This window comes from Thunnus maccoyii, chromosome 3 (genome assembly GCF_910596095.1).
Source record: "Thunnus maccoyii chromosome 3, fThuMac1.1, whole genome shotgun sequence".
Taxonomy (NCBI): domain Eukaryota; kingdom Metazoa; phylum Chordata; class Actinopteri; order Scombriformes; family Scombridae; genus Thunnus; species Thunnus maccoyii.
Window position 1 is genome coordinate 25872752 of NC_056535.1, and position 243793 is coordinate 26116544.

The window sequence follows — 243793 nt, forward strand, 5'->3', positions numbered from 1 at the left end:
TACCACTGAGTTTTGCACCCATGTTTGGATGGTACAACCAAAAAACCTCGTCTAAGCCTAGCATTCTCTGCACGTTTACAGCCGTGATCCCCATGTCATATCTTGTCTACTTTAACTTTTTCCTCTGCACCCTGATACCGCTGTTGATTATGGCTGTATTTTACGGCTACATCTTCTGTACCATTCGAGGAAACCTTCGAGAGAAACCAGGCAACGGTGTCCAAACACAGTCTTACAACTACCTAAGGAAAGAGAAGCAGCTGGCAGGATCTCTGTCTCTGGTCTTGGTCCTGTTTGCCCTGTCCTGGCTCCCGCTCCACATAATGAACTGCATTGCGTACTTAGGTGGTCCGAACATTGTAGCAAGAGAAGCTTTCTATGTTGGCATTCTGCTTTCTCATGCTAACTCAGCCGTAAACCCAGTTGTGTATGCATTCAAAATACAGAAGATCAAGACAGCATACCTGAAGATCTGGCGACGGTGTACTGAATGTGGAGAAGATAATCAAAGCTCTCACACTAGCGGGACGACAGACAACAATCTCAGCAACAACAGTGTGGCCAAAATGACTGTCACAAACAATGGTTGATTGATAAAAAGACTGTTGAGGGTGCTTAAATGTTGTTTTCTTATGTGAAAAGAAAGTAAATTTCAGTATGTGAAGTGTATTGAGATCCAAAAGCTTAAGCATTAATTGAAGATTATGTCGGGTTGTATTGATACAGAAACCAAATCTAGCCGTGTGAATTGAAAGATCTGTTACATTCAGGGCGTCTGTGTTCTGTAAATGTGGATGTACATGATTGTGTGTCTGTATGTATTGCGAAAATTTGTCTTGTAGAGAGGAAACCGGCAACTTCCACTTGTTTTAAAAGCCTTCGCTTTAGACAGTTTCACATCGCTATCTTGTAGTTCGCAGTTTTTTCTGTCAAGTTTCAGTTCTTTATGTTCCCTCTATGTTAGGAGTTACCTTCCCTAAAGAATACAACCTTTACATTGGACGTATGTGCCCTTGATCGAAAAACTCACGGAACAGAACATCTCTACAGTAAATAAATTATATTAATATATTTGTTACAACTGCATCAGTGAGTCATGAGTCATGAGTTAATTAGGCTGTATGTTCGTTTTTAAATCTGTAGTTTGTGCTATTGTCATATTGAGTTGCAGCTGTTTATAATATTTAGTTCCCTTTATGTAAATGAAAAGGGTTAGAAATACCTCTGAAAACAGTTCACTGGTCACAGTCTGGTTAAGACAGCTTTCATGAAACATATTTACAATATATTGTACCAATTTTACTACTGGTTCGTAATCACTCATGTTTTTATTGTTTTTTCTTCAACAAGAAAACATACTTAGCAACAAAATATGCATGATAGATAATCATTTAACGTTATGTAAATAAGCACTATTGACAATGTACATTCTTTGAAATACATCACAGGACAGGCACTGGCACTTTTCTTTGACTTGTTAGCATTTGTTTTATTTTGCTGTCATGTGTTTTTGATGTTTATTTTTGCCTTAAGTTTTGATCTCAGAAATTCAGGTGTCTCATTATTTTTGTAGATATGTTCATAAGACTGGTTATCAGATGTGTACAGGTTTTTGGTTAGTTGTGTGATAGCTGAGCATTTTGTTTCGTTTCCTGAGTTCTATAATCTATGTGTGGCTTTCTCCAATATGTAGTGACTCTGAAGATAAATTAGAGTCACCATGTTTATTAAAACTGTGTATTTACTTCTTATCTGCCATAAATAAACAACGTGTGGATATTTATGAGCACTGGTGCACTTTTGAGCCACTCTCCATGCAGCTTTCCAGTTTCTCACTTTTTTATTTACATGTAAGACTTTGACTGTTCCAACAGTGATGGAGTCATCTGTCTGTACAGAAATTAAACATCAATCTAATATTAATCCTCTGATCTCACTCTGGGTATAATGTGCTGTAATTGCTAAAATGCGCTTTGTGAAAGAAAATGCTACAAGCCCACCATGAAGTTAGATGCTAAAACTTTCTGACTTTTACCAGACTGTAATGCATGATAACAAACTTTTTGCACACTGGGTTTATAGACTGATACATTTTATAATCTAAATTTATATAAAAAGCTATATATAAAAAGATACAACTTTCACACTTATATTCTAAACTAGAAATAAAATTTGGTTTATCCACCTAAATTTTCCTTAACATTTATCCAACAGATGCCACTATATCTAACTGCACTAACCCTAACCATATCCACTTCAAAAGCAATTGAAATATTTTACTTAAAGGGGACATACAGTATCATGCTTTTTGTGATTTTCTGTTATTTTTATACTGTTACAATGTTGGATGTCAATGTTAAACACAGTCAAATTTCAAAACTTGAGGTGAACGTATGTAAAAATACTCCCTACAAGTCAAAAGCCAGGGCTTCAGCCTGCTCTGAATGCTTCATTTGCAAAGTTACCTCCACTTCCTCCTCGTGATGACATCTGATTGTTCCATGCCCACAAATGTCCATCTGTTAGGCTTTGTTGCTAAGGTTGTTCCACGGGTTGTTTATGTGCATAATTCAGATCGGAATCGGGCTTGGGGATGTATTAGAGAAGTTTCATGTTGAGTAAAGAACAGGAAAAAAGAAGCGACATCCTATTATTATTATTGTTTTGGGTTTTTTTTAATGTAGCTTCTGGAGTTGGTGGAAGTCTGCCGAGGAGAAGCTTCCGGGAGCTAACCAATCAGAATAGTGTGGGCTCATCGGGAGGGCGGCCTTAAAGAGACAGGAGCTACAACAGCCTTTCAGACAGAGGCTGAACCGAGGTGTTGTATAAAGATTCAGTATAAGATAAATAAGGAGTTTTTTTAACTGCAAATCATGCAAAGATATTCCAGTAGAGCCCCAGAATATAAATACAGACTACGAAATGTGCATGATACATCCCATTTAATATAATGCTGATCAAAGACTTGTACAGGTTATGTTGTGTTGTCTCGTCTTAAATCACAAATTATTGTCACTTATAACTCATTTATGGTCATTTTTCACACTTCAAAACACCAGATACACACAATACAGGTTCAGGGGTCCAGAAAATGTTCCAGAGTGATGTTAGTCTTTGGCCACAAGATGGCATCAAAGTGGCTCCTTCACTCAGTCTGTGTGAGTGAGCTTAATTCCAAGCACTCATTGTACCTCTCAAGAAAGGTAATAGACTGTATAGTTATCACCTGAGTAGGATTCACTCCATCCCACAAACTATACAACCTACTACCTCACCTTGCTAGGCTCAACTTCAAGCACAAATACATATCCTAAAAAAAAAGTCTTCTTTAGAACGTTTTAAGTAAACAAGTTTCACTGCTACATCTGGTAAATATATAAAGTTTTTCTTGTGCTTGCAGTCTCTTCTTCAAAGGTGAAGGATGGGTTATCTCTTTAATATTTGTTCAGTCCATAAGTTATTTTATCCATGAAGCTTTGTCTTTTTGGCATCACAGCAGATCAACCTGTCTCCTTAGGAAAGACAGTAGATTGTATAGTTATCTCAGAGGGAGGACACAAACCCCACAACTATTCAATCTACTACCTCAGCCTTAAGGACAGATACTGTTGCAGGGAAGAGATGAAATTTGTCTGTCGATCTGTGAGACAAAAATTAAGAAGAAAACAAATTAGTTAAATACTGTTTGCAATAGTTTTCAACCTGCTTTGAAACCCGGATATGTGGGTTTTATCAGATCTGGTCATTTCAGATTGTATTTTGCAGCAGAACATCCAAGAATAATATACTAAATAGACGTTGACATAATTTCTTGTGATTGGTTAAACAGTTTGACATTGATTGTAATTTCTAATACAGTTTCACATATATTGTACACATAAGCACCCCTACACACAACCACGTTATTCAAATGATGCCCCCTGCCATGGAATGAGGTAGTCTGGTAACAGTTTTATCAAGAATTACTTTCTAGGAACAATTTCCTCTATAGACTTGCAAAATCGTAGCCTGTGTTGTGAAATCAAGGCTTGGTTCACCAGGCTCATGACCAGCACTACAGTTTATGTACAGTAAGTCATATACAGTATCAGACCCTTTATGTATAATGACCTGTGTTTGGGAAGAACAGGTGAACAGGTGACAGACAGTCTGTATGGCATACACTCAAAAATGTGCAAGAAATACTACTTTCTGAAAGACCTGAACATTAAAAATGAAATGCATTTACCACAGGTTTGCTAATGTATGAAAACTTGATAGGTTAAAATCACTTTTTTTCAGATTATGTGTTTTTATTATATTAGTGCGACAAAAAAAAAACACCAATTGGCATAAAATAAAGGCCAGCTGTGCCAAGATATAGTGCCTATTTTACTTCAAAACTTGACTTGGTTCTACTTCCATCGTTCAGTTTAAGCATGTCTTCCCCCAGTTCAGTCCCTAGAACCAGAAAGCAATGCAAAGCAAAGGAAGAGAAATGGAAAATGGCAGTACCTCGGCCATTTTAGGGAGTTGTTTGGCACCCGTACCAAACATCTGTGGTGCAACCTGTTAACTTCTGCCTCCTCCCTTAAATCCCTATCCATAAGATAAACTGGTTATTTTTCCCCAAATAAGGGCGTAGGGAATACTAAGATTGACTTGAGGAGTTGCTCGGTCATAAATTATTTCTGAGAGTTTGTTTTTTACTGATTCGCAGATGCATGCTATGACAGAATGCAAAGAAATTCTGCATAAGTATTTTTGTTTAAGATGTTTTAATGGAGAAGCTGAAGTTTTGACTTCAGAAAATTGCCCTTTTTGCTCAGTGTGAAAGCCACTTCAAGTCCATTGAAAAAGGAGTCTGTTTACTGTGCAGCTAGAGTCTGGGACACAAGCTGGGCAGAGCCGTCTGGGCCCCGACAGAGCCATACTTTGGCAGAGCTGACTGAGCAGACACTGTTATGGTAGACGATGGTCAACCCATGCAAAGGCTGGGACTCGTTGCATAAATTAGCATGTGAAGCATGATCGCTGAAAAGCGGCTGGGCAGTTCATTAACATTCTGAATTCCTCTTTGGCCTAATTAATGCCGACAGTGATTGAAATGTTTTGGCAGGCTGTGCGACTGTGGTGCCAGGGCATGCTCATTGGGGCAGAATGAAAAGGCACAAGGGCATCAGAGAGTGGGAGGCCTTAATTGAGATGTTGAATTAATTAGAAGGTAAATGGTATTAAACTCTTCTAAATGGCTGGCCAATACAGAGGGGGTGGAGTGAAAGCAGGAATGGATTAAACTTTTCATACAAGAAAAGTTGTATGGGCTACAAACATTTGTTGTGGTGATGGGTTATTACCGTGTGAATCCCTAGTGAATCATCAATAATGTACATAATTTATCACTGCTTATAATTAAACCTACTTAAAGCTTACACCACAATATGAACATAAGCAATACAACTCAAATGTTGCTTTTTCAGTAACTTACTGTAAAAACCAGATATTATCTAAAGTAAAAGCCTAAAAAAAGAAAAGCATCATCATTTTTTTTTTCCCGTGGTCTAGTCAGCGAGGAAAACAACACCATCACGTTGCTTCATCTAACATGATGTGACTCACATCTCTGTTTCTCAGAATAATCTTGTTTTAAAATGAAGTGTTAGCACAGTCTGAGCAGCCAATCTGATTTCTAATATCTGTTCTGCCTAAGTTGATTGAAGATTACTAAACCACCATCATGACTTTAGACAGAAGTTGTGATGTATGAGTGTAATACATCTACAATCTACCACAGGCCAGCGAGGCATGCAAACAGGTACACTTAAATTCTTTTAGTTTTTCTTACCTTGTGACATTTTTTTAAATGCTCCTCTATGGTTTCCAATATTCCTATTTGTGATAGTGCAACAACATTTTTACCACACCAATTGGCAGTTCCAGTAAGAGTCCATATGGGTGGGTGGTAAGGTACAGCCATGACTACAGAAAATGTTTTTTTTAATGTTTTTTTTAACACCCGGAAGTGATGGTTTGACTTTCACAGCGTATGCCCAAGCTATCGATGACAGGAAAATGGCTGCTCTGTTACAGAGTATAACGAAGGAAAACTGTTATAAATACATAACCTTTGTCAAATCTAAGCAAGTCACTCAGAACAATCCACATTCCAATCAACCTGTATCGCTAACACAGTCATTCAGTGTTGCTTCAGATGGAGATGCCCACAGCAGCCCTCCTCGTCTTATTATTCAACTTCAATCCATGCTATCGAATTGCTCAGAAGCCAAACAAACTGAGTATTTAGTAGACAAACGCACAAAAAAAATACCCTTTACAAGTTGGCGTTGGTCCATGATGATCGACGGAATATGGGGGACGACTGTGAGGGAAAAGACTGAGGTTGGTTCTCTTATGCGGCTCCCTCCAATATTTGGTGCCAAGAAATGGGCATTGTCTGCGTGCCAAGCCGAATCTCAATGAGACAAAAAGGGGGTGATGTCGTGGATGCAGTATGGCAGAGCCCACCACTGAGGGGGGAGGAGAGTATTGGCAGCCAAGCAATGAGAGGATGCCATGTCAGAAAGGGGGTATGATAGCACACAATAAGGTATGGTGGCATAGCTCGCTGCCAGATGCTCAGTGCACTGTCTGTGCTATGTGAGCTAGGTGCTCACACATCGAGAGAAAGGTCCATTGTTCCATAAGCAGACTTTGTCCATATGTTGGACATGTAGTTATGTTTTGTATGAATCTGAGGTTACAGTAAATCTCATAATCTGTGATGCATCCTGTGTAATAAACTCAAGCCAGCAGGAGTTTACATCCATCTGGCAGGCCATACATCTTCACTTGCTGTAACTGTCTTGACGGCTTTATTTAGAACATAAGTTCCAAATTCATTGTAATTTCAATGGAACATCAAATAACTGAGCTATCATTGTTTTTCCTTACAAAAATTACTTGCCAATTGAATCCAGAAGAGTTAATCTGTCCAGTCTGCCAATACTGTATGTTTAAACACTGATTGCCATTGAGTATATTAGCCAATCAGCATACCTGCAGAAACTTTAAATTAGAGAGGAATGATTAATATTCTGAAGCTCTAACTGGCCGTAGCAATGTTTTCCTCATAGCGAACATGTGTCGTAAGTCATGGATCCAAGTTTTTCAACTGTAGAATTCATTCAACAATTTCAATTTTCATTTTCATTTTTCAATTTTCACTTTTTTGAGAAACCAGGTATTGCTGGGAGCATACCATTATACCACAGTCAGCCCAACAAAACCATTTCTTCAGTTTCAAGTTCCTTCTTTTATTTTGTCATGTTCCTGTTCTTACTTTCTGTTCTCTTTTTGCAGCATTTTTTTCTAAAACTACAAAACTACTCCCTTTAAATGTCAAATCAGCACTTTAAAAACCTTAAACATACAAACAAGAGTTTGGGGTTATTTAAAATATTGAAAATTAAAACCCATTTGTAATTCAGGAAAGTATTGGAAAATATTATCTTTTCTCTATTTTTTCGGGTAATGCTCCCAACCTTTTTTGCTTGTGACCCCTTAATAAAAAGAAATATATACTCTTGAGTTGTGAGCAGTTCACTCAAAGAGGGATTTTCCCTTATCGGAATGTTTGATTTGAATCCGTGAAGGGCCTGAAGAGGTAAAATAACATTTTTCTAGAAAAAAATGTAATTTTGTGAAGCTGAATTCAGTTTTTCCTTATTTCCTACCCAAGTGATCACCTCGCAACCCCTTTGGGAACCACTGGTCTGGACGATTCAATATTGTGGCTTAAAGGTGCAGTGTGTAGAATTTAGTGGCATCTAGCAGAACAGACTTGGCAGAAATGGAATATAATATTCATAAGTATGTTTTCATCTGTGTATAATCACCTGAAAATAAGAATTGTTGTCTTTCTGTTACCTTAGAATGAGCCCTTTATTTCTACACAGAGAGCAGGTCCTCTTCCACGGAGGCCACCATATTGCAACACCATGTTTCTACAGTAGCCCAGAATGGACAAACCAAACATAGGCTCTAGAGAGGGCCTCTCATGTTTTTTGTGAGTTTGCAGCCACCATAGATTCTCCTACACACTTGCAATCTGCAACCTCACTGCTATAGATGCCACTAAATCCTACACACTGGTCCTTTAAGATGTGGGGAGGACTCAGCCACTACAGTATGTCAGGGTGTCATTAGTTGGACTGGCTTTGGTTTTAGGGCCTTACATCAACACTGTCTCTTAGAAATTACATGTATGTACTTCTAAATTGCAACAGCAAATAGATCAAAACTCAAGCAGAGGAGAATGCCAAAGTTTAATAAATGGCATTTGCTCAAACATAAAGTATATTTGGTGGACTTAGATTTTAGTCTCAACAAGTGTCAGAGGTCAGGTGGCGTACTGCTGTGCTGTCCAATTCGACTTGATGCTTGTTGAATAAATGGTTGTTTCCAGCTAAAATGGACCATCAACATAAAATTTACCTGCACAAAAAAGGTGGCAAGCATTTACCAGATCAGAAAAATGTATTACTTTTAACAAATGTCATGTAGGATGATGAGACAATTAGCAAAAACTGGTCTTCAAATTTAATATAAAAAATGTTTGCAGTTGCCTATGTCTGATGTGGTAACATGGATCTGGCTTCAAGAAACCATTGAAATTACTGACTTAAGTCTAGGTCCACTAAAAAATGATTCTTGGGTGCATATCTTTTCTACTGTATATTTAAGATCAGTAGTGATTATTTTACACAGTGTTATTTTAAACACTAAACACTTAATGGTATTAATGGCAGATTCAGGACTAAAATAACATTTTCCACCATTGCTGGTGTGTGAAAGCTGGGGCTGAAGACTTGTACTTGCATCTTTAAGTGCTCTACTATGGGTTTGTTTACTGCTTGTTGTTTTATGAGAGCGATAAAACTAGAAGACTGTTGTTTGAGATGTATATTTTGTTTTGGACTGTGGAAGTTTCTTGTGAATCCTACCCATATTCTGCTGTAATACCACTCAGTGAATTATGAGAGATAGATCTTTACACACACTGACATTCTCAAGAGACTTTGCTGAAAAAAAGCCTTATTTTTTATGGTTTGTTTTAGTCAAAGTTAGTTTCTTGATGTCAATCCAGTGAGTGCCTGAAAGTTTAGACACTCACGGGAGTGTTTGAAAGTTTGTTTAGTAAACTTTTGTCATATGTGGCTCCATTCTGTCACGGGAAACCTGTCAGTCTAATATTCCTCACAGGTTAAGACAAACGTTGAGACACTAGTGGAACATCTGGAGCATCCAGATGTTATTCCCGAGATGGATTCACCATGGCTCTTACAGAGAGAGTGCATTTTTTGGACATCTGTTAATTGGTTGCTCATTGTTAGAACGGTTTTGAGCGGTAGTCTGTATGAAATGGCCGTAGTCAATGCCGTAAGTGCTGTTTGCTGTTTATAGCCCGTGAATCAGTTGTGCTAACAAACAGGAAGAGCTGAATGTGTGTATGCAGTATGTCCTGATAAAAGCAACAACCATAAAAAAGAGACTTTGATCCTGGTAACCACACAGTCACTCTAACCACGGGGAGGAGAGAAACGCAAATAGCGGAGGATATGGCTTTCCAAACAACATATCATCAAGCAGCACAGCAAGTTCATCTGAGGAGAACTGGGGGGAGGAGGAAATTAGTTTCTCTCTCCCTGCCCATCCTCCCTAGGCCCTCCCCCTTTTTTTCTTCATTCACCCTTTCCGTACAGTACAGTATGCCATAATCTGTCTTTATCACACTCAAACACAAACCTAAAAGCTGACTCGACTGTATGCAAACAAAACCACACACAAGTGTGCACCAAGTAACATGTGCTGAAATGTTTACACAGTGGGTTCGCAATAAATCTGCTTCATAAATGAGTTTTATCTGTGTAGTAAAACAGAGGTTTGTAAATATAACTCATTTTGAAGCATTTGTGTTTTTTTTTACGTTAGAAAACCGAAATAAACCGAAAGAGCTTCACCTGAAAACCAGATCCTGCAATCTTACAATACAAGCCCCTTCATGTATAGAACAATGCTTTCATCAAAGGGATCTGGTTCATACTGGTTTGTGAGCAGGTCTATCAAACAGCAGCATTCAAGAACACTTCAGGAATGATTCATTTTGCCTATATGATATGGTAACCACATATTTTTCGAGATGCTTATTCCACCCGTTTGGAATACTTTTTCATTTTATGGTGAAATACATGACGAACAGTAGCCCCAGTTTGTTGATTTCTCGCACCTATACATATCAATCCTGCAACACAGAAACCAAAATGTTTAATAAAAGAGGCAAAATGACTTTATCACAGAGAGTTTCCCGCTTGAAACTGAGAGATAATTATCACTTTTGATGGGGTGAAATGTTGTTTGTTCAAGCCAATAGTGTTGTAGTGTCTTTAGGCTCCGACGTACTGTAAATTATACCTAAATGTTGCTTTTTACTACAGTCCTGTACTTTAAGAGGCAGTAACACAACCACTAAAATATCTTTTTACTTGGGGCATGTGTTTTCATCGAACATCGCAGTGTAAACAGACTGCTCATTACCATAACTATATACAAATGTTTTGGTCATTATTTCTTAATGCGTCTAAACCGAGAAATAACATTATATAAAACAAAATCCGAGTGTGTCTCGGTCGAACAGAAATGGTGGACATTGTGTTCGGTGCAAGCAAAGCAGTCACGTGTACAGTGTGGAAGGTGATAGTAAAAGACGTGTAAAAGTGCAACAGAAATGAATAAAGGGAGACTTAAGTACAAAGAGGAATATCAAGGCCCAAACAGAAGCAGAATCAAAAATCAGAAATACCTGGAGGTGAGTTTTTTGTACAGGTCAGGCTACTGTTCACCCGCAAAGAATTAGGCCATGGTGGCGGCGAAAAAAAAAAAAAAAAAAAAAAGGCGGGTTAGAAAAGAGACAAGAATGCATTTCCACATCCCTCTCTTTCGCCTGCAAGACGAGGGAAAGGCTGAGTAGTGTACCAGCAAGCAACCCCACTCGAACAGGGGCTGGGGCTTGAGAGCAGTTTCTGGGCCATGCCCTCCTCTCTCTCCCTGCCCACTTTTGCCCCGCTGCCAAGAGGGAGAGACAGCGAGGAGAAAGGGAGGCAGAAAAGAAATCATGAAGTCACAAAATGCTGCTTACACGCTCCCACTAAAGGTACGAAATTTGTGGCAGAATATGAATACAGCAGGCTTGAGTTTTGCCTTCATGGTAAAGTCACAGAGTTCGCAGAGTAAATTCACCACATAAAAGGGGAGCAGTCACACGAACTGTAGATTATGTGTCATCAAATAGACATCTCACTTGTCTGTAGGATTAAGGGCTGGGAGGGGAGAAAGACGGACAGAGAGAGACAGACAGAGAAATAAGCTCGGGTAAAGGAATCAGAAGTGAGTACTTACATGCTGTCTTGTAACAAAGCCAAAAGGTTTGACAGATTTATCTACAGTTGGCCAAACAAATCAGTGCCAGATATTCCTGAAGCATTTCAGAGCAAAATGAGTTAAAGCCTTCTCCCAGAGCCGTGCAGTAAAGTCTTTTGTCAGCACTTGGCATCATTCCCAGGTAGTACATACATGCCTCACAGTTCCCATTTTCGGTAGTCACTCCGGACGTCTTTAGTTGTTCTGCACCTGCCTGTGTTTTTATTTGGATTCGTTGCAGAGTCGACAGAAGAGGACAATAACCACTGAGATTTCTGATTTAATTTGATTGTAGCAGTGAATGGAAACTAGTGTTTATAGTCAACATAACAGCCCGAACGAGTGGTCTGGGATGTTAACCACAATACATCCTCAAGCAACAAAATCTTGTCATGGAGCTCTGAAAGGAAAATAAGGGCAGAGGGAAGGGTCAATCTCTGGGAACAAACAAATCCAGAGACATTGTTTTGTGTGGACCATCCCCAAGAAATGAAAGTCACTGAAATAATCCAATGTACGAGTCCTGAATGGGTGCTTTCATTTTATTTGTGTCCACACCACAAACACTCATCAGTGTCTTTCCTCAGGCAATATCCAAGACAGCTTCCTGTGTGACGTCACTGACTCTTCATTTTTTAAAAGCAATTACCTCCTTACATATAAATCCTTCCTCTCCTCATGCAGTCCTCCTTTCAGAATATTTTTGTGCATATTCTTGACGAATTTGTAGTTTAAATGAACAAAGAGATGCAAGCGTGAATCAATCAGCTGACATATCACGCAGGTCGAAGAAGAGGGGAGAAGAGTAGAGGAGCTGCAAAATCCCTTTACTCTGTGTCTTTCTCTTCCTGCTCGAGAACACTGAGCTTGTAAAAGTTCAGCTGCAAGGGCTTGGGCCAGCCTCCATTGGCACCGTTTCAAAAGCACACTGCTTGTTTCAGAAAAACGGTGGGGACAAGTCTGCGAAGGGAGCGCTGGCTCTTTGCACTCTCTCCCACCACCACCACCACCACCACCACCACCACCCTCTCTCTCTCTGTCGGGGACTCAGGGCAGTGACCACTCTCAGGACTTCCTCTCTCTGCTCTCAGGGCACAGCAAAGCGTACCAGCTCAGATGTAAAGGCATCTGTTAAGGGATCCACGGTAGTCTGGATCACTCTGAAGAGGCTGGTCTCTATCACAGACACCCAGAGAATAGGAAATGCAAGCTACAGCACTATTTCCTGGATACTTTGTCCTCCATTTCAGATGTGTGTCAAGCTCTCACGAGGCTCAGCGCTGCTTGTGTTACAGTTCACACAAGGTTCTGGCTGCTTGGCCTTTATTTCTGCTCTGAGTGGCTCAGAGGTTCTCATCAAACCTTCCACGTTGCTTCCTTCTTGACACTTTATAGCAACTGTTATATTTCTCTTTTGCCATATTTTTGCTGCAACTTTTACTGTAAATAGTTTTGAAGAATAATACACTAAGTGAAAGAGAGCGCATGAAAGTAGGTTTATGCTGAAGATGAGAAAAACTAGTAATATCCCTTGTATTATTTTCATCTGTTTAATTGTACAAACTCTCTATGCAGGTGTCATATTAATACTGATACTGCCGGGGGCATGCAGGGAGGGGACCCGAGTAAAGAAGTATTTGCCAACACTTGTATGTTTTTCTTATCCTACTGTGCCCAAAACTCAAACACTAACAGGACTGATTGTTTGACATTTTGCAACACACAAAACTGAAATGTCTTAAAAATGATTTAAACATTCTGAAATAAGAGTGAGTCTTTTTTAGTCTCCTCATAAAGTTGTAAACTTCTGTTGCCTGTCCTGCAGAAACACATTGACCCTTCACACAGCTATCTGTGCAATGGGAAGAGTGTTAAAGATCATATAACCTAATGTGAGCTGTAAAAATTGTGTTGAAACAACTGCCGCTCTTCTAAGGCTATAAAAACACAGTTGTCTTTGGAATTTACAGTAAGCAGCCTACAGTACATGTAGGCAGCTGCCAAAAAAACACTGGGTGTTATGCAAAAACATGTTCTTCCAGTTGTTTGATACAACCAACTCTGTCTTAACTAATATGGAAAACGGTCTATACATTAGAAAAAATACTCAGATTCTGCTCTTATCTCTCCCTGTCCTATGCAATTTGTCATCAGCTACACTTAGCGTGTGTGAGAGTGCACATGTGCAGTACATTCACCTGTAAGAGTGTGCATCTGCGTTCATGTTTGTATATATTTGAGGAATTAGTTTGTGTTAATGCTCTTTATGGCGCCAGTGTCTGAGGACGCTCTCTCTCCTCTGGGACCATCCATTTGAGATCCTGCTTTCAGCAGTGATGTCATCACCCGCTTGACTGTGCATTGTATTTACATGGCCTCCCCTCCCATCTTTTTTTCTCTTACGGGTCAATAAGGGCAAGTAATGCACTCTGCGGTGAATAGCCATAATATGATCCGCTATTACTGTATCTGCTGGGATTTTATTAACAAGGCAGAGATATCAGGGAGGCTTGTAAGTGAAGGGGCGTTCTCAACTTGTTGTCTTTATTAGATTTGGCACTTTGCTTCTTAAGCCTACATGGGGAACTTTTGTTTCAGTATCGTCTCTTATCTTCTTGCCAAGCCAACCCTGATGGTCCAATGAAGACCACATGAGTACAAATAAAGAGATAATTTAGTGTTGAGAGAAATAGAAAAGTGATACCTCAGCTTCTGAGATGGTTCACAAGTTCTCATGAGATGTTTAACTTCTCACCCAAACAGTGCAGTTGTTCGGTTTTGTTTTTACAGAATCATTTCTCAAAATAAAAATCTTAAAAGTCATCTTAAAAAAATGCTCATCAAATGGGACCCACAGGACAAAGCCTATATTAAATACTTTGATAAATTACTGAGAATTACTTTTCATGTAGTCCCACCCACAGATTAAAATTTCCACTTGCCTAACAGTTAAGTTATGACAGGAAACCTCTAAAACCAATGACCAAATTCTCATTAATCTTAGCTGTGTTTTCAGATCAACGATAGCATGCCATTCTGCAGCGTCAGTAAATGTCAACATATTAACATCCATTTGTCTTGATTTGTAAAGATCAACAAATCATTGGTTTTATGTCCTGCCAACTGTCATTAACATTTTCAAATTATTCTTTAAAAAGATATATACATACATGGATACATGATACACAAATACATGTTATCAAGTGTGATATAACCACCATATTTTTTGGCATGTACCACACTAAGGCCATGTGGTCAAATTTAAATAATTTATTTAAAATGTAATAACAATAACTTATTTCACCAGTCAATTGGGAACGAACTGTTAACCACAAAAACAAAAAGAAGAGCCACTAGATGGCAGAAAGGGGCTTTACAGTAACAGCTTCAGTTTCCTCACCTGCAAAAAGCCACCAGGATTAAACTAAATTAAAAAAAAAAATACCAGGAGAATCGTTGATCCTGCTTTTAATTTCGACCGATTTCAAATGCTTCTCATTTTAATTGATTTTCGATTTAGAATCAAAATCGCGACACCCCTAGAAGATATATTGCGTGTTGTGCTCTAGTAGAATATTCCAGAGATAACTTTTAATTTTTTCATAAGACTTTTAAATGGCTAAATTCTCAGCTTCTAAGGATTTATTTCACGTCAAACATTGCTTTTACATAAACTTTAAGTATGCAAGAAGTGTTTTTTTCTGCCACTTGGGGGCAGCAGAAACAAGTTGTAAACATTCCACTGACATATCACCTTTAAGTTGATATGTTGAACTTGTTAGCAAACAGTTGCTTATTTACACATCCAGCAGTTCCAGAGAAACATCATCAATCATTTGGAATTGTGTTTCTGTACATCTGGTGAATATAAGTCCAATATTCAATCTCCTTTTGCTCTGTTTTTGCTCTCTACCAACTCCAAAGAGAAATATCTGGTCTTTAGCTGCTGAATGCGCCACTTTGTTCACAGTTTGGTGCTGAGCAGGTAGTGTACAGTGGGTTTTAAGAGCTTTTTGGTGAAAACAGCTGCCTTCTGCATCCAAAAACAATGCAATTAGAGTGGTGAGATTGAACTGAAACAGTAAATTTGCGGGCTGGAGAGCTAGCATTGAACAATTGCTGAAACTTGCTGTAAAGCTCCAGAAATCTGAGGGGAGATGCAGAGTTGGGTAATAATTCTCTGTGGGTTCATTACGACGCCCCTCACATCTGATATGTTGTTATTATAAAAAATAGATCATAGCTGCTTTAACTTAGTAGTGACACGTTTTGGAAAACAGAAAACCGTGCCACTACAATACTCTAACATGCTAACATTGCTTTGCTAATGTGTTAACTTTTGAGCCTACAATTAGCATGTTTAAAAATGTCAAGAATTGTTTAAATTATTGAATGCTAACTTTAGCACAAGCTCAATACACAACTGAGCCTTGTTATAGCTGAGGCGGACAAAGTAAGCTACGGTACAGTTAATGCTAATTCCCCTGAATCTGACAGTGTAGAGCTGAGCCTGACATGCTAAGTCTAAAGCTGGGGTGTGTTTGAAAAGAGCTGTCGTCTGACCATGTGGAAAGGCAAATGTTTTAATAGTGACCAAGCTCAAGGGTGTGGTAAAAAGTGTGCCGTCATAGAGGGGGATAAGCCATGATAACTGTATAAATATGGAGATAACACACTTTCAGAGACTCTTTCCTGTAAAGCATTGATAGGGTTTCACTCACTTGTACACACAAAATCTGACAGAAACGTACTCAGGCCTGGCAAATTACTGTGTAAAGTGGAGGTGCTTGTCGGTTTCAGACATTGTTGGACGCCCAACGAGCACCTCAGAAACTTCAAGTAACTAAAATATGACTCGAGTATTACTGCAATAAGAATCGGAGAATGGCAAACTCCATTTTTCATCCATGCAGAGATTTTGTTTTCTGGTTTGTAATGAAATGAGCATTTCAGCCTCACAGGGCCACTCGCGTTGATTAACCATAATTTATTTAACCTTGTATAACCCTGCTCAGGTAGAGTTCCAAGTTTGGGTATGAAACAGGATGTGACCTTGTTGATTCAACAGTGTGAGCTTGTGAGTTTCATTCTATCTACAACCCAAGAGACTATTTTTTCCTTCTGAATAGCATGGACGAGACCTCCTGCCATTGTCTTCTTTTCTACTGCTCCACCTTCCTTGAACAATCCCTCCTTTGGGGATAGATTCATATAACCCACATTTTCCTGTTTCATCTTTATTGTTTGTCCTTCCTGAGATATGGTCCCTCTCCTAGTTGATAATTCACTAGGTTTTACAGTGCCACCAGGTTCATGTCCTCACCAACGTGCTGTTTCAGCACTAAACCCATGGGTGAACTAAAATATCATCATCATACCCCCTCCTCAAACACAGGTCACTGCCACTGGAAGCTCTACCTTTATGTATTTAACATAATTCTTCCTGGCTTAGTGTTTGCACAACTGCTCCGAATGGTCCCCATTTCACCATAACTTTGATTCATGTGTTTTCATTTCATTCGGGCTTGTTGTCACAGTTGTTGGTATAGTAAGAGCTGGTTTTACAGCCTCTCTGCTCTACTCTCTTGTGCTGCTTCTCATTGCTTTAACACTGTTTACCATCTCGTTCACAGTAATAAAACACAACTGACATGAACAGGGATTGGAAACACAGTATATGGTGAGAAACACACTGTAGTTTCTGTCTCTTTAAGATCTTGATGGCTCTCCACTGCTCCCCTGAGGTCGCTGGCCTTCCTTAGGCCGCCTGCCAACTGCCATGTTACTGTCAAGCGTTTGCAGAAATGCCAGCAAAGCCATTAGTCTAGACCCTTTTCAACAGTCAGCAGACTGGACAGCGTGAGCAGCACGGTGATGCGGAGAGACAAAGGGTCTGGCCTTATAAAAATACAAAACTTTCCTGTCCTGTCCTGTTATTGTTTACTTCAGCTGTGATTACTCTCCTCCCATCTCCTCTTCTGAACTCTCAGACTGCAACCAGATAGCACTCAGACGGGGTTTGAGGTTGTAGCAAACTTCCTTTTTGATGAGTTATTATGCTTTTTAACTTTTCCAATCTTAACTCTAAGCACAAATGAAATTACAGTACCTCCATGTGCCCCCTGGTGCCTCACAGCTGCTTCTTCCATTGTTGTTTTTTGTCTCTTGGGGTACAGCAGCATCTGGTGGTTGACTGAGGAAATCACACTTTGTTTTTAATAAATAGACACTTATTTTTCAACCTTTATTGCTTTAGGGAAGCAGGAGACGGTAGACTGTCAAGACCACACTGCCTCACAAACCAGCTCCTGTACTCTTGGGCAAATACAGCTGTTCCATTCACACAACATTAGATTACATTGTTGAAGACACGTTCCCTGTATTTGTTGAAGTAAGGAGAACAGTCCCTCTGGTCATAACCACCTTCTGTAATTTCTAGGCTCTTGCTGATTCCTCACTTTCATTCAGGTGCAGTTTTACACACCTAAACTAGAACTACACCTGCTTTGTTTCACCTGAATCTGTTTTACTTTACCCATGTAAAATTTATTTATATACAAGCAACATTTTTTTTGTCCTTGGGAACCTCCTTACATTTCTAAGAAAACCCTAGAAATGCTCACAGATGGTGAGTAGCTGATTAGAGTAATCCCAGTTGAAGGGTCAGGGTATCCTGGTTGTGTGGTATTCGATGGGGGGGGGCATGTTGCTTTGTTAACAATCCTCTTAGAGGTCAGGTCATGTGACCCCTGTGTGGGCTACAGGAAGTGTATGGAGCCTAGTGGGCATTCACAAGCTGGATCGAAACTAGTTATCACTCTGCTGCCTAGCTAAACCATTACCTGGTGAGAGATTGTGTGTGTATGTGTGCATAGATGATATTTTCTATATTTTCATACTGATATATCTTTACATACAGGCTTAAATTGAGTGATTTGCATTGGCTGTCCTTCTGTCAGTGCACTCAGTTTCACATGTTTGTTCATTAAGACAAAAATCTGGATGTAGCCTCTTTGCACCTCAAACATGCCTCTCCACAATCACATCGTGAAAGAGGCCTGGACACAGGACAGGTATGTGAACATTACCACACAACAATACAGAACTTGTATTGTATTTTTAAACATTTTTCATATGAGGGCTAAATATGTTAGATATCCTCCTCGTGCCTTTCATTAGTTCTACCTGAGGCGTTATGGTTTTCTCAATGGTTATTATTGCTTTACCACACCCACTTTCCACTGGTACTAGCCAAGTGGTGCTAAACCAATAAGTGTCAAGGGTAAGCTTTACTTGTTGCTGTCAGGCAGCCCTTCTTAGGCCGAATTCCCAGACCTTGTGTGACCTGTTAATGTAAGAATGACACTGTGCCACAGAGCTCGTTGGCTATAGATGAGGAGCTTTTGACACTGTCATGGCTATCTGCTGCCAGGCGTGGCTACTATTCTTAACTAGTTGGTATAAATAGATCCTAAAAGTCTTTTTGAAGATGTTATTTTAACCTTATTTTTCTTTAAATAGGCCAGTTTTCAGTTTAGAGCTGAAACAATCAACTGATTAATCAATTAGTTTATCAACCAAAATTAATCAGCAACTATTCTTAGAGTTTATTAATTGTTTAGGTCTTTTCTTCTCAAATATGAATATTTGTTGATTCACTCAGTCTTAAATGATATTAAACTAAATATGTTTAGGTTTGGTACCATCGGTTGAACAAAACAAGAAACGTGACTGCCCACTTGTGATTTGGAAGATTATAATGGACATTTTTTTACTTTTTTCTCACATTTTATGGACCAAACAATTGATTAAATGAGAAAATAATCTCCAGATTAATCAATAATGAAAATAATCATTAGCTGCATTATTTCAGATCACACATGTAAAAGAAAGTGATTAACATATATAACAAAATTTTTAAAAAAACAACAACAAAAAAAACATTGCTTTACTATTTTGTATATACCAAAATGACACCATCATAATTTAATTATAACAATGAATAAAAGCAAAGTAATATTACATTATATTAACATGTTTCTCTTTATCTTTGCCCAGAATTCAAGAGGATGAGGATGAGGATTCTGCTTCGTCCCCGCTGCTGCCGGTTCAGGTAAATGTAACTTTTAAGAAACAAAAATCCCATTTCCCTTATTTGTCACTGGAGACAGCAAAAAAAAAAAAAAAACTTACAGATGGTGCTGGTAGTCTGACCTATAAAGTACAAAAGGTGTAAAGTAAAAGGAGAGGACAAACATCTAGTATTCCAGACGTTAAAAACTCACATTGAGTTGGACTCTGAATAGTGGACACATGTGATAAACAAGCCTTCTCCCTCCTCCTGAGCCTTTGGTTTCTCCCGTTGACGTGTTTCTACAGAGCAGATGGCTTTACACATAAATCCTATTAACAACTTTCTGCTGATGGAGATGCAGTGAGTACAGGGCTTTCTCACTCTTTCATTATCTCCACTGAGAAGCCTGCTTTTTTATTTTCTAACCTCTAAAAACGAAGCCGTGGTAGAGCTGAAGTCAGAGGCCACGCCATGTCTGCAGAGAAGGTAACAGGGTGGGGTTGTGGTTTTGTGGATTTTTTTTTTTTTTAATTAACTTTCAAATTAGATTACTTCTCAGTGTGCATTCAGCTGCTTAGCGATGACATGTAATGATGTTTGGACAATGAAGACTAATGAGACCACAAAAATTATTTTAACAAGACTCAAATAACATGTTTGATGTTGCCATATAAGAATATTTATAGATGGGCCTGCTCATACAAAGTTTAGAGTTTGAGTGCAATTAATTCATGTGACAGTTTAACATCTTTTTGTGCCTCTAATTTCTGTTTGTGATGTAGAACTGGCTTCAATTATTTAAATGTAAATGAAACACATTTAGAAGGATGTTTATGTAGAAAATAATCTGTGAGTCACATGTGAGGTAACTGCTCTTTAATGCCAGCATGGGAAGTATTTAATTAGAGTAGAACAGATTATCCAACAGAGGCAGTTTTCAAACATGATTTAAAGACTGGAAATTTTTCCTGTTGGCAGCTGAATCATGGATCGCCTGTATGCTTGGTCATAACTTGTATCTTGATGGATGTCCAAGTTTATAGAGCTCATCTGCTGAGCAATGCATCTGCAAAAACACGCATGAGGGATTGAAGAGTCAGTAATCCTTCTTTATGCCATTAAAGGCCCATGTACCTTAAAAAATATATATATATTATTACCTCATATAATAATAATGTATCACCATCTGTTTGTTTTTAACTGTATTACAGGATCAGTTGCAAAAACTAGGCTAAATCTCTGTCCATTTTACACAACATTAAGGGTGATTATTGGATCATAGTTTCATGTCAATCTTTGTTTCAATTGTTGTTTTAAACATGATCCTCTTTCTATTCAGGAGTTGCAAACCTCTCAGTGAACTGCAATAATTATCCAATATATGTGTCAGCGCGTCCAGTATTTACAAAGAAATGCATAAAGGTCACTAAGTTTCAAATACATTTTTTAACAAACATATCCTTTTATTATAGTCATAAATAAGCATTTGAAAATACTGTGTGACAGTAGCAAGACAAAATAGGGTTCTTTTTGAATAATTATTAAAAGTTATAAGTTCAGTGGATAGAAATTAACAAAATTAACAAAGAGATTGTTGGTAAAGTAGCAAAACTACATAAAAAATGTTTTATTTTGGCTTTTGTCAACAGTTAAACTGCTATTTTAATGTCTATGAATATAATAGACAGATATGAGTATTTGGCTAAAATCTGATGATGATGTTTGTCTTTTATTCAACACTTCATCACAACATGACAAATATCAAATCTGCTGTCATTACTCTGAGTTGTAGATTGTTTTAGGACACAAATAGGCCTCCATCGATGCAGGATCTGCGTCTAATAGGATTACCTTTACTGTCTCCACTGGTCACAATCATACTGACCTCCTTCTTCGTGACATAGGAGAGTGACACGTTGTTCCTGTCACTTTGTGCAAAGGTTTAGTCCTCAGAGTCCTCCGACTTACGAAATGTTTGTGGACAACACAGCACAGAGCTCATTTTTTATTCATTATAACATGGATTTATTGGACTATTGTATTTGAATATTGTACAAGATTATCAAATAGACAAATACATGTCAGAGGACATGGATATTATGAGGGAGGACTGAAGGTCAGCTTGTGTCTAGACAGTGCTGATGAAAACTTTTATTAAAGGTGAAGAAAGAACAGCAAATTGGAGAGTTATGAGTAATATGAATATACATGAAATACAATATATATTACATTTCAGCAACAGCCTAGAAAATGTCAATGAATATATACTTAACTGACTTTCAAATACTTTCCCATAATCTACTGCACTTTCTGTCTCTCATTATTCTGTCTTCAGTGGTTAACTCAGCCTATGTGGCAGCTCAGCAGACTTGGCTTGTTGCTTAGTCATTTATTTAGGTTTAGTGAAGTGATTGACTTGCTATGTTGTGTCCTCTAATACATGTGATGTAAAGTGTGTTTGGGATTCACTGTGATCATTGTGCTTCTAAGATTCCTAGTACTCAGGAGGAGGCCTGAGCAAGTTACATAAAATCATTACAAAACTTTTTTTTTTTTCCTTGTTTTTTTTTGTTACAAAACTGTATTAACAAAAATAGAAACAGATTATTCAGTTCTATAAAATGCATGTTTATGAGCATAGTATCACTGTTATTACATCATGCCTTGTTGCTTCATTCACTTCCTGTAACTAAATCTGACGTTGTAGGTCCATTTACAAGTCATAAATACAAGATGTTATCAGCAGCTTAATATGCAGCTCTACCAGAAGCTACATGTATTTATTACTGCCTTTGTATTTACTATTACAGTTTTACTGCCATATTGCACTCATATGAGGATGTTCTTCATTAAATTTTATGTGAATGACTGAATATAATATCAATAACATATTTTATAATAGAGCCACAATATTAATAGCTGTAGAAGTAGTATAAATATAATTAGTAATCTTGTTTTTTGCCTTCTTACCCTCTGCTTCCTACACATCTGACTTTATCATGGTGAGTTTTTATTACTAATAAAGATGTTGCTATCTTCAGTCTTGCGATATATATTTTGTTTTTCTCAGTTTTCTTTTTTCTTTTTTTTTTCTTCCATGACTTTCATTTCTAATTTGTTTTATATCTCTAAAGAAAATCCCCAGAAGCCAAAAAAGAAGAAAGAGGAAGCCAACGGCACCACAGAAGGCAAGTCTGAGGCCAAGCCCAAAAAAACAAAGACCAAGAAGAATGAAGATGCGTCAGATGAGGAAAGTCCAGCCATTCAAAGTGAGTAACTTTGTAGATATTTTAAGCATTTCCATCAAAGAAAGCAGACAATAAACTGATGTTTTGAGTGTTTCTCTATCGGCATAATCTAACAATACTGCTGTTTCCTGCTCAAATATTACAGATGGAAAGAAGGTGAAGAAAAAGAAAACAGAAAAGAGTAAAGAAGAACCAGAAAAAGAAAAGGAGAAAGACAAAGAGAAAGAGCCGAAAAAGAAAGCCAAAAGTGCTCCAAAAAAGAAGAAAGGTAAGTCGTTGACGACTTTTACCGTCAAATGAAAAATCAGCCACAGTGGCATGTTACTTAAAATTGGGCAGTGCGAGGACCTTCAGTCAACCATGAAAATCCATAATTGGTTTGATGAGGATGTTTGCTATATCTGCAGGTTCAGGCACAGACGATGACGATGACGATGACGATGATGAGGACACCCCCAAAAAGAAAACAAAGAAAAAGACAACGAAGGACAGCTCTCCATCTTCAAGTTCTGCCAAAGAGAAGAAATCTAAATCTAAAGGTAAAGGCAACACGCAGGCAAACAGTTTTCCAAAGGCATTAACAGTGTTCTCAAAACAACAGTTTAAGACCAGACTAAGAGGATTAGATGATTTTATTGTGTAATGGTGAGTGAGTGGAAACACTGAGTTGGTAACACAGAACACAGCAATTACATGAGTAGCTTGCCTTTAAGCAATCAACTGTGGAAAATGTCTTTAAAATATAGTAACTCCCAAATCCTGACAATTTTCTTTTTAATTCTACTTAACATTTACCGTTAAAAATGGAAGTCATTCACCCAGAACTGTTTAGCCAGATTCCTCTGCGGCTTTGTGTGGCACTTCTACTGTGCAGGAGGTCTGGAGAAAATGATGCAAGATACTACTTTTCCAAACTGTCGAACAAATTCTCAATTAGAATAACACTAAATAGGAAAAACTGATTAGCTAACAGACTGGCTAACTCACTAACCGTTGTACAAAAACTATTGAATACTTTGAATGACACAATGAGCCTTGAGTCTTTTTGTGGCTTCAAAACTAAAATAAAGTAGAGGGCATAGTTCCTAATCACTGTCCACTTTAATGTCACTTGGGATCTGTTTTGTAATAAGTTGCAAGTTTTTCTACATACCTTTGTTGTTTCTCAGGTCTCTTGGGCATTTTTTGACACGTCACCTTTTAGCCACGTATCTTAAAGATGAGTAATGATGATTGCTCCTCTGACTTTTCCTCTAACGCCGCCATGAGGTTTTGGTTTTGAGTGAAATACGTCAGCAACTATTGCATGGATTTACAAGAAGTCTGGTACAGACATTCATGTTCCCCTCAGGATGAATTGTAATAAGTTTGGTGATCCCTTAACTTTTCATCTAGCTCCATATTCATGTCAAAATTTCAATTTGTCCAGTATGTTTTGTGCTAATTCGCTCATGTTAGCATGCTAACACACTAAAGACGATGAACATGGTAAACATTACTCCTGCTAAACATCAGCATGTCACTGTGAGCATGTTAGCATTTAGCTCAAAGCACCGATGTGCCTTATGTTGCGTTCACGTCTTAAACGATTGATGGGAATGATGAACAGGTCCAAAAAACTTCTACAGGTGCATGATCAAAAGACAGACTGAAGCTTTTTCATGTTGTGAATACATGATTTAATATTAATTCAGTGCATTTCAGGTGTTGAGGTTTTGTGTTTTTTTGACAATCCCTGACAAAGAGTTCAGTTTGATCGAAAAAGTTTCTCTGTTAAATAAAATTTGCTGGAAGCTCTCAGTTCAGTGTGCAGATAGATCTTTAGTCTGACTTTTGCCTAAAGATGGGAAAGATTCCTATGTTGTCATTAGACAACTCAACATGATTGTATGATCACAGAGTTGGTTAGAAAATACTATGCACTTACAATATAACACTACATCCATGAAATCACCATGAACGACAGATTTTGGATGATGTGAGGTGTCCCTATTTGCTACATTTTCAAGTACTTCCCCATTATGAAGTGCCAAGTCGGATACATTAGTAGAAAAGTTCAGAAAAGTCTGAGTTTCCCAGTTGTAATTACGACCTGGAATTTGGTCAACACTATACACTAGTCAGAATCTTGTAATTATGATACTCCATTATGACGTGAACACAACATAAGTACGTCCTCACAGAGCTGCAAGCATGGCTGCGGACTGTCAGTCTTGTTCCTGGAGGCATACATTTCTCCTCTCAGGGGTTTCACCAGTGATAACGCTGCAGTAGCTTTCAAAAACTGTTAGCACCAATGTTACTGATTATTTCTTTGGGACGACACACTTGTGCAGAGTTACAACTTTTGTTGTATGTAACTCATTATTCCATGTACATGAGCTAAAATCAAGTGAATCAGTGCAGGAATAGAACTTAAAATTTAGCTATTCATCACTACAGTATTGTTTTACTGTACGTCACAGCTCAGAGTGTTGCTGCTCTTTTCTTGGACCGTCTCCAGAACTCTTGCCACTGAGTTTAGCTTAACCTTCCTCCACCTCAGATCAGCCGTCAGTCATTTCAGGAATACCTGCACTAACTTGTGTCTGTGGCTCCCTGCTTCACCTGTAAAGTATGGGCATGCTAGGTACTCTGTTAGTTGTAAACATGGAAATGAATTACATTATATCAGTAGTAGTCACTACTTTAATAGTAATTATATCAGTGGCCTACTTCATACTCTCAATGTATTACTGAAGCTATCTTTTTATGTCGTATAATATCTGCATTTTCATATTGTGATTTCATTATTCTATTTTATTTCTATGAATTTCAGGGGGAGTCAATTATATAGTAAGATATTGTTCAAGGAAGATTGCAGTTTCTCCACATCTCTAAAAGTCTGCACATGCTACATCCTAAACATTTAGTAGCCAGACAGATATTTTTGTGTGTGACCAACAACAGAAGAACACGATTTAATTTCAAGGAATTCCATATGTGTTTAGATTTGGACACCATTGATTACTACTATCAGCAATGAAAAGAATATTTATCATACATGATAGGCTATACTTTATCTTAGGACATTTTCCTGACTATTTGCTAAATAACTTATATTACAAAGCTGTTTCAGAACCACCATCATCAAAAGTCAATTACAGTGTCCATGGAAGAGTTAACTCATGTGCACTTCAAACTTTATTATATTTTGTTATTTAAGAAATTGGTTTTCACAAGTCATGCATCAGAGATGAATATGATGAACCAAAACAACTTGTGTTAAAGTGGTTATAATTAATTTTTTAACAATGGATTTCACGTGAGAGGGGTCGCTCATAGTGACATCACAGAGAATCATCACTCGACTCTGCAGTTCCCTCTCACTTCCACAGAGCTTTATAGTCTTTTAGCTCATTGTTTTGGTTTTACAGTCCACAACTTTACTGTTTGGTTCACTTTCACTGCTCTCATAGCTTTTCAGCTGCAGCTAGAAGCAGTTTTCAGCAAAAAACCTCTAAAATACCCACTACACACGACCTATCCAACACCAAACAACAGACAAAGTTACCATGTGGAGCATTTAGCAGCTGAAGAGCCAGATATTTCCCTCAGGAGTTGGTGGAAACCAATTGCAACACCCAACCCAAATTACAGTTTGGGTTGGTTTTGCAATTGCTCAATCATTTCCTCCAAGTCCTCTGTTGAATATATCTCATAAAGCAGTGAGATTTACATTATTTGCCTTTAAAAATAGATTAAATTCCTCAGTGTGTTCTCCCTCACATTCTTCAGTTTGGTGTCACATTCGATGACTGATAACATTTTTTACATTTTACTTGTTTCTCATTTGCAGAAGACAAAGATTCTGATGGAAAAGAAAAAAAGTCCAAGTCAAAGGATAAAGATAAGGATAAGGAAAAGGATAAGAAGAAGGAACCAGCCTCAATGTTCCAAATAAACGGAGATAAGGACTCCAAAAGCAAGAAGAAAGGTGATTATTTTCTCAAACCGTTGCTTTTTTGTAAGCCTGAACCTGCAAATGATCATAAGTGACTTTATGGTTCAGCATGCATCTTGATGCTAAAATAATTACTAGAATAATATAATGTCGACTTTATTTTAGATTATACATTGTGTCATTATTTAAAAAGAGCATGTCTCAAGTGGCCTCTTACAAATTTATGAAATGAAACCTTGAAAACCTTTACACCTGTTTCTTGAGCAGCTGCCAAATCAGACAGTGATGATAGTGAAGTAGAGACAAAGTCAGCCAAGTCAAAGAAGAAATCCGCCGCCGGCTCATCATCCATGTTCCAAGCAACAGGAGACAAGGACAAAGACAAAGACAAAGACAAAGACAAAAAGACGAAGAAGAAAGGCAAGTTTACCACTGACTTCTTCCTCCTTTTGAGTCACTGGCAAGTATTTAACAAACCTGTTGTTTCTCTCAGGAAAGGCAGAAGAGAGTGATGATTCTGACTCAGAAAAAGAGGAAAAATCAAAGAAGAAAAAGGGCAAAGGGAAGAAGAAAAAGGTATATCAAATTCCAACAATCCACCCACAAATAAAAGAAAGACATTTTAAGCCACTTGAAGATTTTCTATCAGTGTAAGAGATTTTATGCATACAGCAAAAATTAATGATTTTAATCAGAAAATATGTGTTTATACTTTGTGATCAGGAGAGATCTCCATCACCTGAGATTGAGTTTGACAACTTGGAGAAGTTTGTGATGGATCCAGCTCCGCAGGGCACGACAATCAAATGCAGAGTGACTCGGGACCAGCGGGGGATGGACAAGAGCCTCTATCCTATTTATTACCTTCATCTTGACAACGAAAAAAAGGTCAGGGAGGACTGGAGTTTGATAGTTTATAACTGGGAATTAGCAGATGTTTTTATCCAGATGACTTGCAATTAGAGCATCAACATGGTAAGAAGTCAGCCACATTCAGAGCACCAAACCAAAAACTGACAAAGTGTTTAACAAGTAAAACAGTGTTTCTGTCGGCAGATTCATTAATTTAATCAGTTGAATTAGTGCTAAAGTTTTTTTTGTGGTAATTACTGTGTTTTTTCTAATTCTAAAGAATACTTTTTCTTTGTAGACATTCCTGTTGGCTGGGAGGAAAAGAAAGAAAAGCGCAACGTCAAATTATCTCGTCTCAATCGATGCCACAGATTTATCGAGAGGAGGAGAAAATTTTGTTGGAAAACTGAGGTACATCCCACTTCAAAATTCATTCATTCATTCATTCATTCATGTGTAATATCAGCCAAGAATTCATCTGCTGTGAGTTTTCAATTCAAAAACTTTTACATGTTGACTAGGTCAAATTTAATGGGGACTAAGTTCACCGTCTTCGACAATGCTCTAAATCCAGAGAGAGCTCTTCCAGACATGTCTAATGCACGGCAGGAACTAGCAGGCATCATTTATGTGAGTCATTAGAAAGCTTAATGATTCATGTGACCTTTAAATTTTATAAATACTGTGTTAAGGGACACTTGCTGAAAACAAACAAACAAAAAAAACTTGATCTTTCCCATCCCACATCAGGAAACAAACGTGTTGGGGATGAAAGGGCCCAGAAGGATGACGGTCATCATCCCGGGAATGGACAAGGACAATGATCGAGTACCCCTCCGACCAAGAAATGTAAGCGCAGTGTTTAAAACTTTAGTAGTACAAAATTCTTACTACTGAATCTCCTGTGCTGTTAAAGGGTCAGTTCACTCAAATGGCAAAAAAAAACAACATTTTGCCACTTAATCCTAGTGATAGTGATGAGAGCAGCTGGTGCGTCTGTTTACAGAGCAACCAAACAAATTCACATTTTTTTGATAAAGAAGTTAATAAAAAATAATCGTAACCGTGACCTGATTTCATGCTGCACATGGCGTGACTAGTTTTCCACACAACAGGAGACAGTACCTCACTAAGCAGTTGGAGGTATTCAATTACTTTCTTGCAATATTTAAAACTGATCCTCTGACAAATGGTATGACATTGAATAATGATAATAATAATAATAATAATAATAATAATACCGAAAATGACTATTGTCTTGTTTTGTAGATGCGTTTTTGATAAGTGTGGTCAGTGCTGACTGCAGTGACAAACATATTGCGTTTCATGTGGTTGCCTCATAATAAAAGCCACCATGTGTTTAGCCAGTTGTTCGCTTGTAATGTGAAGCAGTGGCAGTAGGATGTCCTGTTTGTATTAGCAGCAATGTGATACAGTTCTGATATGACGTTGAAAGACTGAGCAGTAAACAGTGAGGACTGCTGAGATAAAATTACATGAATGTATCGTTTTCATTAATCCCTCATTTTTCGGTGGGCATTCTGAATCCAGCGGTTGACTCCACCACTCCCAGTAAAGACTACTGTACAGACATGCTGCAGAAAGGCTACAGGCTATAAACAATATCAGAAATAGGGTTTGATTTTATGAAAATCTTAAGGATTCTAATTTAAAACTACGATGGCTGAGAAAGTGTATGTAATTGGGATCATCAAGCAGACACCTCCAACCATGGGTATTTTGACTTGTTGATTCATGAGCGTAAAACCATCAGATGGCTCATTAGCAGAAACAGGCATCCCAGAATCCCCTGCTACACACAGTGTCAACAAATTACATCCACACTGCCCACAGCTTGATTTATGGTATGTCGTCTGTTTCTAATGAGAGCAAAACATGGCCAATCATATTACTCTTTGTTGGTGTTTTCCTGACTTATGTTTTGCCAATTCTTGGCAGGAATGTGACGGCTTGTTGATAAGGCACCAGAATAGAAGGATGGAAAATCTGATCGAGCTTCACAACAAGACGCCTGTGTGGAACGAAGAAACAGCGTCTCATGTGCTCAACTTCAACGGCAGGGTCACCCAGGCCTCCATCAAGAACTTCCAGATAGTCCATAACAAAGACTGTGAGTCTGTCTACAGTATCTATCTATCTATCTATCTATCTATCTATCTATCTATCTATCTATCTATCTATCTGTCTATCTATCTGTCTATCTATCTGTCTGTCTGTCTGTCTGTCTGTCTGTCTGTCTATAAACTAAGTCTTGTCTTTTTCAGTGGACTACATCGTGATGCAGTTCGGACGAATAGCCGATGACATTTTCACGCTGGACTTCAAGTACCCGCTGTGTGCCGTACAGGCCTTTGCCATCGCACTTTCGAGCTTTGACGGCAAAATCGCCTGTGAATAACAGAAAGATCCCCAGTCGTCTATTCATACTGAAACCAGTGTGCAACACATCCACACCCACATCAGACCAACCCACGTCTTTGGACTCGCCTCCATCGCTTTCTGCGATAGGCACTGATAACGAATGATGACAATACCTGCTGCTGTGCTGTCACCTTTATGGGTGTGTGATTTCCCTCCGGGAGTTGAGACACAAAATTGGTCTCATGTTATCATCAGATCTTGCACGGCATGGCAACAGGAGAGTCTTGCTTTTTTGTCTTTGTAATCAGTGGAAACGTTCACACTTTCTGTGAATCACAGAAAGAAACACAAAACTTGGATGGACTCCAGTCACTGGAGGGTTTTTTTAATGAGATGATGGTACACCTCAAGGATGAAGGTGTTGAATATTACTAACATCATTAAAGGATGTTAAACTGTGTTATGTTTTGGCTTTGTTGTGCTGTATTTTATTGTAATGCTATAATGGGCTGTATTTGAAATATCAAGAGGTCACCAGTGTCTTGTGTCGGATGTGACTGTGACTGACGACACCAAAAATGAAGTCATGACAAGAATGTTTAGTTTCTTTAAGGCAAAATTTAATTTGAAGAGAGTTTGTTGACATATCAACAATCTGAACAAGTGGCACACTGTTACAAAAAACTGATAGCTTTAAAAATTAGATTACTTTTATTATTATTTCTATTTTAACAGCTGTCTTACACAATGGACTGTATTTTAGTGACTTTGGAACATGAGTTCCAGGTATGCGGCATTATTACTGTAAAGTGACATAGCATTTTAGAATAGGAGTGTCTGTAGTTCTTGGTATTTATATTTAACCTGAAATATTTCAACAAAGTATTCAATCTATTTAAGTTTTATTACTCTGCAGATTTCTCTGATGAGTGGGTCTCATTTGAGCTCCTGTAGAATTTTCTATTTGTGTGTTTTTTGGTTCCAGCATTTTGTAAAATTCATTTATTTTTCTGAACACTGCCTTTGTTTCATTTCTAGGCTTATTATAATGATGTTATTTAATAAAGCATGTGAATTCAATTCCCTTGAAGTAAGGATTTATTGTGTATCTATCAGTCTCTCCTCATTTCTCAGTTACAATATGCTACAATAGCATAATGATATAATAACATTTCTTGGATTTAGCAGATGACAGACTAATATACTAAGAGTAAGTCCACTTCTTATTTAAAGCTATATACTGTATGTTTTTGTAGTCAGTCATAAAAAATGTTTTGAGACTATATCTTCCGCTATGAGCAGGTAGCTGGCAAATAATCAGAAAGACTCCTTGCAGTTGCAAGATTTGCAAGACACCCACACTGTTTTCCAGTAGTTTCCCGACATGTCGAGAGGAGCTTCACTCAGGATGAAAAACCTGTTTGAGCCGATGGCCTTGAGAGTAAGTGAGAGGTGTGTATTCTGCCTGAACCTGCTCAGGCAGGCAAACTCGCAGATTAAATGAAGCCTGAAGCTGGCAGCTCTTCTGGACAGATGCTGTTAAGGTGAGGTCTTCCTCCATTGTCTTCTGCTGTTACGTGACTTCCAGCTAAAGAACTGCTAAGATTACTGTTGTCATTCTTAGCTACTAATAGTGTAGCTACAAGCAAAATCATTTTCACATCATCTGTACACACAGTAGCTCTGCTTTTGTGACCCAGAGGTGGATAAATACATACTACTCAACAAAATGTTGCAACTATGTTGTTGACCAACAGAAGGAGCTGTTGCTGGATAGAAATGTGTTCAGTGTTTAAGTTTACTTTTCAGTGATACTCATATTTCCACAGATGAAAGATTTCCATAAGTAAATTAGGTTTAAAAGAATGCAAAAGCAGTATTAGCCTCAATATTTGACCTATTGAACTATTAACTATGCACATACAGTGTATTGAAGTGTGGTAGCGATAGTATAAGAGCAAAAATATCTGATGGCTGATCTTTTTGAATGTATTGCACTTATGTGACCTTAGTTGGCAAATAACTATTTGCTGAGTGATTATCATATTACAATTTTAATTTGGTTTTTCAAAAACATACTATGCTAATGTATAATGATATCCGGCTTTATGTATATTTTACAGGGAGGTTACACAAATACCACAGCAAACCATAAACTAAATACAGTATAATGTGATACAGTAAAAATTTCACTGACATTATTACAAGTCCATGCAAATTCAGTATGGAGTTATACTGTATGTACACATTTATGAAATATAGTAAGTTCTAAAGATTACTTAAGGGTATCATTGCTATAATAACAAAACACTCCCTTACAAGTGAAATTCCTGCAATGACTTAAGTATAGCACTTATTATTAAAAGACATGTAAGTAGCAAATGTAAATATTCTGTCTGTTAGAGGGCTAAATTATTAATGCAGTAATTGGTTCTGTGTTTGACTTCTTAATCAACTTTGGGTTTGAGCTGCAGCAATGCCCCAACTTTTTTTTTTTCATTATCAGAAATGATCCATTTTGCAAGTAGAATCTTAATCTGCAAACCAAACTGCAACTTAACATTGAGTTTTGATCCTTGAAGTAGCTTGAAGATTGGAAAAGTCATATTATTCCACTCTGTCTGACAGTGTCACATATATTCTGGATCAGCTTGTTCCAACTCATTGAAGCTTTATGATGTTAACACTGAGTGAAATAGTCAAACCAAAGACAGCTTGTTTTTTGTGGCTGCATATTTCATCAAATGGAAATGTTCTAGATGTCTTGTGCGGCATTTTATTCAAATGTTCACCAAAATTCATACAGACATAATGTCTATTTGGCACACTTGGGAAACTTTGGGATCTCTTTTAGCATTTAAGAAAAAATTCTTGAACAATGTTTGGCTGCACAATGTAGTAAAGTGTAAAAGTCTCAAAGGTGGAAAAACTGTAGTAATGTAACATTTTTCTTAGGACAAGACATCTCCCTCATAAGATCTGCCTGGGAAAAGACTTAACTTTACAAACTGATGGGGGTTATTGGAACCTCAATCTACAGCAAATACACAAGTTCAGTTAACGCTCTAGACATTGCCTTATACCATTTAAAATTACTTATAGATGCATTATTCCAAATCTTCACTACATCACATTTTTCCCACAATATCTCAGATTTGTGAAGGCCACTTTTATTCATAGTTACCTAATGTGCTCTGATACTCAGTCTACGCATATCAGATATTATTCAAAAGTTAATATGTCAAAAATTCAAGATCATGTTAGGCCAATCCTTAGATGTAGATATTTCAAATATGACATTGTCTTATATCTGCCAAAAAATGTTTGCGATGATTGTGGAAGGGTAAAGAGGCTCCTAACATGAAGATGTGGCTTGCAGAACGGCTCAGTTCTGAATATCCGCACAAAACCTCTAAATAGATCAAGTTTTTTCATGACATGTAGGATTTTAGGGTTTGATGTTTGGTTTTAGTGTTAGGACAAATCTTGGGTGGAAGATTAGAGAGGGAGCATAGAGATAGATGTAAATGTTTATTTAATTTAATTTATTGTTTTTTCTACATCTCTGCATTTGTGCACCTTTACAGGTATACACCATATCATCTTTGTGTGGTTTGCTTCATATTGTGCATTACAGCATAACTGACTGCACTGTTTTTTTTTTTAACCTTTTCTAATTTCTGTACTTAATCATTTTTTGTGATGTCCTCTCTCAATGGCCTTTTTAAAAAGGAATGTGCAATTTCCTTAATACTTTTTTGCCACACGAACACTTCAATAGAAATAGTATAAAAAGAAAATAAGGAGTAAAATATCACTATTTCAAATCTGCTCTTAAGTATTAGATGCATTTTGTTATTGCCTAACTCTGATAAGGCCATGTTGAATGTCAGACAGTGTTGTGGAGTAACTAGTTACATGTAACAGCGTTAGGTAATTAAATTACAAAATTAATGTAATCCGATTGTAATTTGTTAGTTACTAAGAAAAAATATGTAATTAGATTACAGTAAAAAGGGGTTACATCTGAACTTATCCTTTTTGGCAAAAAGCTTATATGTAGAATATAACATTCATTCTGTTGCTTTGCATCTTTTCTTGTGATTTTCTTTTTGTTAAAATCAATATTTTAGAAGCTATCCAAAGATTTTTGTTCATTTTAAATCTGTATATGACCTCAGAATTTTCTGTAAATACAAAAGAGGTGCTGAAAAATTCAGTCATTCAGGAACCAGTGTCAAAAAACTGTGAACTGTACTCAGACCTGTTGATAGTTCTGTCACCATGCAGCGTGAAGTTGACCTGAATGTGGACGTGGTTATATTATTCCTTTACTGCAGTCAGAGTTTGTTGTTTGTGATCTACATACTTGTGATTTGTGTTGGTGGTTGTGCTTTAAAATAAAAACATCCCACTCTTAATTCAGGTTATATTGTTATATTTGTTATATTTTTTTGACAGTAATCAGTGTTGAGTACTGCTGTGAGGTTTCAGCTTTATTGCCCAGTTTAACACATTTATTAGAGAAGTAATCAAACGTAATAAGTTACGTTACTTTCATTGAGTAATTGAAATAGTTACATTACTCATTACGTTTTTAAAAGGGGAACTAGTAATCCGTGACCCATTACATGTGAAAAGTCCCAATATTGGTGTCAGACTGGTTTTTGGGGCAGGAAGCACTTCCAGTGTGTAGGGGTTTGGGGGGGGTGGGGGGATGGGGGGCGGAGCCTGCAGTGAAGTCACTGCCCCCCCACCCCCCCAGCTTGTTGATTGACGCTCACCAATGGCTCCTCCTTGCAAGTCTTTTTTTCCCTCCCCCTTCGTTTTCCAGTGTAGTGCGTTGATTTCATACCAAAGTCATACTTAACATTCCACTTATACTGTCAAACCTCTGAGAAATATTACGGAAAACAACAAGGCGCCAAATTACAACAAACTTACTAAATTGAGCAGCTGTTCTCATTGAAGAGAAGAAGGTGACTGCCAGAATAAAAAAAGGTAAGTTCTCCACAAATGTTCCCTCTTTCTGTTAAGAGCGCTTTTTTCTGGGGAGTTTTTTCATGCCGCTTGTCTCGGTGAAGTTTTCAGATCATTGTCATTTTTTACATTTTTCCGCGGAGCTCCCTGCGTTGGGAGGGAAGGAAACATTTGCAGATTGATAGTCTATAGTGTTTGACTTTCCCAGTGTGCAGGGATATCTTTGACAGGCTCTGAAACAATAATATTTCCACCGGGAGCCCGCTCATTGACACATACTATTACACAAAAAGAAAAACCTTCTCCTTTGACAGCAAAGAAGTGGGGCCAATATGTTTGTTTCCTGTCTCGCACAGTTCATACCTGGATCCAACACTTCCAGCCTTGTTCCTCAGAGGAATCCAACAGTTATACCTACAGGCGCAGACAGAGACAAACTAAAACCATTTGGAGGAATACACTACTTCAGTCTGCTGTGGACCTCTGCATCCCAAAGGTAAGAGCAGTTCTTGATTTGTCAGACAATGAAGACAAAGCGTTCTATTGGACAAAAAGTGCTTGTTTACACCAAGATACACATACACATTTGTGAAATAATAATCCTTCTTTCAACCAAGACTGATCAGCTGCACATACTTTCTTTTTTAGTTGTCTCTCTGCCAGTCATAATGACACTTTGAACAACTATTTTCATGACATATTTTGGTTCAAATATCTAAAGTGTGTTTACCAAGACATAAAAATAAATCTTAATTTTAACATTGCTTGCATAATAATTACAATTTTAAATAAGAAAACAAGGCAAAACTTATTTTTAAAAATAAATCTGGGACTACACGTCTGCATACCAAAAAATATTTCTGTTGCATCATTTTAATTTTTATAAATACCAAGACTCCTCTTTTAGCTGCTAACAAAAAACACTACAAGAAAACATTTTTAAAAAAATACCTACTATGGTCAATTGAGAAGAAATCTCACAAGAAACAAATGCCTGTCACTGCTAACAAACAAAATGTATGTAAACAGAAGTGGGCCTCTGTGAGTACTCGTCTCAAAATTACGGCACATAGGATGAGTAATGTGTTGATGAATAATCTTATTTTTTCTTTACACTTTATACAACTTTCACTTGACCTTTAATTACCTCATATTATCCTATCCTTATCTGAATCTATCTATCAGATCTTTCTAAGACAGAAACAAACTTTCACTTTCTTTCTTTTGCTTTTTACGTCTCTCTTTCTTGCCGACAAACATGGCATGTGATGCTGATACTCTGCAAAGTCCTACTAAGTACATAATTCATAGGTGAGGATTTGAGATGCATGGATATGTATGCGAGCTAATTGTATAATTATATGAGTGCCACCTCAGGCTACACCTGCTCTCAGTCTGTGTTGTTAGTTCAGCCTGGGTAAACAAGGATTTTTTAAATTTTTTTTTTTTTTTTACAGGGCCAAAAGTTTAAGCTGATTAGAAAATTTAAAAACGGCTTGTTAGCACCTTCTTCATCCTAAATTAGTGCAGTCATAAGAGCTGTGGCGCAGAGTTAAATCACTGCCAGTCAACAGGTTTGACTAAACAACAGAATGCAGTTTGTCTGGTTAGTCACAATGAGCAGAATAACCTGTCTGTCTGTCTTTTACTGTGTTTTTTACCATTCCAACATTCCTTAAAGTTATGAAATGTAATGTATCATTAATATATACTTTATTTTTAAATATTTTCACCAAGCTTGTGAGGCAAAAAAATCTCTGGAGCAGTGCTTGTCTTTTACTGCTCCGTCTTTAATCCATATGGCTGTAAATTTAAAATACGACAGGCGTTTGGTGACATATTTAAAGACGGGCAGTGTCTATTTGAGCTACAGTCTGATCTTTTACTGCAACACTGATATAGAGGATGATTAAGATCACTGTGTGTATGTTAGGTCATGGTTGAGAGGTTAAATCTACAGGTTGAGTACTTCTGAAGAGCTACTTTCTACCACTTTCTATTAACATGTGGAAGTGATGTTCTGAAATGAAACGACCAACCAGTACAACCAAACAATGTGTCCTTGGTAAATGAGACATGCCAAGATGCCTAATAATAGATTTCAATGCTGATGGGTAAATCTGGAAAGGATTAAGCATTCTGCTGTTCCGACAGATTCCCTTCATTGTTTTTAGGCAGCATGAATGCATCAGGCCTCCAAACGTACAATGTGGTATTTTTGCCTTGAACATACTTTATATGTCTCAGCCGTTGTGGGTTTAGCATGTACTTGTGTGAGAGTTTAAATGCGAAGGGAAAGTTTTACAACTTCACCCATGTCATGGAGGTCAATTAGATTACTTGGAGTAATATCCCCTTAAAGTGGCCGTTTTCTTTCTTTTTACTCCCCAGCTGTGTTCCTTCAGGCCGATTATCAGAGGGAAGAGTTAATGAGCATGTGTTCTCTTCATGAGGGCAAAAAAAAAAAAAAAAAAATCTGTAATCCTCTGATGTTTTTGATTTTTAAAGCATACGTTTAATCAGACATTGTTAAAACACTGTAGGCATTTCAAATAATGACTTTTCTGCTGCTGACTCCAGTGCTGAAGTGCATCCTTTTCTTTGTGCTGCAATGTGTTTACTTTGGATGCAGGTCTGTTGACCGTTTGTCAGCAGTGGCTTCACCCGTTTGTGTTAAACCCACAGAAGAGCGGCTAATGAGCTTTTGCCCATTTGTGCAGATGTTGGTCGCTTTCTTAGCACCATCCCCAGAAGTAGTCGTCCAAATGGTGGACACTTACCCCTCTGTCAACCCAGATTGGAACAAATACCACTTATGTCTGCGTGGTGAGCACACAGAGGGCCTCAGAGAAAAGCCTGCAGCTCTCAGCAGAAGGGCATTAATGACAATCTGGAATACAATATGCAGTCTGATGCTAACTTGCAGCGGTTTAGTTAAAGACTGTGTTGATGAAGAGCATATTGTGCTACAGTATGAGCTATTTTATTACAACCTAAGGGGAAAAAATGTACAATTTCAAACTTTGCATGCTCCTATCTACCGCCGACAAAATATATCTTAAAATATATACAAGTTCCTACATTCTCAAACTCCCCCTGTAACACAATTTATCATCATTGTATTCCTGTTAATGCACTGCACATGTTTACATATCCTCCAAACCATGAGGTTTTAACAGATAAGCTTTCTGGCCTCCTGTTCGGACCACTCAGGGGAGGAGCCGGGGAGTGGCCTAGAACAGTATAGTCTTTGTGTCAGTTGTCCCCAAGTTGCTTAACGTTTTAGTTGTTCTTTCTCCGGCAACCAACTGTTACGAGTGATGTTCCACATAAATGTTCTCTAAAGGGGAAGAGCTCAAGGGGGGAAGAAATGGCTGTGAGGGTATGTGGGCCAGTGTCTGCGGCTACTCCAGCCTCCATTATAGATAACAGGAGTGTCTCGCTCACACTGGGCCTGTCTGGTGTTTCATAGATGTGTGTGTGTGTGTGTGTGTGTGTGTGTGTGGCCTGTGTGTCGCACTGAAGCTCTAGTGACCCAAGGGCACTCATGTGAAACCCCTTTAATCCCTCTGCTCAGGGTGTTTTGGGTTGGGGGATGATCTCCTTCAACAGCACAGTTATTCATTTTTTGTTGCTCTTATTATAAAAGTACACAGGTGTCCAGTTCAGTTTGAGCATGATCAGGCCTTTATGTGCATACATTAAATGTGCACCAGTGTAACAAGCTTCATCTTTGGTTCATTTATTTATGTCAAACATAGTTTTTCCTTGTGAAAATCCCCTCTATATGGCCCTGATCAAAGCCATAACTGCTTTTAATGCCTTATTCCACGATTTATATGGTTAGATGAGTTATTGGCTGGTGCATTCTGCTGCAAAGTTATGCATGTCTTAAAGGTTTCACAGATTATGGCTTCAAACCGCTCCCCTCACCACAAAATGACCAATTCAGGCTAGAATGGCTTCTCCGCTACGTTCTCTGGAAAATTTCCGATTAAAATGCTGATTCAGGCTGTAAAAGAAAAAAAAAAAGCACTCTGGCGCACTCGCCCCACTTTGTCAGTCTTTCCTTCTTCAGCTGGATTAAGGCTTAATTCTCTGAAAGTGTGACAATTCAAGGTAGACCACATAGCCAGCAGCATCCAGCGTTAAAATAGAACAATGAATGAATGAATCAGGCCCTATCTTATGTTCATGCTCTTGGCCCGACGTGTGATACTCATTTATCCGCCTGAGTCTCTCTGTGAGTCATTCAGGAAACCAGTAACCTCTTCTTACCTCAGAGTGAGTTAGTCTGTTTCCATGTTGTGTGATTTGTTTACAAGAAAACAACAAATAAGAATCAGTTGTGGTGATTTTTACGGTATAATGTTTAAAAAAAATGTATGTCTGACTCCTCCGGCTCGGATCATTTTCACACTGAAAACACGGTTGTTCATTCTTGCGTGCGAGACGTTACTGTGGACATAATTGTTTTTCTTGGGCATGCAGCTGGTATCAAACTGCAAATGTTTGACTTGACAAGGGGTGCATGTGGTGGTGGTGTGTGTGTGTGTGTGTGTTTGTCTCAACTTTTCCCTCTGCCTCTCTTTCTGCCTCTTGCCGTGTGAGCTGTTGGCTGTCCTGCCCTCCTCTCACTCTCAGCTCTGATTGTTTCCTGAGCCCCGTGCCAGATAGGAAGTAGGAGGAAGTTATTGGAGGAGCTGGAGAGAATTTATTAGGGCCAAACACAGACACAGGAGAGGAGGGCAAGGGGAGGGTGGTGACTCTGATTTTTGGAGATGGGGCTCGTGCTTTCATGAGTCTGAGGAAGGCACCAGTGTCGGGAGCGAATGTAGAGCAGACAGGCCGACACTTAAGCCAGCTCATCGCCTTCGATTTATCCCCTAAATAGAAAAATAAATAACACGCTTAAACATGTGCATTTGCTGTGAATGCATCTGTGTGTCAGGAGGAATAAAGGCAGCATTTCCAGTTCTTGTCAGAGAGCAGCTTTCCTGGCCTGGAACCTAAAATGTTTTCTTTATCTGTAATCTGACCTTAGAGAGCAGCTGCTCCTCCTGCCGCCAAGTCCTGTTGTTTCCCCTGTCAAGTGTGTGTTTGTGTGGCTGTTGGTGTGTGTGGAGGGTGGAGGGGTGGTGGGGGCGGGGAGGGGAGGGGGGGGGGGGGTTCTCACTGCGACAGAGAACACTCACTCTGCATCTGTGAGCACCCTTCAAACTTAACAAGACTTGTGGGTTTAGTGTGGAAGGGTTTTTAGGCTGTGGATTTGTTGTGTATAAATGCAAGTTAGGTTGGAGGTGTGTGTAACTCGCGGCCAAGCAGGGGGGCTTTCTCGCTGCCAGCGGGGGTCCCTTCTTTGCCAATAAGTGTCCCAGCTCTAGCAGCAACTTAACAAAGACTGCATTTTTTAAAGACATGAACAAATCTTGTAGTGTATTAGTTAGCCAACAGATGGAGGTATATATGGAAGGACTTAAACAGAACTGGCTTGATGGCTCAACAGTGGAAGGGACAGATTTAAGGGAAATCTGTTAACAATCTGCTTCGGGACATGAGTCAGTAGAATTGAGTCATGGTGATGGGGGTGTACACGCTCACAGACAGGAGGGGGAGGCTGATTTTGTGTTTGTGTGTGATATGATCTAAAACATTTACTTTGGGAAGAATAAATAATATTCAAACCAAAACACTAACCAAAACATTTTTATTTTATTACTTCACACTTTTTATCTTAAGTCATGCGATGTTTTTGGGCTTTAAAAAAATGTTATTTTATCATACTGACACTTTTATCGTACTGACACAAAAATCATGTGTTAAATATGTTAAACTATTTAAGAATTAGCGCTCATCAGTTTGCACACTGCTTTGTTTTGAGTAGAGATGTAGAATGAAGACAAGATGATGGATGACCATTTATGAACTGTTTTTGAAAGCACCCAGAAAACATTTATTGTAAATACAGACATAAACAACAACATAGGATCATTTAGTCTGTGACTCCTAATATTTGTACTACGATACAAATAGTACCAGTAAACTGAATCAGAGATCTCTTTACTTTAATTTGCAATGTTTCGACCAACTACAGGTCGTCCTACGTTTTTTGTATCTAGCACCTATCCCACTGAGGTTTTGTGGAGGTGCATATAACTACTACAATTTCACTCCTAATGTTTGTAACAGTAAATGGTTCATGACCAAGCTCAAAGTGTCTTTCTGTCTCCTCAGTCCGATGGACCAGGTGCATAAAGATGTTGGCCTCTTTAACTGTTGTCATCTGACTTTTTCAGTCCTGATACCGATATCTGGGCTTTGAGTATCGGCTGATTCTGACTACCGATCAGTGTTTAATAAATAAGCTGTATGCTTCACTGTGTAGAAGAGACTGGGATCATTCTTTTCCTAACTCTGTACAACAAAATGTAACAAATAAATACATAGATGATATCTACGTATTTGTTTAGAATTATATAATATAATCATGAATTCATGAGTGAGTGATTCAAGTCATTTGTTCGCAGGGATACACTCACTCATCCTTCGTAAGAGGAATGGGCTGTGTTCAAGACAGCAAATACAGCTTACTCAGCTGATTTGGGTTGCTAACATTTACAACCATTCAGCAACATTGGTCTCGGACTGCAATGCAGATATATCACATTATCTAGATTGATATTATACGTGCAGTGCCGCGCGCACGCACACACACACACACACACACACACACACACAAAACATTACAGTTTTGAAAAGAGGATAGCTATAACAAGTTAAGGATCTGAGTACTTCTTCCAACACTGCAGGTTACAGAATCTGATGGGTCACCAAACTTGTGTAACAAGGCTCAGCGGTGCCAGATTGACGGTGACATGACAGAGAGAAGAAAGTAATCCTGGAGGGGAAAGTGCCTGAAATTTGCCGGAAGAACCGAGCTAATGCTAACTGAGCCAGCCATTGCCAAATAATCAAACAGAAACTTGACTTTTCACTTGCTTTGACATAACCACCGTGGTTATAAAGTAAATAGTCAGGCGATTTTGTTAAGTTATACGTTGCCTTGGATTTAATTAGGTGTTTTGCCATTACATTTTAGGCCACACGCGACTGGTTTTCTCTTTGCGAGATTAGCTACAATAGCCGGTCTTATTGAGGCTACACCAGCTCCTCGGGACAGCTGATATTTACTAAATATAGTGTTTAAAACAACTTCACATCGGCTGGTACTAGTGTTATAAGTTAGCGCACACTTTGTACTGTCTAAGCCTTGTGCTTCACTATGCTGAAACAACAGCAGCAACCCGACGTCAGTGGGAGAGAAGCATCTAATGGAACCACAGACCCTGCTGGTGTGTCTTCCTTTCTATAAAATAGATCGGCCAAGATTAGCCCAATTGTCACGATACCCAATCCAGCTATTTGAGTCAGTATTGGACCGATATCTGATATCTGTATGGGATCGGTGCATCCCTTCACCAGAGTTCAAAAACCCTGAGAACTGGCCTGAGAAAATGCAGTTGTCCATCTGTTGTGTTGCCCTCTGGTATTTACAGTATTTTTAATGAGTAACATCAAAAAGGTCATGTCTTTATGTGTCTAGCTCAGGCCACCTTGGCATCATTACAATAAAGTTTCTCTGACTGTTGTATGCTCCTGTTGAGATTCAGTTGCTTTAGGAAACTTCAGTTGAAGTGTGGGAACTTTTTAGCAGAACTTCAGGATCAAACAAGTAATGTGTGTGTGTGAAATTAACAGCAGATGCGTAAACGTTTTAACTGGATAAAGTCAGAAACTTGCAGGCATATACAGTATACTTGACAATGTTGTATGTCACTTACTATACACTTTTGTGACTGCATGGCTCTCATGGTGGGATGTTTAGTCTCTGTGAAAATGTATTTCTATGATCCATCGTATTTGGTGTTAAGCGTCAGACAAATGTTCTTTTCCCACCAGTGGTCAGGAGAAGAGATGTTGCCAACAGGCCATAAAAATTGGAGACATGACAGAATCATTTTGACTCAAGGTCTTGTCTCAGTGTGGACTTTGAATTCCACCGCGTAAGTAGAAATCCATCTGGTTGGTACATCTGAGACCATCAAGATGATCTCATGTTCAGTGGAAGATAAAATTGAGGGATAAAAACTGGCAATGTAAAAAAACAAAAACAGTTAGCTCTGCTTTCTCAGATTGAATAGGTGTTATTATGCCTACTCCTAAATGTCAGGCCATCCATTTGTTTTCAAGGAAACACACAAGCTCTGTTTGTTTTCCTGGCTGTAGGTGTTTGTAAGATATTTCTTACATTCTGTGGCACACTTAAACAAAATGTCTGTGAAGGAATCCCTTTCCTAATTTAGGCTGTGCCGACAGCTTTCCTCCGTGTGACCCAGCAGCCTGAGAGTGACTCAGTAGAATTACTGGAATTCATTGGGACATTTCACCGCACACAATCCTGTCTAGAAAGAAGAAAGGAAACGCAGTGCGGTGCCAATAAACTCTGGTTGGTTCATAGATGGAGCTGGAGCAGAGATAAGCCGATTGCTGAAAACAGACTGCAATGTGATCGCTCCGTTCAGGGCTGAGAAAATGGGAAGAGGGATTCTGGTGCATGAATGGTGCCGTTTGAATGAACGTGCGAGGCGCATAGCTTTGCAGCGTTATTTACATTCCTGCTGCACATTGGAATTCTGTAGCATGTTGGTCTCAGAGTCCCATGGCCTGACTCCCAGAAAGTGGGAGGGGAGGTGTGCCCATGATTTTTGTGTTAAATGTGAGCGCAGTGTGTCATTCAATCATGAGCTTCTCTGTAATAAACACTCCAATCTGGCAACCCCCTGAAGGAGTCACACACACACAGCTTTTTGCTTGGGACTGTTTGTATTTTGAATTATCTGTAACCGGTTTTATGTACAGTATTGTATTGTATGCGTTCATGTGTGCGAGGTCTATTTGCAGTTTATTTAGTTGTGTGAGTCATTACTGCTGTGCACTTTCTCACCCAGACTTGGCTCAAAGGGATATTATAGTGTGTTGGTAACAGCTGTTCTAATATAATCAATATGTTGATTACAACAGATTTTTATTTCAAATGACGCACTGGCAGTAAATCATGTTGGAAAACTGAATCCCAGAGGTCTTCATCTGGTTTGTGAAACTGTCTCTGTAACTTTATATATCACTCACTTTCATCATGAAGTCATGACTATTGTCCTGATTTAAATCCTTTGACTCCAGTAGAGGATGTGTTGAAAAACAGCTCCACTGACAATGCCCTTCCTCTAGTCAGTGCCCTAAGCGTCACGAAGCGGGAGCGTGTTCAGTGCTGATGTTGCATTCCAGCTGGAACAATCCCACTGTTTTCCAGACCCCAAAGTGGACGCCTAAATTGGACAACACCCCCCCCCCCCCCCACCACCACCACCACAACCCCCCAAATACCCCCCTCCCCTCCTCCCCCATACACACCCCCTTTCCCCCTCAGCTCTCCAACCAACCAACCAACCCAACCACCACCCACTCCTCCCATACACGCATCCCCTGGTCTCCTGTCCTTATTTGGGTAGAGACGTTCTGAGCGCTGGGTGGAGTGGGGGGAGGTAGAGGGGGAGAGGGAGGGCGTTGGGTTGACACAAGGGAGGCAGGAGGAGAAACAGTGAGCACTCGCAGCCCTTTCTTAATAAGGACATGTCTGGAATTCAGGCCCCTCTCTCAGTGAAGAGCCTCTCTTTCGCAGCACCTCACTTGAACACACTCTTGTGAGCTCTTGGAGCTCCATCGAGGTCGTCAGATCTGCATGTTACACTGAGCGGTGTTTTGCTGCTCTTCACAGCTCGCAGTGCGGAGGAGGGTTTGCGGTGTTTTCTCTGCTATAATTGGAGATAAACAATAGAGTGGCCGCCCCTTCCTCCCTCCCTCCTTCACTGTGCCACTAGTCTTTGATTATTGCCCTGGCTTTACTGAAGCTGTTGCCCCACAGCACCTGTGCATTCATTAATGAAATACTTTGGGCTGCCTGACCACACCACACACCAGACCACACAAACAGCATCTGCTTTACTCAAGGCTTAGACAGAAATGTGTATTTAAAGGTTACACAGTGTTGATGCCACTGGCTCTTTGTGCCTACAAATGTTTTAGTTTTTAATTCGTACCACCATACAGGCTGCTGACAACAAGACTAAAATAATGGCACAACATGCTACCATACATGTTGAGACAAATGCATAATGTGTTCTCTTTGTTTTATTTTCTTCAGCTCTTTAAATTTAAAGTTGAATTACATTTCCTTTAGGTCTGCAATTAACAATTATTCAGCCCATCCTCACAAGAAAAACAACAGTATAGGTCTAAATTTCAGGCTGGCAAAAACAATCTATAGTTATGTTTACACCATCTAGCAGCTGTAGTAATTATGACCCGGGGAAGTGACGCAGTTCAGATGACGTCAGTATAAACTGACTTGATAAGATGATTCTTGCCTTGTTAGGAGGAGGCGGGTTGGGTGGATGGCTACATAGTTAGATAGCAAAAAGTGGACTTTGCTGCAGGAGAGCACTGTTCGCTTCCCGTTTCCAGCTGCGAGTGTCATGTTTCCAACCGCGACATTTTCTTAAAACCCATAATGTCATGGTGTTTACTGTTGCCATGACGACAAAGGTTGCGTAACTTTAAGGAAGTATAAGCCACATTTTAACCCAAACCATGATCTTTCCCTAACCCTAACCAAGTGGTTTTTGTGCCTAAAACCTAACCAGACCTTCACCACAGCGTTGTCACACCATAAAACATCATTATTTTTTAACAGTGTTTTTTAATGGTTTTTGGAAAGGGGCATATACTGTATGTGGTTTGGTCCCCATTCACCCTATAGAGGTGGGAGAGAGAAACAGAGAGAGAGAAAACACTCATATATGTTGTTTTGGGAGTCATTGGAAATAGACCTATTCTGTTGTTTTGGTATGAGGACGAGTTGATTATTTTCTACTAACGATTAATCTGCCGATTGTTTTCTTGATTAGTCGTTTTGTGGATAAAGTATCAGAGAATAATGAAACATGCTTTTCACAAATTACAGTTTCCCAAAGCCAAAAGTGATGTATTTGAATTACTTTTTTGTGTCCAACTATCAGTCCAAAATACAAAGATATTCAAACAAACAAACAAAAGCATTCAGAAAATCCCTACATTTGAGGAAAATTTTAGCCATTTTTGCTTGAAAATGAACTCAAACCATTAATAGTACTATAAAATTATATTAATAGTAGTAATTAGTTGTATTAATAGTGACTTTTTTTGTTGATAGACTAATTGATTTGTCAACCATTTGTTGCAGCTCTATCTCCATTTATTGTTTTATTTACTTACATATATCTTACTCCACATTTCTTTCTGTTATTCTTGTTGGGATTTTTATTAAATTTTAAGCATTAATTAGCAGGTTGACAGGACAGAATATCATTAAACTAGCCCCAACCCTACTTGTATGTAGTTAGCAATGACTGGGAGCCCACAGCGTCATCTGTGAGGACTGAGATGGATCACTTGAGCTGCCGATGAGTGCTCAGTTTCAGTGTTGAGTTTTAACAGCATGACCCTGTTGCAAAGGGGTCCGCCATAACCAATAGCCTCTCAGCTAAAATTAGCAGCTTGACTTGTGGATATTTGTCAAACTCTCATTTGGGTTCAGTGACGTCCATAAATTTCATGTTGTATGTTGCGTGTGGTAGAAAATCATTCCAGGAACAGTATTACTGATCTCCTCGCCTTTGATCTCTTGTAATTCCTTCTAAATGATGAGATGAAGGGAAAGGAGGTATCACTAATCCTCTACCTCTGCTTCTTCACCAGTTTGTAGTTCTTGGGTGATTTGGTGTAACTGCAGTGATTATAAAGTGTGTATCTTTCTGAATACTGGGAGGGAGAGACTAAGAGAGATTATATTATATGAACATATAGCTTTGGTGTAATTATACCGCGAAGACTCACACAAGCGAGGAGTTCTGTGGCTTTGATGATAGATTCACACAGATATTTTCATTTTTTCACATACTTCAATATCACTGATCATCACTAGCAGTAAAGCCACTAGTGCAATTGCTTGGTTTGTTTTCATGTTACAAGAACCAACAAAACAAAACTGTTTCTAACTGCAAAAAACTCTCAGAAATGGTAGAAATTAAAAAATATGGATAGAAAAAACTACTTGAAACACACAGTCCATGATATGTTTTTAACATTCTAACATGTAAATGCTAAATATTCGCATAATTTAATCATTGAAATTCTCCCACATTGTGGCGTTCTCTGTATTTATCCATTATACTTTATTTTTGTCAGCATCTGCAGAATTGCTAAAGTAGAAACACAAGCATCCTGGGAGTATCATGGGTTACCTCATAGACTTCCATTTCAGAAACAATACAATGCTGAAAAGGCAGCTTGAAAAATACTTAAGATCTTTGCCTGCAGTCAGCCATGAGCCAACCACATTGGGACACAGTTCCCAGACCACAAGAATTCTTTGAGGCCAGTGCTGATTAGTGAGGTCTTTAAACTTCATTTTATGGAATATCTTGAATTCATTTGGCCATTTCAGAGAAATAAAATCTAGGAAATTATAGTAATAATTACGGTTAGCATTGTTTATCCATGCAAATTTAATGACTGCAATAAAGAAAATGTCAAAGGAAGCCAAAGTAGTGGCCTATGGATAGATTACATTTTGTATTCAATGTGCTTTACACGAACCTCACACATTTCTGGGGCTTTTATGCAGCTACTGTAATTATTCCACATATTTAAACTTCTAAAGAAAAAAAAGTAAAAGATTAAGTGAAACTGCTAGTTAACACTTTTAAAATTAGGTTGTAGGCATAACTGAATTGAATTGAATTGAGTCCAGGGCTCTTTAGTAACTTTTTTTCACCATCATCCCATAACCGTCCCGAAATACAATCTAAGCCGTCCCGAAATGAACCGGAGTGGACCGCCCCAAATTTAAAATCTTTATTTTTCTACATTATCAATAGTTAAAATCATTCAAAGTGACCTTAACATAAAACATCATACAAATGATTAGATGATCAATCATCAACCTTTTTATTTAAATTCATCTGAAAAGATTAGAGACTAAATCAGTCATATGACAGAAGACTAGCACAGCGAGGAAAACAGATGAAATAAAAACTGCTGTCAAGGAGAAAAATCTGTGATAAATCATTTTAATTTTCCTCTCTGTCTTAAGTGTACAAAGTTAAGTTTGAGCCCTGATTGAGTCCCTGCTCCACGTACTGATTCTGCAGGCATCCATTGGAAATTTGCTTGCTTAAATTTAATCATCAATTCAGAATAAGGAAACAATGGAGACCTGTTTGCCTACCAGTTAACACAGTTCCAAGTGTGACTGTGTGGTGGTAACACTGTTCCAGACGTTATGAAACTTGTTCATCCAGCACAAACGCCAAAAGGGATTTTCAGGCTTCCGCGTTCCTGCTCCACCTGGCTGATTGCCTCCACACATGAATGCCACAAAAATAATGGGTTGATAGATAAAACGATGGCTTGTAATTTAATGTTAGACGTAATCAATTATGTCAATTATGTCACATGACCTGCAGTTCCAACTGTGGCCACTGGACTATTGGATAATTTAGAGTAATTTTGGCAACAAAACTGAAATAAAGCTACAAATAACCTTATATTGACTGACGTTTCTAGTATTGCAAGACCTGCATCCAGCAGTTGTACACATTATGGTGAAGTGTCTTTATTAGAAAAAAAATATTGATTTACAGATGATTACAGCACACATGTTACTTGTTGGTGATTGTTTTCCCATTGGATAAACAATGTATATATTAAACATTTGGGCTAGTGATATTCTATATTCTGTTATTGTCAACAAATTCCACGAAAAGACCAACCCAAACATTTTCTGAGTTTGTCTCTCAATACTTTCAGACTTTCCTACTCTGTGTGTGTCACTCAAACCCAAACACATGCATTCCCACTAAATACATAAATCCTTAAAAACAGGTTATAAACATGTGGTTTCATTTTTAAAGAAAACTAAATAATTTTCTAAAACCGCTGGGCACTGTAGTTTTTAGCAAATGTTACTCAAACAGGAGGAAATGGTGCATATGTTGGGGACTTTTTTCAGCCACAAATTTTGTGAAATTTGGCCCTAATGAATATTTATAGTGTATATGAGATTGACTCAAAGTAACTACCGTGCCCACATTCACATAATGAATAAACATGTCACATGTCACTTGAAAAATGTGGCTGATAAATATATTTTGAAGTGATTTTTGGACAACAATGGAGGTCTATGGTGCAGAGGAATAAGATATCATGTCAGGCTTTTGATGAGCAGCCAGTACTTGTTAGTTGCATCAACTCATTGAAAATGGAATGTAAAAACTTTTTTTACTTAAGCCATCACATTGTCCTTGTTGTTCTTAGATTTTTTGTGAATGTTTCTTATTTAATGTGTGGTGATGTACTTTTGGATATCAAGATTTTGTTGTTTCACTTTTATGTTGTATTTCTTGTGTTTTCATCTTTTAACATCTTGACATTAAGCCTTGGATTTGTGTTTTATGTCTGCAATCCATAAATAAATAAATCACATCATATTGTGGATTTTGGTCTTTTTATGAGATTTGTTAAAAGACAGAAAAACATAAAATATCACCAAACTTATCATTTAAATTGCTGTCGGGGTAAAAAAGGCTGAACACTGTTTGGGTTTCATGGGTTGTTGAACTCTGATTAAGTTGTAAAATTTGAATTTAAAAAAAAAGTTAAAAACAACTAAACAACTTGTATGTTTTTTTTCCACAGATTTCCTACAGATCCTTTGATATTGGGGCTCGGGGTCGGGCCCAGGGGGAGCCGCCACCATTGCGTCCAACGATTGGAGTGCCAACGGTAGCCCAGAAGATGGGCTGGACGGGGACAACGAGGACAAGACCATCGACGGGGACGCCGAGGGCGTGTGGAGCCCAGACATTGAGCAGAGCTTCCAAGAAGCCCTCGCCATCTACCCTCCCTGTGGCAGGAGGAAAATCATCCTGTCAGACGAGGGAAAGATGTATGGTGAGTACACTGGATAACAGCCAGAGTAACAAAAGAACAACAATTATATGGAAATCAGTTCCATAATGAATGTACAAAAATGAGAAAACCATCCATTCCACAGAGATTTGTGGCTGAGAGAAAACAAACATCCACCAAAGTGTCCTAAAAAGAAATGAGAAAAATACTTTTCTTCCTCTTACGCTCATTTCACAGCTTTGACACAGAGGTGAATGTTTTCTTTCCACCCAGAACTCTCGTTAACAAGTCTGTACCTGTTGTGCTGTGACCCAGGGGCAGGTTCTTCCAGTCGCACCGGCACTCTTAGAGCTGGTTATTGCTGTCCTGAAAGCATCTCAGCTCCTCTCCCTTTGATTTACACCTGTCTTTTCCCTCAGAGTGTTTTTCTATACAGCCTGTTTTTATGCCTACTGTTTTATGAGCTCGTCTCTTCCTCACTACACGTTCAGTCACAAAACCTGCTCTTTGTTTTTATCGCAGAACGTCATGCGCTTGTTCTCCCCGCACCGGTATCGCTGGGAGAGTTTTGCCTGTAGGTGACTAGTTGGAGCCGGTTTCTGAGGAAGTGTTGCGTTTGATCCTGGATGGTTCTATTAAATTAGCAGTAATTAGCACAGCGTGAATCGAGACTTGGGAACAAAAACATCATATTGGCACGCTGTTCTGTCGAAGATTTTAAACATCCATATGGTTTCGGAATAGTTATGCTGTTTCCTGCAGTGTGTTCATTAAATTGCAGGTGTTGAGCTCTTAATGTCTTGAAAAGCTCCAGATGGATTTGTTGGCAAGTCCTCCGGTAGACTCACCGACATCCAGGTGTAGGAAATTGAATGCATTTGTCTTTCATTATTCTGATCCCTCACTTTCTCATTCCTATTGTTGAGACAGCGCATGCCCTCCTAATTAGATTGAACATTTGAGGTTGGAAATTTTGCTGAACAGTGATAAACTTTGATTGACAGGAAGTGCACTGCACTCTTTACTGTTGTACTTGGCCCTGTCCTCAACAAACCTCTCTCTGGTTTTGTAAAATTATGTTATTTTCACCATCGTAATTCATCTCCCTCAAGCCATTCTTTGTAAGACTTCCTTGCCCTTTAATTATTGTCCATCATGTCTCAAAAACGTGAAATTGATTCCGGCTTCAATGCAACCATAAAAACCATCAATCATTGCCACCAAAGTCTCAGACAGACTGTGTGTTTTAGAAGCATTAGTGTTTGTTTTTAAAGCACTGTTTTTGGGTGGCTTTTCTGTGCTTGACGTCAGATGGGATTCTTTTGGCATGATTCACCAAAGATGGAATCTCATCCTCTCGTTCGTCAGGCAGATTTGGATATTCATGGCCAAGCACATACCTGAGATAACTCAGACACTGTTGCAGCTTCTGTTGCTCCTTTGATCCTGTCTTAAGGAACAAAGTAGTGGATAAACACTGAATCACTTAAATAGTTAACAGAAAATTAATGAAAAACAATCTTTTGATCAATAGATGAATAATGGAAGTCATTTGTGTAGAAAAAATGTTAAACATTTGCTGGTTCCAGCTTCTCAAATATGAGGATTCGCTGCTTTTCTCAGACATTGCCTATGTCTCTAAAATATCATAGTGGCCGTTTTCATTATTTTCTGACTGAACAATCAATTAATTCTTTAGGACATGGGATTGACAGATTAATTTATAATTCATATGAAAATTATAATTAGTTGAACTATAACAGAAAAAAGAAGTTAATATGGACTTAGATGTTGGATATCTATTACCAGTTAACTTTTCTGATTAATACAATCCATTTTAATTGAATGTAATCCAAACAGGCTTGAAGGAAATATGCTTGATTATAACAGTATATAGTAGTAAATATATTCTGCAGATTTGCACAACCATTTTACAGTGTGCTATTAGTTTGAGTTTTGTGTACAGACTTTTACCTAAATAACTCTTCAGTCCTATTTAGCAGGGCAGTGTTGTGTCCCAGGCTCCATGCATTTGTCATGAGAACGTCAACAAAGAGGCCAGCCGTGCACAGGGCAGCAAACTGTCAGGACCCCTTTTAGAGGCTTGTTTTTTTCTAGGGCACTAAACACCCTCTCCATTTACAATAAGTCATCTGAGGCGCTGCTGGCAGAGCCAAGGCATGCCCCAGAAGAAGCCCTCTCACAAGGTGATTACGTCAGACACCTAAAAGCTGCCCTGACGTGAGGTTAGGGGAATGTTAACGATTGCACTGTATGTGATACTGTCTACCTTGCAGTCTCAGACTTGCAGTGGCCTCCAAAAGCAGGCAAGTCATCCCTGCCATTGGGAATTCCAGATTTTCTGCCAGGATTTTTATTTATTTTTTTCATTTGGTGGGAAACCTTTGCAAATTTCCATTGTCTTAGCAAGAAGACTGCTATATACTGTACATGTGTATTCTCAAAAGTGTCTAGACTTCCCAGTAGCATCGCCAGTCATTTACGTAGCTCAGGGGTGACAAAAAGTTCGAAGGAGCACAACACTCAGTTTAATAAGTCCCACATGTTATTAATCACTCCAGTTGTTTCTGAACATGAAAAACAAAGGATCTGGACTCTAGTTTGTGATGTAAGCTGACTGTAAAACTTGTACCTGTGTCGATTGTTATATTACGATACTTGTATCTTTTTAAATGTGTAAAATCTACCATGACGCTCAGGAAATTATCCTATGTAGCAGTATGACAAGGACATATTGGGAAAGTTGCTTATTCACTTTCTTGCTGAGAGTTAGATGAGAAGATTGATACCACTCTCCTACCTATCCATTCAATAGACAGCTGGAATCTGTAGCTGGTTAGCTTAGCTTAGCATAAAGACTGGAATCTAGCCTGGCTCTGTCCGTAGGGAAAAACAACTATTTGTGGTTTTCCAGGTTTTGGACAGATTGAAGTCATCGCGCCCGGCAAATAACCCCCCATAAAACCACAACTTGACGTTTTTACACTTTGGTTTATATACCAATTTTAAAAAAACAAGATGTAACACGTTTATCAGGCAGATTTTGAATATAGCCAGGCTAGCTGTTTCCCCTATTACTAGTCTTTGTGCTAAGCTAAGCTAACTGTGTAGTCTTATGTTTAACTGACAGATACTGTGTGAGAGTGGTATCAACTCTCTTATCTAACTCTCTGCAAGAAAGACAATAAGTGTACTTCCCCAAATGTCAAACTATACTTTCAATTTTCCACTCATATTCATTCTGAGAGAAATTAAAACATAATGTCCCAGATAAAATTCAGTGGTAGGCATATTATCAGCAAAAGAATAGTGATGGCTCAGAGACATTTGCTTTCAGTAGAATTAAATAGTTGGCACATTTTACTTTACAGGTTCAGAGGAGGTATGCTCAGAAGATGCGTGTGTGTGTGTTAAAAAAATGTTACCTGTCTTGTTTTGCTTTGGGGCTGTGCTGACATGTTGTTCACCTGCGTTTTCTGGCCTCGACAGGTGTGTTAAACCCCAAGCACACACCTCTCTCTCTCTCAGCCCTGCAGCTGTCACTCCTGCAATGCACTCTGGGTACAGAAAAAAAGGGAAGATTTAAGTGCTGGAGGGAGGCTTATGTCTGTTCTGACCTTTTGAAGGCCACATTAGGAATTAGCAGCAGGTCCACTGCATGCACAAAGTCGTGAGAAAGATGTGTGTAAAGGTATAAGAGGAGGTGCTGAGTGGCCCGTAATGATGACTGAGCAGGCCTGGTGCTTCCCTGTCAGCCCCCTCGCTGAGATGTTAGGAATGTTTTCAGTCATGGCTGAGCAGTATGTTAGCAATTTAGGATTACCTCAATGTTATGAGAAGGGAGGAGGGGAGAGAATATGGGTGGAGAAAGGGTTCAGGAGAGAGAAAGAGCGGTAGAGACAGAGAGGGAGGGGGAAGGTACAGGGAGTGAAGAGAGATTACCTTTTTGCTCACTATCTTAGCGTGGAAGTGGAAAATTCCAGCGGTCATGTAGTAAAAGAAAAAAGATAGGTGTGTCCTGTCAGGGAAGAGGTTAAGAATGGCAGCCTACAGCGATGTGAGTGGGTGTTGAGCAATCAGCAAGGGAATCATGAGGAGCTCCAAAAAAAGGGGGTAGAGAGATGGAAAAACAGTGAGTGTGGGGAAATAAGAAGTAGAAGACAAATGAGGCTGCGCATGCGATTGTACGAGTGCGCGTCTCTGTGTATGCACCTGTCATGTTCTCCTGTTGTGTGGACCAACCTTTTTACCATATCCCTGCCCCCTCACTATGTCAAGTCTGAGCAGACCTTGGCTGTCATGGCTGCAGCTACTACTGACAACTTCACGATTATGTCCTTGATATTTTTTTCTGTTGGGATTTGAGAGAGAAATGTGTCTAATCAACTAATAAAACCAGTCCCACTGGGTCACTGTCTAGGAATAAGCAGGAAGAAGCACTACTTATACATAAAATTTGCATGTGCAGCCTCTGCTTTACAATCCTGGGAAATGTAATATTCTATATCAGGTTGTGATTTTGTTTTATCCTAAGTGAATGACGTCCAGATTCAGGTTTTGCTTTTAAGCCATACACACCCGGTTGATCCAGAGCCTATTGACTGAGCCTGGGGATGAATAAAGGTCTCTTGAGTGATTATGTTAGCCCTCAAAATGCTTTCAATGCTATTGATTTAAAAATTTGATGCAAGGGTGTGAGTTGGAGGATGAAGGATTTGGGACTCATGACCTCAGTGCTTCTAAAATCATCTGCTGTGGCTCTGTGAGCTGCACAACTCCTTTTTTGCACTGAAGTAGAATCTACTGGTAGGCTAATGCTATATTGTTTAGGGGTGTAACAGTTAATACAAATCAAGGCACTATTCAGTATGTTGCAGTGGTATAATGATCCAATTTGTCTTTTTCCATACAGCAGAAGAAAGTTGTGCCTGAGAACGAGAATCATTATAACATCCAACTATATAAAAAAGTTTATATGAAACTTTGAAATCAAACACTGGAGTTATTTGCTTGACCCGCTTCAAAGTGGCGTCTCTGCAACAAACTGTACATCACATGAGAACAAACGCAGTGATTTAAAATATCACAAAACCAACCAGATGTTGTGGAGAAACTGGAGATATCGTCTTAGCTCACAACCACAGAACTGCACTGTTCAACAGATGAACAAAACATGTGGTAAACTTTTTGATTTACCACACAATACCAAGCCATCACTGTGCTCATCACTTTTACAATGCATGTTAGACAAAAAAGTATTTGGTCTGCTTTTTTAATATGATTTCCATGATCATTTAAATTGTAAATAATAGATTTAGCTTGATTTTACTGAGCCACAGCTCAGAGAGTCAGAGTCTGAAAGTCTGCTGTGAATTTCTGTACAGTGCTGAGGCCGTCTCACCATTGTCGTTCTGTGAGAGGTACTGCAGTTCTTATCTTGCCTCCAGAGCTCTGTTATGAGATATCTGTGAAATTCATAGCAGAACGCTGTGGTTGGGACGACATAATGTTTTTCCCTCTCTGCCCTTCAGCTGAAGAGATTGAGAGTGACAGTTGGGCGGGGGTCAAGCTGGCATTGTTCTTTCTCTGCCATCCTCTGCTGGGATGGTCGGCAGCAGGTGCTGCTGTCCGTTGAGTGCAGGGTCACACAGTGGTGTTGTTTTGGGAAAAGGGGCTGCTCTGCTGCCAGGTGGCAGTTGTTGGCAGAGACAGTTATGGCTTTGTGTTTCCTCCAAGAGTTACAGCATCAGCTGCCCCTTTTGCCCCCCTAACTGACAACCCCCTACCCCAACCTAATGGCCCTCACCCCGGCTCTAACCCCTGCTTCTCCCAGAGTTGGAAGTGCATAGGAGCATGTGTGTGTTCGCCCGAGCTCTGGCTGTGTTCGCAGGCCCAGGCCAATCAGATTGGCTAGCACAGATGTGTCAGGCTTAGAGGAATGTTAGGAATGCGGAGGCGCTGGAGCGGGCGTGTCCATCCTTGGCCTGGGGCAGAAGGGGAGGGGCTACCTCAGTATCGGCAGACAGTTCTGCTCTGCTTTGCTCTGCTGGCCGACCGCCGGGCTGACTGGTTGGAGAGTACAGTGAGTGCTGCGAGACTGCTGGAGATGGCCTGCAGTACTTTTATGGTAATTGCAATAACCAGTGCCTTCTGGAGGCCAAGTGCTAAAGAGTGTGTGAAAAAACAGGACTTGCGAGTTTCTCCTGTCATTATGTGTCTGGATACTCTGAAAGCTGTTTAACCGACAGACTTCCTAGACACATAGTCTGTAGTGTGTGTCTGTGTGTGTTTACACACATCCTTACCAGTTTTTGTTGGTGTAAATTTCTGTCAGCAAGTTTAGAAGAGTTTAGGTCATTATTCATAATGATACAGTGGTTTAACCTCTCCCTTTGGCCCAATTTTCAGCCACAGGAACCCAGTAAGCGTGACTTGGCAAGGAAACAGAGTGAAAAAGATGGACTGATTTTCCCCCAGGAAAACATAATAATGCTTTTTGCACTTCTCATACACCAAAGAGCATTTTTGCTTGAATTCAACTGCTCTTTGCTGAAAAAGGCAGTGCCCCTTAAAGCACATGCCTAGCACTGAATGTAAAGAGGACCATGAAAGCCCAGAATAGAAGCCTGTTCTCTGCACAACCTGTTTGTGCAGAATGTCGAGAGTAGATGTTATGTCATGAAAAACATGGTTCTGTTTTCTAAGCACTCTCTATAATTAGGCTACAGGACCATGTGAGAAGACAATAAGGAGGTGTGAAACAAGCTAATGAAAACATTGGGGTAAAACATAAACCTTTTAATCCCCAGATTATCACAAATAAGACATGAAACATTTAAATAAAGGTCTCTTATAGGAAACAGAGGTGTTATTTTGACCCGTGACCCATGACAAAAGTGTGTTTGCCCTGTGTCTGAGTAGCTCTGGGAAAGGTCACGCTGCTCTTTTTTTGAAATGAAATGTGTATTCAAAGTATAACTAGAGTGCCACCTTCTGTCCAATGTAGGGTATTATTTTATTACATGTATTCTTGTGTCTTTGTGTTTTTGTTAGTGACCTTGCTTTCTGTTTTTTTTGTTACAGGTCGCAATGAATTGATAGCAAGGTACATCAAGCTGAGGACAGGCAAAACCCGCACAAGAAAACAGGTAAACACAGAGTGTTTTTTTAAATAAAAACAAGTTTTAGCAGCAGAAAGTGGAATTAATTCATACTTGTTAATGTCATGCTTAATAACAAAAAAGTAGATTACAAGTCATTTAAAGAATAAGTCCAGTTTTATTATATATATTTCTTATTGTCAGCAAATCCCATTAAAAGACCAAAACTAACAATGCATCAGTCTGCCTCTTGATACTTTCTGACTTACCTACCCTGAGCCCCACTGCTGAAGATGTAAATCTTTAAAAACATGTCACAAATATATAGTTTTATCTTTTAAAGCAGCTGGCCACTGTAGTTTTTAACAAACTTTTCTCAAACAGGAGTAAATAGTGTATTTGTTTGGGACTATTTTCAGTCACAGATTGATACACATTTGGTGCGCTCGCAAGTATTTTATGGCAGCGGGACACAGTATGTGGGATTGACTCAAAATAAACTACAGGGCCATATGGGAATGAAGGAACAACGGCAAGGCTCATTGATGTGTTTTTATTGAACAACAATGAAGAAGAAGTACTTTATTGATCCTCGTGCCATCCTTGGCAGCTGCAGTGCAGCGTTCAGTAACCAACTCCAGTTCTTTTGCCAATGCCTTGGTCAGGGGCACTGACAGGAGTATTAACCCTAACCCTAACATACATGTCTTTGATGGTGGGGGGAAACCGGAGGCCAGGGTTCGAAACCAGGACCTTCTTGCTGTGAGGCAAAATTGCTCACCACTGAGCCACTGTGCTGCCATATGAGAGATTATATCCAGACCCAACATCCATGCTGAACTGGAGTCCCTCCAACCCATCTGGGACACACCCTGAGGCTGCAACACCAGTGCAGAGAGGGTCACCCTCTGTACCCCCAGCGCCTCCAACACCATCTGAACCTCCTGTGGCTGACACGGACTAGAGCATAACAGCCAGGCTCATGCAGGCAGCTGGACATTGCTTGAGCCCTCCAGCAGGACAGACTCACCACACCAGAAGCAAGACAGCTGGAGACCTTCCTCTGGCACTCATCTTTCCCATGCTCAAGTGAGCACCAGAGCATAATGAGACTGTAGCAGATTATCTGGTGCGGCTGACCAAAATCTACGAAGAAAACAATGAAATCACGCCACCAGATCGACAAGAGAGAGAAAGAGCCATGACTCCATGGGAAGCACACTTAAAGTCCTACTTCATACAATGACTGCTTCCAGAAATCCAGACTGAGGCAAAAAGACATTGTGTTGACTGTGATACAGATGACTGGCAGCAGCTGAAAGACATACTACCAGTGGACTGTGTGTGGTCCAGCTGGTCCCAATGGAGCTCTATGGCACAGAGAACTATGCTAAACTATATTGGCTACACACGTAATACTTCTTGCAAGGATCAGTTCATTGATGGTTTTGATTTTTTCATGGGATTTGTTCACAGCAAGAAACATATAGACTATTTCCATCCTCATTCTTTAAATTTGCTTCTATTGTTTGCATAAAGTATTCAGAAATATTACTGTTTATGTTCTTACTGTAAGTATGTGTGTGTGTGTACATGTCTGCACGTTGTGAGTGCATGCATCTCGGTGCATGTTGTTTTTATGCTCAAATACTGTTTCACACCCCTTTAGGTGTCTAGTCACATACAGGTGTTAGCACGGAAGAAAGTTCGTGAATACCAGGCGGGTATCAAGGTAGGTGCCGCCAACCTGCCTCCCGGCAACACTGAGTGGGCGTCTCTTTCCTCTTTTGGTTACGGCTTCTCTCTCTTCCCTTCTTCTTCTTCCCTTGTCTTTTCTCTCCCTGTCACCTTTTCTTCTTCCCTCCTCTTGGCTATTCTTCTGTGCAGGTTTCTAGCCACTTGCAGGTTCTCGCCCGGAGAAAATCTCGCGAGATCCAGTCAAAGCTAAAGGTATGCGCTTCACCGCGGGCTCGGCGGGGCTGGTTAAGGCTTGGCTTTGCACTAACCAGTTACTTTTTGCATATTATTAACAGTCATTGCTTTGATGTTAGGCCAGTTCCTGCTGGAAAATTGATGCAAGCTTGGCAAGCAAGATTAAGTATTTGAAAATTAATTACAACTTTCTCGAGGATTTCATTATCTGAAAAAAAACCAACACAGTCCTGCTTCTGTACCATGCATGCAGTGCACAAACAGACAAAGCTTTTTAACTTCTACATACCGTAGGTCTGTGCTACATTAACTAGAAACTAATGTCATCACTCAGTAGTAAATGTATAATAGCTAATTCTAAATCCTCTGCTTTAAAGAAATGCTACACAAGCTGAGTCCAATGAATGGTTGTTTAGCTGCATGATGCTCCAGCTTTGTCCTCTGTGCCAGCCATGCTTCTGCAGCAAACTGTCTTCCTCTCAGACTCCTCCTTTCCCTAAAAACTCTCTCTACTCTGATACCTTTAGTTCCTCTAATCTGTCTATTTGTAATATCTTTTGTAAAACTGAACATAAAATAAGATTAATCTTTCATTGTTGTCATCATGTGACTCCTTCTGACTTGTCTTGTAGTTCTTTCAATCCCTCTGGTCTTTCCTAATGCTTTTTACTGTTTTTGCATATTCACATATACATAACGCAAACACGTGTAAATACTGAAGACATTGTGGCATTCTTAAATTAACCCTTTTATGCAGACTAATTCACATCTGTCATGTTTTAAAGATTCTGTCATACAGAGATAAATTATCCATCTTTATGCATGGGGGAGTCTTTAGTTTTCAGTGTCACATGTCAGTAGTTCAGTCCACCCAGCAGTAGCTGCTGTGCTAACAACCTAAGAATCAATTTCTTTATGTCACATAAACTTTGACCTTGACAAGTAATTGTATAAAGTATGAAGAACTCATCACAAGTGATTCGAGTTTCTGAGCTTTCCATTAACACAAAGTTTATCGTGAATAGAAAGAAAAAGACTGTTTATAGTGAGCCATAACTTCCCTACACCCTGACAGCGGCCCTCCAAAGATATGAGATTTTGTTTGTCTAGCAGTTAGAAGTCCTCACAACTGAATCTGCCTCATTAGTCTGCCTGCTCTTCACATTAAGATGTCAAAAATTGTATCTAAAAAATATTTGCAGGTATTAAGGAGATATGTTGCTTTTTGGAGTCAGTTTGAGTTCACTGAATAAGTACCAAATATCGTTTAATGGGGTCAGCATATCTGAATTGCAAATTAAAGTCTTAGTCTTACATATTTTGTGGAATGTATGCTCTAAAAATGTACCAACAAGTCACAGAATAATGGTATACAATCAGGTTTTAGGCTTTTCAAGGCTTGAAATATATCGTATGGAGACTTTTATCCTCTCTGCTTGAAGGGGTTAATCATGTTTTCTTCCATTGTTTCTGTGATCCTTCTTTTAGAGCCAAACAAGCGTAGTTTTGGAAAGTTTTATAGATGCTTTTTGCACAAACAGCAATCCATATTTTGTCTATTTCACACAACCCATTCACAACCTGAGCCCATTCACAAAAATCTTAGATGTTACCATCATATATCAACTGTTCACTCAAAAGTTATTTTAGTCCAGTTATTTGGCTTTGTTATGCTTCACCGTTGTTGGATAATAGTATTTGGTTACTTAATTGCACTGTAAGGCATTTTTAAAGCTGTTGTTACTTTAACTTTTTTGTAGCTTTTAAATATCAAACATCATCTAACAGACTGTAACAGCAGTCGTAGAAATTCCCTACGCCCTATCCAAGTGTGTCAAGCATTTATGAAGTCAAGCCAAAGTATGTTGTTAGTGAAAAACACTCAACAAACTAGTTTCCAAGCCACTCTTTGAAGTGCAGATGGCTGATTCCTGCGAATTAAGTTAAATTGTGAAAGTAAAAAGTGTGACTGCGAAAATGACAACAGACTGAATGTAACAGCTGTACATTCGACTTAATACATTACAGAAAAAGGCTTGACTATTAAAATGACTTGTCTTTTTACTACTTGCATCATGTTTTCTTCAGTTGGATTACTATTGTGGGGGAAAGTCCACTTTCATAAAGCAATGTGTTTCCCATTTATGCAGCACAGATTTTTATTAAGAACACACTGAAACAATGTTCTTAAAAACAAACATACACAAACAAAAAAAAAAAAACATACCCTTTGCTTTATATTCTGCAGAGATTATAAAATATTAATGAAATATTATTATTGTTTCAACCTTTTACTGCTGTCTGTATATGAGCTGCATTATGTCAACAATACATACATTACCGAATGTTATGTAGAAGTTTTGGCAAAATATTAAGATCGTTTTGTGTTAGAAGCTATTTTGCAATCCCCCCCAGTCCCCACTGAAAACTGTCATTTATGGTGTGTTGTTACACCATGTCTGCAGTATAAAAAAGAGGCCAACTTTAATTTTAATATACTGTCAAGTTTTATGTGGAACAAAACACTTAATTAATCTTAACACATCATTTAGAATTGCACAGTACTAATGGTTTCTCTCTTTTTTGATTCAGGCGATGAATTTGGTAAGTGAATCTGACTTGTGCAATATGCTTCCCTCCTCCCCTTTGTTTGGCAGCACCAGTGCACTGTCCCCTGCTATGGCCCTCTGCTGGCATGGCGTCCCGCCCCATTGCTATCCCGTAATGAATCGATGCTTAGGAAACAGCCATGCTTTAAACACAATCCTGCTGCGCATCCTGCCTGATATAACGCAATCCCCTTAGCCTCTGCCAAAAGCCAAAGTCTCGCTTGCTTTGCATAAGGTGTCGCTCTTTGATTTGGGGTCTCGCTTCTGAGCCACTCCTTTAGCTGAAGTTCATTCTTTTGCAAACATACAAAAAACGCAGGAGTGACCTTTTAATAAAGTTTGAAATACTGAAATGAAAGCAGTTTGTAAACCATAAACTATGTGTCATGTACCTTTTTCAAATTCAAAATGCCTCTGTGTGACTTGGACATGAATTGGTTGGCTTCTTTTATGCTACCTGTTTCCCTTACTTAGTATCACTTTCACAAGCATTGTCAAACCTGAATTTTGTTGATGTACATTTGTAAATGCAGCATGAATGCAAAACTGCATTCAGACCAATGAACTCTTTATCCTCTTTTTCCTGTGGTGATCATGATAACACACTGACCTTCAATTTTTCAATTTCTTGTGACCCAAGCTTAAATACCAGTGGGGCAACGCTGCTTCATCTCTCTTCTTCTCTTTGCTTCATTCTGTTGAGCTGCTCTTTCAAAAAATACATTTTCTTTAAATCTGATATTATTTTAATCATGTATGCAGTGTAGTGTGGAAATCATAAACAGAAAATACTACAGTAACAATGTCACAGCTGTAGAAAACATTTAGGTTATGGCGCCACCTTGTGGCTGAATCCCCTCATTTCATTGTGTCAATCTGCAGGATCAAGCGTCTAAAGACAAAGCCCTGCAGAACATGGCAGCGCTATCGTCTGCACAGATCGTCTCCCCGAGTATGATAAAGAATCACCTTCCACCACTGCCTCCTGCCCCCTACCAACCAGCCAGAGTGAGACTTCCCTTCATTTTGTTGTTGTTCTTTTGAAGCATAAATGTTACGTGACATTGGATTTGATCTGAAGAAACCAGATTAACACCACACAGGCAACTGACAGTTTTTTCTTACTCCCTAGTTCTGGCCTGCTCCGATCGCAGGACAGCCTGGACCTTCTCAGGAGTAAGTAAACCCCTCTACTGAACCCACAAGATGCCCGTGGGGTGACGACAGGGTTTGTTTAGTTTCAGAAGAGAGAGATTGGTGCTAGAGACGAGTAAAGGCATGAATGAGTGACTGAGTCAGTGAGGGTGTTAGGCTGAATGTCCGGTGGGTATTTCAGGGCATGTTTAACAGATCACGTTTTTGCACACCAGGCTGGTTACAGATCTCAACCAGGGAAGGACTCCTGGGCTTGGCCGCACCAGCCATGCGTAAGTTCCCCCTAGCTGAGGTCCAGCTGTGAGCACAAAGCCGTACTAACTCTTCTTCTACACTGTATTGTATGTTTCCTGCACTGATGTAAACCACCACCAAATTAACTGCTTTGAAGTTCATCAAGAAAAAAAAAGGAATAGGGCTGATGAATCCAAAACAGCACCAAATATCTTTTATGAATTTTCTCGGATTTGTCAGTAAAAGCGTAATTAATTGATGTTATTTTGCATCATTATGAAGCAGGTGGACTTACGCTTAGCTGGTGCAGCAACACATGCTTATACTTTAGCACTAACAGATTTTCACGATAAAAACATGTATCAGAAACGCAAATATAGTAAAACACATGTGCCACAAACATCTGATCCTGACACTATGTAGTAGAGGTTAATGTCTCACTGAACCATTCATTGTCTTTCAGTATCAAACCTTTTGCACAGCCCCCATACCCAAACCTATCAGGTCCTATACCACAATCCATACCAAGTAAGTATGAAGTTGAGTGAAAATCAGTGACAATTTAAAAAAAAAACAAACAAACAAACAAGTGAATGACATGGAAATAGATCACTGTCACTATTAAATGTTTTTATAAATGTTTGTATGTGGGTGCTTATCCAGGTTATGAGCCCTTGGCGCCCCCTCCTCCGCCAACTGCTACTGCAGTGCCAGTGTGGCAGGACCGGACCATCGCCTCCTCTAAGCTGCGGATGCTGGAGTACTCAGCCTTCATGGAGGTTCAAAGAGACCCAGACACCGTGAGTTTACAATGAGGCTTCCAACATACGGCAACAAAATAAATGTCACACAGCTTATTAGTCAGAGGAAATTGTTTAAGAAGTGATTCTGGTGTAAAACTGTCTGGCATCTAATGCACATTAAAGGCTAAGAGCTACAGAATTCTTAGGTGGCTTTGATTGGATGTCTTAAAGCCTTTAACAGGAGGAAATTTAATCCTTTTTTCTTTCTCTCAAAAGTAAACAGATTGTCATATTATGTGTTTTGCAGCTACTCTTGAGGTTAACTCCTTTGTCTCCTCTGTCTCTCCAAACTGCAGTACAGCAAACATCTGTTTGTCCACATTGGACAGACCAACCCCTCGTACAGCGACCCGCTCCTCGAGGCTGTGGACATCAGGCAGATCTATGACAAGTTCCCTGAGAAGAAGGGCGGGCTCAAAGAGCTTTATGAGAAAGGCCCTCAGAACGCGTTCTTCCTAGTTAAATTCTGGGTGGGTTATTAATATCAAGTATTTATTTTTCTTTCACCGATTTATACTTAAAGGACAGGTTCACAATTTTTCAAGTCTGTCTTAAAATAATAGTCAGGTGCCCAAATGAACACTGAAACAGATTTTGGTTGCTGTAGTCATTTGTCCTGTTCATACTGGCCATTGGAGAATCCTCTCCAAATGCGCTTACAATGTAAGTGATGGGGAACATCTGACTCACATATTTTCATCTTATAAAATCCACAACCTCAAACTTTCAAAGTTACACAAGTAACTGCATTGTAGTGCAGCTTATGCAAACCACTTCCTCTTCCTCTGACAGCACAGTGGTTGTTTTAACAAAGTGGGTGTTTATTATCTTAAGATTATGCACAAGGCATTTCACAATGGTGGCTCGATGACAGTTAGGGGTTACTAGCATGACCCTTCCCCCACTATATAAACACTAGAGCGCACGTACTCATAGTTACTATTTTTACAGCGGGTAGTTTTACAAACTTTCATCGGAGACAACTGGGATTCACTTCAGATAATCCGCTGTTACTCGAGAATGGGGCCATTTTCGGTCAACGTTAGCACTCGAGGAGTTATTTTAAACCCAGCTGAATTTGACAGTGACTCCTAATGTTACTTTATTTTTAAAATATCATCCATGCTGCTTACCTTACACCTATAAACAAGTCCTATTTTAAATTGTGTATTTTTATACTGGAGTTGAGTATGAGCGTTGTTAACTCAGAGGCTCTTCAGTTGGACTGTGCAGCAGACATGCCCCCAGTGTTTCAGAGCAGAGAATACTGCTCATTTTTCCACAATTTTGAAACCTAATTTTATATACTTGGATATTTTTTTAATCATTCAAATCTGTCTGGGTGGTTAATTACACATTTTTCTGTGGTGTCACAAACTCAGAAGACATATTTATAATTGCTTTACAAGACTTTTTATTGACAGGAGCAAGAAACCATTCAATCATCATACAATTTCCTTGTGACTTTACAATGCATGCGTTATAAGGTGCTTTAGTTACATGTGAAGTATGTAGTGATGATCACTAATGTGATTAAATATGTGCCCTCTGCAGGCGGACCTGAACAGCAGCGGCATGCAGGATGGCCCTGGTTCTTTCTACGGTGTCAGCAGCCAGTACAGCAGCATTGAGAACATGACGATCACTGTTTCAACCAAAGTCTGCTCGTTTGGGAAGCAGGTTGTCGAGAAAGTAGAGGTAAGGATATGCATTAATAGTCTCCTCTCTTCTCAGACATACAGTATGTATGACAGATAGATACACGCTGCTGCATGATTTTGACTCTTCCTGTGTGTGTTGCAGACAGAGTATGCCCGCCTGGAGGGAGGAAAGTGTGTTTACAGGATTCACCGCTCTCCGATGTGCGAGTACATGATCAACTTTATCCACAAACTCAAACACTTGCCTGAAAAATACATGATGAACAGTGTTCTTGAAAACTTCACTATCCTACAGGTAACATACACTCCATTATATCGGATTTTTAACTAATTTACAGCATCGCAAATATATCTGAACAGAATTTTTGACCTAATATTTTTGCTTTGCTCTCAGGTGGTGACAAACCGTGACACCCAGGAGACCTTGCTATGTATAGCGTTTGTTTTTGAGGTTTCTACAAGTGAACACGGAGCTCAGTATCATGTCTACAGACTTGTTAAGGACTAACAGCTCTTCAGGGAGGTTTTGGAAAAGCCAGACAAAGCGTGACACAATCTCTCTTCAACCAGCTCAGCCATCCAGGAAAAACTAAAAAAAACATTCAAACAATGCTAGACCGAACTAACACGGACACATTTTATGTTTTAAAAAAAAAAAAGTCTCATACATAAGGAAAACAAGAGTGAATCTCAACGTGCGGACATACAAAGAAATTTTGAAGAATTACGGATTTTTCAAACAACTAGCTACTTTCCATGTGTTTAAACATGCTTTAGATGAAGTGGGTCACTTTTGCAAAGGTAATTGATGGAGCCTGAAATGTTTTATTGAGGGAATGAGAATGTGTTTAGGGTTGAAAAGACTCTAACAGAATCCAAGGGAACACACTCTGAGCAACAAGAGACGTGTATTAAAAGATTGAAAGAAGAAGAGAGAACAGGACCACGGAAGGGGAAAACCAGAGCCAAGTGGTGTTGTTGCAGAAGGTTTGTTAGGAAAGCAAGTGCCTTTTCTCCAAAGATTATATCATTGCCTGCCACTTTGGATTGCCTTTATTTTACTACCTCTTGTTTTTAAATGAACAGAAAATAGTCAGACAGGTTTAATTTGTCAGAAAAATTGGAAAGAAACCCCTCAGATCTACATCTTTTGAGGCAGTTTTTGTATTTGGGCACACAGAGGGATGGGACAGGATAACTAATTGTCATGTAGCCTCTTGTTTAAAAAAAAAAAAAGAAAATCGTCCCAATTTTTACAGTCCAAGTGTACAGGGAGAAGGTTTATTGTGTTACCATATTATTTAGGTTCTGCTTTTTTTATGTTTTATTACACAATTTTTAAAAATCAGGTCTTACAAGCATCTATCTATAACTGACTTTTGACACTAGGGATGCCTTGTACCATTGCTAGCCTGACATAAAGCCAGGGCTTTGCCATCTTTACAAGACCCCCTTGTTATTTCTCTCTGTTTGAAGACGTGTGCTCGGTTGCACTTAAAAGATCAAGAAGGGGGATGAAGCAACAGCAGTGCTTATTTTCTGCCTTGAGTTATGTAGCCTAATTGAAAAAATGAATTGTTTCTGTACTGTGAGTCAGTGGATGCTAAAGGAATATGTGTTACATAGGAGTATTTTCGGGGACTTTATGTTCATATTTGTGATCAAGTAACTCAGCACAGAGACCATGGTTAAAGTGGAGAGAAGTTAATCACTGTTTCTTTTGTTTAAAAAAGAGATTGTATGCTGTGAAGTCGGCTCATTTGCTTCACCCTTCTCCGTGTGATGTGTGGAGAAGCTGCATTCGTTGATAAAAGTTCAGTTTTTATATTTAAGACATTTTTTTTTTTTTTTTTTACTGACATTACACATGAAATAATTTTAAAATCAAACTAAAGAATTGTCTTGAATGAGAGCTATTGTCTCTGTGCTGTGGAGTATGACCATTGATTGTTATTTATAGGGTTGGAAAACAGATGGTGGGGGGGCAGGGTGGGGTACTGGAGTTGTATTGATCATTTTCCATTGTGATGGAGATGTTAAAAGTATTGCAGGACTCATACTAGAGACAGGATAACTGTCAGCCCATGGATCCTGCCAGACAAGCGATAAGTGTCTACTCTGTGTGGTTCACTGGACAATTTTGCTATAAAAGTTCAAAGTTTAAGATAAGTGGAATAATAATTGCACCTGGCTTTGAATGTCATATTTCACAAGCTAGATACAATAACACTCATCTAGCAGGTCTCTCAATTTATCTTTTATACAGACATTTTTGCTATTATCAAGATTAATGTTTTGTTTTGATTCTGTTGTCTTTTGACTTTCAGTGTTTGCCATATGCTTCACTGAAAATAATGTGTGATTGTGCTGATATTGATAATTAATAATGAGATATCTAATGTATCATATTCTGAATGGTGTGGGCAGTTTTTTGTTGTTGTTTTTTTTTTTTTTTTTTTTGGTTTAAGGTGGTTTACTATTGTCTTTGTTACCATTGTGCATTGCAATTTTATACTTCAAAGTAGAGGTTGGACTATGTAACCAAACAAATGTATCTAACAATAAAAGACGCATGGTGCCTTTGGGGCCATTTTCCCCAGAAAACTTATTAAACATGTTTGTAAATTTGTTTTGTCCATGATGGTTCTTTTCATGCCGATATTACAGTTGTCATATGATACCAAATATTGTGTTAGTGCTGTCCAGAAGTTACAAGCTACTCATCTCAGGGTTCCCATGTTGTTCTAGCTGTTACATCAAATTCTGCGACCAAATTAGGAATTGAATTTGTACTAGTGTAAACATTTTATCATGCTTTATCACATACTTTATTTTTAAAGCAGCTAATATACCCAAATTGTGCCTATAAAGTATTTACAGCGTATAGGGTCACATTTTTCAAATATGTAAAGGAAAAATAAAAGACCTCATAGATACAGAAAGCATCACAAATTTTGATAGCTGTGATAGCAGGAGGTGTTACGTCTGTGTAGAGCTCTGACACCTCACCTGTCAATAATCTGATCAACCCTGAAGTCTTTTTAATTAATCCATTAGCACCACAGAATTTGAAGATGTTTCAGATTTTGGTACAATGAACTCAAACTAAAGCAGACTCTGTGATACAGTATGATTCCAGCAGTGGGATCCTAATCCTAATCAGGTTACAGAATTTGGTGGAACTCCATGAGAACTCCTGCAGCCAGTGGTGGGTTATAACTATAAGTACATTCACTAAATTTTGAAGTACTTGTATTTTGCTTGAGTATTTTCATTTTCTCCGACCTTTAACTTCTGTTCTACTACACTTCAGCAGGAAATATACTTTTTACTCCACTGTATATACCTGACCAATACAGTAACTGGTTAGTTTTCAGATTTTATAATAACAAAATCATTACTAAAGATGAAACCAATGGTTCCCAAACTTTTTGGCTTGTACCCCTCACAAAAAAGCTGTGTTTAGTGTCAAATGTGTTTCCACAAAAGAGACATTTCCTCCCTAAACTTCTTAGATGGTTTGATTCAAATGACAGTTTGAGGCCCGAAGAGGTCAAATTATACTATATTTAAGAAGGAAAAAAGACTAGAGAAAAGACCAAAGAATGATTTCCTTCTCCATTATTATTTTGTGACCCACTGGAGGGGCCTGACCTTAGGTTGGGAGCCGCTGGATTACCTAACTGAATGTAAAGTAGCTAAAACAAGTCCACCTTGAACAGCTACAACAGTAAAATGCTACTTACACATAAGTAACAACAATTCAATAATGTCATATCAGTCCATTGAGCCATTTTTCCTGATGAGTACTCCAAATACTTGTTTCCCATAATAATACTCTACTTTTGCTTACAGCACCAGTCAAAAGTTTGGACACCTACTCATATTTTAGATTTCTCGAAGTAGTCACCTTATACTGTGATGACAGCTTTACACACTCTTGGCAATATCTTAACCGGCTTCATGAAGTTGTCACCTCGAATGCTTTTCCAACAGCCTTGAAAGAGCTCCCACATACACTGAGCACTTGTTGGCTGCTTTTCCTTCAATCTGAAATCCAACTCATCCCAAACCATCTCAATTGAGTTGAGGTTGGGTGAAGGTGTGTTTTGGGTTATTGTCCTGTTAAAAAAAAAAAGCAAATAATGGTCCAACAAAGTTCAAATCAGACGGGGTGAGGTGTCACTGCAGGATGTTGTGGTGGCCATGCTGGTTAAGTGTGCCTTGAATTCTGAATAAATCGCCAACAGTGTCACCAGCAAAGCACCCCCCACACCATCACACCTCCTCCTCCATTAAGAAGACAATAAATTCCACCATTCATGTTTTACAAGACACACCTGCTTATTGAAAACCATTCCAGGTGACTACCTCATGAACCTGGTTAAGACATTGCCAATATTGTACAAAGCTGTAATCAAAGCAAACAGTGGCTACTTTGAGGAATCTAAAATATGAAACATATTTTTATTTCATTTACCACTTTTTTTTGCTTACTACATGATTCCATATGTGTCATTTTCATAGGTTATTTCATAGTTTTGATGTCTTAAGTATTGTCCTACAATGTAGAAAATAGTAAAAATAAAGAAAAACCCTTGAATAAGTAGGTGTGTCCAAACTTTTGACTGATGCTGTAAGTAGGATTTTGTATAGAAAGGAGTCTTATTTGTAATTAAGTGTTTTGAAATTGTTGAAGTGGTATTTGAGTTATTGTGGTATGAAAGGATGCGAGTACTCCTCCTACCACAGCAAGCAGCAAGCAGGCTCAAATTGGCTGAAACAACTTCATCTCCCAGAATTAATTGCGGCTGAGCAGCCGGAAATTGCTGTCAAGTTAACGAAAATATTATCGGATGTTGAGTGAAACTCTTCCAAATTAAAGTTGTGCATTAAAAAGAAGTGATTGTTCAGTTGAAATCTACTTTTTTATCATAAACAGTCCCAGATACTACTTATTCCAACAACAAAAAATGTGTGCTACACATGTACTTAATGTGTTCCGTCTTTGAAATACGGACGCCATTGAAGTTCCTGTTTTATTTTGATAGAAGAAAACAACCTTAGGCCAATTTTTTCCTAGGATGGCGAAGTCACGACCCGCCCTACTCTGCCTCTGATTGGCTAGTACTCGTTGCCTTCGTTGGTTGGGTTGGTTAGGTTTAGGCTTGAGGAGTGCGATTGGTTAGAAATAGGGTAAAAATATAAGAGTAAGCCAATCAGACGAAGAGTAGGGCGGGTCATGACTTCGCCATCCTAGAAAAAAAATGTCGCCAACCGGACATCATAACAATGATTTTTACTGCAGCTGACTTTCCGCCGGCAGGAAAAGGACGTAGTAAGTCAGTGTTTGTTATTTTAGATGCTGACCAACCGACTATGTTTAAGCTTGATAATAACAAACTACAAAATTAGCTAGCTAGGTTAGTATGCTAACAGGAAGTGTTTTTGGATCCAAAGTTAACATTACGACACCGAAAAGACAATCTTTCCAGCGGTGAAATACCACTTTAAACGGGCCAGTTAACTTCAGCTGACGGCAACAGCTTCGCGAGGTGAGTTAAATTATGATAATATGATAAATAATCAATACGGATAGTTGGTCAACTGAAACGGAAAGCAGTGAAGTTAGTGCTGAAGCTAGGTGCTGTTTAGCGGCTGTTGACATTAACGCTAGCGTTAGCGTTATCACTACCTGGCGGTGATTTAATATTATGCAGCTGTCCGTGTTTCATCTGCGGATACTGTGACGGAAACCTCCACTCACAAAACATTTACGAAGGATAAAAGTGTAAACATTATCCATCTTGTCAACCAGCTGCTTTGCCTCTGCATTTCTTTGCCCAAACGCCATCAGACAACATGAATATGTGACTTTTCTGGAGTGAATTGGCTGTGAAACAGCTGCTGTGACTAAATTAAACCCTTTTATTAGAGCTCAGCCAAGTGTCAATGACATATTGATTTAGGGTTAATGTGCAATGTCTGTGTTATTAACGGTTACCTATCTGTATTTATTTTATTTAGGCTATTTAATATTTATTTGTATAGGGACAAGTATTTAGAATGGATTTATGTCACATACCACAGCATGTATAGCCTGAGCTAGTTTGCAATGCCTGTCCCTAGATGGGCTTTTAAAATACATAAAACTCAACAGTAAAATAAACATGAAACTGCACAACACTCATGACACACATACACACCTACATTTAAGCACAAGCACAAACACAAAACTCAACCATACATATGCACACATTACAAGACGAAACTCAACAACGAATTACATACAAAGCAGCACAAAACACAAACATACACACTGTAAAAGTTGCAGTCTGTATGACATCTAGTGTCTGTTTACTAATTGATGCAGCATCTCTATATTTTAGACATACACATACATGCACACCCATGTATTTACACGTATTTAGGTAAATGATAGTCTTACATATAATTGCATGTCTTTCACTAAATATTTACACACAATGAATTGTCAGTTTTTGCCTGTTCAAAACAACTGTTACCCCTGATTCTTTTCACTGCATTGCTTCCCCCTTTTCTCTCCAGACAGAGCAAAGCCAAGTCAGCAGTGTGTGGCCGGTGTATTGTCACACTCCCAGGAGAAAGGAGTGAATGCAACCGCCTCTTTACTTTGTCTCCTTTTTAAAAAAAAGAATCAACAGCATTTGGCTGCTGCATGACGTAGTTAGTCCTGCTAGGGTGAGCTCATTGATTAACAGTATTAAAACAAACTTATTTTCAGACTTGACTAAAGGTCTCAATGAAGTATTTTACAATACAAAAAACTAATATCTTTATTCAAACATGCTGAGTCAATTAAATTCCAGAGGAACATGTTTTTTGTTTTTCTTTCACTGTTAATTGGTTTAAAAACAATGAAAATTTGCTGAATCCTTAAAACAATTCAAGGCTAAGAAGTGACTCATTGCAATCTGCTCAGTTTGCGCTTTTGGTGCCTATTGTGCAATTTTCTTCTTTGTGTGACTCATGATTGTCAGATACTTTCTATATTTATTCATGTGCTTTCACTTTCGGCCTACAAGTTCCAGTTGTCCAATGTGTATGATGTGTAGGCTTATATGCTGGAGGATTTTGTGCACTACTGAGACACGCCACCTACAGTAATGCGTCCATTTGAGATTAGATGACAACAACTTCTAACAATCACTTTTATGTGTCATATTAGGAGCTGTCTCAGTCATCCCACCTGATCTGACACTCCATCATCTCATCTACTGATCCACTCATCTGCCAGCATGGCTAACACAGACTCTGTCAGTGTCCGGGTCTTCTCTCTGAACTGCTGGTTTGTAGTGATTCTTAATGTGTTGTGGTTTTTGTCATTGATACATGCATACAAAAACATTATGTTTATACTCACTCTGCTTTTTTTTGTTTTTTTTTTCAGGGGGATCCGATACCTTAGCAAACACTGTCCTCAGCGCTATGCCATGATTGGAGATATGTTGTGCAAGGAAGAGCATGATCTTGTCCTACTGCAAGAGGTAAGTGGAAGCCTTCTTACAAATATATGAAGTAAATCAGTAACTAATCTTATTTAGTTTTGGTGCATTCTGCATTGAAGACCACCCTTAATGGGGACATATTATGCTTTTGCTGGTTTCCTGTTATTTATAAACTGTTATGATGTCTCTATGCTAAACATTGTCAAAGTTCCAAAAATTGAGGTTATTGTATGTAGAAATGCTTCCTGCAAGTCAAAATCCAGGGCAAACATGTACAGGTGTATTTGAGAAGTTGTCATTTTGCCTAAAGAATGAGGAAAAAGTAGTGAAATAATATTACTATAGTTTGTTTCATGGTTTGTTGATGTAGCCTCCGGAGCTGATGGAAGTCTGCCTATGGGTAGCTTCAGAGAGCTGGCCAATCAGAACAGAGTTTGGATTGGCCAGTTTTTTGAACTGTAAATCATGCAAAGACATAAAAATATAGACCTGTAAATATACATAACCTGTCTCCTTTAAGTCATTAATCTACCTGTTGCTAAATAGTAACTCTATTAATTATGCAAAGATCCATGATATATATATTTTTTTCCTTCAGGTGTGGAGTGAAAAAGACTATCTCTCCTTGAAAAAGAAACTTTCCTGTAGTCATCCTCACTCGCATTACTTCAAAAGGTAATGATACTCTTATCCCAAAGTTGCTGTGCAATCTTTTCTCAACCTCTTACCTGTGGATGTCTTTCAATCTATGATTAAAATTCATGAGTACTTAAAGTTGTCATATCTTCAAAAGGCTACCAAAGTGCCCCAGTGTCAGAAAAATGTACTTGCATGGCATTGAACCATCTACAAAATTTAACTGAAGCCCAGGCACTACCTAAAGGATTAACATAGTGCTCGGCGGCTTAATTCTTTCTTGACCTCCATACCAAAGCACAAGACTGAGATTAATCAAAGGCCCTACCTTTCTAATCCCCTCTGCAGCTCACAAAAAATGTCAACTCTAGTAGATAAGTTCTCACATCTTTTGGAGATAACACATACTGTAACATAATGTAGATCTACGTGGAAACCAGGGATGTGGCAATAATCACGTACTGCTGAAGCTGGTGGTGTTTAGAGTGAAGCATATATTCTGCTCATGTCTTGCTTTTTCTCTCGTTATTCAGTGGAGTCATAGGCAGTGGACTGGCCATTTTCTCCAAACACAGAATCCATGATACATTTCTTTATCGCTACTCACTGAACGGTTATCCATACATGGTAAGTCTGGAAGGGCTGACGCACAGAGAGTAGTGTTTGTTACTCACAAGAATACTCAGGCAGAATGAGGAGGGATGTAAGGATTGTTTTGAACATGAAAGGATCACAATGCATCAGTTTCACAAGTTCAGCATCAAAAGATTAACATTATCACCCTCTCAGTAATCAATTGTGGATATGCATATGTGTTCATCTCCTTTTTATTTCATCACATTTTGTTTCTTCCTCATGTTCAGGCTCACCATGGAGACTGGTTTGGAGGCAAAGCCGTTGGGATGGCCGTCTTAAGCATCGGCAAGCTGACTGCAAACGTCTACGTCACTCATGTAGGTTTCCCCTAACAGCATTTTTAATCTCTACCTGTATGTTATATCTGGTTGTTGATGGAAGTGCTGTTGTCCCTGTGCGTTGATTATAGCTTCATGCAGAGTACTGCAGAGAGAAGGACGCTTATCTACCTCACAGAGTGGTTCAGGCCTGGGAGCTGCAGCAGTTCATTCGGTAGTAGATCTTTGTTAATTCTGTACACACAGAACGACACAATATTCATTTACTCTGGTGTATATTTGGCATATTATTCACCTGTTGCAGCTGGAGTTAGTGAACAACTCTGCAATGTCTACAATTTTTTTTTTTTCATTCAGCAAATACACAAACATTTCAGTAAAGTTTCATCCTGATGTTAAGTTGTATGTTGGTAAATAATGTGTGTTTTTCTCTGCTCGTTAGTCACACCTCTGCTGGAGCAGATGTGGTGATTCTTGGTGGTGACCTCAACATGCATCCTCAGGACCTCGGCAACAGACTACTGAGGGCTTACACCGGCCTCCGAGACTCTTATTCAGAGACTCCCAAGTTTGATGTACGTAGTGATTTTGTGTACTACAAGTGACTTTTTTGTTTAAAAATGATTTAGTAGTTTTGGCATTTAACATTTGAATAGCTTTATCGTGAAATATTGTACAAAATGACTTTAGTAGACAGCTTTGCGACAGCGTGGAGGAGGCAACGCTGCATCAGAATCAGAAACAAGTTTATTTCCAAGTAGGTTGGCACATACAAGGAATTTGCCTCGGTGTTGTTGAGCATTACAATCAAAAAATAGAAGGTAAGAGAAAATACAAGTACCACAAAAGTCAGGGAATCATAAATAATATAAATAACAATTTACAATAAACAATAAGTAAAAATATATTTAATGTATAAAGTAAAACCAGCTGTTAGAATTAAAAAAAAATATTGTACTGAACAAGATATTGACGGGGAATGTGTAAATGTTCACAGTATAAGCAGTAAATGTAATGTGCAAATATAGTAATACAACGCAGCATGTTGTATGTGACAGATTTTAACCAAGTCTCATTTTTAGCCATATTATGAAGATGAAAGTTAACATTTCCAAAAATGTCTTTTATGATCATTCACTGTACTGTAGAACTGCGTGTGTAATGTTGGTCAAAGTTGCACCAGAAGTTAGAGCTGCAAATCTAATGCATGTTTAATACATGTTGGACGGTAATTGTAATGTTGTTTTTTAAACTAGACATGGCATATAGATAATAAAGTTGTCTGATAACTCCTGTGGTCGCATCATGCACTCCTCTGTTAAGTCGTGTTTAGCAGCGTCGTTGTAACCTCATAATTACAATATTTGAGTTAGTAAGTAAAAGGTTGTCATTGCTAATAATGATGACGGTAAAGGCTGTGAAAATAACAGCCAAGTGGCAGAAATAAAAATGATTTTCTTTCATTCGTTGCAAACATCTTTTCTGTCGCAGGGTTGTGAGGACGGTATGACTCTAATAGCAGACAACCCTTTCATCAGTAAAAAAGAGCTCGTTCCCTTCGAGAAGGGAATCCGAATTGACTACATCCTGTTCAAGGTGGGTGAGAGCTTTGTCTCGTCACACCTGCTTTAACTTTATCTCTTCAAATTCACAACAAGATGTTTTATTCATCAGATTTTATAATACTGTATGTTTTAACTCCAAAAATGCTTCTTTTTTTTAATTTGCAGGGTTCTTCAGAAATGGATATTCATTGTGATTACATGTCCACCACCAAAGGCTCCGTCCCCGACCATCCTTTCCCATATTCCGACCACGAGGCTCTGACTGCTGAACTGAGACTCGACCCGCACAATCCGGCTGAGACTGGAAGTGACGGGCAGTCTAAGGATCAGGACTGTGCTGCAGGTATTTTTCTGTAGCACGTTACAACTTTAGACTTGTATAAAAACACTCAAATCTTCCCAGATTTTTGACTCGCTCTTCCTCTCTACTCTCTCACGTCTCCAGGAAAGGGCGCCGAGTTGGTCGACATTCTGACAGAGGCCCGTACGGAAGTCAAAGTGGGCTTGCACTGCGCTGAGAGGATGCGCTACACAGCAACACGCACCGGAGTGATGGGGTTGGCTCTGCTGATCCTGGAGCTGGCCATCGCAGCCGTGCCCTGGTTGGCCCTCGGAGCGGAACAGCCTTTCCCTCGTACCTCCTTCTACCTGCTGGCCGCGCTGTGCTTCGCCATCCTTCTCACCACATTTCTACTGTACATCTTCTACACCATGGAGCTGAAATCTCTTCAGGGTGCTGAGGACCAGATGAGGCTGGCTATAGGTAGTCTGCAAGAGAAGCTCAGAGGTTTTCCTCTGGCTCAGCCCCACAACGTCCAGCGGAGGCCCCCGGAGGGTCAGGAGCCAAGTGCCTTTGATCCAGAGGAATAACGCAGGAGTCAGTTGGGTTCAGTGAAATGACACCTTTTGAAGTTTTAAGGAGTCATTGCTTCCGTGAATGTGTTTGATGCTCTTGAGATTTAGATTCGTACTGCAGAACGAACCATAATTGAAGGATGTTTCTGGAAGTAGTGCAGGACACATGCTTTGACATTTTTATACTTTTTATATACTCGACTTTAACATTTTATGACCCCTAGATTTCACTCTATGCACCTCTACAGATAAGCTTCCTATTACACCGTAAGATACGTCCATGCTGCTGCTGTGTTTTAAGGTCCTAAATGTGAGCATTTGTGTTTTTTAAGCCTCAGGTCCGACTTGCATTCCATCCACCAGTAGTTTCAGCGGGATCAGTTATTTCTGTTTCTGATTTTTTTGCTTCCAATTTTTTGGAATTTGCTGCATCGGAGAGTCCACATCACAATCATAGTGGGTCTAGACTGTGTTTGCAGATTTACTTGCTTTACTTTAATATGTACAGTTATTAGCCTGGTGATCTCCACTGCACACAGCACACATACACACTCTGAAGGTTGTACTGTAGGTTTGTATTTAGGTCAGTAACATTTTTTTTTCTGCAGGACAGATCACTGAGAGCTTCCAGTAGCACTTAGAGACAATGTCCTCATGCACCAGTTTAGACTTTTCAGTGTAGTATATTATAGGAAAAGGGCAAATCTCTCTCTGCATGTCTCTTTTCTCATGTTCATTGTCTTGCACTGGAAAGTGTTTTTTTTATGTTAAAGAGACAATCCAAACTCATTTTTTCTGTAGCCCAAAGTAAAGCAGTGGGGATGCTCTGAAAATGTGTCATGTAAACTCTTAACTTTGATTTATTTGATGAGATGAATCACTTTTACAAAGAATAATGTATGACGGAAAATTAAAAACACCTAATTTATATTTAGTGTGCAGGGCACTTAGTTGACTAACCAGATAATCCACTTCCTTTTATAACTTAATGTTACGTATTCACAGTTCCACTGTAAAACTGACTCAGCTAGAGCCAAACAATGACTGATCATCTTTAAATGTATTCTCGATTCTCAGCACAATGTTCTTAATTTTATGAAGGTTCATATAATTTGAGATGACACCTGATGTTCATTCCAATTGAAAATTGTGATGGGCATGATTATGAAAACAGTAATAAAGAATTTATACTGGTGATTTTTTTTTGACTGAATTATATGTGAGACACCAGCACATGATGGATTTACAAATATTCATTTACAGATCCTCACATTCACCACTAGAGAGCAATCTAAGCACACCTGCCGAGTGAACTTCACTTGTAGTGAATCACCAAACTGGCTGTTCAGCAGAAGTTACTTCACGACGCCTGCCAAGTTTACCACAGACCAGCTGGCACATGTACACCCTGAGGGCAAGAGCACCTATGGGTGTGGTACATTTTCAGTTTTTCCCAGCACATTAGAATGAAACTTTAAATTCATACTAAGTGATAATTGCAGAAAACATCACGTGCAGTGCCATTCCTACACACAAACAAAACATTGTGGCTTTGTCACAAATGAAAACACTAATATGTTGACTACCGTATACCAAGCGTGAATTAGCTTGAGGCTAAGTCTAGAGCTGTCTTCTTCTAAAAGCGCTAATTGATTTTTTTAAAAAGAAGTAAGAAAGTGAACAGTTAAAGAGAAGAGGTCTCATAAAAAAGCCAATGCTGCAGTTAATGATAAAGAAAAGTAAACCAGATAAAATATGGTTCTGAAAGTACGGATATACCACACTTAGTTTTTCCATAAGTAAGTCAATATTTTCAACACAAATTATCTTCCTTTCACATGTTTGACGTTTATGTATTTATTCTATTATGTCCTCTTTTATTGTCCTGTTTTCAGCATTTTTCTAAAAGTAAATGAAGCACACTAGCTACTCTTGCAGTGGTGACAGCTACTGGTGCAACAGCCACTGTGAATGTGACAGTTCTGAAGGTTAAACTCACTTTAACTACATTTAAGTCTTACAATCCACGTTTCCAACTTTTATTTATCTTCCCTGATCTAGTCTACATTGTGTGTAGTTTCTGCACAAATTTATTTGATTGACTACAGTTAGTCTGTCATTATGATAGGCTGTAATGAGTGGTTGTAGTCTATATTTAACTTGGCATGACTTCAAAACACGACTAAATGGAGCCCTCTTCGATCTGTCAGTTCCCGTATGGTGATAAAGCAATACCACAATTTAAAATTGTTCTATTACAAGACATGTGGAGCATTCAAAAATTTGCTGAAGTAGAAAATAATATCAGCAAAATATGATTTTATCAAAAGTAGAAGCACTTATTATGCAGGCTGGCCTTCTTCATTGTATTATTATGTAATATACAGGGGTGGGAAGTATATTTATAGGGGAAGTAAGTATATTTATTCAAGTTCTTTAACTTTTGAGGTACTTGTAATTTCCTTTAGTATTTCCATTTGATGCTACTTTTTACTTCTACTCTATCAAACAGCAGGGGGAAATATTGTACTTTTTACTCTACTAAATTTATTTCACACATACAATTATTTTCACACATGATAACTTTATAAAATGTAATGAATTGTTACTTATTAAACCAGTAGTTCCCAAACTTTTTGGCTTGTGACCCCTTAAAAAAGTAGTCTAGTAGAGCCCCATTCATTATCACACATTTTAGACGTCTGTGAGTTGTTAGCAGTTTCACCTGAGGTTGACTTTACCTTCCAAGGTTTCATTTCAGTAACTCATATTGGCCCAGAGAGGTCAAAGTATCCAATATTATCCAACATCCAATAATTCATAGACAGGAAAAGACTTAAGTCCATAAAATGAATAAAATTTGTAAAGCAGAACTTTGTTTCTTCTTTGAAACCCTCTGATTTATTTTGTGACCCTTTGGAGGGGGCCCGACCCCTAAGTTGGGAACCACTGGACTAAACTACCAGACCACATAAGTCCACAACAAGTCCACCCCGACCAATGTAATAATGTCATATAAATTAAAATATTCACAGGGGCCATTTGTCTGCAGAATGTGTACTTTTACTTTTGATACTTTAATAGCTGATAATACTTCTGTACATCTAGTTAAGTTGAATTTTGAACATGGAAGGATCACTGAACAGACCTACTGGGCTCAGGCCCAGTGGCCCAAGCAGTCAGGGGGGCCCTAGACCAGAGCCTCTGTTTGAAGTGACTGTTAACATCTCTTGTTGAAAAGTCACAGAGCTCAGTTCAGTTAAAAGTAGTGATCACGGTTTGTGCTCCTGATCCTTCTCAGAGTCTTTAAATATTGAATATCTGACACCCAAATCCAATCAAACATTCATTTTTCCTTTTTGCTTATTTTTCCTTCATGTTACAGATCCACGGCATGCTAATGCTACAGTAACATTTCATTAAAATGCTTTACTTGCATCTCAGGCTTTCCTATAGTATTTTGTACAATCTCTGTGTGACAAGTGTCACTGTGGATCTGCTGTAGTAGGAAGCTTTGGAGAGCCTCTCATCATCTCTAATGTGAACTGAGTACTGAAGGTTTTCATATGCAGGTTTTTGAACCAACAGCAGCACCTGAGAGCTCTGATTCACCTGCTTTATGTCACAGAAAGAGACACAAAACGACTGACTGACACAGCTGGGATTTATCTGGTGGGGGGCCTTTAACATGTCTGTGCTCAGGGACCCATTGTCTCATAATCCGTCAATGATTTTGAATCTTGTAATGGTATATTTTTACATTGTTGTGTTTGTACTTTTAAGGATTTGTGTAGCTACTTCCTCTTGTCATTGATCATAAAAATTATCTCTGCTGGCACATGAATGAGTAAATAGCTTTTTTATGATGTGGCTGGTGAATGTGGCACCACTGTTGCGTAGTTTATAATGCATCGTTTTTAAACTCTGGTGAAATTGAACTAGTAGTTGTCAGATACATGTAGTAGAGTACAAAGTACAATAGTTAACCCTGAGATTAAGTAGCATAAAATGGAAATATTCAAGTAAAAATAGGTTACTCTAGAGTAGTAAATGTACTTAGTTCCCATCAGTGGGAGTAATGGTTTAACCAGCTGCACAGTTCCTCAATTTAATCGAAGGGTATAAGTCAAGGCAAGCAAAAGAAAGCAGGGAGTGAGAGTTAAACTCTGCGGTTCAGTCTTGAAGCTCTATTGTTCGTGTATGGGCGCGGTCAAACCGTGCAGGGCAGGGCAAGGTGTGCTTGTAATACCTCAGACAGCGCCGATGCTCCGCAGCTGACTGGCTTCTAGTACGAGCCTCCTCTGGATGTAGTCGAGCAACCCAGACAGTTTACAAAAAATGACGAGTCTGGATCCGCTGAAATCAGCCATTTCCATCGGGAATGTGGATGACACGTCGCTGGCCCTGCCGTCCGTGAAGCAGTTCAGATCAGGACAGCAGCGGGTCCTGGAGCAAGTGCAAAGTATCAAGAGAACCAAGTCCAGACAGTCAAGCAGCAAGAGTGGATCCACTTCTTTATCTCCAACAAGTAAGACTCCGCCAAGGCCAGTTCAAGTTCTGCACATTTATTAGGCTGATTCTTGTATGTTTTGTATTTTTTTTTAAAAACTTTTCCCACCAGGATTCACTAATTCTACAACAGGATTTCAGCTTGAAAATGGTTTTGAAACAACAATTATTAATTTTCTCAAATATTATTTCCCAGGAAGTTGCCTGGAAAATATATAATCTGATACTAATTGGCACTTGTTAACAGAAAAGTTGTGAGACAGTTTATTTGGAGCTTTAGTTTACTTACATTTTACAATTAAAACCTTACACATTGGAATCAATTTTTTTTTTTAAAGTACTGCAATACTGCAAGTTATTATAGAGAGTATCACAAACAGTACTGCAATACTGTAATACTGCATGTTATTGTAAAGAGTATCACAAAGCAAAAAGCTGATTTCACTGTTTGTGTGTTTATATGTTTAAATTTTACTAGTTTTATGCAAACAATATAATAAATAAATCTAGGTTTGAGCATTTTCTACCACAGAATTGTATTCCTATGTATTTATTTAACACCTTCATAGTGGAGAAAGAAAATGACAAAGTGTGATCAAACAGTTAAAAATCTAATTAATTCAAACATTTAAGGGACCCTCTTCTTCGTTTCTGGTCAGTTTTCAGAGAGTGGTTGTTGTGAGCTCAATATTTCTAAAATCCTGGCTACAGCTCTGATCTAAATCTTATACACTCCAAACTCTGTTGATGTGGAGTGACTGGACAGACTGGCAGTTTTACAAAAAAGCAATTATAAGAGAAAAAGAAAAAAATTAAGATGGCCATGAGACCCGCCTCTCTGTGAAATCAGAATGAAATGTTTGAAAATCAGAACAACAAGAGTAACTTTATTTTAAAATATTTTATTTCAAGGTCCATCATGTCCCATCTCTTAAAAAGATGATAGACATGTTTATTTATTGAGCATTAACGTTAGAATCTGCTCATTTTAAAAGGTTTGCAGTGTGATCTTTATAGTTTTATTTAGCAAACATCCACACAGACTTTCACTTAGCCCTGTTCCCACTTTGGGCCTCTGTTTCCTGCTACGAAAGTGGTGACAGTGATGAAGCATAAACCATAGATCAGGCTTGCCATTGGGGAACTGAATAGATTCTACTTCTTCTTTAGAGCCAATAAATGAGCAGCAGTGACCTCAGGTATTTATTGTTCAGATGATAAGAGCTGATAACTCTCAATATTTCTTTGTAGGCCCTTTGTCTGACAGTGTGTTCTCAGATGTTTTCAAGTACAGCACACCTAATGGAAATGCCCTGTCTGGAAAGAGCTTTTCTAAAACTGTGAGTAAATTTGGAGTTTATCTATCATTCTTTATCGCACCCGTTAACTGACAAAAGCAACTTTTGTGGTTGTATTAACCTCACAGTGTCATCCAAGAGAAACTGATGTGAGTCTGAGGGAAGTTTTAAGGACTGACTTATGAAAGAGTGATAGAGTTGTCTTTCACCACTATTTGATGCATCACCATTGCAGAAATAGCACAAGAAACACCCATGACAGTGTGCATTTTCTTTTTGCAGCTAAGTGTGGAGAGATTCTCAGTTTTTTAAATCTGCCCAGATGAAAATCAAAATAGGTTTTGCTCACTGTAATCATTCCTCCTGTTCACACTGACCATGTGAAGATTACAGCTAGATAAGATTAAGCTTACAATATAATATTTATCTGAAGATAATATGAGGCGTCAGCAGTTTCGGTTAGTCAAACAAAGTGGATATCTTCCATGGTTACAGTTTTTTTAGTAAACATTTTCCTCTTTGTGTCTCCGCGGAGAGTGCTTCCCCGTTGAGCTGCGGTGGAAGTATAGTAACAAAAAGAGGGAATATTGACTAATTTGGACGGCTGAAGCTTCATATTATCTTTGAATAAACCTTTAAATACATTTTTGCACAGAAAGAGGGCTGTGGATTTTGTCCCCCATCACTTACATTGAATCATGCATTGAAAGTGCATAATGATAACGGCCAACAGGAGGAATGATTATGGCAAGAAATTCATGTGTCAGTGTTTGTTTGGGCATCTGGCTGTTGTTTTAGGACAGACTTGAGAAACAGTGAAGCTATCCTTTAATACTAAGAAACAGAGACTCAAAAATCACGTTTCTCCCTTTTCTGTCTAAAAAAAACAGTTTCCAGAACCTTCCAAATTATTTCTGTCTTCTCACACAAACATTTCTCTCCCACATTCATATGACCACACTGCTTGATGGCTGCACATTTCTTTCACATTTTGTTCTAATTCATTGCCAGTTCCATGTCATGTCAGTCACTCTTCATGCTCACACTTCATTGCTGGTGAAATAAGCCTTCACCAGACAGGATTATTTTTCATTACAAACACATGCATTCTTTGGCTCTGCAGCTCAGCCAAGAGAAAAACAACAACTGGCAAACAATCAGCATCTCCAAGGGATCCACTGTGAAGAGAAACACAGCAGCATCTGCTCACTATGAGCGGAGTTTCGCCCCCGTCGTCTCCATGGCGGTCGGTAAAACCAACAGCAGCCGCAGTGAGCCTGATCAGGCCTGGCAGCGCTCCATGCCAAAACACTCTACTCCTCCGCAGAGATTGCCTTCCAAAAACAGCACCTACAGGGCAGATAGGAGTCAGTTTATAACAAACACCTTGGTCCAGTCTCAGCCTCTGTACACTGTGAACGGCACAGGTCAGACCAGACCCAACTTCCAGGTAGTGTGCGGCCAAATTAACACGTTGTCCAAAACACCTCCGAAGCCTCCGGTCTTTGAGTGTGCACCCAAGAGCAAAGGAGACTCTGGGTGAGTGAGAAAGTAAAGTTTTCTCTCCCTAACATGCTTCATTTTCTTAATTTCATAGAATTGTTAGAATGTTTCGAATGAACAAATGAAGCTCGCACACTCTCAGTGTTTATAAATTGTTTTTTTTTTTCCCCTTACAGGTCAAATGGGAACAGTGGAGTTGCTGACATCACTATGAAGGAGGCTGTGGAGTATCTTTCCAGTGAGGACGAGACTTATAAGCATTGTGGCGCCTCCTACATCCAGCACAACACTTTCATTGATGACAAGGCCAAAGAAGAGGTGGTTTATCTTGTTTTCTTATCATATCATCAGACTGCTTATGATTTCCATCTGAGCATAACCAGAGATTCAGTGTGGAGACTCAGGTGACAAAGGTTGAGGAGATAATAAAATTTATTTTCCTGCCAAAATGAAAATTCATTATTTTCTAGTTCTAGCTTCATAAATGTGAATGTTTTCTTTAGTTTCTTTAGTCCTCTATGACAGTAAACTGAACATCTTTGGGTTGTGGACTGTTGGTCGGGATATAATAAGACATTTTAGGTTGCATCATGGGCTTTGGACAAAACAAAAAATCACACACGTGTGAAAATGTCCAATGGAGGTTAAAAAAAGGAGGTTAAATTATACATTTTCCAAGTTTGGGTGCTGACAGTGCGCAGGAGCTGATCTTCTGTGGGGTTAACTACTGGTTTCTACCTGCCATTTCTGTGGAACATCCTTTAACTCACTGTAATTCATCATAGAAAATAGAAGCTTCTTATGAAACCAATAATCCGACATCACTGTTTAAAATAAATCCCTGTTATTTGGCCTGTGGTAAATTATTATGTGTTCCCCAGGTGTGCTAACTCCTGAAGCTCTCTTGTCTCGCAGGTGTTAAAGCTCAACGGGATCCCTCCCCTGGTCGGTCTGCTGCGTGACCCCAGTCCACACGTCAGCCAGACAGCCTCAGCTGCCCTCCGTAACCTGTCCTTTAAAAACGGTGACAACAAGAAGGAGATACAGCGCTGCGGTGGCATCACGGAGGCTGTAGCTCTGCTCAGAGATGCAAACTCTGTAGAGATACAGAAACAGCTAACAGGTACAAATTAGCATCAGCATACAGACACACACCTAACCATGCAAACAAGACAGACAGAACACTGCTTGTGTATAGTGTACCATAGTCCTGTTTAGATCCTACTGTCAATCACAAAACCGTTTTTGACTGTTGTTGTTGTTGCATTTGAAGCTTGTTGCCAAAAATATCTTGCTGCTGCTCTAATGATGAGTCTAAATGTTGCATTAGATGAAAATGTATTAAATGTTTAAACTATTATAACTTATCAACTGGACACTGGATAGAATAGTAACATTTATACAATCTTTAAACCTATAAGAACATTTTTTCTTTTTATAATTTTAAAACAAGCAGTGAATGAATATTTGATCGATGTCCTGCTGATGTCAAATAGCTGAGGTTTTCTTTTTCTTTCCAGGTCTCCTGTGGAATTTATCCTCTGCAGACAGCCTGAAGCCAGACCTGCTGAACAGTGCTCTGCCTGTCTTAATGGAGCGTGTGATCCTGCCTTACACAACAGGTCCTGACCAGATCATCAGTAACAGCCAAGACCCTGAGGTCCTCTTTCACGCCACTGGATGTCTGAGGTAAGAAAAGAATGTAACTGAGCACTTGATATAATTTCAGTTCTTTCACTTCTATGTGTCCTAACTATAGACCAAACTGTTAATTCATTTTTTCATATCTGTATAATACTTTAGTTCAGGTCATTTTCATGAAAATAAATCAGAGCCACAGGTGGCCTATATAGATATAAACAATTGCGAAATTTGAACTTTACCACTGCATTTGCAGGAATAGACGCCATATCATCTTTATTGTCACATGAGTGCAAGTGCTGACAGTGAAAGTTCATTTCTGGTTTTATTGTAGCTGGCACTATAGACTGTTCTCACATTGCAGCACTTTACTTAGATTTTTTTTTTAAATAGTCTATTTTTATTTTAGATATTTTATATTGTCTCTGGGTGAAGCAGCATAAATCACTATGCGGGATACATTTATGTCCCCACTGGAGATGAAAGTAACTCAGTAGAAGCAAATCGCACCCTGCTTTAACTGATGTAAATATCAGAAATGCACCAGGGAAAGATGCATCACTTTGAAAGCTTTAGGAACATATATATATATATATATATACTTCCTGTATAGATTTATGTTGTTTGAATATGATGATGTGTGCATAAGAGAAGATTTGTGATAAGCCAAGTTCTACTACTACTACTCTCAGTCACACTCTTAATCTCTTTATGTCTTTCCAATTTACAACTCCCAACTTTGAACTCCCCAGACATATAAAATCAACTGTGGATTTTATATGTCTCAGGTGAGGCAGGAGGGTGAGGGAGTGGACTTAACGTTAGTATACATGGAGTTTAAGAGATTTTTCAGTGATCGTTTTTAGTCTACAGGGCAATCAGGAAATAAATAACTAACTTGCAATGAACATTATCCAGGCTGGGACCGGAATAAATGGATAGTATAACAATGTGATGATACATATAGGCTAATTTATTTATTCAAAAAAGTGGATCTGTTTGATCCAGCCATCAACTTTGAGCAACAACATGAAAGTTAATTATGAAATCATGTGAGAAATATGTGTGAAATTATAAGTAGATTAAATATCATTACCATAGATGGGACACACACTCAATTGCCAATTAGAGAGGTGTTTATTCAACTTCCTGGTCATTTTGGAGGCTGTAGTTTGTGGTGCTCTTATATCTACTTCCTTTATACTGACTTGCCTTCTTTCCAATTTACAACTCCCAACTTTGAACTCCCCAGACATATAAAATCAACTGTGGATTTTATATGTCTCAGGTGAGGCAGGAGGGTGAGGGAGTGGACTTAACGTTAGTGTACATGGAGTTTAAGAGATTTTTCAGTGATCGTTTTTAGTCTACAGGGCAATCAGGAAATAAATAACTACCTTGCAATGAACATTATCCAGGCTGGGACCGGAATAAATGGATAGTATAACAATGTGATGATACATATAGGCTAATTTATTTATTCAAAAAAGTGGATCTGTTTGATCCAGCCATCAACTTTGAGCAACAACATGAAAGTTAATTATGAAATCATGTGAGAAATATGTGTGAAATTATAAGTAGATTAAATATCATTACCATAGATGGGACACACACTCAATTGCCAATTAGAGAGGTGTTTATTCAACTTCATGGTCATTTTGGAGGCTGTAGTTTGTGGTGCTCTTATATCTACTTCCTTTATACTGACTTGCCTTCTTTCTCATATTTAGTCTACCCTCATTGATATAAATAAGCCCTGAGCCTTGAGCCATCTTCTTCATGAGCTTGACTGCACCTATAAAGAGGTCTTTCCGTCAGAGTTTCTGCTTTTGAAAAGGTTTCCTCAGGAGCGTCAGCCTGCAGAGTCTGTGTTGTGTCTGACATTTCCATGTAGGTCTCTAATTTGCTTCAGTAAACAGGATCCTCAAGTAAATGATGAGTGTATAACATCGTCATAAATCAAACCTGACCTATGGGTGATATCAGCACACTATATAATGATCTTATCTACTGTAGCTGCAAACACTCAACCGCTATGTAAATCACCTGACTGATTTCCTGTATCATTCTGGGAAAACTGTAATTGTTTGACTTGACTGTTGTTTTTTGCACTCCCCTGACTGTACAAGATGACTATTGTTAACTTTTAAAGCAAGGTGAAATTAATCTCAAACAAGATTTTCCTGGGAATCAATTCTTGAAAACTTTGATGCAATTCCCTTCCATAATTGTTTCTAAATGAACAACAAATAGAGAGTTTCTGACTGGGCCCTTTATTGGCTCCTACTACTAAGAAAACAATAGTAATAGAAACTTTTTACAATGATAGTAGTGATTCACATTTTAATAATAATGCTTTTTGTGTGATTGCTAATAATATAGCTGTCTACTCTGTAATGTATTAAAACATTAATTATCTCGTATTTTAATCTCAACAGAAACCTCAGCAGTACAAAGCAAAGCAACAGACAGGCGATGAGAAAATGTCGAGGTTTGGTCGACTCTTTGGTCAGTTATATGAAAGGCTGTGTGGAAGCAGGCAAACCGGATGATAAGGTAAATTGTACAGTTTATTTATACTGTCTGCTAATCCCACTGAGTGTGTGTGTGTGTGCGTGTGTGTGTGTGCCATGTGCCATTCATGTGGAACGTGAATAGAAAAAAATAACATTTGTCAATGTAGCAAAGAGATACAGTTTGAAGTTAATCAATCTTTGCTCTTATGTAGCTGACGTTTGCTCAGAGTCGTTCTACAGCGACATACTGTGGATGTGCTGTTTTCTGCTGCACAGAAGACTATTTACTATATTTTGTAACCTTTTATACAGTTATTTATACATATATAATACATATACATATATTTATACATATATTTCATATATACTATGAAATATTTAAATTAGGTGATTAAAGGTGCAATGTGTAAGAATTGGCCACATGATCCAAACAAATAGGAGGCACCCCCACCCTTCCCCTCAAACGCAACACCCCACCACCATTATCACTCACTGAATACCACATAAAGCCTACTGTTTACAGTGAATCTGTGTGTAGTCGTAAAGATATCAAAATGGTAATTTACAGCTGGCTCTGATGTCTCTGTAGCAAAGAGCTGCACATATCAGAAAGCAGCTGCACCACAGAGATAGGTTACAACATAACTCTAATTAACCACTAAATAGTTATACTTGCCCCTAGGTTAGGTGTAAATTGTAAAATGTCACAGAACTCACTGATGTTAAAACAGCAGTTTTTCTGCCACACAGCATCATTTTTTCATCAATAACATGCCATTTTACGACACAACAGTAATCCATTTGAGACCTAATTTATTGATATGATATTTAAGTATAGATCCAGCTTACTATGATGTGCTCTGATGCCAAATGGCTCATGCCAGATAACACATAGCTGGTGCAACCCCCGTAGATGTTTGATCAAGTCATTATGTTATGTGTGTGTCGGGATGCGTGAAGCCATTTTGCGAAACTCTTGTCTCCCATGTTGTTCTACCTGTTCAGTCAGTTGAAAACTGCGTTTGCATCCTGCACAATCTGACGTTCCAACTGGAGGCCGAGGCTCCGGCTCTGTTCAGCAGGATCACAGCTTTGGCCAAGACTTTCAACAGGAGCCAGAGTGGGGGCGACTCTGGCCCCATCGGCTGCTTCAGTCCACAGAGCAAAACATCAGATTACAAGGTACAACACAAACAAGCACACATACTGATGTAGACTAAAGCCCAAGGGATACTTTAATTATGACAGCTCATCAGAAATACTAGGACAGTGGCTACAGATTGAAAGGTTTTATATTTCACATGCTCATATACGTTGTACTGGAAAATGCAGGCTTGCGTACTCCTGAGGCTGTGCTAAAAAGGCCAAAGTGCTAAAGAATAATAATAAGAATAAGAGTAAAACAAAAAATTAGAAAAAGAAATATAAAAAAAAATCAACATATGTAATATAAGCATTCAACTGCTAGTATATTGATACATTTTTTTTTTTAATCAAATTTTTCTGCAATTGGACAATGTACATATGTCAAGGTGAACTATACAATAAAGTATGGACATGCTTGAGTGCAAATATACAAATGTGCAAGGCAGTGCAGGACAATGTGCCAGACACAGCAGAGGATATACTATACAGAGGCCAATGGACAGAGACATGTTGAGGATGATCTGTTTGCTTTCTTGTCCAGCACCACTTTGACTTCCCAGTTGTTGAGGATCCACAGCCTACTGGGGCAGGCTGGCTGATCCACTCCAAAACTCTGCAGAGTTACCTGTCTTTGCTGGGCTCAAGCCAGCAAGAAGAAATACAGGAGGCCTGTTGTGGAGCACTGCAGAATCTCACTGCTCATCAAAGCATTGTAAGAAAAAATATGTCTGTCTTCTATTGAATCACAGTTTAAATTGTGTAGTCATACTCTGTTGAGGGAAAAAAAAACACATACAATACATTTTGTGTAGAGTTGCAGAGATAAGTTTGGGATTATTTTTACATTTTCTCCGTGTAAATTTGTAACTTGTAGGTAAATTTGAACTTTCCTCACTCAATGTGTTGTTTCATGAGTTTAGGAGTTGATCTGTTTTTCTACATTCAAAGGTCTCCAGTGTAATGAGTCAGACCATTGTGCAGAAACTGAACGGCCTGCAAGTTATCAGTCCCCTTTTAAAGTCAAACAAAGTCAACTTGCAGAGAAACGCAGTGGCTTTAGTGGGAAACCTGACCCAGAACCCGAACCTGCACAGTGCCATCGGTAAGAAGCAAATACAAGACCAAACTTGCAGTATGTTGACTGTTTAAAAAATGCGAAGATCATATAAAATGATTAAATCTATTAAAATCTACATTTTTTTTTTTTTTTTTACATTAGACGTAGATGTTATTTTATTCGGACAACACACAGATGAGAATTGTTAGTTCCGGACAGAAATCTATTATCTTAAACAATCATTTGCAGTTCTACAAGTGTTTGCTCATGTTAAACAGCCAGTGGGTTTTATTTGACTTCTTGAAGCTCGTAAAGCCATCCCAGAGCTGCTTGGCATGCTCAGTGCAGGCACCAATCAAGGGAACGAATCTGATGACACTCTGGCCATGGCCTGTCAGACTTCCAACTGTCTGCTCATGAGGGAACCTGAGATGGGCAGGCGCCTGTTAAACAACAACCTGATAAACTCACTGAATGATCTCAGCAAAAACAGGTAAGGACAGAAAGAGAATGTGTCTGCATATGCACTTACAAGAGCAGATAAAAACTGTTCAAGATGTGGGTAATACCTATGACTCATCAGGGAATATATTTTTCATTCATGGTTCACTTCAATAACCGTTTTCCCTCTAGATATTTCCCAAAAGCCAGCAAAGCCGCATCGCTGCTTCTCTACAACCTCTGGTCAGACAAAGACACACAGAGCTTCTTGAAAAAGGTTAGTAGAGGCTTAACCCTGGGTGCCAAGATTAGTCAAGGTTTGGGTGTGTCTTCTCTGTTACTTACTTTCCGCTTAGAAGTCCACACCCCTCTTAGGTATTTGTGAGAAACAGAGGGAGAAAGGTTGATGGATTAGGCAGTGCTGTCAGGAGATGCTCAGTGAATGTGAGTGAGAAGCTGAAGTGAAAGGCAGAGGAATCTAGTAGCTCAAGTTCAAAGGAAGACTCACAGGGCTTAGTTTGCACATGTACAATGGCACATTAATATGATGCACTAGAAAAACTTTTACACCACTTACACATTTCTACTCCGACACACAGTTTGTCAATGTGTCACTTACTGTATGTAAGTACTGACGTGAAACTCTGATTTATGTTTAACTCTTTGTCCTACAGCAAGGAATGAGCAAGTCCTCATTCGTGAATGACATCACCACGGCGGCGCACAAGTCGGTTCAAATCATCGATTAACACGACAGCTTCAACAGATCTCTGAAAGTAATTTACCGAAGTCAACTCAACTCCAAGTCCACTGCACATCCACGGGATGTATGCACAGCTGAGGCTTACTGATTTTTTAAAAATGTATGCATGTATGCAAATGTAATGCATCCATCAAAAAAAAATGTATGCTGTAAGGTTACTTTTTCTTTGTGGGAAAAAAGGTGAAGGTTAAGATGTAACATGCAACCATGTTTTCATTTGATTTTATAGTTTAATTTCTTTTAATGTATGTATGTAATCTGATAAAAATACACAGTTAGGGTTATGGTAAATGCACTGTACTTGTATAGCGCCTTTCTAGTCTTCCGACCACTCAAAGCGCTTTTTACACTACGAATCACATTCACCCATTCACACACATTCATATGTTGAATGGGTACAGGGGCTACCATGCAAGGTCCCAACCTGCCCATCAGAGGAAGCCTTTCACACACATTCATACACTGATGGCACAGCTATCAGGAGCAATTTGAGGTTAAGTATCTTGCCCAAGGACACATCGGCATGTGGACTGGAGGAGCCGGGAATCGAACCACCGATCTTCCGATTAGTGGACGACCTGCTCTACCTCCTGAGCCACAGCCACCCTGCTGTTATGCTGTTGTTTGGCACAGAAATTGTTGTTTTATATCATATCAGTACAATAAAATTGAAAATATGAATTTTGATTATGTAAAATGAATTTAGATAACAGAATATGTTCTGTTCTGACAACCTGTGTTAGAGTTTCTAAGATTACTATAAAAACAGTGATGTTGTTTGAAGCGGATGTGTGTGTTTACATTTTGTAAAGGCAATTCATATTGGTGGTGCATCTTTTTGCATGTGTGTGATCTTGATCTTTTTATTGTCCTGAAAAGTGTTAATAAAGTTGACAGAAATCTACTCTTTGAGCTGTAAAGGTGAGTTTGAATTCACAATAAATTGTTGTAGTGACAGCCAGTGAATCATGAAGAGTTCAGGATTTGTCTGAGATGGCTAACATCTTGTCACACCCCTCTAGGTTTTGGCTGCAGAGTTCGAAACGCTTCTGGGTAAATTAGTAACACGTATTGTATATTCTGTTTACTCCACCCTTATAATCTGTCTCTAAGGCGTAATAACAAGCTTTTAGAGACGCACACGGCAGCTGTTGTTGCATTATTATGTAATTGTTGACCGGATTTGAACTTTGGTCTTCCGCAGTTCAAACCACATAATCCATCCAACAGCCATGAGGGTATCTGGGGTCATGGGTGATATTGAAATCTACGAGGCTTCTGGCACGGCGGATCTTTTTTCATAATCATTTCATTTTACACTGATAGAATTATGTGCTCATATGTGGTAATACATAGAAGACTGGTAATGCTGTGGGTGTGTCTCCAGCCTGACTAGATGCTTAATATAAAAAGTCATTAAGTGAGATAACAGTAGTGGTTTACAGACAAAATGAACTGGCCTGAATCTGTTACCCAACATAAATTACACATCAGATCTCGTTAAAGAAGGTTCAGTGCATGGTACTTTTATAAGTACTATAAAGTTGGTGCTCATCTCAAAAGTACCCACAAGTGAAGGAAACAAAGACTTAAGACAAAGGACACTGTTTCTGGTTTGTGAAATAAAGATTGTTTTAATTAATTCCAGTCATAAAATTGTACACACAAAACCCAAATAATTAAGTCTCAACTTCACCATTATAAAAATGACAGATTCAGCGAAAGGACATAAGAGTCCTTCTAGATACCAAAGTCATTATAATGGGTTACACACTTCCTGACAAATCCTTGTTAAATACGCATTAGCTTAGAACACTTGATCAGTCTGCAAACAGAAACTCTACTGCTACACTTCTGCAGATGAACTCAGCATGCACTTCATTCAGATAACTTATTTAAGAGAATCTTTTGATGTTTTCCGATTTACTTATTTATTTATTTTGCTCTTCTTTGTTCAAGTATTTAGAAAGCTTTTATTATATTGTTTATTTTACTCTCAGTGATATCATGGATGTCAGATGTTTCCCTCCAGTTGATGTCAGATGTTATTTCCTCAGGCCGCGCTTGCTCCTGCGTCCCTTTGAACTGAAAATAAAGTGAAAGTAAGCAGAGATCAATGTCTGTACACAAGAAATTTAATTTATTCTGCTGATGCAAATAAGTCACTCAATTTGAAATTTAAATTATTTTAGGGAAATTCATGTTGCAGAAAGGACATCACAAAGACCACAAATTGAACTTCTCTTAACATTTGGATTCCATGTCATCAAACTTTTATTGTAAGCCGTTAATACTTATAGCTCAGAATTTTGCAATTCAAGGTTTTCTTGCACTTTTGCAGACCACCTGCAGACCCACATCTGCTTTATCAGCCACCCTGAAACTATTTAGTCAAAAAACAGATGCATGGAGTGCTGCTTGGGTGTAGAAAGGTGCTCTTCAGTTCCTTTAATACTTCATGGCCACTTAGTCACAATCAAAAACATGCCTACGCATTTCAGCCATTAAGGCTTTCGTCAGGGCAAGTACGTACTTGCTTGTACGTACTTGTGACCCCTTACTACAAAGCAATATCTAACCGTGACCCCTCATTCATTACTGGACAATGAGTTATGAGACATTAAATCAAAGTTTAGAGTTATGAAGAGATACACTTATAAAGTATTTAGTTGTGTAAAAACAAAGTTTAGAGAAAATTCTACAAAACAAACAAGCTTTTGCATGGTAGAATTTTAGACCTTAGATTCATCTAGTGACCCCTCCAGGACTGCCTTCACAAAATGCTGCTGCACTGAGACACTGGAGTTACTCAAAGCTTTTCATAGCTGTCTGCTGTTGGAGGGGATTTGCTACCAAATAGTTGACTGCTATCTTTATCTGCTGTTGCTACCGAGGTAATTGACCCCTGCTGCTTACTTATAAGTGCATAAACTGATAATTTTTATGTGAAACTGTGACAAATTATGTCTTAATTTTTTGTATGTCTGACAATTTAGTTCTGTCAGATATGACAATATTTGAAAATGAGTAATAGCTTTTGCTCTCAAAGTGACTGAATATAGTGTAAACCAATCAAAGTGATATTTGAAATGACAAACCACACTGAGAATATTTCTGTGAATATTTTTGACATATGTTTTGTTTAGAGCTTCAGCCCTCATCATAACACAGCCTACATGAGATCAGCGGGAAGGGTTCACATGACTTGGATTGCAGCAGCAGTGGGTCACTGTTTTATTGTGAGCTACATTAACACAGATATCATATTGCAGTTACGAGATCTCTCAGCTGTTGGACCTCCATATCAGTCCATCTCTCTTTCGACACTGAGTGCGTATATGTTGTTTAGAATCCCCAGCCTGCTCTTTGTTTGAACACCTCGCCTTTTTATTTTCCCCGTCTCGTTCAGCTGGGTGTACTTAGGAAACAGCCCTGCCGGGCAGCTGGCTCATGCAGCTGTTACTTACGCCGCTTCAAACAAATGGAGATCGAAGTAGAGAAAGAATCTGAGAGGAAGTTGAAACAGGATGAGGTGGAAACTTGATGAGGTCACTAGGTGAATGTTTACATCAGAGCAGACCAATCAGTCTAAGCAGGGAATTATCTAATATTGCTTACTTGTGTTGCTTTCTGCTTTCTACCTTTTTGTATCTACTTTATTTTATATTTCTACTCAACATGATGACAGTTTGTCTCTAAAAAAAATTGAAGTGGTGATATTATGTTATATTTAAGACTAAAATGCTCTAATTTATTATTTTTAGTTTATTATGTTTATTTGTCAAGGACAACATACATTAACAAGATCTCTCAAAAGGAGATACGTTGTACCAGATTTAGCTATTAGCTCATTTCCATCTGCATTCCGAGGTCAGTTAGACACAAAACACTAATACAACTAATGAAATTAATACAAATACAATAATTACTGAATACTAAATTCAATTCATGCATTTATTTATTACAGCAGTAATTACTTGCTTTTATGCAGTGCATGTGTGAAGCACTGAATAAAACCATAGTGTGTGCACTGCGATTTTGCTACTGTGATGAGCATCTATAACACAATAGACTTACACTTTCTGATGATCACTGACACGGTTTCTCAGCACGGTGACCTGTGAAAATATGTGTTTCATAGTTAACGGACAAAATCTTTCCTACAAAGCCAAAGCCAGTTTTATGAATTATTATGCCTTAGCAATATCCAGACAAAACAAAACAAAACAAATCCCAAAACAGCATGCAGCATGCATTAGCACATTGCAGTCACTGTGTTCTATTAAAGTCCCCTCTCCACTCAAAAATGTGCTTTTCTTCTTGTTACTTCAGTTGGAAGTTTGACCTTTACTGTGCAATATGTATGGATACGTGTTTGACACCAGAGGGCTGTTTCACATTCCTCTGCTCTCTGTACTCACTGAAAATCTAAGTTAAAAGGTGCAATAAATGACTTTCAGCCTCACTGGATGTCAATAAACAACTATTTGCTATGTAAAGCACAGAAGCAGTGAATGTAGTCACACTTCCTCTGTGTGTGTCGTAATCCCAGCTTCTCTGCTCTTGTTCTCATAGCCGGTCCAGCCACACGTGCATGTTAGTGCATGCGAGTCCCTCCGTGTCCTCCCCTGTCCATTTTCAACATGGCTGCTGAGTCACAAAGTTTCTGATATTACATCTAAACAGTACGCTAAAATATGTTTCTGGAAGCATTTGAGGCAAGAAATAGACAATGTCGTTGAGTAAATGACATGTTTTGGTCTGAGATGCAGGTGCTATAGTGAGATATGTAGTGGGGCTGAATGTTGTATATTGTTACTTTTTAAGAGGTGGGCCTAGGAGCATGATGTGTGACATTTTTTGACAGCTGATTCTGGTCCAGTATGCAACTTACACAAATGTAAAAGAAGAAGTGATCTCTGTTTGAGTTCCACTTATGATAACTAAGAATTTGGTAGTCAGATGTTATGGGTGTGCACATGTAAATAATGTTCTCTGTGTGTGATAAATCTTTCAGTCTGTCAGTAATTAGTCTATTTGCATTTTGTCAGTTCAAAAGACATATTGCTGATGTACATATGATTGTGATGATACAACAAGAATTAAAGTATGATATCTCACCTCATACTTTTGTTTCGTGAGTTTAAACTGAAGCTCAAATTTCTCTGCCTCTAGCTGGCGCAGCCAGTCAGACAGTTCCTTTGCTTTTTCCCTGTTTGAGAGATGAGAACAAGAATTTCATAGTGCTGATGGTGAATAATGAAAACTGATTATGTTAATCTGAAAATTAATAATGGAAAGATTTAAGAGTGAATTATAAATACTTGTGCAAAGTTTTTTAATGTGTTCTTATTTTACCTGAGTTTTTCCTCTTTCATGTGATCAATGTTTAACTCCTTGCGTCGATCATTTAGGATCTTTCTCTTCTTTTCTCTTTCAGTTTGTCTTTTTGGCCCAGTCTGTGTCTGCTGGTCAGGAATAGAGCACATGTGTTATATATTGTATGCCTCAATCTATTAGGACATGACATTTTTAATGTTTCACAAAATCATCACCTTGTATCCAGTGAAACTCAAGTTGGATAGAATCATCTTCTTCCTTGCATCATCGTCAGCTTTCTTTTTGGCCTCTTCCTCTTCTTTTCTGGCTTTCTCTTCCTGGTGAAAACAAATACAGTATTTCTGATCATTCATTTACAGTATTTCCATCAGTGACATTGTCTAAACTTGTTTTAATTGAATGTAAGTGTAATCATAGCTGTATTGGCCTTTGGTATAGCAACCAAATACAATCTCTAAATGATAATCATTTAGAGATTGTATCTGTGAGACCTTTAGGGTTCTTTAATAATAATCTGTTAATGTTATTTGACAAAACATTTTGCATTTACATACCGCTAGTTTGTTCTGCCGTTCTCTTTCTCTCTCTGCTCTGATCTTCATCTGCTCTGCTCTCTCCGACCTGCGTTTCTCCTGAAGTAAGAAAAGAAAGACTTGACGTGACTCGGTGATATCACTTTGTAAAACCATTGGTTCATGTTGGAAACTGTAAGTGTAATTTTGAAACAAAGGCGTGAGATATGAACGTACAATGCGATCTGTGAGGCTAAGAAGTTCCTCTTCCTCTTTCTTACGCTTCTCAAAGTGATCTTCAATCAGAGTCTGGAGCTCAGTCAGGTCCTTTTCCATTCGTTTTCGATGAATGTCCTGAAAGTAAAAGAAGAAGTCAAAAGTGAACTGAAAACGTTCTGCCCAAAGAACAGCTTGCAGGTGATTCTTTGATCAGTTTTGAGATGAACTCACATCAAAGTCAACTTTTTCTCCCTCTGGGATTTTGGGAATTGCCAAACCAGGCATGAAACCAGACCTGAGGAAAATGCAAAATGAAAATCTTTTTATTTGATTATGTCTCTCATGATGAATTGTTTCAATTTGAGTATTTTTAAACAGTGCTCTTACTTTAACTTGGGCTTTGAATCTTCTGTAAACCCATAAAAAGAGAAGATGTTATAGGACAACTTATTAAAAAAAGAAACACTTCATGCACAAAAAAAAAAAAAAAAACCCCATAGAGCAGCATTTTTTCCACTTTGACACACATGCAGCCTCTGTACTTTCTATAGTCTGTCCATACCTCTGTCATTTTCCTCTCCAGCATCTGCTGAAAGATGAGAGAGTCAGTGCAAGGTAAATATTGGGTGGTGAAAAGCTACAGAGCTCACATTGACATGTGGTGAGTGATGACACTCTTGCAAGGCCTGCAGGACAGGACTTAAGCCAAGGTTGACCAAAGGCCATGACCTGCCTAATGCCCTCACAAATAGCCCTGAAAATGTTCTCTTTGTGTGTTTTAAAACAGGATTACAGAGTGGTTCTCAGTAAATTGGTAAGTTTCTTGGTACATTTCTGAAAAGTAGATATGGTTGTAAATGTGTTTTAAGATTTAATTTAAGTGGTTATCATTGGGCATTGAATGCTTTTATTACCTTAATAGTCAGAATCTCTTCCAAATGTAAGATGTTTTGGATAAAAATGATGCTATATTCATGAAATGTGTGTTTTTACTTTGATTAAAAAATGTGGATAAAGCTTTCACTCTAAACCTCTGATATAGACAGGCAAATTAAAGATCCTTTTAGAAAAAAGACTTTCTGGTTCAACAAGTCCAACACAACAATAATGAAGTGACATTGTTGATTGACACACACTGCTCTCCTGTTTGTCTTTAATTTACTGGAAGGAATAGCTGTCAATAACAATGGAGTTGGAATGAACTCTGACACACAGCAGTTTTACTGAGGCAACATATCTGACCATCTCCTGTCAGTGCCGATGAACTTAGACAGGAAGGTATGCAGGCGCGTACATGTTACTCTGTGAGCCAGCAGCTGCTTTAGATTATCATCACAGATAACTCATATGTTGTCTGCACCTGAGTCCCTGCCCAGTAACAAAGAAGACAGTGAACCTAGTCCATTAGTCATTGTAATTATTGGTAACCAATTATTAACCTTTCAATTATTGAAGTGAGCCAGAGTTATAAACCACCCAACACAAGACACAGAGAAAGGCAGCAGTTCTTCTTCTATTTTGTATCTTGATCCCAGATCCTGCTACTTAGATAGTCTTGCATAAAAAATAAAAATAAAAATCTATATTTGATCATCCTTAACTTTTACACATAACCACATAATTCTTGGTTTACATGTAGGTGTTAAATTTACATTTATAAACAATGCTATACAACTTGAAATGGAAATTTTAACAATAGTTGCATTCTCAGCAGGTATACAGGTGCATTTATGGTTTTTGTGACAGTATCACAATCTATTCCCAGGTTTATATATAGAGTGTGTCTCCAGTCAAAACCATGTATCTCCAGGTAATTTGGAGTTTTTCAATTAAACTGAAGGATTAAGTGTGCATTAATGGGTTAGTGTTAAGCCATATAAACATTTTTAAAATCTACTTGATTTTCTGAAAAATGCATTATCATGAAGCTGGAAACAGGGCTGTTTTTCATAGCTTTTGAAAAACTAACTTTCTGGAGATACAAGGTTTTCATGGGACAATATATTCCTTTTGCATATGTACTCTAATAATGACTGTCATTAGATGGTTGCAAACACTGTGTTAACAGTAGAGTCATATCTATTCACAGCTGGCATGCAAACATATATTAGCATAAGCGGTACTACCTTCTTCCCCCTCCTCCTCCTCTGCTACTTCCTCCACCTCCTCCTCCTCTTCTGCGCAGACCAAGCATGTAGGGTTAGCAAGCAAACAATATGTTGGTCTCACACAACATTTAGATCAACATTATTTTTGCCATTTGTGTGTATTTTTGACGATGCCTTCAAAAACAAGAAAACATTCTCTTATATTCTGACTTGTACTGTTGCAATTTTCATATATTGTACCCCTTGCTGACCTGCACAGCACTCTGTTATTTCATTTTAACATTAGTAAATATTTTATCCACTAATTCCCAGTTAGGCAATAGTGGATATGTAGCTTCACTCTTGCATTTAAATAATACTTTTTAAATTACTATTTTTTTAATGAAACTGTGCAGATAACGTCTTTCCTATTATAATTTTTAAAATAGTGGCTTACCAAAAAATTAACTATACTAATTCTAGTTCTAATGCTCAACAGATATCGCACAATTTGGATATGACTAAAGTAGGAGAGTGATTCTTGCCATTTTGCCACCAGCTTCCCGACAGTTGCATTTAGCTTTTGCAACACTGTTTGCAAAGGAGTGTTATTAGAGCTGTGTTTTTTGTTCCCAACATTGCTTTCCTTATTGGGCATCTGTGGGAAACAGTGACAACAAGCTTTTAGTCAGAGTCCCTTTGGCCACAGGGTGTAACTCAACCTCTTTCCATTGGAAAGACGGTAATCCAACCTGCATTTAGACAACTTCTAACAGGCATAAAAGTAAAAGTGGGTATTGTGCCTGCACCGCTATCTTCCCCAAGGTCCTCTAATGAGAACATAAGCTGACCTACATTACTCTAACAGCGATTCCACATAGAAGGAGACAGGTGCTGTTTAGTTTTAGGGACAGCAGGGCTGCACAGTGGCCCTCATGGACAGCCATACAAAAGAGACAGAAATAGAGGTAAGACCCCTTATCTCTTTGATGGCAACCCATTGCATCATTTGAATTGAAAGGACAGATCCTCAGGGATGTGCACGGTAAACTATCTCCAGCCTCAGACAGCGAGGACTGACTGAGAGGACAAAGGTCAATCTGGCAGAAAAGCTCAAGGACAGCAGCTGCCTCTGCAGTGGCACTGATATGCCAAAAATACAGTATGCTGTGCAGTGAAGCCAGCAGCTTAGCAAATGCGGTGTGTTAAGTAACTGAGAATGTTTAAATGCAAGGCTTAAGTGTGTAAAGCAGGTAATAAAGTGGCAGCAAAAATACAACCAGACTCTTAAAGGTGATGCATTTAGAAGCAAAGTTTTACATTGCTTTCACAGATATTGTTTGTATTAAAATACATACCAACAATATCCTCCTCTCCTTCACACCATACACACAAAGAGAGGTAAAGAACAGAAGTCAACGGTCATGGCAAAGTACTTAACACTTATATTAAACATGGGCATAAATGCATTTGTGATATATTGTACATACATGCAGCATTATTGCATCATGCATACATTTTTTTTTTTCAATTTTGTTTTTTCTGTATTCTATGTGAAGCAGCTGTCTGACAACATGCAGCTGCCTGAATCTGCAGCCTAATTACTACACTTCAGTTACAAACTGTGAAGACTCATTTTGCCCATGTGTTGGGTTCTGTGAGGAGATAAACTGACTTACGTTCTTCCCTGAAAGGAAAAAAAAAAAAACACCAAAAATATTTTATTAGAATTGATTCCATCTATGCTGGCATTATCTTTGCTATCATCACACTCATTTACTCACTCATATGTGGCATCTTCTGTGTCTGACATGTTTAGGATGCAGCACCTGTATGAGTAAATACAATTCAGAAGAGTATAGTTAGTGATAAAAAAACAACCTGAGATGATATAATGATGCCAGTTTGAACCCACATGTCTAAAAAACACTTGCACAGAGGAATAATATAAGTGATATTATAACATAATCTCCATTTACTGTTAAAAACATATAAGAAGAGCATACAGACTTACCCAGATAGTGTGATGTGCGCTTGTGATGGGGTTCAGTGGGAAATTGTATACTATGCCCTTCTCTGTGGGCCATAAGCTTTTAAACCCAGTAGTGGATCACATGGCGGCAAGCTGCCCAAGTCTACAATGGGTGGGCACATACCTGCAAACAGATGGCAAAGGGCATTAGCTAGAATGGAAAAAAACAAAAATTCTCCATGGGCTTGCTTTGCCTATTTTTACATTGCAAAACTAGACTTGACAACACAGGATTATTGCTCTCAAAAGGTTTCGGTAACTCAGGTCTGGCAGACGTGGGGAAGGTTAGAAATAATCCATGTAAACCTACTTCTGTGTGCACACAAGTACACAAAGGCATCGCTCGAGCTCCTCCAATTTCCAAGCAAAGAAACATATTATCAACTGTTACTTAACAGGGTGATTCTGCCGATCACACAAACATTACACTTCACAGCACTATGTAACAGCAACAATTTATTCCCTAAATTGGATGTTTTATGCAATCAAATTATTGAGCATTTCCATAGCAGATTGCCAAGGCTAAAGGGCAAAATAAACCCCGCTCCCTTCTCCAGCACCGTCTCCAGCATCTCGCCTTTAGTCTTGAATCTCTGCCTCGCATGCACTCAAGTGCTATAAACAACATCCTTTATGACCCTGCCAAGTATTTTGATACTCCCAGTGTTCTTTATATTGTATTTGACCCCCCAGTCGGGATTATGACTCAAGTGAGCTGAAGCCAAAATGTAGCTCTGTTTGTAGAGTTGATTGAAAGGAGTCTCTGCTAGAACTGCCACTTGTTGCTGTCTTGTTTACTCTTTAAAAAATCAAATACTTGAAAAATAAGAAAAATAAAAAAGATAAACATCGCTCTATTGGAGAATTTATTCAACGAGCCTCAAGGTAATCGAATTTTTCAACTCAGCTTTTCAGAAATCTGTTGATATTTTATCCCTGAACATGTATCAAAATATATCACTAAATCCTGCACTTTGTTAAAAGACAATACAGTTGGAGTTCACATGATAAAATATGTATTGATCCAACACTTTTTGGAACTACTGTAGGAAATGCATTGCAATTCACTGGAGATACTATATTGTCAGTTCCTTCACAGTGGTCTGTTAAGTTTTTTAAATTATTTGACACTTGACAAGGCTTATCTTAACAAAGGGAACCCCCATGAATTTCACAAAATTTGGAAATTAAAACAATTTAAAAGATAAAAAACAGCAATGATCTGAATTTTGAATAAATCTGAATATTATAAATGATAATAATTATTATGGATGCTTAAGGGTGCCCTTTGTCAGGCACTGTGCATTGTAGTCCATGATATAGTACGTGTGCATTTGTTTGGATGGTTAGATTTAATTCCCCAATAAGCTCAATAATGGGTCAGCATTGGTACTAGTTTTACAAAATATTGTATGATATGTGTATAAGAAAGAAAAAAAGTCTTAAATCCTCATTTCTGTGAAGTAAGTCTGCTGCTCCGGTTTCAAAATATAGTAGAGATTATCTGAGTTTTGCTTTTGACATTTTGATGCAAAAATTCTGCATTTGTTTACACTAAACACTAATATTTGTTAGATTAATTTATTAATCAGCATACAGAGGAAGTAATACCTATGTATTTTCAGTTATGAACATATTCCCAACACTCCTTTCTGACTCAGAGGGGCTCCTGCGGCAACACCACAATTTCTCATTTGATCTATCTAGATGTCTGTGCATGTACTGTAAATATAGATACTGAAATATTTTTTACTATTTAAACAAATGTCATGTCAAATATTTGGACTCCCTTTCACCCTGTGGTTGTTTACATATAAGAGGAAACTTTGTTTGTTTGCTCCATAAAGTCTGGGGTGTTGAAACACAAACAGTCAACTGACCCATATTCTCTGTGTTTTAACCATGGATGTTTTACGAGAGCTTTTATGATACATCCATGGTTTTAACATGTTTGTAATGCTAACAAGGACAGAGGGAAAATCAGCACACACATCCGATGAAAACATTTTATTTGTAGTTCAGTTAATCAACATTTTGGCAAATCTTGCCTATTTCAGGATAAAAGCTAGTAATCCTCTTACTGACATACATGTAGATAGAAATAGTCCATGGAGATGCTGCCGCCATTAATATCGAAATAAGATTGTCATACTTATTACATACTTATTTATTTTAACGTTTCTATCACTTGATAAAACACCTCAATGAAAGAAGTTTTTGTTTGAAAGTTTAGAGTTTGTGTTTCTAGTATTAGTTGAGTGGGCTGCAACAAAAGCTGTAAAACAATGTTAGGAAGTCAGACAATCACAGAAAAGTAATGTGTTCTAAGTGGTTTCCTTTGATTGAATAAACCATTTCTTTTCTCAACTGTATTGTAGCAACCCCACCCATCTGGCTGAGTCAGTTTAAACAAACAATACAAAGCACTTAGACATCCCAATACTTTTAACCCTGAAATGACACTAGTCTTAACAAGGAACCTCAGCTCACACAAGTCCCTGTATTTTTTTGAGACTTATTATTAATATACCCTTCAGCTTTTCAAATCACTGTACAGCATTTACTTAGACATAAACAATATTTTCACCCAGGTTTTTATCTGGAGTTGCTTGGCTGAAATCTGCTAGTTTAACATCTCTGCCACTATCTCAGTAAACTGTGAGTTGATACTGCCATCATGTGGAGAGGGTGCATCAAAGCATCTTCCTGTCTGTGTCATCTTTGAGAATCTAATAATAATAATCTGAATCAATCTGTCAATGAATGTATGACATTTGAAACCTAGCACTCAACCCAAACATTTGGAAAGATTTCATCAGATGAGAAAGTTTGTGGGTGTTGATGTTATCTAAACTTTCTATCTTTTAAAAATATGAATACAAATTCATGGTCAATGTACAAGAATTTAAGAACAAACACTAGGGTCATGAGCTCAAATCCACTGCCCACAATAGCATAATATTGTCTATACACCAAAACACACACTGCAATAGTAGATTTTCAATGAATGTGTACTTTAATGTGTTAGTCATTCAATTTGACTAAATGGACAATTGTGCTTCTTTTTTTGTTTTAATACTTTAAGAAAGTTCCAATTAAAGCTGGGGTGCGGGACTCTTGTCTCCCCCTCCTGGCAGTGAGCGTACTTACAAAAACACAACGCTTATGTCATACTACATCACTACTGTTGCAGCTGTAAAACGGTGGGTGTTTTGAGCATCACACAACCCCAGTGAAATGACTCGTTTCACTATCAGAATTTTCGCTCCGATAACATTTGGAAAATGTAGAAAACCCGCACGATTAAATTATTTTACCCCCCTTCAAGTTAGCAGAGGACTAACCAGAAGTTGGCTGGCGGAAGTCTGCATTCGAGCATTTATCCTGCCAGCGCGGGAGTGTCAAACCCGACACCAGATTAAAATCTGTATAATATGAAATACAGAGAGATTTATCTGGTGGTGATAGGTTTAAGCATTAAGCATTGTGTGAACTCGTTTGAATGTAACGGACGTTCATTTATATGTAAAAGTTCCCACTGCAGGTTTAAATGCAGTAGTTCTATGTAAGCAACCAATCGTTACCAGTTCCGTACGTTACATATACTGTAGGTAAACCTAAAGTACAAGCAAGAGCAAAGATAAGAGGAAAGTCTGAGGATTTAGGATTTATTCCCTGCTGAACTGCATATACCACTTCTTCACTTCACCAAGCTACAGTAAGTTTTAACTGCTTGTTCTAGCATACATATTTAGATTGAATCTCCTGCAGACCTGTTTGTTGATATGTTAGCATCTGCTTGCTGCTAATTTCTGCTCTTCTGCTGCTGTGCATACACCTTATTTGCATCGGTAGTACTTGTAAATTAATTCTTTGAAATGGCTGAGCTTGTAGTGGCTAAGATTAGCTTTTGCGTGGTTGCTGTTTGGTTCCTACATTTTTAGCTTTGATTTATGGTGATTACCCGGCCTCATTGTTACATCTCTAGTGAAAACTGGATCTTCACTATGAACTAGGCCTATTGATACATTGTTTTTGAGTGTACTGTCTTAAAAAGGTTATGTTTCTGCATCCTTCATTAAAATATGTCTGTGCAGGACAAGCAGTGGATAAAACTGCACATCACCATGAAAAACGTCAGAAATCCGCTAAAAGTTAAATCAGAACAGCTGACTGATGTCTGTGAATGCAAAACCATTACAACATTAAAAAGATTAACAACAAAAAAAAAAGCCACACAGAGAGTGAGAGATTGCATATGCTGTGTTTATTTCAGTGACAATGAAACTAAACACACTGTAAATTTGGGTGTTAGAGGAAAAAGACACTGGATATAAAATATTAAGATATTTTCTGTGACCTTGTGAAGAGTTTGAGTTTTTATGCATTTATGTTTTGTGCTGATGGCCAACACGCTATGCATGACAAGTGATTGTATTTGACATAAAATGAAAGCCAGTTGTTTGTTTGTTAACACCTGTCTACTGGCTGGGGCCCTTTGCTGCATCAAACATCTTCTTGCGGCCCTCCATGCCTGACATGGCTTCCACATTCTTCCTCCAGTCGCTCACCTCCACTGTCTTCTCCTGCAACACAAGGAATAGATATTAGAACTGTATTTTAAAATATGTTCCAGTGTAGAGTGACTTGCTCTAATATGATTAAGGGAAAAGGATCTTATGCACATAGGATTTATGTAATTCCCCTTTCAGTCCATGTGTTTGGTCTACAAGAATTCAGTCAGATGTTTGATGCAGTTTCTCAATTCAGCTACAACCTCTCCTTTAACCAGAATCACTATATATGTACTATAGGAATAATCTGATATTTTGACCCTTGCAACAGTGGTTTCTTTTTGTTTTGCAAGCTAAGAAAAGCTAATTAAACATTTGTCACACTTTGTCAGTCACCCTCCATAGGAGCATCAGCTGAAGGCCTAATGTGAAAATGTGCTACATAGATTATCACCATGGAAAACATCCTTGCCACAACTGCTGCTCATGTTCCATGGAAATTAATCTTAAAAAAAACAAAAAGGTTTTAACAGGATTGCATCACGTTTTCCTCTGACCAAAAGCGTATCCCTAGCTTTTCTTTTCTCCAAACCCACCTTTTCTGTGTCCTCCTTCTTGACTGATTTGAGATTAGCTCGCAGATCCAAAGAGACCTTGTGTTTGGAGCCCAGTAGGGAGCGCAGGATGGCGTCAGCAGACACCCTGACCCTTCTCAGGTTGGGCCTCTTAAACTTCCCTCGCAGGTCCAGTACCTTGATGTTTAGGTCTTTGATCTGTGGTGAAAGTACAGAAAAAGTTATTGTTGGTCATTTGCCGTGGACAATGACAGCCATTCCACTTATTAAGATTTGTGTGCCCAGTTGTATAATCAGTTAATTTAAAGCTGAACTTTCTAGATGTTGAGATACACGGTACTTTTTGGACTACATCAGCAAACTGTCGCAGCTTCGAGGTATGTGTCTGTTTATTTATTTGTTGTTGATATGGAAATTATCAGTGCTTAGTCATTGTTATCATTCTTAACCAGTGTTATGTTACCTCTCTGGTGTTGTGCAAGACTTTGGCTTCAATATCATACCGCTCCTCGTCCACCACATCTATTTTGGCATGCAGCTCTTGACATAATGTCTATATAGAAAATAAGAGGAATTAGATGTCACCTGTAATATTGCATAAATCATCTCAGACAACACGCAGAATTTAAAGAGTTTTAGTTTGCAAATCTGAACAAAACAGTGGTGAGTGTAAAATGCTACCTGTAGCTCTGCTAAGGACATGCTGCTCGTCTGTACTGGAGGAGCTTTTTCTTCCAGGTACCTTTCCTTCTGCTCCTCTTTTTCTACCATTTCCTGCTCCAGATCCTCCTTAGCCTTGGCTACCATCAAGCTCTGAGACACCACACAAAAATAAATGTAACTGAGATAATATAAGACTTTATTGATGCCCAGAGGGGGAAATCAAATGTTACAGCAGTGCAGGAAACAAGGTAACAGATAAGAACTCAGAGTAATAAACACAACAAATAAAAAGTCATGTAAATGGAATTCAGTCTATGCACATAGGATGGAGGAGTGTGTGGGGTGAGATGATGATGGTGGTGGTGATGGTGGGCCTTCACAGGTCTTTCATCCTGTTGTCACAGTTCTTGTTGTACAACTGCTTGATTTACTGTTTTTCTGACTGTAGATTCAGTCTTTGGAAACGTGACTGAAGACTCACCTTTAGCATCAGCTTGCGAGAGGCTGAGATTTTAGATTTCCTCTGCAAAAAGAATGAAGATTTTGTCTTATTGGCATTTTATTAGACAATAATTTTGAGATTGTCAGTATATTTTTAGTCATCTTACCTCCATTCTATGGGTGGACATTCATTTGTAAACATGTAAGACAAAATGAAAGACACCAAAGCTTAACATTAATATCCAACTGTCATAATGTGTGTTTCTATAGATAAATCACATTTCCTGTATGAACTCTGATGAAATGGAAACAAGAAACAGAAACACAATACACTTACGCTTTCTCAGGCATCTTGGCTATTTCAATTCTCCCTGGAAGACAAAAATAAAACCTTTTGTCTCTGAAGTGCTTGACATCGGGGACCGCTTGGGTCTAGTGTCCCAATGGGTCTTAACTATGGTTTCCATTTTAGCTCCACTATACATACATTCCATGTCAGAGTCGACCGTATAGTGTTACAAGAATGGGATTAAAGAGTATATGTAGAGACATATACGTGTGATCTTTTACTGCTATCTTGGGTTAATTGTTACTCCATTATTAATCAAGGCATTAGCAATGGTTTGTCATTTATGGCCACCTGTTTTATGTTTTGTTTTGTTTATACACCATTGTTATGTCTTACTGGTAGAAAGGCCTGCTGGACAAAATCAGCTGGTCACCTCCCAGTGCTGATAGCACAGTCCCCTGCCAAAAAGCAAGTGATGGCAGACAGGGAGAAGCAAGGCAGCTATTCCGGACAGATAACATTTCCTGCTTTCACCCCCACTTTTCCACTGGATAAAGACACAAATATAGTAAGGGTCCCCCATGCTTGTAACAGTGCGTAGCTTTGTTTTCTAGAACACCCAGTTGAGTTTATCAATTATTTGTCCCATTAGAAAAAAGAAAGAATTAGAAAAAAAACATTGCAAATCAATTAAGGACTGCTTTATGCCAATACTATATGTTTATTTTTTGCAAAATGTGATGAATTACTATTATTTGTCAGATATTTAATTTCTTGGTTAAACAAAAATTGACATTTCTGTCCAGTTATATTACACATAAACCATTTTCTGAATTGATTTTTCAGAAAATGTACCATATATTGATGTAAAATTGCAAAAAGATGGAGGACTCTATATATATCACCCACCTCTAGTTCTACAATCCAATTAACAGTCTCAAATCCAATTAACAGTGACTTTAAAGAGTCAAATGTATTCTTTATTATTCTATAATTGAGGACATAGTTGTAGCAATTTAATTATCAACACTTTTTTAAGTAATATTGCTTAGACACGTCGTATTACTTTAAATTTTGATTCTGAATACCAATATTTTAAATAATATCTAATCAAATTGATCAAATCCGAGGTAAAAGCTAGTTCTCAGATCAAACAAACACAACCTTAGTCACTGGAGACGTATTTCAACTACAGTAGCAGAGATACATGGCCTTACCTTTCTGTGTTGATGCTATGGATGCAGACAGACGCAAAGTGATGGAGAGAAGAGCCCACTAGAATATTTATCTCTTGCTCCCCTTTGTCCCTCCTCTATGTCACAAGGAGACTTAAATAGAAACACACACAGACACGCACAACTACACACACCATGATGAAGGAGTGGTCTCAGGATAACACTGATTGTAATGTTGTGTTGATAGATCACTACTCTCTGCTTCTTCATAATAATGTGTGTGAACTTTTCTGTGTGCCAGGACGGGATAAACAACATCCTCGTTGACTTTCACTTGACCAGTTTTTCTTTTGGTTGTTAATCTGTTATTCTGTTTCACATGGTTGAACTATTTAAATCTTTAGGTAGGATCATCTCTGCTCTTGTACGCCGCATTGTAAACAGAATGTTTTTTTCTCCAAATTGAAGCAAACTTCAAGCAGCCATAACAGCCGTAACAGTTTGTCTTGTTACTGTGGAAGATGTGAGAATTTTTTTTGGCTACTGCGAGTGATGGTGGAGACGTGCTCTGTCCCCCCTGAGAGTGTAGGGCCTCTTGGTCTGATTAGGATAATAGCTGCAGACAATGCTAAGCCGTGGTTTTAAGGCAGGAATGCAGTTTCCAGTGTACATTTGGCTGAGGCTTTCCAACTAAACATAGACAAATTGCAGCACCATGTGATGCTGCCACTCTTTGATATGGGGTCCCAGCTTGCGTACTGTATGTGCGCACGCTCTGTATTTGGGTTCGTGGCCATAGCGTGTGTGCCACAGAGCAAAATGTAAACACAGATGAATGAGTCTGTCTGTGTGAACACGCGTCTAAGTGCTCAGTTCACTCGTGCAAGGACAATGAGTCCTTAAATTAATCCATGAATTCAGTTGTGCTTGTGTTAGAGATTTAGTCGTCTTCAGCTTGTACAGCAGTGACGCAAACCTGGACGTCCAGTTTGAAAGTCGGTCATATATATAGCAACACTTTGTAGTGACACGGCAGCAACCTGCTCTCAAGGTAACAAAGCTGTGGACTGACAGACAGATGGACAGACAGACCTGTTTAATTTCTCATTTAAAATGTAGAGATAATGTTAAGTCCGGTATGAAATGAGTAACTAAGCCCTGTCCCCCCTTAGTTACCGTTGCTATGCCTGTAAAGCTTTCTGTTCCCATATGGCAGATATGCAGTTTACCATGATAACATTTCCAATTTGATTTTCCATTCAAAATTCATAGTAATTTTTGAAAGAATGAGTCGTGTATTACAGACAGACAGACAGACATTGCCATCCATAGAGCCACTCTGCTCTATGACCTATTAATCTAAGACCAGTCTGTAATATAAATATAAATGTTCCACTTGTTGGTACTGTGTGACCAGAGCGATTAAACCATGTCATTTGCACACATGCTGTCTGTATCCAATCAATTACCGGAGAGGGAGCAGTGAGGATAAAGGATTAGGGTATTAACAACTCTCAACGACAAGGGAAAGTACCTAACATGTCACCAAAACATCACTAGATGTTTTGCTAGGCTACGGTTTTCTTAGAAAAACCTTCCTAAAAATTGCTGAAACAAATGACATACTTGTCAATCGTTTTTTGTCCCACTGTCATTAAAACCAGCTGTGTTTTATCCTATCATGTTATCACAATTTCACAGTTGCTTCCAACTTCTGTGCACACATAGTGAGTATAGAACAGCTTCAAGTCTCTATAATTGTACTAGAGGGATGAACACCATTCTTCCAAAATATATTCCCTCATTAGGTGATTTGATGGTAGTGGTGGTGGTGGTGATGGTGGTGGTGGTGGAGAGTGCTGTCTCAGTTCCAGATCTCACAGGTATTCTGTTGGGTGAAGACCTGGTGACTGTGAAGGCCAGAGCATATGATTCACATCATTTTCATACTAATCAAACAGTTCAGTGTCCTGTGTAGAGGCCTCTGCATTCCAAATGTTTCTCCGCATATTTATTCAGGTTTTTGCTTTAATATGTCACCAGTCTGTATATTGCACACTCAGTGGAAACTATGGTAATGTTAAAACAGCATTTCAGTACTACTATGCTTTACACTGAACACATGCTTTACATTTGTGGTAGTGCCGACAGTGGACTCTATGAGCAGCAGGCAGTTCAGTAGCCTCATGAGACCACTGAGACCTGTTGGGCCACCAACCCTGCTATTTATTGCAGTTTAGTATTTATAGAGGTTCATTCTGCATTGTGCAAGCTCACATACATGGGACTCTACTAGGGGGAATACTGCTAGCGAGGAATCAATCTCTGAAATGAATCTGTGGAGGTCTGAGATAATTGCATTTGCACTGTCTGTGACAGAATCCTTTTAATTCTTCTTTTATTGTCAGTGGTAGATTGTTAAAATGTGCAGGATTGTTATTTTGCTCCAGCTGAGTCAGGAGTTAAAAGTCCCTGATGCTGATTTGATTGATGATACTGAGATCCAGGCTGTTGGCTCATGGCAGCTGATTATAATTCCACAGTATATATGGTGGCAGGATTAACAGAGCGCTGTGTGTGTTTGCCAGACTGTGTCTAGGAAACTGACTCATATAGATGCTGAGACATCATACAGCAGTGCAGTTGTATCATGCAGTTGTTATCCATATGTGTTACATGGTATGTATATGTGTAATAGCACTGTTCAATTCCTCGTTTAAAATGTAGAGTTAATGTTAAGTCCAATATGAAATGATTAACTAAGCTCTGCCCCCCCCCCCCTTAGTTACAGTTGCTATGCCTGTAAAACTTTCCGTTCCCATACGGGAGATATGCAGTTTACTGTGATAATGTCGGCTCATTTTCCATTCAAAATTCATAGTAATTTTTGAAACAATGGGTCGTTTATTACAGACAGACAGACGTAGACAAAAGCAGGCTTCTTATTTCAATGGGCCTCTTAACCTTTTCAGCACTTTGTTGCTTGTTGCACTTCTTTCTTGGTACTAATGGGATTTCTTATGCACCTGTATACTGTACTTCCAGTTGCTCTTACTTAACATATTTTAAGAAAGCTTTGTCTAGCGCTCTTTATCATTGCATTTGTACCAATTTGTACCACGACTCTTTCAGAGTCACTGTCCTCTAACGCTTGATTGTCTTGCCTCACTTTTGATAAAAGCATCTGCCAAATGACAAAATGTAAAATGTATTTCTAGCTGGAGACAATAAATTCTTGCCGGCTGAAATTATGGCTGTCACTGGCAGATTTTATTAAAAGACTTACCAAATTATCATTATCAGCTTTATTTTTCAAGTGAACAGGTTCCTTCAAATTAAGTCGGGTAAATGTCCCTATTAAGCCCACCAAATCCTTTTCAGACATTTTTAATATATTCTGTCTCAATTTAAGTGAGAACATTTTAGTTAAAATTAAAGTGTAAATAATTAATTTATACCAATATTTTATGTTTTTATTGTGTAATTTGTCAATATATGTCAAACGTCTGGCATGGGCTTAATGGGTACCTATAACATACCCATGGGTGTTCCACATAAGCCCACCTTATGATTTGTTGATAAATATATATATATATGTATGTATATATGTATATCTATTTTCTCCACTCCTATCCTATGGCCCGTAAATGGCATTTGGAATAGGCTTGACCAGCCTTTTTGCTCTGTTGTCATTCCAGAAAAAGGTAAACTTAGAACATGTCTTCCTTGGAATGTAGCCAAAAAACTATTTATGAACAAAATCAAAACTATAGTGGAAATTACTTGTCAATACTTTATCTGTCAGTATGTGTTGTCATTTTATCTGTATTTCTATCCTATGGTGTGCTGTTGGCATTTGAAACTGACCAAAATTTCTGGTCCAGTCAATTGGTTGAAGGTGCAGATGTTTTTATGAAGATGTCTCAAGACCGACTGACTGAAAGAAAAACAGTTTACAGGTTCAATACTAATGTTCTAAGGATAGTAAATGACGTTTATTGTGAGGAGACATCAGTCATAACATCTTGAAGCTCATGTATCATTAGCCTCATCATTAGCATCTTCATCATTATCATTAGCAAAATAAACAAAACAGATGTCAACATTTCTGCAGTATCTACTTTCTCCCTGGCTAAATGTTGGCCTGAGCTTTCTGAGGTGATTGTATTGTTTTTGTTAGGCTATCATTTGCTTCATTTGCTAGCAAACCTATAACCTGCATTTGCAGGTTATAGGTCTAAGCTTTATTTTGGTTGTTTCAATCTTTTGCTCATGTTGTGGTTGTCTTTGCTTGGCAGTCTTACGCTAACAAGTCTTTGATGGCTTTCATCTTGTTTTTGTACAGATTTTCAATGACCTTATGGTTGCGAGGTGGTCCAGGTCCCTCCAGGGCTGCTTTGCAGAGGATGAACCTGTGCTCTACATCCTGAATCTTGTTCCTGGATGGGAGGAAATGAGGTCAAAATTAGGGAGGAAAATGTTTCAAAGGTCAAAAGGTTGAAAATCCCTATTCAAACCATCAAGTGGGCTTAAAGGGAACATCAGTGAATTTATAGTTAAAAGACAATATATTATTCTATGCACATGACATTGAAAAAACAACTATAGGAAATAAATCTATATGTGGTGCTCTAACATAACATTAAAAGTATAAATTGATCATGCAAAGAAGTAATTAACTATACTCATTTACATCTACCTCAGACGGTGTGACTTTTTTTAGCTAATCTAATTAGAGTAATGATCTAACATATGTCTTATTCAAAACAATAATCACTTACATTTTGATAACAAAATAGTACTTACCAAAAACAGGAGTAGAAATATACAAAAAAAGTTTTATGAATATGAAAAACTTATTGGATCAGCAGGCACATGTCACACATGTGCCTCAATATCAACAGATCTGATTGGCTTACAATAAAAAGTGTAATTTATGTAACAAGCAGCTTCATTGGAAGACACATGACACAGCAAAAATTTATGATGTAGTTTTTTTTTTTTTTATTTGACTCAGAAGTTGCAAGTGGGCTTATATGGTACGTGGGCTTAATGGGGAAGTTTACTCTCATCTTTTCCTGATTATTTACTGTAAGATCAGGCCTCTCTGTGGCCTTCTTATGAGTAAACAACTAGAGGGAATTAAACTCTACTGTATGTTCATGAGTTTTTAACATTTAGACCAAAAATTATATCCATTTGAAGTTAACCGAGGATGAATCACGTCTCTGTTTCACCTATAATTAATCTAAACATGAAAGCTCTGGAGCAGATCCCAGCTCTTGAGTATAATACTTTCATTATTTGTGTGGATTTCAGACCTAGTTTTGTTGTTTGTGGCTCACACATGTTATGGTTTGTGCCAAAGCGAACAACTGACCCTCCACCACCACCACCACCATCACCACAGCTGCCTGGCACTCTGGTCAGTGTGCCAACTGCTCGGTGCAGGCAGAGACGGGGCAGAGTACTACGACTCCGTTGTTCACCACCACAGCTGGCATTTTTCTCTGTTTGATGATGATGATTGGAAAGAAAACAAGCACACTCAACACCACACAAGCATACACAAGGATTTCATCAGATCAGAACCACGAAAAGAACAATGACAATTGTGTGTAGCTTGCCAAATTTCACTTTGTATTCAGATATTTTGCTTATGTTTTGACTGGTGAAATTGCTGTAAGAGCATATTATGCTATCACAGGGAAAAGTAAAACATTCCAGATAGATGCCATATATTTATTTTTGTGTCTCAGTAATAATACATATTTCAAGACAATATTTACAACATTTGACATGTGAGGCAGAGAGGAAGGTTTCATCTTGAGTGCACTGAAGCATGATGTGAGACTCCCCTAGCTGTTTTTTTCACAGCTGTCAGTCTTGGAACATGTTGATGTTATTTTGTTCTCTCTCTCAGACACCGACTGATTCAGATGTTAATCGTTCTCAACATTTGCCAAACTCAGTTCTGTTATTGCAGAGAGTCTCTTATTGCAACCACACTGTTTAATTTGTTTAATTTTTCATTATCTTCTTCTCTGGAAACGGAGTCAGATTGCTGTTAACTATTCAGTTTATACACAAACAATGTGCACTTCCAAACAGGGTTAGAATTCAGTGTGTTTTAACTGTTTAGTATGAAATACTTAACCGAGAAAATTATAAACCAAATTCTAATGCAACATATGGAGCAAAATGTAATTGGTGAACACGTGCAAAAAGCTGTGTGTAGTGTGTTTCTTTCATTTCTCTTTGCCTGTAGCTGGAGTGAAAGGGCAGAGTAAAATAGCCTTGATATTGACTGGAGGATCCTAAAGTGATGGTATCAGAGCACCAGATGTCAGTCCCTGGTGGGCTGTGGCTTCAGGCTTTACTGGGAATGAGCCAGAGCTCCTGCACCCTGTCCAAAGCCAAATCCCTTGGGACCAAAGTTCTTTGCGTAACAACCTGCGAATCAAAATACAATTAATGAGAAATGAAAACAATTTAATAAAAATATAGTAGCAGATACTGTTTTTAAACATTTGACAGAGGTCACTTTTTTAGAGTCAAGTCAAGGGAGAGAGTCAAACTGGTTTTGTGGTCATTATGTAACCCCCTAAGGCATGGTGGCACCCCTTTGACAGGGATCCCTTAAATTTGGTTATCAAAGAATTGTGATGGAGACATTTAACAGTTGGAAAATAGACTTTTCAGTGCTCTCTGGTGGACAAACAAGGTAATGACAACACTTTTGAAATGACCTCAAACACATCTTTGACATGTCTGTACTGCAATTATCAACGTATATAAACGTCAGTACCGATGTGTCTGTGATAAACTAATGTTGGCTCATACTGGTGTCGCTGATTTATTGGTCTTGCTTTATTAAAATAGTTAACTGTAAACATGACCTTTTGAAATACAGTTTTCACATATCATCAAATATAAATAAATACATAAAAATATAAATGGCACAAGGTCAGACAGCCTTCTGAGCTACTGGGCTTCTGGAAAACTCCTCTGGCTCTGCATACTGAGGTTTAATTACAATTACAATTAAGTACAATTTGTTGTACATTTACTGCCTACTAGAATACGACTTCAAGTGCTCTAATACCTACATTTTACTGCAGTACTGACTTATTTAACTGAGGATTTGGCCAATTTTCATTTATTTAATGAGGAATACTATATAAATTCTCTGTAGTAAAAGCTCGTGTAGTATTGATACACACAGACCTTTACAGTAGATCTCTCCGTCTCTATCAGCAACGGTCGTGGACTCCAGTCCTTTGCCACACTTGCCACAACGAAAGCAGCCCTTATGCCAGGACTGAGGAGAAGAGCAAAGAGTTGGATCAAGCACCGGGCTTCAAACATATATTGACAACTAACAAATCAATAAGCTAGAAGCTCCTATTGTTCAATCAAAGTGCAATTTATAAGCTCTAAAACTGAGATTACAGCATAGAACTTTCTTACATTGCCTCCACCGATGACCTTCTCCGCTGCGTACACTGTGGTGCCACATCGAGGACACACATCTGAGCCCCCTGCTCTCTGGGCAAACTTGGAGGCGTTGGGGTTATTTGTAGGACGATGAGGAGCTTGTCTGTCAAGAAACATTATAGCTTTAAAGAAAGTGGCGAGGGGAATTCAACTGAGGGAGGAAACAGATCAACAAGGATCACTGAGATTGAAACATTGCTTTATTGGGAGCTATAAATACAGTATGCAGGCTCCTATAATCTGTTTCCACCCTCATTTGAAGCTTTTATCCAACAACAACAACCAGATGTTTTACAGGATATGTGTTTTTTTTAACCATTCAGTGGGTACATTCAAACATTATGTGAAGTATTTTTACAGGAAAAGTGCTGTTTTGCTCACACTTCAGGCTTGATTCCAAGTCCCTCTCCTGTGTCCATACTCAGAGTGCCGGCTCCACCTCCGAAGCCATAGCCTTTTGGCCCATATTTCTTGCCATAGCATGATTTGCAGTAGATCTCATCCACATGAACGGCCACCGTTGTGCTGTCTAAGTTTTTCTTACAGACCACTGACAGCGAAGGAAAAGGAGGAAAAAACTAATTAAAAGTACAAATCTATCTATTTTAGTCAACAAACATCTACAGCAAACAAAACAAACTTAACTCTCTAAACTGTAAGCAACCATTTTTTCACCGATGTTTAGCTGTGATGTTACCGAAAACTATGCATGACATTTAAAGAAAATTAAATGGCATTCCATCATGTGCTTAGCTGGCTCAGATAAATACTTGTCTGTGGTTGAGGGGTTGTACATGCACCTTCCTCTGCCATATAAGGAAGATGAAGCCTTTGTCACGTTTCCAGTAGATCCAAATAAGGTCTGAGATGTCTGAGCGAAAACCTGCGGATACTCAGTTTCCTATCCGATGCCAAATACTGCGCATTCCATCCTGGCACTTTTCAGGGCCGTTTATTTAGTCGGCACATAAAGCAGATTACATGAGAAGTTGAATACTTACTGCACAGAAAACAGGATTTATGCCAACTCTTCCCCTCACACTGCACTTCCTCAGCGAAGTAGACGGTTTTCTGGCAGCAGCCGCATTTGTTTCCTCCTCCGAAAGGCATTCTGTGAGCATACAAGAGAGCTGCTTTGTGTACATTTTTTATTCACTGTGTATGTTATTCTCACTTCTGGACTTCAGATCAGTGTTGCTGAGAAGACAGAGGTCATCTACAACACTTGAGGCAAGATACAACCATATCTATAAAAGGAGAATTACCAGTTTGTTTTGATAGACTGCTCTTTCTTTCCCTCTTCTTGCTGCAGCTTCCTGGCATGAATAGATATCTGAAGGACTATTCATACATAATTGTAAAATGCAAAGTACCTGCTGTCATTGCTCAGATATCTACGAACCTCCTCATGCTGATAAAATGACGTCAGAATACACTCTGTACAACCACCACACCAATGTCCGGTCATGTAATGTTTGAGATACATCAGCCCAGGCTTTTCATCCAAACAGAAAGTCAACAATCTACTAGATCTCGGATAAACAGGAAATTCCCTGCATTTCATTTTGTAATCACGTTAACAGTCCTGACCTCAGACAACCCAACAGACTATGATTCAGATCTGGATCATTTTCAATTTGTTGTCCAAGCATGGCAAGCCAAACAGTCTTTTTAAAGTCTTTTTAACACCCATTTTAAATAGTTTCAGCCTGATCATCAATTAGTCTGATGATAAAAATGTTTTTTGTTTTTTTTTATATTTAAAGCTCTTCTTAGCTTCGTTTTGAAAGTTTATTTCCCATCTTATGTTCGGCAAAGTGTTTGCAGTTTAAACCTTCCTGTCCAACACCTTATTAGGATATTTTCTATCTTTAAACTTCGGCCTCTTAACTGTATGCAAAGCAGGACTAATGTATAATTATTTGATTAAAAGTAACCTGGCTTGACGCTCAAATTCAAACTTTAAGTACAAATTGTTGCTTTCATTATATTTTATTCTTGATTTGACCAATTTGAACCCAGTGACCTCTGAAATATACTTAGAGTAGAAAGAAAAGTTAATTATACTTTGTTTTCAAATTTCAAATGAAGTCTGAAACATCAGGACATACAATTACAAACATCCCGTCCCTCTACAATGAAATCTTACGGTTAAGTGTTGATATATTTGACTGTTGAAGTCGACTCCTACCTGCACTGAGGTGAAAGGCGGCTCCTCTTGCTGGTTATTCAGTGACAGTAAGAGACGACTGAGTTGAGAAGTTGTCACCGGTCTGATGTAGAGAAGCAGAGGGAGGCTGAGTGGACACCAGGCTGAACTGAGGGAGGAGTCAGGAAACACAGACAGAGAGTGAGAGAGATGCAGGGAGGAAAAGGAGGAGAAAAGATGGTGAGAGTCACTGATGGACTGGGAGGGTGGGAGATTGAAGGCGGTACAGATACATTTACGCCAACTGAGTCTTAAGCTGCCGTACTTGGTGAAATCACACAACCTTCTGCCACACTTTGAGGATTAAATATTGTAAGCAACAGATTAACAGTAACTCGTCATGTGTACAAAGGAGTCCTCACTGTTAAGGTTCAAGGTAATTCTGCACGCTGGCGGCCCCAAATGGTAACAAGAGGTAACTGGTGCTGATGATGACGTCCTCTGAGTGTTAAAGTTTTGTATTTTGCTCTGATTGTTCAGATGATCACAGATGGTACATAGCTACAGTATACTCAGATTGTTCTAGAAACAACCGTGCATTTTGTATGATGTAGTGTGTGTGCTGCATCTTAGTTTTTTTTATGGAAGTTTAGGGAATGATTGAAAATCAAGACTTTGTAGCCACATGTAGTTTTAATGTAGGGTGAAATCAGAAAGTTTTAGGACAAAGGCACATGTTTGTTGTGTTGGCTCTCTAATAACACATCATTCTGCACACTGGATTTGAAATGTAACAATGACTATGAGGTTAAAGTCCCAACTTTCAGCTACATTCACATCACATGAGCAGTGTAGGAACTGTAACACTGTTTAGATGCAATTCATAAATTTTATGGAACAGAACTTAATTGTGAAAGTCAACAGAACTTTCAGAATTAAAGCCGCTACAATCAATACTTTATATTAGCGACAAAACCACAGAATTATCACCCGACTCATTGTTCAAGTCAGTCTTTCAACTCATTGTTTTGGTTTGACAGCCCGCAACTGTTTGGTTCAGTCTCAGAGCTCTCTTAGTGTTGTTTTCAGCTGCAGCAGGCAGCTGTTTTTAGTGCAAAAGCTCTAAAGACCCACTGTACACCACAGGCCCAGCACTGAACTGCAGATAGACAAAATTAGCGACTGGTGAACACAGTGTAGCGTTTAGCTGCTACAGAGCCAGATATTTGCCTCAAGAACTGAGATCAAAGCAGAGCTTAAAAGAGTGAATATTGGATTAACATTCATCAGGTGGACAGAATCACAACTCCAAATGAATGATAATGTTGCTCCGTGACCTGAATGTGTAAACAAGCAACTATTTGCTAACAAATTCGCCGACTTAAAAACGGAAAATATGTCAGTGTCAATGTGCATCTTTTGTGGTCAATGACCCACAGATAACAACAAGCACTCTGGTGATGCTCTGTCTGGCCTGAATAGACCTCTTACCCTCTTTGCTTGTTTCAGGGAATTTTCTTTTCTTTTTTCCATCTGTTTGGTCTTTAGAAAGGAACACATGATCGGTTGGATTGAGGTCAGATTACTGACTTGGCAAGTCAAGAGCATTTCACTGTTTGTCTCTAAAAAAACCTCCTTAGCTATGTTGTATATTTGGTATCATTTTCCTGCTTAACTATCTTAAACCTGGGGGACTATGAATACAAAAACAGACTGTCCCATTACTTTATATGCTGTATATTTCAAATTGAGTAACTGAATGTGAGAATATAGAAACTGAAAAAGAAGAAAGAAGAATGTTTTCTTCTTATTATTTCATAGTAAGAACTGTATTTGTTTGAGATCCTTGTGTTCAACCGTATTTGACATTTTCTCATGACAGTCCTGCATAGTATGTCCTCATGAAATACTTGTTGACTTTGCGTGTTAGATGTGTGTACTCCCTGTTGATGTTGTTCTCTCTCTGACAAGTTGCAGCAGTGATATCAGCGTAGGACTGCCTACAAATCTGTCCGATGAAAGAGGAAGTGCTGTTTCCACTGCCTTACAAGGTGTTTCTACTGAAAGCACGGGTTATCCCTTCTAGCTCAGTGGATTGTTCAGTGGATTAGTCACCGTCTCCAGAGACCTTGTGGGTGTGTTTAAATGAGCCATGTTGCTCAGAGGGCAAGAGGTCAATCAGAAATTTCTCTCTGGTAATGTTTACTTGACACATATTATGCATATGTCTAACCTACTGTAGCCGTAATCGGCTACTGACAACACTTAAGTGATTCATCATTTTAAATAATACTAATTTTTCATTGGTTATATACTTTACTATAGTATATTACTAATATTATTTTTGACTTAACAATACCTATTGAATTGGAAGATTTTGTATGGGCGTCCCTGGTCTTGGGGTGAGGTAATATCTTTGTTTTGTATGATTCATTTTCAAAAGATTACAGTATAATATCCGTAATGCTAGGCACAAGTAAAGATGTGGAAAGATGGTCTGTTGATGTTGGGTACAAACCTGGATGACCAACAGATTATCTCATAAAAAATAACAATAATGTTGAACCTTACATGCATGTGAAAAAGAAGAATTCAACCAAAAGTGAAAGATTTGTGTCCACAGTTACACTCCATTTAGGGCTGCAACTTAACATTATTGTCATTGCTGATAATTCACAAAATATCAAGAAAATGTGACAAACGCGTTCCCACAGCCCAAGGAGATGTACTGTATTCAAATTACTTAATGAGTACCAGTAGATATTCAGTTTACTATCATATATGGTAAAGAAAAGAGTTGAAATGTCACATCTGAGAAGCTGGAAACAGAAAATGTTTGGTATTTTTGCTTGGAAAATGACTAGCCAATTGATTTTCTGTAAATGTACTGATCCGTTAATCGACTAATCGTTGCAGCTCCATTACCATTAGCCATAATCAAGGCCAAGTTTAATGCTCTGTCTGGAGAGGATAGGCTTTTTGTGTTATGTGATTCACTTATTTCGGTTACACAATTGTAGTTGTATTTTAGGAAAGGAACCTTTTTTTGTTGGCAGATTTTATGTGTAGAGCTTGAGAGAGGACATTAAGTTCTTTGTTTGCAGTGTAATGTTTTTTATGTTTAAGAAGTTACATTCTTATTTCACCGCTGCAACTGTGTTTTTGGTGTCCTTATAACTCCATGTGGACTAGATAATTGTGCAATATATGCACAACACTGTATGCAACATCTACAAATACTACTTGTACATTAAGGGCATTGTTGGCATTTTGCTGGTGATCTTGTCCACTGTGACATTCAACAATTGTGAAAGTTGAAGCTCCCTGTCTTTCACACTTTATTGAGCGCACCACACATGTGACCTTTCCATTACAACGGATACAGGAAAGACAAAGTCATCCTGCTGCTCACCTCAATAAAACAAGGCACTCTTATGTTTTCTGGAGCATTTATTCCTTTTTTTTGCTCCAGTATTGCTCTGTTTCCTTACAAATGAGGAAAATCAGGTGAAACTGATAGGGAGACTTAAGTCGATATGAAGAGGGAAGTAATAGCCAGCAGAGAGTGATGCCTCTCTCCTCCCTCTCTCCAAGCCCTCTAGGCTCTTCACAATCATAGGAAGAGACAATGGTGAACTCAAGGAGCCTATTTATAGCCAGCGATTGGCCAACACAAGCCCCTCTGTTTCTGCTCTGTGGACATCCGCCTTGGCTTGTTGTGTAGTATGTGCACATGTGATCATGCTCATGGCAGAGAGGGAAAAGAGAGAAAGAGAGGGAGAAGAGTGACAGGGACTCAATGGATTAATCCAGAGGAAGAGGAGAGGATAAGAGGCAGAGCAAGATAAGAGGCAGGGATGGGGCTGGGCTGAGGTCCATCCATCAGTGTGCGGAGGAGTGGTGATTGCTTATGGAGGAATTCAGCACAGTCTCTCTGCATTTGACCTGACTTGAAGCCAGGACTCCTCCCCTGATAATGGTCTCCCTTTTGGCAACATTTTTCACAGAAGCTCTGCCAAGTTGTCAGGTGAGGGAGGAAGAGCTGGAAGAGGTGAGCTGACTTCACGTTGAGAAATGTGTTTGCATAGCGGATAGCCGTCGCTGTGTTAGTGTATTTGGCCGTATGCACACTGATTTTTAGCGTTAAATCCACTGTGGCTGATGCTTTGGTTGATGTTGTTGTGTGTTATTTCCGCCAAAATAATCTTGTGTAGCCTCATTTTTGCATATTGTAAGTGCATGCTTTTGTACGTGTTCTAACTCCATTTGAATACTGAATTATTTGGTCAACAGCGACCTAATTGCAACTCATTAAACTAAATGCGTGTTCCTCCACAGTGTTCACTAATCAAGTGACTAATCCATCTATATTTAACTTTTTAGCAATAAAGCTCTTGTTCTTTCTAGAGGGCTGTGTGATTTTTTTTTTTTCCCCATATGAGAAAACAAAGCCGGCTATTCAAACACAAGGAGCTAAAAGTGTTTGTAATATTTCATATGATGTCATTTGGTTGATTTAAGATATGGAAACATAACCTCCATTCATTCAATACACATTATTAGATACATTTCAGGAGGGAAATGAGTTAATTGTGTTTAGGGCAGAGGGAGTTTGGCAGGATGGTCTATGTTTAATGACTCTGTCTCATTCAACAAGCAGCACTTTGATGTTTCACTGAGTTAAACATGCTTTCAGACTCCTGCTCTGCGGCACACGCTGTGGCCAGAATGAGAGATTAAGAGATGCAGTTTCATTAATTAGTCAGTAGAGGTCACATATGTGCTGAGATTATGTTTGAGTGCTGTTGAGACACACCCTGATTCCTCTCTCTGGCTGTCTCTTGCCGTCTTTTGGTGTGTATGCCTACCACTGCTGTTAGCTGCACTGATGCAAAAGGTGACAAGGTCTATTAACCCAAGCAGAATGTGTAAGCATCGGAGTGTGAAGTGCACGTTTAATAAGCTGTGAGAGTAAGGTGAAGGATGAAGGACTTTGCTATCAATTCAATTCAACTTGAGCTGCTTGTACCTGCCTGTGAACTCACTGATTCTTTATCTTGGCACCTTTTAATTAAGCTGCGATTATGTTCAGCTGTGTGCAAGCGATCTAGTAGATAGCAATTTGTATCTCACAAGGTCAGACAGCATGTTTGTACAGTGTGTGCACATTAATTGCACATTTCTGAGTATTTCTATGTCCACATCTTTGACTGTAATCCTCACTTATCTCCTGTCTGTGACTCAACACAGAGGATGCAGGGCTTTAATTTCAAAACTGCCTCAGTCTATAATCTCTCCTCATGAACTTTAGTCATCCTGCGGAGCGATTTAACTTCAATGAGAAGCAATTTGCTCGAGTGTGCAACAGGGAATGTAACATACAACCCACCATCATGCCACCCGTTGCCTTGTACCTTCACACCAGTGAGCGTGTTGTTTCATTGCTCTCGGCGCATGCTAAATTTGGTCATGAACTGCTGTTTTTTTAAACCACATGTCCTTGGCCTGAACATATTCTGCCCTGCATGTTAATTACATGAGTCATTTTGTAATATTTGGCCTCATAACACAAAGGGGGGTTGTCTTACTCACAGTTTGTAATCCCCACCTCGAAGATTATATGAGAAAAAGTGTGTGTGAACCCATGCTGTCACCATATCATCACTCCTGTCATTTTTCTCCTGAGCTGACACCTCAGAGTCGGCTTCCTTTGGCCCAGATTCCCACTGAGGGTCGTGCTGAGGGAGCCTGTGCCCTGCAGGCAGCCAACTACAAACATGCAGTGACAATTCAAATCAGTCCAGTTCACTGGCTCTGCCTGTGACTCAGGACATTAAGCGCCAGGCGGAAAAGATGCATACGCAACCCGCCAAGCTGGGCTGTGACAGATACAGAGGGAGAGAGACAAGAAAGTATCAGAGTATCAGGCAGTTTTATGAGTATTTCACCAGGTATCTGGCCCAGTTTTAGCTCAGCATTTTTGACTTGGACTGGAACTGCGCCAGGTCCATTTGCAAGTCAGAAAGAGCGCATACCGGCTAAGTAGTCTGATCCACAGGCACCAACTGCAGCAGAGGATCTGTCTAGAGTATTGTTATGCAAGCAGGAAGGGAGCAGTCCCACTTTGATCCAGACAGCGGACGGAGGCTGGGATGCTTCGGGTCCTCGATGCTGTTTGAGCTGGAGGTTGCTGAGGGCGTTTGCTGTCCCGTCTGGGAACTTGCATGTCGGACAGTAGACTAGCACAGGGTTTGGAGCAGCCTCTCTGCATAATTAGATCATATAGTAAGAGTGATGGACTGATGGACATGTAATGCTTGGCATTCTTATTGCTGGGGCTTCCAAATATTCTGAGCTTCCCCTGCACTTGTTACCATCCTATAAGTTTTGTCAGCCTCATATTAGGTAAGTTTGAGTTCCTTACTGGCTACTGAAGACAAATTATGTCCTTTTAAGAATACATTATACTGAAATTTGATTATAGTGAGAGGATTTCAGAATCTGTATGCTAGCTGCTCGATTTGTTTTTGAATTAAACTAGATTATAAATGACTTTGTTGATCTGGACTTTGCATTCTCTCCTGTGACCTTGTTGTCCAAAACAGCTAAGATAAACAACTCTACTACTACAATACAAGTCTATTACACTGTAGTATTTGTTGAGCATGTGAGCAGTTGGCAGACACAAACCTTTACAATACAGTGTCCCGTGGTTTACTGAGATATTTCAGTCATGTGTATGACTCCAGGCAGAGAGAGAGAGGCCCGAGGTAAACAGGACACAGTCGGACTGCAGAACTAATTCCTGCAAAGACTTTGCGGTCCTGTGCTGGACTTTTTTATTGTGCTTCCTGAGATGGGGAGTCATGTGCCCAGTAATTGTCTGGGGTATAGTGCTGACTCATACTAGTGTGGGCTACAGGCTGCCACTGCATAAGGCTCATGTTCACACTACTCATCTACTTAGTTTACACTGAGATACTGTAGACTGGGATCATTCGTTCATGCTGTTTGATGTCCTCATCAAAGAGTGAATCAACACAAGCTTATTTTAATGCTGGAAGCAATGAATGTCTTTGAAATATGAAGTTTGGATGTGTTTTTTTTTTTAGATGTGTGAAAGATGTTTGGATAAACACATTAGTAATCACATATGTGCATACTGTACAAAATACAAACTTGTATACATGAGGGCTGAATATTTTTTGAATTTTTTCAACACAAGCCCCAGTAGAGCATAACATCTGAGTTTCAGTGCAGATACTAAAACAACTACTTGTTTACCACTTTCAGGGATAAAAACTTCTTCACAACCTTTTTTATGTAAATCTAATAACTATATATAATGTGAATTGTGTAGCTCAAAATGACAAACTGACAGAGAATTTTCCTCAGCTCTGCAGAGTGTTTTATCGTTTTTCAGCTCATTGTTTTGGTTTTCCGTCCAGCTAATCAGTTCAGCCTCTCCGCTCTCGTCATCCTATTTCCAGCTGCAGCAGGCAGCTGTTTCTAGTGAAAAAGCTCTAATAATCTTACCTAGCAAACACAAAACAGCTGAAAAACAAAAAAGTTAGCGATTACTTTGGGCCTTTTGCATTTAGCCAGACATGTTTCTCAGTAGTTGGCGGAGACTAAAAGGAGAGTGACCATCACGAATTACATTCATCAGATTGTACAAAATACAACTCCAAATGAATGCTAATGTTGCTCTGTGTCTGCTGGATGTGTGACTGGACAACTGTTTGGTGAAACAACTTTAAATGGTGATAATATGTCAGTGGTGTGTTTACAGCTTGTTCTGCTGCCCCCTAGTGGCAAAAAGTAAAAACATTAATTAAAGCAAATGTTGCGTCTCAAATGTTGAATTTTGTCTAAATAGAAGGAGCCATACAATAATCTCGCCAAAATACAACACAGTCTAAAATCATCAAAAACATCATATAATTCACAAACTGTCTAGAGCGGCAATGATTAGTTGACTAATCAATTAGCCGATGGACAGAAAATCAATTGCCAACTAATTTGATAATCGATTGATTGTTTTGAGTATTTTTTTTTAATAGAAATGCTAAACTTCTGGTTCCAGCTGCTTTCTCTAGTCTTCTGTGATTGTAAACTTGAGTTGTGAACTGTTGGTCGGGACAAAAAAAAGACATCTTGGGTCGTATCTTGGGCTTTGGGAAATGGTAATTGACATATTCCAACATTTTCTGACATTCTACAGACCAAATGACTAATCTGTCGATTATTTTCTTGATTAATCAATAATGAAAATAATCTTTAGTTGATTAAAAACATAAGCAGAGAAGAGTAGGATTTGGACCAAACCTTCAGTGTCAGCTTTTGGTACATGATATCTGTACGATACATCTTGGTTGGTACAAAATAGTATTAAAAGTTCCATACCATGACCTGCTCTAATGCACATAATAAAGACCATAAAGTAATTCAATTCTGCATAGGGAGTCCATGCATGGCCCTGGGGAATTCCACAATTGGTGGGTGATGTCATTGTCAATAAAACAGATCTATCGGGCACGCAACGTGCTGCACTTTTGAACTTAACTAATTTCAATGTCACTGTGGATTATGGGATGACAACACAGAAATAGTGCCCTGTGGTAAGACGACATCTATTACAGCGGTGAAAAATGCTGCTCGGGGCATAATTTTGTCTTTTCTCCACAGCCTGCATCTTATCCCAGTCACTTTGAGAACCTCTGCAAGAAGCTTTGTAGCAAAGCATTGTGGTCACAGTGAGCTACTGCAGTGAAAGTGCTCAGTAAATCCAGAGCTGATTTCAAATTACACATATCTTCAAAATAATTATGATGATTGTAATATTAAAGCATATGCATGCACAGCGATGTTATGATAGGACATTTTCAAATATCGGAGAGCAACATGTTAAAAGGGCGATTTTTGCTCGCTCTTAAATGCCACGTCCCAGTGTGTCCTGAATCCAACTGTCCGTGTATGCGTGCGCATGTGTATGAGTGTGTGTGTGTGTGTGTGTGTGTGTGTGTGTGTGTGTGTGTGTGTGTGTGTGGTTTTTCTGGTTTGGAATGTCTATTCCACAGACACGCTCCAGTGGTAGACACGCTCCACCTTGGCTAACCCAAAATGACATGTGTGCCGGCCTCGGAAAACCTGATAGATATTTTATGTGTTCCATGTAAAGCCGTTATACAATATTGAGCGTTCAGAACAGAGCTGTGTCAGAGATCAGAAACAAGACGTGACATGAGGTGAGGAGTGTAGAGTTACCAGCTCTGGCCTTTACGCCATGGTTTGTTTCTGGTCCAGTTGTGTGTTGTAAAAACAAATACACCAATTTAAAGTGTGGTAAAAGGTGTTTTGATTTAGAAAACATATTGTGAAAGTAACTTAATGAATATTTAATGATTAAAAGGCTTTTTTCTTAGAGCGTTGTAAGAAAAAATATATATAAATCACCTGAATTGAACTTCAGAAACCTAATGAAATGTAGTTGTTGAGTCCAAAGTCTTCAGGTTACACTTTGTCTGTCACTATGAACATCTTGTCGGCTGTTGAGTGACATGGTACAGCCACTGTGCCTCCCTGGAGGAGTAACATTTCAGTGCAGCTTTCCCTCCACTGAACAGAAGCTGAGTTGAAGCAGACATTGATGGAAGGACACAGGAGCCCTTGGTGATAATGCTGTAAAGACAAACTACAAGGCATTGGCTGTGTTTGAATCCTTTCAGAAAACATGCATGGTATATTGAGCCCACTGGGTGACAGTTAAGATCCCACCTTGCTGATGTTGTTAAATTTAGTTCAACATCTGGCGGCCATAGTGCAGGTCCTCTACTGTTGGGTGTGTGACTGAATAGCTGACTGCGTTTCAAGTTAAACAGTCTCACCAATTTCCAGGAACTGAGCATAAACTCTGAAACCCAGATGTGGACAGTAGCACTTAGAAGATATAATACATGAAATGCTCCACCATTTAAAGGGGCATATTGTACCTTTTGGGATTTGTTGTTGTTTTTATACTGTCATGATGTTGGATGTCTATGAAAAACATGGTAAAAGTTCCAAAACTTGAGGTGAACATATGTAAAAATGCTCCCTGAAAATCAAAAGCTCAGGCTTCAGCCTGTTCTGAATGCTCTATTTGCAATATTACCTTTACTCCCTCCTCATGACAATGTCAGATTGTTCGCACATGCCCACAAAAGGCTGATGGTTCTGTAGCCTTTGTTGCTATGGTTGTTGAAGAAACTGATCAGTGCCAGTTTAACCATATTGTCTACCTGTCTGGAAGTGATCATTATGGCAAACGAAATGGTTATTATTCAAAAGGTGAAGTGTAAAATTTTAACAGATTTTGCAGAGCTACTGTATTTTATGGTTCAACTGGTCTCTCTTACCTATAATTAATAGAAAATATATATATATATATATGTATGTATAGTTTTAAAATGTGTTTGCTGGTGTTGCTCGCCCTCATGGACCATGTCCACAAATTTCAACTGAACTTGACTGAAAAGGAAACAAAAATTGGACCAACATCGTAAAAAAAAACAAAAAACACCCTAAAATGTATTCTTTATTTGTTTCAGAACAGGGGTAGTTAGGCAGTTAATTTTGGTGGCGGTATGGAAACTAAAAAGGTTTGTTTAAGGCTGACCATATGGTTACATTTTTGCAGTTCCAGTTGAAATTATGTGAAGGGAAAAGAACAGACGAGGTAACACACAGTGAAGGATTGTTCCTGCTATATTTTCCTTTTAGGTGTGATTTCAGCTTTAAAGAAATGCTGACTTAGTATGACTGGACTAGGACTTATGTGCTTCCTAAAAGGACAGCTCCACTCTGCCTGCGTTCGGTCTGGTGTCGATAATACTGACAGATGGGTCGTCATTTCAGTTGGTCACTTTTGGTTCTGCGGTGTTAAAGACTGAGCTCAGTGGTGCCACTGAGAGCCATATGTATACAGGTTTTCACTCCAACCATTTAAGCTGTTTTCACTAATTAGACCCCCTCCCCCCCTTTCTGGCTAAAGGTGTGTGTTGATACCACAGTCAACTGCTGTAGTCTTTGATATGAATGCAAATCTACTTTAGCATACAGTTGTAGATTTCTTCAAATGCAGTAGTAGCACCCTGGCATACAGTGTTATTTTCCATTTTTCCCTCCAACTGCAAAAAAGAAAATCCTTGTGTTTACTGTTTCCCACCACACTGCTGGCTCCCGGGGCGAGCTGACCATGGTGACAGCTTTCAGGAATGAGAAGAGTAGACGCTCAATAGGTCATACAGAGTAAACTTTGACTTGGGCTGTGGCAACTGAAGGAACTGTTTGTCATTCTGGCTATGAATGTGTGTGTTTGCACAGGTGTAGTGTGTGGGGCCATTTGGGTTATCATGTGTGTACCTTCAGTAACATACTGTATCATTGCTGTTGTGTAAAAATCAAAGGTCAAATTTAATACTTTTACATTTAAACAGATATGTAAAAGTAATGTTAATGTTTTCAATACAAACCCTGTTTTATGATGCTCTGTTAAAAAAATGTTCCTGGAATTTTAAGGCATATTCAGAGATATAAAGTTTTCACACAACAGAACATCTCATCTTCAACATACTACCCAAAAGCATGGACTGATGTTCAATAACTGAATTTTATTTGCAGTTTTAAAAAAACAAATGATGAGGCTTTGAGTAGGTGCATAACCTTTGTCCTTTTTTGTGATCAATGCATTTTGCAGTCAGGACACCACTGATGAACTTTGTTAGCTGTCTTGTGTTGTTTGGAAAATGAAAAAGTAGTGATCATCAGGCCTTTGCTGACACAACCTGTGAATTCACAAGGAACTAATTTTGACTCACCTGATTATTTGCCTTTGTAACTTTTAGAATTTAACTCTTTATTCCCAAAATATTGGAGTTATTTCACCTTCGCTTATAGGTCACCATTCATATGTTTTCAATTAGATTCAGACAAAGAACAGAAAGCTGCACACATTTTTCCTCACTGCAGTTTTTTTCTTTTACGCCTCTAGGATGAAAGTGAAAAAGCCTGTTTTATTTGCTTATTCATGAACTGAATCACTTGCACTATTTTAGGTGTTTCTGCTGCTGCTTCTGCTGCTGCATAGTTTGGAGACTTTTCAAGTCTATATCTAACGCACTTTTCTTCCCTCTCTCTCTACCTGTTCTAATGACCTAGTTCGCAGTCTTCACATGGACCGATGGTCCATCACAGACAACTGCCCACTCATTGACTCATCACAGCACTGCAGTATGCTCTGCAAACTGCCTCTCTATTCCTACTTAAGAGAACTGTGTCAGTTGCATAAGAGCAGCATAACTGCAGAGGCAGGTTGTTTCAGTGTGCATAAGGGATTTTACAATACAACATCTTGTGCTGCTTATGATCCGTTCTCTGATCCATCTGGGGAGATATCTACTTTTGTTTCAGGTTAAAAGTGACGGTTTATGTCAGAGAAGCAATGCAACCTGGGATATTATGTATGAAAAGGCCTCATTGACCCCATTCAGCTGTGATCTCGCCGACACTGCAGGTTTAAATGGTTCATTTTAATTGGACTTCAAAGAGACATTAATGAGCAAAAATGTATGACTTTTTCAGAAATAAATGATCCAACTCTTCCAGGCCTGTGTTTCTAAAACTAAATCAGGTCACTGCACGATTCAAACACTGTGAGTGTATTACCTCTAGGCAACATGACACAAGTCCTCAGAACAATGATACTGAATGATTGTAAATAGCTATGTAATGCACTTTAGAGTGACACTTGTTCATTATTTTAATGTTGGTGCTAAAAATGATATAGGGATGTCACTTTAAACAGTAGACAGCTTATTGTTAGAAATTAGAACCTGACAGATAAACCATCAGGCTGATATCCAGTCTAGACAGTAAATATATGGACATGTTTTTTGTTCTTCAGACTCTGTGCTTCAGCATATTCAATGTGAAATAAAATAATGGATACTACATTAAAGTTCCAAGTTTCAGTTTTAATTTGAGGAGGTTTACATGGAAAGAACTGTGTGGGAGATATAACCCTTTTAACACATAGTGCCCAAACTTTAGGGGTTCAGATGTAATTGGACAGATAGATCCACATGAAGTCAAACAAAAATCTTATATAAATCTTAATTTTGTTGAAAATCCTTTGCAGTCAATGACTGCCTGAAGTCTTTGATCCATAGACACTTTGTATCTTTCCCGGTGATGAGGTCTTCTCGTCATTGTTGACAAGGTATGCCTACATCCTGGAGAGCATTCTTGACTTACTGTGCAGTCGTGAAGGTTTTTTTCTTCACCATGAAAATATTTATCATCCACAAGACTTTTTTTCTCCTTGGTCGACCAGCTCATTTGTCATTTTCTGCAATCCCTGTGTGCACCTGCTTTTTGTTTTTTTTTCAGCCTCATCATTATCTTCTTCACTTGCATGGTCACCTGTTTATCCCTCATATTAACAGACAACTCCACCTCAATCGAGCATTCAAAACATTTAGTAGCCAAAATGTCCAATTATGTTTGAACCCCTCATCTTTTGCACTATGTTTTCAAAGGTCTGTATTTCTCACACAGTTTATTATTGACATAAAACTATTAAAGCTGAGACTTTTAATGTAGTATCCATTAGTTTATTTCATATTGTATCTGCTAAGGTGCAGAGCCTGAAGAACAAAAATGTGTCCAAATACTTACTGTCTGGACTATATTTGTTGATATGTAGTTCATCTGTATCAAGCTATCTTAAATAACTGTGCTCTTTTTTGTGTGGAGAGCCAACTTTACAGAAAGGCCTTTTTAGCTGCAGGGAAGCAATTCAAAGCCAAGGAACACATTTTTATATTAATATATTGTATGAGATGAAACCATGCCAAAACTTACATCTGTAGCACGTTGTATCATGATTACCTATTTTAAAATGAACCGTTTCTCTGACAGCAGCCGCAGATAAATTTAAACAAAGCTTTGAAGAATTAAGTTTCATGCCAAATCCTCAACAATTAAATCAGTCATTCGATTTAAACTAACTCGGGTGACAACATGTATAAAACAGGTCGCAGAGGCAAATCATCTGCTGTGACATCATTGATTGAGGTGTAGCCAGAAGCACAAATGCTTTAATATTTCAACCCATTGAGATCCTTTGATCAAATAAGGATTTACCCTTTCTTGAGTTATTATTAACCTTTAGTCTTTTCAAACAGTGCTAGCTGGACACAGCTGCCTGCAGAAGCATTATTCAGGGTGTTGATGATGTCATCATGACATTACTGACCACGGTTAATCACTTGAAGTGATTTATAAGGGATAAATCCCTGTAATGGGCCAACAGATTAACTCACTCGCCTAAATGCCCGCTCTAATCTCATGTGCCAGAAAAAGTACAGTAAGCTTTCATAAAAAAAGACAATATGTTAGTATATGGTTTTATGGTAATCTTTCACTAATTAGTGTTCAGCAAACACTGCTTCACAAGGAAACTGTAATGAAACAACATGTATTTAGGTTATGACAAACAGAACAAACACTGTTTAACGCACATGCCTTCATAAACAAACACAGACACCGCAGTGCTGCTGCAGAAAGATGTAACTTTGTTATACTTGTACGTGTGATGGATCGAGGAGGGAGAGACTGACTATTACCGATGTTGGAGAGACAATGCAGTTAGAAAAAAATGTAATTCTTTACCAGGAAACACACCCTTAAAACATGTTGCTGTATAAACGGAGATGTTGTTGATACCAAATTACATTACAATTACATGATTCACTTCAGTCTGGCTATAATCTAGTTGGACCTTTTTATCTGCTTCCGTACTGGCAGGTGAATAAAACATTATAGTAATCTGATTACAAAAAAGCAGCTGTTTCCACACATTACGGCTACTGTTAAAAACAGAAAAGGTGTTTTTTGTTTGTATGATGTATGAACAGACATGTAAATACAATGTCACACAAAACACTACAGCATATATATCCTAAACTAATTCACAGTGCTCAACTCTAGAATGATCTTGATGATACTTTTTTTTACCTACCTCTATTTTCTGAGTTTGGGTGACCATAAAGAAATAACAAATAGTGACAACTTGGTGGGAAATATCTCTGATTACAGCTTTAATTGCATGCACACACACACACACAAAATGTGTTTATGTTTTCAACATAATCTCCTACCTTGCTCATTACAGATTGACCTCCTCTATTAGGTTGTTATAAAGACTGATAGCTCACCTCAAAAGATTTTTGCATTATATTTAATCAGATTACACTGAAATACCCTCTTCTTTCTCTGGTGCTCTTTTTCTTTGTGCAACAATTCAAAACAAATATGCTCATAATAATTTTTCACATTTTAACAGGCAAACACGCAGCAAGATTAATCTAATGCTACTGTGGATACAGTTTCTTCACTATGTATACAAATCCTTGTAATAATTAACCGGATTGACCTGGAATAATAGATTTCAAACATTCAATGTAAATAGATGGACAAAGAGACAAAAGAAACTAGCTTTGAGTTTCCAGCTGCTTTGCTGTCAAAGTATCCCAAATAGCTGAAAAGCAGTGGTGCTGGAGGGAAAATTTGACACAAAATAGTGCGGCTTTTAGCTGTCACAAACAATGGCAGCACAAAGTCTGGACTGGTGTCTCCTAACAGTGTGTCTTTAGTCAAATGTATGAAGAGCCTCACTTGTGTCCACTTGTGTGTGCGTGTGTGTGTGTGTGTGTGTGTGAGGTGACCTCAGTTTGTGTTTTGCCCCCCAACAGAATTCCTTTCTGTCAAAGCTAGGGCCACAAGAGGAAGCAGTGAAAATCAGGAATCTGGGACTTTGTGCTATATATAAAAATTAGATCAGGGCTCTTGTAAAACTAGATAGTGCAACAGTGTTGAGAAAATTGAATTATGTAGATAATGATGCACTCGTTCAACTCTATTATCTATTGGTGCTCAGCTAGAGCGGAGAGAAACTGGAGCAGGAAGACACTGAGATTCTGTCTTTTTTTTTTTTTTTGCTACCAAAGGCCCAAATTCAGCTCTGTGAAACATCTGCAAGTGAAGGGAAAAAACTCGCCATTTCATAAGGCAACACCTCACAAGATGACATTTGGCACAAAACAAAACGGCAATTACAGAAGGCATCATAAACCATGACACGGTTGACTGAATGATGATGACTTCCAGGTTTGGTCATCTATATTTTACGACAGTCGTTTCTTCGCTCCCCAAATTGATAGCATTTGGGAAATGGACTCTTCTGATGTCTTATGAGTGTATTATCAAAGCCTTTGGCACTGCAGTTTGGGGACTTTACCAGAGTAAAGTGATCCTGTGCCGACATGTTGTTGGTCCGTACAAGTATCTTTAGTCTGGCCCCGCGGGCTGATTATAGGTTTGGAGGACTGGGGCGGTTTTTGCTCCTTGTACTGCTGGCTGCATACTTTGTTGATGGCATGTTGAAAGACTGGCATGTTAAAAAGGAGCTGAAACTCACCCTTAAACAGTGACAGAAACATGAGCCCCAGGGGGAAAACAAAGCATGATGTCACCAGAGAAAAATCGAAATGTGAGTCACTAATAAGTCAGGTCATAATAGGTGAAACGTGTGACTGTGTGTGTGTGTGTGTGGGGGGTGATCTTAGAGAAATAAGCAAGAAAAAGAGTGAGTGGAGCTGCAGGATGTAGTGAAGACATGTAATTTCCCTTCAGCCTCTTCACTGGCTTGTTGTCGTCCAGTATTGATTTGCTCCCGCTCACTTTAAAACAGCACGTGGGTCTAAATTGTATTACTGTAAGCTGCATCATACTGTTATGTGTGTAGCTCATCTCAGCAGAGAGCAAGTTAGTCTGCACCGCACCGCACTGTTGTCTCCTTATTGTCTCTGTGCTGAAGATTGACTAATGTTGGACATATATTTATTCACGCAGGTAAGAAGAAACATCCTAACTCATTTAACTCTGTCAGTTTAGATTCACAGAAAGATGCATTTTTGATTTCTTTTGAGGTTTTCATAGATAATTCAGCTCACACTATTATTAGTTTCGGAAGGTTTTTATTCCATTTTTTGCATAAGTGTGGAAACAGTTCATTACATTTAACATTAATGGGAATATTTAGTGATTCTGCATACCTTTATATACTGTATCAATGTTGGAAAAACTATATGTTTTAACCATGTCACCCTCTAAAATGGTTTTCCTGCTCAGTTACATGCACTTGCTTGTGTTTGTGTCTGTGTAAAGCAGTATTTGTCGTGTGTCAGGTTGTTTTTAAGGCAGTGGCCCGTCAATCCTAACTTCACATCATGAATAAAACATGTGGAGGAGAGATATTTAAGGGCTGAGGGGCACACAGGGACACAAACATCATTTTGCAGATTTTAGTTCAGTTATCAGCATGTATTCTATAAAGTGGTAAAAAAAGTAGACAGTCTAGATTATATTTAATTTCTATAAATCACTAGTTTCTTACAAGGTGGTTTACTATCTGTATAGTAAGCATATGAAACTGTCTATAGTTAAAAGAAAATGGGAGAAACCACAGGAAAAACAACAAAGGAGGAATTCATCTTTCAGGAAAACCAGACAATATGTATCACATGAACAGAATAAAAAGAAGTAGTAATAACAGGAGTATAATATAAGCCCCTTTCAGACAATTAGATTAAGCCAGAAGTGTTACAAATGATCTGTTAAAGTACTATAATGGTATTTTGTCTTTCAGATGTACAGGATATGTAAAAAATAGGTTTTATAGCTCTTCAGAAGACAGAACAAGATGTCTTTTTAATCTTTTTCTGCTGGAGCCTTTATGTTAAATTGATGACATTCAGTTCAGAGCTGTTCCCTGTTGAATATGTTACGAAGTTGTTACCAGGTTCGACCTTGTAAGATTGCTGTTGTGACTTTTACTTTACATTGGACTTTACATAGAAAATGTATACAGGGTAACGTGGTATGGAGTGAAGAATCTGAATCAGTCGCTTAGAGGATTTATTAAAGTGGTTATAATCAAAATTTTTCATAATTTTTCATTCACATTGTCGCTCATAGTGATGAACCTACAGAGAGAATTGACACCCAACTCTGCAGCTCCTCCTGGCTTTACGGAGCTTCATAGCGAGTTTCATCTCATTGTTTAGCTGTCCGGTTGCAACTTTACTGTTTTAGTTCCCTCTCACCATTCTCATAGTGTTTGGCTGCAGCAGGCAGCTGTTTTCAGAGAAAAAGGTCTGAAAACCCACTGTACACCACCTGTTCAGCACCAAACAACAAACAGACACAGTTAGTGATTAGCTGGTGAACACAGTGATGCTTTCAGCAGCTTAAGAGACAGATATTTGACTCAGGAGATGATAGAGACCAAAAACTGAGCTAAAAGAGAGAATATTGGACTTCACCAGGTGGACAGAAACACAGCTCCAGATGGATGGTAATGTTCCTCTGTGTCCGCTGGATGTGTAAATAAGCAACTGTTTGCTAACAAGTTATCGACTTAAAAGATGATGAATAATATGACCATTGACTGTATATAAATATGGACGACGCATCTCCACTTCCTACCACTATGTATAAGTTAAGCCAAAATATCTCCTTTCCGGGAGCTGCCAACTTGCTTGTCTGACGTCATGTCAAGTCGGGCGGCAGGATGATGGCCTGTGGGACACGGCCCCTCAGTCATCCCGATGTCTGACGGAGGTTTGAGAGTGGCTGTCACAGCTGTCAATCATGACGTCACTTTTTTATATCGTCAAAGAAACTTATCAGAAAAATGAGCACTTGGACAAACATCAACGTGATGAGAACTACCTACCTAACTACCAGAAACCATCTTTCGGAAAAAATTGACTTTGATTTTTTAGTTTGGCTCAAGTCCCATCCGCTAACACGGAGGGGGTGGGACTTATGACCTATACTGCAGCTAGCTACCAGGAGGTGTTTTTGCTTCACTTTTGGGAGCTGTCACGATGTCCATATTTATATGACAGCGTTGTGTTCACAACTTGTTTCCACTGTTCACATTAAGTGTTACACAATGTTCAGTTTGCATTGAACTGAAAAATATAAATGTAACTGTGGCGAGATGACAATAAAGGACCTTGTATCCATGAAACACGAGTAAATACTTAAGATCGTGCTCATCTTGTACTATTACTGTATTTTACTTTTAACTATTAGTTATTAGTTATCAGTATAGGATTGGATGTGAAGATGGAGGTGATGGAGTTGGGAGAACCCACCATTACGGTACATCTTCGGAGGAGAGCTGCTATTTGCGGGCCCTGGTGGGGCCAGCCGGTGTTGGCATGGCCTGAAAGGAGCCGTTCTCCTGCTGCCTGTGCCAAGTGGTGTCAATCTGCCACTGGCTTTCACAGCACGTCTTGCACTAGAGGTTGTGGGTAGAGGACCAGGAATACATTAGGCAAAGCTGTTGAAACATATGGCCTCTCTTTGGATGCAACCGAGGACTTTGATTGATTTTGTGTCTAGCTTTGATTATTTTTTACATCGCATTTTAAACACATTGTAATTTAAGTAAATGTTCTTGAGAGACATTTAATTTCTTTTAATCCTTGTTTAACCTGTGTTTTTTTTTTTTTTGGCATTGCCTTAGAACAGCTGCTCTACTTCAACAGTTAAGAGTGCAACTTAAATAGCATTCAACAGTAGAGTTTTATTCACTTTTCTGATCTCAATGTTTCTACAAGTTGAGGAATTTGAACTGGTGACTAGTCTGGTTCTCAGACCTTTAGACTGCTTTGATGTTGTAATTGATACATAATGCTATAATGGTCCTTCCCCTCAAACCATCTTCTCTTCTTTCCTCTTTCCCATTCACTTACATTCACCTTCAGTCAGGAGGTTCGTGGATAGAAACCCGCTCTCTGTGAGGCAGACGCACTGGAATGCACAGCTGTTTTACAGGATTTTGTACTCTATACATCTTAAATGAAAGCTTGTTATCCATCATGTACAGCAAAGATAGATGTCCACAGCCTCCTGATTATGAATGCTTTATATATGGACCTGCATATCACTTCTTCATTTGACCATTTTTGACTCACACATTAAGTTTCAAAACCTTCTTGCAGTATATTCTAATATTTATATTTTTAATCAACCTTTTTATTGTTTTATGCCTGTAGGGTCAATTAGATTTTTGTGTTTGGCAGTAACTAGGTGGTCCACTTGTATTCAAGAGGTAACGCAAAACAATGATGAATTGAAGGTTTCAATGTTTTATTGACTTTAAAAGCATCTTTAGGAGCAAATAAATCTTTTTTCTTTATTTTTAATAGGTTCTTCTTGAATAGCAGTTTGAAAGTTTCTAAGGAACTCAGTTGTAAATGTTAAGTGTTCTTGCGTCAGTCTGTCTAACAAATGACCAATCTGTAGTCCTATGACACTGTTACCGTTTTTTATTTTACTCTACATTGGTATCTATTAGCACTTGGTAATAGCTGTTGTTCCTAACACCTCTTAACATTTTATACCCTTAACTGTTATTTTCTAGTCAGTTGGGTCTATTGTAGGGCTGCAGATGTCTTGCAGAGGCTGTTGTCAGATGTCTTATTTTGCCCAACCAACAGTCCCAACCCAAAGATATTCAATTATAATAATGACAAGACAAGGAAAAGGAGCCAACTCTCAAATTTGAGAAGCTGAAACCAGCGAATGTTGAAATTGAAAACAGACTTTAACAATTAATCAGTTAACAAAATAGTTGTAGTAGATTCATTTTCTGTCAGTCGAACAAAGTGATTAATCAACTAGTGAAAAAAGAAAAAGACAACCCCCTTTTAAATTATAATACATATACTGTCTGTATATATAGTGGTTGATATAAATTATGTACAGTATATAGAATATCTTGCACTTTGTCATGTTAACCTGATGAAGTCAGTAAACATTATCCATTCAGTCTAACAAAGTTACTCCAATGTGCAAATACTCGTGCATAGAATAGACTATAAATATTAACTTATGTTTGCAGCTTTAGTTTTGTTTGATCTAAATTAGTGTCCTGTTTTCCTTTCCAGATCTCAGTCAGGTGACTCTCGCCAACCATGAGCGGTGGAGTGAATATCAAAGTCATATCTCAGAACCAGAGTGACGCAAGTGTCAGCTCTAGTTTGCCTTTACCTCGAAGCATGATGCCCCTCTCCAAGATGGATCCCAAACAACAATACAGAGGCCTCCCCAATCCTACGGTGCAGTATCAGCATGCCGCCAAACGACAGCCGTCCTACTCATCATCTTCCGTTTCCTCAGGTCCTTCAGAGCTGCTGAGAGGCACAGCTTTAAAGAACCACCTGCTGCAGCAAAAGAGTGGCATGTATTCTCATAGGAGCCCAGCGGCCACGGAGCGAACTGACGGAACATGCTCGGCGTACAGCAGCCCTCAGGTACCGAAGAAGGAAATCCGACGCTCTAAAGATACACTGGACCTCCGCACCAGCACACTGACCCAGAAAGCTTTACGAGACCTCCAGTTAAGAAGAAACACCAACAAGAACTGGACCTTTGGAAAATATCGTCTGAAAAATGTTGACAACGCAGAGGAGGATGAGTCCTTGTGTCGGCTCTCGGCTACTAACCAATTTAGCCAAGGAAGAGGACGTCTCCTCTACACTAAAGGTACAAATGAGAATGAGATATCTTCAGCTGGAATGGGGAACTTCCAAAAAGAGGTGAGGAACATCTCCAACCAGGACGCCTCTGAAGGAGAGGCGTCCAGTAACAAATCAAAGTCTTCATATCAGACATTCAACATGCACCGCAGAGGGAGTGAGCCAGGAAAGGTGAACATGGCCACTGTCGCTCCCTTCAGGTTCAGGTGAGGGCAGTGTTTCACCTTTTAAGATGGGAACATAAGCTTTTTTTTTTGTAGAACACATCAGATATGTTGTAGCCTCAGGGCAGCTCATGCTTTGTCTTATAAATCATCGCTGTTTAAAAAAAGTATTTAGCATTTTTTGTGGCGTTTAACTAAAATGTAGTGGGGGGGGTTGTGTTTCGGTGATGATTAAAATGTTTTTGCTTGTGTTTATCCATGCTACTGTAGGTTTCAGGTCCATGAGGAGATGGATGCCTCCCTGGATGATCTGAGTGACTGTTCCTCTGATTCCATGGAGGTCTGCTGTGACGATCTAGGTGAGTCTTTCTGATTCTCCTCCCAGTGATCTTTCTACAGGCACAACTGAGAAAGATTGTGGCATTTAATTCAAATGTAATGTGTTAAAACCAATAGTTCCCAACCTGGGAGTCCGGACCAATCCTAGGAGTCACAAGATAATTGACTGGGTGTTTTGGTAATATCTGCTCTTTTCTTGTGAAATATTGGAAAAGATTCTTTCTTAGGCCTCTAGAAATTATTCAAATAAATCAATCTGAGAGGCAAAAATCACTCTTTGGTTGAAGTCCTCATGTAGAGGTCAAGGTGCCCACCATGAACCACAATGCCCCCAGTTTGTGCCTTGCTGGGCACATCTGTTGAATGTCATTCTCCCTCTTTCTCTCCCCTTATTTCCTGTCACCTCCCTCCTGTCGGCTGTACATCTCAGACATATGCAACCTGTAACATGTGGCTTCATTTCAAGGAGTCACAAGCCAAAAACGTTGGTAACCACTGCTGTAAACCTACCAATGAGCAGTAACTTTAACATGCAATGATGAAACAGCAGTGAAGGTTATCATCCAGGATCTTAAAATTAAACAGCTGTACATAAAGTTTAATCATGTTGTGTTTGACCTACAGTTGAATTTGCTCTCTGTTCTTTAAAACTTCTTTTTTTCCCTCTGTAAAGTCGTTGTGCCAGAAAAAGTAACTTATATTTAGGAGTTTTTCATACAGTTCATAGGGTTCTCCTCCGAGTTGGTTATGCAAAACAGAATCTTTCCAGTTGTATTATAATGCATCCTGTAACACCCAAGCTTTAATATAGCTGAATGTTGATACTGGACTCTTTTCAGCATGGCAGTTGTTCTCACCAGAGTTGCTGCCAACTCACAACAAAAACTTCATACTATATGTACCACCTGTTATGTGCATCAGGATTTCCTGAAGTACTTTGCTTCTTTCTTTATGTGCATGTGGGAAAACACGGATTCTTGGCAGAGTGCACTTCTCTCAAATCACACAGCACTGTTAACCCAGCGCTGTTTCTCAAATGTTTTTGTGTCTCTAGTGTGCCATCGTGATTTAATTTATGTCATTTAAGTCAGTGCTGCATAAAACATTAAAAATGTAATGTTGTGTGTTTGTTTTGGTGCCTGCAACCCTGTACCTCTCACACTGTGTTGCTTAGAGACTGACAAACATAACGTGTAAACACATATGCAGTATTATAGTATACTGTATAGTATTTGCTTGGTCAATATTTCATTATTTTAAGAGAACTTGGAATATCTTGCTGAGTGAAGGCAATTCACTAGAAGTAGATAAAACCACAATTACATTGCATTACATTACATGATTAAAGATCTGCTTTAAATACAGTAAGTGATATTGATTCAAGTGAATAAGCAGACGCATCATGTATTGACCCAGTAGAGATGGCTATGACCACAAAACAGAATAAATACTTTAACATGTTTGTTGTGAGATTGATAGATATTTTTCATTATTTCATCATTGTTTAACATGAAAACTTGCTGTACCCACTGTTTGACAAATAACAAGTTCTTTCAAGACTTTCAACCCAAATAACGGAAATCTACCAAAAACACTAATGTTCATCTTTGCAGCTTAAAGGACGGGTTCACAATTTTTCAAGTCTGTCTCAAAACAATATTCAGGTGCCCAAATGAACATTGACGCATATTTTTTTCTTGCTGTAATCATTCCTCTTGTTCATACTGACCCTTAAGAGATCCATTCATAAACCACTATCAATGTGATTGGATGGGGGACAAAATCCACAGTCCTCCTTCTGTGCAAAAATGTCTTTAAAACTTTATCTGAGCCATCCAAATCAAGTAGATACATTTCAGACTTACAGTCATTTTAGTGCTAAATTCCCTCTTTTGTTAGGATCCTTTCACTGCAGTTGAAGAAGGAACACTATCTGAGGAAACAAAGAGGGATTTTTAAACTAAAAAGATCCACTCAGTTTGACTAACTCAGGCTGCTGAAGCCTCATATTATCTTCAGATACTTTGAAATATGTGCACAAAACGAGGACTGACGATTTTGTCCCCCATCATATACATTGTAAGTGATTTGTAGGGGATCTTCTAATGGTCAGTATGAACAGGAGGAATGATTACAGCAAGGAATACCTGACAATTGTTCAAGACAGACTTGAAAAACTGAACCTATCCTTTTTAACAAACTGAAGATTTTAACACAAATTAGTGTGATTTGATTACAAATACAGACATTAAATGACATTATAATTCAATGTTTGATATTTTTCAGCAATTTTCTTTGCAAGAAGCCGCACTTAAATACTGCCTGTTAGACAAATTAGCATTTGTCTGTTTAAATTAATAAATAATTACCACCTAATTAGTTAACGCATCTCTCTTTTCGCTGTTACAACCAATGAAAGAGTAGCAGTATTATGTTCAAAACATAATTAGCCTGATAAGTTATTTTCACTAACATGTCTTATTTATTTATTGCTCCTGGTCACTCAACATGCGCTGAATTTAGAAAATGACCTCATATAATTGCACGGGGCTATTATACAACCCTCTAAGTGGGCTTCTTAATTATCTTAATGACTGTGAGGGGTGAGAGCGTCCAGCTAGCCTCCTCCGGGAGAGACGAGACCGGAGACTGAGTGGTCCTCAGCTGAATGTGGACAGATGCAGGGCTGAGAGATTGAGTGGTTTGATGGGAGGATCAGCTTTCACCTCCTGTCTGGGAGTTCCTCTTGTCCCGACTGGACAGACCTGAGGGACGCTTAAATTCTGTTTTTGACTGTAGAGCAGGGGGATGTATCTTTGTAAGCTGTCATCTGGCTTCAACCACAAGTTAGCCGGAAAATGAAATATATTGTTGTTTTTAATGATGGTTCCATTCACTTGAACCATCTGCAGAAACAAAATCTCAGTCAGTATCTCTGGTGAGAAATCTTAAAAGTGACCAAAAGTTTAAGAAATAAGAAGAAATGTGTGCTCCATGATTAATACAAGACAGCAAGTTAATCACTCTGACAACATTTAAACTCAAACATGGTTTTACCTTGTTATTGTTTCCAGCAGTTTGGGTTTTATCATGTATAGACTGTGGAGAAAAAACTCTCATAAATGTTCAATCTTCATCCCTCAGGCTGCTCACATTCCAGCAAGCTCAATGACTCCATTAGATCTCTATTTAGAGGTCTAATGCACACACACAATCTTTACATATGCCTTTTAACACCATGCTTGTTCTCTGCTGTTTTCCCTTTTCTGGAGGTCTCCCTGATGTTCTTGAATCCATTGTGTCATCATTGTAGCTACACTATTGCAGCTGAGCAGCCCTAAAATGATTACACGTGCTGTCCAGGGGGAACTGCGTAACAGACAGCTGTGTAACTGTCCCATCACACTGCACGCACACACACACACACACACACACACACACACACACACACACACACAATTACAGTACTCAGATGGCCAGAGAGTGAGAATCAGACCCAGATGTGAAAGAAAGCAAATGAAAGATGCAGCTCCACCCTTCACTCTCCTGAGAGCTGGTAGCATTGAAGGTTTTTACATTTACAGAATGAACACTACATTTTTAAAACTCTTAGTGTTCAGTGTAAAAGGCACATATCACATATATTTTGTTATACATACACATATGACAAAAATTATAGATAAAATATTATCTCCATTAAGCCTCATGGGCATGATGTTGAAGCCTGGTATTGCTGACAACAACACTAAGTGACTAGCATGAGCGGCTCTGAGTTTTCCCTATAGGCACAGGGGTCATTTGAGCAAAATGCTTACTTCAGCATGTACACATGACAATGCTAGCAGTACTAATATGAAGTGAGTATAATGTTTAGTGTTTACCATCTTAGTGTAGTGTGCAGCATTCACTAATTAGCATTAAACACAAATACAGCTGAGGCTGACGGGTAGGCCTATATGTTGTATTTGGTCAAAAATAAAAAGTCAGGTGGTCACCAAAGTTATTATAATTTATCCTGAGGTGGACATGAATGTGTGTACCAAATTTCATGGCAATTCATTGTATATTTGTTGAGATATTTCAGTCTTTACCAGCATTACACAGACTGACATTGCAGTCCCTGGAGCAAAGCAGCTAGCGTGGCTAAAAATATCAACAACTCCTGATAGAAGGTGTTTGTTTTGTTTCCGTGAAATACAAACTTTGAGTGAAGATGTTCTTATAAAAAGGTCTATGGCTTTCAGAAAATATGGCATGTCGGAATTTGTTATCCTGTGATTCGTTAAGAAATTCCTACTCACCAAAACAAATAAGCTATTCAGTGCATCATGGGTAGAGTCAGCAGGGGAGCCCTGGAACTCGTGATGAGGAGGAACAAGACTTGACATTGTTTCCAGAAACTAATTGCCAGATCAAACAACTACTCACTAGTCCATGAGCCGCCCCAGGTGCCCTGAAACCCATATAAAAAAAAGCAGTGGAGTGTGTTGTGAATCCATTGTGAGAGTAAAAGAGGAACCCTCTGGGCATTGTAGCTAACAGGTCACTCATATCCAGTGGATTTGCACCATGTAGCATGCTCTTATTCAGGCATGCTGTGTAGTGGAAAAGAGCAACTGTTCATCCACTTAGTAAGAATTTTAAAAATCTATTCACAAGAATTGGATTTATTTGGAAAATACATTTTATTTAATGTTTGCATGATAAGAAGTGGGTTATATCACAGTAATTTATGGAAAAGGTAAATGTTTCTTTGGCAGCTGTGTTTGTGCAGAGCAGCGAGGTCTGGTGCAGATGACATGCAGGCGATGAGAGGGTGGTTTCCATGGTGCAGCTCTGCATGCGAGCGCTGCAGAGCTTCCTCATATCCTCCTGAGAGATGGCTGTGTGGAATATCTTAAAAGATGATTACACTCATATGTCAGCAAAAAGAAACAAAAAAACAGTGTGTGTGTGACTGGATATTCGATTTAATGTAATTGTGTGTGTCTGTGTGTGAGTACATGTGTCTTATACTGACTTGAAGATATTTCCAAAGTGTGGTTTTGGGTGTGTTACTTTTGCTTACACTGGCACATCATGTCGCTTGCTCAGTTTGCTGAAGTGAAGTCACCCATTTGGCTGAAGTAATTTTTGGACTTTTAAGACAAAACTGCCCAATATTTTTTTCATGATTTCATCAAGTTTCATTAGAATCCACCCATTATTTACATAAGTCATCATTATTGATATAATATGACAAGAATACAGTAGACTGTGTGTGCAGGACAGCAAATTGCTGATATTTAGCATATGATTTATCCAGCTGTAAATCTGGAATTGATATTGTAAGGAAGCTCAGACGGGATCAAGAGATAATCTGGTTGCTCCAGTTGTTGCATTTTGTGGGGCTTTGACAGTGATCATAATTCATGCCACGGTGTGTAATTACATATCTAAATGTGTATCCATCCACACGTTAATATCAATACTCTACGGCTAACATCACAAATCATGCATCATGTTGAGTGCAACAAACAGGGAACACTGGAGGTGAGGAAGGGGGAGGGGAAGAACAAAGGAATCAGAGGAGATGGTGGGAAAATGTGGAGACTGGTGCCTGGTTTTAAAAGCCACACGATCGTTTCTCATCAGTCTCTTGCATTTTACATATTCTGCTGAGACACAGCAAAGCATCTTTAAATGCAGAAAAAAAAAAAAAGAAGGAGGAGGGAGGTTTGGGAGGGAGGATGGGAGGGAAGTCGGAGGCGAGGGAGAGGCAGCAGAGAGCAGGGGGAGGAGGGAGCGTTGTTGCGCCTGCCGCCGCTGTCATTCTGCTGCTGCGCGGTTCAGCGGCAGGAGGGTGCGCTGAAGGGAGGAGTGTGGAAAAAACGGAGGAAAGGAGGACGGGAGGGAAGGAGAGAAAGGGAGCGCCTGGGCAGCACTGCAACAGCTGCAGCTGCAGCAGCCTGTCAGGAGGAAAGAGGGAGAGAAGGAGACAGAGGGAAGAAAGCGAAGGCTGCAGGATTGCCTTAGAGGAAGCATTTTTATGTATGCTATTTTTTTGCACAAGGAAAAAGGTTTGAGTGAGGAAGCCTGTTTTCTCCCTGCTGATGCTTTTCTATATGGTCTCATGCAGGAGGCATGCTTGGAAATAGTGTGAAAGGCAGAGAAGGCGATTTGAAGATGGAAAGGACGGATAGCACAAAGGCATACGGCCAAGCAGATGGCAAAGGAGTTGGTATGGCAGCCAAGAGGGCCAAGTCTGGGGTGCCCCAGAGCACACAGCGGGGTGAACTAAAGGTTTACCGGGCGGGTAGCTCTGAAGGCAGGCTACCAGTGTCCTCCAATCTCCGCAAGCAGAGGTCTATGACAAACCTGGCTGTACTCACTGATGCTGAGAAGAAGTTGCACCTTTACGAGCCCAAGTGGTGTGATGACATGGCCAAGCCTGGAGCGGGCCAGACCAAGACGGGCAAGCCAAAGACAGCAGGGGGTGGCAGCAGCGCCGTAGGGGGTGCCCCTCTCTCTCGAAACCTATCAAAATCGGAGCATTCGCTATTTCAGGGTAAACCGAAGCCCTTCAGCCCTCTGGCTGCTCCCTCTTCCCTGAACAAGCAGAGCCGCATACCTCGTGGTCCTTATGCTGAGGTGAAGCCCCTGAGCAAGGCACCTGAGGATGGGAAGTCTGATGATGAGATCCTCTCCAGCAAGGCGAAGGCCAACGCAAAGAAACAGGGAGCCGGAGCGGAGTCCGGTTCTAAAGGCCAGGGGGAGGAAGGGGGTGACAAGCCCTTCCTGAAGGTGGACCCGGAGTTGGTGGTTACAGTGCTGGGCGACTTGGAGCAGCTCCTCTTCAGTCAGATGTTAGGTGAGTACAGCAGAGCGATCTTGATACCTCTACCACCCCAGGAACCCTAAGTGTGGCCATCATGTGCTACAAACCAAACGCCCCGCTTGTGTGTATCTCAAAGTCGGCAGCACGCCCCCTTATAATGCAGCCAAAACACAGCACCTGCTTGCTGCTGCAGCCCCACATTTCCCCAGAATGGATTTTATGCAACTCATCGACTGAGGGGGCAAAAACGTGAAGACGTTCTCGTTGTGCTTTCAAGCATGCTTTTCAAACCTTCTCATTATTTTATTGAATGCTGCCCTCGCTCGGCATTTTCACATAAAGCTGAATAGTTAGTAGAAGGAGAATATGGATCATTGTCGTTGTGCTCCATTGTTCTTATTCCCTCAGCATGTCACTCAGGTGTCTGGGGCTTGGTGGCATTGATTATGTGAAATATGCTCGCTCTCTATCATAACATTGCCGGCTGATTGCATGAAAAAAAGCCTGAGGGGTTGGGGATTATTACCAGCAGACTGATCTCCTTTCTAAAGCTGCCGTTTGCTGCAACATGTGCTGATGCACTCGAGGGTCCATCCACTGCTCCACATACGCTTCCAAAAACCAGAGATGGGAAAGAGGGCATGCCATATTGAATTCATTTTAGGCACGCAGGCACCTATTTAGCATCCTCCCAGCTCCATTCATCTGTAGAGCGCTGACAGATGGTTTACACCCTGTGTACAACAACGGTGCAAATGGCAGAGAAAATGGCTCTGGAGCTGTAGGTCAGGGGCATCGATAGGAGGGCTTCATGAATAATCGGGGTATAATCACATGATGGCGATTATGATTCTGATGATTCCATCATTTTTTTAAATGTGTTTTTTATTTGGGTATCAAAGCATCCCCCTGTGTTTCATTGCAGTTGCAGCATGTATCTGATTATGGCCTGTATTTCAGTCAGGAGAAGGTATCATCGTCTTTGTAGACTTTTAGATCCAGTTGTCCTTTTCTATTTCCTGGAGAGTATATTTTAGATCTTAGACCTTAGTTATTTTAGATTTCAGTCTTTAGATTTATTGGCTACTTAAGTAACTATTGGATAAGAGAATTGTTTTGCAGAGATTAAATCCTTTCTGTTGTCAATGCATGAATCCGCAAAAGAGTTACATTTTAAACACCAGAGTCCTGGTTTCTGATGACACCTTTCAAAGTTTTTAAAAACTGGAATATTAGAGTGCATGTTTCTCACTTGTCTGGACATTGCATTAAGTCATTCTCCTAAAATCCCATCATTGACAAATCTGGTTCAAGCATGTCATATTCCAACAAGGACTTCATGTCACATTCACTCCAGCAAAAATGAATAATTAGCTATTCCATTTCCCCAGTATCATCAGGAGTGCGTTTTCCCTGTTGCATCTTAATGAACGCATCTGTGGTGATTTAATCTGTTATCCATGCTTCATTACTCCATATGGACGTCTATCACTCATGTTAGTCACGCTTAAAGCCAAAGTAAGAAAACAACACAGGTTCTCACGGATGGCCACATGTGCACTGGCATCATTAGGATTTTTTTGTGTGTTTGACTGTATAACTACAACCAACATTGCTGAGAGCTCTGCAGAATTTGGCACCACACCCATGTCTGCTATATTAACCTAATTGCATAAAATTTCCAGCAGTTTGCAGAATGCTTCAGGCTGATGTGTCTTTTCTCTTCAGTGTAATCCGCTGACCTCCACAATGTTTCCAAATCAATTGAAGGTCATTATTAAAGGGGAGTTTATCATCTCAATGAATTATTTATCGTCATTTAAGATGATAATCCCATGCGAGCCTTTGACCTGAGTCAAGTACTTTGTGACCATGAAAGGAAAAACAGCCACCAAAATGGGCAGAGCACACGGTGATGGAAAAGCAGGAAACAATCGCAACACTGATTACTGACTTGCATTAATCAGTGAGAGACGGAGAAAGGTTCTTTAATTTCAGTGATAGTGAGGTTTTGTACTCATGACAACATTGTCTGAACACTCTTTTCTGCATGTCAGACGACCACCCTGAGAACTTTTTTGTCTCATATCCTTTACTGTACATGTACAGCGGACGTGGTTGTTACTATAAAAAGATCTTTTTATACATAGTCCGCTTAATGCTTAATGCTCTCCTTCCGCAGAGTATCTCATTATAAGCTAACTGAAAGGATGTTTTTATTTCTGAAGATAGAGGGACTTTTTGTTTACCAATATGACATCAAGAATGGCGGACCTCGTTAATAGGCTCATTTATTAAACTCGCCATGTGAGTTTGTGTACCACGGCTGTCATACAACACTGGAACATTGCATACCACTGTCTCATCACAAGACAGGGCTGCAGATGCACAACAAAGTAAAAATCTTCCATCCAGATCCAGCTCAAATTGATTTTTTTATGCTTTTTTTGGATTTTCTCTTTTAAATTCTTCCTTTTCACATGGAGCAGTTGATATTTGAAATGTCCGCTGTGTAATAAATGAAAAAAGACAAACCTCAAATCAGTTGCTTGCAATTATTTTCAAAATGATGAATATACTGTGACAAATAGATTCCAGGTCATTAGGACGACAGATTTGTATCCATGAAAAGAGCAGGAGATTAGAGTAGTACAGACAGCAGCAGTTCCTGGAAAAAAAAAAAAACTCTCTTCTAGACAACAGAGATGAGCAAACCTTATTTCATCGTAATTATATGTGATCTGTCATGCAAGATCTCCACAAATGTAGCAATGGCCTACAGCTACATAGAATCATAGGAGAAAGGGAATATCGGAGAAGCAGAGGTAAATGAGGAAATATTGAAAGCTATAGGTCCAAGATATTGTTAAGTTGTTCAGATATTTAAGTATTATTTGAATAAAACAGTTGAAATAGTCTGCAGCTTTGGTCTTGAATCTTTAATGCTTCATTCTGCCACTTCCACAATTTTTAAATATGTAAGAAAGAGAAGTTGGGGCAAGATTGAAAGGGACTGTCTTTATTGACAAGTCAACCATCTTTTAGGAGCAGTGATTGTTTCTTGATCACAAAGTAATTGATGCTGTCAGCCTTCACAAAACAATAAAGCAAAGCTGCAACCTGATTGAATGTTTCAAACTCATAGTAAACAGTGAAGCAGTTGGTCTCTGGCCCAAGAATCTCATGAAAGATTTGATTTGAGTGATAGGCATTCACTATGAGCAGTTTATAGAGAGCTCAAAAAAGCTCTCCACCTGACATCACCCGGAGTGTGTTACATTTTGTTGAAGTGTACAAGTTATTTTCCCACCTGCGTTCACTCAGCTGCCATTGTGAGAGACTGTGAAAAAGCTCTAGGTGCATTTGAGCTTGAAGAAAGGCATCTTCTTCTTGTTTTGTGCCATAAAGCAATCTCTCTTTTACTGTGAAGTGTTTCAGGTTTCTTGTGAAATCTCACTCAGTGGAGTAAGCTTTAAAATGAAATGTAGATGCTGATCAAGGTTGTGAATCCTCTCACTGATTGGCATGTTTGCTTATGGAAATTGTAATGGAAATGATACCAATGTCTCAGTTTTAATCGGTGGAACATGGAGGACCTTTAATGTTGATTTAGTGGTGTTCGTAGGGTTAATTACTGATGACCTCTAACAACACTTTAGAATTAATTTCGACATACCTGAGTCTGCCTCAGCACTGTGTCCATACAGAGCACTTCCTGTAGTGTTGCATCATTCATAGGTCTTTCCTGATTCACATCTGCTTCAGTATTCTGTCCGAGTTTTCCCCTCTGTGATAACTTGTAGGCATCACTGCAATGCAGGGTGCCAGAGGACTTGTCAGTCACTGCACAGGAACACTGTCCACATTGAATAAAGTAAATACTCAAAACAGATGTGACACATGTGTGCTAGGTATTGTCCAGGATTCCTGGTTTAATATATTCCCAGGAATTCTCTATAAATTGGATTAGCAGTATCACAGAAATTCACATTGTGATTAAAAGATGTATTCCTGCATTCATTTTCTCTTATGTAATCACCTTTACTCTTCATATCAAGTATCACAATGGAAATAGGTCTTACACTTTATTGTTTTGTCCTTGATATTTGCTGGTGTGAGAGATTATATGTCTCTCCTTTCATAATGTCAAATAAACTAAACAAAATACCCGCTTGTGTCTATCCCAGTATACACTGGGCGAGAGACTCCCTACAGTCTATTGAAGGATTAATAACTGTAGAGATCAAGAATTTTGTGAAAACGGGATATTAAAATCATTCGACTGCTGCAACCAGATTCACCAAAGCTTTGATGTCCATCACCTAAGCAGGTGTTGTTATTAATTTGTGTAAAATGGAGCACATCTTTCCTTATCTGACTGCTGGATTTTGAAATTGCTGACAAATACTGTTGATGACGTTCATTGGGTAATGACAGCCAGATGTTATTGACTTTCGCTGATGATTAAATCTTTTTTTTTTTTTTTTTTTTTTTTAGACTTTGCTCAGGGTTTTTAATGTGTCAGTCAAGGTGCATTATAGAATCCCTCCTCAAAAAAGCAAATTATACCTGATTCCCACATGTCCAAGATTAACTTCATATCTCATTCAGTTCATAAATCATAAATTACAGAGCTTGTCAATATTTCACATATACAGTATACACCTATAATGTATTATACTGAGGTTTCCTGGAGACTATCTATTGGTTTGTCTGCTGGTTTGTGAACCCATCAGTCTTTGGGGTCTATGCTATTGATACCAGCTAATATATCAAAATTCTTCACCTTCTTTGCAGGTTTGGACTCCTTGTATAACCAGAAAAAGGGAGATTATCATGCATATTTCTGAATGTGTAAACTGTATGTGTATGTTTGTGTGATATAGCTGCTTACAATTCACAAGTATACGCCCCACTGAATTAGTCATACATCCTCTTTATGAGAACATTATTAGATGTGTTTTCCCCTGATGTCCTCACCTCTCCTCCAGCCATTCCTGTTAATGCATTGAATGTTAATTTCTTCTTCCCCTAGGGGTTTTGCCACCACACTGCAGTGGAAAACCCCTTCTCCTTGTGTTTTTTCTGACAAGGAGGTTTCTCTTATTTGTTACAGCTAACACAACAACACTGCTAATTGTGCTGTAATATTGATTTGACATGGTCAAGACCCACTGACTGTACACTTACATTTGCACGCAGAATGGTCAGAATAAGCTGACCTACAGTGAAATCCTTCTGGCATCAGTTCAGCTTATAGTTAGCTTTACAACTTAAGCTGGATGGCTTTGAAACAATGCTCAGTGCAACAAAAAACAGAAGCTCTAGAGAGAGTCCTTTTTAAAGAGATCCTAATGTAGTGAGAATGTCAGAATACATCCCCCTGGTGGGCAATCTAAGTTACAGGCAACCTTTCAGTATTTCATTTTCAGGATGTACCATGTCAGTTAAGAGGGGGGTAGAGTGGAGGTTACCATGGTGAGGCAGCCTATGGAGTGAAATTTGTCTGCCTAATGATGTGAACATACGGTGAATGTGTGCTCACCAGGAAGACACTTGTCACATCAGTCCAGACACAGAAAATACGAGCAAGAATACATGCATGGGGAAGCAAAAATGTGTGTGTGTGTGCGTCCATGAATTCTCTCTTAAAACACAAACCACAATAAAAGGGCAGCTTGTATGTAAGTTTTATTTGACAGTAAATGTTTTATAATCTTTTGTTCTGCATGACTGTCCCACAGATCCTGAGTCCCAGCGGAAACGGACCGTGCAGAATGTCCTTGACCTCCGCCAGAATTTGGAAGATACAATGTCAAGCCTGCGGGGCTCTCAGCTTGGCCATAGGTGAGTGCAACACATGCACATTTTCAAATTGTGTATTGCTTCATAATGGTGTGTCTAACGCACTGGCTAATATCACATAACATCTTAAGAGAATGCACATTTTGCTCATGAAATCACAGGATGAAACCATGAGCCAAATTCTGTCTTTGGTTTAACCTGAAAGCAAAAACACATTCTCATATGAACAAGCAACAGATAGCTTGTTGGATCGATACATAACACAATCATATGTAAACAGTTGTGCTGCGGCCGCTTGGAGAGTTGCCACCTGGTGCACATCTGGCTTCCATCCTTGTTAAATAGGCCGTCTCTGTTTCATGGTCATGACTTCATTCTAGGAATCTCTGTTTGGCTCTCATAGGCAAAAAGCCCAAGCAATAATTTGTTGCAACAACCACAACATAACCAGACACTGATGGAGGAAAGGTCTTAATTTTATCTGGACATTAAAGTTGAGATTTGATATTATGTGTAACGTGAATGCAAACAGAAACACATTTCTGCTCTCTTTAAACCTGCATTAATGAGTATTTTTGATATAACTGTACCATTACATCAATCATCTGTGGGAAATTATAAACCAATTCCGCAACTATATGAAGTTTTTTAGCCTCTTTTAGCTCATTACGTTGGTTTTACACCCCCTAGTGTGAGTCAGAACTGTTCCTATCAACCTCTGTTTGCATCAGTTTCAAGCCAAAACCTCTGACAATTTTAAGTCTGCCAAACATCAAATGGTTGACAAAGTTACTGGTGAAGAGCTGAATATTTTCCTCAAACCACATAAACTACAAGGCCTATAAAATACCAAACTTATATTGTCAGGTGGCTAGTAATATGCTAATGTTGCTCTCTGTCTGCTGAATGTGAAATTAGACAGTGCCAGTTGGTTGCTAACATGTTTTGATCATTTGTGATCACATATTATAATATAAAGCCATCTATCTGACTAAACAGTTGTGTTTTCTCAGGTTGGTAACAAAGAGCAAGCTATTTCATCCAATCAGTTAGAAAATGAATGACCAAACACAATCAAAAATAATGTGTATTGCATCAGTTTTCCTGCAATATTTTATCGAACTCTGGAACCTGAGCATCTTTATGTGAGCTCCATGTGATAGAAAATCCTGAAAACTCTTCTTAAAAACAAGCTACTATGTCACTCATTGACAAAAGTAAAAATTCTCAGTCTGTCACTTTCAGTACTGGAGTGGATCCATTTAGCCTCCATATTGATGAATAATCCATCAACAATGGCTAAAAATACTGTCGTGGTCGTAGCCATTGCAATATTTATTTAGGCGGGTTGGTACATCTAGTTATGTAATCGGCAGACACAGAAGACGCTTCCAGCCATTTGGAGAGGACATTTCTAACCCTGACCCAGTTACAGGAATGAACAGGAAAACTTTCATGTACTCGATGCAGAACAGTGGTAAGGGGTGTGCTGCTATAAGCAGCAGTATTTTCGGGTGTGGTCATGTAAAGCAAAGTCCTTGGTATGACAATTATAATGACTGGTTAGTGTGAATATATTGCCCGGAGAGACAGATGCCATGTTAACACAGAGATATCAGGTCATAGTTCTCTTTGTCTTTGGGTTCTGAGAAGCCACATTTCTAGCTACAGTCACTGAAGACAATACAGCACAACTGCTTATCTGGGTCAACAGCAACTCAATGCCACTGTGGATTTCTTTGAAGGACTTCTGACAGAAAGAAAAAATGTTCTGCTGGGTTCTTTGGTCTCATTCTTGCACTGTTGTTGATATACTGATTTTGTGAGTCAGTCTGACAAGACTGTCAGCTAAATTCCTCAAACTGAACTTGTAACACACATTATTCCTTCCTTTCAACTCTCCAGCTGTCTGGACAGCAGCAGTGTGGGCTACGACAGTGACGAGACCAACGCTCGCAGCATATCCAGCCTGTCCAACCGCTCTTCACCTCTCTCCTGGCGCCATGGCCAGTCCAGCCCCCGTCTTCAGGCGGGCGATGCCCCATCCTCCACAGGTGGAGGTTATCAGGGGAGTAAGACTGGTTCCAAGTATACGGCCCATACGATGCCAGCTCGCTGCTCCAGTCGTCTCAGCAGCACGTCTCGTATTGAGCTCATCGAAGGGCTGGACGTTGATGACGCCGACCTCAAGTCTGGTTACCTGAGTGACAGTGACCTTCTAGGAAAGAGCCTGCCGGATGACGACGACGACAACCTGGCTAATGGGTAAGAATATCTGAAGATAAGCATGGGTTTAAGCCTCCTGTTTCCATGACAACATGAACCAATTGGCGACTGCAGATGGCTGTGTGCTGGTTTGTCCTTTTTAGAGTCTACCTTGTGGCTTTGAAAAGGTCAGCTACTGTAAGAGTTGTTGTCAAATTGCATTTAAGTCACAATAACCAATAAGCTGATTGGCATCCTGCTATAATTGACATTGTTACATGCTGCATTTTAGTAGTTAATTAGGTTACATAGAATATATGCATTTTGATATTCAACTTTGATGCAAAAAAAGAAAGAAAGGAAACTTTTCATGCATTATGGATTCCAGCTTCGTGCTGGTATCTGATGTTTGCACTTGGCAGGGATATCAAAGAGCTTTCATCAGCAGTCTCCACAGATTCTTGCTCTATTTCTCAAAGTACTCATGACATTGTCTCTCTGAAGGCTGTTTTTGCTGACTGTGAGAGAGAGTGCTTTCAGAAGTTGTTCACTGAGGAAAGAATTTGAACACTCATCAGGTGTCCTCTCAGTTCCACAACAAATGCAGACTCATCTCCAACTGCTATAAACTGAACAGTGTTTGAATCTTTGGAACGTGTCAAGAGAAGCAACAAATACGTTCCAAGTTACATTAAATATTTTCACAGGAATGCAGCATCTAATAGTAGCTCTTCCTTTACCTCTTCTGCACTCCTTTTTATTCTCTTCACCCTCGCTGCTCTCCTCCCACGTCCTTTGTGTCTTTACCTAATTCCCTCTCCCAAGTTGACAGCTGACAGTGAGAGTCAGAGAGGAAGAGAGAAAGAATCCAGGACAGTTCTCCAGTGTGGTTTAGCAGCTTTATCGCTGTTGCACATGCAGTGGGATTTAAGCTCAGCCTCTGGAGCACTCGCTAGGCCCTGCAAGCCAGGTCACGTTCTTACTACAGAGTGCATTAAGTACAAGAAAAAAAATAGATGAGGCACATTTTTGAGCGATAGAAAGTAGAGCAAAGAAGAAAAAGTGTGAAATGGAAGTGGGTCTATTTAAGTGAAGTTATAGTAAATGTAGAATTTGAAGATGATGTGAATCAGTAGCAATCTTATCTTGCTGTTCTAGAAATGATAAAAAAAGAAGTGCTGTATTAAAATAAGAATGGACAACTAGCTCCATGTGTAAAGATTTAGCATTTTGGGAGGAGAGAGGTGAAAAAGATCAGACGGCAGAACCCTGATAAGGTTAGGATTAAACAGGGATTATGTCATATGGGTCCGTTCCTCACAGTAACATCCATGCACTCGAAATCCATTTAAATCTGCCCTGTATTTTGTCCTGTCGCTTGCTGCATCTGCTCTGCTCTGGTGATTCAAATGAATGTGAGAGGTGGACGTGAGGGCCTCGCGTCTGCTTTATAACACCACAGGCAACAAAGATCCAAATCATTTTATGTAACCATTTTTAAAAATGCTGCATCATGCTCAGTGTTCAGCCACCTAGTAATTCCCGGACAAGCTTTCAAGGTGACTGTGAGACACCCCGATGGGAACAACTGCTCCCCGTGTTATTACACCAGGAGGATTATGGGTGTGTTGGCATACATACATGCTATGGAAGTGTATTTTCCTATGTGTTATCATGGGAGTAATAATAGGCTATTGTGGCTGCCAAGACACACAAAGATATGGAAATAGTAGGTGCTATTTTCTCTCAGACCTTGAGTAGGTTGTTTTTCCTTTAACTGCTCTTATTTGTATGCTATGCTGGTCTGTAATTGCTTTCATTTCAGTGGAAAGTATCCTTTATTCCCCTGCAGGAATACTGGAATGCCTGGTGCTTATGTTCTCCATATCAAGGATTTATCCTGCCTCATAAATTCACCAACATCCTAATGCTGTAGATAACTAGTTATTCCAGTTTCTAGAGCAGCCACAACAGCAGCACATGCTTTGATTTTCTTCTTACAGTATCCTCTTCTGTGATACATTTGCATTTCTACTGTACATCCCCTGTCACACACACTCACAGTACAGCTCATTGAGAACCATTAACTAACAGCTCTTGAAAATAGATCAGGCTCCTCCTGCGTAACCATGGAAACCAGCTGGAAATCGGCTGTAAGGAGAGGTGCAATTTCTGTTCCCTTTCACTAAAGCCCCAGTCTTACATTTCATACATTTCATTGGTCTGAAATTAGCTTTAATATAAGTATGTTAATGGTACAGTGAGACAACTCAACTCAATAAAACTGTTCTACGTAGTTTTTAACATTAACATTAACACATAATTCTTTGATAATATTTGAGACTAGTGTATGTGGCTCAAAACAATCCGGTAACAGATAAATACCTAAATGTAAAATAATCAGACACAGGGCGTGTTGTTTATGAACCCTTATATGAGACAGTGGAACAAAACAGGACAGTAGCACATCGCTAGATGTCTAATGGATATTGATTAACCCACACCAGACAGTACTGGCCATCTAAGGCTGAATGTGTACACACTGACAGTAATCACTGCTACTGTGTGTCTGCCTCATCAATAATGTGATACTACATACATCCCAGTCTCACTGAAAGCTCCAATATTCATTTCTCGACACAGCAACATGCAGCATAATAGTAGGCTGGCTTGTTGCAGTTAATGATCATTGGATGTCTGAAGAGAAGGCTTCCAAAAAATGTTTGTTCCAGAGAAACAGTGGCCATTTATCTGTTACCAGTTGCTACATGCGACTGTTATCCCATAATGTAGCATACAGCTCTGCCATAAATGAGGGCTGTGCGATATGACCAAAATGATGACACAATGACATAGCTAGAGCATAATCTGAAAAATAGACATTTTTCTATCGTCACACAATATATACCTACCATGAATACTAACTTCTTTAAAGCTGCACCATGTAGTTTTGGCCATATAGTTGATAACTTTGTCTGCTGTTTGGTGCAGGGCAGGTAGCAGTTAATAAGAGCTTGTTTTCAAAAGACTGCTGCCTCTTGTTGATTAGCAGCTTATGCAGGCCAGAAATAATGAGCTAAAAGAGGCTTAAAAGCTTTGTAGAGCTGCAGAGTTGAGTGAAAACTTTTCAGAGCATTTGTCAGAAGGAGCGAACCCTTTTCACATTACTCATTTAATTCTACATTAATACAAAAAATAATGATTAATGCGACTTTGAAATGCTTGGACTTTTATAAGTACCACTTGAGTTGTTTGTGTGTTAATTGTATGGTATATCTTGAAGCTTGATATACATGGGCAAGCAAAAATATTAGATAGACCTTACAATAACAACTTTATCATATGCACATTTTATCAAGACACAGTGGCACTTTATCAACAACACTTTAAGTTTTCATGAAGGTAGTATTTATCAGGATCGTTGGTATGGGATTGCATTTTGTAGGGTTTCTAGTTTTCTGGTCATTCAATGCACATCCTCAGACTGCAGGCATGGAAATATAGAGGGTGGTTTACATTAAATTACAACTAAAATTGCCATAATTATGTACAGTACAATATTAGAATCATAGGCATGTTGTGATGGCTTCTTATTTTGCCCCGACCACGTCAAGAATCATAACTGCTTTCTGTGGTTACATTCTTCACACCATATTGGCAAAGTTTAACCATCACTCATATGACATCATCCTACTGCAAGCCACGTTTTAAAAGGATGGTTTATGGGTAGAGCAGTAATCACATTATATTGCTGATATATGGTTGGTTTTTCCATTTCTGGTATATAAATTATGACTACTATTCGGCGTTCAGTGTCATTTTAGTGGTGTTCAGTCAATTATGGTTGATGTTTTACAGGCACTCAGCTGTAGTGTATGTAAGCATTTTGGTTCAGGTTAACTTTTCATGTCTAATACAGATGTTGAATGGGAAACTTGCTTTTTTTCCCATTATGTCATTTAGTTGATGGGATGAATGCAAGCCTAATGTTTGTAACAGAACATGTGAATTTCACAGAAGGCCCATCTGCACGAATATGAGTATTTTATCCGACAGATTTACGTATTATCTTGGCAGATTCACAGTTTGAAAAGTCCCCTTCTACTCAAAAATGTGTTTTGTTTATTGTGACTTCACCTGGATGTTTGAACTTCACTGTGTAGAATGATGTATGTGCAGAGTTTGACACTGAAGGGCTTTTTTTTTTTACATTCATCTGCTGAAAGTGGAAAGTTTCTCTGTGCTCATTGTAAAACCCATTTTAAGGGGCAGGGATACGAGCATGATTTGTGACATCACAACTGGTTTGGAGCCAGTCATGATCCAAAATACAGTTTACAGAAGTGTGATGTAGAAACCTGAAGCCTCCAGTGCACATACACTGACAATGGATTTTTCAGTGGTGTAGGAGACATCTTGTGTCCAGCAGGAAAACTTAAGAAATAAAATATATTTCCATAATCATAGATTCAGAATTTTTAATGAGGGAAAAGAAGTAGATGACATTTTAAGGATTTTAACATGATAATTATACTCTTTTTGTGGAAAAACCATATCAGACACACATTATTGTTCCAACCAGAGTATTTTTATATGTCTTAATACATGTCTGGAGGGGAGCTTTAAATTGGAAGATCTCACTGAAAAAAAGGAGACGCCTTTTAGTGTTTGGTTTGGCTCCATACTGTTTGGCTGACTAGAGAGAGAAGCAGTGAAAAGCACTTAGCTGCAATAAATGTTATCTATTGATGACTCCAATGCCCCATAAGAAGATGAACGGCTGCCTCACTTCCTGGCTAACTTGTGTTCGATTAGTTTTTATCCACAATATGTTTTGATAGTTTCTTTCATCTGTCTCTATGAAAACCTGAAACACATATACCTGTAGTAGGTGAATGCCAAGAGAATCATTCTTCGTTATCTTTGTGAGGTGCTCGAAATGATGACATGCTCAACGTGCACTAGCAAGATATGAACAAAATAATCCATCATGTGTCATCCTCTTAGAGCCTTCTATGCAAAAATATGTGCAATGACAGTTCGTGAAACACAAGCTAGTTTGGAAGTAGGGTGTTGCTTCAGCTTTCTAGCATTGGTTAACAATCAGATTTGGCCAGTGTTTGCTAAAACTGCTAAATTTATAAAATGTTTTGGCTGACTTTTGAATTCCTTTTGGCATAGCTTCAGTAAAAGTCACTGTGCAGTAGCCAAGCTTAGACATACAGCCACTATTGTACACTGAAACCTGCATTCATTGCCTAATGTTGATATGGTGAATGCGTTAGCACACAGTTTCCTATTTACATATCCAGAAGACATGGAGTAACATTAACATTCATTTAGTCCAATATTCACTCTCTTTTTAGGTCTGTCTAAGTCTCCACTAGCCTGTAATTACTCCACTATGTTCACCAGCTAGTCGCTAACTTTGTCAGCAGTTTGGTGCTGAGCCGATAGCATACAATGGGTTTCATCCAAGATTTTTTGCTGAAAACAGCTGCCTGCTGCGGTTGGACACGATGCTGTGAGAGCCAACCAGACTGTAAAGTTGCAGCTGTAAAACCAAAACAATGGTTTAAAGATGTTGAGATGCTCTATAGTGCTGAGAGGAACTGCAGAGTGAGATGACAATTCTGAATGAGTCACTATGAGCCATGCCTTTTACACACATGTAGTCATTTAATCCATTGTTAGTATAAAAATATTGATTACAGCAGCTTTAAAGTCATAACATGTACAGATCACGGACATTATCGCTGTGATTATTTCATTATGTCTGCTGTTAAGTTAATCCTGATGATACATCATGTCTCTCTTAAAACTGTGCAAAAGTGCAGATAACAGAAATATCAAAAGAGAAAGCATATGTAAGTCTACATTTATCTTCACCTTATGCCAGTGCCACTGTGTCTTCTTTCTGATGTATATGTTGTTGTTGGAATATGATATATGATTATAATATAAGATTTTATATAGAATATTGTATAGATATGATGTAGAATATATATATTTTAAAAATAAATCTCTTTGAGATAAATAGTACAGATGGTTCCATCTTTCATGTGTTATTCATCTGGTAAATTTATTACATCTCATAGCGGTACCACATGCTTTTCATAGCTTCACACATGAAGCAGAACAAGGCACGGTTCCATCATAACTGGTGCATATAGATCACATACTGTGGAAGTAGACAAAAGGAATGTGAAACAAAATGGCTCGATTCTCTCTACTGTCCTGTACAGTACTGTTGTCATGTTCTCTATAAGGTAACGGAAGGTTTGGGGCAAGTACGTGGACATCTGGAGATCTAGTCTGTGCCAAGTTGTGTTCCTCTACAGCAGCATAAAGGCAGCGATGCAGAGCAAAGAGAAAGGAGGCTGGTTCAGCAGCATCATACCTCTGATCATGCGGCAACAAGGCTCGGGATGTGCTGCCATGGCAACCATCTTCCACTGACCCAGTGATGGGCTGCCTTGTGTGTCAGTGTGATAGCTGCTGAACGGATGTATGTGCGGAGGATGTGTTTGCGCATAGGCTGGGGTTTGTGTGTGAGAGGGAGAGAATGAAAGAGACACAGGGTGAAAAAGAGGTGAAAAAGAAAGAGAGACAGAGTGACGGAGACAGACAGACAGAGAGAGAGACTAGTGTGAGGACTGCAATTAGATTGTTTCATAATTGGTGGGGGAGAGCTGTTTGCCTATAAAGCGATTTGTATTTTTGCCTGGATTTATAATGGCACGGTTTGTGGAAAATCTTTTTTTTTCTAAAGATGGTTTTTGTTTGGCTCAAGCGAATTCCGTACTGAGCACATGTAATTCTTTTAATAGTAATAGTGTACAATAAAATATTACAGACAAATAAAGATACATATTTAACCTTGTTAAGCACTGAACACATGTTATTGCTCTCTTAGTCTACATTACAGTATATTGTCAATAAGCCAATGGCTTAGTTTGCTCCTCTGGCAATGTCATTTCCATGGTAACCATAATAAAGCTTCACCCATACTAGTGAGTGGATTTGTTCAAAGCTTGGCATATACAGTATGAAAGTATTTGTAGTTTTCTAAATATTGGAATACTTAACAGCCTCGCTCATGGAAACTATGTGTATCGACAAACACATTCTGTAATGCACAAAGGGTTTACTGTAGTCATCTGATCCTGCACCGCCGGCAGTCTGCATTCAGTTTCCTTTTCCTGGCCGGGTTCAACCTTTCTATAGTCACTGAGTGCTTCCCTGACTATTGAAGCCTCACACATTTTCTGACCCACTTAAACCCATCTGTACAAAAATTTTGGGCTTTGGCTTCTCTGCTCTGGTACTCCGCAGGCGCTGCTGGGATTACAGTTTAGTGAGGCCACTGCTTGGGGTCAGTCCTTTATGGGCTACGGTTCAGTAAGAAGGGATGTGGTTTTCCTGCCTTTGGATATAACACACACAAACACACATGCTCACAGGAGGGCGCACACAAATACTGAAATGCTTAGTTAATTTGTAATTTGCATATGTTTCAAAATCGTTCACAGAAGAGCAATAATAAAAAACACCATCTCCGTTATACCTTGCTGTGTGTTACTGTTACCCAAATACACAGGCACCCAAAGTCAGCAGCACAAAGACATCTGGGGTCAATATGGAGTTCTCCCCAGCAAGGGTCAGTAAAATACTGGATCAAGAAGCGCCCCCAACCCCCAAAACTATACCCGCATCTACATCCACCAGCACCCTAAGCCACATAAATAATGGACCATTACAGAAGCACCCCAGGGAGCATGAATCATCTGTGTATAATGTCTGCGTGTGGTCGTCTGGGTGTGCAGTTTAGATTCCATCAGTGTGCAATACTTAGTCCTGGGTGGAAAATGTGATACATCTACTGTTTTGGATCACAATATATGAATATAGGATTCACGTGGTACCTGTTAATCCATCATTCCCCATTCATCACTGTGTTTGTTTGAAATTGATAGAGAATTGTTAGATTATCTGCATTAAGTATGACTAATGACGTCTGGTTAGTTCAGATTAGTTCATAATATATGGTTTTATGTGTTGGATTTGGCTCTGCTTCAAGTCTGTTGATACTGAAGTTGCATTAATCGGACAGCAGTCACTTCAAGTTAAATATTCAAGTGCCATATCAATGAAGTTGATATGAGTTATCTGAGATAAAAACAAGAGCACAGTACAACATCATGAAACAATCTAATACACCGTATTCCAGACTATCAGGCTGTACATGTGGCACCACATGAGACTGTGTCTCTCAGGATGAAGAGTGCATCAGCTGCACTGTGGGCTACATCTGTGGGGGGAAGTTTCCTGTCTGAGGTTCATGGAGACTGTACATTCATTTTCCAGTCCAATAATCGGACAGCGAGTCCATTTTCTGGGGCTCTGCAGAGACGGAGCACCTACAGTCCCAGACGCAGCCACTGATGCATCTCAGACCCATTTACTACACTGATATACCACTGCTCTGCAATGAGGGCCAGGCAGTCCTATTTGCCTAGCTGCAGTATGGTCAAGCTCGATACAGATCAAAATCAAGCACCAGGAAGATCAGAGATGTGCTGAAGCAAAAAAGCTCTGCTGGCTATACGTTTAAGTCACTGAACACAGCGCTTTCACGTCATGCTGTCTTTCTTAAATAACTTCCATTTTGTACTATTGAATTGAACGTTCTGAATAGAAGAATGTGCGCTCTTTCTCAGCAAGGGTTTAAAATCCAGTGAAGTCCTCTTTTTCTTTTCAAAATGTCAAGTGCTCATTTTTTTCTAAATGCCATGTGGTGCCCCCATTAATACACAATTACAGAGCAATCCAGACTAAACTGCAGCAATAGGAGGCCCAGCTTTAACTCATTGTGCCTCCTGCTGGAAATCTAATGTCATGCCACCACATGGACACAGGCTGTATAACAATTTACTACTAAATAGCTGCCAATTTAGTGAACTTTAATATATAAAATATATTCCGAAAGTAATTTAGAAAATCTGAGTTTTCCTGTCAACGTCCTTTATTGCCTCAAAAATCAATCTACTTTTAGACTCTCATATTGCTGCACAGTCTACTGCACCAGAGGCAATATTGATAGATCAAAAGCCACAACAGTAAAGGTCAGATCATGAAAATGGTTTCCTGTCTGCAGCAAAGGTCTTGCTTGTGCTACGACCTCTAACAGATGGCCTGAATCTCCATTTTAACAGTTTGTAAATATCCAAGCCCACTGGTGGCAACATGACTCAATGGCCTTCCACGTAAGCAAACACACAGAGGATGTTTCTGACACAAGCCATTTGGTTTTAAGTGTAAGACAGCTGTTATGGTACAGTACAAACATGACTTCAAGGCTTTTTAGATGACTGATTGTTTAGTGGCTCTGTGGCCCAGCTGAGATAAACAGGAGACGTGAGAAACACTCCTTTTTTTTTTCTTTTTTTTTTTTTACTGTAAACATTACTCATTATTCTAGTGAATGAAATATACATCCAAGTTTCGGTTTTGCTATTAGGAAATTAAATTTTGGAAGATGTTTCTTGTTGTTTGTAAGCAAAACAAAACAAAAACAGCAACCAGCTGTTTTTGCGTGGTTCTTTTACAGATGATGATGATGATGAGAGTTGATGGTATCAAAAGATGGAGGTAGACTCAACAATCTTTTATCGAACTAGCAGCTCTTTCTGTTAAAGATATTTTCAGGAATGCCTGTATGTCTGGTGCACGCACTGACAGCAAAATGGCTGCTTAATTTGAACAAAAAAGCAAAACCACAGGCATCTCAAATTCCATTTATGCTGACTCCATATTTATATTGCAAAATGTGGACTGATGTGGAAAAACATCCTGAAAACTGTAATACATCACAGGGGGTCAATAAGTTCTCATGTTTGCAATATAAACCAGTGAAAATCCTAAAATGTATGCATTTTCTGCATCTTTGCGTTTTCTGCTTTGATGTGGATTCATGCCGTTTGGTCACGTATACTCCTTTGTTGCTACATTTTGAGTCAAAATGGTTTCAGCTAGAGTCAGACTGATCCAATTTGGCCTAAGATGTGGACTGGGTGTGGGACTTTACCTCCTGGAGTGATCAGTTTACAGAGCAGAGATCTGGTGAGATCATCACCATGAGACTGTTCCACTGCTAATGAGAGGGGAAGGAAGGTTTTCCAAGGCTGCTCTCATGCCTCACTGGAGGTCCTCGTGTCATCTGTGGCTTTGCGGTTGCACTTGCACTGATTCAGGCCTTACCTTGGGCTGAGTTTTTCCAGCTAGGCCCTCGAAGGTAATGAATGAAGATGGAGCACATTTTATTTTTGGGGATATTTATCTTTATTTAATCATCTCCTTAATAAGACTCCTGGTTCTGTCATAGCTTAGTTTAATATGGAAGTCCATTATTGCCAGGAAAAGAAAAAAAGTAGCTGAAATGTTATAAATGGCAAAAATAAAAATACTCATAAGTCACAGTTATGAGAAAGTAAAAATCATGATGTTTATGACTTATTTAGTTTGAGGTATGTCATAGTTTTGACATAGTCAAAAACTTGACTACATAAAAATTAATGCTTAACCTAGTAAAGGGTGTTATTATTTTTACATAGAAAGTCATAATTTTGACTTCATATCTTATAATTTTGACCTACCATTAATAATTTAAAACCTCAACTACAACATTTGACATTTAACATTTAAAAAAGTGTTCACATGTAAAAACTCTTTCTTGAGAAATCACTGATATTGTTGACAGTGTTAGAGGATACGATCACAGTTTTTCAAGTCTGTCTTAAAACAGCAGTCAGATGCCCAAATGAACACTGAAAGAGGTTTTCCTCGCTGTAATCATTCCTCCTGTTCATACCGGCTATTAAAAGATCCCTTTCAAATGTGCTTTCAATGTAAGTGATGGGGGCCAAAATCCACAGTGTGTCCACACAGTCATTTTTAGCAAAAATGCATTTAAAAGTTTATTTGAAGTTTATATGAGGTTTCAGTGGTGTGAGTTAGTCATATCAAGTGGATATCTGCCACATTTACAGTCTCTTTAGCATCAAATTCCCTCTTTGTGTTTCCTGAGACAGTGTTTCCCTGTTGAGCTGCAGTGGAAGTATAGTAACAGAAAGAGGGACTCTGGCACTAAGAAGACTGTAATGTTGAAAGATGTCCACTTGATTTGACTCATTTGGACAGCTGAAGCTTCATTGCTTAGCTTCAGATACAATTTTTAATTTGTTTTTGCACAGAAGGAAGGCTGTGGATTTTGGCGCCCATCACTTACATTGTAAGAGCATTATGAAGGGATCTTCTAATGGCCAGTATGAACAGGAGGAATGATTGCAACAAGAAAAACCTGACTACTGTTTTAAGACAGACTTAGAAATGTGTGAACCTGTCTTTCAACTGTTTACCCTGGAGTCGGTCAACTTCACATCACTTAGGCTACTGTGAGTAGGCTAATTGGAGAGACTGATAATGTTACTAGTGTCCAGAATACTCGTCACTGATAGCCCGCATATCCAAAATTATACTTATTTTCTTACATTTTTTGAAATTCATATAACATTAGCATAATAGTCTATCACTCCTGTGATCTTATTTAAAGGACGACTCCATCTGCGATCCTTTCTGGGTTTATCAATGGAAATGCCCTCTCAACCGTTAGCAAAAAACAGCGTTGTGGTTGATGTTGGAGTCATTTACTGGTGGGAGAAGAGAGCTCAGAGTTTATTTTTTTAAACTTTTAGCAGCAGCAACAGCATGTGCTCAGTCCATCCCTGTGGCTATACTGACTAGGGGGTTTATATCAGTTTATATGTTGCAACGTCATCATGCAGAAACCTACATCAGGTCACGTGAGAAAAGTTTTCAGAAGTACAGTACTTGGGGAAAATGGTATTTTGGTGCTAAAACATAGCTACGTACTTAGACCAAAATTTGAATTTTTGGATTTGAATACATATGGAAAACTAATGTGAAGTTTCAGGATGATTTAAAAAAAATACCCGCCCTTTAAGATTATAACCTATTTGTATATGTATGTACTGTGTTTGTTTGTAAGCTAAAAAACAAACAAACAAGCAGACAAACGTAGGGGCCAGTATGCTTCAACATAAATCCATGTCATTGATCGTTCCCCAATACAGAGATCAGAGTAATCAGATTACCCATAGCAGAGTGATGGACCCGGAAGGAGCCCGTGGTTGAGAAGGGTCCGCAGCCGGACCTTATTGCCATGGTTACCACTCAGCTCGACAGCCGTTGGCCATCATCTAATATGGGGGTCTCTCCCTCTGGCGCTCTGTCTCGTCATCCTGCACTTTTTTTTTTTTTTTCTTTTTTTGGGGGGGCGGGGGGGGCGGTGTTGCCGAGCGGCAGACCGGTTCTTGCTTTTTCGCTGAATGGGAGGAAATGGGTCTTTGCCATCGGAGGATATGAATTTTATTTTTAGCACCAAAAACTGTAAAACGTGTGACTTAAAAACTACAACGGTAACAAATGAGCGGTCGTGTTTTGGTCGGGAAAGTGCCTCCGCTGCAGTCGGCACCGAGAGCAAAAAGGACTTTACTTTTTACTCCAAGGTAAAGATGATATTTTACATCTGTATTCATTTTTATTCAGATTTTTTTTGTAAAAAAAAACCGTGAATGCTGGTGAGATGAATGTGTGGCTTCCTTTATATCCACCAACATCTCTGACGGTGATTTTTTTTCTCTCATTTTGGGTCATATGCAGCTTTAGGTTACAGTACTCCTAAAGAAAAATCATTATAAACATTAACTAGTTTTAGGCATTGACGTTAAGGTTAGCCGATAATCTGCTCTTGAGTAGAGGTTGAATTCTGCTGATTTCAGTACAGTTTTTGTTCAAGAATAATGAAATTGTGCAGAAATACTTTAGCGATAAGATGGAGTTCCTAACTATAATTCATTTGAGCCTCTAGTGTTACTATTAAACGGTGTAGACGGTGTGAATTGCGTTGACATGAAGTTGAAAAAAAAAGTGCAAAAGCGTATGTTAATACTCGTTTGACACTAGAAATTATAACATCTGTGCAAACAATTCTTGGAGGACACTGCGGTGCTGCTACCACAGCTATCTGTGTAATAGAAGATGTCTTCACCACTCACTCAACCATAGGCATGCACTCCCAGGAGCCTTTTGTCTTCACTGCCCTTCATGCAGAAAATAGACATAGTGCCAGAAGTAAACATTAAAATGCAGCCTTTCACTGTGTGCCATTTCATATGGCTTTACTGATTATAGCATTTTTTTTTATAAGAGACCTAACAAATGAGCATGTCTGAGAAACTTCAAGTTCCAATTCTCATCTTGTGTCTCTGTCAAAATGTGCTGTGTGCTTAAAGGACGGGTTCACAGTTTTTCCAAGTCTGTCTTAAAACAATAGCCGGGTGCCCAAATGAATACTGAAATAGGTTTTTCTTGCTCCAATCATACTAGCTATTAGAAGATTCCTTCATAATGCACTTATATTGTAAAGTGATGGGGGACAAAATCCTCAATCTTCCTTCTGTGCAAAAATGTATTTAATAGTTTATCTGAAGCTAAAATGAACCTTCAGCTGTCCAAATTAGTCAAATAAAGTAGATATCTTTCAACGTTACAGTCTTTTTAGTGCCAGAGTCCCTCTTTTTGTTACTTCCACTGCAGCTCAACAGGGAAACACTGTCTCAGGAAACACAAAGAGGGAATTTGATGCTAAAAAGACTGTAAATGTGGCAGATATCCACCTTGATATGACTAACTCAGACTGCTGAAGCCTCATATAAGCTTCAGACAAAGTTTTAAATGTCTTTTTGCTAAAAATGACCGTGTGGACACACTGTGGATTTTGGCTCCCATCACATACATTGAAAGCACATTTGAAGGGGATCTTTTAATAGCCGGTATGAACAGGAGGAATGATTACAGCGAGGAAAACCTCTTTCAATGTTCATATGGGCACCTGAGTGTTATTTTAAGACAGACTTGTAAAATTGTGAAGCTATCCTTTAATTTTCTTGCTTCGTACCTTTGCAATGTGTGCCAACAATGCTGCAAGTCTTGCCCTAGTGGTAACCAGCAGTTGTGTGTGTTTTATAGCAGTGTTCTTAGATCCACTTCCAAGTCTGGACAGTGATTGTAATGACCCCACCCTGCTCCACCCAGCCAACCATCTCTCAAGTCTTGTGGAACCAAAACATTTTCTCAGCAACCCAACTCAAATAATAGCATGGACACACAAATCAGAGAGATGTTGGAGTTGTGCCACAGAAAACAAAAAGTTAATTGCCACCCCATGTATGAAGTATGCACTTTGCTGGTGTACTCCCACCCTCTCCCTGTCTGGATTTCACCTCTGAGAGCAGACAGTTTGGCTTGTAATATCAACAGCCCACAGGCCCTCCTGCCTCTTCTTAGGCTGACATCCCTGAGGGGTTATTCATGGCCCCGCTGTCGCCCCTGACAGAGGTGGTATTGTTCAAACATACCACAAACATCTGGGCTCGACGTAAATCATAGTTATTCTTCTTATTGATGGTATTTAAAAAACACTTTTATATTCTCAGATCAAACGTTTTTCTCATGTTTTATCCCATTCTTGTCAAACTTCTTCTCTGGGGTCATGTATCTGTGTCCACAAATCTTCAGTGAAATATTCAATTTTATGCATCTGAATGCTCACAACCTGTACAAAGCGTCAGGATAAGCCTCCTCTCTGTTTTACAACTGTGACTACAACTCAACTACAGCCATGTGATTAAATCCAATTCTGAACGTGTACAGGCCATTTTTGTCTCTCTGTATTTTTCTATGCAATTCCATGTTCCATGCCTCTGCTAATTGCAGGCTGCGGACCCACAAAGAGCATTTTCAGCTCAGTGGGGAAAGCAAAAGAAAGGGAAAAGAACTGATTCAGCTCAAGCAGTGACTCAGCTTTAAAGGGGCTTATTAATTTACCTTTTCCACTGTGCCACATTTCTGTGCGCCAACATAAATTCAATTACCACCTGTGGTTGCCAATAGTAATGATGGGGAACGTAATTACACAAAATCTGAGCTGGACTTGATATCTAGCTCTCTGGAGATATAATTTTTAAATTCAACAGGGCATTATTACTCCTCTAAAATAGATAAAAATGTTTCCCTCTTCAATTTTAAACTCCCCTCAGACTTTGAATTGCTTGATCCTCATGTAATGTTTTGGTTGACTGAGAGGCTACTCCTCTCACTGAACTCCACACAGCTATCTGCATTTTAAATGTATTCAAATGCATCCAGAGATCTGCTTGCCCAGTGAGCAGCCTCTCTGGGCTGCTCTGGGACTGCCCATTTCTGTCTTCCTCACGCGAGGGGCCAGTCTGTCAGCATCTGTTTCAGGGCCACGCAGGACTTCGTTGTGGGGTGGAAGGAAGGGTCAGGGAGGGTTTAGGAGCCTGTCACTCTGATTTCCCTTCACCCTGCTTCTTTAGAGCATACCAGACCGCTAACTAAACCCTGAGCTGTCAGTGGCTATACTTTTTATTCAGCATGATTTATCAGCCTATATCCTGTAAAGTTTCCCTTGAAGCTAATGGTTAAAGATGGCTGTGTTGGTCTCTGTTTAAAAAAACTGCAAGCCTTGTTGTCTTAGTGATTTATTAAATCATGGTTAGATTTAACATTTTATAGCTCAAAATTAACTGCCCAGACTGACTATTTTATTATGAGTGCTAGACAAGCGGTTCACCAATAAGTTGTATTTGTTTGCTAAAAAGTTTATTCAACTTTTTGTATGGTTTGTTAAAGGTAGGTCATAATGGGTGTGACAAGTAGACTGTAGGAAAAAGTGAGAAGTTGTAAGGTCACAAGGAAACAACATGTCAGTGACATTTTGCTCTTATAAAGCAGCATATTGTGGTTGAAACAAGGTGTTTAGACATATGGTCTTGAGTCTTTTTGGGATAATCCTTGTCACACATTCTTGATTTGTCTCAATTATTAAATTACAGCCTCTGGCACTTTAATCATGGTATATTTGGTCCAAGTAGCTGTTATAAATATTTCTTTTTAACTGTGTAAAAAAAGCTTTTTGATGCATTAATACCAGAAATTAATTTTTAAAAGTTTCGAGCAACATTATGATATAGGCAACTGAATAACTCCTACTTTATTGAGCACTTGGCCACCTCCAGAGACAGCTTACTGCAGACAGATGGACATATCACTGTTTGCTGCCAGCCTTTTCTCCTTCCAAACTCAAGATTTCTGCAGCTCTACCTGATGTACATTCATATGGTTGTCATTTACTGGGTAAGTGCATTTTTTTTTTTTTGCTAACTTGTCATTCTGTCTCGTTTCAGTTGGGATGAAAGCAGCTCTATCAGCAGCGGGCTCAGTGATGGTGACGGTGATGGGTCAGAGAACCTCAGTTCAGAGGAGTTTAATGTCAGCTCCTCCCTTAACTCTCTGCCAAGCACACCCTTGGGATCCAGACGCAACTCCTCTGTTATGGTGAGTTGACATACTGTACCCAAAAGTCTGTAATACAGCTTGTGGCAGAGTTTGGCTTTCTTGTATCCTTGTTTTGTTTGTAAAAGCAGTGCTAAAGATTGCAACAGAGGACTTTACTTCAAGCATTTCCAAAGCTTCACTCTGTGATTTAGTCTGTCTTGTTTGTTAAATGGGAGTCCATTGTTTTGACGAAGGCCACAAGACAACACCACAGACCTCACCACTGTTATTAAAATAAAACAAAGAAGAAAAAATGTTTAAATTTCCACTGAAACTTCAATTTGGTCAAATGTATTTTTATGTTCACTTTGTATTGTGGTAGTGGTTTCTACCTTTTGCGCAGGTAAACATTTTTGACTTGCTCTTAATTTTAGGATAATTGCTTACTTACAGAATGCTCACTGAGAAGAAATGAACATTAGTGCTTCTCAATGAGCCATCTGTCGCTCTATATCACATTAAAGTAGTGCCAAGAAGCAGCATGACCAGTTTTTTCTTCAGTGCTACCTCCTCAGTGCACCGCATGATAGTTTTTCTTTTACAGCTTAGCAGTCTTTTTTTGTCCACTGCACAGTGGTACATTCAAAAACATAAGCTCAAGCTTTCCTGTATTCATTTCATGCCTTAATGTATTCATTTATCCCTGAAAGTGTAAAAACCATAAACATTTTTTTTTCAGATTTTGTTTTCCTTCCTTTGTCTTCCTCTGTGGTTTTCTCTAATCCGCTTGGGGCATATCAGTCTATCTCTCACTCCTTCCCACTGGAATGCAGCTGAGATGAAACAAAGATTATAGAGAACAGTCAGTTCCATAGATAACATAGACCATGTCTGATGGTTACCCACACTGTGCCTCTTCCCTTTTCTCTCCCTGCAGCTCCGTACTGATGCAGAAAAGCGCTCCCTGGTGGAAAGTGGACTTTCCTGGTACAGCGAGGACGGCAAGGCCAGCCACAAGCTCGACAGTTGCAGATATGACACAGGGAGTCTCAAGACAGAGGCTCCAAGCAAGTGGAGAAAGAAGCCTCCGAGCCTCAGTGATGATTCAGCGGGTAAAGGAGAACTGAAGAAGCCTCAAAGTTTGGGTCAGCCAGGGAGTTTTAAGAAAGGTCGTAATCCTCCTGTGGGCGTAACCTCCCCCATCACCCATACCTCTCAGAGCATGCTGAAAGTTGCAGGTGAGACCTGATGGCATATTCTTAATTCATCTGTCTCTCTGTTTGCCTGTTTTTCTCAGTCCATCTTTTTCTCTGTCATTCCTCTCATATAGGAATTTTGTTAACTTGTTTTAACTAAGTATATCTATTTGTATGCTGAATCAGTTTTTAAAACAGAGCCTGTTTATAAAGCAGCCAAGGCGGATATCTGCTCGGTGTCAAAAAGAAATACACAAGTTGTGCCCCTTAGCATAAGCCAGGGATTGATTTGTAGCACAGCACAGTATACTGAAAAAATGCACCATGAAATCCATTTCACTGAAGAAAAATCTCAGCTTAAAGCCCAAAGCCATGTTTCTTTTATTATCTCAGAGAAAAGCATGTTACTGTACATGTCTGGAGAGACACTGTGTCTGCCATCTGCTGCAGCTAAATTTATTTTAATGCCCTTCAATCCTCAACAAAACATCCCACGATTCAATAATAGGTTGAAATTCAGTTCCAATACTAATATTTCTCTGCATTTTATTGCAATTTCCTCAACTTAATTTCACCTAAGTGATTAAAATTAGATTTGATTGTATGTATTTTGGCAGCAGTTAGAAGGGAAAAAACATTATTTTAGCTGATGCATTTTTAAGGCTTGGTTTACAGAATGTCATACGATGTGTTGTATTATATGAATATAGAACTTTTGTACCTATAATCAAACCTTTAGAACATTTTTAAAAAAAATCTAATTTTACGTTTTAATTACCCTTCATCTTCACTTTGATGATGCATACAGTACATATTTTGATTGATTATGCCACCTGGATATGTCATATGAGTTGATAAAAAAGGTTTAATTTTGTTTAAGACTCATTTACAGTAACTCACAGAGTCTGTTGGTGAGTCACACTTGACGTCATGGGCATATAAAAGCTCTCTAAGTAAATACAGATGTTTCTTGCTTATATTTTATCTCAACTGCAGTGGCTGAAAAGATATGTACGTCTACTTTTATGTGAAGCTGTCTAGAGAGAAATGATGTATGACTCTGCTGATTATTTATCTTAGTTTCAGTCATTTCGGTGAGATTGTTGTCATTTGTTTTTGTCCAGTATGAGCCTTATTCATATACTGTATGTAGTATATTCTGTTGCCTTTGCTTTTCATTAATGCAGTTATACTTATACAGTATATTAAGTGTTTTTATTTATTGATTTTTGTCTTGTCATGTCTTGTATGTTTGAAATATACTTAAACCAGAAAAAATGCAGTCGTATAAAAGAAAAAAGTACTGAGCTATTAACCCATCCATCCACTGGTCAAGGCAACAGAGTGAACAGAGCTGCCCTCACTATCAAAATCATCATTCAATTTTAAAACTTGAAATTGTGAATGAAATGACATTAGTGTTGTTTATTCAGCTATTCTATGTCTTTCTTTTTTATGCAGCACATAAAAGTGAGAAGCCACAGGATAAATCCAAGATTTCCATCAAAACTGCTGGTCTCCAAAGGTCTCGTTCAGATGCTGGCAGGGATCATCACGGAGAGCATCGCAAGCCCCCCTCAGGTTTAGTTAAACCCACCGCTGGAGCCTCCTTTGGCTACAAGAAACCACCCACAGCCACTGGTACTGCGACTGTTATGACAGCAGGGGGCGCCACCATCTCCAGTGGCTCTGCTACTGTGGGGAAAACTCCCAAGTCATCTGGCATCCCTGTGAAGCCTGTTGGAGGAGGAACACCCTCGGGTCGCAAGAACAGTTTTGATGCCAGCAGTGAGCAGAGCTTCCTGGGGCCTAACGCCCGAAACAGCATTCAGTACCGCAGCCTGCCGCGACCGGCCAAATCGAGCACGCTCAGTGTGATTGGCCGCCCTGCATCTCGGCCTGTCAGTGGTACCATTGACCCCAGTCTGTTGAGTTTGAAACCTGTGACCATAGCCTCCGCAGGCCCCAGGGTTAAAGAGCTGAGTAGCTGCAGTAGTAAAATGGCTAATCGAACAAGCACAGGTCCAGTGAACCAGACAGACAGAGAGAAGGAGAAGGAGAGAGCCAAGGCCAAGGCCGTGTGTGCTGACATAGACTGTGGCTCTCTGAAAGGAGAGGAGAGCACAGGAGAGTCTGCTGTGAAACTGCACGGCCTGAGACGGACCAGCAGTAGCAAATACCCCGAACTGTCATCACCCACCACACCAAGGTGTTTCTCATTCAAATACTGTTTTAAAAGGTCACCAAAAAGAAAGAAACATTTCTTGATATCTAGCCATACACGTAGTTGTTGATTTTATATGCCCTTCTGGACTTCTGTACAGTGGAAGGGAATGGAGTTTCAGTTGCGGCGCTCTCAGAATTGAGAAATTGCATCTAAAAAATTTAACAGCAATATCTCTTTCCAGAAAGAGTGTCCTAGTTACAGTTAGACATGGTTCAGAGTAATGGGAACGTTGTTTCTTTGCATTTCTGTTGGTGTTGATACAACCACTATGTGCATGGCTATGTATTGCTAGAGGAAAGAACAGATCCTTTACAATGAACAAAAAATGAACTGAAATGAATGATTACATCACACACATGCATGGATCCAGTAATGACATATTAATACATCGTCTAACATCATTACTCATGGGATCACCCTAGTTTATGTATTTTGACATCTTGTTTTTCATGCCTGACTCCTAGGATGCTGAACACTAAATCTCTGGGTCGTCCACCCAGCTTGGCTCACCTGGACAAAGTCAACTCCAACAGTCTCGACTCCTGCGTGACCATCCATGACCTCCCACCCAAAGTCCCCCCTTATTCCAAACTTCAGGACTTGGCCGGTTCCCACACTGCCACCCACCTCACCCCCAGCCCGGCGCCTGTGCTCAACATCGATTCCCCTGGTTCCTACACCAGTGAAAGCCTGAGCCTGAGTGGATCCCCGCTGCTCTACCCGAAGCTGTCTGGCATGCACCGCAGCATGGAGTCCCTGCCCCTTCAGATGAGTGTGCCTTCTAGTGCGAGGTTTGTTGCCACAGAGATGCAGGAAAAGGAGAGGGGAACAGGAACATGGGGAGCTGGGAGCAGGACATCCCTTAACCTCCCAGATAGGTAGGTCTCATCCCAAGAAGTATCTACTTTCTATTGTGTTAAAGATTTGTGATTTCCATCTTTTTGTTTTAAGCGTATGTTGTTGTTTCGCCTCTGTAATCACCCTTGATAAACTTTTTCGACTGGACTAAGTGGACTCTTAATTACAAAGATACTAAATAGGCTTTTTGATACTTTGATATGACTTCTTTCATTTATGATGTGAGAGTGAGACGGTGACCCTGCACCAGAGGAAACAAACTTTTTTTTGTCATTCAGTATTTTATGGAAACTCAATCAACTACCCCAATCCTGCACAAACAAGAAGTACAGTTGAAAACAAACAAATAAAACAAAACCTTTGATCTATCATCTTCACATCAGTGGATCAATGGTGTTTTTAGAAAGAAAATCGAAAATTGGTCTTTCACATCCACTTTTCCATCTTCCCATGAACCAATAGTGGTAGAGGGAGCTGTATTTATCCTAACACCTGATAGTTTGTGAAACATAATGTTCAGTAGGCAGCTGACCCAGTGTTTAAGTGTGGAGACATCATTGGGCTTTAAGTTTCTTGGCACCCAACATACCAACTAACCATATTTTATGTGCACTTCCCTGTAGTGGAAACTGAGAAACTCTCAAAACTTAATGATTTAATTGATGATTGGGTCTATGCGAGGCTCTTTTCAGGCACTTTTCATATATTAATAACCATTTTGTTCTCCTTTTCCACAGCCTGCAAACAAACAGGAATACCTTGCCGAAGAAAGGCTTAGAGTACGTCAAAACAATTACTGTCACAACATCTATTTGACATCTTGCACTGTAATGAATGTTTGTTAAAATGACCTCTGTTTTCTTAGACGCTATGGCTCAAGCCTGTCAGAGAGTGAAGGAAGCAAACCCGCAAGGCGCCACTCCCACAACATAGTCAGCATGACGGATAGCGATAGCCCCCCTCAGCTGCCCTCTCCCACCCGCCCGCTCCACCCCTCCTCCAGCAAGGCTCCTCTCACCAACGTGGGTGAGTCTGCTTGCTCCATTTGTCTGCCAAGTTCTAAATAAATTCACTGTTTGAGCTTGAGACCTTTGATAAGCCATCCATCTTATCATTGATTAATATTGAGGGCAGGGATATTAAAGGGATACTGTGAGGAATCAGTCAGGAGTAAGTCCAACTTGGTTCTTACACTAAAGAATTGTTGACAGAAGTTGTCAATAATAGATCCAGTCATATCTGAGTGATGAAACGATGGCCAATTAGTGTGGTATCATATTTACTGTGTGAATATTACTGTCCCATATCTCCAACTAATTTGGACTTGAGTTAAAGTCTGAAATATGCAGGAGATGGAGGCAATAAGGGGTCAAGTCAGGCTATATTTATCACATTGACTGTTGTGGAACCGTAGTGTTGCCTTTCACTGAGTCATCAGAATAAGGGGGCTATACCTAGGTGAGCTGTGTGTGCGTGTGTGTGTGTCTGCATGTTTCTCTGCAGCCTACAGTTTTATCTGTGCCACTCACTGTCTTACCAAACGTCTCTCTTTCGTGATAGTTGCCCCAATTTCCAGTGGTACCCCGAGGATATCACGCTCCAACAGCATAGGACCCCCCAGTGACTCAGCCTGTGATCTCTATGGATCTTCCCCGCCGGGAAGCAGTATGTCCCTGGCTGACCGGCCAAAAAGCATGATGCGGTCTGGGTCTTTCCGTGATTCAGGGGATGATGGTGAGCCCGCTCGGTCGGCCTCCCTGCAGGGGAGCCGCCAAGGTTGCCTCAAATGAAACGAAAGTGTCTGCCCATGCACGCAATCTGTCGAGCAAAATGTCAGAAAGGCATTTGTTTTTATGAATAAGGAAAGAGGAGAGGAATCTTTGTGCCTCCATTTTTGATAATAAGTGAGTTATATCAGGACTATCAGACACTGTCAATGATCCAAATGTAAACAAAACAGTTAAACTTGCTTTCAACACTAGACTACCATCAACTCCAAGTTAATTATATATTTTGATGCTACGCAAGAAGAAAGTACAAATTAAAACAGGCCTTTATTCCTCTTTGAATTTATTTAATACGATCAACAGAAAAATAGGTCCTCAGTTATGTACATATATGAATATTTCTTGTTATTTAAACATTGTTAATAACTGAGCTTGACATCTTATGAGTTTTCAGTAGAAAAAAATGTTTTGCTGTTTAATTCATACACCACTTTGTCATTTTTGGTGACAAAGGAGATTAGCTTGCAGGCAAAGATAAATTGTCGCCTGACAGCAAGTACTGGCTACAATAGTAAAAGCTGTAAAACTGCCTTTAGTAGAACTCATTTGTAATATTAATTCAAATCTCCATCTTACCTTTTTGCAGTGCATGGCTCTGTGCTCTCTTTGGCGTCCAATGCTTCTTCCAACTATTCCACTGTGAGTAGATAGTCATTTTCTTTACTTTTTTTTTTTACATCATGTTACTTTTTCTGGAGTTTAGTATATTGTGTCATTAGTTTACATTCACTGCTATCCTCAAATAGGAAAGAATCATTTAAGAGAACCCACATGGGATTACAAAACACTACTCATAAAAATTCCTGTCCCTTTTTTATTGTGAATAATTAGTTTTCATGACTGCGCCCTAAAGTTAATGCTCTACCCCATTCTTCTTTATTGTTTATTTGCTTTCACCATGCCTTCTTTAGAATGAGGAGAGGATACAAGGGGAGGTAAGGCCAACGTGCCATAACTGTTCCACTCACAGTGTGCCTTTACCTCTGCATCATCTGTCAGTCATTTCCTGTTGAAACGGGTCCATTCGCCAGATGGTGTTATCAGTGCTCAGTGAAGTCTGCGACCACGGATCTTAATCTCTGGAGCTCATAACTCAGTTCATTTTCTTTTATCTCTAATATTCTCTGTCCCTTAGTTCCACCTTTTACCATGTAATAAAGACATTTTCAGACCTCCATAAAATTCTCAGTGCATGAGAAAAATGTCATCCCATGAGTTTAACATTATAACATATAACAGTGTGTTAATCCTGCATTCTTCATTACTGTTTCTGTTGTGTGTTGTTTCATATTTTGTGTTTTGAGTATTTTTTTTTTTAGTTAACCAAACAAAACAAGACATTTGAACAAATCCCATTGCTACGTAATCATAATCAAAACTTCAATTCTGGCTTTTTGTCCATGCTGCTTGACTTACTTCACATTTTGTCCACAGCAAATCCGCAAGTTGAGGCGAGAACTGGAATCCTCGCAGGAAAAGGTTGCCAACTTGACCATGCAGCTTTCTGCTAATGTATGTATGATTTTTTAAGATTTTCTTTTGGCCTCTTTCTGTAAGCTAATTTGTTGATGTCTTGGATACATGAAAGATCTTTTATCAGAGTGTAATCAATTCAAAATGTTAGTTAAACTTCCTTTAAGTGATTGAGTTTTTATCCCAAAACCGACTGACAAAAACAGAAACCCCATTTATCAGACTTTACTTCTTTCTTGTGAGGGTGATATGCAGGAAAATTGTGGTATGAATCCTAGCTGACCTAAGAAAATTAAGATTATAGTAAATGTCTCTGGACTCTGATGCATAACTCTGGCGTCTGGCGTCTGTATATATAAGATAATTACCACCATAATTACCCAACACTCAGGTCAGCAAACATGCCACTTTCAAGTTGTCTGGCTACCAGCTCTGCAATCCTTATGGACGCCCATTGGATCTTTACCCTTATCACTTGCTTTTAACCCTTCGCTTTTAACAACCTTCCCTAACAAGTTGCCCACCCTTGCCTCCCTTTATTGTCTCACTCTGCAGCTTCTAGATGCTTGACTCTAGCTGTTGTACCACAGTCAACTTTACTTTATCCCTAACTTACTAACACAGAATCAGAATGAACTACAGCCTCCTACTGCCTCTGCTATCAACTAACCTGGGTGTTTTGACCATAATAAGTGATGATCTGTGTGTGTGTGTGAGTGTGTGTGTGTGTGTGTGTGTGTGTGTGGTAGGGTGGGTGGGTGTGGCTGTGTGTGTGTGTGTGTGTGTGTGTGTGTGTGTGTGTGTGTGTGTGTGTGTGTGTGTGTGTGTGTGTGTGTGTGTGTTTGTGTTTCACTGTATGTGTTTTTATGAATAACTGAATCCCATGCCTGACGCCACTGTCCCTCTCTTTTACGTTCTTGGCTGTATTGACTGCTGGACTTGCCACTGCCTGCCCCCCGCTGACCCGCACCTCTGGATGCTGGGTGTAGCAGCTAGGCCAGGTTTGTTCGACTATTGCTTCTAGATAGCTCTCTGTGGCTTCTGCATGAATCTAAGTGAAACACAAGCTGACAAGTTGCTGTTAGTCATCTCTGTTGGACTTGCTGCGTGGCACAGTGGACCCTCAATGGCTACCTTGAAGCATTTGACAAGGGCTTGAACTAATAATAGCTTTCATTTTTGATTAAGACGCCGACTGTTTTGTTCAAGTAATCATTTAAAAAGGTACGATTGCTTGATTTGTCTAATCAACAGTCTAGAGGCCAAAGATATTCAGCTGAGAAATGAAACAAATCCCTGTATTTGAAAAGCTGACATGAAGAAAATTTGCCTTTTGCATGATGCATTACTTAAACAATTAAACAATTATCATGATTCTTGATTAATAACTCTTCTGTCCATCCACTAATCGATTTGTCAACTAATTGTTTCAGCACTAATATTGACAATTCCTGATAGTTTACTTAGATCTGCAAGCCAAGAATATAGCATACAACTTGTAGACATCAGAGAAAAACGCGGTCATGATACAAAAACAGGCTTTTAGGTGACCTAACGCACCTTCAAGCAGTAGAGGTCTGCTGCTCTTGAGCAAAAGCTAAAAGCTGGCTGCGTTTCTAATATGTCACATTCATTTCTTTTTCAAATCTACCTCATCATCTTTCTTCATCATATACAAGTCTGGTATGTTTTGTCATCGAATTTAGACAAGTTCTGGTGCCAGCCATGGATTCTAGAGGAATGATTTTTAACAGTTATTAAAGAACACTCTGACACTCCACCATCAGCAGTAATGGTATGAGACATCTTAAGGTCAGCCTAAAGGTCAAACATGCCACATGCAGTTGACAAGATTTGTGCTCCAGCGCTACACCGCTTCCCACCCTCACCACCATTACCCTAACATCCTCTTTCATCTCTGACATCATCCACAGCTGTCCACTACTCCATCCCCTCCCTCTTCACCTAGCAGTTGGAGAAAGTCATTTGCTTGATGTGCTGTGAGCGTGTGAGACTGCAGACTGATTCAATGCAGCCGGTGACTCATACCTGTCTGCTGTTTCAATGCCCCCCCACCCCCCACTTTCTGTCTCTCTCTGTCTCCTTCTACCTCTGTCTATTTCTCTAAAGGCTAATCTGGTAGCAGCATTTGAGCAGAGTCTGGCACTGATGACAGCGCGCCTGCAGACCCTGTCGGTCTCCTCAGAACAGAAGGTATCTCGCTGATATCATGGCGCTAAGAAATGTTATTCCACCTGTGATATTGATGACATTTTCCATTTATAAATACAAAACAAAATAATAACATACAGAAAAAATCCATAACACTTATTCCTGATAGTTTACTTCAGTTTGTAAACCAAGAATATAGCATGCAACTTGTAGACATCAGAGAGAAACACTTAAATAAATAATCAACAAACACAATGATGATGATGATGATGATGATGATGATAAGCTATCAGTTCAGCTGCTTTATATCAGATCCTGTCAGCAAAAGAAATCCTACCAGGTGACATACAGTAATTGTTCTGGAAATGCGATGTGGGTCAAAGGTTTGCATAGTGGGATTTACATGTTGTCATTAGCCACTCAACACAACTGTCATCCTTGTTGAAAGGTGATAGCCATTCCACAATCCTCAGTTCAGAAGAATCTTGGTTCAGTTACCAGCCTGTAAGCTAACATGAACACATATTGATGTGTCTCCTCTTCAGGACTCTGAGCTCACTGAGCTCAAGGACACCATCGACGCTCTGAAGACCAAAAACACAGAAGCCCAGGAAATCATTCATGGGGCTCTCAGTAATCCAGACATCACACCTAAAGGTACAGAGTATGCTAGGAATGTACAGTACTATTGTATTGAATGATGCAATAGCTTACCTCCAAGTATTTCATTTGCTCTCTTTCTTTTCTCCTTTCATTCAGAACTGCTGATCAATCGGCAGAACTCCTCAGAAAGCATCTCAAGCCTCACCAGCACCACCAGCCACTCAAGTATGGGCAGTCTCAAGGAGCAGGATGCCAAGAAGAAGAAGAAGAAGAGCTGGGTGAGGACACATAAATTGAATCTGTATTGTTTTTTTCTCAGACATTTGCAAATGGGTTTTAAATAACTTAAAGCACAAGATAACTGGTGCTTTAAATAACCTAAAACCAACATGCTGTCCTATGTTGTAAAACTCACACATGCACTACCCCAAACACATTATGTCAGTGGTTTATGAGTCATATTTTCCTCCAAAGAAGGGAGTAAAAGCTATAAAACCATTTTTGATATTGAATTGTATATTTTTTGTTGGCAATTGATTCATCAATGTCAAATTCATCCAACTTGGATTAAATATTAGTTCTTGTCTTGATTAGCACCACTATCCGTTCTCAGTATACTGTTTATATTTGATCCAAAAAATAAAACTCAGTCTACTGATGCTCTAGTTTGTGTTCCTGCATGTGTGTGTGTGTGTATGTGTGTGTGACTATCCTATCTTGTTCCAAATCTTTTATTAAGCATGACTCTGGTCTCTCCCTCATGCTGCCCTGCTTTTTCATTTTAGGTCTTTGAGGTGAGTGATGTTGCTACAGTAAATAAAGCTTAAACCCCTTCCCCTCTCTGGCCTGCATGTACTTTATGAGTCATACTTGTGAAACGTTTGGAAACTTTGTGTCATCCATGTCTTACCACGCATATACTGTATCATTAAATTGTGTTGTTGTGGACTCATGGTTTATATTCTGATGAAATGCTTTATAGATATGCTTTATTGTAGTTTTAAAAAAAAACAACTTGATATGTAGATGGCTGTCATAGGTTTTGATTTGAAGCTCATCTCATTTCTCTCACATATCATTATTGAGTAATATGTACATCATAGACTAAACTAATACTTCACTATAATTGTCCATTGTAATTCCTGCCGCTATTCAACAAAGTTCAACATTAAACAAAGTTAGGGTCAGACTCAAAATGCACATGTAAGATATATGTATATTATATATGTAAACTGTAGGTTAACATAAAAGAGATATGTCAGAAGAAATTACACAATACAGTGGAAACCAGATGTTTAATAGGAACTGAGGAACTTATCTGATACAAGCAGCTGAACATAACCGTTTTTAAGAATAACTTGTTCATTACATTGGTCTTTTATTTCTTCTGAACAGTTACGCAGCTCCTTCAACAAGGCCTTTAGTAAGAAGGGCGCCAAGCCAGCAGGGCCATATGCTGACATTGAGGAAATTTCCACCCCAGAGTCTTCGGCACCTTCTTCTCCCAAAGTCCACCACGATGGGGATAACCCTTCATCATCAATGAAATCCTCAACCTCTGCATCATCATCCAGGTAATCCTCTCTGCACAGGCACAGTTGTCAATAACAGATCTGCAAAACTATATATGTACTGTATGTATTTATATGACAATCACTGTCAAACAGATGCTACCTGTGCATGTTCTTTAAACATGATTTTTCCAACTTCCTGTTTGTGGCTGTCAGTCTGCTGATCCTTGCTACCTTCACAATACTCTAATGTCATTTGAACTTAACATCTCCAGACTCAGTGTGGGGGAAGAGGGTGACGTGGTGGATGAAAAGGTTGTATCAGAATTGCGCTCAGAACTGTGGGAGAAGGAGCGTAAACTTACAGACATCCGCCTGGAGGCTCTAAGCTCTGCCCATAAGCTGGAGCAGCTGCAGGAGACCATGACCAACATGCAGGTATGTATGATATGTTCCTTTTCTTTATTTTTATAATAAAAAAAAATCCAGGCCAGGGACAACACTAGTTTTAGTTTGCAGATTTAGAACTCTTTTCAGCTCACAAAAAATCATCTCTCCAGTAGTATTGTGGATGTGGCATTGTGATTTATGAGCACTTCAGTATGACCTGTGTTTTTTTTTTCTTGGTAGAAGACAGTGGAGAACCTGAAGGCTGAGAACGACCATCTGAAGACAGGAAGTCTGTCCCCTTGTCCATCTCCTGGACCGTCCAGCTCTGTCTCCCAGTCCTCAGGTCTCACTGCTCTGGGAAGTTCTTCACCGCGACAGTCAGTAGCCATGAACATGCCCAAAAGCTACAGCAGAGGACTGAGTGAGGGGACCAGCTCAGGTACAGTTAAATCCCTGAGAAGTAGGAAATGTAGCGTTACAGTGGTTTTGCCACAGTGTTAGACAAGCAGGCATAGCATGTAGATTAAATGGTAATATTTATGGACTCAAGACAACATATGGAATTAATTTTTTGGATGTGTTGTTGAACTTAGAAATGGAACATCAGTATATAACTAGAAGGAACAGAGTGCATTTTCAGACAGACGCTTAACAATTGTGTCAAATGTATCATTAATTTATTCATAATCCACATATTCATGTGATTATTAATAGAATGCAATATATGTATGTATGGAAATTATAGTATCTACTCATCTATATGTACAGCAACTACAGTTAAAGACACATTTTCTCATTTCTTTCACAATTTTACAATTACAACAGTATAATCACACTAAATAAAATGTCCTGCTTTTATTCTGAAGGTCAGATGCCCATATCAAATGGTGGGCCTAAAAACTCAGTTATATTATCCACTACACCTTACCTGTGGATTGCTAGACTGTGTGTTTGATTCAGCACAAATTTCAACATTAGTATTTGTTTCTGCCACGTGACCTCAAAGGAGCTCAGTGTTATTTAGCTTAAAAAAAGGCAAAAACACCCCAAAATATTGCATACATGTCAATGTAACTGGTGTCACACATGCTACATGATCTTTCTTTTCTTTCCTCTGTTTCCATCCTCCTCTCTTTTTTCCTCTCAGCAGATGTCCTCCCAGATTCTCTCAGCCTTTCCTCACAGAGAGACGATCACCGTGTGAGGGTGGTGGTTTGTGTGGCAGATTTACATGTCTTCAAAGATGTAAGTATGTTTTTGTCTGCTGTCCAGCTTCAGACTGATAAACATGACTGTAAATCTCTGTGTCACTTACATGTTACACTTGGCTTCAACAGGAGGTTAAACAGCAGGATTTCTTCATCGGTACTGTCAGGGTGAATGGCAGGATGGACTGGTCCATGCTGGATTCAGCTGTCAGCCAGGCGTTCAAGGTGAGATGGTGGTTCAATGCGACCTGTACAAGAACTGAATGTTCAGTTTGCGTCAAGCACACTCACATTTGTAATTCAGCTGTCACATTAAATTTAGCATGTTAATACTTCAAAGAGTTACTGCTGCAGAGAGGTGGAAACAATGCAAAAATAGCATTTGGACTTATGTTAAACTTTTGATTTTGAATTTGAGCAATTTGAATTTATGGTGCCAGTTCGCGAAGCTATTTAACAAGGTTGTCCAGGCTTTGCATGTTGGGAATAGCTGGTTCAATTGGTGGTATGTATGGTGCTTAATAAAACCAAAGCACTCATGAGCAGGAGCTCGCCAAGTACAGATCATGTTTACTGTTGTGTTTACAGGTACTGGAAGCCAGCTCTTCTATCACTATCCTTTCTCATATTATGCGAAACATCACAGGAGGAAGTTGTTATTGTTTTGTTTTTTTATTGTATTCTTACATTTGTCCTTATAAAATGATTCTGTCTGTACACACAAAATGTATCTTGCCCTTTTCTGTCCTTTTCACTCCAGGTCTACATAGCCAAGGTGGACCCCACCTCCAGTCTGGGCCTGTCTACTGACTCCATCTACAGCTACAGTATGGGCCACATTAAGAGAGTTCTGGGAGGAGAGGCTCCAGAGACCCAGCCCTCTCGCTGCATGTCCCGAGGCCCCAGTGGCATCACGGTGGCTCTAAAGGGTGAGTGGAGAAATGTGAAGTAACTGTGACACAGAATATAAAATCATACCCTTAAGAATGAAGATTTACTCCCACAGATGTGGAAATAAATTAATTTAGGCCAGCATTGATAGCGTCTAGATGACAGTGATTTCATTAGGTTAGATTACATTTATTTTTGAAAAACAAAGTTGAATTCAGGCCCAGAGACATGATTTGTGCAACCTATATGAAGAAAGATGATTCTTTACTTTTGGTGAGTCAGACACTGGGTTAATTAAATAAACTGCTGTCTGTTGTCTTTCCGCAACTTCGTTGTTGGAGTCTGTCCATTTTCCATCTTTAATGCCAGCTATTCAATTCTGGAACCACAAATCTGTTGATTGAAAGCCGTATCCACGCAGTTAAACACTGATCAATACGTCACTGGGTTTCTTTCCTCAAGCAACTTTTGCATTAGCTATGTTGTGCAGGGTTTATTTTAGGAGTTTAATGGTCTGACCTCCTATCAGAGCTGCTACATTTGGGCCTGTCTATCTTCCTATCTGTCAGATTCAGTGTTGCTTTTTTGCTTTACAACTTGTCTTTATATTCAGCGTGCATTTGGTTACATTGAACTGTGAGCTGTCTTCATGCTTGACCAAAACATAAACTCAATTGACCCCATGGCAGCTGATGAACCCATTAACTTAACAAAAAGTAAAAATTGCTTTTCTGAAAATAGCCTCTGCTTTAGATTTATGTGGTCAAATTTTGCACACACATTTAACGTCATCACTACTAGTGCAGACGTATATGGGTTATATACTTAAGATTAGTAACAGTAGTGTTTGATTACAAAAGAAGCACATATGTGGAGCCCGTCAGTGATTTTAAACCAGAGCTTTGATCAGTTAGAAAAGTTCTGGCGTGGTAGTCGACCCCCCTGCACCTTTGCACGCAGGAATGCATGGAGCGAGTGCGAGGAGAGCTGGGGAAGCAGTGGCTGCCCAGACAGGCCTTGAGTAACATGATCTCAGTGCTGCCTGGTGTCAGCCAGGTCCAGCTGATCAACCAGCCTTAGACGCATGGGCCCCATACACATTAAGGCGGAACATTACACTTCTGCAGGCTGGTGGGGGTGCATAGACTCCCTACACTTGATGCTCAGCTATTTTCAGAGCAAAATGCTTGAGCTCCATGTTACTGAAGGACATGCGAGGTGATATAAATCCCATCTTCTTACCAAAGCCCTGCCCATTTGCAATGTATATTCTTTCTAGTGTACATATTAACAGAATTCTGACTTGTCCCATTTTCATAAATATCAAAACCACACTTAATTTCACACATCAGCAGCTCTAATTTGTGCTGGGTGATTAGCAGATAGTCATTTTGACTTCATGTTTGTTACAACATAGTCCAGTCTCAGTTGTCCCTCACTATGTTCAGGTTTGAAGGAGAAGTGTGTGGACAGCCTGGTATTCGAGACCCTCATTCCCAAACCCATGATGCAACACTATATCAGTCTGCTTCTCAAACATCGCCGTCTCATCCTGTCTGGACCAAGCGGAACGGGTAAGAGCTACCTCGCTTCCCGGCTGGCTGAGTACCTGGTGGACCGCAGTGCCCGCGAAGTCACAGACGGCATCATGGTCACTTTCAACATGCATCGCCAGTCATGCAAGGTGACAGAAACTGATGTCCCATAAGACTTTGTACAACACTGGATTATTTGGTCTGTCATGTTGTCAACTTCGTTTCATCGCCTCCTGTCGCTGTTTCTCTCTCTTTCTCTCTCTTTTTCTCTCCTCAGGATCTGCAGCTTTATCTTTCCAACTTGGCCAATCAAATCGATCGGGAAACCAGTGCATCAGAAATACCACTGGTAGTTATTCTGGATGATATTCACGACCCTGCTGCCATCAGTGAACTTGTCAATGGCGCTCTCACCTGCAAATATCACAAATGGTAATCTCCACATACACATATACCCAAAATAGCTGCAAAAATATTTATGTGATTGTTAAATATTGCAATCTCTGAACTTTGTGAAATTGTTTCTCCCTCCAGCCCGTACATTATTGGAACAAGCAATCAACCAGTGAAGATGACAGCGAATCACAGTCTGCACCTGAGCTTCAGGTTAGTTGAAGAAACGGTTGTGGGAGTATCTTCTTCTCCTGCACTGTTGTCCTACTGTATGTGTTACGGACGACTTCCTCCTTTTCACTCTCAGATAAGAATTGAAGCTCACTGTGGAATAAACAAGTCAATACAATAAAGATGTCTTTAAGCAGGTCAATAATCAGTTGTGAGTTAATGTGTTTACATGAGATCTGATGCTGTATGATTTGATACAGTTTGATTTCATGCCATGAATACCGCTGATGATATTACTGTATGATTGAGGCTAAATGAAAAATAACAACAATAAGTATGAAATTGAGTGTTCCTTCCATTTTAGATAGTTTAAGCAATATTTCATTTCCTTCAGAAAATGTTCTATTCTTCCTGCAAGAAGAAAACACAAACATACAAGGGATGGCTGAGTTAGTTTTGGGGTTGACTGCAAGATAAGCAACAGTCACATCCATGAAAGAAAGAGATCATTGCCACATGTGCCATGGAACAAGAGTGAAGGAAGAAACTGCTAAATTATTGATATTTCAGTGATTTGGTTGTTTACTTAAATTTCCATTGTCAAAATAAAGTCTCACCTGTCTTTTGCCCAGGCCTGCATATTTACAACACTGATTCGAGTCATATAATGATTATATCTTTTTAGATTCACTTTAAAACTAAACTCAAGGATCTAACGTTGAGTGAATAAGAGGTACCTTAATGTAGCCTAATGAGCTAGACCACTGACCCAATCCCCTCATTTGTTTGTATTTTGATTTGACTTTTTATCATCTCAGGATGGTGACCTTCTCCAACAATGTGGAGCCAGCCAACGGCTTCCTGGTGCGTTACCTGCACAGGAAGCTGATGGAGTCTGAGGATGAGAGGAACTTGACCAATGAGGACCTGATCAGGGTGTTAGACTGGGTGCCCAAACTGTGGTATCACCTGCACACCTTCCTGGAGAAGCACAGTACATCGGACTTCCTCATTGGTACGAAACACACTGTTCAGGACAGGGCAGAATTTTTGGGGAAATATGTTGACAACTTTTTTGTGTGAGTACATTTTTCTCAGTGTGTCCTCCTGTTGTCTCCTCAGGCCCTTGCTTTTTCCTGTCCTGTCCAGTCACTGTGGATGAGTTTCGATCATGGTTCATTGACCTTTGGAACCACTCTATTATTCCGTACTTACAAGAGGGCGCCAAGGACGGCATCAAGGTGAGAAACCAGAACCATCATATCCAAACCAATGCTCTTGTCTTCGAGTCCTGGTGTATAAAAACACATCTGCAGCTCAGTCTCCAGCTAGATTCTTCTTCAGGAAGCGCCATTGGCTTCCCTTTCACAGAAAATGTTACACTCTAATTCTGGTATGTTGTGACTCTTCAGGTCCACGGCCAGAAGGCAGTATGGGAGGACCCAGTGGACTGGGTGAGGGGCACCCTGCCTTGGCCGTCTGCCCAGCAGGACCAGGCAAAGCTTTTCCATCTGCCTCCCCCCAGCATAAGCTCCAGCAGTCCTGGTCAGCCCAGTGAGGAGAGGCCTCACAAGGAGACTCCCCCCAGCTCCATGGAATCTGATCCACTGGTAAGAGTGAACGCGTCATGATGTTTTTCTTTTCACGTATGAATTTTGTCAGCATTGAAATGGATACTTCCAGATTTCTGATTTGTCGACTCTTTTCTTCTTTTGTTGTAGATGGCAATGCTTCTGAAACTTCAAGAGGCTGCCAATTACATTGAATCCCCAGACAAAGAAGACCCCAGCCTGCCTAAACTTTGAACACAAAGCTTACACTTAATGCTTAGCACTTCAAATGTTATTTTTATTTTTTTATCCACTGTAATGACGCAGTGTACATTCAGGAACAAATGAACCCTCAGAAATGGTTGTAGGGTGATTTAAACTGTCATTCCTGCAGTAGGAAGTTAATGCGTGACTGGTTAATTCCAAATCATCTTAAAACATACAGTATTTTCAAAAACTGTTCATAAATATAGAATGAGAAACTATATACTTTAGGATATAGTTAACTGGATGACATTCACTTCAGTTCCGATCCCTTTATACCACTTTTGTCCTTTTAGATCGGTGCTAATAGCTCACTATAAAACTCATCGTCTCAGCACTTACAATTCAGGTGATTATTGCAGCAGCACACGCAGTCCATCCTGCTTCGTGCTCAAGTGCATCATGGGATACAGTGTGCTTATCAAATGGAGCTATTCTCAATTAATGGTGACTCATTTTGGAAAAGAGTATGACAGCATGACAGATGCTACTATTTATTGCAAAGTTCTTCGGTACATATCTACTGTATAAGTCTCTCAAGGCCAAATCTTATACATATGCAATCCTGAACTTTACAGCCCAAGCAGGTGAAAAAAAGTAAAATGCCTTAAGAACAAAGACATCAGTGTCACCTCAACTTCAGCAGAGTATACTGGTGCTTTCATTGATATCATCCCAGCTAAGACAGCCAGAAATCAATTGTTTCCTCTACTCTATCCATTATTTATTTTCAATTAATCATCTTTTTTTTCATTATCAGTTCAGTTTAAGGGGGTGAAGACAACATCAGGTACCTTCCTTCTTTTATCATGTATTTGGTGCATAAGCTGGAGAATTGCTGTCATACTCTTTTGCATAAAACAAGACTTATTTATTTGTGATCAAATGTAAGTTGATCACGTTGTGGCTGCACACTCAACTTTTTTTCCAAGCACTTAATTTAATTTTATGAACTTCTTTATGTAAAAAAAAAAACAAATAATGTCACCACTATTGCCATATATATCAGGTATTAGATTCGTTAGATACTTCACAGGGATGATAATATAACAAACACCCTCTAAGTAAATTGAGCAAATGCTATTTGAATCCAATTCTGATTTTTTTTTTTCTAGAGTGTTTATTTTAGAAAAAGTACAGTTTCCCCCAACATTCACAGTAGTTAGTGTATATATTATGTACATACGATCAGGCTACATTGCAGTTATTTTATCTGCAACAGTTGCGTGGTGCAAATATCAAATATACCGAACCAAATACTGTAATGAAACTTAAACCATGCTTATTGACTGTCAAGTTTAGGTTTAACTGCTTATATGAATGTATAGAAAACACTTGTAAAAAAGAAAAAAGAAACATTTAACAGTATCAATCATCTCGTAGGTGCTTTTACAGGATGCATCATCACAGAGCTCCACTGCAAGACACTTGTAACACTGGCTAAATAGAATGACTTTAAAGCTACCTATGCCCATTTCATTTGCAACAGACCATGCACTTCACAAACAGAGTTAAGAATTTCTTTGTTAATGACTTTCATGCATATTATCAACATTTAGGTGTGTACGGTGCTCTTTAACATTGTCCCCAAACTGTTTTAAGTGTTCAATAAAGATCATGTAGACATTCAGGGTAGGCCGGCAAGAATTGTGTGTACTAGAAGTGTCAGATGCTAAAGATATGATGATATATGATATTTTTTAGGACGTGTTGTCGAAGAAGTGTTGAAGACATTTAGAGACAGTGAAGTCATGTGAGACATTGTATGGTGTTTGCCCACATTGATGTCGTACGATATTCATATTTGAGAACGTTTTGGGTACACGACACGATAAAAACAGATTAAATTGTCGATGGATTCAACAGGAAAACACTTATAAGGTACTTTGTGTAGATTTTTGTTTAAAAAAAAAGCCCATGTGGAGTAAAGGACTTATAACGTATTAAGTGGACTCAAGGATTGTGCAAGTGGTGTCGAAATAATTCATCTCTTCATCCAAAATCTCTTCTTCTTTCTTCTTAAATGAATGTCAGACCACTTTGATGACAGCTTAATAAGAAATGTTAACATTTTAAATAGTCTCTGAGCTGCTTGTTGCTTAGTTATTGCACTGTTTGCATAAGGCTTATGACAAAACCTAAAGCTAATCCTCAGCTCTGATTGGTGACTGTAATCTAAGAAAAAAATAATGAATTAAAGACATTACAGAGGAAAAGATGCCAAAGGTCCAGTGAGTCTCACACTGGCCACATGAGTATAATTTAAGTTTTGTAAATATTTCAGATAGTATTACGAACCCCACCCTGATCTGTTTCTGCAGGTTAACAAAAGCCATCCGCTCGAGCGTCTCATCTCATTCACTGGTTGTTGTGCCTGTTGCTCTGTAGTAGCTGTGATTTGTGTTTGCTTACTAGTGTATCAGGACTATGCAGCAACTTCTACTGGTGTTGGCAATTTGCAAATGTCTGAACTTCATGAGCAAATGCTGTGTGTTTTCATCTGGTCTGTCTTTGAGTTCTTAATTTGGACCAAATTGCACCACAGGATAAAAGTGAAAGCTTGTTTCAGCGGGTGATACTGAGCCTTAAAGAGAGGAGGATTTGTTTGGCGTTGCATTGAGAACAGGGTTAATTAACTTACTTAAAGAAATTAAGATGTTTGAAAGCAGTTTGATGTGTTTTGTCCTTATGAATGACAACAAAGTATCAAAACTGGGCTTGTAAATGGTCAGTAAAATGACGATAAAAAAAATTAATAAGTTGATTTAAAATCAGACTTTGAGCCCAAAATATTTGGCAAGAATCAGCACTTCACAGTTTAATTTTTAAAATAATTAAACCAGATACAAGATTAATCTGATAGGCCAATACAGGTTGCTGAATAGTCATATTTTTGCAAAGCTTGTCGTGGACTAAACAGAAGACTTTAAAAAAATGTTATGCGGTATCTAATGTCACTGACGTGCAAATGTTAAGGGTTTCTAAGTGTTGTAAATGCATGTAAACTTTGCTATGTGATGAGAAAAATGTTAACATTAATGTATTGTTTAGGAAAATCATTCTAGATAATGTTTTCTTTTTTTAATACTCAGATATTTGATATTTCTTTTTCTTTTTTTTCTAAAGAATCCTTTGTAAAACTTCATTTCTCTATTTTGTACAGGACATCATTGTAAAGATTGTAAATAGGTTGGCATTCTGGATGCGGCAACAATCACTGAGGAGGGAAAAAAAAATCATCCTTAAGACATCAGTATATTTCTTCAGAGTTGGGTCCGATATATGGATAAGGCATGCTTCTGAAGGCTTTCATCCACCTATCACTGTTTGTTGGAATCAATAAAATACATGTTATATTTAGTCTGTTGCCTCTTGTGTGTCATTTTGAAAGTGTTTGTCTTGTTAATAGGAACTATAATAATCCTGCATGCTTTAACTCATCATTAAGGTCATATAGGAATGATTTTAAGTGTTAAAAAGTACATTTTGAGCAGCATAAACATAAAAGTCATATGACATGGGATCAAAAACACCACCAAGCACCATTTAAGTCAATATTTGATAGATTTTAGCCTATATTCTTTATATATTTGAATGAAACTGGGTCATAGTTTTTGTATTGGAATAGTTGATGCTGTACAGACTGTTAATGAGTGAGACCACAAACAGACATGGTGGTCTGAGTCATACATGGTGCCCAGTATCTGTTACATGTAATTCATTGGGAGGCGGTGCCAGAGCCTGAACCTCCTGAGCTCTATATAAGCCTGCCACCCCCGCACGAATGATGGCATTGGATACAGTTTCAGGACTTTACCGAGTTGGGAATTAGCTGCAATCTCCAAGATGCCGTCCAAACCTGCCCCAATCAAGAAGGCGGCAAAGAAAGAACCAGCCAAGAAGGAGGAGAAGGCTCCGGAGCCCGAGAAGGCTCCTGAACCCGCCCCGGAGCCCGCTCCAGCCGAGCCTGCCCCAGCCCACGCTGAGGGCGAAGCTGCACCTGCTGAGGCGGCTCATGCTGAGGGAGAGGCCCATGCTGACGCGCCAGCTGAGGAGCACGCCGCAGATGGTAATGCACCGTGCGCAGCGGCGTGTGAGCCATGCGTTAACGCCGATTATACATCATACAGGCCACCTTTATTTTATTTTATTTTATTTGTCGGTGGATGAACCTTGAAGAAGTTATTTCATTTTTTAAAACCAAGGTAGTCTGATCAGCTCATGGTAAGCAGGTAACCTTTACGCGCGTGTGCCGGTGCGCACAGAGTGTGAAGGTGCCGTGGGTTACTGGTAATCACTCGAAATCAGACGGAAACTGCATGTTTACTACTTTAATTACCCTGCTTGGACTCTTTAAGCTTCTGCCAACCTCATTGCTAAAGGTTACTGAAACATAGTAACCCAGTAACCTTGCACATATCTGATGCCTAACGCATATTGCCAACAGTCTTTTATTAAGAATTTCTATACTATTTCTAATATTTAACACCTATTTAACACATCCTCAGTGAACATTGTTTCAACTATCATTCTAACGTCTAACATCTACATCAGCTGCTCCCACTGATGAAGCTGCTGCTCCTGTTGCTGCCGATCAGCCAGCCGCTGATGGTATGATACCCTCATACCTTCACTCACCCATTTCTGCTCATTTTAACTTCTCTTTTTTTTCATTCTAACAGATTAAACCGCTTTTATAACATTTTGAAAAAGTTGTATGACATTTTCAAAATGTTATATATTGATATCTTTAACTTCTAATATTAGCCGCTGCACCTGCTACAGAAGAATCACCAGCTGCTGCTGCTGAGGCCCCTGCTGATGGTAAAATTTAAAAAAAAAAAAAAAAAGACTATCAGTGGAATAACAGACATCTTTTAAAATTATTGTTAAACTTAAATCTTCTACAGTAAAGCTAACTGCACGTATACCTATTGCTCATATATTCTAACCCCTTATATCAAGCTGCTGCACCCGCTACAGAGGAAACACCAGTTGCTGCTGCTGAGGCCCCTGCTGATGGTAAAAGAAAATTTTAAAAAAGAAAAAAAAGAATACTATCAGTGGAATAACAGACATCTTTTAAAAGTATTGTCAAACTTAAACCTCCTACAGTAAAGCTAACTGCACGTATACCTATTGCTAATATATTCTAACCCCTTATATCAAGCTGCTGCACCCGCTACAGAGGAAACACCAGCTGCTCCTGCTGAGGCTCCTGCTGATGGTAAAAAAAAAAAAAAAAAAAAAAAAAGACTATCAGTGGAATAACAGACATCTTTTAAAAGTATTCTCAAACTTAAACCTTCTTCAGTAAAGCTAACTGCATGGATACCTATTGCTAATATATTCTAACTCCTTATATCAGTTGCTGCACCCGCTACAGAGGAAACACCAGCTGCTGCTGCTGCTGAGGCCCCTGCTGATGGTAAAAAAAGACTATCAGTGGAATAACAGACATTTTCTAAAAGTATTATCAAACTTAATACTTATACAGTAAAGCTAACTGCACGTATACCTATTGCTGATATATTCTAACCCCTTATATCAGCTGCTGCACCCGCTACAGAGGAAACACCAGCTGCTGCTGCTGCTGAGGCCCCTGCTGATGGTAAAAAAAAAAAGAGAAAAAAAAAAGACTATCAGTGGAATAATAGACATCTTCTAACATTATTCTCAGACTTAAACCTTCTACATTAACTGCACGGATACCAGTTGCTAATATATTCTAACTCCTTATATCAAGCTGCTGCACCCGCTACAGAAGAAACACCAGCTGCTGCTGCTGCTGAGGCCCCTGCTGATGGTAAAAAAAAAAGAGAAAAAAAAAGACTATCAGTGGAATAATAGACATCTTCTAATATTATTCTCAGACTTAAACTTACATTAACTGCACGGATACCTATTGCTAATATATTCTAACCCCTTATATCAAGCTGCTGCACCCGCTACAGAAGAAACACCAGCTGCTGCTGCTGCTGCTGAGGCCCCTGCTGATGGTAAAAAAAAAAAAAAAAAAAAAAAAAACAGAAACAAAATCAGTGGAATAACAGACATCTTATATGAGTAGACTATTTTTAAACCTTCAGCCTCCTATAACAAAGCAAACTGCACTAATATCTGATGATAATATCTTCTAACCCCTAATATCAGCTGCCGCTCCGGCTGCAGAAGAGTCTCCAGCTGCCCCCGCTGAGGCCCCCGCTGATGGTAAAAAAAGTTGACTTGATCCACAACAGATATCTTATACAAGTATTATTAACATTTGAATCTCCACGCTATCATGGTAAAGCTAACAACACTAACTGACTCCTTCATAACACATTTAACACCTTCTACACAACTAAATCCAGCTCATACATTATCATCTGTTAAAACATGTCCCATCTGCTTAATGCACTAATTAGTATCTAACATTTAATAATAGCTGCTGCCGCTCCGGCCACAGAGGAAGCTGCTCCCGCTGCTGAGTCCGAAGCACCGGCTGATGGTAAACCAACCCCCAATTTCGTTTTGTCATTTGAGAAAAACTGGATAACAATGGCTTCAGTGATAACAAAGTAAATCCTTTGACATCCCAGTATGGGAGACAAAGAGCTGTGAGGTACATAACTGGATTATATTTGATGCTATAGCATCGCTCTGCTCATCACATACCACCAATAATAATGCAAATACCTCTTGAACATCAGGTGAAGCTGCCGAGCCGCCTCCACCAGAGGAGGTTAAACCACCCACACCTCCACCACCTCCACCCAAAGGTAAACCTCTATTCAAACAGAAAACTTCATCTCAGAGTGATATGATTCTCTTTTCATCACTCGTTTTCTTTTTATTACGGTGTTAAAATAAAGAACTGCGTCATCACCTTTTATGAAGCTCAACTTTGAATCAGTCTCAGATTTTTGTGCATTTCTACCACTACCAGTTAAGTAATTGTGTGTTTCTTTGGCATCTGCAGAGCCCACAAGTGCTCCCGTGGATCTCTTTGTTGAGGATAAGAATGACACCTCAGTTACCATCATGTGGAGCCAGCCGGAGAAAGTTGGGCCGGATGGTCTGGATGGATACACCATTGAGATCTGCAAGGACGGAAGTAAGTCCTGCTCCGCTTTTGACCAGGTGCACTGAATACTGACATGTGCACGAAAGGGGTCAGATAGTGGTATTAATACACTGTGACAAAAGTGTCAGCCGACCTTTAAATTACTTATAAAGGTTTAATGTCAACAGCTGATATTTGGTTTTTACATTAGCAGTTCTCATTGCAGCTCCATTTGTTACACAATGTTTAAGTGTATTTTAAATATACTCAGGAACATGTTAAATTGCTCTTTTAATGTGGGTCAGCCATATCGGTTGCAGCTGTCCCTGAAGTGTCACCGGCAGAGTTATATCATTAGCTACCTAACTTCTCCCTATAAGGAAAGAGGCATTTCAGGAGCTGCTGTGGTCCCGCTGGACGTCCTGCATTTAGACTTACAGCCCTAAGCTAATATCAGCAGCAGTTCAATGTAAGCTTGATTTAGCAGGCAGGGCTCGATGTTTACCCAGAGAGCAGAAATTTCATGTCTAATACAAGAAATTTGTGTCAAACATAATCACTCTGTTTCCATTACAAAGCTGCACAACAAGTTGCGCCCTGTGTCCCAATTTATTAATTCTCAATCTCTTATAATCTGTGTGAATAAGATCTGTTCCTCTCATGACGCCTGCAGTTTGCACATTCAGCACTCTTTAACAACAATTCTTGATCCTATAATGGAGAGATAAACAACAGCTTTGTGCCAGTCGGTCTTCATTCTGTGTAATTGTCCCATTCAGCTGAGGACTGGAAAGCAGTCAATGAGGATCTGCAGAAGTCCTGCCGCTACGTTATCAAGAACCAGACCACTGGTGACCGTCTGAAGATCCGTGTGGTGGCTATGAACGCCGGTGGCCGCAGCCCTCCTGTTGCGCTCCCCGAGGCTGTCCTGGTGAAGGAGGTTGCTGGTAAGAAGTGTTCACACGGACAGAAAGCACAAAGAGATCCATCTCAGCACATAACATAACACACAGTATTCTATTTACCCTGTTCTTTACCACTTTTCCAGGAATAAAATAGTCACAAAAAGAAATGACGGATAAGATAAACTTTATTGATCCAACGCAGAAATTGAAGTGTTACAGCAGTAAAATGAAGTACAAGAACAGATGTATTGTATTGATACACAACCTTTAAAAAAACTTGAAAACTATGTGCAATACGAGCATCTAGTACAATGAAATGAAGCACTGAAAAACAAAAATAAAAAAATACTACATACAACATACATAAGTAGTAAGTACAAAAAGTATTCAGAAACAAATAATCACAAATAAGTCACAAATCAGGTTGTAAAAGTCATCATTATGCCATTTTGGCCATTTATTCTTTTTTTCCCCATGTTCAGCTCTCTGGTTAATTTTGGTACTCATAATGTGCCTCAAACGACTCCCTTTGCACAGATACAACATGGTTCTTAACACCTACATGACCGAAAATAAAAATCAAAGTGTAAACAGGTTTAATTGTCATGGCAAATAAATGTTTATTTTAATTTGTAGTGCGTTTATTGCAGTTCAAGAAGCTTCCATAAATGAGTACAATATAGATTGAGCGTTTTTTGTGCTATCAAACTTTATCTTCCATGCCACTTGATCAGCTTAAACCCTAAAGTATGCTAATACAAATATGGGACACACCATTTGACACAAGTCTGGCTTAAACTTTATGGAGTCATTTATCATGAGAAAGGGGGGTAGTAAAGTGCAGGAGTCAAACAGAAACAGCTCAGCAATGTTTTCTTCTCAGCTGTCTGTGTCCTGTTGGCAACATACCTGCGCTGCTAATAGTATAAAACTCTGCTCTTCTCACTCATCTCCACTTTGAGCTGGAACACTAATCCACCCAACCACAGTATGATAATTACACACTTGTTAAGTGGAAGGTTTTAAAGATGCTGTGCACCTTACAGTGTTAATCATAGACAGTATATCTAAAGTGATTTGTGGTAAAATTGGACCCCGAGGGCTTTAAAAGGAGGAGCTGCGTTACCTTGGCTCAGTCACAAATCATCGTTATGTAAAATGGAGAGTCGAACATGGAGGGAATGCAACTTGATTCCAACTAAGCTGGCAGTATTTCAGTAGTCACGTCCATGTTCTCCATAGCAGGCGGTCCACATATCAATATCTTATGAATGCTTTCCTTCAAAATGACCATAAAGCTTTGGAAAAATAGTTGGGATGTCCTCGCTATTAACACAGATTTTTCTATGGAGAGGTTGGCATTGCATTGTGCTCACTGCCAGGATTCCTGCTGGGGAAGTGTCAGGCTCCTTCTCCGCAAGATCGATGGTGACAAGTGATCTGACTGCAAGCAGGTGGGGGCTGTGAAGAGGAGAGGGGGGTGGATGGTAAATTCCAGTGTGTCCTGTGTCTGCGTAAAGGGGGTGTGGGTGACGAGGGTGGGTGGGGGTGGATCCAACTTCTCAGGTGACACTCAAATCTCATGACACTTCCAGAGATTCACTGTTTATTTTGAAACATGCCACAGACTTTACAGGGAGAATTTTCATTAAGCCTAATGCTCTCCGTATGAAGTGATAAGACACTTAACATGACAGTGCACAGTATGTGATCAAGATGTCCAGAATCTGTAATATTTCAACTAACATACAGATGCACTTTAGCTCATAAAAAATTAGAAAGTTTTCCTTTTACCAATTAATTTATGTTCCAGTTTATATCTACAGTACAATCAATTTGAAGAGGGAATCAACTGGCTTTATTTAAACATGATTTTAATACATTCTGATGTGAGTGGGTGTAACCGAAGCTCCAAATCATGCGTCATTTTGGAGAGGTGATATACTACAGTACGCTTGCTTTATTTAGAGTCCTGACAAATGTTCCTCTGCTAGACTTAAGCAGGTGGTGCTTCTCAGCAAATCACGTTTACAAATGAGCTTCAGTAAGATACTGAGGCTTCAAAAGTCACTGTTGCTTTGCTAACTATCTTTATGATTTTCTTTTTATGATGATTTTGGGGTTATTTTTGCCTTTATACAAGATATTATAGGGAAGAGTTGAGTGGGTGTCATCTGAACCAAGATTTTACAGTTATGTGGTGAAAACATTTCTAAATTGGTCATCTAATGCTGTGATATTCTAGTACTTTTATATCCATCATCAATTCATCTGTATTTGTCCAGGCAACAGGGCAACACACATACACATAAAGTAGGAAAATACTAATAATAAACACACAAATATGCAAAACAGTTAAGTTAAAATTTAAGCTATGAAGCACTGAGTAGACAGAGACATAGTTGAGGGGATAAAGGACTTAGAATAACGATGGCTTTTACAACCAGGTAAAGCAGAGAGACGCCCTAATGACACCACCGGCTAAAATGAGCTTAGATTGGCTCTGCATGCTCATTGATTTCCATAAGATTTGTCAGCAACAAAAGGAACTTAAATCCTTTTGTTTCACTTCAAAGATCTCTGTGGAGATCCTGATAATCCTCCTCAGTCTGTTTCTGTCCTTCACTGACGAGATGTGGAACCAACAGAAAACAGAAAGAACTAAAGAAAATTGGACTGTCAATAAACAATCGGTTAATGCTGACTAACGCTAATAATGTTTCATTCATTGTTTTTCATTTTGTCTAGATCGTCCCAAGGTTCGCCTGCCTCGTTTCCTCAGGCAGAGATACGTCGCTCATGTTGGAGAAAAGATCAACCTGACCATCCCCTTCCATGTAAGCCCAAAATGACTGTGCGTTACTGCATGTGCGCAATGAATAAAACATCAGAATTCATTAAAACTAATTTGTCTAATTTCTTTTTCTCCAGGGCAAACCCAAACCTGTGGTCACCTGGACAAAGGACGGACAGCCCCTGGACCACAAGAGGGTGAACATCCGCAGCACCGACAGAGACAGCATCCTGTTTATCCGTGCATCCGAGAGACCTGACTCTGGAGTGTATGAGATGTGTGTTAAGGTGGATGACTTTGAAGACAAGGCATCACTCACCCTTCAAATTGTTGGTGAGCGAAATATTGATGTTAGATTTTTTTTAAAAAGTGGAAATACAAGTTGTTTTTCCAAGCCGCAGGGAAGCACAGCACTTTGACTAACTTTGAAAGATCCATTTCAATTCAGTGAGATGAGATTTAAAACTCTTGGTGTAATACTTGATACCTAATCAGTGCCTGGTTGTTCACAGAGCTGCCTGGGCCTCCTGCCACTGTAAAGATTGTGGATACATGGGGCTTCAATGTTGCTTTGGAGTGGACTGCACCCACCGACAACGGAAACACAGACATCACAGGTTACACAATCCAGAAGGCTGACAAAAAGACTGGAGTAAGTAACTGTTAGTGTAATGTTTCAGTTTCAAAGGGTGGCTGACTGTGGGGTGATAATAAATTATGTTTGATGATTATTAATAGTAGGATAGTAATCCTCAGTATCTCTGCAGCTAATCCTGCTGTGTGTTGTGTGTTCATAGGAATGGTACACCGTGTTGGAGCATTACCATAGACTTAATGCCACCATCTCTGACCTCATCATGGGCAACACCTACAAGTTCAGAGTGTTTGCTGAAAACAAGTGTGGAATGAGTGAGGACGCTGCTGTCACAAAGGACGAGGCCAAGATCCTTAAAGAGGGTACTCTATGCTTTATTATTCCTTTGCCAAAGAGACACTGATGATTTCATTCATTAGTTTCTTCATTCAGTAGCAATGTCTGGGAATAATATCTTTAGTCTTCATTCTGTAGAAAAAAATGGTGCCAGTTCCCTGTTTTACAAATGATATATTTGCAAGTCCTACAGTCCTCGCATGGGTCACAAGTATGGTGTTTCTTTTAATTAGTTCAACATGACAAAATTAACATGAGAGTCTGCTTTAAACCTAAATAATCACATTCTCTCATGTACATGTTTGTTTGCTTGTTTTTTTTTCTTTCAAATCTATAACCTTACATGTTACCATGAAAACTGCAGCCATCCAAATGACTATAATTCATCAATAATTCATTAGAGACACTACCTATTAACTGGCTTATATCAGGTAACCTGTATTGTAGGAGTTAATAGTTTCTCTTCCATTCTCCAGGTATCGACTACAAGCCTGCTGAATTCAAGGAGCACGACTTCTCTGAGCCACCCAAGTTCACCACCGCTCTGAGTGACAGATGCACCACTGTCGGCTACAGCACCAAGCTTCTCTGCTCTGTCAGGGGACAACCAAAAGTACAGTAACAAGATTTTCTTTCTTCATGTCATTACCCTTTTGCACTAGACTAATTGTTTGTCTTCCAAGTTTGATTTACCAACAGGTAAGTAAGTTAGTAAAGTTTATTTATATAGCACATTTCACAGGCACCAGTCACAAAGTGCTTCATAGTCAAATAAGTAAAACAAAGATGTGGGGCTGCAGAGGGTCCATGATATAATGTATAGCCTGGCCACATAGGGCTCTATAAGTGAGCACCAGGATTTTAAAATGAATAAATTAAGGTAAGGAAAGAATTACAGTAATCTAAACGTGATGAGATAAAAGCATGTATTAGCACCTCTATTTTAGCTATTTGGCTATGTTTCTTGAGTGAAAGAAACAATTCAATTCAATTCAATTTTATTTATATAGCACCAAATCACAACACAAGTCATCTCAGGGCACTTTTCACAGTGTCCTAATATATACATCAAAACTAATGGATTGGTCAAAAATCACACCAAGATTATGCAGACTAGATGGAGAAGACGAGGATAAGACACCAAGGTTCTGCCTGATCACTGAGTGATGGTTATGGAGCAATAATCAAGATTTCAATTTTTTCTGCATTTGACTGCAGGAAATTATTTGCCATCCAGTTCCTACTTGCATTTAAACAGTTGTTTAATACACAGTCTATCAAGCTCATTAGGTTTGAAGGAAAACATTACTGGATGTCATCAGCGTAAATAAAATAGGCCCCAAGACTGATCCCTGGGGGACACCACATGACAAAGTAGCAGTGTCGGACACATGGCTTATGACTTCAGTGTTTCAGATGCTAAATCTCAAAATTTTGGATGTCACTGAACGCATCCCCAAGACAGAGATTTTAAAACAAACCTGTTCACGGCTGACACAAAAATAATGCAACTTTGACAAATATAGATAAATTGTAGTTTATTATCTCCAGCAATTCTCCCCGAGCTGATTTTAAGGCATTTTGTTGTGAGCTGAGTAGAAAAATAGGCTCCTCATAAAACATAATGAAAGTAATGTTATCCAGCAATAGCATGAACCAGAGAATTTTAGCATTTTTCTTAAAAAATAACTCCAAACGATTAACCGATTATCAAATGGTTGGTGATTAATTTGTTGACCGACTAATTGATTATTCAACTAATTGTTGCGGCTGAAACCAACAAAATCACTGGTTCTGGCCTTTGACATTTTGAAATGCAGAGGTTTCTATTTCTAATTTATGAACTAATTGAGTGTGCATTGAATGTTTGTTAGATTTGGTACCACTGCTCAGACCACTTGTCAGCAGGTTAATGATCATATTAAGGTTACTGGACATACTTTGAGTTTTTAACATCTTTCCTCACTCAGTCATCCAGTCAGTCTTGTCAGTATGTTGGCTTTGAGCTGAGAATGTGGAGGATCTTCATCTGCCCTTGTTAGTTTGCTGTCTGAGCCTCTCATCTCCTCTTTGGGAACATAATCCATGGGGTCGCCAAACAGGATGGTAGCATAGATGGTCTCGATGAGAAGGCTCTGGCTAGATTTGGCATTCTTTGTTTTTGAATTCTGTTTATGGTGGGGGCAGAGGAGGGTGGAGAAGAGGCCATAAGGGCGACAGGTCAGCGGGAAAGCGGGGTCAGATGTGTAACATTCCCTGTGGGGCCCCAGGATGTGCTTACCATGTCAGTGCCATTAAAACTCCCAAACCGGCTGTGTGCTGTGTGTCCACTTCCATCAAAAGGGTTTCTTGCCAAGTGGCACAAACATAAATAGAAACACCACTCCTTGTTTATTTATGAGATGACTTCTGGAGGGAAGTGTGTTAAAATCTCATATTTTTCTGCAGCCCAAGATTCAATGGATGAAGAATCAGATGATTATTGGAGACGATCCCAAATACAGGCAGATCTGCGTCCAGGGTATCTGCTCTCTGGAAATCCGTAAGCCCGGTAACTTTGACGGAGGTGTGTATGCCTGCAGAGCCAAGAACGATCACGGAGAAGTAACTATCACCTGCAAGCTGGAGGTCAAACGTAAGTCAGGGTCTTAGTAAAACAACTCCTTTTTAAGCTTTTTGTTGGGGTTAAACAGTATAAACTTTCAGTGGATGCACTAAAAGCTAATAACTTTTCTTTCCGTTAAACAGAGCCAGGTGCTGCAGATGCAGAGAAAGACAAAGAAAAGAAATAGATCATCACAGGTCAGAAATGATCAGGATCTCCTTTCAATATTCTTTGAAGATGTCTGAACTTGCTCTATATGATTATAAGTGAAACACCTATTCAAAAGAGTGTGCCTATAAACCTTATAAAACATACTTGAGTCATCCTATAACTGTTTTATTTTTGGAGTAAGTTGTTACTTGCATATTTATAGCATTTGTATATGGCATTTGAAAAATGAATGCAATGTAGGTTTCCCAGTTAAACTGGATGTATTGGATATGATCTATGATGTGATATACTGTATATGAGTCCTGAAGTGGCCTTGTCCTTCTCCATGACTTACTTTCCATACATGGAAGGCACTAAACTTGGAAAAGGTGGCCCCTGCCACTGACAGTAAGTCCAAGAGGTAGCACCCATAAATTAAATCTGTAATGGTTCATCGTATACTCAGTTAGGAGACTTAATCACATTTCCTCGACTCAGCAGCAGTAGTCTCCATTAGGGCACTGAGACATAGCACTTAATTTGCAGGTTATTCTTCAAACACTTGCACAGTCTAAACATTTTGAAGCTTTCGTTTGTGGGAGGAAGTGGTTTTATACAACATTGAAATTCTTTTAGTCTAGACAAATCTTTTTAAATACATTTATTTTAAAAATTTAGCAAAATGTTTATGTCTGCCTGGTTTACATTTTTCTCATGTGATTCTGAAGCATTACTGTTTCTGCAGTTGCAGCTCTGATTCCTCCTTAACACCTGTTGTTGTTATTTGTTCATCTGTTCAATCCCAATTTAGGAGCAGAAGGAATGAGGCCTTTACAGCATAAGGTGAGTGACACTTTTAGCATTTCTAAAACTGTCGTGCACAATGACGAATCAATTTCAAGTTTGAATTTCTCTGTGTCTACAGGAAGGTGCTGGATTCCTGGAAGAACATGTATATATGGCTGGTGACCATACAACCAAATAGGTGTTATAATGAACAATTGTTGTCGCTCGATGCCTTTTTCTTTCACTACAGTATTAAGTCCATATCCATGTCCACAATCAGCTTTTTCCCCAATGACTGTCTATAATAACCAAATTATCAGATCTGCCAAATACTGAACCTCTAAAGTTTCTCATCCTGTCAGTCGAACTAGGAGAATTTTACAGCATGAAGGAGAATTACATGTAACTTCTACGTGTTTATACCAATAAATCATTTAATTTCTGGTTTTGTGTTTTCAATACAGTTTCTTCTGTAAATTGAAATCTGTTGAAGTTGTGTAAAGGCTACTATGATGTAATAAAGTTTTAAAAAAACAACTTTATATTGGGCTTAACATATCAACCACTACCTTTAATAATAATATCTATGCACAGTTCTAGCGAGAAATGAATGAAATGCTGTAAAGCAGAGACAACTAAATGTGAGACTGCGATGTCATGCATGAGGTACTCTTCAGTTTATAAAGATTTTACATTTAAATGAGATACTGAGTTGCTGAAAGTTACAGAATTTGGTAACACTTTAATTTATTGTAATTTCTGATTTATGTCCTAGTAATTTCCATGACATTTCCTGGAAAGAATAATGTAATTTGGTATTAATTTTAGGGAAAGCAGAGTCTGTGTTCAGTTGGTACAAGTCCATTTAATTCATTCTAGTTAATTGCAGGAATAACCTAAAAAGTTTTTTGGTCAGTGCATACTATAGTAGGTCAGCAGAACATGCAAAAATGTGTCCACTGACAAGCACACAATACAACACATAAATAGGAAAAGTCTCCAATAATAAGTGGATGAAGAATTAATATTTACTTGGGCTTAAATTGCGCCTTTTTAAAAAATCTGTTATTTTCCTTAAAATAAAGTTTTACCATAAACTTTAGAGGGCTCATTTCCAGCTCTATATTTTTATTCTGGGACTCCACTAGAGTAGCTTTGCATGATTCACAGTTCAAAAAACTCATCATTTATCTTATAGAACCAATCACAATGTTTGTTCACAATAACTTCTGGGTAGAAAACCCCTGTGTGACATGCTGTACATACATATCTAAAAATAAATATCAGTTTAAGTAAGTTAAGAAGTAAACAAAGAAGTGTATGTAAATAAGCATAGTAAGTTTAAGAGAGTAAAGCAATGGTAAGGCGGCGTTCTGTTATGACAAAGTCAGCCACCAGTTAGTCTGACCAGCTGTGAGATGTTGCTGTTGGGTAGATTTGGCATCAAAGCTTAGCAAAGCTTTGATAAAAAACAAAGCAACACAGTACATAAAATAAGCATAGCAGAAACATCAGATAGGTTGGACCACTGTGTTTAACCATATATCTTTAAACGTTACAGTTATGGTTGAAAATGATAACAGAAATAAACAAGTTTGCCGATTTCACATATGTCTGCAATTCAAATCAACTGCCAGTTGGCTACTTGGAAGTGAATGTTGTTGTTAGTGTGATGTCACAATGAATCAGCCCCTCAGTTCAGCCTCTGTCTCTAACAGGCAGTCTTAGCTCCTGTCTCTTTAAGGCCCCCCTCCCGATGAGCCCACTCTGTTCTGATAGGCCAGCTTTCGGAAGCCTGCCGAGGGGCAGCATATCAGAGTCGTGTTAAGTTACTGCTGAAAACCTAACGTTTCCTGCTTTACTGCTTCTTAATACAAGCTTTTAAATGACTAAGTAATGGGAGACTTATATTTTGAAGAATTTACAGGAAATTAAACATGTTCCTCACCAGATTAGCAGAGCTTCATTAGATGCACTAAAAACCAGTCAACACAACAACATATGGAGATATTTGGAGCTATTTGTTCAGCCGATCAGTTAGAAATAATGCAGGGAGGAATAGTACAAGCAGAAACAGAAACAGTGATGTTGATGTTTGATGAAGAGCTGCAGATAACCCGCACACCTCCAAAAGGGTAAACTACTTATTTTACTTTGCTGTGCTGTGTAATGGAAAAGCACTCACAGCGTGCCAGCTCGACTCGAGTCATGGCCCGGTGTGACTACCCCCAAAACAATGGAAAAAATACCATAATGTTAATGGAGCAGAGCAGTGAGCTCGCATGCTGTGCCTGGAGCAGATGACCATATAAAGAAATCCTTCATGAATTGACATCAGCTTGGGCTGAAAGTAGAAAAAACATTGGAAACTGAGCAATCAGAGCAGTCTGAAGCCAGTGCTTTTTGCTCACAGGGATTACCTCTACATACATTTACTTCATTATTTGACACTTTTGCCATGTTTAACATGAACATCAAACATTGTAACATTACATATATGACTGAAAATAAGGAAAAGCATGATAGGTCCCCTTTAAAAGAAACACATAAAACATTTTCAAAGACTCACTTTTTCGACAGGCCTGACAGGATATCCTAAATCAGAAAGCTACAGTCTCTGGAGATTCAGTCAATTACTTTCAACTACAGTTTCACTCAGTGGCTCAATGTATGAAGCCCTTTTGGCAGAAGACCAGAGAGATTCTGGAGACAGTAGCACTATTCATTTGGCTCATACAGACCCAAGAGGTACATAGCAGTATGCCAGGACTTCCATAATAATAATACCAGTCTATGATACTGATCTTGTAACTATTTGGCCATGGAGTTACTGGCATAGTGATACAGGGCAGGATGCCAGAATTATCCAGGTTACAGAGAGACATGGGTTCACACAGGGGCTGACAAATTTAGCCTCAGCACTCGCTCAGGTTATTTTGGGAACAAGCGGCTCGACCAGCAAAATGTGCTTTTTTGTTAGCTTACTAAATCACAGATGGAAATGGGAGAATTCAAATTCAGCAAATTGAATAATGCAATTATTGTCTGAATTTTAAAGAACTGAAAACAGCAAAGTTTCCCCTCACATGACCTCAGTCGCCTCGGACTGCATTAACCAGCTTTCGGTGACAATTTTTTAATACAGACACCCTGAGTATCAATGTAGTAGACAGTAAGGAAGTGTGTTCAAAGTGTGTTATATAATGAATGACCCAGCTCTGCAGATTGAGCTAAAAAATTGTGTGTGGTGTCCTCTAGTGTTGCAAGAAAGCAATGACATCTGCAAAAATGAGAGTATAGAAAAAGCCATGTAACCTGAAGTGGTGGAAAGTAACTAAATATTTTTTCTTAATTACTGCACTTTAGTACAGTTTTCCATAGTCTTTCCATTTTCTGCTTATTTATAATCCTACTCCATTGCATTTCAGAGACAAATGTTGTACTTTTCACTCCACTACATTTATTTTATAGCTTTCATTGCTGCAAGTTAATATTTTACAAACAAAACATATCATTTAATAAAATATGATGCATTGTTACCCATTAAACTATCCAATGGTATACAAAGTAGATAAAATGAGCTCCAGCACCACTAGCTACAACATTCAAATGTTACTTACGTATTAAAACATCTGTAGTAATCATAGTCCAGTAATATAATAAAGACTGATAAAGGTCATTTTCCTGCATAATGAGTACTTTCACCTTACTTTAAGTGCATTTTTCTGATAAATCTTCTATAGTTTACCTTTTTTTAAAATGCAAAACTTGCACTTGTGATAGAGTATTTCTGTGACGTTAAGCAACGGATCTGAACACTTCCATAATCACTAACATGTAAAGTCTGCTCATAAGTTTTCTACATTAAAATTCAGGACACAAAAAACTGAAAACATAAACTTAAGAGATTACTAAAGATGAAGACAGTTATGCTTTAGGTAGCTGCATTTACTTGTAATCATTTAAATAAATTACTCGAAATTGCTCGAATGACATTTTTTAAACGTGAGGTATATTAGTTTCATATATGAACATATCTACATAAACATAACTGATTTAATGATGTTTCTAGGGGGTTTTAAACCTCCTCAGGGCAGGACCTAAATTAGACAGTAAGTATCTCGCTCCATGACCCGATTGCAGTGTGTCAGCATCCAGGGAGCAACCAGAAGTAGGCCTGAGACCCATTATGGCTCTAAGCCCACAGGTTAAAACTGCACGACGCAGCTTTGCACATAGACGGCCCAAAATGGCAGAGAAAGATAATAAATGTCAACACTCATGAGCAACAGCAGACATGTCTTGTCAATTTTGCTCATACTGTACAATAAAAAAAATCACAAATTACAGATTTGCCTCAAACACAGGACACACTCTATCTTTAGACCCTCAGTTTGGTAAAAAGGAAAAACAGGGAGAAATCCCAGGAGCAGATGAAGGATCTCGCTTCTGAGACAGGATTCCAATCAATGTCATACAGAGTAGGCACTAAATACAATAACAAAGTAGAATAGAAAGACAATATGAGGTCAATCAAGTGCTAACATATGTCGAGAACAGAGATCAGAGAAGACACTGAACATTTTCCAGTTGTAGTAATCTGCACACATTATTTTCATGTTTACCAACCGGTCATATAAGTGAAAGAGGAGTTAAAGGATAGGTTCACAATTTTAAATCTTAAAACAATAGTCAGGTGCCCATATGATCATTTAAACAGGTTTTGCTCACTGTAATCATTCCTCTTGTTCATACTGACCATTTAAATATCCCTTCCTAATGCACTTTAAATGTAAGTCATGGGAGACTAAATCTGCAGCTCTCAATTTGAACAAAAATGTATTCCAACGTTTATCTAAAGCTAATATGAGGCTTCACAGTCTAAATTGGTTAAATCAAGTGGATCCTCCAGTGTAATAGTCTTTTTAGTGCCATTTTTGTTACTTTCCCTCCACTGTGACTATGAAAGATATCCACTTTAACCCAGACTGCTGAAACTCATATTATCTTCTGATAAACTTTTTAATACATTTTTGTCCCCCATCACTTATATTGAAAGTGCATTAGGAAGGGATCTTTTAATAGCCAGTATGAACAGGATGAATGATTACAGCAAGGAAAACCTCTTTCTGTGTTCATATGGGCACCTGACTATTGTTTTAAGACGGACAGAAAAATTGTGAACCTTAAATCTTAAACTCTTGATGTCAGTGAGTCTGGGTTTTTCTGTTCACTGCTGTTTGCATGAGAGATTGGATTTTTTTCTCTGTGTTTTGATGAATTGCTTCATGTAGGGGATGTAGCAGTCCAATACCAGCGATTTATTTGGGCAAATGGTTCAAATCTGCAAAATCTAGTTTGAGGAAAACAGATTTTTTTTCACTTTTACATCTACATTTTGTGTTCTAGGCTGATCAGACTCCCTGCTTTATTTTTATGAAACTAGAACTGCTTCAGGTAAATATTCCATCTCTAATCTGTAATCTTCCACCTCTCCGTCTCTCTGTTTCATCTATTATGATTTATTGCTATAAAGTCCAGCACGAGGCAATCATAAAATATCCTCCGGCTGAATAATTGGATCCCATCAAAACTTTTTGATCCATCACTTCCCCCCTCGAGTGAGAAAAGAAATGAATAAGATGGAAAGTTCATAAACAGGCAGGATGCTTTAGTGATGCAGCATCTCTGACTCATCTGGCGGTGTTGTGCTGAGCACTCCCTTGTCGCTGCTATGTCAAGGGTAACGCCAAAGGCAATGAAATGGTGTGTCCCTCTTGAAGGGAGCCTGGCTGCCATTTGCTGCAGAGGTTTTGGCAAGGTTCCCAGAAGGTTTAATAAGTGTAATGGTGCAACTGGCACTCACACCACTGTCCTGTCTTTGCTTTTTGTTAAGAATTGTTGCGCTGCTAAATCAGCTGGATAGACTGTCTCAGTACATTTTTCATTTGTCTAAGCTTTAGACAGTCAGGACAGTATGAGGAAGTGATATTGTTCTGTCCAGTCGAAAGGCAATCTTTCTTACATCTTTTTGAACGTTTTCTACTATTAAAAGGCCAAATAATGTCCCACAGATCAGCTTAGTCACCAGATTTTATGTTTTTCATGCTTCACAGAGGCCGAATTAAACGCTGATTCTCCCCAATCAGCCATGTATTGTATGGATTTCCCTGGAGAAACCTGCAGTGGTAGTGTGATGCAGCTCTCTCCAGCTGTCCAGTGTAGGAAGGCAGGTAGTCTATTGATTTCAGATGGCAGAATGAGACTTCATTATGTCAATTTAATTAAAATCGAGGCACTGAATTGTTGAGTGGGAAAAGAAATTTCAATCAACAGCAAAAAAAAGTGCCTGGATATTCCAATATGTATGTTTAACTCCTAGATCACTTACAGTACATGTCTTTTCTTCTTATACAATATATTGAATGAATAATCCTAAAAGAAATGCTCAAAAAACATGTCAAGTTGTTGAGCTGAGTGTTTTGTTTGCAGGCAGCACTATGCTTGATATAACCTACAACATAAACACTAACTCCTACTTGACTTGTGAAATGTTGTCTAATTAGACGACTCAGTAATCTATGTCTCCCTGATGAGGCCGCAGCAGTGATCTGTGTCGGTCCTGCAGCTCATACCACCTTCTGCTGTTTTAAATTATTCATCAGTTACATGTTAGATGCCTGTAAACAAGGAAGGGAAGAACCAGCTGCCTTTTATGTTGCTGCTGAGTCTGCCGGAGGTTCACGGTTACTACTGCTGGAAAGAAAAAAAAAAAAAAAAACTTCCCATCTGTGTTCTGCCTGCCTCTATACTGCAGCAAAACCAGCCCAAGCAGACGTGTAACACCCCCTCACCCATCCTCTCCTCTCCTCCTCCCTCCTCTCCTTCTATCCTCTACTGAGGTCCTCGCACCTCACTGCACTCAGGTTCCTGCAGAGTTCCTGCAGCAGGGAGGCACAAGACCTAAAACTGAGCTCTGTAAGAGCCACTGCAGACTGCTGTTTACCGTCTTCACCACTTCTTTCACTACTCATTGATTCCCTGCTTTTGCTATTTCCTCCCTCTCTCTTCCTCTCTCTCTCTTCCTCCCTTTCGTCCTGCGTCTAATTCTCAAAGCTCAGCACTCCCCATCTGTGTGTACCAAGGGAAAAAGTGAGCAAGAAAAAAAAAAAAAGGAGGAGGAGCGCAGTTGTTAGTGCGCCACAGAAAATGTAAACCCCCCCTCCACCCCTCCCCACCCAATTGATGACAAGGAGGGTTTTTATTGAGTAGCTCCTCAGCCAATGAACGAACAGTGCCGGGAAATACAGCAGTGAAACTGCACCGGCTGTGATGCTTTTTGCTGCTTGTCAGTGTGTTAGAACAATGTTAATCTTTCTGAGTGTTTCCTCTCCTCTCTACCAGATCTGACTTTTCTTCAGCAGCACCTTGAACCAAGGAAAGTCCAGTTTGGAAAGAACCACCTTCCCCCAGGTGAAACTGGGTTTTTTTGCAATGTCTTTTGAGAGTGGGATTAACCAAAGTGCAGATTGTTAAGATTTTTTTCTTCCTGTCAAGAGCTTATCTGACCTGTTCTCTGCTTCCACTCTTTGTTTAGGACGGCAGCACATCTCTCTTTAAAGGTAAGCTGCATATTTTTACTCTGTCTGTCCAGAACAGCATCATCAGTTACTGAGGCTTTGCTGTGTGCCAGGATGTCACAGAGGCACCTAGCCTCATTACACACATCCTGCCTGAACGTGGAGAAAAAAAAGCTCTGCAGAGAGAGAAAGGGAGAATAAACGGCTCAGGGGTAATTATAGCAGACAGTGTTACCGTTTTGCAGTCGCTCCTCATTTTAACGTGGGGAGTCTTACAGTAATAGCAAATCTGCCAGAGTGGAACTTTTACAGCATGCCGGTAAGTCCTCATGTCTGATGCGTAGCATCATGTCGTGCTGCAGTATACTGTTACATAATAAAAACAAACGTGCGTGTGTGAGGGCAGAACTTGAGATGCTTCTACTGTAGAAACATACAAGACATACTTTCTATTAGTGGAGTAAAATCCAGATGTAAATCACATTGTTAGAAATTGATTAAGAAAGAGAGATGTTTGATTTTTTAAAACACGGGGATATACATGTTCCTGAACAAGAGAAGAAATAGGTGGAAAATAAGTTGCATTATGCTGATATATGATATGCACCTGATCATCATGGCTTTTCTAGGGCAGATGAATTTTTTACAGTGTGTCCATCTTTAGAGGGATGATGAGTGAGCTCACTGTTATACAGTAAAAGCTCTGGGGGAGTGCATGCAAAGTCAAATCTGCTGAGCCAGCAAGAGTGAAGGGCCCTCGTAGGAGTCTGCAGAGATCCTTGTGTTGAAATGAATCTGTGAATCGTCCTGTTTGCAGTTTACATAAAGTCTTTTGATACCTTTTCTTTTAATGTTTTGTACTAAAATATGTGATGGATGGTAGTTGAAGGCAAAAGCTCACTAAAGTGCATTTAAATATTCCGCATTACAGCCACTAATGGACACAGATTACCTTGTCAGTCAGTCCGCAGTTTGACATTCTTGTCGTTTTCTTGCCATTAAAGCAGCACATCCACTTCTTTTTGTCCTCACATGCATTTTGCTTGGATGGATATTGCTCTGTATTCCTTATGAATCACAAAAGATTTTATGTTTAGCCACAGATATGGGTGAATGCAATACATGTTATCATCATGTCATGTATGCTCCTGGGCTGCTTATGATGCAGTGAACAGATCAGGGGATGCAGCGGTCCCCAGAGGTGTTTTGAGTTCTGTACATGACTGGGACAATCCTAAGTGCGTGCGCCAAATGAGGGCTTCCTTTTGGCACAGCAGAGGTGAATTAAGGGGTGTGTAGCTGCAGTATGTCTCAACATTTTACACACATACTCTCCTCTCCTACCACCTACAGTCTGTACTTGCCTTTGTGCATTTTGTGCTCCAATTGATGTTTAACATTTCACCTCTTATTATTAACTCTTATTATAACAATTAACTATTAATAATTATTAAGTCTTTGCTTGAAATGCATTCATAATGTCAGATGAAGTATTTTTAAACTGTGTGGAGGGATGTTGGGCGATGACAAACATTCTGTCAAGAGAAAATATAATTTTGCATTTGAAGTAGTGCTTTCTTGCTGAATTAGCATTTAGCTGCACTCTGAAGGAGGATTAGTCATACAGTTATTGTATGTCGTCTGTGCTTGGTGTCTGGCGATGAAATCAGCATTACTGTACATTTCTTAGATAAGATTATATAATAATGTGTCCCCTTTATATGAGACTTATCAAGCTTCACTCACAAACATATTCAAGCACGCTTTTTCATTTTATCTTGATTGACATAAATGCATCGTTGTCTTTGGTTTTGTCTTGTTGGCACGACAATTACCGAATGTCCTGGTGTCCACCCACATTGCATCAATGACAGGAATGGTTGAAAACAGCCTCCTGAAACTACCAGCAGGTTTAGTAGGCCACTACTGGTCCATATATATGTGACTGCATGATTGTAATGTGTATTCAGTGGCTTGCTGAACAGTCAGTTGAAAGACTGATGAGTGTTAGAAATCAAAATTTCAATAATGTTCTCTTCCTTTTTGTAGACAGCTGCAGTTTTCAAATCATCTTTGAGTTTCTACATCTCAGCTCCTCCTGAGGAGAGGTGTGCATGCCCGCAGCACTTCAGCTGCCTGATGGTTCATGAAATGGGATTCTGTCCTGCAGCCTGTAATCCTGTCCTATATCACTGTGCATGAAACACACTGAATGTAGCAATCACAGCAATAGGTTTATTTATTGATGTTTTTTTAAATACTCTACACAGACATTTTCCCCTTGAGCTACCATAAGTACTGTGAAACGTACAGCACTAAAAATATAGCATGCCTTCATAAGCACTAGTACTGACTATACTCAATAACAAAGTCACATTTGATGATGTTGAGAGTTATTTTGACAGCTATCACAGACAGTGATGTCTGACAGTGATGTTTTGCAGACTGTGAAGGCTTCCCTGTGAAAGTTGCTGAACCGTTGTCTTTGCTGGTGCTGCAGTGCGATTTCTGTCAGTTGAATGTCATCAGCACAACACTTCTCTGCCCGAGGATATAGTCAAATGGATTTCTGCTATTGTGTTGATTTGCCGTGTGAAAGAAAAAACGGACGTCAATGCTAAACCTTTGGTGACCTTCAAGATGGAAAACGCTACAAGCACTTAAGTCTTGGAGGACCAGACTATGGAGCACATGGAGGAAAAGGGAGAGAGAAAGCCAAGTCATCACACAGAGTGGGATAACGATAGAGTGAGAAGAAGCCATACAGATTTAATGGGAGAGTGTAGGACCAGAACTGGATTTACTGTGAGTATATAAGGATCTGGTTGACTTTATGAACCCTATTGTATAAACACAATATCTGACTACTGAAAAGGAATCCAGGGTGATGCTTCACTAAAAGGGTTTTTGATTTAAAGTATGATTTGAAGAACTTAGAATAAAATAATAATCTATGTAATCAGTATTTACTCATTATGATCTGATAGAAGAAGCTGATCAAAGTATATAATCATAGAGGGATTGTGATAATAATTACAGAATAATTAGGCTACTAAGTTGAGTAAAAGGACTGAAAATATATCTTTTGTTTTAAAACAAATGTAATGTTGATATAATTGTTAGAAATGAAACATTTGACTTCATCAAATTGACAAATATGTTGAGATGAAATTTCTGTTGAGGGGCACAGTGTTAGCGTGTGTGCAGTGCTGTGAAACAGAGAAGTGTGTGACATGCCCAGAACGTGCCGAGAAGGCCTGGTGGACATAGATGGCGGGTGAATTTGGGAAGTAGCCGGAATTATGAAATGCTAATAGAGCAAATCTGCACATAGATATAAACAGGAGGGACTTGCCCTGATGTGACCCCAGATCAGGACACTACTGGTTCAGATAGTGTGTAACAAGATTAGATCTATAGATGATGGTTCTTGTCTGTTGCTTTAGATGGAAAATCGTCATTTCTTCAGCTTAAATAACTTCCCAGAAAATTCAACAATGGTTACAATAGAGGAAAGAACTGTTGTTAACTAAATCTCTGTCTCTCGTCCTGCCTATTGTGGACAGAAACCTCAGTGTCAAAGACACTTTATTATGAAGGCTGGTCAGCCACTGTCGTACTGGAGTGACAGGTGACAGTATAGTATTTTTCTAGTATATTTCTTTGTTTACCTGTTTATGCAATATTGCACAAAGCAGTTCTAGCTTGGCTCTTAGCAATTCAAAGCTTCTAATATACATATTTGAAAAAAAATACAGCGATGAAGGTTACACAAAGGATGCTTAAAGAATGACTGCATCTCCTGTGGTAACAATAGTTTAAACTTTAAAATATCCAATAAGAAGAGGGGAGTAATACAACAATAGAATAATGATAACAAATGATACAATATCTGTAACATTATAACATTTTGCAGCATTGTACATCATTTAAAAACAATGTCTACAGGGGGAAAGCAAAGCTAAAAAGATGAGTTTTTAAAAGATAGGCAAAGAAGATAGACTTGAGTTTTATGTTTATCCATTTTTATTAATGCTACCTAATAAGCACAATCTAGCTAGTGTGATAACTTTGATAACACAGGTGCAAATTCAGCTTTTCGTACTGCAGATCACAACAGATCAGCTCAAAAACAATTTCATGTTCTGCAGTTGCTGAACTACAAAGAACTACAAACCTTCCAGTAAAAGGCAGCTGTGGGGATGTCAATATTTAGAAGCCATTTGCACAGAAAGGTGAGAGTTTTGTTTTAAATTTTTCAAACAATTAGTAAACCAAGATAAGAGACTTGAATCACAAAATAATTAATTTTAACCATTAAGATGTAGGAAACGAAAAATAGCCAGAATATGAAATTGAGATGCTTCCTTATAATGCAACACAGCCAACAATGTATGATTCTGACGGGTTTGTTTAGCAAGCAGTGGATCCACTGCACAACCAATGTGTTGCTTTGCTTTTTCTGCAATGTGTGCATTTTGTCTTTACAAACCTGCTGAATTTGTTTCTGCAGAATGTTAACCGTGACAATTAATCCCAAACCGGAGCAACAAATTTAACTGCTTCTATACAAACATGTAATGCAGACAAATCCACTTTAACTGCTGATCATCATATCATTACACAGTTCATAACTGATTATTTATTAGAATTCTTTACACTAATAAAAATCAAATGATATATTAGCTGATATCATTAGCTCAGTGAAGACGGTGCACATGACTCTAGTGTCAGGCCAACCTCTGCAGTCATGTGCAGAGGAGGATCAATACTTTTCAGCAGATCAATTTTGATTGCTTCAGGCGCAAATTAATCTGTTTGAGTACCAGATTGAGCAACAACAATTGGCGTTCCTTGGTACTGTACTGTATGTGCGTTTATCTGTGTGCCTTTCTACCACCTCTGCTACAAAATGATAGTCTAAATGCTGTAACACTGTAAAACTAAAACTCAAGCTAATGTGGAACATTCTCACTTTTCAGGTGAAGGACATATATTATAAATAGAGGCTGTCTCAGATTTTGAGTCAGTTACAGTAAATCAAAGGTGTTAACAGCGACCGCTTTTCATTCGTCAGGGAAATCTGTCAGACACACTGAAATGTGCATGAAGTCTCCTTGAAGTTTGATCACCATTATAGAGAGCCACGCTTGAACAGTTACAGCTCAAACTGATGTTGGTCACTTCTGTGTATTAAAGAGCACATGAGCAGCACTCTCTGTTGGTGATTCTGAGTCCTGCACTCCTCACAGAGGCTTGATGACCAGGAATGACAGCAACATTAAAGCAATAATACTGTACTTCTATCTATTTATGAGCTGAATGTTGTAGATAACTTAAAATAGAATGTTTGATCACTTAAAACAGAGCAATGAGGATCTTTCTGCCATTTTTTTTTGGGGTTGATGCATAGTATGAACCTGTTTGTGAGGATTTGCTGATGATGGATTTTTTTTAATGGTACCAATTTGTCTTCTCCTCTCTGAGCACGAAACCCCTTGACAGATTTGGAAATTTGCTGGAGCAGAAAATGGAAGATGCCAAGATTGACACATCTGACTCTGATCTGTACGAGATTTGCCTTTGACTTTGGACTAAAGACTTTAAGGATACATCCTTAAATTTTCTTGCTTCTAAATTCTATATCACTTCTGTGTATTTTGATGAAGCTTAGAAATCAGAAGGAAAATGACTGTGCGCTGCTTAATTAGCAAAAGTCGAGGATGAAATCTGATTTGAAATGGTGGCCAGAGGAAAAAAAGAAATGTAGGAAGTCAGCGCAGAAGGATCCGATAATTACTTACGGCACTCGTGTCCCTTCTGGCTTCTCTTTACTCAGTACTACTCCGTCATGTTGCCCCAGATCTGTGCAGTTGGGCAACCTATCCTTCACTGGTGGAACAATGTATCCTCTCTCTCTCTCTTTTTCCTCCCTTTCTGTCTCTAAATGTTGCTCTCTCTCTCTGTCCCTACCTCCCTCTCACACCCTAAATGCATCAACATCCAACATTAGTCGGTCAGGCTATTTTCAGCACCAGCAGGAGAGAAACAGAATGTGTGTACATGAACATATCTGTGTGTGTGTTTGTTGTCAGGGTGCATTGAATCCTGATGATGTGTGCAATTAATCTGTATTTGTGAGAATAGGATGTGAGGACAGGAACGTGACAGATAGTAGGAAAGTGTAATAAACAAGTGTTAGGTGCAATCTGAGGAATTTAAAAGTATTTCTCTGATCACAACTGAACAAATTGTTTAGAGTGACAAAAAAAAAAACAAACTTGAAGGACAGGCAGTCACCATCACCTCCAGAAAGACACTTTTTTCACTTTTGTGCAGTTAATCACACCTTTTGTTGTCATGATTTCTGGCAGTTCAAAGCAACTTTTTGATGTGACTGGTTCTGTTTAATTTTTCATGCTTTGTTACTTCTCATCACCAAAGGAAAATGTTTGTGGGAGTCATAGTTGCAATAGTTTGCCTTTAAGCTAATGTATGTGGATGAACTCACAGGGGAAATTTAGAAGGAAGACAATGAGCGGTTAATTACTTTTGTTAGTTTTACCCTTGTGATTACAATTGTTTTCCACGTTTTTCATGATGCAAGTAGATGGTAATATGCTGTTGCACAAAAGTGTTTTGTTACTGATTTCTGATGGACACTGGGAGACGTTTGGTTTAGTTGATGGTTGAATTGTTTAAAAGAAACATGCTTTTTCTTAACTAGTATCTACTAAAGCTACATTTAAGTTGCCAATGTTTCTACTCAACTTCTCAGTTAATTTTAAAGGTTGATATTAGTGTGATGTCCTTCCTGCTGTGTTTGGTGGGCAAGTTCAGGTGGCAAATGGTGGACTCAGGAGGATTGTCAGTTGATGTAGCTCCCCGGTAAGCCTTGGCCTTTGAGGATTTAAAAGCCGGCCCATTTACTCTCTCTTGTCTCTGCTGTCGTCCACTCTGCATCCTCCTCTTATTTTAACACCATTCAGACATTATTTTGATGTCTACAGCACATGTTACAGATACATTTCATTGCAGACTTATTTCCACACTCTAATTTGTTTGGATATTTGATTTTTGTTGAAAAATGAGAGAATTCTGAATCCTGGTGAAAATTGGTGCAGTCATGTGTTGGTTTCAGCCCGTCTTCATCCATAGGGAATTTTGGCAGCTGTAGCTATTTTACTGCTTGTTGGATGGTCTTTTTGGAAACCCCCTCCTCACACCATTTTGATGTTGGATTAGGAGGTGCTGTATCAGACAATTTCTGTAATTTTCCAAAACTGACATTCACACCAACTTGGTGTCATGATTGGCCAGCTGTGTGTAGGGGAGAAAGGAGCCAGGGTTTAACTATTTCTGTCACTTTTCATTTAAACAACCAAGTGCAACACCATGTATGCCTTTCAGGAAAGACAGTCTGAAAATGTGCAATGTTTCCCCATATTTAAATGATATCACCTCTTCCCCTCTATATGATGGTCAGCTTTTAACTCTGCCTTCCAGTGTGGCTGTTTAAAACAACAATAAACACATTTGATTTCCAACAAGGTCTGACAACACATAGTATTAACTGCTTCTTTTCGAGCATTAACGTGACCCTCAGTGCTGTGCTTTGCTGTCTGACACAGTGTCTTTTTTGATAGTACAACTGAGGGGCACCAAAGCTGTAAATCTTCAAATCCTACACACAATTGACTTTGAAGGGGGCAGATGATGTCTATGTCAAACATGGGTAAAGTTCCAAAACATGAGGTGAGCATATGTAAAAATGCTCCCTGAAAGTCAACACTTTGCAAAGTTACCTCTACTTTCCATGACACTGGCTTCAGATCAAGCCCACAAATGGCCATCCGTTCCATAGCCTTCTTTGCTAAGGTTGTTCCATGGGTTGCTCATGTTGTCTGCACGCATTTTTCGGATCACATTTTGGCTTGGACAGTACAGATGTATTTGAGAAGTTGACATGAGTAAAGAATGAGAAAATGTAGCAGAAGGCAGCTTCTGGGAGCAAACCAATCAGAACAGAGTGGGCTCATCGGTAGGGGGGCCTTAAAGCAACAGGAGCTAAAACGGCCTCTTTCAGACAGAGGCTGAACTGAGGCATTAAGAGCTGGCATAAAATAAATAAGGAGGGTTTTTAAAACTGTAAATCATGCAAAGATACCTCACTAGAGACTCAGAATAAAAATATAGACCTGAAAATGTGCACGATAAGTCCCCTTTAATAGAACTTCCTCACAGCGATTATTTTGAAATGTTGTAGCAGGAAAAGCACAGGTGTCATTAATAACATTAATGAAAAATGCATCTCATTTAATTATTCCAGTTCCAGGGCCCTCCATGGTCTACTGCATGCTGATTCATTTATATCGCTTTCTGAAACACCTCAAGCCTGTACACATCCATGTTACACCCACACAGGTGTTTCCACTTATGTTGTCTGATTAGGTCTCTTTACACAACCGTGTTAGTGCATACAAACTGAGCTTGATTAACATCTCCCTCACTTTACTGTCAGTTTTGGAGCAAGATAAATTACACCCTCATCATTCTTATTTAGTACATGACGTTTGGTGACATCAGGTAACTCCCAGCATAGCTCCTCCAGACTTCAACCTGAGCAGAGGTCTAATCAGTCAAATGAAGTAACAACACCTGTAAGCGTTTGTGGGGCTTTACAAAGGAAGTGAGTGATCGTTACTGTTATTAGTTCCACCTGTGTGTATGTAAGATAATAGTTTAGTCTTTATAGACAAAGGTAGCCTATGGTCATCCCCTGAATCATCTTTCTATTCACTTGTAGGATGTTTTGGCATTTTTTTGGCCCAGCAAACACAATTATATCCTTTGCTATTTTGGGTTAAACCAGTCATGGCTTTACTCACGTGACGACACTGACCGAGATCTCAAGGCTCTCTTGTCCTTCACTGGGAGACAGTCTCTGTAGTATCACCATGCCAGTAACTCAGTTAGCATGAAAAGCTGCTGTCAAAGCACAAGAGTTCTTCTTCGACACACACACACACACACACACACGCATACTTTGTTGACGAACTGCTACTTGCAAGACTCTCAAACACAGATACGGATGTACTGAGCCAACTATGACCATATGGTGCTTTCTGTTTACTGTTATCCAAGCTGCAGTATGACTGGCCGGAGTGCGACCAGAGCCTCGCATGTGTGTGAATGTGTGTGTATGTTTGTGAGAGAGAGAGAGAGAGAGAGAGCAATATAGAAAAAAGGAGGTTGGCTAAACAGAGTAAAATGATGACGTAAAAGGATAGATGAAAGCAAAGACGAAAGGAAGAAATGAGGCACAGCAGGAAATGGAGGAAGAGTGTGAGCAGCTGACTGTTGGACAAACTGCCTTCTAGCTTTGTATTTCTCTGTTACACCCCTGCATTGCAGCACTCCCTGCAGGAGCTGAGGGGGTGCAGTCTTTTCTACATCCTCTCTGCTGCCTCAGAGGAGACAAATCATCTCGACCAAAACGTCCCGGCACAGCTCAGCACCAGCACCAGCTGTCCTCTGCATATGTTTGTTATCTTGGGCTTTGATAGCAGTTGTGTTGCTCTTATCGATGTCCCAGCGCAGCGGAGTTCTCCGGCCTGACTCATCCTTTTTTGGAGAGGACGACTAGTAAAGTGAGATAGGGGGAGTACTTTACTCATTCACAGATGCTCTGAGGAAATGAGAGAGCCAGGGAAGAGCAGGCATATCCCACAATGCACTGAGAATTCAGCTGAACCAATCCTAATGTACTATCACTGCCTGGGTTGATGCTGCAGCTGCATTGTGACCTTGCACTAAACTCTGCCAGAAACTAAAGCTGCTGAGTCAAGAAGAAGCAGAGAAGTGATTTATCAGATCTGGTCAAGAACATTAACTGATTAAATCCAGTGAGCACATTGAGGTGATTGAAAAGCAATTAATTTCTGAAAACTGCAACCGTTCTTTTTTTGCATTTTGTAAAATTTCACTTACAATATAAGATAATTTTTTATGATCAATGGTAGGATTTTTTTTGTCAATCTTGTTGTTTGATCAGTCTTACTAGGAACACAGAGTGGTGCACACTTGGGCTAATGTTACCTACTTTAGCTATATGTGCCAACAAGGCAGGTATCATAATCAAGTAACGTTAAATTAGTATTGTGACAATCGTCCGACTCAGTGTAAGTCCTGGAGCTGGGGAAAGCAGCAGGCTGTCAATCAGCAACCACACGGCAAGTCTTCAAATCTTACTAACAGAGCAATAATTTCCAAAATGACCACCAGCACACTTATTAGAGGGCTAGAATTTAGAGATTGAGACCATAATGAATTAGAGAGAAGTTTAATGGGAGTCAATTGGAGTCAGGGATGTTTTGGAGCCAGCATGTAGCGGCCGTTGATGGTGCCACTAGGGGTCTCTCAATCAAAATAATAACAAAAGACAGAGTGTGATGATGGTGTGAATTAGCATGGTATCATGGGAGTTGTTGTCTTCATTGTTAAACAACCAGCTTCTTCACTTTAGGATTACTTCAGTGTTCATCGTTTAGGATGTTTTTACCGGGACCCGAATTATGTGCGGAGGTCTCCTCCTCTCAAGAACAAATAGACCCGGTGATTAAAACAGGTAAAAACACTGAACAAAGCAGCTTCACGTTAAAAATCAGTGTTTCTCTGATGCTGTTCAGCAGGCACAGGACGTCTGGTAGGTGCTGCTAGCCAAGCTGCTGTTAACGTTTGCTCAGCTTGTTTCTCTGATAACTTAAGATCCATATGTTTAGCAGGTTTTTACAAGGAGCCGAAATATCCATAGAGGTCTCCTAATCTCCAAAAACAATATACACAGGGATTAAAACTGTAAAAATACCGAATAAAGCTGTTTCACATAAAAAAATCAATGTTTCTCTGACAATGTTTGGCAAGCACTGGACTTCCTGGAGGGGCTGCTAGCCAGCTTGCTTCAGCCTCAAACTCTGGTAGTTGCTACTTGCTTCAGCTACATTCCTACTTCTCCAGGATCCTGCGTTTCCATGCAACTTTGCAGTCCCTGACATTCACAACCTGACCACCAGTTGTTGTCAGACTTTCCCACTGGTCCAAATCACCTGATTTTCATTCCCACCTGGTCACCCGTGTCTCTTTCTCCAGTCACTCAGTACCTGATTCCATCATCACCTGATTGTCATCTGCCCTAATCACCCAGTTGCTTACGTATCTGCCCATTTGCCACTGTCCTCTGCAAGTTCATCAATGTTGCCGTGTGCCTTTGCAGTCCAGCTACTTAAAACCTGATCCTGTATTCTGCTACCTGTTTCTGCCTGTAACTTAAACCTGAACCTGTTCCTGATTTTCTTTGCTCTGCTACCCATGTTCTGACCCTGCTGCTTGTTTTTGACCTACCTGTCTGCATTGCTCCTTTTGATTTGTTTGGACTGTTCAGACCACCATCCCAATGCTAAGCCTGTTACTGACCACTGCTGTCAATTTAATCTTTCCTGTTTGCCTCGTGTGTCTGCATTTAGGTCCTCAATCCTGTTGCCTGTGACACTTTGACTCAAAACCTGCTCTCAAAATGGAACAATAATGAAAAAGAATAAACTCTTGGACATGTGGAAGATCAGGGTTGACAAAAATAAAATAGTTTGACCACATAGAGATTTAATTTCATGTTCCATTTGTGTGTGCAGAACGTATGACAAATTTAAATAATTTTCATTTTTAATGAAACATAAATTTTAATCTGCATTGTATGATTTTTAGGAGAAATCACATTAGCTAATAGCAAAAGGATTTTGCCAATTAAATATTGCTTTCTGTTTTATTTTGCAATATTTGTTAAGAGTCATTCACAGGCTCCTGCAGACCCAATATTGTTTTTCTAACCCTTCCTATCAGATTCCATCTGTCTAATGCATTAAGGATACTAAAGATAAATGGACTGAAAATACATGTTTTTGCAGAAAAATGTGACTCTTGAGTACTTAAGTAAGTACTGGAATAATGAGCAGCAAAGAAAATCCAAACCCACTGAGAATAATGTGGCTATTAGTCTTATATCTGATATTTATTGAGTCTCTCGCTCTCTTTATAATAGTGTTTGGCTTTCTGCCATTAACTTTAATCATTTTTTTCCCCTTTTTGCAGTTTATTTCACAAAAAAGACAAGGTTTACAGTGTCCTAAATACTCAGATCCTTTACTCAAGCAAATGTACCAGTACAATTTAAAAATACTCAATTTCATGTAAAAGTCCTGTATTAAAATAAGTAATAAGTAATTAATTATAGGTAAATTATAGTATTATCAGCTAAATGTACTGTATATAAAGTATACAAAGTAAAAGTATCCATTCTGTATGGACCCTGTGACTGATATTGTACAATCTAATATATGACATTATTAATTGTTAACATTGATGCATCATTGCATCAATACCACTTTACTGTAGCAACTGATCAGTTTTTAAAAACTACTTTACATACAATTAATGTAGTCTGGGGATTCTCTGTAGAGGTCAGGCCCACTTCTTAGGGTCACAAGATAAATCTGATGGGTCATGAAATTTTTAAAATGAAACACTGGATACCTCTTTGAGCTTCTAAAAGTTATTTAAATTAAACAATGTGAGAAGTTTAGAGGAGAAATCCTTTTGGTGTAACTGCTAACTAATAAATATTTGAAATGTAGTGGAGTAGATGTATAAGGTAGCATAAAATGGAAATACTCAAGTAAAGCACCTAAAATGTGTACTTAAGTGCAGTCCTTGAGTAAGTGTATTTTATGTCCACCACTGGTCCTAAATCTGCTTTTGAGTGAATTAAACTTGTTGTTGCCAACTTGGCTCCTCTGGCAATGCAGATTTACAGTGAGTGATAAATGCTACTGTAGAATTACTGACTGTGGGGACTTTCCAGTGCTGTTTTACTTGGGCAGCAGGGTAGACCAGTAAATGGAGTCTGTCCTTTAACTTGCAGGCACATTTTCAAAGCCCTGGATAGTAAACATCCACTCTGCAGACACAGAATCCCAGCTGAAGCACTGCTGTTCTGTAGCTCACCCTGACCTCTGACCTTCTTTTGGAGGAGGCACTAAAATTGTGTGCATTGGCCTGAGTTGTAATCTGTCCCACTGCTTTTCACTTTTCTTTTCCCTTATTTTGTTTCCCAGTCTCCCTGTCACAGTCTGCCAACAGTGCAGTAACAAAATTCAAGAAAAGCTAAGCTAACTGCTAAAAGCCTGCTGGTTCCAGCTTCATAATGAATGTGCACACAACAATTGTCTCATCTAACTCTATTCAAACTATTCCTTTAAAGCACCCAAACGTTTAGATGCAGTTGATGTTTACTTCTACAGGTGTAACATTCTCAGTCTCTCAGTCCTGAAACCACAAACTAGCAACAGATCCTTCTGATGCTTCTTCAATTCTCCCAAGCCACATCTTTTTTACCCTCATGATGTCCCCTCATACACACCTCAGTCTACCAATCCATTAACATCTAATTTTTTAGTTATTTTTAGCTGGCAAGGTCATTTTATTCTCTTCCAGAATGAGGATGCTAAGAGAATCCGATGAAAAAGAAAATCATTAAACATAATCAGGAAATGACTTTGAAGCATGTAGCAATATCCAACCTTATTAAAGCAAAAGACCTTGAACTGTTTTGTACAAAGTTCCAGCTTAATGTTGTATTCAAAAAGATTTGTCTGTGTCACTTCCACTTTTGTCAAATGCATTTAGTAGATGAGTTGGGGAGAAAACAGCAGACAAATATATTTGGGCATAATTTATAAAAGGAAAAAAAAAAGAAATCTGTGATGCAGCAGTTTTGTGTGAGGTCCCTGCCCCCCTCTGGCAGAAGGAGCTCATTGCGCTGTAACCTGACGTGAGAGGAGCCACATCACGCCAGCTCCTGACAGCTGCTAGCTGAACACGAGCACACAGAGAGGTATTTCCCCAAGGAGACTGAGGAGAGAAAGACAAAGAGTGAATGCCGAGATGGAAGAAGTTCAAATATGAACAGAAGTAACTACATGTGGGACGTTTCCATGCATTTGTTGATTGATTTGAAGCCAGTTTATCTTGCAGTCTGAATATAAGACTGGGCTATGAAGACTTTTTATCCAGATTTTCATATTCAAGCCTATAGCTCTTTACATTTGCATACTGTAGATGTCTTGGTCACACTTCACTTGTTTCATCATGTAATGGTTTTAGCTGGACACTGTTTGCTGCATTTTGTTTGTATTGTAACTGGTTCTTTTGCAATCAGTGAATATATTCACTTCCTATCTTCACTGAGAAGTCTCCTGAGGGATCAGTGAAAGGCAGACAAGTTGACCTAATCATTCTTGTTGTTTGTTCTGAACGGGTTTAACAAGGAAGAATCCCTCCAGAGGGTTATATCACACTTCTGAGATCAATTGCTGGGATCCAGTTAATTGTATGAGCTCAATGTAATATGATTTGGAGCTGATGTGGTAAAGAGAGCACATCCTTAAGAGTTCGTCAGCCTATCCTACTACCTCAGCCACCGCTACCTTGCTTGTTCTCCATCTCTGATCTCTGCGAATTGTGGCTTTATTCATCAAACACATCCCCTCTTCCTCCTCCAAAGCTTTTGCATATTGATCTTTTACAACTGGCCTCCAATACTCGACCAAAGAGTGGCATGCTGCAATCAGCTGTGTGAGCTGCATCACAAATGAGGTTGGGGAGAGAGAGATGGAGAGACAGAGGTAAAGAGGCTGCGTGCATGAGTACATTGAGGGAGGGAGAGAGAGAGAGGGAGTAGGGAGGTGTGTGACGGGAGGGTGGAAAATGGGGGAGATGGTGTGCATTGGAAAAGGAGGAGGAGGAGGAGGAGGAGGAGGAGGAGGAGGAGGGGTGTAGTGCTGCAGTGGAGAGAAGTGAGAGGAGACTGCAGTCTCTGCTTATGGGAGAGATCAGACTATGCTACCACAGCTCTGAGTAACTGTAGCCAAACAGTTACTTATATTGGATGGGCCACCTCGCGAGGGGGAATACCACATCTGACCGGTGAGTTTTGTTTTAGAGATCGTGGAAGATTATTTATGTGACATGAATATAATCAAAAACTAAAAGATCTTAGAGGATCTTTTCTGCATTTTCAAACTAAGTGAGCCATTATAAACTATCATACTGTGACTGCATTCTCTGCACCTGAATATCCTTGTGTATCAGGATGTCACAGAGGCTTCTCTTTGTGGCTGAGTGATGCTGGCCAGTGATGAGCTGCAGAAATCAAAGGCAGATAAGGGCTGAGTGCTAATGGAACAGAGGTAAACACTCTGCTAAAACAAGAAGGGGGAGGGGGGGGGGACACGGACATATTTTGGTGTATTTGTATTCAGTCGTTATCCTGATCACTGCTCGTTTGAACAGAAAACATATGCTAAGTTATGGAAGTTAGAGTGTTGAGTTATTCCTGCATTGGATCAGTGGATTAGGGGAAAGGTTATGAAGCACGGAGTTAATGTAGTTTATGTGTCACAGACTGTCTTTGCCTTAAATTTGTGTCTGTTGCAGTTTCTGACATGTTTTGTCTAGGGTGATACGCTGAGAAGTCTGTATAATGATTTCTGGGGCAGTTATATTTTTGGGAGGGACCCCTTTTGCAGCTAAAATTTTAATCATAATCATCATCGCAGAGAGGTAGCAGTGTGCGTTCATTTCATGCCCACGCCAACCGCTCCGGCAATGACTTGACAATGGCCTTGAGCCAATTGGTTATTTGATTGGCTGGTCACTCAGACTATAGGTAGGTTGTGGGCAATTCTGGATAGCTGATAGACACTATCAGGATTGCTTAGCAACAATGATCGGCTGGCCTTCAGCACACGGGCCTCCACTGTATGCGAATGGTGTGCATTTGACCACAAATCTCATCAGTTAAGACGAGGGAAACGTTAAAAAACACATACTGGAATGCAATTTTTATTGATCTGTAGCCTGTGAGTCAATGAAGATAAGGTTACATTATGATTGTGTTTGCCAGACATTGATAGAGAAGTCTGCCGGTTCACTTTCATGTGGTGATGCTTTGCCTCAGTTGAAATGACACAAATCCTCGCTACAGCAAAAGACTCACAGTATATCTTTCTAATTTGACACATGAACTGTGTGTGTGTGTCTGTGAAACCCTGGGATCCGTTGTTGTCCTGCTCATTTAAACAGGGGATAGACATTGTCTTTTAAAGTGTGACAGATCTTTTCTCTTTCAGTGCTCTCTGAGGGTGATAAAACCTCTGGATAGCTCTGAACATTTGAGAGCAATGATAATAACAGAGTGTCTTTTTTTATTTGATGTTTCGTTTTTTTTTATTTTATAAACCTACATGTACTCCCACACAGTACTTGCTTTACAGCCTTAGCAGTGACATTAAACTAACTGATGAATCTTTTAAGGAATAAGAGAGAGAATCACGTAACATTTGCTCTGCTTGCTAGAAGATTTATTAATTTCATTACCTTTTCTGTTAAAACACTTTTGTCCAACAGATTCTTCACCTTGAAGGAAAAGCAAAAACAAACACTGAGATTATAGCTGCAGAACAAGTGGATGGTCGTAAAGTTGCCAATTATTCTGTAGCATTATGTTGAGCTGGTGGGGGGCATGAGAGCATAAAGGCAGCGTCCAAATCATGTTGTTCAGACTGGAAAAAATACCAATCTAAGAGTTTTACTGCAGTAAAAAATGGTTGCTGTTAGCATATAAACTGCTGAACTGCTTGTGCTCTCAGCATCCCTATTAGTGAAATTGCTGTCTACTTTAAGTAATCTAATAAATGACAAAAAAGAAAGAATTGTCTTTCTCTGCACCATATCGTGATTTAATCCTAAGTGAATTGATGCTACAGTTGTCAAAATCTCCCCTGTTTTCTGCAATACACAGCAAACCTAATTTTGGACCAGAGCATCAACACCTCAATTGCTAATAGTGTGCTGGTGTCACTCCTCATCATGCAAAGAGCAGACTGAGAATAAATAATATAATGCTCGCTTGAGCCTGAGAGGTAAATTGATTTTGTTGGCTGTTTGTGGTGGATTGAATTACCAGAGAATAGAAAGCTGATGAATTGCGAGGAGGACGCTTGTTTTAATAGTCTCTCATTGTGGTGAGAATGACAGTCTTATGATAACAGTTTAGTTTATTCCTCTTATTGGACTATAATAAGGATTACAGTAGTGTTAGCATAATGAATGACCAGCCATATGTTACTTATTGATTTCTTTTGATAAATTGTAAATAGTTGGTAGATATTAATACAAATAAGTCAATGCAAACTCATTAATTTTCCATACCTGCTTGTTCTTATTTACAGTCATGAAGGGGTAATAACTTGTCAACATGCATCCGGTGGAATGCAGGTTTCTTGTCCACCACCGGATTAAAACAGACAAAAAAAAGACCCCCAAATCCACCTAACATGCGTATCTTTGGACTGTGGAAGAAAAAAAGCAGAGGGAGGACCCAGATTCAACCAAGTGGCAACTACCACGGCTTGAGGCTGAAGCCAATGCGGAAGTCCTTTAAAGTGCCATGCCAAAAATACCTGGCTCCAATTGACTCCCATTCAAAAAGCATCAACTTCTCTCTAGAAATACTGAGTAAATAGTTTTTTTCAACAAGTCATTATTGTCTCAATTGCTAAATTCAGACCCTCTAATGGGTGTGATGATGGACATTTTGGAAATTATTGCTCCGTTAATAAGATTTAAAGACTTACAGTAGCTTTGATGTCTGTCATGTGGGTGTTGAGTGACAGCTGTGATTGACAGTTGGCTCACCTGCTGCTCTCCCCCAGTTCCGGGACTCGCACTTGATTTTGATTATTGTTGCAATGTTTAAGTAAGTTTAATGTTACTTGCTAACGATACCTGCTGTATTAGTTAGTTAATGTTAGCCCAAGTATGCACTGCTCGGTGTTCCCAGTAAGATAGTGTGAAAGGCAACACCGGCACTCCTTATTTGGAAGGTCCTGGCTCCAAACAGAAAAGATGGCACCGACCATAAGCAGCAACTTTGGCCTTCAAACCGGCTCAAATGCCTACCAATGGATGATGTCACACCTCGTTACGTCCACCTTTATATACAGTCTATGGATTCAACCTGAAGATTTCACAGCGTTAACAGTGGAGCCACCATCTACCTGTAGAGATCTCCCTGCTTCCCCACCTGTCGGAGAGAACTCCTTTAATTCTGTGATAGCTCAGTCAGGACACATCTTTAACTCTGGGTCTCATTCACCTCAGGCAGTTAATTGTGTTCAGAGGGGGAAGGATAATCACCTCAGCTTCTGCTCATTCCTCACACAGACAGTAAATTCACACATCATCTTTATAAACGGACGTGTTTGGTTTCAATTTTAATGCTTTTATATCCCGTGGGATATCTCTATTGAGAATGTGTGCTCATTCGCAGCTCTGATTTCTGTATAATCCTTCACTAAAAATGCGTATTGTAGATTGTGATGACTCTCAAACTGTTTACATCTTGATTTCATCATCTTCCAGACAATTGTTTCAGCACTACGTTTATCCTTGGAGTCTCTAATTTGTTCATCAGTTTGGTCCTTTCCCAGTGGATCACAAGAAACTGGATAATGGTACTGACTGATATGTTACCAAACTGTGTTTAAATTTCAGTAAATTTTAGTAACAGTAATCCTTAGGTGAAAGTTTATTTAACATGCAACACTGGCATCATTGCCATCATTTCTTTTTGTTCTTTCATGAACAAATCTCATTACTGAAGTTGTGACACTTCAGTCATTTCATGTTGCTTATCCTTGCTTTCTGTTTGATCTCTGTGTGTTTTAGGGACGCTGCGCCTAGTCTTTGACAATGAAATTCAACTTATTCAGAAGGCCACAGGCTGTGGCAGCCGCAGAGCCCACCGGTGCCACCACCGTGACCATGGCTCCCACCCCGGCGATCATCTCCACCGCGGCGGACACCTCCAGCTCCAACAACACAGAGATCAGCAAGAATGACATGTTTGAAGAAATCAAGAGCAAATTCTTGAATGAAATTGATAAAATCCCACGTAAGTAACTCATAGAAAACACTCTCTGAGTCAAAATGCTCTTTATATGATAAAATGTGTTGTAAGAAATACAGAAGTTCCAACTCGGTCTCAATTTTCCCTCTGTTTTGAAAACCACAGTGCCTCCGTGGGCTCTGATTGCCATCGCTGTGGTGGCTGCTTTGCTCATCCTTACCTGCTGCTTCTGTATAATCAAAAAATGCTGCTGTAAGAAGAAGAAGAACAAGAAAGGGAAGAAGGGCAAGGATGGCTTCAACATGAAGAACATGCAGGGTGGCGAGGTATGATGCTTCGTGCTTTCTACAAGCTGAAAAGTCAGGGTAACAAAATGTTTCGGATGATGTTTTTTTTTCCCTCTTTGCTACCTTCAATTTATTATTCAAGATGCTATTATTATTTATGACATTTGTTGCTGAATTTATTCATTTAAAGATGTCTCTAGCTAACTGAATTTGATCTTTTACCTGCAGCTCTTGTAGCCCAGGCTGTAGAGGACACAAGGAGAGCGCTCTTCCCCTCCATTTATTTGATGTTGTTGTTGTGGTGGTTTAAATGTGTGACGTATTCCATTGTGGCCTGTGGTGAAAAATGACACACTTATTACGGGGTAGTGAGAAATAATGGGTACTGGGAAGTGGAAAGTTTTTTTTTTGACAAGTCCCAAGCACAAAGAGCTGCATATCATAATTAAAGAAAATGGATGAAGGCATGAGGACCACAGATGTATTGGGAGATTTCAGAGGCAAAATACAGTAAATCAGAGGATAAATGTTAGAAAAGCCAGTGATTAATTTGAAGCCTAATCAACTGACATCACCACAGATTGCCCCGCACTCCAGTGACAGTTAATTAAAGCAATCAATTATTAGTGTCCACAATGTGAATAATTGTCCCAGGCTGTGCTGCCGAAAACAAGTGTGTCATTTCTCATCATAATTGTGGTGGTGGTGGTGTTGACTGCCTTTCTTTTGTAGTGCGTTTGGTGTCTTGTGAGTTGAATCTCTTCCTCTCTCTGCTCTCCTCCTTTTTTTTCCCGCTTTGTGTCTGTCTTTATGTGTGCCTCGTGTTTCTTGACTGTGGTGGACTCCTGCGCTACGGTAGGTGGATAGTTCACGCTGATGCTCTCTGGCCCCCTGGGGCGGAGGGGGGTTTCATGGAATGAAAGTCGTAGCTTCCTTGGCATTTTTGTTTACTTTTTAGTCCCCCACCCCAACTTTTTATTTATTTATTGATTTGTTATGACAGCTTGAGAATGTAATAATGGAAAGCTATGATGTGCTCCATAAACCCCAGAGAGGAGAGTCTAACCATCTAACACATTGTTCGTGGGACAATGTAACTGTAACTCACGCCAATATGGAAAGTATTGGATTAAGAGATGATATGCAAGACAATTTTAACACTATTAATCTATGCATGTGATGAAGGGCATGGTTGGTTGGTTGGGAGACATGGAAATGGTGATGATAAAACTGCATGAAATAGAAAAATACTCGCAAATCTGTCTTTCTGATTGTAATACTCAAGGAGGAGTTAGGATGTGGAGACACTGGATGGCCCAGAAAGAGTAATAATGCTTCAAACTCAAGGTCACCTCTGCAATGAGGCTTTAATTTAACTACAGTAATAACACTGAAGCAATAAGACTCTATATTATTCAAATAGCTGGCTGTGCCCTTTAATCCTGAACCATTATTATAATAATGCTGAACTGAAAAGAGAGGCATTTTTTGTGATGCCACATACATTTAGAGGTGGGTCAGTGCAGATAAAAACTTTGGGACTATATCTAGAAATATTAAAGTTTTGAGTGTAGGGTTTCATAAAATAAAACAAATTACAATCCAGCTAAAAGTCAATAAAGTATGAGGTCTTTTGAAAGCCATCTCCTTGCCCTGAATATTATGTCTTTGCCCTTATCATTTAATATGCATTGGCGTTAGCTGTTGTGAGCTAGTTCCTCAGGGTTTTTTATATAAACATGTATCGTTAATGCTTTATTTTACAAGTCCTTTAATTTTATACTAATTTCCTAAAAGTTTTCTAATTAATTTGCAGGTATTTAATGGTTAATTTTACAGAAAGGGTGGTGCAATTTGGAACAAATTATGAGAAGAAAAATGTAAAAAAGTGTTACGTTGGTTTAATTGGTAAGTAGCCACTCATTATATTTGAGTTGATATTTGTTAATTTGCAAAAAATCTTAATAAATTACACTCTTAACAATCATTTAACAGACAGAAAATACTTAGTTTTCAGTGTGTAGTTTTGTGTATAGAAAGATGTATTAGAGTATTAGGTTTCAGTAACACTTTATTTTACAGATCCCCTTATTTTCCTACTAATTTCCTGGAATTTTCAGATTTTACCTAAAAGTATCTGTGGTGTAATTGTTAATTTTTAGGACATCTCTTTGAAAGGGTTTTATTTAAATATAGGAAATGCACTCAAGAAAGAATCTACTGCAATATGCTAATATGTAGTTTGACAGAAAACTACACATAGAAAACTAAATATTTTCTGTCAGAGAATTGTGAAGAATTCAGTTTATTAAGTTTTTTTGCAAATTATCCCAAATATAATGGATGGGCACTTACCAACTAAACCAACTTTCTTATACTTTTTTTTTACCAAATTGCAACCTTTCTGTAAAATTAACCATGAAATACATGCAAATTACTGCGATAATGCATGAATAATGAAAGACCTGTAAAATAAACTGTTAACCATATCTCCTTGTTCATTTGGTGAAATCAAATCCTTACAAATGAGCCTTTTGATAAACAAGACAACAACATAATATTTGATTTTATTGGAAAATGTTTGCATTTATTACCCCTCTTAGTGGAACTAGCATGCAATGCCTCCACTGACACTGGCTGTCACTCTACTGCACTGGCATGTCGAAGGAATTGCCCAATGATCCAAAAACACTGAGAAGACAAGGTGTGCAGAGTTTTTTAAAAAATGTGTGAATATGTGAATTTTGTGATAAATTCCTGGTTATTATCATCAGGTGCTGTGCAGGTAAGCAGTAACCGAAACATGTATCTCCCACGTAAAAACTCCTGAAGCTCCAGTGTCTGTGGCATGCTGGCTGTTGTGGGGAGCCCAATGTTCTGATTCACAGTCCACTGATTGTTAACGCTGTGGTTTCTTTTGTTACCTTCACATCACAGAAACTCCAGGATGACGATGACGACGAGGGAGAGACCGGACTGACGGAGGAGGAGAAAGAGGAAGAAGAGAAAGAACAAGAGAAACTTGGGAAGCTGCAATACTCCATAGATTATGACTTTGAGAATACAAAGGTCTGTTTTTTTCAAGCTTAAGCTTAAGCTCATTAGTCTCTGTATTAAAAAAACATTAAAATATTACGAAGAAGCCAGTCAGCTTGGTATGGAGATCAAATTGCCATATGATGGTGATCATATGGATATTAATCTTCATATGATTACATGGAGATATCATAGTTACTTGCTTTCACAAACCAAAATGAACATTTATATCCCATTCGTCAGGAACAATAGCATTTACAAGGCTTTTGCGGACTACAAAACACAAGATGTAATTTATTTTCTTTCTCCAAATGACTGTACAACAACATGTGCAAACTTCTTACAGCTATAAGCACTGGTTATTAGTAATAGAGGAATTATGTGCATACTCCTATGAGGGGACATCTCCAACAATATAACCACAATCAGCAAGAAACAACAAAGCTGTTTGCTCTAAAAGATGTATGCACAATCACACATTATTTATACAGGCTAAAACATGAGTTTCTTCTCATCATCTAAAGAATAAACACATAGCTGAAGGTTTTCAGACAGACTCAATTGCATATAAATATCATAATTAATTGCATACTAACACAGTGCTATTGTGGTATGTTGCTGAAATGCTTAGACTGCTAATAGCCCAATAGGTGGCACTAGCACACAGGCTACAGACCTCAATTGATAAGAGTGAATAAGAGTGAATTTTTTTTTGCTGTATCAAAGTGAAGTAGTTAAGACAACAACTAAGTGGTCATGCTCCCCGGAATATATATAAAATGATGTATATAACCTTTTGCAATATAACAATGACTAAAACATTAGATGGATCATATAACGAGAAATATATGTTTTGAAGACAACAACCCACATTATCAAAACAAAGGTAACTTACAGCTACGAACAGGTAACTCAATGATGTAAGAGAGGTTTGCCAGATTGAGGAATCCTGTTGTGCTCCATGGGTTGTTCAAGGAGCAGCAAACAGCAGGCAATGCCAGCAGAAAAGCTGGTTTATCTTTATGCTTCCCATTAGCCATTCCATTCTAGCATAGTTCCCATCACAAAAAGACCTAGCTTTTCCCATAGCTCTCCCCTGAGTCAGGTCCAGCTACAGGGTAGGCCTTCCGTTCTGTTTTATCTTCAGTTGCAGCTCAAAAGCAAGCTTAGTAAGCTTAGTAAAGTCATTTTTTAAAGAGAAACTCAAAGTCCCCATCTCCATCCATTCTGCAAACTTGCTAACTGGTCCTGCCGGCTACTCAGTGCATGAAGTAGTAAACTACCCGATGATAGTGTTTGATTGGTGAGAAGCCAGGTTCAACCTGACCTCCCTTGTTTGTTTGTTTTTAACAATGAATTGACCATTCAATGTTGAGCTTGGCCAAGCCTGGCCTCATTCTGATTGGCTAAAACATTTACTTTTTGTCTCTAAGGGAAGCCAGGCAAAGCTGGCCTCCTTTGAGCGATCACAAGACAGAGCAGAGGACATAAACTACACATTGTAATGCACACAGCAGAGGGGTGCTTTTTTGCTTGCTACATCAGATAAAGAAGGGATTGGCAAAAATAAGTAAAGGACATATCTGTGGAAATAATAATTTTCATGTTCTTTATTAGAATATATTTTGTGGGGAGGCCAGGCTTCCTTTGGCCTCTGAGAAAAACCCCCTCCGGTTTTCAGAAGTTATCACACTGTGACCACTATGTGAAATCGAAGAAAACCTTCTGACATTCAATTCATCTCCAGTCAGGCAAGATGTTTGTGGTGATTGATTTGCTTTAGTTGTCAAGTGATGTTATATAACCAATTTTGCAGCTCTGACTCTGCAGCGGTGACCCCGACACAAATGAGCAATCTTATAAATATTGGATTTTCACCCTATAAAATTCTGTCTTCACTGCTTCTGTCCCCTACACCCTGCCCTCTCCTCTGCACACAGCTCACAGTTGGTATCCTTCAAGCTGCGGACCTCATGTCCATGGACTCAGGAGGAACCTCCGATCCTTACGTTAAGGTCCTGCTCCTACCTGACAAGAAGAAGAAGTATGACACTAAAGTTCACAAGAAAACACTGAACCCTGTCTTCAATGAGACGTTTGTATTCAAGGTTAGTCTCTCAGCCTTGTATGTCCGTGATAAAATATATCTACAGTTACAGAATTTGGTGCAGAAGAGGTGTAAACCTCGCTTTACAGCCTGCAATACTTCAATATGTATCCATGCTGCTGTAAACAAAAAGAGAGACGTAGAGCAAACATTTATGGATGATGGTGAGAAAGTGTAATAATAAGACTAAAGTGCAATAGGGCTGTGTCTTGTCAGGTTTCACAGGATATGTGTACTCACTGGCCTGTGCAGTCTACATGCTGCTCTTTTTTCTGTCCTGGCTAATAAAGCCCACAGAGACTTTACAAGTGGCTCTGGGTCATGCTGGAAGCTCTGCCTGTCTGCAAATTTGCAGCAGCTAAAAAAACTGACTGTCTGTGAATGTTCCCTCCCAGACAGAACTGAAGAGATGTCCACTGCCACGTTTATTGTTTTCGCTTTCCAGGTTTATTTGAGATTTCTTCCATTTTCAACTTGAAAGCCTTTTTTTCAGTTCCACATGTCTAGACTGGGTATCTACAAAGGATGGTAGCATGCAGAGTAGTTCTCATCTTCATTTAATAATGTTTCAGTCAGCTGGAGCATGTTGTCTAATATTCCTAAGCATGTTTTAATTAGTGTTTAATCTCCTCACCTGGTTTTCCTACACGCATGGAAGCGGAGGGTGAGGGGAGGGTATTCAGTTGGTTGTAATCTGCAACCTCACTACTAGATGCCACTAAATCCTCCACACTGCACCTTTAAACCAGAGGAAAAAGGCATGTAATTAAATTTATGTTCTTTAAATACAAATGACTTGTCTTTTTTCCTCAGGTACAAGGTATCTTTTGTCAAATTCAAATGCAAATTCAATTTCAAATTCATTTCAACTTATTTAGTTTATCTTGTTAGCTTCGAATATTTTTTTATTCAATGGTTTCTTGTGGTAGCTGGGAAGTTAATTAAGCTTCTCTAGTCAATCTGACTTACTTGTCATTGCACTTTTTAAGAAAACAAGGGCAAGCAAATAAGGGAAAGTGTACATGTGGTGAAAAATCGTTTTGAACATATCAAATTCCTAAAAAAAAAAGTTCTTTAACTGTCAATTACTTTTACATCTTCTCATTATTTAAAATTCTTTGATTCCATTCAATAGTCATATCATCCCATTGAAAAATAAATTCAAATTTATAAAATGTGTTTGTTGATCAGGTACCCTACGAAGAGCTCGGTGGAAAGACACTGGTGATGTCTGTTTATGACTACGACCGATTTTCCAAACATGACGTCATTGGAGAGGTGAAGATTCCCATGAACACCATCGACCTTGGGCGGCCGATTGAGGAGTGGCGGGATCTAGAGAGCGCTGATCAAGAGGAGGTGCTGTTAAGAATCAAACTGATCAAATTATACTGTGAAAGATGAATAAGATAACTGATTGATATGCAGCTGTCAAAATAGATATTTTATATAACTGTGCAAATATTCAATCATCTGAATTCATTTCTATTTTATTTTTGATGGGCTGAAATGTGTCTTGGTTGTCTTCTGTGAGCTTATAAATTTGAGTCTGAGATGTCTGAAATTTTTCATAGAAAATATAATAGATTTTTCACATTTTCTTCTATTAACTATGGTGTTTTTGTCTTTAAAGCAGTAGTTCAGTAAATATGTTTATTTGCCAAAAAAAGTCCAATAAAACCACAAATTTCCCTTTTTACACTGGTTTTTGTACAGATTAAGCAAACAAGAAACAACATATCAAGTAGTGAGCTTTAGAGTTGTAGGTTGATAGATTTTGTTACGTTTGGACAGAGCCAGTTTAGCTGTTCCCCCACCCTATTTATTCTAATCTTTATGCTGAACTAAGCTAAATGGCTTCTGACTTTAACTTCATATTTACTGTGAAATCATGACAGCCTTATTGATCTCATCTAACTCTGGGCAATAAAGCGCATATGCATATTTCCCAAAATGCCAAACTATTTTGAAAAACTTTTTTGAGCAAAAACCATCTTATTGATTGCCAAAATCTTGGAACTAAGAATCTAAATAGGACTGTGAAATTCCAAGAACACAGACAATATTGCCTCAAGGACAAGAAGACCTCAATTTCAGCCCACGGGAAAAAATGCAAGACACACAGCAGACAGTAGCTGAGAGCATTTTGCACCAGGCAATCATATTCTAAATTGAGCAGTTTGCTGGTATTGTCTGATGAGCATGTGTGCCTGTCATTTCTGTCTCTTCTCTCCGTGCTGACTGCTCAGCCTGAGAAACTCGGAGACATCTGCATCTCCCTCCGTTATGTCCCCACTGCCGGGAAACTCACCGTCTGCATCCTGGAGGCAAAGAACCTGAAGAAGATGGATGCCTGTGGATTATCTGGTAGAGAAATGCAGTCATCAACTCAAAGTTACAATGTTGGAATTAGAATTTACACTGCAGCACTTTGATTTAGATTGCTGCTGTTTGGGAACACACAAGGCTTCAATTTGTGTCTCTACAATTGCATCTATGACTATGAATTTCTACTTTTATGATCACTGCAGTCATGACACAATGCTAAGGTACAAGGTGGTCAATTGCATCAACTATAGAGAAAGGAGGGCTCACCACACTTAGGTCCAATGCAAATATTTGATGTTAAAGTCAGTTTTTTAGTCACTAGATCTTCATTAGGGCAACATTTTTTGACAAAGGAAATCCCACAACATATGATGACATCTAATAAAAATAAGCCTGTGCTTTGTCATGAAAGTACACCTCAGAAAAGCAGTTTACAACTGTAATTCCCTAGGTCCAAATACATAGAAAAGTCCACACATATGACATAACACAAAAAATCTAATGACAGACATATATTTTAGTGGAAAAAATGTAAGGAAATATTGTATAAACATCAGGAAAGCTAATAACGACAAGAAAATAACTTGCCTTTACGGACTCCATTGCTGATCATATTGTTGCTCTTTGCAGATCCCTATGTAAAGATCCAGCTGCTCCAGGGGGGTAAACGTTTGAAGAAGAAGAAGACTACAGTGAAGAAAAACACCCTAAACCCATACTATAATGAATCCTTCAGCTTTGAAATCCCTCTGGAACAGATGCAGGTACAGTGCAAGTCAAATCAATGCTTTAGGACTAGGATTATCTACTTCTACAGTAGATAATCTTCTACAGTAGATAATCATATTTAGCTGAGTTGTTTTTCTCTCTTAAAAATGTGTTTCAAATGAATCTGCACTTATCTGTTAATGATGTGATGACTTTGTAAATTACAAATTCTCTCTTGTGCCTTTCTTAGAAAATCTTGGTGGCGGTCACAGTGTTTGATTATGACAAGATTGGTAAGAACGACGCCATTGGAAAGATCTTCGTGGGTAGCAAGGCAACTGGTTTAGGTCTGAAGCATTGGTCTGACATGCTGGCTAATCCACGCCGCCCCATCGCCCAGTGGCATCCATTGCAGCCAGAGGAGGATATCGATGGTCAGCTGGCATCCTTGAATGCAAAGAAGTAACGTGCTCGACCAACCAGCTAATGCACTAACTCAGAAACCCAACCCCACCCCTACTTTGCATGAGACCCATGACTTAACACATGACTACTCGTCATGAAACCTGTGCAGCAAAAAAGAGACATCGTAGAATATCCGCTCATTCATGGTTAAGTCCAAAAAAACTCTTTTAAGCATCACATTTCACACGTTAGTGAATGCGGAGAAGAGTGGCATTGAGTTATCGGGTGACTGGTTCATGAATGATCGACTTTTGGTCTTTCTTTGATTTGAAGAAAACTTAGAAACTGATTCTTAGGGTGCTGACTTTGAATGAAAGTCTTGGTGAAGACAATGCTGGAATAAAGCTTTAGTTTAGTTTATAGAGCATGCTTTACTTACCTCCCCACTGCTCTGCATACATCATGCCCAGTATTGTATCTTGCTAATAAGTGTGCTATAACTTGCAATAGAAAGTACTGTAGTATTGGGTTATTTCCTGTTTAAGTCTATCAATACAAAAAGATTTAAATGACAATGAGAGAGGTCAAGGTCACTGAATGCAGTGGCCCATGTTGCAATATGTTTTCAAGAAATATCTGTATAAATGATTCATTTTATCAGCTCACATTTGAGAAGGAGAAACATACAGTACAGAAGCATACAGTATGGCAGGGATGACACAGTTGTCTGATGTTTGTTGCTTGTTTTGTGTTGCCATGAAGGCACATCTATGCATTTAGTTCAACACACATTTGTGTCTTCGGACAGATCTAACGTAGGACAGGAATACAAGGGTGCCTTTCCTGATATGACACTTTGAGAAATATAGTAGGCTTCATCTTTTGTTTTATTTATAGGAGGGGGACTTTGTGCTGAGTGAATATCATTCAAAAGTAGTCAGGGACATTGTGAATGTGCCATCTGAAATCTGTCTTGGGTTGTGTTGACCACTTGGATGTAAAACCTTACTTATCCATGAAGTAAGGTTGCTCGAAGGCTTACAAATGATGTTCAAAACAATTATGACTATGCTTCTTTTGAATTTTGCTGTTGCTTCATAAAACAGTGCCATCTCACTAATTTTATTTTATATCTTTCCTTGACTAATTTTGTGGTTTATCCAACACAGCACACTTCAAAACTTTAATTGTTTCTGGTGAAATAACATGAGGATTCCAGTCAGAGATGACATTTTTTTATAGAGAATTGGATTTGAACTGTAAGATGTAGCTGCACTTTTTAAGATAATGTGAATTCAAGTAAAAAAAAGCAGGTTTGTAAAATCTAAATACAGCAAGTGCTACATCAAACATATTATACAATATACAAATCCAGGACCATTTGCTTGAACCAAATAGAGCTGCAGAGTCGAGCATGTATCATGCCTCGCAGTACTTCATGTTGTTTGGAAATGCTCACTCATCAGCCAGCTTCCTCAACCTGGAGCCAAAGTACTGCAACATGGTGGTGTTACAACTTCATCACAGACATACTGTGTTAGTGTGATGTGCAGAGGTATGAAAGCAAAAAAGGATAAGCAAAAGAATTTGAATTGTGAAGTTTAATCACTGCTTAATGTTGAAATTTTAATACTCCGAATTCACAGCACTGTAATATTTCTATTTTTGAAAACCATCTCTCTGAATTTATGTGGTTTATATCATTCTTTGAGATTTCTGTGACGTAATTTCAAGCTGTGCAATTGCAAAAATTGATTGTGCTAAAAGAATTTTATTTCAGGGTTTACAAATTCAGGCAGAAATTTCAAGTGTCCAATATTTCAAAAACTATTTTCAGGTTACTCAGATTCAATCAATCAGTCAATTTTTGATATAAAAATTCAAGTCAAGGCCATTCAAACACCAAAATTCAAAATGAAAAATTCAAACTTGAAAATTCTGGCAATGTTATGTCAATCATATAATCCAAAGCTAAATTCAAATGTGAGACCGATGAGAGACACTTCAATCTTCAATCAGTATTTGTCAAAATGAAAAAAAAATGCACAACTTGAAATCACGTACTAGAAATGTCAAAGATAGGAATTAAAACCACATAAATTCAGACAGATG

The 243793-nt window shown here is 39.1% G+C and overlaps 11 protein-coding genes and 2 long non-coding RNA genes across 17 annotated transcripts in view; 8 read left to right on the top strand and 5 right to left on the bottom strand.

Moving 5' to 3' along the window:
• LOC121894330 (adenosine receptor A1-like) overlaps positions 1–1783 on the top strand; it is a 2965-nt gene extending 1182 nt beyond the window's left edge. The window contains exon 2 of the mRNA XM_042406856.1: positions 1–1783. This exon is cut by the window's left edge and continues 65 nt beyond it. Within this exon, the coding sequence (XP_042262790.1) occupies positions 1–590 (590 nt within the window). The 3' untranslated portion in view covers positions 591–1783.
• Positions 1784–2927: 1144 nt separating this feature from the next.
• LOC121894620 lies at positions 2928–10911 on the bottom strand. The gene is made up of 2 exons (XR_006095584.1): positions 10838–10911; positions 2928–3640 (listed from the first exon to the last, which is right to left on the bottom strand). It is a non-coding gene; the product is annotated as an uncharacterized LOC121894620 (long non-coding RNA).
• Positions 10912–22569: 11658 nt separating this feature from the next.
• LOC121894282 (tubby-related protein 1-like) lies at positions 22570–30987 on the top strand. Its single transcript, XM_042406789.1, has 12 exons — positions 22570–22797; positions 22922–23044; positions 23184–23315; positions 26615–26752; positions 26987–27139; positions 27213–27295; positions 27443–27607; positions 27870–27982; positions 28093–28201; positions 28322–28420; positions 29531–29702; positions 29857–30987. The coding sequence occupies exons 1-12, from the start codon at positions 22626–22628 to the stop codon at positions 29988–29990; spliced, it is 1593 nt and encodes a 530-aa protein (XP_042262723.1). The 5' UTR covers positions 22570–22625; the 3' UTR covers positions 29991–30987.
• An 18822-nt stretch (positions 30988–49809) lies between these two features.
• tead3b (TEA domain family member 3 b) lies at positions 49810–68143 on the top strand (the record flags this gene model as incomplete). Its single annotated transcript, XM_042404291.1, has 14 exons — positions 49810–50041; positions 57104–57168; positions 58790–58852; positions 59008–59070; positions 61645–61656; positions 62544–62669; positions 62794–62837; positions 63032–63088; positions 63514–63578; positions 63714–63850; positions 64150–64323; positions 65408–65551; positions 65657–65809; positions 65909–68143. Coding segments are annotated over 14 exons (1449 nt in total), but the record flags the coding sequence as incomplete, so codon positions are not given.
• A 2642-nt stretch (positions 68144–70785) lies between these two features.
• smpd2b (sphingomyelin phosphodiesterase 2b) lies at positions 70786–78168 on the top strand. The gene is made up of 11 exons (XM_042406244.1): positions 70786–71069; positions 72722–72841; positions 72944–73040; positions 73600–73676; positions 74171–74264; positions 74501–74590; positions 74683–74765; positions 74994–75126; positions 76043–76147; positions 76282–76459; positions 76562–78168. The coding sequence occupies exons 2-11, from the start codon at positions 72792–72794 to the stop codon at positions 76984–76986; spliced, it is 1332 nt and encodes a 443-aa protein (XP_042262178.1). The 5' UTR covers positions 70786–71069; positions 72722–72791; the 3' UTR covers positions 76987–78168.
• A 2996-nt stretch (positions 78169–81164) lies between these two features.
• Positions 81165–92118, top strand: pkp1b (plakophilin 1b). Its single transcript, XM_042406243.1, has 13 exons — positions 81165–81499; positions 82732–82820; positions 83902–84317; positions 84458–84599; positions 85197–85404; positions 85802–85970; positions 88361–88478; positions 89444–89620; positions 90126–90296; positions 90533–90686; positions 90948–91134; positions 91275–91359; positions 91757–92118. The coding sequence occupies exons 1-13, from the start codon at positions 81310–81312 to the stop codon at positions 91829–91831; spliced, it is 2181 nt and encodes a 726-aa protein (XP_042262177.1). The 5' UTR covers positions 81165–81309; the 3' UTR covers positions 91832–92118.
• Positions 92119–93495: 1377 nt separating this feature from the next.
• LOC121893990 (troponin T, cardiac muscle isoforms-like) lies at positions 93496–100073 on the bottom strand. Its single transcript, XM_042406245.1, has 11 exons — positions 100043–100073; positions 98479–98502; positions 98304–98325; positions 98148–98211; positions 97935–98051; positions 97740–97817; positions 97401–97502; positions 97204–97310; positions 96967–97057; positions 95923–95963; positions 93496–93930 (listed from the first exon to the last, which is right to left on the bottom strand). Exons 4-11 carry the CDS (start codon positions 98199–98201, stop codon positions 93891–93893), a joined length of 630 nt encoding a protein of 209 aa, XP_042262179.1. The 5' UTR covers positions 98202–98211; positions 98304–98325; positions 98479–98502; positions 100043–100073; the 3' UTR covers positions 93496–93890.
• Positions 100074–101361: 1288 nt separating this feature from the next.
• On the bottom strand, positions 101362–105998 carry LOC121893993. The gene is made up of 5 exons (XR_006095458.1): positions 105809–105998; positions 102018–102159; positions 101788–101832; positions 101683–101690; positions 101362–101379 (listed from the first exon to the last, which is right to left on the bottom strand). It is a non-coding gene; the product is annotated as an uncharacterized LOC121893993 (long non-coding RNA).
• nav1b (neuron navigator 1b) lies at positions 105512–194353 on the top strand. 4 transcript variants are annotated; one of them, XM_042406238.1, is made up of 34 exons: positions 105512–105753; positions 114038–114150; positions 140404–141200; positions 141429–141517; positions 147616–148347; positions 154059–154161; positions 156025–156384; positions 172674–172824; positions 173702–174002; positions 175422–176169; positions 176652–177065; positions 177783–177824; positions 177911–178071; positions 178606–178779; positions 179419–179471; positions 179744–179767; positions 180267–180344; positions 181295–181306; positions 182436–182519; positions 183023–183134; positions 183237–183358; positions 184476–184654; positions 184867–185029; positions 185222–185420; positions 186132–186226; positions 186319–186414; positions 186950–187118; positions 188529–188764; positions 188893–189047; positions 189150–189221; positions 189998–190194; positions 190302–190420; positions 190592–190789; positions 190901–194353. In XM_042406238.1, exons 3-34 carry the CDS (start codon positions 140431–140433, stop codon positions 190982–190984), a joined length of 6492 nt encoding a protein of 2163 aa, XP_042262172.1. In that variant the 5' UTR covers positions 105512–105753; positions 114038–114150; positions 140404–140430; the 3' UTR covers positions 190985–194353. The 4 variants fall into 4 exon arrangements, with proteins under 4 accessions (XP_042262172.1, XP_042262174.1, XP_042262175.1 ...); XM_042406240.1 differs by having other exon boundaries at positions 181298–181306; XM_042406241.1 differs by lacking the exon at positions 147616–148347.
• Positions 106281–108314, bottom strand: LOC121893992 (troponin I, slow skeletal muscle-like). Its single transcript, XM_042406248.1, has 5 exons — positions 108269–108314; positions 107806–107937; positions 107588–107677; positions 107146–107322; positions 106281–106621 (listed from the first exon to the last, which is right to left on the bottom strand). Exons 1-5 carry the CDS (start codon positions 108275–108277, stop codon positions 106517–106519), a joined length of 513 nt encoding a protein of 170 aa, XP_042262182.1. The 5' UTR covers positions 108278–108314; the 3' UTR covers positions 106281–106516.
• Positions 115421–119485, bottom strand: csrp1b (cysteine and glycine-rich protein 1b). Its single transcript, XM_042406246.1, has 6 exons — positions 119381–119485; positions 118191–118300; positions 117571–117739; positions 117163–117292; positions 116920–117013; positions 115421–116145 (listed from the first exon to the last, which is right to left on the bottom strand). Exons 2-6 carry the CDS (start codon positions 118297–118299, stop codon positions 116069–116071), a joined length of 579 nt encoding a protein of 192 aa, XP_042262180.1. The 5' UTR covers position 118300; positions 119381–119485; the 3' UTR covers positions 115421–116068.
• A 417-nt stretch (positions 194354–194770) lies between the features above and the next one.
• On the top strand, positions 194771–206653 carry mybphb (myosin binding protein Hb). The gene is made up of 13 exons (XM_042401940.1): positions 194771–195062; positions 197686–197754; positions 197955–198089; positions 198818–198985; positions 201692–201780; positions 201875–202070; positions 202250–202389; positions 202535–202694; positions 203145–203281; positions 205117–205303; positions 205417–205470; positions 206235–206266; positions 206349–206653. The coding sequence occupies exons 1-11, from the start codon at positions 194840–194842 to the stop codon at positions 205458–205460; spliced, it is 1548 nt and encodes a 515-aa protein (XP_042257874.1). The 5' UTR covers positions 194771–194839; the 3' UTR covers positions 205461–205470; positions 206235–206266; positions 206349–206653.
• Positions 206654–228807: 22154 nt separating this feature from the next.
• LOC121894152 (synaptotagmin-2) lies at positions 228808–242801 on the top strand. 2 transcript variants are annotated; one of them, XM_042406539.1, is made up of 10 exons: positions 228808–228825; positions 228991–229088; positions 232630–232855; positions 232976–233136; positions 236035–236166; positions 238074–238241; positions 239432–239599; positions 240490–240607; positions 241199–241332; positions 241527–242801. In XM_042406539.1, exons 3-10 carry the CDS (start codon positions 232654–232656, stop codon positions 241740–241742), a joined length of 1299 nt encoding a protein of 432 aa, XP_042262473.1. In that variant the 5' UTR covers positions 228808–228825; positions 228991–229088; positions 232630–232653; the 3' UTR covers positions 241743–242801. The 2 variants fall into 2 exon arrangements, with proteins under 2 accessions (XP_042262473.1, XP_042262474.1); XM_042406540.1 differs by lacking the exons at positions 228808–228825; positions 228991–229088 and adding an exon at positions 232345–232415.
• Positions 242802–243793: the final 992 nt, after the last annotated feature.

What these genes read in the sequence shown, in the direction of transcription:
- LOC121894282 (XM_042406789.1), top strand. Translation starts at nt 22,626, where the DNA reads ATGACTTTCATTTCTAATTTGTTTTATATCTCTAAAGAAAATCCCCAG. An exon ending in CTCCAAAAGCAAGAAGAAAG is followed by an intron (nt 26,753 to 26,986) that starts GTGATTATTTTC and finishes TTTCTTGAGCAG; the next exon opens with CTGCCAAATCAGACAGTGAT. An exon ending in AACTAGCAGGCATCATTTAT is followed by an intron (nt 28,202 to 28,321) that starts GTGAGTCATTAG and finishes ATCCCACATCAG; the next exon opens with GAAACAAACGTGTTGGGGAT.
- smpd2b (XM_042406244.1), top strand. Translation starts at nt 72,792, where the DNA reads ATGGCTAACACAGACTCTGTCAGTGTCCGGGTCTTCTCTCTGAACTGC. An exon ending in CAAACGTCTACGTCACTCAT is followed by an intron (nt 74,591 to 74,682) that starts GTAGGTTTCCCC and finishes CGTTGATTATAG; the next exon opens with CTTCATGCAGAGTACTGCAG. An exon ending in TTGACTACATCCTGTTCAAG is followed by an intron (nt 76,148 to 76,281) that starts GTGGGTGAGAGC and finishes TTTAATTTGCAG; the next exon opens with GGTTCTTCAGAAATGGATAT.
- pkp1b (XM_042406243.1), top strand. Translation starts at nt 81,310, where the DNA reads ATGACGAGTCTGGATCCGCTGAAATCAGCCATTTCCATCGGGAATGTG. An exon ending in ATGACAAGGCCAAAGAAGAG is followed by an intron (nt 84,600 to 85,196) that starts GTGGTTTATCTT and finishes CTTGTCTCGCAG; the next exon opens with GTGTTAAAGCTCAACGGGAT. An exon ending in GATACAGAAACAGCTAACAG is followed by an intron (nt 85,405 to 85,801) that starts GTACAAATTAGC and finishes TTTTCTTTCCAG; the next exon opens with GTCTCCTGTGGAATTTATCC.
- LOC121893990 (XM_042406245.1), bottom strand. Translation starts at nt 98,201, where the DNA reads ATGCCTGGTTTGGCAATTCCCAAAATCCCAGAGGGAGAAAAAGTTGAC. An exon ending in TTAGCCTCACAGATCGCATT is followed by an intron (nt 97,818 to 97,934) that starts GTACGTTCATAT and finishes TTCTTACTTCAG; the next exon opens with GAGAAACGCAGGTCGGAGAG. An exon ending in AACGGCAGAACAAACTAGCG is followed by an intron (nt 97,503 to 97,739) that starts GTATGTAAATGC and finishes TGTTTTCACCAG; the next exon opens with GAAGAGAAAGCCAGAAAAGA.
- LOC121893992 (XM_042406248.1), bottom strand. An exon ending in TGTCCTTAGCAGAGCTACAG is followed by an intron (nt 107,678 to 107,805) that starts GTAGCATTTTAC and finishes TTTTCTATATAG; the next exon opens with ACATTATGTCAAGAGCTGCA. An exon ending in TCTTGCACAACACCAGAGAG is followed by an intron (nt 107,323 to 107,587) that starts GTAACATAACAC and finishes CTTTCACCACAG; the next exon opens with ATCAAAGACCTAAACATCAA.
- csrp1b (XM_042406246.1), bottom strand. Translation starts at nt 118,299, where the DNA reads ATGCCTTTCGGAGGAGGAAACAAATGCGGCTGCTGCCAGAAAACCGTC. An exon ending in CTTGGAATCAAGCCTGAAGT is followed by an intron (nt 117,293 to 117,570) that starts GTGAGCAAAACA and finishes GTTTCTTGACAG; the next exon opens with ACAAGCTCCTCATCGTCCTA. An exon ending in AGGTCATCGGTGGAGGCAAT is followed by an intron (nt 117,014 to 117,162) that starts GTAAGAAAGTTC and finishes TCTTCTCCTCAG; the next exon opens with TCCTGGCATAAGGGCTGCTT.
- nav1b (XM_042406238.1), top strand. Translation starts at nt 140,431, where the DNA reads ATGAGCGGTGGAGTGAATATCAAAGTCATATCTCAGAACCAGAGTGAC. An exon ending in CCTCTTCAGTCAGATGTTAG is followed by an intron (nt 148,348 to 154,058) that starts GTGAGTACAGCA and finishes ACTGTCCCACAG; the next exon opens with ATCCTGAGTCCCAGCGGAAA. An exon ending in AGGAGAGGATACAAGGGGAG is followed by an intron (nt 179,768 to 180,266) that starts GTAAGGCCAACG and finishes TTTTGTCCACAG; the next exon opens with CAAATCCGCAAGTTGAGGCG.
- mybphb (XM_042401940.1), top strand. Translation starts at nt 194,840, where the DNA reads ATGCCGTCCAAACCTGCCCCAATCAAGAAGGCGGCAAAGAAAGAACCA. An exon ending in TGAGATCTGCAAGGACGGAA is followed by an intron (nt 198,090 to 198,817) that starts GTAAGTCCTGCT and finishes TGTCCCATTCAG; the next exon opens with CTGAGGACTGGAAAGCAGTC. An exon ending in ACTCACCCTTCAAATTGTTG is followed by an intron (nt 202,071 to 202,249) that starts GTGAGCGAAATA and finishes GGTTGTTCACAG; the next exon opens with AGCTGCCTGGGCCTCCTGCC.
- LOC121894152 (XM_042406539.1), top strand. Translation starts at nt 232,654, where the DNA reads ATGAAATTCAACTTATTCAGAAGGCCACAGGCTGTGGCAGCCGCAGAG. An exon ending in AGAACATGCAGGGTGGCGAG is followed by an intron (nt 233,137 to 236,034) that starts GTATGATGCTTC and finishes TTCACATCACAG; the next exon opens with AAACTCCAGGATGACGATGA. An exon ending in GGATGCCTGTGGATTATCTG is followed by an intron (nt 240,608 to 241,198) that starts GTAGAGAAATGC and finishes TGCTCTTTGCAG; the next exon opens with ATCCCTATGTAAAGATCCAG.